This window comes from Varanus komodoensis, unplaced genomic scaffold (genome assembly GCF_004798865.1).
Source record: "Varanus komodoensis strain SLA01 unplaced genomic scaffold, ASM479886v1 scaffold42, whole genome shotgun sequence".
In the NCBI taxonomy this organism is placed as follows: domain Eukaryota; kingdom Metazoa; phylum Chordata; class Lepidosauria; order Squamata; family Varanidae; genus Varanus; species Varanus komodoensis.
Window position 1 is genome coordinate 3,110,098 of NW_025335972.1, and position 284,520 is coordinate 3,394,617.

The 284,520-nt window shown below is 46.1% G+C and overlaps 11 protein-coding genes and 2 long non-coding RNA genes across 20 annotated transcripts in view; 8 read left to right on the forward strand and 5 right to left on the reverse strand.

Moving 5' to 3' along the window:
- The window catches only part of LOC123029992 (three prime repair exonuclease 2-like), a 38,733-nt gene extending 24,437 nt beyond the window's left edge, over positions 1–14,296 (forward strand). For 3 of the 5 annotated variants that reach the window (XR_006416010.1, XR_006416011.1, XR_006416013.1), the window contains 2 exons: positions 3,720–3,861; positions 11,117–11,516. The gene's annotated coding sequence lies outside the window, so the exon portion shown is untranslated. Of the gene's footprint in view, positions 1–3,719; positions 3,862–11,116; positions 11,517–14,240 lie in introns of those variants that run through there. The other 2 variants (XR_006416012.1, XR_006416014.1) reach the window with 2 other exon arrangements.
- LOC123029959 (synaptophysin) overlaps positions 1–14,381 on the reverse strand; it is a 19,264-nt gene extending 4,883 nt beyond the window's left edge. The window contains exons 1-5 of the mRNA XM_044443427.1: positions 14,352–14,381; positions 13,130–13,254; positions 11,071–11,269; positions 8,594–8,785; positions 3,449–3,749 (exon numbers count right to left, since the gene is read on the reverse strand). Of these exons, the coding sequence (XP_044299362.1) occupies positions 3,453–3,749; positions 8,594–8,785; positions 11,071–11,269; positions 13,130–13,254; positions 14,352–14,381 (843 nt within the window). The 3' untranslated portion in view covers positions 3,449–3,452. The remainder of the gene's footprint in view (positions 1–3,448; positions 3,750–8,593; positions 8,786–11,070; positions 11,270–13,129; positions 13,255–14,351) is intronic.
- Positions 14,382–15,354: 973 nt separating this feature from the next.
- On the forward strand, positions 15,355–28,184 carry LOC123029993. Its single transcript, XR_006416017.1, has 3 exons — positions 15,355–15,461; positions 24,108–24,312; positions 26,249–28,184. It is a non-coding gene; the product is annotated as an uncharacterized LOC123029993 (long non-coding RNA).
- A 10,857-nt stretch (positions 28,185–39,041) lies between these two features.
- CACNA1F (calcium voltage-gated channel subunit alpha1 F) lies at positions 39,042–104,124 on the reverse strand. The gene is made up of 49 exons (XM_044443428.1): positions 104,097–104,124; positions 103,094–103,352; positions 102,861–102,966; positions 100,770–100,909; positions 98,698–98,840; positions 93,396–93,548; positions 92,632–92,828; positions 92,405–92,508; positions 91,176–91,318; positions 88,367–88,444; positions 86,246–86,336; positions 83,794–83,820; positions 83,547–83,707; positions 79,949–80,174; positions 77,970–78,177; positions 77,280–77,400; positions 75,126–75,219; positions 74,539–74,563; positions 69,561–69,615; positions 66,924–67,062; positions 64,418–64,547; positions 64,214–64,273; positions 63,480–63,586; positions 63,207–63,294; positions 62,772–62,879; positions 61,589–61,641; positions 60,573–60,719; positions 59,728–59,929; positions 58,074–58,232; positions 56,687–56,797; positions 55,632–55,715; positions 55,138–55,158; positions 53,781–53,909; positions 53,465–53,530; positions 52,849–52,940; positions 52,122–52,281; positions 50,270–50,397; positions 49,666–49,762; positions 49,388–49,490; positions 48,511–48,612; positions 47,890–48,020; positions 47,652–47,780; positions 45,371–45,600; positions 45,124–45,264; positions 43,417–43,580; positions 41,993–42,105; positions 40,216–40,461; positions 39,213–39,353; positions 39,042–39,149 (listed from the first exon to the last, which is right to left on the reverse strand). The coding sequence occupies exons 1-49, from the start codon at positions 104,122–104,124 to the stop codon at positions 39,042–39,044; spliced, it is 6,048 nt and encodes a 2,015-aa protein (XP_044299363.1).
- Positions 104,125–108,077: 3,953 nt separating this feature from the next.
- On the forward strand, positions 108,078–133,810 carry CCDC22 (coiled-coil domain containing 22). 2 transcript variants are annotated; one of them, XM_044443670.1, is made up of 18 exons: positions 108,078–108,121; positions 110,394–110,474; positions 116,765–116,942; positions 118,237–118,369; positions 118,455–118,561; positions 119,118–119,202; positions 119,767–119,936; positions 120,685–120,894; positions 121,108–121,164; positions 123,250–123,369; positions 123,735–123,854; positions 124,328–124,444; positions 124,531–124,632; positions 128,316–128,423; positions 132,190–132,285; positions 132,385–132,444; positions 132,605–132,679; positions 133,393–133,810. In XM_044443670.1, the coding sequence occupies exons 2-18, from the start codon at positions 110,425–110,427 to the stop codon at positions 133,504–133,506; spliced, it is 1,902 nt and encodes a 633-aa protein (XP_044299605.1). In that variant the 5' UTR covers positions 108,078–108,121; positions 110,394–110,424; the 3' UTR covers positions 133,507–133,810. The 2 variants fall into 2 exon arrangements, with proteins under 2 accessions (XP_044299605.1, XP_044299604.1); XM_044443669.1 differs by lacking the exon at positions 108,078–108,121 and adding an exon at positions 108,132–108,543.
- A 1-nt stretch (position 133,811) lies between these two features.
- LOC123029961 (forkhead box protein P3-like) lies at positions 133,812–143,617 on the reverse strand. The gene is made up of 9 exons (XM_044443429.1): positions 143,552–143,617; positions 142,924–143,010; positions 141,835–141,943; positions 141,626–141,752; positions 139,036–139,114; positions 138,034–138,211; positions 137,145–137,221; positions 135,645–135,746; positions 133,812–134,338 (listed from the first exon to the last, which is right to left on the reverse strand). Exons 1-9 carry the CDS (start codon positions 143,615–143,617, stop codon positions 134,075–134,077), a joined length of 1,089 nt encoding a protein of 362 aa, XP_044299364.1. The 3' UTR covers positions 133,812–134,074.
- A 33,470-nt stretch (positions 143,618–177,087) lies between these two features.
- LOC123030100 lies at positions 177,088–179,611 on the reverse strand. Its single transcript, XR_006416044.1, has 2 exons — positions 179,494–179,611; positions 177,088–178,609 (listed from the first exon to the last, which is right to left on the reverse strand). It is a non-coding gene; the product is annotated as an uncharacterized LOC123030100 (long non-coding RNA).
- Positions 178,806–202,498, forward strand: PPP1R3F (protein phosphatase 1 regulatory subunit 3F). Of its 3 annotated transcripts, none has more exons than XR_006416042.1 (5): positions 178,806–179,999; positions 192,896–192,951; positions 195,281–195,351; positions 198,842–200,031; positions 201,614–202,498. XR_006416042.1 is itself a non-coding variant. In XM_044443711.1 (4 exons), exons 1-4 carry the CDS (start codon positions 178,900–178,902, stop codon positions 199,943–199,945), a joined length of 2,331 nt encoding a protein of 776 aa, XP_044299646.1. In that variant the 5' UTR covers positions 178,806–178,899; the 3' UTR covers positions 199,946–202,498. The 3 variants fall into 3 exon arrangements, 1 of the variants encoding a protein (XP_044299646.1); XR_006416043.1 differs by having other exon boundaries at positions 201,679–202,498; XM_044443711.1 differs by having other exon boundaries at positions 198,842–202,498.
- Positions 202,499–235,353: 32,855 nt separating this feature from the next.
- On the forward strand, positions 235,354–236,545 carry GPR173 (G protein-coupled receptor 173). The gene has a single exon (XM_044443718.1). It carries the CDS (start codon positions 235,433–235,435, stop codon positions 236,543–236,545), a length of 1,113 nt encoding a protein of 370 aa, XP_044299653.1. The 5' UTR covers positions 235,354–235,432.
- A 12,042-nt stretch (positions 236,546–248,587) lies between these two features.
- LOC123030109 (putative testis-specific Y-encoded-like protein 3) lies at positions 248,588–253,114 on the forward strand. Its single transcript, XM_044443723.1, has 7 exons — positions 248,588–249,537; positions 250,432–250,509; positions 250,783–250,894; positions 250,987–251,132; positions 251,213–251,292; positions 251,543–251,658; positions 251,943–253,114. Exons 1-7 carry the CDS (start codon positions 248,773–248,775, stop codon positions 252,053–252,055), a joined length of 1,410 nt encoding a protein of 469 aa, XP_044299658.1. The 5' UTR covers positions 248,588–248,772; the 3' UTR covers positions 252,056–253,114.
- Positions 253,115–256,294: 3,180 nt separating this feature from the next.
- Positions 256,295–259,931, forward strand: HSD17B10 (hydroxysteroid 17-beta dehydrogenase 10). Its single transcript, XM_044443732.1, has 6 exons — positions 256,295–256,380; positions 257,148–257,312; positions 257,425–257,589; positions 258,166–258,294; positions 258,894–259,002; positions 259,538–259,931. Exons 1-6 carry the CDS (start codon positions 256,339–256,341, stop codon positions 259,726–259,728), a joined length of 801 nt encoding a protein of 266 aa, XP_044299667.1. The 5' UTR covers positions 256,295–256,338; the 3' UTR covers positions 259,729–259,931.
- Positions 259,932–261,144: 1,213 nt separating this feature from the next.
- Positions 261,145–276,127, reverse strand: RIBC1 (RIB43A domain with coiled-coils 1). The gene is made up of 7 exons (XM_044443731.1): positions 276,011–276,127; positions 274,350–274,431; positions 266,570–266,914; positions 264,345–264,463; positions 263,966–264,193; positions 262,098–262,264; positions 261,145–261,559 (listed from the first exon to the last, which is right to left on the reverse strand). The coding sequence occupies exons 1-7, from the start codon at positions 276,125–276,127 to the stop codon at positions 261,478–261,480; spliced, it is 1,140 nt and encodes a 379-aa protein (XP_044299666.1). The 3' UTR covers positions 261,145–261,477.
- Positions 276,128–277,670: 1,543 nt separating this feature from the next.
- SMC1A (structural maintenance of chromosomes 1A) overlaps positions 277,671–284,520 on the forward strand; it is a 27,431-nt gene continuing 20,581 nt past the window's right edge. The window contains exons 1-5 of the mRNA XM_044443583.1: positions 277,671–277,905; positions 279,136–279,324; positions 280,153–280,265; positions 280,712–280,915; positions 282,381–282,619. Of these exons, the coding sequence (XP_044299518.1) occupies positions 277,797–277,905; positions 279,136–279,324; positions 280,153–280,265; positions 280,712–280,915; positions 282,381–282,619 (854 nt within the window). The 5' untranslated portion in view covers positions 277,671–277,796. The remainder of the gene's footprint in view (positions 277,906–279,135; positions 279,325–280,152; positions 280,266–280,711; positions 280,916–282,380; positions 282,620–284,520) is intronic.

Consider the following 284,520-nt stretch of genomic DNA (forward strand, 5'->3'; position numbering starts at 1 on the left):
TGGCCAGGGCAACTTCTTCTTCCTTCTCTTTCCTCCTCCTATATTCTTTATTTACTTATTTTATACTGTTAATTTTAATTTTATATTATTGTATCTCAGTGTATTTTTTGTATTTTTGTATTTATTGGTAATTTATTATGTTCTATTGTATTTCAATGTATCTTATTGTGTTGTAAGCCGCCCCGAGGCTTCGGCAAGGGGCGGCATAGAAATGTAATAATAATAATCATCATCATAATCATAATCATAATCATAATAGGCCATGCTGGCTGGGAATGATGGACATTTCAGTCCAAAACATCTGGAGGGCACCAGACTGAGGAAGGCTGATCCACACAGCTGACAAGCATCAAGCCAACTGTGTAGTGGAGCTATGATGTATAACTGGGTGACAGCAGTAGGTCCCACATAATCAGAGGGACCAATTTCAATCAGTGCGGACAGCTCTTTATCATTGGACTAAGGACTCAAGAGTTGGGGCTGATTGGCTTGTCCATGTGTTACTGTAACCAGGAATGAAAATAACTTTATAAATAAATGGTTCTTTCTTCTGCAAATAACACCTATGGGTTAAGTACTCTTTTGCAAGTTCTTAAACAACAAATGCATTGTGCAGTACCCCTCTCTTCCTTGCAAAATGTCCCTAGCATTCATCAACATTGATTTGCCCAGTGTCAGCTTTTTACACTGAGCTTTTTGTCAGGAAAAATGCAGAGGGAATAGCTCTCCAGAGACTTCTGTGTCTTAGTAACTTCAATATGCTCAAACTAATGTTAGCTCCATAATATATTAAAATATATTATTTTCCATGCTAACCACCTGGTCCCAATCTGGCATTGTGCCAGGAAGCAAATCTGTAAGGTCAGACACAATAGGAATTGTGCTGGGCAGTGTGACAGGTTGTGCTGTTGCACCACTGTTGCACATTTTTGAACTGGGCTTGCAAATTTGAATCAATTCTGCTGTACCACAACAACCAGCACCTCTAAAAGCAGCAGCATGCAAAGTTGTTATGGAACAAAAGACTAGAGGGTGTGCGGCAGGAGGAGGGACAGAGGCAGAATTAGAAAAGGAGGCAGGTAGTTCTCCAGCAAACATTTTTAACACAACTGGTATCTGAATGTACTGGGATGAGTTGTTAATCTGGTGTGCCACTCTGCCTCTTCAGGCCAGGAGTGCATGACTTGTGCTCCACCAAGGCAACCCCTACTGCCGATGCTCTCTCCTTTCTCCCCCAGAGGTCATCTCCTGCTTTTCCTGCCACTGCTGCCAGGGAGGAAATGGCAGTCTCCCTCGGGACTGCTGCAATGTGTCTGTGTGCCTGCATGTGCACTCAGCTGGTCTCCGGCCCTACGAGTAAGCAGGAGGCCCTCGGGGATGAAAAGGCTGTACCTGCTGCTTTAGGAGGAAGTTGAAGCCATTCCTCAGAGTCAGAAAAAGCACGAGCCTGGCCCTCCCTGGGCTCACCTGTCCTCCTGACTACTGTGCACATGCACAAACTCTTCTCCACATCAAAACCTCCTTGAGTGCACAAAGGAATAGCACACGGGGGAAAGGGCTTGGGTGCAGCCCCAGACCCTCCACACGCAGAGCATGTAAGGCGGGAGTGGGCGGCATGAGGGCGGTGTGCACCCTCTGAGTTGGCCAGTGCAGCCCGGCTCAGGGCCATGGCTTCTCCGTTCCTCAGCTCCCCTGCATTCCGCCATGAAGGGCATCCCGGCATTCCCTTTTCCAAGACTGCGGGAAAACAGGCGAGGGTGAAAATCCTCAAGTGCTCTGTTTCCTTGTGGAAATGGAGTGCTAGTAAAGAAGCTCTGTGCAACGAGAGTCAGCCCATGAGCCTTCCTTTTGCCAGGTCAACCGTTGCCCCCTTCTCACCATGGAAGTCTTCAGCTAGAGGATTTGTGTGCTCGTGTGCCCTGCTCCTAGAATGGTTCATGAGGTCCAACACAAGAATTCTGGATGCTTTCAGGATTAAATATTCTAAAATTAGCCCACTAACAAACTGTAGGTGATTGTTGGGTTAACTCAGAGGTTTTTAACCCCCAATGAGTTCCTTGGATTAGATGTCTCGAGGTGTCCTGGGGTTGCTTCATGGTATGGAAACGGCATGTGCAGCTGTGGATCATTAACTGCAAAATGCAGGGGCCCTATTCACTATTCCATCCATGGCGATGGAGCAGACAGATTCAGTACTGTGGTGGCAGCTATATAAGCAAGAGCCTGGCTGCCCAACACCTTGTTGTGAGTGGCTGTAAAGGGATTTCCAACCAGCATGTGCCCAAGCTGGAACTGTGGCTACATCCGCACTCTGCTGCTCCTACATGTTTCTATAGAAGTGGAAGAAGAAATGCAGCCACAGATGGGCACACAAATGAAAACCACTTGCTGCTGCAGAGTGTACAAAAGCTTAAAAACTTAAGCACAACACCACACCTCCCAGAACAGCCACAGAGGGTCACACAGGGTTGTCATGCTGTTGTGAACCCTCTAGAGAACTTTGGCTACTGGGGGTATAAAATAAGAATTATACCATACATACTTTTATTGATAAAATACAACTATATATATAGTTGTGTGTGTGTATAACTATAATAATCTTTTAATTGTTTTTGCATAGCTTAAGTGTAATAACTTCTCAGTGAGCCCTGACAGTGAGAATTTGCTGGCCAGGATGCAGACAATTCTCCATGATTTGTTCTTCATTCCTCCCCTGCCCCATTCACAGCAAAACCACTAAGCTAGTTTAAGTTTGCAGTATTGGTGCAACAGTAGCGGCAACCCAACCCAGCCTCTTTTCCCGCTCTCCCCATATCACGAGCATCGCAATCAAACCAGCCCTGTTGGTGGGACCAAAAACTCTTCAAGTTTAGTATGATGACTCTACTTTTTCTCTTATGGATGCAGTCGGATGGTTTTTCTTATTTTTTATTTCTCTGTAGCTTTTACCAGCTACATTAAGTATTGTCAGCATATTTACTTGACCATAATATTCTGACCCTGTTCAGTTAGCATTGGCTTATCTGTTTGCGTATGTGCAAGGCTTTGTGCATGCCCTAATTCTGCAAAGGCATAGAAACAGTGAAGCAGGATGGTGTCACATGAAGACAGCTGAGCTTCCTAAGCTAGAAACCTGCCCTGCTAATTGGAGAGATTCCTGCTGAAATCTCAAAAACTAGTGAGGGAGGAACAACAATTAAGGAAGATTCCTAGTGAGAAGAGGTCACACTTCAATGCGCTGCATGATTCTTTGCCCCCTCTGAAGACCCAAACCACCATCAGCTATACAAAAAGAGATAAACTAAGCAGATATGCCCAAATTGCACGATATGCCCAAGGGTTGCATGGTTCAGCACCCCTTGCACAGAATTCCGCATTCCCCTGCCTGCATGTGTGAGAAGAGCCCCCCTCCTGCCCCCAGCCCGGCTGGCTGGATCTTGGCACTCACCCGCCTACATCTGGTTTGCGAAGGAAGTGGGCCCACCTTGGACGTAGCCCCCTTGCTGGCCGTAGTCTCCCTGCTGTCCATAGCCCTGCTGGCTGTAATCGGGCTGGTAGCCGCCCTGCTGCCCGTATGTGTCCTGCTGTCCATAGCCTGGGGCCTGGTTGTAGGTATCGCCATAGGTGTCAGGCGCTGGGGGCTTCTCTTGGGCAGGCGGGTACTTCATGAAGGGTGCACTCCAGCCTGTCTCTTTGAACACGAACCACATGTTTCCCAGCCAGAGCACCAAGTTCAGGAAGCCAAAGACCTGGGGACCAAATGAAGACATGATGGAGAAAGAGCCCATGAATGCAGAGGGTGGCACCCTTTCCCCTTCCAGAGCAGTGCGATCTCATGGGTAGAAAATGGGAGACTATAAAGTAAGCATGATATGCAGTGAGCAACATCTACAGTCCTTTCCCAGTGGAGGTTTGGATGGTGGCGACAAGGAAGAGGGCCTTTATGGTGGTGGTCCCCATTAATAGAATGCTTTCCCAAACAAAGTCGGCCTGGTGCTAATACTGTCATCTTTTCAGCACCAGGTGGAGACTTTCCTCCATTCCTGGGCATCAACTGATTTGCTTATTATTGCTGCTGATGTTGCAGTTGTTTTATGGGTGGTCTTTTGTTTATAACTGTTTGAACTGTTTGCATGTTGTGCTTGCCTTTTGAGTCTGTTGTTGAGAGAGGTACCTAAGAGCTGCAACAACATGATGTTAGTGCTGCCTTCCCTATGCCATGTTGGCATTTGCGAGGGGGTGCCTGAAACCTGTGATTGCTCTCGGGTTGTTCTTGTGCTCAGCCAAAGTGCAGTTAGCCAAAAAGTGGCAGTGCCCGCCTCTCTGACTTGTTCACACCAAACCCGAGCAGAGTTGCAAATATGCAAGCTAGAGAACAAACATTTATCTTTGAAGTGGGACTTGTGGCTCTCCTCCGTTTGTGGCCCTTTGAAAAGGGGAGGCTCCTCTTCCAGCTTGCCATCTGCAGTCCTAGATGCTGCTGACTCAAGAATTTGTCAGAAGTCCCAAGCAAACCTTGCCCTATAAAGCAGGCATTTCCCAAGAAAACATTGCTCCTGATGAAATGGGCAATGTTTGTGGGTTGAGAGCATTTGTTAGCTCTGGCTCTTGGAGTGAGTTATCAAGGACTTGACAAGTAAGCACAATAGAATCCAATTAAAATTAAAGGAGCAGCCATTTAAAATGAACATGTGTCAGAATGATCCACCTATAGGATTGTATCCAGATTGGCCATTCCAGGAACAGAAGGGCTTTGTCTGTCCACAGAAGGAACTGGGATGTTCTGCTTCTCTGGAAAGTCCCTTCAGAGCAACTTTCAGGAACCACGGAGAGGCCTAAAAATGGAAAAGGAGGCCTAAAAATGAGGCCTCCTCCTCTCCCCCCCCTCCCCCTATCACAAGAGGAACTATGCAAAGCACAACTCTGGATCCAACTCACTGACTGGGTTCAAAGAACATAACTTACACTGAAGAGTCAAGTATTGGTTGATTGAGGGCTGTTGCCGAAACATGGGTTGTTTTGACTGAACCCAGCTAACCATGGTGAATAACACACACACTTCACAACCCAACAATAAACTCCCATCATGGGTTGTTTGTGGTTCACAAGCCATGGCTACTTAGCACATCTGGGTTCTGCCAACATGCTAGCCCCTGTTTCAGCAGCAACATACATTCAACCCTTTATCCTGGGTGACTGTGTTGTCTGAACTCAGTCAGTCTCTGTTAAGACACTGCACAGAGCATTGCTGAGCATGGTGTTCCCCTTTAAGAAGAGGAATTCTCAACAACCAAACCAACCATATGACTCCACCACCAAGGATGTAATGCCAACTGCAGCGGTTGTCCCTGCTCATCCCAGGACTGGCCTGACCTTAGACTGAGTAAGGCAGGCACCTCAGGGAGCAGGTAAGGCAGCAGTTACCTGGCCATTCAGTTCCGTTAGAGGCAGCCTGCTGTCCTCAGGTGAAGTGGAAGATGCCAACCCAGCACCAGTGTGGAAACATGATTCCTGCTGGAATGGAGTGGGGAGGCACCTGGCCTTTCTCTCCAGGCAGTAAATGGCTTGGGTGCGCTCACCCTCTGCAAGGGGACTTGCAGGGACACTCATGTGCCATCTGCCATATGATTCCCCACTCTGAGCTTAGCTGCAATTCTCAAAGTATCAGGGCAACAAGTTTCCTAGCAATAATACATTGTTCTCTGTTGTAATGAAATAGCGGCTTCTTTTTTAATGGGCAATGAAGATCCTTTGACTTTTGCAAAAGTCCTGCTCCTGGTGGAGACAGAATGTTCATCAGTACCTAGATATGGTTGTTTACAGGCTCTTTAGATGATGTATCAACGCTCCAGCTTCACTTCTGTGTCTAAGAGCACTTTTGACAAGCTGTTTGTAGAGCAGGAAAAGTGCTGTGTTAGTTAAAGCTAAAGAATATGCTTTTTTAATTTACATGTTTGCGCTATTCTGCTATACCACAGCGCCACCTCGAGGTTATACAACAGACAAGCAAGAAAGTAGTGCTTTTATCTCAGTTCTGTGAGAAAATCAGAAGGCAATGCAGTAGATTAGCAGCCATGTGCAGAAAAGCTCAAAACTGGTATCAGTGGCCCCTTGATATGAATTGACACAGCTGTCCAAATTCTGAACCCTGCATTGTGGGTGTGGCTATGGAGACTGTCATGATGAGCACCCACTTGCCAACAATTGCCACTACCTTACTGTGCCCATAGAATCACAGAATAGTAAAGTTGTAAGGGGCCATGAAGGCCAAAGGGTCCAACCCCCTGCTATTGCAGGACACCGATTTACACCATCCTACTTCCAAACCCTGGATCATTTTTGTTGCCCTCCTCTGGACCCTTTCTAATTTACCTGCATCTTTCTTAAACCTTGGTGCCTAGAACTGGACACAGTATTCCAGATGAGGTCTGACTAGTACACTGAGAGCAATGAGCAAATGATCGATCAAGGACATTTGTCCTCTGTCCCGATCCTTTGATCGATAATGCCCAGGGTGCCAGACCACCAGTCTGGAGGACAACTTTGCTTTTAAGTTGGCCAGCACAGCTGCTGACATGGGGTAAGAGGTAGCCCTTGGTCAAGCAGTATGTGCTTGGCTGGCATATCCTGACAGCTGCTGCTAAGGACATGAAACCCTCCTCCCCAGCTGCCCCCAGCAGCCACCACTTCCCCTCCACCCCTGTCTTATCCATTTCCCTGGCTGCGCTGGCCAATGGAAAGGCAACCTGGCAATCCTACAGGTGCTTCCACTGGGAAATACTGTGCTTGAGGAGACATGAACTGGGAAAGCTCTTGAATGTGGTGGTGAATCCGCCCAGAATGGCTGATTCCCATGCAAAGAAGAAGCCATTGCTCCTAGTCCTTCCCCGCCATCTCCAAGCAATGCCATCTCAGAGCTCATCCTAACACAGGGCATTCTTCTGGAAATGAGGGTAGATCACGGCAGCTATCTTAGGAAACCTCAAACTACTCTGAAGGCTAAACTTGAGCACTGGGAAAGCTCTTTCATCTTGAGAGCTGAAAAGGCCTTTTCTTCATGGAGAATCATTCCTTTTAGAATATTTTCCAGGGGCAGCATCCCAGTCAGCTGTGGGAGCCCAAAGTACCCGGGCTTAGGGAAATAAGACCTTTAAGAAGTTTCTTCTTGCACCAATGGAGGATTTTTAAAATCTTAAGTACCACATGTGGGGGCATTTGGGATGCCATTTTGTGGGTCCTGCTGCAGGGGAGAGAAAGGCTAACCCTGCAAGCAAACAAACACTCACACAGGACATTGAGGCTTTTAAAAAGTCTCCACTGGTACCACTGGGGAACAGGGCAGGGGCTGAAAGGGAAGGCTGTGGGTCCAGATGAGGAGGCCCTGGTGACTCACTCTGCTATAATTCCTTAAGCAATATCGCCATCAAATATCCCCATCAAATCGGCTGGACTTACATACAAGTAAATATTCAATAGGGTTAGAGTGTGTGACAATGTGGTGCCTTAATATGGTTGCTTTACATGCAGAATTGGAAAAATACTCAAGTCAATCCAAACAGTTAGACTATCTGACCAAAGTGGTTTCAGCAAAGCCAAGGAATCCAGCCAAGAAGTCAGAGGGAAAGATGCTAAACTTGGAACTTCTGGATCCTCAGATACTGGCAAGCATGTTGAGGAGGGCATCAAGTCCCACAGGACATGGCTATGGGTCAGACCCACGAACGGTGTCCCAGAATAGGTGCAATAACAAGCAGATTTAATTAAAACTGGCAGAAAGTGGGACCGAGTTTTTGTGTATCCATAAACAGTGTTTTCTGTGAAAACACCTATTGAGGAAGCAGGACATCAACAAGCACTCACTGCAGGCATAGATATGGAAGCCGGGACACATACCTTCCCTTCTAGAGTAACAGACACGCACGTGTGAAAGCAACGGGGTGAGGAAGGACACAGTGCAAACGCTCACAAAACACTGCATGCTAGCATCCGTGCATGCATGCTCCAACACATTCACAATTAATAGAAACAAAGATGGCTTTTAAAATATGTGTATACATAGGGAAATAGATATAAGGACTTCAACATGAGAATTTGAAAATGTGCCACTTGTAGATGGACAAGCTTATGTTGTGGTCGATTCCCTTGCATAGTCACACAACTACCAGGCAGCCCCCCAACCTAATAACTGAACTCTCTGTGCCACTGACACAAAGTTGCTGCAACTTATCAAAATGGGCTCTGCTGAATATTCAGTTCAAGCTCTGCAGTATGAAGCAGAATTAATGCTGCAGATCTGTGCGTATTTACTTGCGAGTAAAGCCTGTTGAATGCAGTGCACCTTAATTCTCAGTACATGAACCATTTACAGGCCCAAGAAATTCAAATGTAGAAATAAACATGCCAAAAATACAAAGAGTAGATCATGGTGGGGTAAAAGCACACGTGCACCGTGAACAACCATGCAGGGACAGTGGCAGTTGCACGATGCTCGAAAGCACACACCACAAAGTGCATGTATGAAGTGCACGTATACAGACACCCAGCTACACGCATGGTTTGGCAACGTCCTTTTCTGGCAGGTCGGAGGACTAACCACAGAGGTGTTGAGGCCAGAGGTGACTGGCTCCCGTACTTCCTCACATTTGACTCCTTTTGTCTCACACACTTCCATGTTTTTGAACACATTGTCAGGGTCAGTGGCCTCCTTGACATCAGACAGTCCCTTGGCCCAAGCACAGGAGCTCACCAACCACATGAAGGTGAAAACAGCCGTGATAACAAAATCCTGCAACAGGACAAAAGAAAAGCAATTACAGTTGTGGGTGTTCAAAGCTTGAAGGAGAAACCACTGGCTGGCTGGAGTGGATTGTTGCAATCTGCCAGTGCTTGGACTTGAGATCCAACAAGAACATCTCCAAGAGGAGAAGCAGGACCCCACAGTGTACCCCAGCACAGACCGGGAGTCTGGGGAGTCTGGGGAGTCAGCATTCCCTGAGGGAGAACCAGCCTCACCACCCCAGTGACACTCAGCCCAAGAAAGCTGCCATAGGAAGCAATCCAAGAAAGGAAGGATGGAAGGAAGCTGCTGTTGGGACCTGAACCCCAGACAGACTCAAAACCTCCAGCAAGAATAGCATGCCCATGCCAAACTCAGAACCAGAGGAGTGCCTGGTTAGCGAACCAAGGTTCCTAGAGCAAGGGGTAAGTTCTCTGGGAGCTTCAGATCAGGGTCTTGAGACCCCAACTGTAACAGCTCCCTGTTGAAGGGCCTCACACAGTTTGGACTATGTGGAGTCTGTTGGATATGTCCCTTGCTCATCCAGGCCTCCTGGTTAAGCCCCTTTCTAAAATTCCTGCTGGACAGCTCTCTGGCTGGTCCAGGCTTGTATTGAGTGTCTGCTTGTGCTGACACACAGCACAAGTTGAAGTGTGGTTTGAATGTGGGCTATTGTTGAATCATGGGTTGTTGTGTTGTGTGAATGCAGCTGAGATCACAAACCATGGTAAATAATCAACAGTTCCCATCTGAACCACAAGCCATGGGTTCTTTTCATGGATTGGATTGGTCATACTTAAAAGTTGTAGTCTGATAGCATGACTGGATTCACACAATGTGACAACCCATCATTCGACAACAACCCATCATTCAGTGATGACCTATACTGAGCCCATATTCAGCCCAATTTCCTCTTTGCACCCACAAAAAGATACCACTAGCAGAATGGACCTTCAGCATCATCACCCTCTGCAATCTCCAATCCTTGGAGCAGATTTGGAAGGTGAGAGAGGGGGGTTGCAGGGGAGAAGACAGGGCACCGATCTCCAGCTCCACCAGTGGTATCCGTTCCACTGGCACAATGGGCAAGTGGAATTCTGTCCAAAAACCTGCCATACTTCTCCAGGTTGGCAGCCCAGCCATGAAGATGCTGGAGGTCACTGGAGGTCAGTGAATGCATCCTTGCAATCTCACCTTGGCCATGAGCTCATTGGCAAGCCACCCAGGCTGGCTGCAAAAATTTATCCAAGCCCCGATAAACCCCCATTTCTCACCAGTGGCTGTATTCTGCCTGATGCCAAGGCAGTACATCAAATTTTTAAAAAAGAATGGAGCATGACTCCATCTATCTTCCTGGAATCCTACGATGACTTCACCTAGCCAGGTGTCCCCATATGTATTGAACTGCAGTTTTCAGACTCTCCCGGCCAGTGAGAGGATGCTGGGAGCTGTAGTCCAACAGAATTGGAGGGCATCAGGTTGGGGCAGGCTGCTGCAGAAAGTCTGCCTCATGCCCACCTGCCAAAAGACCCCTCATTCCCAGCATTTGTTGCCTTGAGTAACACCCAAGACCAGTCCCAAATGCCTGAATGCACGAGGAAGAAGATCCAAAGAAAATCCAATTCTTCCCTACACCACTCACTAACAATATAATATCCAGAACATGTCATTGTTCATCCATGGTGCGTGATGTTTGACATGGGCAATGGCCACCTGCCAAAGGGTAGCGCTGGCCCTAGAAAAAGATCTTCAATGTGCCTCCACTTACCCTCCATTGCTGCTACAGCCCCCCTAGCCTGGTACCCTCCAGCCCTTTTGGATTTTGGCTCCCATCAGCCCTAGCTAGCATGGCCAAGGATTAGGGTCAGGAATGGTGGGAACTGCAGTCTAAGACATCTAGAGAGCACCTGGCTGGGGAACGCCTCCGTGGAGGAAAATCAGAAAAGGATGGACACAATGCTAGCTGGTCATTTGGAAGTGTTAGGATTTCAGGGCTTAAACAGCCCTTGGCAATCCTATCATTATCACTGTTACAAATCATTACATTTATATCCCACCTTTTTTCCTTTAGCAAGGAAACACAGGGTAGCTTGCCTGATCCTCTTCCTCTCTGCTTTATCATCGCAACAGGCTTGTGAGGCGGGTTAGGCTAAGAAACAGGGACGGGCCCAAAACTACCCCGGGAGCTTCATGACCAAGGGGGGCCTGGCACCCAGATCTCCTGGGTCCAGCGCCCGCACCGCCACCCTGCTCTAGCGGCTACATCTCATGCAAATGTCACACCAGGCACTCACAATCATGGGGCCCTTGTTGTTCTCCCTGTATTTGTCCTGCATGAAGATATAAACGACGATGGCAGCAAGGGAGTAGAGGAAGGCGAAGACGGCGATGGTGACGAAGAATTCAGCAGAGGAGGAGCAGTCTCCAATCAAGAAAATCTTCCGGCGCTCAGACCCTTTACAAAGTGGGGCTTCAAAATATACCTGGTGGAGCCTGAGAAGGGGGAGAAGAGAGTGGGAGAAGGAAGAACAAGTGGTTGTTTGTATTCTTTTAATTCTACACCAACATAGTCCAAATGCTATGCTAAGAAACATGAAGTATTGCAATTTTTATATTTCTTGTTAATGAGAAGCAGGACTGAGGATTAGAAAATTTGATCAGTTGAGAGAGAATCTTTTCACTTTGCATTAGAAATTGGGGTCATGCAGTGGAACTGATGAACAATGCATTGAAGATAGACCAAAGGAAAATACAACTTCATCCACATGGGCAGCGAAGTATATATCTCATTTATGTAGTACCCACTGCCACATGACACAGCTGTTGATGTCTCTAAGAAAGGGGAACAGACATTTTCACAGAGGAATGTAGGCCATATTATCAAAAGGCTATGAACAATTATGGTATAGTGGAGCCTCCACATTCAGAAGCAGTGTACCCCTCAATGCCATGGATTAGTCACGCAGGAGGCTGCCTTTTACTGTGTCAGCCCTTAATCTATCTAGGCTAGTATCACTGACATTGACTGGCAGCCACGGCTCGCCACATTTCCAGTGGGTTTCCCCAGCCCTCCCTGGAGATGCCAAGCCTCCTGTATGCAAAGCACTGAGCCACTGGGAACAAGGCCATCGCCTTCACACCCCAGTTATGCGCTTTCTGACTTGACCACTTGTGGAAGGAGGATGCTGGCCCAGCTGGGCCTTTGATCTGCTGCAGCATATATCATACAACATATGATAGTTTGTTATAAACACTGAGCAACTGTGCAGGTGATCTGCTTCTCCGGCCTGACTTGTGCCAAGGTGCTGCAGCAGGAGCCAAAGTCCTGGCTGCTGCCTGGCTGGGGTTCTTCTCCCAAAACTTCCATGGATGGCTCAAGTGTTGCACGTGGCATGTAAGACATAACTGGAGAGGAACAGGAACTAGAATCCTGCCTTTTCTTTTAAAACAGAAAGCTAATTCTCAGGAAGTTCATCCTGCAGTGCCCTGCCGCTCTTCCGCACCACAGGCGCTTGGGACCTCAGTGCACGCACAGACAGCCCTGCTTTGCATTCTCAATGGATCCACCCATGGCAAGGCTGCGCTTTGCATCTCTGGTGATCCCAGGGAGACCGGCATAGGCAGTGCTTCTCTGATAAGGCAGTTTTAATGGATCACCAAGCAGGAGGGCGGCAAGCCAGCTAAGTGCATTTTTACTGATGAATCATTCAGATTTTAACCAGCCAAGTAATCTACTGCATCGATTTGGATAGCAGTGGGAACCATATTATCTGAAGAAGCACGTTTTATTATGTGCCAGGCCTGTGCCAGGTGTCCCCTCAGAAGCAGCATCCCCTTCTACAGGAAAGAAAAGGGAGAATGGCTGTTTCTATGCATGCTATTTGTGGCAAGCAGTGGGGATAACAACAAGAGCAACAACCCACCTCCTGTTAAGACTCTTGCATTCTTCAAGGCCACCTTTTGGAATGCAACTTGTCCCACACTTTGCCCTGAGTAATTCCCCCTGCCCATCCATGTGTGCCTCATTGTAACTGTCACAATGGAAAGCTGCATGGGTAAACCACGGGAATTGCTACCCTAAGCTGAAACGATGGCCCCCAACTTGGATGGCTTTAAAGGAAGAGTGGACAAATTTGTAGAAGGGAAGGCAGCCGGTGGCAACTAGTTGTGATGACTCTATGCTCCTTCCAGTACCAGAGGCAGTGGGCCTGCATACACCAGTTGCTGGGAAACATGGGAAACTCATGCCCTCCTTGTGGGATCCGGTGGGCAGCCAGCTGGCCATGATATGAGCAGGATGCTGTGCTAGATAGTCTGGTCCAGCATTCTTCTTACATTCTTGGCCCAACTCACCGGAAGGGATATGAGAACTGCACTTCTATATTGAGATCGCTTTCATTTTTGTTGGGGCAGTCGACACTTAGGCTGAATTCTCCAGAGTAGCTGCCACATGTTGCAAATGCAAAGATGGAAAAGAACTAGAGGATAAAATGAAAGCAAGAGGGAGGGGAGACAGAGAGAGAGAGAATGAATCTGAGTGTTCAGGGCAACACAGACCACAAATCTTTTAAAATGCATTTTATTCTGTTTATCTCTTGCTTTTCTATCAAACAACTGAAAATACCAATTGTTTAAAATCTCAATTGAACAGTACTTTTCAGTTTTGTACTTATAGGACTCTGCTCTGAATATGCAAGAAATTACATGGCTATGAAGTTTCAGTTGATACTATGGTTTACCACTGTTTAAGATCATCACACACCTGACACACATGGAAATATCATCTGCAGGAGAGAGATTAGCAGCATGTGAGATAGGAGGGAAGTGGCAGGTGGGAAGCCTAGAAACGCCCTCGCTGTCAGTCACACAGAAACCCACCAGTTTCAGAAGTGATTATATCAATGGCACAGAAGCAAGGATTTTTTAAAAATGCACAGCAAGCAAACACAAGTGAAACACTAGAGGCATGGCATGAAATCACACAGATTTCAAACATATTGGGTGGTCACATGTAAAAAAATGTATGCTTTTGAAATGAAGTGTCAAAAGGAATTAAAGATGTAGCCAAAGGTAAGCTCCCTTTAATTTTATGTAATTCTATGGCAGGGAGCTGTTGATGCTATACAATGGAAGCAAGATTCTAAATTTGTACCTAATATGCTACTTGCAGCACATCAGTTGTAGTTTCCAGTTGCTGGAAGCAACAAGGATTTCAAACAAGTAAGGAATGGCTTGGAAAAATGTGGCATAGAGAGTTCACACATAAATGTACATATTAGAAACACACATAGAATGGCTTAAGATTTGAGGTTCAGTGCAGTGACACGAACAGTGTTCAGCCCATACTATGGCAAAAATTGTTGCTGGAAATTATCTATTACATTATTGGAACTAAGCTTGAGGAAAGTGTTGGACAAAAGTTTCTGAAAAAAGTTTACTTTTCTTGAACATTCTCCTTTTATAGGTATACAGTATTAATTCTGTAAGGGGTATCCTTTGTTTAAAAAGAACATAGATTTATTTCATGCATGATCCTTTTATTACTCATCTAATGCCAATTGAATAAGGTGCTTACAATAGTCAGGCCAGCATGGTCAATGGGCATGATGGTTCGGATGATGGCAGGTGATGACCCAGCATCAGTACTTGGGTGGTATTGCTATTCTCATTACATGTCATTTATAAAGTCTGCCTCTTTTTCTCTTGTGAGGAGCCCATGGCAGCTTGCCAAGCTCCATTTTATCCACCCAACAACAACCCTGTGAGGTAGACTGGTCTGAGAGTAAGTGACTGGCCCAAGGTCACCCAGTGGGCATCATAGCCAAGTGGGGATGAGGGCCCCGAACTCCTTGGTCCCCAGTCCGGCACTTCCACCACCCCACCACACCGGCCCTCACAGGTGTGCTAGGCAAACAGTGGCTGCCGCCGAACTTTCAGTTCTCTTTCACACATGTATAGATCAGGGACAGGCAGCCTGGCATGCCTATAGTTGCAGATGTCCATTCTATGAATGGTCCTGTACATATGGTGAATCTGAAGCTGTTGAATTTTGGGCACATCATGAGAAGGCAAAAATTCTTAGAGAAGACAATTATTCTAGGGAAAGTTGAAGGCAGAAGAAGGAGAGGAAGACCAAATAGGAGAGGGATTGACTCCATAAAGGAAGCCACCACCTTGAATTACAAGAGCTGGGCAGAGCTGTCAAGGACAGGCCAGTGTGGGGGGCTTTTGTCCACGGGGTTGTCGTAAGTCAGGTAACATGGCAGCACACAACAACAAAAACACAGGGTTTTTTGGCATCCCAGAGATCCCAAGTTCCCAGAGTTGGGAATACAAAGGCTGGGAACCATGCCAGCAGCTCCCCCTGGTCACAAGTGGGCCTTGGAAAGGTGAAAGGGGACTTACTGAGGAGGGGAAGAGGCAAGAAGCTGAGGACCTGTGCCAAGTCCTGTAAGCGCCCCAGCCTCCTTGCCTCCCCTCCCTGGCACTTGATTTATTTCTTTGCTTATGGCCCAAACCATGCCTTGTTGCAAGCATAGGATGTGCCCAAGCCTCTGAGTTTGGAGGCTTGCATGTCCTGACGGCACAGGGCATCTTGTTGTGCCCCAAACACATCTAGCATCAGAGTAACAGAAACAATGGTCCTTCTATCACTGTTGTCGTTCCCGGTGGTGTCATGGTATAGGTGAGTTTAAAATGCAAAATTGCACGTATGCAGAGTATTTTGTTTTGTTTTAAGGCTGACAAGCAGGTTCGTTTGGGTTTTCCTTAGCCCCCTGACCCCATAATGTATCGAGAATTTAAAGGCATGGGAAGGGGGAGGCAGGGTGTTTAAAAGACTAATGTTAGTTCTGAGCTTCACAGCAGAACTTCTTGGTAGGACCATCTAAAGGTCCCCCATTAGACCATCAAGCCTGCACTTCCATCAGGCCTGACCCACAAGAAGGGTTGCTGAGGGCGATACGAAGACTCCCTACGTGGCTGGCTTTTCTTGAGCCAGCAGGGGGCACTGTCGGGAGCAAAAGAAGGTGTTTTTTTCCCGCTGCAGCCGCTGCCCTGACTTCTGGTGCTGTGAGCAGTAATCCCAGGTCTGGGGGTAGCAGCAGGGGCTGCGGGGAGGGGGGATTTTGGTTCACGGTCATCACGGATCAGCTGAGAACTCACAGTGCGATCATTGGTATTTTTAGAGCACAGCCTGCGCTCAGCGTAGAAAGAAACGGGCGGGGGGTGGGGGCGGGAAAGCCTTTTTCTCCCGTCTTTTAATCCTCTCCCTCCAGTGGCTGAGCAGGGACCAGATATTAACCCAGCCTGACCCACTTTGCCGTCTGTCATCTGATGGGCCTGCATCGGCGCCCTTTGCGTGGCTTGTGCTCATTCCAAAGTGCAGGAGAGGACCGAGGGGAACCAAAAAGAGATCCACAGTTTTAAGTGCAGCCCGACTTCAGTGGCTGACAAGATATTTTTCAGATCTGTGCCATCATTTAATCTTGTGAGGGGCTTGATCCTTTGTAATTAAGTGGCTTAGAAAGAGTAGAATGGTATAACTCTGTGGCCTGCAACAGCAGGCCTTCTTGGCTCCTTCCAACCCTATTATTCTATGATACTCTTTAATTAAAGAGAAAAGGCCCTCAGCCAGCTTTGAGAGCAGATGTCTGCAGACGGTGCAGCCAGAGGTCATCTGCTTCCTGGTAAAAAGCTCTGAGAACAGCACAGAAGCAGCTGTGCTCCACACAGGTGCTCCAGATTTTGCATACAAGTTAAAGGCACGTCTGGGCACTTTTTAAATCTCCGTGCAGATGTGCCTTTAGAGCAATTTTTGTAAAGCACACAAGATGGATTAAGAAGTGCTGATAAACCTGAGAGATAAAAGGATTCAGGGTTTATCTAAAGCCTGGCGGTGGCAGTGGGTGGATGTACTTCTCAGAAAGAGTGACCCAGGGAAGGGGGCCTTGGGATCGCGGTGTGCCCTCAGCTGCATGAAGCAGGGGGCTTCGGGTCGATTTGGTTCTGCTTGGGGAAGTGTTCATGCACTGGTGTGGGTAGGCTGCGGGAATCTGGAGCAACTGAGTCTCACCCTGGTCAGACACTAAGGTGCACTTCCTACTGTTACAGATGCTAAAAAGATTATGTTAGCGAAGTTTTCCCCCACTGTCTTCTTCAAGCTGCTTTCTTCTTGACTTGGCAGTGATCTGCCTATCTAGAAACAGGCACCAGCAGAAATGGTGATGGTGACACCAGGAAGAAAGGATGCTATGCTAGGGCTTGGGGGGGGGGGGGGGGGGGGGGGTCTTCTTTCCTATGAGGAGATAAAAGCCCTCAAACCTGAAATGGAATGATTGGAGATCATGGCCAGGTTTAGGGTTCAGTTCAAGTCAGGGATCTCTTTGTAGTTTCTCTGCTCTGCAAACATGTTCTTGGGGATGTTGGAGCAGGTTGTTCAGAAGGGGCAAGAGTGTTTAGGGTTCATAACACAAGGGCTGAAGTACCTGGATCAAACTTACCCATTAGGCCATTGTTTTGAAGCCGGCTTTCCCAGCTCAGTGCCCTCTGTAGGTGTTGGACTAAATTCCTACCATCCCAGCTAGCAGTAACCATGCTGGCAGGCTGATGGAAGCTGTAGTTTAAGACCTAAAGAGGGTGCTAAGTTGAGGATAGCTGGGAATGCTCCCAGCTCCTCATCCTGTGCTTTCACCAGAGAGGCCTTTTCTATCCTTCTATCAAGCTGGGTATGGGAAAGCTACCCTTTCTTTGTTCTTTTTAAAGGAGACATGGCAAGATCTTTTCCTCACTGTGGTTTGCTCTTCCTTTGTTTGCTTTCTCTAACTGAGCAGCCTCATGTATTATGGCTTGTCTGTGGCAGGACTTGACAACTCTTGATGGTTATTTTAGGACTTCGTGTATTGTTCTAATACAGACTTTCAGGCTGCAATCCCACAAACCAGGGCAGGAGCCAAGGGTAGGCAAGACTGGGCACTCACCAAGGACCACTTCCCAACAGCGCCCCCCCCCCCCGGTAAGAGCCCCCGGACGTCCCCTTCTTTGGGACTGCTGCAGCCTGCATCACTCTGCAGATGTCAATCCTAGTGCAATCCACCACCACCATAATCATAATCTCGCTCTTCAGTTTTCACTAGCATCCCAACATGACAACCTGAGACCCTCCCTAGCCAGAGGTTCTCCAGATGATTTAGGCTGGCAGGGGCACATGGGAGTTATAGTCTACAGCACCTGAGGAACACCAGCTGGGGAAAGCCACACTAAGTTTATCTGTAAGCAAATCAGTGTAAGTTGAGGCTATGGATTGTGGCTCCTTAATCACTGTTGGCCTTATTGAGTAAAAAATTATCCCAAGTTATTCCAGCCCCTGTTTGGGATCTAAAAAGGCTGGTTCTCACACTACTCTTGTTCCATATCATGCGCTTGTGGTTATGGTTAAGAACATGCTCCAAGTCACTGTGGTGCTTGCATTATCAAATATCCATCATGTGGCCATTCTAACGGGGCCGCTGGAGCAGCATCACCCACAAGAGTTGCTTCTAGGGCCCAGTTTAAAGCAGACCGGCAGTGTGGCAGCACGCTTGTGTCTCTGGTGCCCTGCATGTAGCAAAAGGGCTGGTCGGTCTGGGCACAGAATCCGGCACAAAGTGCTGGGCCACAGCAGGGCAACATATCCAGGATGCTGCCTGCCTTAGGCCCCCGACAGTGGAACTGATCGGTTATGGGCACAATCCTCCAGGAAATTCCCCCATGCAGACCCCATCCCCATGGACTTCAGCAACTTGCCTTCATTTCTGAGAGACAGGGCCCACAATCCCATGAGCTGTGCCTTCTGTTAATTAGGGGGCATTATTGAAATACTTTGGCCACCTAATGAGAAGGAAGGACTCACTGGAGAAGAGCCTAATGCTGGGAGCAATTGACAGCAAAAGAAGAAGGGGAAGGCAGAAATTGAGGTGGCTAGAAGGAGTCACAGAAGCAGTCGGCGTGAGCTTAAGTGGACTCCGGGGGATGGTGGAGGACAGGAGAGCATGGAGGAAGGTTGTCCATGGGGTCATGATGGGTCGGACGCGACTGTGCCAAACAACAACAAATTTTAATTCTCCATCCCAATCAGCAAAATATTTCTGCTCCTCACAAACTTTCCCTCCTCTCTGAGACTTTCCTTCCAGATTATGGATAATTTCTTGTTTTCGTGATTTCTGATGAGCATTCAGCTTACTGGGCCATCCCTGCCATGTGATGAGTGTGTGGTATAGTGGTTAGAGGGGCAGAAGAAAGCTAGGACATGCTCAGGAGGTGACCTTGAACCAATCACTCTGAGCTGCCTACCTCACAGAGTGGTTGCAGGAATAACATTTGGGATGGGACTAGAGAATCATGTATGCCACCTTGTGCACTTTGGAAGAAAGGTACATATGCATATATGTCAAATGGAAGGCAAAATCTGTCAGGGCATCTCTTGCATAAGCCTCATTGAAATGAGTGAGACCTGTGTGGCAGCAGACATTGGACTCTATGGGACTTGTGCAAGGGATATTCCTTACAGATCATGCTCAAGTTTTTCTTATTCCATAATACTTAGCTAGTTGTTTGTGGGGGGGGGGAGTATGACAGAGGGGTGCCAATACCCTCCAAAACATTGTTTTCAGTGACTCTGACAGCATATCCTAATGTTGACCCACTTTCCACAGATAAGGAGCATATTTATCAATGCTTTTGCCCACCTTGGGAGGAAAATAGTTCTTGCCCTTTCTAGAGAAAAAAAAATCCTGGAACTGCTACAGGACATGCATGTGAAAAACACACACGGGCGCATTCGCCACACATTCTGGGAAGGAAGGCTTTGAATTTCTTCAGGAAGGTTCTGGATTTGTTCAAAGGGAATTGAGATGCGCAGTGGAGGAACATGCTGCATCTCTAAGGTATAGGAGGGTGCTTTCTATAGGGCAATCCCCATCTAGCCATTCCAGATGTTGCTGGACTACCACTGCCCATGCAAGGGGGATGATGGGAATTGCCTTTCTGCTGATGCCACAGCAGTGCCTCCTTGCTCGCCTCTTGCCGAGTTGCTATAGTCACACTGGTGGGGACATGCAAATGTGTTCAGCTAATGGGAAAAACAACAGCCTGGCCTGTTTCTCTGCGGTTAGAGCCAGCTTGGCCCAGAAAGATCAGCCACTAGGGGCTGCTGTGCCTGTGGATGAGCTTTTGTGACGAGCCTGGGGGCTGGGTTGAAAAGCCGGTCAATAAAAGCTCTGAGCCCCCACCACTCCCTTTGCCTGCTCCCCCACCTCTCCCTCGCTGCTGCTGCTGCTGCTGGCAAGGGGCAGGCTGGGCTAGGCTGACTCTCTGTTATGACCAGCCAGATCCAGTTGGGGATATTCCCAGGGACGGGGAGTAGAATGAGTGCAGCAGAAAGGACCAGACCCTGGAAGATTGGAAGCTGCCTTGCCCTGAGTCAAAAGCGTGGCCACCTGGCCCAGTCCTGGGGATGCTGACTGCAGCTGGACTTTCTTCAGCCCTACCACAGGTGCTGGGATGGGGGCCCTGCCCTGCCCATCAAGCCACATCTTCTGAAGTGGTATTAAAGGTGAAGGAGCCCCTAACGAGGCCACCCTAACCAGGGCCCTCAAAACAGAGGCCACCTTCCCTGCTCATTTCCAACCTGGGCAGAGGGTGGCTGTGCTGGGGCCTTGGACTCACCCATTCTAGCAACTTCACAAAGCCCAGGGGCTCCTTGAAGACCCGGAACTGTCCAACGGCTACAAGCTGTGAAGAGAGAGAGGGAGAGGGAGAGACAGGGGGTGGGTTAGAAGTTCCTGGATCTTGTTGAATGTGCAGAGCTGGCACAGACCCTCTGGCGTAGTCCACAGGCCTCAGGCCTCAGTCTTTTAACTGGGGGTGCGAGAGACTGAGCTTGCGTCAGTGCATATTCACTCAGCTCCAGGCTCATTTCCTTCCCCTTCATGAAGCCCCAGACTGCTCTTGGGGCTGTGAAGAGATCACCACTCTTTCCAGCTTGGCTTCCCTTGGCTCTCTGCTCTAGTCAATCAGCACCCACTCCAGTGGACTCAGTCCAAAAGTTTTCCACAGCTAGTGGATAAAGAGCAGAGAAGGGCCTATTCCAGCCTTCCTCAGCCTGGCACTCCTGTCCCCTGGATGAAACACAGAACACAGAAACAGAGCGAGTCAGAAGGAGCCTCCCAGGCCATCTAGTCTGACTCTCAGCTCTGGCTCATGACATACCAATCATGTGCACATGGATGAGTTGGATTTCAAATCCCATCACCCCCAGCCAGTAACTGTGATGGCTTGGGAGTGATCAAGCTGCAGTGTAATACCTCTGGAAGGCATTATTTTGAAGAAGGGTGACTTACACCAGGACAATAATTAGCTACATTTGATTCTTCAGAAAAATTGAATCTGCTCCAGGAATCACACAGGGAACCTGGCAGAGAACAACAGGAGTCCAGCTGAACACGGAGCCTGACCCACCCTGCACCTAGAGTCGCCCTGCCTTCATCTGGAAGGCCTGGCCTGCTCAGAACAGCTCAAACAAACGAGTACACAAATTGTTCTGCTTATTGTGCTCCTTTCTGCTCTAACTGCTACCTCCTGCAGAATCTTATGTTAGTACTCAGAACGTAATCTAAAAAGCAATCTCAGAAAACAAACAAAAAACACAAAATTAAAGTCAATAAAGGAACAGCAGCTGAGGGGATGAGAGTAAAAACAACCACTCAGCAAAGATCCATAGCTTAGAAATTTCCAAATGCAGTGTCAGGTCATCCTATCATGTGCTACGAAATAAGCCCATAAAATAACACAAGCCAGCCCCGAGACCCAAATGTTAACGGAGAGAGGAGACAGGGCTTCTGCCCTATCACACTGGTCTTTTATCTTCCCGTCCCTTCATCAGGAGGAAGAGATGATTCCTTCCCATTCCCTGCATCAGATCTTCCCAGTTGCAGAGATGCAGCAGATTTAGCGGCTTTCATATGAGGTTCCCTCTGGCATGTCCACGTGAGTTTCTGGTCTGGGCCTTCATCTTTCCAATGACTCATGCAGAAATCCAGGAATCGGGGAGTCTGGGCTCCTCTTACAACACATACTAAAATCAATCCTGTTTCAGAAATTTGCCTCCAGGTTTCAGTTCAGCCATCAAAGGTTTCCAGAAACAAGCCCTCCCGATGGCTTCCATATGGCAAAACACCCTACTGTCCTAGATAGTCTCCCAAAGACCAAGGAGAAGCTAGATTTGCCCAAGACTTGAGGAGGAGGAGTGTGTGTGAAAGAGAGGAAGCCTGTACCAGGATGGGCAGAAGGTCCACCTGGATCTTCTTGCAGATATCCTGGAAATGCACAGAAGATCAGCAAGGATTCCTGATTCACAAATGTTTAACTATGGGTGCCCCAGGGTTACTCTTTCCCCCCATTCCTCTGGCCCTGCAACAAAGAAAACACAGGGATTTTAACAGTAATTTGTAATATTTCTGTATTTAAACCACTTAGAGATTTAGTTTTGTTAAGTGATATGAAAGTACCAACTCCTGGTACTCAAAGCCAATTACATGGTATACATGGCAGATGGTTTTCTTTTCTATGGCCAGCAGCAGAGAGCAGCAAGCCAGAAACTGGATTGAGACAACCTGCGCTTAAGGAGTGAGTGTGAGTTGAATATAGGTTGTCATTTTATTTTTTATTTGGTTATTTAAAACATTTTTATGCCGCCCCCATCGCAACAAAGCCTCGGGGCGGCTCACAACAAGTCATGTGTTGTTGCTGAATCATGGGTTGTTGTGTTATCTGAATCTAGCTCACATAATAAACCACAGTAAACAGCCCAACAACAAATCATGGGTTCTCTTCATGGATTGTTTGTGGTTAACAAGCCATGACTTGTTAGTGCACCTGGGTTAAGACAACACAATAACTCACATTTCAGCAACAACACATGGTTCAACAACCACCCAGGGTCAACTCAGTCTCAGTCCCTGAATGTAGGTTATCATGATGTCTGAACCCATTCAGAATATTTTCCAGGCTTCCAATGGTGGCAAAGGGGCCACTCCTGCTACAGAGCAATTTTAAAGTCTGTGTATATGTCACTGAACAATGGTAGAGCCAGCATGAGTGAAGCCACTTCTTGCAGGTTAAAGGTGGCCCCCTCAGAACACCTTACCCAAGAGTCTCCAAAACCTCCTGCAAGGCAATGACGTGCCTTGCAAATATCCATTAGCTGATGTCCTGTCATCTTGTATGCTCCAGCAATACAGTGTGGAATTTCCCTAATGCATCACATTTTAATTACAGTTCATGGTAGCTCATCGGCCCCAGATTCAAAGCACAGTCAGATCCCCTTAGCAAGACAATAACTGGAGGTTACTGGACTGGGAGCCAGCCTTTCAGTGCTCTGTCTAGTAAAGCTGGGTTCTGTCAGGTAGCCGCTATTGGTGCCCCAAAAGGTCAGATTCTATCTGACAGCTTGCATCCAGTGTTAGTCCTACATACAGCAAAGCCATTGAAGTGACTCAACTTAAGCTGCTATTGGGCTCGGTTTTATAGCTCCCAGGTTCCCTCGGAGCAAACCTGCTGAGCCTCTTTCAGCTTGGATGGGGCTGGGGGGAGGGGGTCCTTTCTGGAGATGTTCTCAAGGCTGCATTCCAAGGGGGGCAGGGCCAAAGGCAAAAGGGGTGGGGACAAGGATACCCCAGGTGGTCTAAGGTTTTTCCTTCTACGACCTATGTACCATGAGGAGTCATTTCAGTCTTTTAGGAGGAAGAAGAAGCTGCACAAAAGCCAGGAAACCACCAAATAATTTGTAGTTTGGGAAAGGGGGTGGGGCCAAGGGAAGGGGTGTGGCCTCCTAGAGAATCCCAGTGGGCTGGGTTAGAAATCCCTGGGGCCTTTGGCTCTTCACCCCTGCTCCAGGGTTAGTCCCTGACTGGTCCAGATTTTGCCCCAATTTTACCTGATCAGTGTCTGACCTCCCTTCCTGCAGTTGCTTCCATCAAAATTAAGGCAACCATACGAGCATCATCATGTGGCAAGCCCACCCTCATGGACCACAGAGCCTTCGCCTGTCAGCACATTCTGACTTCCAGGATGCCAAGATGTATTGCCAGCCTTGCACCTGTCGCAAAGCGGACCTTTTGCTCTTTTAATCCTGAGTGGTGCTTATCACCCTGAGAGCATGGAGAGTGCAGATAGGAGTAGACACACAGACAGCCAGTACTGGATTTGCAAATTAAGAGCTCTTTTATTTACTACAATATAGGGGTGAATCAGTCTCACTCACTCACACTAACATTCATCCTCTCATACTCACCAGGAAAACCCCACCTTGAGTAGATCAGTCTCAGATGGAGTGATGGGCGACCAAACGTCGCAGCGCTGATGAGTCTGGCCCACGCAGAAGCTCAGGAAGCCCTTCCTTTTTATTCCTTTATCTGAGCTTTTGGCTCTCTAGGGCAGAACTCACTGTCCAGTTTCATCCGGTTAATTGCTTCACTTCCCCTGGAATGCTCTTATCACAGGTTTTCTTTACATAAGGTATCCTACCCCTGTCAGCATTTCTCATCTGGGAACTCAGAGTCCATTCTATTCCCATCATGCTCCTTACCATTCTTTAGGTTTTCCCAGTTTCTTCACCTAAAATAGGCTCATTCATTCACTCAACACACACCTGGGACCTGCAGTGCCAGCCAGGAACATTTTAGGCTATAACCACTGATCTTGATGAAGTGAAGAAATGTTTCCTCTCAAAGCCTACAAAAGTAAGGCATGATAACCCTTTCAGATGAAGCTTCTCTTGGTGCTATTGTTTCCATAGAAGAAGCCATAAGTTCTCCAAAAGAAAGAACCCATCTGGCAATTTGCAAGACACAAAAATCCCTTCTACATCACAAAGCAAAAGCTGAGCCCCCTTCTATAAAATAAATTGACAATGCATAGCATTTTCACATGTTTAAAGCACTTCATGTCTATTATCTCAATTACCTATACAAGAACCTATACCTATACAAGATAGGCCAGTATCATTAACCACCACCACTCCCATTTCGGGTGGCTGGCTCAGCCACCTTCAGAGTCTATGGCTAAGCTGCTATTTGTACTTGGCCTCACAGGTTACATAGGAAGGAAATCCCTCTGTATTTTATTGGTTTACTCATGGGTAAGTCTGTGCTGGATTGCAGTCTTATCCACCACATCCTTCTTGTACCCTGAGATAGTTTGGTACAAGATTCCTCAACAAAGCACACATACACAGCTCCTTCTTCAAGCATACACATGCCCTACACACCCCAACAGAGGGGGATAGCCAAAAACTTCAAAGCAGCAATAGTGATGTTCATACAACAGCCCATTTCTCAGTCTCTACCCACAATCACTGCCACCCTCTACAAAGTCAGTACATTCAGTAACCCTATTACACAACCCTTCTCTTCCTTGCACTGAGGCACACAATTGAAAGCCCCATTCTAGGTATGACATACACATCCTTCCTTTGCACACCCACACAGAAGCAATGCGACACCGCTGCCTACGCACATCATCCAAGGCCTAAACTGTCCTCCAGCAGCCAGGCATTTTCCCCCTGCACCACAAAGCAAAACCTGTCTCCTTTTGCAAGCTAAGCCACTTCCTAGCACAATTGCAACCTGCACAGAAGCATGCCTGAACAAGAAAAGGGGCCCTCCTTCCTGGACATCATGGATAACATAGATTAAAATTCCCACCTTACTTCTAAGCATGCACTGAAAAATGGAGGCTTTCAGAGGTGGAGCAAGCTGCTCCCTCTCTCCCACAGCACATGAAGAGCTGAGCCAGGAGCACCAAGAACTTTGACAGCCGTGTGGTTGGCCCAGCTTTGCACTCAAGCAGCCAGCCCAGAAACTCTCCTCTGGGGGCAACAGACAACAATTCTGCACCTCGTCTCCTCATCAGAATCAGCACAGACAATCTATCCCTACCGCTGCAAAAAGTCCCACTGTTGAATCCAATGGGACTTACTCCCAGGAAAGTGTGTTTAGGATTGTATAGGATTGCAGGCTAAGATGCAGCTGAAGAACAGACTCATCAAAACCAGCAGTAAGAGGATCAGAGAGGTCCTGAGGCAAGAACTCACAACAGCAAAACAAACGATCATTATTAGTGGATCTCACCTCTTCATTTACTGAGAGAGATTGAGTGAGGCTGCAATTGTAAATGCATTTAGGGTGCAATCATCACCCTGTTCAAACCAATAAAATTCCTACAATGACAAATCAGGGAATTGCATGATTTTTTTTCTCTCTAAACATGCGAAGGATTGCACTCTTAGGTTGCAGTCCTAAACACACATATGTGGTAGAAAGTCCAGCTGAACTCAGTGGGGCTTACTCCTGAGAAGGTATGCATAGAAATGAGCTATAAGAAACAATGCAAAGGGACTGTTGGCATACCCAACTCTTCCTCCTTCTTTTTCCACAGTCACTGGAAAGGGTCTTCACACCTCTCTTGACACAAGAAACACCTGCAGCCTGTACACAAGCAACTTGACATCTCTGAACTCTCCTTTCTAGACCCTGCCTTGATTCAGCAGCTTCACACTTGCACCCAAGAACCTCCAGGCCTCCTCTGTCTCCAGTAGCTCCACTTTCATCCAACACTCATCATAAGGCAAGTAATTTCAGAGTGCTTCATCCAGAAATTGTTCCACCTTCCTGGAACATTAATTCCATCATTTGTGCTAAAATTATATGATATTGCACCTCCACCCCCAGACCAGCTGCTGGAATGGATTAGACGCACCCCCCCTCCGAAAGCAACACCCCTTCTCCTCTAAAGCCCTCCCTTCATCATGTATTCTGCTGCAATTGCTTTAGGGAGCTGGGGTTGCAAGATGCCCCAAGCAGCATCACCTCCTTGCCTGTCTTCCTGTTCCTATAAAGTGTTACTGCTGGACGGCATTGCTCCAAACCTATTTATTTAGGGAGAGCCATTCTGCTCCCTTCCTGCAGGAAATGCTGGAAAGAAAAGGACATAATTTCTGCAAATGATTCACTCCCCGATATCCCTTGCTCTGCTCCCCCTTTGCCTGAACACCTTGAAGTTATTCTGCAGCCATATTGACGCTTTCTGCTACCATCTGCTGCAACCAGTACGGATAAGCTTTTCTGTGCCAGCCCTCTCCATCCTCACATATCTCCGGGACCCCACTTCCTGCCTATCACCCCCAATCTGAACAGGAAGCAACCGCTTTTCCTCTGTTGGTTCAGTGTCGCCTCCCTCCCAGGAACACCTTCTAATGCAAAAAGGGGAGAACAAAATCTGTACAAATGGCTCCTTCTTCCAAAATCACCCTCTTTTTAATACGCCAGATCCTTTGCATTTCTCGCAGGGAGGGGGGCTGCCCCACTCCAGACAGTGTCTAGGACAGGCATAACTCTCTGTAATTAATCCCACCCCTTCAACATTGGGCCCCCCCTCCCTAAACACAGACTCCCCGCCTGTATTATTATGCACTGTTATTGACAAACATCAGGCAGGGATAGCAATCGCTATCATTCTCCGTCCCCGCACCGAGCTGCTAACTGGCTTTGAGCTAATAGTTGCCCAGTCTCCCCCGCTAATAGTGTGCCCCCCTCGCTCTTTTCCAACGTCCTTTGGCTCCCCCCAAAATAATGCTAGCTGCCGTTGCGTCGATTTGCTGCATTGCCCAGCCATTTTGGCCGGTGCATCAACGGACTCTCCCCCGCCCCCCAGTCTGCTGCAATGACTGAAGGAGGAATATTCTAGCTCGACGCCACCTCCGCCCCCCACTCAGCCGCTGGGATAGATGTTCATGTCCTCCGATAAAGTCTCCGGCGAGTAAAGACGGATGGGTGGTCTAGGAGGTCGCCCTCCAGCCATCCTTCCCTGTTAGCAATAATGATAATAAAAATGCTATACCTGGCTCTGCCCCCAGCCGCTCCCTTCCAATCTCCCCCGCTGCAACAATTTCACAGACACCCCACTTCTTGCACGCACACCCCGCGCGAGCAGCAGCGCGAGGAGCATTTGCAGCATCGCTGCAGGAGGAAATGCTGTGGGGTTCTCAGCCAGCTCCCCGCCGCCGCATTCAGCAGCTGTCAAACTGGCGCTCGCTCTCGCCTCCCTGAGCCCCATCGATTTCGGTGCACCCACTTCGTGACATCTCGCCGCCGTGCCCGGAATGGCACCTCTGTGCGGGGACAGGGCTAAGGTGGGGAACGGGCGCTGAGAGCTGCGGCGGGCAGCCTCCCTGGAAGGGCAGCAGAACGTGTGGCGAGCCTCGCTCTGCCGGGAGACGGGGTGCTGTCCCTGGTGTTGAAATCCTCGGCGCTTACCTGATTGACGACTTCCATCTTTGCTTGGGGAAAGCGAGGGCGACGCAGCAGAGCGCAGGGGAGGTTGGGGCCGGTGGGGGGGAGAGCTTTATCTGGAACAGCCAGGGGGCGGGGCCAAGGGCTGTGGGGGAGGGCAGGGCAGGGAGGCAAACAGCGGTGGGGGGCGAGCGGAAGAGCTGGGAGCGTGGACGTAAAAGGTGCTGGCGCCCGAAGCTGGGAGAGGAGCCATGTCCTTCCCTGGCAAAGGGAGCGCCGCACTTGAGTGGGAAATGGAGGCTGAGGCTGGGAGTGCTGAAAGCTGCCCCGTGCCCTCGCAGTGCCTCGGGGTTGCGTGTATTAGGCGACTGCAGCCCGTGCTAAGCAAAACACGCGCTGCAGGGTGCATTTATTTGTGTGCGCGCGATATTTTAGACATGGTAACAAATGTGAAATGGGCCTCTGTCCCCAAAGCTTATAACCTAAAATTTTGCACATGGGAGCAATGAGGCAGGTGCGGGGAGAAGGAGAAGTCCAGGAGAAGAATATTCAGGGGCCCACATGCCCACAGTTCTCAGGGTAAGATTTGCCCATAGGTTCTGCCACAGGCTATAAGAGACAATAACAATCATTCTAGGGGAAGTTGAAGACAGAAGACGAAAGCGAGGACCAAAGATGAGATGGGTGAATCTATAAAGGACCCCACAGCCTTGAAGTTGGGGGAGCTGGATGGAGCTGTCATGGACAGGAGACTTTTTGCAGGGCTTTCATTCATAGGAGCACCATAATTTGGAGACGACGTGATGACACATAACAACAAATATAATAACTGTTAGAAAGACAAATTTGAGTGTTTTTTGTTTGTTTTGTTTTGTGTTTATTAGGGTATAATCCTATGCATGCTTAGACAGAAAAAGGCTCCCAGCATTGCCCAGCCTAGGATTCATGAAGGATTGTGCCCTTCATGAATTACATACTGCTTGCTGTCTTAAGAATACTGCTAAGGAATTTAGAAAATCAAAAATTAAAACATTTCATAATAAATACAAATATGTGTCAGTTTAAATGTGTAAAAGCAAAGCAAAAAGCAAAATCATGGTGAAGCACACAAGTATGATGTACACAAAAGCACTGTCACTCAGGGAAAGCTTGGCTAAAGAGGTGGCACCCAAGATATGCCAGAGTGGCTACCTCCCAAATTTCAGTGGGGCATTTCAAAGAGTGGGTGCTACCTCAGAGAAGGCCTGATTTGGGGGAAATCTGCAGATGGCCAGTTGTACAAATCTGGGGAAAGTGATCTGTCAGATAACTGGTCCCAAATAATTCAAGGTAATAACTGCAGGGGCCAGGCATGCTCTTTCCAGGAAACAATGTAACTGATGAATCAAACCATCAGTTCCCATCAGCCCCAGCCAGCATGACCAATGCAAGGAGGTGTGATCTAAAACAAAAGGAGGCCATCAGGTTGGAGAAGACTAAACTAAGGGACAACAATTTTATTGGTCACAAAATAATCTCATAAATGATGTAGAGAAGTTTGCTTAAAGAATGAAAGATGGTGCTTGACCCCAGTTAAGATAAATGTACTTTACAACAACTTTACTAGGCCTTGTTTGTGGGATTTGTGGAGAGAAACACATTTTAGTGGAAATACTGTGTGCCTGCCTCTACTTAACCAGCTGTCACAGAGTGGGACTCTTTCTTCCAGCATGGGCCGGGGCTGGGGCCAGGGGAAAAGCCCGCAGTGGCAGGGAAAAACCAGTCCTTCCATCCACAGGTTCATCTGTACTATCAGGTGGAACAAGGTGGACACTCAGGCAGCAGGTTTGGAGTATCATGAAAATGAAGCCAATTTCTTTATTTTGCTGCCACTGTATTTTTTATCTCCAGGAATGAGAAGAGGAGCTTGCGAAATGTTGCCTCATGAACCAGGATAACTTGACTGGCCATTCCCTGCACTTCCCTTTTCCCAGAAGGCTGCAAGGTGAAGACAGTTCAGCCATGCCAGATGTCTGAATGGGTTCCTTGTAGAGGGCCTTTACAGCTAGATAGGGGACCACCTGTCCATCACTGGCCTACTGGGATGCGTCCTGAAGATATCCAGAGAAGTTCCTCTCAGAGCTTTGCTGTGTATAATGGAAACACAAGCATCTTACGCTTTACCAAACACTGTGGACACTTCTGATATTAGAAGCCAAGCAGGTGGTTGCCAGATTTAGGAAAACTGACATGATCCCTGGAGTACAGAAGGGTCTCTCTATCACTTGGGATAATTTGATAATAAAGAAACCTTCTCACTCACTTTACAAAAGACCAGGGCAACTTTCCCCCAAGATGTTTTCATTTCATAGTTTTGGAATAGCAACACAGCAAAAAAAAGATGAACTAAATATAGCTGCATTATATAGGTGTTAGGTCTAGGTTGGCCACTTTTTAGGGACTTGCAGATGAATTAGCCAAGGCAGAGATATTTGCATGAAAGTCGCACATGTTCATTTATATGCATAAATGCTAATTTAGGAATAATTATTCTAATTTAGTGCAAAGTCCTGTGGCCACATGATACCTGGGCCTGCATGCTGGGTTGGCCGTTCATTTTATTTTGTCTAACCTTATTTGGACAGGACAGCCCTTGAAATAAAGATGCCTTCAAGCAGAGAATGGTCCTCAGGCAGCCCTTGGAACAGAGAACCATCTTCTGCAAAACAGGACACCCAACCACCCTAAAAGAAAAGAAAAACCAGATGTTTCACTGTTGAAGAGTTTTTATATTCGTGATGAGTTTTGTTTCCTGTTTGCTTGCTTGCAACTTACTAGCATCTTTTTGGAGAAGACAATCTTTCTTTGCTGCTCATTTTGAACATCTCCACTGTAAACTAGGCTAATTCCTTGCTAGACTGATTCCTCACTACTATATGCAGTGTTGCTTAGTACTGTAATGTTCTTCCTGGGAGTGCTATAAAACAATAATGAAATGTTAACATTGAAATACAGAACATCCAAGTAATCAAGTCAATCTCCTTAAAGGCATAATCCACCTGGGTTGGAGGCTTACGTGCATCCAAAGCGCTGCGCAGGGGGCATGTCGGACTTTTCCATCTTGAGGAAGCACCCAGAGGAGAAGGGAGGGACACTGGGATGCTGTTTGGAGGATGCTAACTAGCTGTTCATCCACTGCATCTACTTTCCTGCTTCTTTGTGTGTTTGGTGCTTTCTTTCACTTTCACAGTCAAAAGCTGCATTTTCCCAGCTTCAAAACAAAAACGCCCTCTCACGGGAAGTGCTGGTTAGACACAAAACATTGGAAGGCCAGAATGTGAGGACCCATAAACAACTGTGAGTAGGGAACACAGAGCTTGTGATGAGTGGAGAAAAGCTTGCAGAAAATCCCAGAACCTAAGAGCCCACTTTATATTGCCCCCAGACTGGTCCATGTAACTGTATTATAGACCGATGGGCAGAAATGGGCTGCCTAGAATTGCAGGCAGGGAATTTTACCTATCCTGATCTGCAGGTGCCACGGGCTTGATCATGGACCCTGCTGCGTGTGAAGCAAGCACTCCGCCACTTTACTTCCACAACTCTGGATCACATACCCCAAAAATACTGGGAAAAAAGTTACCACAGTCCAAATTAGATGTAGTCTCTTGTACTAGAGAGTTTGTGTTCAGTATCTGACTACTGCTTGTGGTTCCTAAGGATTGGACACCAAACACACAAATAACAATGTGTATGAATGGTTTTAAAAAGGTGAACAGCAGCCATAGGAGAGGGCACGATCCAGAACATCTGGGACTTGGGAAGTAGGGGGACTTTAAACCTTTCCCCCTTGTTGTGGTCCCAATCCACATAAACCATTGATGGCCATTAATTTCAAGAGGTCAGTTAGACCTGAAATCTGTGGAGCTTTCAATTGCTTAATATTGATAGATCATGATTATACACTATTGGAGATACTAAAAAATTGCATGAACTCAAATACATTAAAATTTCTAAGAATCTAACCCACAGATTCCACAGCAGACTAGTTAATCTCATGTCATCCAGATTCCACAGACTTGTGGACCATTTATTTTCTGTAATTTTACATAAACTTAGTTGTAGAAAAATATAAAAAATTAAAAACTCCCACAAAAATGTGAATTTAAAAAATATGCTAAAACATGAAAATATGCATTTTGGGGGCCTTGCATATTTTAGAGGGATTTGCACACTTTTAGAACTGCAAATTTGCAGTAGTAAAATACTAAGTTTAAATATTGAAATATGCCCTGAGATCATGTTACTTTCACTATTTGATAAGAAACATTGGAGTTGAAATAATCAGGAATTTATAATAAATTTAATAACAGCTTCAAGATTAATCATAGCTAAGAATTGGAAAGTAAAATATGATTATCAATTATGTGATTGGTATAGATAAGTTTGGAATGTACCATTAACAATAAAAGCAGGTTGCTTACCTGTAACTGATGTTCTTCGAGTGGCCATCTGTGCAGTCACACATATGGGTTCTGCGCCTGCTCAGTGCCTATGGCCGGAAAATCGATAGCTAACGGTTTTGGCGGGAAACTCCCCTCCCCTCCCCCCCCATAGTATATATGGAGTGGAGTGTCTGCCATTTTTCAGTCTTTGATAGACCAGACGTTCGCTCTCTAGAGAAAAAAAAATTTAAACTAAGGAAAAAACGTTGTAAGTGCTGATGATAAGTTAAGAAATACGATGTAGGTACCGAAAAATAAAAAGCAGTATGGTACCGATAATAAGTTCCACCCATCGACACCGAGTGGGGCCAACGGGTGGGTTGTGTGACTGCACAGATGGCCACTCGAAGAACATCAGTTACAGGTAAGCAACCTGCTTTTCTTCGTTGTGGCTTCTGTGCATCACACATATGGGTAGATTAGCAAGCTTACCCTGACTGGAAGAGGGGAGGTGTCATCAATGAAGAGCAGCTGAAAGGATGGCTCTGCCAAAGGAACAGTCATGTCTCACACGGACATCCAGACGATAATGTTTAGCGAATGTGCATGGAGTGGCCCAAGTGGCCGCCCTACAGACATCGTCATTCGGGACCCCCGCTGCAAAGGCTGAAGAAGCAGCTACTGCTTGCATAGAATGACCCCTCGGGGTTGTAGGTAAGTCTATCTTAGCTAACTGGTAGGACAAAGTTATAGAGTGAACTATCCATTTGGAGTCTTTGAGGGGTAACCGGAGAACCTTGGTCGTGCTCAGAGTATTTAACAAAGAGCCGATTGGAGCAACGAATGGATTCAGTCCTTGATCTATAAAAGGCTAAACAGCACCGTACGTTGAGCGTGTGTAAGGATCTCTCAATCGGATTCGATGGAGATGGAAAAAAGGCAGGTAAAACGACTTCCTGACTCGTGAAAAGTAGTAGCCACTTTTGGTAGAAAAGATGGATCCATTCGTAGAACAACATTCTACCTATGGAAATTCAAATAAGGAGTGTCTACCCTGAAGGCACAGAGCTCACTAGCTCTTCGAGCTGATGCAACCACTACAAGAAATGCTGTCTTCCAGGAAACAAGGTGCAAATCAACAGTCGCCAAAGGTTCAAAAGGAGCTCTTGTTAGTGCCTGCAATACCACTGAAAGACTCCAAGTAGGCATAACTGGTCTGATCGTCAGATTAAAGTTATGTAGTCCTTTGAGGAATCTTTTAATCGATGGTTGGGAAAAAATGGAGGATCCCTGAATTGTACCACGGTAGTAAGAAATTGCCGCCGTGTACACCTTTATAGAAGATGGTTTAAGTCCAAAATGGTGGAGCTCTAAGAGAAACTGAAGAATATTCTCTATGGATGCTGAATCTGGAAGAAAGGAACGAGACTCTGCAAAGGTAGAGAATTGTCTCCACTTAGCCGCATATGACTTTTAGGTTGACGGTCTTAACGCAGATTCGAGAATGCCTTGAATTTCCGGGTGTAAAGACATCAATCCCGATGGAAAACTCGTCGAATCCGATGAAGGAGGGAAAGGCAACGGGTTCGAAGCCTCAATCTGAGTGACCAATTCGGCGACACGATCCGTAAAAGAGTTAAACATCATCGGTACCAAGTCAGCAGCAAGAGTTATCGAATCCACCATGCTGTCAGTTTCAGCGATGGCAGATCTGGATGGCGAACTGTGCCCTCTTGTTGAGTTATTAGATATGGAAGAGTTGGAAGTTGAAGGTATTCACCATGAGACATTCGAAGAAGTGTTGAAAACCATGCTTGTTGTGGTCACCATGGAGTTATCAATAGTCCTGTGGCCCCGTCATGGGCTATCTTCGATATTACTCTCATAATGAGGGAAATCGGAGGGAAAGCGTAAAAGCTCATATTGTCCCAGGGGATCATAAAGGCATCCCCTAATGATCCTTGTCTGATTCCTGCTCTCGAACAAAAGTTCTCGCATACCTGTTCTGCCAGGTAGCAAACAAGTTCATATCTGGATGTCCCCAGCGATGGAAGAGTTGGTCGCATATCTCTCAATCTAGCTCCCATTCATGGGATGTGGACATTTGTCTGCTTAGAAGATCAGCATCAACATTGTCCATACCGGCTAGATGTACTGCTACTAGAGCAATGTCTCTTGGGATGCACCAATTCCATATCTGCATCGATAGTCGAGCCAGAGTGGGAGACTTCGTCCCACCTTGTTTGTTCAGATAAAAGACTGTAGCAATGTTGTCCAAGGCTATCTGAACTACCGATGCCGAAGAACGTCCTCGAACGATCGTAGAGCCTTGAATACTGCCAGAAGTTCCAGGAAGTTGATATGATTCCTGGACTCCTGTCGATTCCAAACACCTTGAGTGTGTAGACCGGAGCACAGTGCCCCCCGTCCGAGCAGAGATGCTTTGGTACCGAGAGTCACTGTAGGGCACCGAGTCCGGAATGGGACTCCAATGTTCAAGTTGGCTGGGACTGTCCACCGTATCAAAGATTGTAGAACGGAGGATGGGAGCCGAATCAACTTCATAGGCAAGTCCCTTTGTGGTCGAAACATCTTGTTGAAGAAGAGCTGAAGGGGGCGAAGCCAAAGTCCGGCATGTGGAACGACGGCAACTGACGTGGCCATGTGTCCCAAAAGTCTTTGGATAGATCGGGCAGGAACCGTCCCCTCTCATTGCATTTGAAGGATGTGTTGAGCAAGAGTGCATTGTCAGTCTTGAGGAAGGAATGCCTTCGCCACTGTGGAATCCAGATGGGCTCCGATGAAATTGATAATCTGCGCAGGAACAAGAGAGGATTTCTCGTGGTTAATGCAAAGTCCAAGATCCTGCAGCAGGGTGCAGGTCATGTTTATAGAGGGAAAAAGTACTTCTCTGGTCTGAGAAGCCAATAACCAGTCATCGAGGTAGGGGTATATTTGAACACCACGTAGTCTGAGGTATGCGCAGACCAGAGCCATGCACTTTGTAAAGACCCTTGGGTCGGTAGCCAGCCCAAATGGGAGCACCATGAATTCGAAGATTTCCAAAACAACAGCGAAATGGAGGAAACGCCTGTGACACGGATGGATCGAAATGTGGAAATAGGCGTCCTTCAAGTCCAATGAGGCGAACCAGTTCTCTCTCCTCAGCAACGGTAAAATATTTAAAGGATGGTCATCCGAAATTTCTTCGGTGTTATAAACTTGTTAACAGCTCTTAGGTCCAGTATTGGCTGGAGACCCCCATCCCATTTCAGGACCGTAAAGTATCTAAAATAGAAACCGTGGAGTCCTTCAGATAGAGACAAGTGACGAACTGCTCCTTTAGAAAGGAGCTGATGAACTTCGCGTAACAACACCGGCGAGCATGGAGCAAACCGGATCGGACTCGATGGAGGAACGATGTCGAATTCTATTCAATATCCATGCTGAATGATGGATAACACCCACCGATCAGATGTGATGGACTCCCAGATGGGGAGTCGGCCTTTCAACCAGTCCCCACATGAGAGGGGGAAGGGTGGGGTTGGGAGTAGAGGAAAGGTTCACCCGCCCTGTCAGCACTGGCACTTATCCCCGTCAAAACGGCGGCGGCCTTGTTGGAATCACTGGGGCGGTTGCTGTCTGCGGCGCTGTTGGCGGTGCTGTGGCTGTTGTCGGGGCTGGTATTGTTGCCGGTATTGCGGATGGGCCCACAACCACTTACATCAAGGCTGAGGCTGTAGTTCCATATGACGAGCCGTCATCCTATACTCGTGGATTTTCCTCAACTTGTGGTCGGTCTTTGTGTTGAAGAGGCCGGACCCGTCAAGGGGCATCTCCTCAATTCTCCTCATCTCCTCCGGGAAGTTGCAATTATGCAACCAAGCATGCCTCCAGAGGGATATGGCATGGACTAAGGCCCTCGAATCGGTATCCACATGGTGTCTGGCTGTGGAGAGCTGTTGTATTGTGACCTGCATGGCCTCCTTTACGAAAACCCATGCAAGGTCGCCTTGGTTGTCTGGGAGAGTGGCAATGATGTTGTCCAGGTGCTGCATTATAAAATACTGATAGCGTGCCAATGTCTCCTCGTAATTGGAGATTCGCAGGCTGAGTCCAGAGGCCGCATAGACTCAGCGTGCGAGGGAGTCGATCTTCCTCCCTTCCTTGTCACGGGGCATGGTGTGACCCCGTAACTCCCAGCCCTGAGAAGACTCCACCACGACCGAGTTCGGTCTAGGGTGACATAGGAGGAACGGAATGTCCTCCTCTTGTACATGGCTTCATATCTACTTGATGTTGACTGAAGGTGAGCCGGGAGGTCCCATGGCTGGGTCATCGCTTGGCGCAGAGTTGTGATGAGTGGCAAAACGATGGAGCCAAGAATGGGCAAATACCAGCATGTTGTAGCTTTAAGCCCTGCCTGTCAATAATGAAGTCTTAGAAGAGGCACTTCTACCTTGTAGTATGGGGAAAAATTATATTGTTATTTATTTTATATTGTTATTTTTGTATTCTATTGTATTTTATTGTGTTGTAAGCCGCCCTGAGGCTTTGGCAAGGGGCGGCATAGAAATGTTTTAATAAATTAAATAAATAAATAAATAAAACAGTGCTCAGTCTAATCTACATTACAGGGTTGTAATGACAATTATCCAGACAACAGCCATGGACTCTGCCTTGCACTTCTTCAAAGACAGGTGAGGCACTTATATAAAAAATGAAAAAGCATCTAGTTTACCATTCGGTAGGCAGAGTGTGCTATACCTGAGCACAGATGTTGGTGTGGCCTCTTCTCATGTTGAGAACATGGGTGTTACTATAACACTGGGTTTTGGGAGGCTTTATCCAACCATGGCTGAAGAGAAACCTAGCACATCTCTTCCCTGCATTTTAGAAAGACCTTCAAAGGACAAAGGGCTGCAGCCACACTTAGCCATCTGTCCTCCTAAGATTCCTCTGTGGCCCTGTTTTCATCCACTGCAGGCTGCTGCTTGCAAAGCAAAAAGTGAAACCTCACAGGCACCAGTGGCTCTTCTTCAGGGCACAGGGAAGACAAGTGCAGCCTCACCAGTACTGAAGAACACACTTGCATGCTATTTTGCATTTAAGCAATCCCAGGTGCTCTGCACAAAGCCAGTGGCTGAGGGGAAAGCATCCAGTACCTGCTATAGTTCAGACAGACACGTAAAGGTGCACATCAGTTACATGTGTATAAAGTTGGATGCAGCCCCTTTCAGTTGTCACTACAGCAGCCATGCCATCGAACTGTAGCAGTGGGAGGGTTGGGGAGTCAGGCCACCTGGCTCCTCCTGCTCCCAAACTGCTTCTTGTTGCCGCTGGTCATTACAAGACCTCCTTTTCTTTTGAAGAATCCATACCCCATTCTGGGAGCCTTTTTGACTGAAGGACAGGGTAAGGCTTCGAAGCAATAAAATGCCTGTTTGGGTAAAGTGGTCCTTTGACTATGAACTGTAAGGCTGCGATCACTGACTTCACAGGTAGTTGTACAGTACAAAAATGGCCATGCTTTGCATGTCCTGCCTTGTAGGCAAACAGTGCAAACTTCTGAGCACTTTTTGCACTATGGAAACTCACTATGATTACTGGAAGTCCAGCACAAAACTGGAAGTGAAAAGTGAAACCTGGAGCAGCTGCACGCGTGGTTTCCACTTAGCATTGCATGGAACTGATATTAGGGTTGCTCCCTTGGAACAGCAGTGTTGCAAGATAACCAGCTGTCTAGGGACGTAGCCTATATTTAGGGGCAGGGGGAGATGGGTTTGTTCCCTTGGATTCCCTGTATATGTAGAACATCTTGCTTCAGCACAACAGACTGGATCAGGTGCCCCTTGGAAGGGGTTGCATCCAGCTCTATAGGCATGTTACTATGGATGTCAGACAAGTTACAATGGACTTGAATTAGCTTGGATTTCTATGAATCTATGGCTGCAGAACCAGGATCTCAACCATTATTCTGGAATAATTATCTATACAAAGTACAGGACTGTAATCTCATTTATGGGGGACATGATTCTATAAAGGGCTGGTAGAGGGTCAAGGAAATCAAGGAAAGATGGGAAAGCCAGTGGCAACATTTTCTTCTCACTTTTTCATTCAGTCCAGTAAAACAAGCCTTCTTATCATTCAAATAATGTTTATTGTTTCTGATAGAAAAAAGACATCTTCCTGTCTCTTTAGGAAGCCTCAGCCTTTCAAGACCCACAACCCTTTCCTAGAGGAAGAAGTCCAACACTGCCTTTGCCTTTCTGGACCGCTGAGGAGAAGTCAAGTCTGGAGAAGGGGCAGCAAGCAGTAGACTCCCTAAGCTAGACAAGGACGCATATTGTGTTCCTAATCTGAGGGCAATATTTTGTGTGCCACGCTTTGGCCTCCTTTCTTAGCAGGCACTCCCATCATGGCACACGTTGGGGCAAGCGCCTGCCAAAGTCCTTAGAGATTTAAATCTATCTGCAGCTGCAGTCTCTCTGCGCCCCACCAGGGGGCACTTTTTGGTCAATAAGAGGGGACACAGGCCATCTCATCAGCTAAATCCTCTTCTTCACGGGAGCGGAAGGGTTCCTCGTCACTGTAAACAGGACCCAAGCTCCCGACGCCACTGTGCTCCCCATCACTGCTGTACAAGATGTGGCCACTGGCCCCTTGGTGGCTGCTTTCACCTCCCACAAATTTGCGGCTCAGCAAGTCTGTTGCAGCACTTTCCATTTCGTCAATGGTCATGTGGCAGGCATCTGCTATCTCTCTCTTGGTGAAGGCCACAAACTTGGGGTCCCGTGCGTAAAGGCCAAGGCCCTCTGAGATGAGCACCTAAAAGGCAAAGAAAAAAGGGGCTTGCTAGGCAAAGCTGTGGAGCTCATCTTCCCTTACCTAGTCAGGGGCTTAGTTGAGACGTAGCACCCAAACCATGGGTAGGAAGCTAAGCTATGGTTTAACATGAGGTCTGAATTGACAAGCCATGATTTTCAATCAATGAACAAACTAGAATGAGAAACCAGGGCTTCAAAAGGACTTGCCCACGATAGTGCATGCATACTGTGGTGTGGCCTGGCGACTGATTGGCACCATTAGCCATCTGCTGTCTGCCTCCAGAAGCTCTTGCATCATGGAAGCGGAAGGGAAAGCCTTGGTCTAAGAGGCTGGAAAAGATACTCAGACAAGCGGACAGCCTATTGCATGTCTGGAAACTCAAATCATGGCTTTGCTTGTAAAAACACTGCTGCAGTCTTTGAAGGTAGCCAGGGAGTTGTGCAAACCAGGTTCCCAGTAGTCAGGGAAGGTGGGATTTCAGTACCCTACACTGGCTCCTTCCTAATTTATCATGGCCAGCAGAGCCAGAATGAACCATGCAAATTAAATACACACACAGACGGATGTGCCCAGTTAGTTTCAGACTGCAACATTGCATTTGCAGTCTTTCCAGTGATGAAAACTCTCATGCCATCACCATCAAATGCGGGATTCTCCACCAGTGCCCTACAAGGGAATGGTTTCCATACCAGGAGGGCTAATTCTAACTCCAGCTCTGCAAACATGCACACAACACAAGCCAGGTAGTGGAGCATATCCTGGTGCTTCCGGGTCCGAGTCTCAGCATGGGGATGGGGCAGAGGTGGGCCCTTGTCCCCAGAGAGATGCAACCTTGAGAGAAAGCAGCCCGCCCTGCACTCACCGCCTCCACTAGGCTGTCTGCACTGCCACGCTTGTCATTGTAGCTGTGCTTGAGCTGGCTGGGCACGTGGAGATGGCCGTAGGTGCGGTAGGGCAGCTCGGGCTCGTTCGTGTACCAGCGTGCCCGTGACATGGGAGGAAGGCTGCTGCTGTTCTTCTCCCAGCTGCACCCTGGCAGGCCATCCTCTTCCACCAGGATCAGTGGGGCGTAGAGCAACCGGCCCCGTTTTGGTGGGGTGGCCCAGGACTGCAAGGAAGCTGTTGAGGAGCGGCTGCCACTGTGCCAGGAGTCATAGCTGCCATAGCCCTGAAAGAGAAGGCGAGATGCATCACAATGGACTAGTCTCAACAGCACAGTCATGCCATACCACAGATCCCCCGTGGGAAGGTGTCAATTGGTGTCCTGCACCAGTACACGGTTGGACTCAATGGCCTTCATGGCCCCTTCCAACTCTGCTGTTCTATGACTTTATGATTCTATGCTGTGACCCTAGGACAGGGTCTGGGCTAACAAAACACTGTGTTATCACACAATCCCTTGCTGGAGAACACAGCTGAAGTCAGGTCACAGCTGCAAACCCCACTGGAAGTGTGGCTGATCCTTTGCAGAATCGTGCTCGAATTCCACAGATGCACCAGTCTGCAGATCACAAGGTGGCCCTGGGGACTTGATGGCTAACATGCAGACCCATGTTCACACCGTCGTGGGACATGCCTGGGCAAATCCCCTCCCCTAGCCCACCCTCCCTCCTGGGTTGTTGTGGAGATAAAACAATTCTCCAAAGGGAGGACAGGACACCAAGACGGTGGACCAGGCTGAGGAACCCTTAGGAAGCCTCCACATGCTGCTGGACCACTGACTAGGCTTGTGGCAGGTGACGGGACAACATCAGAAGGGTGGCAACTGACCCGCCTCTGGGATGGATGGATGGAGCAGCTATGTTTTATGACTGACTCATTTGGGGAAAGGTCACAGCTTAGCAGCAGCTGCTCTGCATGCCGAGGGTCTGTCCTTAGTTCGGTCCCCAGCAACTCCAGCTGTGGATCTTGGGGAGGTCCGGGAAAGGTCTCCCCCAAACAAGACCTAGGAGAGCGTTCCCCAGTGAGAGCGGACAGCTCAGAAAGAGATGAGCAAATGGTCCAAAGCAGGACAAGGCAGCTTTGTGCATTCATGGACAGTACAGCTGGGTGACACAGAACAGCCATGCAAGAGGCTTCTGGGAGCCAGCTGGAGAACAGTCGCACCGCTCTGCTTGCTGCCAGGGCTGCTTAGATAAGGCAACATGTGGTATGAAGTGGCAGGCCACAGGCACAGCTAAGAGCCGGCCCAGGCAGCAAAAGCACATGGCAGTGATGCAGCACTCAAGTGACTCCCGCTCTAGAGAGAGGCAGGTACTGTGCACTCTGCAAGGAGGTGGCTAATAAGGCAGGGAGAGCAGCTGGAAAAGTGCCAGAGGGTGTAGGTTTGTGCTTCGACTTTGTCCTGCCTGGTAAAATGCCAATCTTCCATTCTGCCTGAGTCAGGCCACATCAAGGCATGGTGGGCCTGATCCATCCAGCATATGAAGCACTCCCATCAAAGAGTGCTATTAAGTACAGGCAGACAGAGTGCCTTTCCCACAATCAGTCTTCATGTGTTGGGATCAGGAGGGAAAGGATTCCCAAAGCAATAAGCTTTGTACTGTAGTCAATAAGGGAATTCCGCCCATGCCTTTTCTGCTTTAGAAATGGAGCCCTGTGGATACACGCACTGCTCTTGCACTGGGTGCCAAAATTACCTGTGCACGTGCACGGCAGGGTGGTGCATTTTGGTGGTAGGTGCCTGGGATGGGGATGTCGTCACAGCTGCCCTGGCGCTGCAGGCACTGGATGCTGAAGGCTGGCTTACGGCCTAGAGGGGTGGGTAGAAGGAAATGACAGAGGAAAGGTGAGAGGCCCTGGTGGGGAATGGCCATCGTCTTCCGCAAAGCACATTCCATCAAGTTCCTCATTTATCTGAACCCAGCCACTGCCAAACTATTCATTTTGTAATCATTTCTGGGTCACCCTTCAATACATTAAAAACAGATTACAAGAAACATTAACATCAGCACAAAAATGGCAGACAACAATAAAGCAGGATACCCTACGCAACCCTAATGTCAGTGCCCCCCCACCCTGCTCCCGCCCCAAACACCAACTCATGTAAAACTATTCTACAGAAGTTTACAGAGTTGGAGAGATAAAAAGATTTTCATCAGACACCAATGTTTGTCACCCAGCCATCCACCTCTCCGATTCCTTCTAGTCCTTCTCCATAATCCAGCATTGCCCAAGTGCTTTAAACTTGGATCCTGCTTCAAAATTTAATTCTATCTTTTGCTTTTACTCCAGCTTACCACTATCCACCTCTCTTACATGCAGTTTATATGTGCAGCCTGCTGCAGCAGGTGAGGTACAAGGGTGTCTTCACCAAGGACAGGGCCTGCACAGCTTTGGCCCCACCAAAACAGACACGGGCTGCCCATCTGCTGTGTGCTGAAGCTTGCCAAATGAACTGGAGCCCCTCAGTTCTACTGACTTTCTGCACTGGCCCTTAACATAAAGACACTCTTGACTGGCTGGCTGGGGCATCAGGTTCTCAAAACACAGGCCCAAGTTTGGTACTGCTTCAAGGAAAGAGTGAGGCAGCAGCGGCATGTGGCACTGGAGTCAGGCAAGGGGGCTGGTGGGAGGATAGAAGGACCAGCAAAGGAGAAAGTCCTTCCTACTGCCATCCTCACAACCAAGCTCAGGCTAAGTGTTCTTTCTCTTCCCACCCACTGCTTCAGAGTAATTCCTCAGCCCAGTTCAGCCCTTCAGCAGGAAGGATCCAGCAAGCCAGAGCAGCCCACCAACAGCCAGGCTCCTGTGAAAACCTCACATTTTTGCTGCCCCTTCAGACTGTGCATGAGCAGCAGGGGGTCAAATATTTAAATGCTCTTCCCCACACATATCCACAGGAAGGTTGTGCCGAACCCCCTGAGGCACTAGTTTGCTATTTGCAAGGACCTTTGTTCTCTCCACAGGGCAACTTTCAAGCACGGGACCCTGTCAGCCCATAGCCTGAAGCGGTGTACACCTTTTGCCAGTTGATCCTGCTGGGTGTATGAAGTGAAGTGGCTTTTGGGCAGGGAGATCCTGGCAGCACAGGCCGAGCTACCCAGAGTCTGGCCATCCTGACCTGTGGGTGTGGGAGGCAAGAGGCGCCTACGCTTGGTTTGCCGGCTGTCCAATCCTCCGTTGACGAGCCCACTGTTGATGCACCGGGAGGGGAGCGGCAAGGAGCCGCCATAGCCATTGTCCCAGTGACGACGGCGGGGTTGTGGGTTGTGCAGAGCAGGCGGCCTGCAAGGGAGAGACACAGAACCCTGAATGCCGTTCCTCGGAGCCAGTTTCAGCCAGCCATCGTGTGTCATGCACCCCCCTCCCCCAGCAGTGGTGGGTATTCAGATGACCATCAGGATACATACTCCTGGGGCATCCACTCAGTGCCTAGCTTGGATGCCAGCCACAAGGAACTTGTCCTAATCACTAATCCACACTGTGAGCCAGTTCGCATGATCACCACAGGTGGGCTGCGATGGCTCACTGTGAATATCCAGTGGGGGTTGCCATGGTTTGTTTTGCCCTTCAAAACCTAGAGGCAGGGTATAGTTTGAATGTTAAACAATCCTTAAATAACCCTACCACAGATCATGGGTTATTTGAGGGTTGCTTAACCCTTGAACTACCCGGACATCTGGGTTTGGGTGACAAGACAAGCCATGGCCAGGCTTGAAGACAGAACCAGTTACCCAGGTGCCACGCCTCATTGTGACTTTAAACTATGGGGGGCTGCAGTGATTGTGCAAAGCAGGTCACTGTCACACGGTGCTTCTGTGATCCTGTTAGCAAAGTGGATCTAGGGACTGCTTTTCTGTACACTAAGTGCCACATGGGTCCAGTGTGGATGGAGGAATCCATGCAATTCCTTCCTTCACTAACTTTGTCTGATTCCCAAGGACAGTGACAATGGCACAGGAAGAGAATACAGTGCAAGAACCTGGCCCTGCGGAAACAGTTCCCGCTCTCTTCCAATGATTGAAGATTGTGCTTGTGTCTTGTCCAAATTTGCTCTCCTTTGTCTCAACACCTAATGCAGGGGTCCTCAAACTTTTTAAACAGGGGTCCAGTTCACTGTCCCTCAGACTGTTGGGGGGCCGGACTATACTTTAAAAAATATGAATGAATTCCTATGCACACTGCACATTAGAAATAATTAAAATAAATTGAAAAATTAATTAAAAATGAAAATTAATTAATTTTTTAAAAAATAATTGAAAAATAAAAAATGTTTGCTCCACTCACTTGGGCTGTAGCAGAAGCCCAAGATGAGGTGGGAAGAGTATGTCCATATTCAAGGGACATAGCTAAAATGTCCACGATCATGCAGGAGGTGGGGGAAGATGGGTGAGATAGTGGTGGAGGGGGAAGATGGACATGATCACGCTTGTGCTGGGAAGACAGGTGTGATCGCGATCGTGCTGGGGTTGGGGAGATGGCCACGATCACGCCTGTCTTCCCTGCATGAGTGCGACTGCGATCAAGGCCATCCCCCCCCCCCCCCCCCCCCCACAGCATGATTGTGCAGGGAAGATGGGCACAATTGTGCCCATCTTTCCCCCCCAGCATGACCGCAATCGCACCCGTCTTCCCTGCATGAGCACACCTGCAACTGCGGCCATCTCCCCACTGAGTATTCCTGCGCTGGCTCAGAGCTTTTGGACTCACGCGGAGATCATTTTCTCCAAGAGAGTCCAAAAGCTCTGAGGTGGGCTGGATAAAGGGGCATGGCGGGCCGTATTCAGCCCGCTGCCTGTAGTTTGATGACCCATGATCTAAGGCTTACCTGTCACGGGAGGCCAGGCTCTCAGAGTCCTCCTCTCGGCTGTAGTATCCCTGCTCAATGGAGGTGTCCTCCCCATAATCTTGGCCATGCGTGGCTTCTTTGTGCACCGTTGGTGGGATGCAGCTGCCCTCAGAGCTCCGTCTGGCAGGTGCACAGGACTGTCAAGAACCCTGAAATCCAAGCCCCTGCTCTTCCACCCAGCCGCACCCCGCTCAGCCCCACAACCACCTTTTCCCCTGCCCAGCACCTGCTCATCTTGCGCCGGGAGGGCATGTTGGGCAGTTCAGAAGGTTCGTGGTTATCAGCAGCATCCTCCTCATAACAGGCTGGCCCATTGGTCATGTGGGAAAGGCCAACACTGGAGGGGTGCCGGGAGCCCACGAGGCCATTCATCAAAGTCTTGTTCTCCCTGTCTGGTGAAGTTGCAGTGGTGGAGGTTTGGTGGTCAGGGGCGGAGCCATACAATGCCTCAGAGCTCTGTGGGGAGGGAGAAGCACACCTGCCTTGGAAACCGGTACTCCTGTGATCCACTGCTGCCTTACATCCCTTCCCCTGAAGATTAAAGGCCTGCAGCGAAGGTGCCGGCTGAGTATTTCAGAGTGCGTGAACCTCAGTCCTACTCATCTCTGGAGCTCCTGTCCACACCAAGTTCTCCTTTCTTCCTCAAATTCGTTTCCTTCTGACACCCTCCCTCTGACCTTCTGTTTTCCCTCACATTACTTTGGAACATTCTCAGAGGGTCATCCTTATTAGCACATCTGATATACAACCAAAGCAGTTTTCCACTCTGACTTCCAGCACAGGACTGTGACCACGGAGATACCAAGGCTCAAAAGAGGGCTGGGCAACTTGTGGTCCTCCACCTGTTTTGGCCTACAGCAACCACCAGTTCTCACTATTGACTATGCAGGCTAGGGCTGATGGAGGTTGTAGCCCAGCACACCTGGAGGGTACCAGGTTGGGGACAGGGGGTCTAGAATAACGCTGCTTCACTGAAAATTGCATCCTATTTCAATGTACAGTGGAAGAATTGGCCGTGTGGGATTCTAGGCTTTTCCTGTTTCTATGCCCATTCCTTCTTCTAACCCTCCTTCCATGGTTTGCTCAACTCCCTGCCTCTGATGCATCCCCTTCCTCAGTCTCTTCTGCTTGCCCTGCTCTGCTGTGCCCCTCTGCCTCATCCAATGCCAGCCAGAGATACTTCTGCCCACCTGCCTGCCCACCCTCGCTCTGATATTAGGCCAGCCAGCAATTTCCCCAGGGCTACCTTCCTATTTCACAGATGGCAAGGCGGGGAACCTGCAGCCCACCAGGTGGTGCTGAACTAGAACTCCTATAATCTCTGACAAATGGTCATGCTGGTTGGGACCGATGGGCATTGGAATCCAACAACTGGAGGACTACAGCTTTCCGACTCATAAGAGCACAATACACTATACAGATTTCTCTTGCACAAAGATAATCCTTTGGGTAAGGATTAATAATCGTAGGTCTGTAGCACAGTGCATGGATCTGACTATTACACTGCAGGTTTTATAGTGCTTTCTCTATAGAAATCATCTTTGTGTAAGAGAAAAGTCATTAGGCCCAATCCACACTTGTGCTAAAGCTGGGTTGGCCTTCTCTATTAGATCTTAACTTAAGATTAACAGGAGATCTGGGCTGCAATGTGGGAAAATGTGAAGTAACTGGAAGGACGAGAGCAACTCTGGGCATATGCAAAGTGCCATTTAACTCACTGAAAGTTGAGCTAAAACAACTCTCCTTTTAGAAATTGGTTATTAATAGTTTACAAGCTATGTACAGTGCTATCTTTGCAATCTGGGGACAAAGAACTTTCAGTGGGCACTCTTTACCCAGAAAGAGAATGGCATACAAAATAAGACAAATTCTCATATTCTGTGGCTTCTTTGGGTATTGCCTACAAGGGGAGAAAGGTGGGCTGCTGCTAGCCATGGGGTCTCAGCAAATGCCTGATCAGGCCACCTTTTGGAGCCAGCCCTGGCAAACTAAAAGCACATTAGGGGGTTGCTCAGCAAACAGAATTCATACTCTGTTCCCCAAGATATTTCACAACCTCACAGTCTCACCTCTTCTACACTACAAAGCAACATATTGCACTCAAATCTGCTCTCCCAGAAATTCAGCAGCAGCCCAATTTGAGCAGGGAACAGCAGGTATGCAAAAGCCAAGAGCACAAGCTAGCAGAAACAGTTCTGATTTGCATTTAGGGATAAGTCTTCTGGGAGGAAAGCTGAGGGAACAGAAACCTTGATCTGCCTTTCAAAGTAAAAACCTCCCCACCAATTTTAATGCAAAATCACCCTGCGATTCCTTCTACAACAGCTCATTAGATCCACTCTGAGGTGCCATCACACTCTGAGGAGGATGGCAAGCTGAACTGGAACCCAAAGGACAACAGGAGGGAGCATGGGGTATCCTAAGCTCAAGGTTTTGCCTGGCTTGCTCTGAGGGTTCCTCGGTGGGTTTCCTGCCTTGCCCCAAAGAACACTAGGCTGTCAGCTCACCTGGTAGGTCACTGCCTCCTCCTCACATGTGGTTCCCTCTGCTTCCCCCCCTTCTTCTTCTTCTGCCAGGTCACAGGACATGGCGCGGCGGATCTCCGGTCCCAGGTCCTGCAAGCTCTTCAGTCCAGCCTAGAGGGGAGAAAGGCAGCTCAGCAACGGGCTCAGCCACGCTAGTACCCTCATCACCTTTCCTGCCTCAGGCCAGTCAAGGGGCCCATCCCCAAGCTGGGAGACTCACCTGCAAGGCAGTTGAGTTGCTGGGGGACCCATCTGGCCCCAGCAGCCCCTTCTCCTTCCGCTTACGGAACTTCCTGAAATAGTCCTGGATCAGGAACGTGGCATAGAACTTGCCAACTGTGACTTCCTCCTCTGTCAAGGGAAGAAGATTGACGTGGCTGCTTGTTAGGAGATGCAGCTGCTTGGAGAAAATTAGCCCTTCCATAAAGCTCCATGAAAAGAGGCAGGCTAGTTTTACAAAATAGGGAGTCCTGCGGTCCCATTGAGAACATGTGGCTTAGGGTGCCATGGCTGCAGGAATCTATTTTTAGCTTGCAGCAGAATGGCATGGCTGCACTCACTAGCCTGAGGAAGTTCACATTTTCCAGAGCTGATCTCCTTCTTGCACTCAGAGTGCCATTCCAGATGAAGGATCACTTCATTTCAGTTTCATGTCACAAAATTTGAAATAGCCATCATGAGTGGAGCTGGCACCAGGCAAAGCTAGCAGCCACCCTGTGGCCCATGAATGTTGAAAGGGCCCACTGAGTCAGCATGGCCCCTAATTCCCCTACCCTCATCTCCTTTGACACTCCAGAGACACCTGGAGAGAGCGGAACCATTGCTAGGATAAAGCACCAACCTTCTGGAGGGGGTATCACTTCATCCAGCAGTTTGGGCTTGGTCCGCTTCCAGATCTTCTTGATAACAGCACGGAGCTCCTTGTTGGCAACATCCAAGTCTCCTACAAGAATGGGACAGAGGGAGACCTTCAAAACAATCTACCGGATTCTTGCATGAAGCAGCCCCAGTGCTACTGAGTGACACCACTTTGGGCTGCTCTTAGAACTGCAGGCTGTGAATATGGTGGGCGAGGGTCCAATTCTGATGAGTGTAGGACAAAGTGAAGAGCAAGCAAGAGCTTCTGGACTGGGCAGCCAACTTCATGGTCAACAGTGCCCTCCAGACACTTTGGACTGCAAATCTCATCACCGCCACTCAGCACAGGTTATGGGAAATATAGTCCAAAGCCTGTGGAAAGCACCAGGATAGGGAAGGCTGGCTTACACCCTGGGAGTAGCACTGCTAGGCCATTTTCAAGGAAACAGGGAGGGTGGAGCCTGGGAACAGAACCTATGATTAATGCTCGTGCTCTGTTCTGCTGGAAACCCTGCCTGGGGCCTGGAAACACTGACTTAGCTGATCAGCCAGCTAGCATTTGTCCTCACCACTGATCCCTCTTCCTTCCTCACCTTCACTCTGTCTAGAACTGCCCAAGTCCAACAGAAAACGAAGCCGGGCTCCACCTGCTTTCCCACCAGGAAGGGATTTTGTGTGGAGCAGGTGGGATGGGGTGCTCTCAAGAGATGAGAGTGCCATTTGCTGCTGGCAAACTGGGCCTGTGAAAATCCTGTGATGGTGCCTGAGGAAAGGAGCGCTCTCAGCATATGCAGAATGTGCTTCCCCATCACCAAGTAACCATTCTGCACATGCCAAGAAGAACAAGTCTGGGACCTCACCTTCCGTCTTGATCTTAAGGGATGTCCGCACCAGGGCGAAGAGGGTGGCATTGAAGGTGACCGTCCCATCCGAGTTGAGGGGCATGTTCATCGCCACCAGCCTCTGCAGAGACAAAAGCCCACCAAGGGTCCATGTCTCCTCCCCTCTCCAGCCACCCCCCACACTGCTGAGCCACAGAAGCAATCACAGGTGAGCCCTGGATGGTGGTGCCAGGACTTCACCATGGGGCCCTATTGCTGAGGCATGAGAGAACCTGGGTGTCACGTTCTGGAATTACCTTGCAGGCTACTCGGTGGGGGCAGAGTTTCCCAAAGCCCAGGGGTGGTTGTATCCGGCGCAGGAGGGTCACCACATCGAGGTGCTTGATGCGACCCCTGGAGGAAGAAAAGCATTGTGAATGTTTGCATTTACCAGACTGTTCCAACCAGTTGCTCTCCCGAAGTTTTGACTACAATCCCCATCATCCCCAGCAGTGGGTTCCCAGTGGACATTGCTTCCCTTGCTGGGACTGCAAGTGGCAGCAGCCTAGATCAGTAAAGTCTTGGATTAGAAAAGGGACCCGCATCTTTAAAAGTTCCCTGTCAGGGAGAACCAATACCATCCTCTCCTCACAGTCCACCCCTAGGGATAAGAAAGTGACAATTCCAAATGGCCATCTTTACTGTCCCCTGCAGTACCCTGCAAAACTACAAAATATTACAGGAATATCCTGTTATTACTTTTAGTGGCGGGAACTGGGATTGTGGGACCCTGTATTATTGGAACCTGTGGTTTAGACAAGGGGAGGTGAGGATCAAGGGCTTCAAGAAGATCCAGACATACCAGCACTTGCTGGCAGGGGTAGTTACTGGAATTACAGGTGAAAAAGTCATGTCACTTACTTGGCAGCAGGATCGTACTCCGACCAGATCCTCTTGAACTCATCGAGATGGTGGGGACCCAGAATGGACCAGTCTCGGGTCAGATAGTCAAAATTGTCCATGATGACAGCAACAAAGAGGTTAATGATCTAGGAAGGGTGAGCTAGAAATTGGAGGGTGTTCCCAAGGAGCCCACAGCAGGCAGAGAGAAAGACTACACAGGCAAACAGTCTGAGACTACAAACTGTTTTGCTTGAGGCTGTTCATTGGCTATATCTCTTTTTGGTTTTGCCACAGAACCGAAGCACACAAGTACAGTGGTACCTCGGCTCACAAACGCCTCAGTTCACAACCAAATCGGGTCGCAAACAGAAATTTGAAAAAAATTTGCCTCAGGTCGCGAACTCCGCATTGGATGATGATCGCAATCGCGGCCATCTTCCCTGCACAAACACTCCAAACAATAACCTTCTCCCCACCCACCACGAGGGGGAGCCATGAGGGCACGCTCACCTCCGTCAAGGCCCTCCCGGTTCCTCACCGCTGCCCCACTTCCAAGCCAGAAGAAGGTCCCCTTGCAGGCGTTTGCCCGGCTCCAGGAGGGGGAGCGGGAGGCCAAAGAGGCAGGCACGGGGTGGCTCCCCCAGCTGGAAGGGGGCCACAAGGAGGGAGGTAAGGGATGCTTTCCGTGGGCCGAGGCGAGTGGAAGCGAGGGACGGGGCCGCGACCGACCGAGCGGGGTGCCTCCCACCTCTCCCCGCAGTGACCACCCCTGGGCTCGTCAAGGCGGCTATGGCCTGGGGACAGGGCTCATACTGTATTTTTGTGGTTTTAAAAAAACCCATATTTATTTATTTAAAAATTATATGCCATCCTTTATGTATAACATAAAGTTATGGTAAAGAACAGATTAACCTTATTTACATTGAACCTTATGGGGAAATTTGACTTGGCTCGCAATCAATTCCGGTCACAACCAGAATAGTAGAACGGGTTAAGTTTGTGAGCCGAGGTACCACTGTACATTTCCTTTCCTGCTTTTCCACCACCCACCCTCTAGGTGGCAATGTGTTGTAGCAGTACAGCACTTGCAGACAACTGAAAAAGCATTTTCTTTTGCTTTCTTAATTAAATGGCCCATTTATTTCCTTAGCTTCATAGGATAATAGAGTTGGAAGGGGCCCAAAAAAATGTTAATAGAAAATGTTGGTTATCTAGAAAACCAAAACTGGAGGCTTATGAGGTCATCTGAAGGACGTGTAGACAACCATGAGTAGGGAATGACAAGTGCCTCATATGGAAAAGCACTATGAATATTTACTCAGAACTAAATGATGCTGAGTTGCTCAGGGTTTATTTCCAGGTAGGTCCACATAAGTTTGTAGTGTCAGGGCCTATCAGCTCTTTCTTATGGAAACAGTTCTCAGTGACTTAATGTGGCCTCAGAAAGAGCACAGCAGTACCAGTGTGGAAAAAGAGCGCCTTTGAACAGGTCCTGTGTCCATCTCCTTCCCATGCTAATCATTTCCCACAAGTCTCAGGTCAAGGAGGAAGGCTGCCACATTGGAAAAGAAGCCTCAGTGTTGCTCACTGAAGCAATTAAGCCTTGATAAATTATGCCCTGCCGCCCCCCCTGCCCCGCCTGCGAAGGAAGCACTTGGGGAGACTACATGTGCATTGCCCAAGTAACATCTCCTTTGGCATTCAGGGCACCCAGTTGGCAAATGGCAGGAAGCCCCTCCAGATCCCAAAGGCTTGGAGGACTGCAAAGTGGGATTTGTGGTCGGGCAGGGATGACCCCTGTGTCAGGGGGCTGGCTACAACCGATGAGTGCAGAGGGCAGGGCAGGGCTCTCCCTGCTGCAGGATCTCACCAGGAAGGCACAAAGCATGAAGAAACTGATGAAATAGACGATGGCAAAGTTGCTGCCGCAAGTGAACTCCTCCCCAGGCTCATAATCAGATTCAGGGTCGCAGCGCTTGCCCGGCAAGCTGGCCAGCATGATCTCTTGCCAGGCTTCTCCTGTGGCACACCTGGAGGGGTGGTGGGTGAAGGAAGAGAGTGAAAGACCAAGATGCCTGGGGGCAGAAGAAGAGCTGGCACAAAAGCCCTCCTGAGGTTTGGCTGAAAGGTCTTGCAGGAATCTGGGAAAGAGGGACAGGTACTTACCCACCTGTCTAGAGCTACACGTGCTCAGGAACACCATACATGACAATCAACTCACTGAGTGATCCTGATCAAGAACTCAGTGGGCCTATGTTTGTCAAAGGGACAACTACTTTTGCTTTTGAAAGGGGTGTGTGAGAGAGAGGTGATGGGATGACTATTGTGCTGGCAAAATTGCTGCCCTTACTTTGAGGTGTAGAAAAAGAAATAATGCAAATATTCTTAACATTTGAGAACATAAAGAGAGTCCTACTGGATCAGACCATCTAGTCCAATATTCTGTACTTCAGTATCCCTGGATAACTAGGGGCCTCACCTGAGTTTGCATAGTCATATACTATAATCTTACCTATAGGCAGGAATGGGAAGGAGAACAAGGAAATGTACAGCTGAAGCGAAAATACAAGCCCAAGAACGGGGAGGAAAAGAGGTACCTGAAGAGCAGCAGCACAGCTTGCGGGAAAGTCTGGAAGTTGTTGTTGCGATTGATTGGTGTCCCATCCTGCATGGCCACTTTGCCAAAGGTCTGAAAAGCAAGAAAGCCACTCTCAGGGTCATGCCAAGATGCAATGAGCAGAGTCCAAACCGTTCTGCTGTAAACAACCCAGCCCTCGGCTCACCTCCCTGTAAGGGGCAGAAGAGGAAATGTGACCCCATTGTGCTGCTAGAGTAGCAGCAGGAAGCACATTGTTCCCTCCTGGACCAGCCAGATCTGTCTTTCTGGCTCCCGTGTGTTGGCTCCAAGCCCTGCCCAAATATGGTACATTTCTCACAGACAATGCTTGACCTGCTCCCTCAAACATGTATGTGGTGCTCTGGTACATGTAGGTACATACACACTCAGCCACACACTTGATGTGCACAGGCATCTGTTGACTGCCCTGGTTTTAGAAGCATGTACCTGTTATGCACCTATTATGTGCAACAAGGGCACACCATTTCAAGCAGGCCCATTCATAGCTGTGACCAAGCACGAGTCATTCAGAGCCATATGTGGATTGATTTGCGTCTTGCAAGCCCTCCAGAATGCTGGCGAGGGTCTGTGCTCACCTGCATGCCGATGACAGCATAGATGAAGAAGATCATGGCAATGAGAAGAGCAACATATGGTAGAGCCTGGAGGCAGAATAAGCAATGAATTTGGAGGATTCATCAACCCCCGCGCCCCTGCCAGACCCAAAGGCTGCCTGGTGGAGCCCAGTGCCCAGCACGTCGCCCCACAATCACCTCCTACTGGGCCTAACATTTCATGTTCCCCCACGTGTTCTGCTCTTTCATGCCAAAAGGGGAAGAAACACAGCTGGGGTCTACAGTCCCAGATTCACAGGGGAGGCAAGTGTCATGCTTCTGTCAGGAAGATGCTGACCTGGAAGGATTTTATGAAAGTCCAGAGCAAGGTACGGATGCCCTCCCCTTTGCTGAGCAGCTTGACCAAGCGCATGACGCGAAAGAGGCGGAAGAAGGTGATGGAGATGCGGGAACTGTCCTCTGAACTCTGCAGTGGCAGAAACCAAATTTTCATGACAAGAACTCTACAAAGCACGCATGCACAAACATGCATGCATGCAGCCATTGCATATACCCAGCTGACCAGGGTACAACTAGCCCAACATTCAAGTTTCCAGTAGAAACCAGCAGTATCTGGAAGTTCAGAAGTGTAGCATGGAGGTGATGGCCATCAATTTGTCTGCCAAAAGCACCTGGTGCTTGGAGGTGCTCTGCACCTGTTCAAGGTTGTTCCATTTGGCTGTTATAGCTAATACCTAAGTTATTCCACCCACCCATATTCACATATCCAAAAATGCAGGGACATGCATGCATCGGGCACATGAGGCCCATGGCTCCCTGCAGGACAGAGCACCAAGTCCACCACCGAATGCAGCCACTGCATCTTTTCTCACGTACATGGCTGCCTGCTTTGCCCCTGGCTCAGGCATCTCATTGGTCCAGGATTAAGGGGAACAGGCTTGTGTGGTTGCTAAGCAACCATGCTACTCTCCTGTTCCTGCATCCATGAGCAGCAAAAGATAAGCTGGGTGGGGTAGGAGGACATGCATGTTTAGGAAGGTGGCAACAAGAGCAGTGGGGCTGGATCCAGTAACAAGGATGAGGAGGGGAAAGCCTGGCATTTCAGGCAGAGCCACTGAGGATCCCCGCCAGCCCATCCTGGGATGCAGCACCGTCAGACTTGCAACATCAGCATCTGCCCTGCTGGTATTTCCACAGCAACTTTTGCATGCAAACACTGTGTAACCTTGCAGTGTTCTTGGACCTTCTCTTGGGGTGGTCCCGCAGATGGTGTTGACCTGCAGCCCCCATCAGATCTACCCAACACAGCCAATGGTGAGGGATTGTGGGGACCACAACCCAGCAGCACGTGAGGGCCACAGTTTGCTCACCCCTGCCCTACACAAACAGAATTTCGTTCACCAGTGTCAGGACCCAGTCCACAGCAGCTGAGGGATCTCAGCTGGGCCCCTAGACTTTGGTCACCAGTGGCCAAAGAGGGGATTACAGGGAGACCAATCACACCAGGCAGTGGAGCTTCCTCAGGGCAACAGTCCAAAGCAAATTATGTGATAAAGACTTCTCGGTCAGATCTGCTGCCCGAGGAAGGCTGCCCTAACCACTACAACATGCGCTGACTCTCCTATAGATGTGCCTATCGCATGCACCCATAGCCTGCCCTCAGGCTTGCTTGAGGTCAAACACAGGTGCAATACCTCTCCAACATGCCCTCCATTCTATGCAGGAAATGATATCCATAATTGACAACGACGATGACGATGGTGGTGGTGGTGGTGATGCCAACAACAACAGTGAAGATGGGATTATATTTTGTAACATCCAAAGGGAGGCAGCATCAAACAGGTAAGAAAGAAAAGAAATAGAAGAATGATTGTGTAGATGGGTAAAGGAAAGATAAACAGAAAAGAGATGGACAGTACATGAATAAATGATGTTTCACACCAAAAATCTGTCTTCTCTTCTACATTATGCATATGCAAAATCTGGAACAGAAGCTGGCATCTGGCAAGGAATTTTGCTTGCTTTGAAAGCAAGTTTCTAGCTCTCAGAGTGGCAGTGGAGCTATGTTGCAGTGATACATTAAACAGAAAGATCCAAACATTCAGGATATTCATCACGTACAAGTATACACAAGGAAGGAGAATACAAAGTCACTTTACAGGGCATATGTGGTGACAGCATCACTCACATTGACTTCGGTGACAGCGATGTCCACTACACTCCCAACCACGATCAGAGCATCGAAGGTGTTCCAAGCATCACAGAAATAGTGCTGAAAAAGAGCAGCAGAAAAGGCCTCTCTGCAACTCATCCTGCATGGAGGAGCCGCAGACATCCTCCTCCACTACCCATCTTCCAGCAGCTTCCAGCATCATGGAAATTTCTGCAAAGTGGCCTGGGATTTCTCACATGATCGTTATTCTTTTACTTCTGTTTAAGTACAATGAAGGCCACCATGCATGTGAAAAGGAGGTTCAGCCTGTCCCACCCAGCTGCTTTTTCCCCTTAAATTCAGTCACACACATACAACTCCTGTGAGGATTAAGAGGTGGGGAACTCCACCACCATCAGGGTGCCCACAATCTACAAGGCTCCCTGTTTTTAAGGTGTTTCCTTGAAACACAGAGAACATGTGACTCACCAGCAGACTCTCTTGTAGAAATGTGACAGGTTTCAGGATCTCGCACATATATCTGCCCATGCAAACACCACAAATCCCCAAATACCACTACGAGTAAAGGTTGCATGGGTAGGTTTGCATTTGCCCTTCTTCAGCCTTCCTCACTAACACTTGGCTTCAAAGGTTCAGCCTTAGGAACTGATGGCTGGCAAAAGGCCAGTGGCTTCTGCCCTTGCCTTTGCATGGAGCAACCAAGAATTTCAGGAGCCATGTGAAAAAATTCTTGGATTGAATACCCTGCCTCTTCTGGGATGAGGAGCCCCAAAAGTCCTGGACTGGTACAACCCCAAAAGCCCTGGTTTGGAGTTTTGCCTCTCATATTCTCTTTTAGAGCAAGTGATGCAGAAGACTGAACAAAAATTGTTTTAAAGCAGCATGTGTGAAAATGCTCAAACGCTGCAAAGGTGATGGCTCAGTTGAAGACTGCTCTGCAAAATAGCCCAACAACAGGGCTCATGGGAGACTCTGAAGCTAAACTTGAAACCTCATTGTTGTTTGCTGGGAGCAGAGCTAAGAATCCCCTCAGCAAAACATCTCTTGAGCAAAATCCCCAGCCCCCAAACCTTGGGCTTGAAGGCAATGATCTTCAGCACCATCTCGACAGTGAAGAGGCCAGTGAAGACCATGTTGAGCAGGTCCATGACGTAGTTAAAGGGCTGGGACTGTTCATAGTGCTGGAAAAGGAGACATAGCACAAAACATGTAGAAGCATCTTTGGGTGTTGGCATCTCAGGCTGGGAGCTGTTGTGAATTGCTTTGCAAGAGAAGCCGGCTTCAAGAAATCCAGTTGAAGGAAAGCCTGCAAGCCAGCTTTAATAGCTTTACAAGAAAAGCACTGCCTCTCCCAAGTTCCTTTGCCCTCCCTCCTCCTTCCCTGAGCATGCATGGATTAGGCAGAAACAGGAGGCCCTCCCACTGGCAGGAATATGACTGGTCTGCCAAGACACAGCTTTGTTTGCACACAAAGATTTCAGCATGTTTCTCCCCTGGACTCACCCGCACCTAAGTAGCACCTAACCATGGTTCCAGCATGCAAACTTCTCCTATTCCCCCCTGGGATGGCCACCTCCACCCCAAGAGTAACTGCCTCTCCTGATCTCTTCTCCCACCCCAGTTTCTTCACCCTCAAGGACCAGGCATCACACAGCCAGTGCGCACCACATTCTCAGCACATGCCAACCAAGACCTGGGTTCCTCTTATCGCTGCAGGCTTTGCTACTCTAACCCCTCAGACTCAGCCTTTCCTTCTCTTTCCCACCACACAGAACTCTTCCACGCCAAAGTGAAGAATAATCCTTGCGTCTGACCTCTGAACATTTATTTTTAAGTAGGGAGACCACCTTTCTTCCCTTTTCCATCCAATGGGGTTCTCAGGAAGTCCGCCATCCAGACCACAAGCAAACCCAGGGCAGCTTAGCTTCCTCAAGATGGCTACACCATGCACCCTCGGAATATGACCTCACCCTCTTCTTAATGTATTGACTTGTGGACCCATCAGCTTAGTCCTCCTTGGCTGGACTTATGGCTTTCTCACTGGGAGCCAAACTAGACAGGACAGGGGCACTCCTGTGTTTGTTCATATGCCTGCTCCACTGATGTATGAAATGGAGGGTTGTGGGTTGGGGGAGCCTAATTTTTATAACAAAAGGAGCCCTCCCCACTCTCCCGGCTCACTGTGTGATGCTCCCAGCCTGGCTCACTTGCATGACTGGAGCCAGGTGGAGGCAGCCTGACAGGGCAGCATCACTCAGCTGTTCCATTTGTGGACAACATCGGACCCTGTTCATGTTTTAGACATGAATGGAACGGGCAAGTGAAGGCTCTGGCTCCCCTGCCCAGTTTGGTATATATTGCCCCCATCCCATCCCATCCCATCCCATCCCATCCCATCCCATCCCATCCCACCTCGCCCCCACCCCCACTTCTTGCTGTTCATCTGACCATTCTCACCTGTACAGCCAGAGCAATGGTGTTGAGTAAGATGAGCACAAACATGATGTACTCAAAACCAGTGGAGTTGACCATGTACCAGAATTTGTACTGATACTTGTTCTTGGGGATGTAGCGCCGTAATGGCTGGGCCTTCAAGGCGTATTCCACACACTGGCGCTTTGGAGAGGGAGAGAGAAAACATTCAGCCGGCAGGGAGTGAAAAAAACCTTCTGACTCTCATTCTCATAGACAAGAGCTTTCTTGATCTCTTTGCTGTCACTCCTTGAACCCATTTCCCTTTGCAGGGCAACTGGCAAAGCACCTCTTTCAGCCCTGAAGCCCACATCAAGCTCCCGATATCAAAGGCCCTCCTACTTCTATTTCAACCTTGCTTCCTTGTACTCGGCTGCTTCCCCAGCCCTATGACCACCCCCATTATCTCTGCATGGTGCCCCCTCCTTTCGTCATCACCACTGCTTCAAGATGTCTCCTGAGAATGTTGCCCAAAGCCCAGGCTGGAGAAACAGGAACAACTGGCTCCAGGCCACTGGTGCAGCAGCCTCAAGCAGGCACTTGTGGCTCTGCTTGGCCTAGCACTGGGGAGGACCTGGTGCAGCACAGTCCTGCAGCCTTGCAACCCTGTGGGCCACAGGCATCACCGAGATCTGGCCCTCCCTGTGGTGCCTCTGCACGCAGGGTTTTGGCACAAGTGTGCTTTTACCACCACAGGGCTGACACTTGATTGGTGCTTCTTCAGCCATGGAAGGATGACCCAATAGTCATTGAAAGCATTCCGGGGGTGAGACAGCAGTAAAAGGCACAGTGCAGAAAGTTCTGGACCATAAACCACCTGATTTTGCCCTCTGGACAAAAGCAGTTGTCTACCCTTTCAAGAGACAACAACTCTGGCACTTAAATACTGTGGTCTTATTTTTCTTGGAATTTTGGTTTTTCACTTTCAGATGATGATGATGATGATGATGATAATAAAGTTGCAATTCTATCCATGTCCTTTTTCCACTTGCAAGGAAGCCAGTCCTCCTCCACTCCATTTTGTTCTCACAACAGCAACCCTGTGAGGTGGGCTATGCTGAGAGGGAGGGACTGGCCCAAAGACACCCAGCAAACTTCATGATCAAGTGGCAACCAGAAGTGAGCTCTGCCAGGTCCTCGGTCCACCACATCACACTGGCTCTCCCACCATACCACACTAATTCCCTGCTACTGTAAATAAATTTCTTCATATTTTTTTAAAAACTGTACACTGATAGGGGCTTTTACTTTGAAAGTTTGAAACTACAGTATAAAACCAAAGTCGTATTTTATATTTCAGCTGTGCTGCATGTTTTAATTCCTTGAAATTGTCTAGAGTGCTTTGGCTGTTGGTGGTGTAGAAATGTAATAAATAAGCCTCTATATTCCTTTGCTCAACGCAGGGGCTGCTACCACATTCTTCTTCATATGTAGGGCAAGACAAAGAGGAAGAGTGGTAATTTCATCCCCACTGACGGTTGCCAAGCAGTGAAGTGCTTGACTGCTAAAGTTAATCAGTTAATGTGGATCTAATCTAATGTTGTTTGTGGTGTACTGGGGGAGTGGAAACAGTTCTTTCTACAAGCAGAGCACCAAGTGTGGGTGTGCACGCATGCCCGGCTGCAAGGACGACAGGCACCTGGTTCTTGTCCAGCTCACAGTTCTTGTATTCTTGCTCTCCTTGTGCCCGGAAGGTGATGATGACAAAGCCTACGAAGATGTTCATCATGAAGAAAGCAATGATGATGATGTAGACAATGAAGAAGATGGAGATCTCCACCCGGTAATTATAGATGGGCCCTTCATTTTCTGCATTGGCATCAATGGCTTTGTACAGAAGCCTAGCATGGGAGAGGCAGCAAAAGGAGGGGAGCATGAACAAAGAGCAGAACGGTAAGAAAAGGGATGGACTTTGCATGTCCCAACCTCCTTTCATTTCAGGATCTATGTTTCAGTGTAAGCCACTCATTCCTGGATAAGAAAAGATCCCGCTAGACTGAGCTCCCCCTTCCTGTCCATCACTGCGGCATCAAGCATGTGACCTTCACCACTTTGGACCATGTGCCACTTGCCTCTGGCCCCCCACCTGGCTGATGGTATGTTCCCTCCTAACCATAAGGATTTCCAGTCTGCCCAAGGAGTCCCAAAAACTGAAGTCCTGGTGCCAGCCATCAGATTAATCCAGCATGGCAATATTTGTAGCTATTGCAAGTGTGGGTGAGAAGAGATGAGTAGGTCTTTAATAATCACACTCCTTCTATTTATGCCTGAAGAAGGCAGGAACAAAGTCAACAGCACAATACCTTGGGGATGGCAAAACAAAGTCCTTTCACACTTTCAAAGTTACCAACAAGAGTGTGAGAAGTCTCAGATTAGTGAGCATCAGGAAAGCATGTGTGTTTCAAGTCTCTCTCTCTCTCTCTCTCTCACACACACACACACACACACACACACACACATACAATTCCCACTACCATAACTCACGCTGGCCAGCCCTCAAAAGTGGAGACGGTGAAGAGGGCCATCATGCCTGAGAGCACATTGTCGAAGTTGAAGTCGCTGTTGAGCCACATGCGCTCGCGCACCATGGGGTGAGCCACATCTCCATCCTTGTACACAATGAATGTGCCCCTGCAATTGGGAGAGAGGGCAGGGGAGGGAATAGAAGAAGATTTGGCACATCTACAGGAACACAGATAGAAGATGATGTAGGTACATGTGGAAGATAGACACAACCCTGGACCCAATTACCACTTGCAGAAAACCATGCCTTTAACAAAAAAGAGAAAGGAAAAAAACAAGACACTGTTATGTTTGTTGCAACAGACTAACACTGCTTTCCTCTGGAAATTTCTACCACAAATCTACCCCCCTCCCCCAGCCCCTGATTGCCAGCTAAAGGCCATATGCAATGTTACATGACAGAAGTGTGTCAACCGCCTCTCATCCCTCCATCCATCCTTCCTTTCTTTCACTGAAAATCAGACTTGGGACGGTACCAGTGAAAGTAGGAGTGAATGGCAGATTCTCCTTGTCTATTCCAAACAGGGCTGCTGAAGTGGCTCCCCTCCCCTGCCCCCCATGCACATACACAGGGGAAAGGAAAGTGGGGGGATCAGTTTGGGGAGGGGCAACGTCCCTGAGAAAAAAGACAGTATGAAGGGAAAGAGTCAAGCAGACTTTTTCTCTCCTTCTGCCAGCCTGTTTGTACCTGCAGACTTCAAGGTTGCATTTCAGTTTTTGTCTTTGTTTTAATTTTTAAGTTTAAAAGCAAGTGTTTCCCATCTAGGGAAACCTAAACATCTAGGTTTTGAACCAACCCAAATTTCAGCATCTAGCTTTGACCTCAGTTTATTTATTACTTATTTAGAATTTTAATGTGTTGTAACATTTTGCCATTCTTATTTACTTGGGATCCATATAGGAGGAAAGTGTACCAGGATCAGAAAGTTGGGGGAAACAGCAGGTTAGAGTGCCGCCAAAGCAGGGCGGGTACCTACTTGCACTCAGCAGGGGTATGCTTGGCCTCATCGGTGCAGCTGTAGAATTTGCCCTGGGGTCAAAAGAAACAGGAAATCGGGGATCAGGTGGTGAGAGGGCAGGGAGGTATTCTCTCCAATATACCAACTCTATATCTCTGCTTATATAACACAGCTGAAGGAGGGCACAGAAGAGCAGTGTTTCCAGACCCAGGACCCTGACTTCCACTGCATCCTGTGATGTGACTTCCACTTTAATTGCAGGATCTTGGGGTAGAATTACATGTGGCTGCCCCTGAAAGTAGCAGCCCTGAATCAGGTCTCCTCCCTTCTCCTTGGAAGGCTTAGGCATGCTTATCCTTCTATGACCTCATCATGTTGGGTGTTTCCCACCTCATCTTCTCGAGCTGTTACTAGTAGAAGGTGAGGAAAGAACAGGCATAGGTACGCTGAGACAGGGGCAGCTGCCCCATGTCAAGCAATATTCTAGCAGTTCCCTTTATATTACCTGACCTTCACTAGATTGGTCTCCCTATGCTTTCCTCCTCTTTCTCTGGTTCTGGCTGGGGGGCAGGGGCAGTGTCTGTGTGGCTTTCTGTGAGTCTCCCCATAACAGGCAGTGCATCAGCAGTGTGACCTTGCTTTGGTAAAGTTGTAGCCTACCGGCCCAGAAAAGCAAACATACTCTAGTTGAGCCTACTAGAGATGAACTGTTTTAAGATGCTTGTAACAGTGATGGCTGGATTGCCCATGCAATGCACAGATATGGCAGTGCCTTGCATAGGCCTTTAGGTGGAAGTGAGGAAGCTGCCTCATCCCGAGTCAGACCAATGGTCCACTGCACCTGGCATGGTTGACACAGAGTGGCAGCAGCTCTCCTTTTTTCTACCTGGAGATCCCAGGGATTGCATGGAAGCTCCTGCACGCAAACTGTATGCGATGCTGCGGAGCTACAGTCCCTCTCCTATACTCCCCTTTGAACCTGGGCCTTTCTTTTTGATGGCCAGTGGATGAAACAGAAATCCACTGCCTGGTTTCTCCAATGGGATTTAAGATTGGTTGCTAGGGTGCTGGCATTTGAAAAAGCTGGAGTGCCTGCCCAAAAGGAACACAGCCACACTCCAGAATGTATTCACTGTCAATGTTTCCTTGATCCAGACAAATGTGAGCATGCATCTTGCAAGCTGAAATGCCCATTCTTTACCTTGAACAGCTGGACACCGATGCAGGCAAACATGAACTGCAGCAGGGTGGTGACTATCATGATGTTCCCGATCGTGCGGATGGCCACGAACACACACTGGACCACATGCTGTTGCGGAAAGAGGCACGTGGAGCATGAGATAGGGACTGCCCACCTCTCCAGAGGGCCTCGTGGAGATGGAGGCCAAGAAGAGGGGTTGGCTGGGCCAAGAGCCAAGTGCTCTGAGCGGCAAGAGTAGCCTTGCTTTCCAGCTGCGCACTTTAGGGCAGCCTCCCCACAAGCAGGCATCCTTCAGATTGCTTGGCTTATAGCTCCCAACATTCCTAGCAGACCAGGGCTGATGGGGGGTTGAAGTCCAAAGTATCTGGAGAGCCCCAGATTAGGGAAAGCTGTTCCAAAGTCACCATCTGCCTTTCAAACACGTCAGTCCCTCACCTTGAGCCCCTTGGCCCGGTTGATGGCTCGGAGCGGACGGAGCACCCTCAGCACTCGCAAGATCTTCACCACGGAGATGGCGCTGGAGCTGATGTGGAAACATAAAGGAAAGAATGAGAGCTACTAGGCTACAGTCAATCTCCTGATGCCTTCTCTTCCATGTGGGTATCTCAGATAAGCTAGTGCTGCCTTTTCATCCTGGACTGGGCTAGCGTGATTCAATTCTTGTTGTCCTCTTGGGAGTCTCCACTTCCCTTCCCCTTTCAGACTTACTGGATGCCAAAGGAGATGAGTGAGACGCTGACAACCAGCAGATCCAGAAGGTTGAACCAGTTCCGGCAGAACGAGCCCTTGTGCAGGAAGGCACCATAGGAAGTCATCTGAGGAGAGAGGTGTGCTCAGCACCCTGCCCACCCACCAGGCTCCACTCCATTCCTCTCTTCAGCTATGGCTCGCACCCAGGAGCTCAGAGGCTAGTTCCCCAGGTGCCTGCTTTCCTGACGATAAGGGCTGAGGATAAGCCTGCTTTCGCATTTCCATTAGTTCCATTAGTTCTCCAGACCCAGCCATATATACTTTGCTGGACTCTGACCCAGAGCTTTGGGTATGCCATCATTTAATAAGGTCAGAGAAAACTCACAGAATGTGCTCTGAGGTGCAGAATGCACCTAATGGTTGGAATCTCACCATCATTCTAGAGCACACATGAGCACACATCCCACCAAACTTTAGCCTTCTTGTATTCAAAGATAAACTTGAATGTGTGTGGGGGCAAAGCCTGTGAACTCTCAGGTCTAAGCTAGATGCTACATTAAATAGATACTGCCTGACTCAGGGGTAGACAGTACGATGCTCACTCTTCAACTGCTGACCCCATTCCTTCCAGCCCCACCTCACTGGCTGGGCTGGCTGCAGACATGGCCTGTGGGGCAGATGTCTTATCTTTGCAACAGATGTACTATCCCCACCCTCCTCTCCTTCTTTCTCACTCTGCTTAGAGTTGGTACCTTGAGCAGGATCTCCACAGTGAAGATAGAAGTGAAGGCATAGTCAAAGTAGCCCAGAATCTGAGAAATTAAAAAGGGAAGAGGGAAGGGGTGGAATTGAGGAGAGGGAAAGAGCAGATTGAAAAATAGAGAGAGGAGACTGAGGTTGACACCATTGCTTTTCTCCCATTTTACCCCATCGCGTTTCCACGGCACATGGCTTACATTATTGCGGAAAGAGTGGGCCCGGATAGGATCCTCGGCTGCCAGAGAGATGCTGCTGAGGATGATGAAGACGAGGATGAGATTGGTGAAGATGTGGTGATGGATCAGCTTGTGGCAACCAACACGAAGCCTGGTGGGAGAAGGGAAGGCTTAGGTAGCAGCTGACTTAGAGGACCAGGCAAATGGGACAAGCCTGCCAGGTCTTCCTGAGCAGGAGAGGGAGCAGCTAGGGAGCAGCCAGGGAGCAGGCCAAGGGCTGGGGCTCGATCTGGTTGGCCAGAGTACCAAAGGTTCTGGGAAAAGCCTGGGAGCACCTGGTGCCCCAGAACTGCACCTGAAGGACACTGATGGAGAAGCTGATACAACACCTCTGGAAGGAGATTGGAAATAGCCTCCAGTCTCCAGGAAATAGCTTTTGATCCTGGGCCCTTAGCACAAGGCTTTAGTTCTTTTCTCAGAGATCCTGAAAAAAAGCTCCAGCAGAAACCTTGGCCACCCAGTTCTGAAGGAGATAAGCAGAGAGAGAGCACCAGGAGATCCGGGTTCTAGTCCCCACTCAGCCATGGAGCTCACTGGGTGATACTGGGCCAGACAAAGATTCTCAGCCCAACCTACCCCACAGGGTTGTTGTTGCAAGGATAAGATTGAGAGGAGGAGGAGAAATATATAAGCCACCCTGAATTCATTGAAAGGAAAAAAGGTGGGATCTAAATGCAATAAATAAGCTGCCTGAGTCTGCCCAGGTAAAGCCAGCTTCACGCACCCCTCCGAATCAATGGGTGGAACCATAAGCAGGACCTCTGACAAATTGGAATGATCATCTTACAGTGGTTAGTCCTTCCCTCTCCTTGGAGATCTGTGGTAGCACTAGAGATCTCAGCATCTCCCCAAAGCTACAGTTCCCAGGAGAACACACAATAGTTAAGCGGATGCAAAACCTGAGATACAGTGGATGTTGCACACCTTTCTATAAGGCAGGTACTCAAAAGAGTGACCCTGTCAGCAGGACACCAGCTGCCCCTTGTGCTCTGCATGACCAGGACAGCACATTGGCAGAGGCAGCTTTTCAGCAGACCCTGATCTGGCTACTACTGGCTGGTCAGACCCTGACTGGCCAGTAGTAGCCAGATCGGGGTACTGCAGCCCATGAGCCCAGCCAGTCAGGGTCTGACCAGCATCACACTACAGCCATTTCCGGCTTGATTTCTCAGTGTAACTCCTTGCTGGAATAAGCAACCTCACCTTGCCCATGTGCCTGCCTCCAGTTCTCCTGCCTGATGATCATCATTCTGCACGATGAATTCCTCCTGCCAGAGCCAGCCCTCCCATCAGGCAGCATGAGCTGGCCGCCTCAGGCAACAGGTGCCAGGGACAGGGAGGAAGCCATGGCAAAGGGTTGGAGCGCACACCTGTCTGCGTCCGGCAGAGTCCCCTGCAGCAAGCAAGCCCTGTGTCCCTCAGGTGCAGCAGGGGATTCTGCCCCATTGCCAGTAATGAACAAATATATGTTTGCCAGTCTAGAAGAAGCTCCGCTGGACCAGAGGTGGATCTTGCCTGTCTATCATTTGGTTCACACAGTGGCCAACCTGCACCTGTGGGAAGCACACAAGCAGGATGCTAGTGCCTCAGCACTCTCCTGCCCATGCTCCCCAGCAGCATGAGTGGCAGAGTACAAAAGCTAGGCTGAGTGGAGCTGAGCATCATGGACGAGGTACTGGTGTGATCTTGTCCTTTGCTTCAGACAGCAGAATGTCTCAGGCAGGCCCTGCTGCAGGACTTTACTTTGCTTCTGTCTCCAAACTGGACTGCAAGCCCACCAGTGGCTGTGTCAGCATCCAGGGCATGGGCAGCTGACCAACTGGCAGGGGCACTAGTACCCAGGCAACCAGGTTAGGGCTCAGGATTCAGCCCAAATCATAGTCAAACAGTCCAAGGTCAGAGCCACATGTAGGAGGGCAAAGTAGTCTCTCCAAGAGGCAAGTGAGGTCAGACAAGCCAGAAGTCAAGAAACCAAGGAGACAATGCTGAGGGGAACAGATACCTGAGGGCTGGGGCCAGCAAAGGAGCAAGCAAGGGTCAGGAAGCACAGGCAGGGGCCAGGAACAAGATCCAAGCGTCCAATGAACAAAGAACACTCCAATAAGTCAGAAAGCCTTCATTGCCAAAGCAGCTTCTGCAGGAAAGTGCCAGTTCTTATACAGCTCTTCCCCCAGGGCTTCCAGGTGGTGCTCATGAGAGCCCTGGCAGCTGCAGTAGATTTGGGCAGTAATCCTGCAACTACCAGGGGTGCTAAGTTGGTCCTTGGCCAGCAGAGGGAGCGCTGAAGCTGCCTCAGGTCTTGACGCTATGCCAGTTTACCACTACCACTCTGACCCTGCAGGGCCCTTGCAGTAAAAAAGAGAAATTCAAGACCTCACTGTCATGTAACCAGACTAAGGTCACATCTCATGGGAATAGAAAGGCCCCCCCACCCTCCTCCACTTTATTTGAGCCTTGCTGTACTCACGGGTTTGTTTTGCTAAGGCAGAAGAAGGCACTTCCATCTGGAATTGGCAGCACCTTCTCCTTGGGAGTCTCCTCCAATTTGTCAAGGTGGGACTCTGCCAAGCTCTGCTGGTCTCCTTCTTCCTCTTCCTCCTCCTCACCTTTAAATAGAGTAGGGAAGTAGGATTAATCAAATTATATAGTACCATAAATATGGATAGTGCATTACAGAATGTCAGCAAAAGAAAACACATGTCCCTGCCCCAATGAGCTTACAATTTAAAGCTCAAAACATGAGGAAGCAATGAATGGAGGGGAGGAAGGAACCAGAGGAAGAAGGCAAGTCCTTGCCCAAATGACCTCATCTTCTACAGCTCAGGGAATAATGAAGCAATAAATGGACAGGGGGAAGGGACCCACAGAAAGAATATATGTTTGGACCAGAAACACATCCGTGGGCTTCATTCCTCTAGGGAGAAAGCTGTGGGGTTGTGGAAAGTTTCATGGAAAAGGTCGTATTTGAATGTGGATAGAGAGACAGGCTTATTTAGAAATTATGAGAGGGTCACCAGGCAAAGAGAAGGGAAGAGTCATTTGTGGGAACAAGAGACCTGAATGTGGAATGACTCCAAATCCAAGGAGCAACTCAGCACTGGTGCAGAAGGGGAGGGGTGAGCTGAATCAGGAATCACTGAAGCACAGAAACCAATGCCAAGCCCAGGCCTCCAGTGCAGGAATTCCTTGTCCCTGAGACCAGCATCTCCAGAAACTGCAGTGACAGAACTTAAGGCCAACAACCTCACCTTTGTGAGTGTCATCTTTCAGTTATCTGCTTGTCAAAATCTTGCACTCCCTGCCAAGGGAGTAACTAAAGCTAGGGAGTACATAAGACACCTTTCCCCATCCTGGTGCCTTTCAGATACCTTGCACTTCAGCTCCCATCAGTCCCAGCCTGCATGGCCAGCGGTCATGAAAGCTGAAGAGGAAGTCTAGAACATCCGGAGATTGGGGATGACTGATGTATGAACTCCATCAGTCTCTGAAGAGCATTGGAGCAAGTTGTCTGTTTGGAACTGTCCAAGGTCCTGAACTTACTCTCTCCACTTGCACTTCGCAGTTTCCTGCTTTCTGTCCTAAAAGTTTGGCAGAAACAGGTGCAGCCTGAAAAAAGAAGGTCCCGGGGCAATAATGCCTCAGGGTGGGTGGGCAGCCAGGCTGGCAGCTGTAGCAAGGCCACTGAGGTATGATGGCAGGCATGTGGAGCATGTTCAGGAGACAGAAATGGAGAGGAAGTGGGTGCAGCACATGCTTTCTCTGCTTCTAGGCTGGCCTTGTGGCACACATGACCAAGTATGTGGAAAAGGCTCGGCAGCCAGGGCGGTCAGTGCAAGCTCTGGCCCATAACAGCAGGGCTCCAACTCTCCCTGTCTACCAGGTCCCATTCTTATTTCCTGGCATTTTTCCTCTGCGAAGGGTCCTCCTTGCTGGTGCTGTTGAGGGGATTTGAGGGTGACCTTTTAAAAATCTCATTTCAGTGCACTCACATGCACTTGGGGTGCCATTCTTCATGTTTCGACTTCCTCTGCCAGGTTTCCAACAGTTAAATCTCCATGTGTATTTTGAAAAGGGGGAGGCATCGCTTCATTCTAGAACAGGGTACATCATGGGTTCAGGAGATCTTTCAGCCTGAGTGTCAAATTCAATTTGAGATGAACTCTTGGAAGGGCCACGTTCCACTGATATGTGGGGCTGAAAGCAAAAGGGGCAAGGCCAAAATGCCCAAATGCCTGCCTGTTTTAGCTTAAAGCTCTTACTGTCATTAACTAAGCCTGAAAAGATACAGGTCAACCTTTTAGAATGGAGGAAACGTGGCACAAAATCTGGAAAAGCACAAAATGATAATCTGGGGAAAGTGGCATGGCCACCTGGGAAATGCAGCAAGGCCATACTGGGATCCCAGGAGGGTCACACTGGGATTCTTGGATTGAGGTTCTGCACCCTGAGGGTACATCCATGCAGGTGCATTGCTATGGATACTAAACACCACACAGGGCACTGCCTACCTACTGGATCGAGCAAAAATCCCCTTTCACCCATGATGTTTTGGAAGATATGAAAATGTGACACTGTAAATGTGACAACAGCATCTGAGAAGATTCACAGCTGGGGGTTGGAGCTGCTGTGGCCAAGATGGTTACATGCACCTTCCTTGTGGCCACCACACATCCTTCTCCAAATCATTGCTTTTTATATAGAATGCTGGCCAAATTACACAACAGCTTTACAGAGCAACAACATCTAACGACAAGTCTCTGCCCCAAGGAGTGTACAATCCAAAATCAGTGGAATCAGTCCTCTTCTCTTTTACCCACAATGTAGTGACTGTTTTCATATCTGAGGCTCAGGTAGCCCAAAGAAATTCAAATTGCATTTTATGTTCAGGTTTGTCTAACAGTTATACAGATACAGAACAGAGAATCCGGAGCAAAAGAGGCAGAAGGAACAATCTGGCCAAGGGTAGGATTTATATTCAGTCACAAACCTGACAGAAATCAAGAGCTGCTTTAAGCCTCAGGTGTGAAAACATAAATAGCCTCAGTAGGGCAACAGTCGACATGACTCTTCCAGTGCCAAACAAAGCTGGCGTTTCCTTCCTCACCTGCTTCTTCGCTGCCTTCCTCTACTTCTTCCTCCTCCTCCTCACCACATTCCACCTGAGAAGAAAGGTGACGAAGTAACACAACATAAGCAGATGTTCATAAGAGTGAGAGAGGAGATCCCTTTGCAAAGTCCACAGGCTGTTGCCCATTGCGCTCACATTCAGGCCAGGGCAGGAAAGGGCTCACATGTGCCTGCGTGTACAGATGGACACCACAAGTGCACTCAACCCAGCACACATGTGCTGTTTCCCACAAGGCTTCTTCTGTCTACAGTCTGCTTTGCCATAAGCAAGTTGAGGAAGCAGCCATACAGTTTGTTACAGGGCAACTAGATTTCTGGCATTGACAAGTCAAAGAATCTGATCCGTCTTTCTGTCCTACAGTATACACAGGGCACAATCCCTGACATGCATGTTCTGTTCTGTTCACAAAATGCATTATTTTGCCCTTTACCCAGTAAGATTCCAGAAAAACAGTAAAAGAAAAAAGATTCAAAATATAGAATGACAGTTTTAAAACTCTGACAAGGGCTGGTGTGTTTAAATAATGTTTCCAGCAGGTAGGCACTGATAACAAAACAGCTGTGGTGCCTGCACAATATCAACAGGCAGGGAATTCAAAGCGAAGGACCCAATCCACTAGAGCATGGGTCCTCAAAATATGGACTGCGGGCCAGATCCAGCCCGCCTCAGAGGTTTTGGACTTGCCGCACCCGCCTGCATGGCGAGGCAGTGACTTGCTTGCCCGGAGATCATTTTGGACTTGCTTGGAGAAAACAATCTCTGCATGCACCCGCCCCTGCCTCACTGCGCACACATCCTGTGCCCCTGCCCGCACCCAGCCCGCACCCACTGCCAGCACCTTTCAACTGGCCCCCTGTTGAAAAAGTTTGAGGACCCCTGCACTAAAGGCTCTAGTCTGAGTGATTCCAAACTTATGGCAGGTCCGTGTGGAACCACCAGGGCTGCCTCCTCAGATGAAGGTGCTCTCTCCAGCTTTCTGGTCTCAAGCTGTTTAGGACCAGTAAACACGTATCTGCTCACTTTGTATGTGTGTGCATGTGGGTGAGTGTTGAGGTTGAGTATTTTGTCTTGTAGGCCTTCCTCTTCCATTCCTTTTCTTAGCATTTATCCCTCCAATGGCATTTTTCTAGCTGGTCCCACAATAGGCTTTGCTACTCATAAAAGAAAAATGGCTTCAGGAAAGAGCTGGGTGGGGAAGAGCTCTCTGTTTCTGGTCCCCCCCACCCCACACACACACATCTTTTCCTTAAGCCATTCTTCCTTTTAGTTAGGCTTATCCTGCTAGTCAGAAGAAAGCTGAACAAGAATTATGTTATCCTTGTAATATACCCACGTTCAGGGTTCCTTTCCTATTCACCAGTATCTGTCACTGCCAATGCAGCTTAGGTAGGGGGAGGCCTCCTGGACTTAATGCCGCAGCCAGGCAGACCTTGTCCACGAAGCAAAACCCAACCCACCAAGGGTCACCAAGAACAACTTTTATCAGCCAGCTTGGATAAATCCTTCCTACCTAGACAAAGTAAACTTGTATGTGCAAGATGTGCATTTGGGATCACACACTGCTTTTAGGATGGGGCAGTAAACATATTATAAACCCAGATTAGAATGTTGACTTGTAAAGTCACAGGAAAATGTGTTGCACTGTTTAAGATCTGAATCCTACTCAATCTAGCTACTCTGTAGCTCTGCAGATCTTGGTTCAGCAGGATGCTTGTATCCACTGGCTCAGTTACTATGTTTGCAGTTACCAGTGGATGACCTTGGCCTGAAAGAGAAGTCGTAAAGTGCCAAAGAGAACTTGTAAAGAAGGAATGAAATTGGGAAATAGAAATGTATATCGTTTATTTGAGTTTATTTTGCAGTTGGGCAAAATAAAAGGCTTGCTGCTTGCTATTGTATAGCATATTGTATAGTGTTTGCTATTATCTGTGGTTTCAGGCATTTCTTGGGATGTTTGGAACCAATTTGTGTGGATACAGGGTCCTGATGTACTTCTTTTGTGTGAATGAGGCATGCCTGCTTTTGGTGCACAGCTTGCAGGACATTCATCTAGCCCTCTCTCATGCAGCTGCAGATAAGCACAGCAACGCATATTCACACACCACTGAGGTCTGGGCTCTCTGCAAATGGCAGAGGACGGCACTCTGGCAGAATCCACAGGGCCTTGTTCTCTTGGGATCAAAACAGACATGTTGGGGAGATCCTCCTGACCTTAGTTAGGAGAAAAGCAGCCACAGTGAAGGCTCTCAGGTTGATTCATGGAGCAATGCTGGGCATGTCTCTTCAGTGCCCCCCCACCCCCAGTGCCATAAAATCCCTCCCCACTGAAGTTATTATGAGCCCCTTAGCAAAAAAGAAAGCAGGTACCCAAATCATGCCTGCTTCCTTTTCCACTGGATTTGCTCAAAATAGCTAGGGGATAACAGCATGTTTAGATCCCCCTCTGCAGACGAGGGGGGTAAATACACAAACTCAGTGCCAAGGCAGTGCTTTCCCACTGTTCCTTAAAGATAGAAATGCCACTCTTCCCGCATTTGCGTCAAAATTGCCTACATCCCTCACAGACATCACACAGCTCTTGTCCTCAGGGCAAGATCATTGAAGTGGATGGCACAAAGCAATTTCCGTTGCTATTCTCAGACATCCCAGACTTGTTTTTTGCCTGTTAAAGCATGAGCCTCTCCCACCTGCACCATACATTTTGGACTGTTGCAAGCAGTGATGGCAATGACCCTTTAGGATACTTTGGGGTTGTTTTTCCCTTAAAGATAATTTGCCTTTGAGAAGTCAGAAATTGCATGCCAAAATAAATGTCTGCGAATCTAGCTGGAAGTGCCAGCGTGTGTGCAGATATATATATGGGGAGGAAAGATTTCTCTACTTAGTAAATGTAGCATCCCGAGCATCCTCCACCACAAGCACTTTGTCAAATGCAGTGCCTGTGCTGCTATTTATGCTGCATAATTAAACTTACAGGTAGAAGGCGAAAAAAGAAGCTCTAGAGTAGGGGTGCACAGATTTAAATCCACCCCATCTGCTTTTCATGAATTGTTAGGCATCGTTCATTCTATCATTCTCTTACTGATAGAAGTGGATATTTTTTAGGGACAGACAAGAATGCCATTCCACTTGTGCCTATGAATATTAATGGTAGTGTGGATTAGCACAAATCTCCTCCAAAACATTAAACAATGGTCTGCAAGTCCACACGACTCACCCCCCACCCCCCAAAAACCCCTGGTGCACTGCAGAGCCCACAGGCTGGAGTCATAGAAATTTGAGTTCTTGGGATTCATTGTGGACTTCTGCAAAATCCCTTCTCTAGTGCTAATCAGCCCTATCAGGCGCTTTCACGTGGAAAGCTACTAGCACTAGCACGTAGAAGAAACTACACAGCTAGCCCATCTTCTCCTTAACACGTGTGTGTGTGTGTGTGTGTGTGTGTGTGAAGAAAAAAGTTACAAAAAGCAGTAAAAGAACATAGGAGAGAGACAGATGGAAAATGACAAGTGCAAAAGTGTCTCCCCCACCCTGGCCCACAATAAAAATTTGTGAATGAGACCAGGGTGACGGAGCTGTAAAAGCCTCACCAGGATGTGCCCACAATGGAAAGGAAAAACAGGATGCCAGCCTCCCTTGATCTGGTGTCCTCCAGATGTGTTACTTTAGCAGCCCCATTTTTTGTCAGTCAGGGGATGATAGGGATTATAGTCCAACAACTGGAGAGTACCCACTTGGGGAAGGCTTTCTTGTCCATACACATAAACCAACCACTTTGTAGAATTGCCGTCTCCAGGTCCTGGAAGACACACACTCAGATCTGAGGGCAGGGACTGAGTTCTCACCTTTACACTCTTCTCCTCCTGCTCACTGCTCTGCTCTCCATCAGCTGGTGTCTCCCTGTATCATGACAAGGACAAGCAGGGAGAGGAGGTATCAGAAGACAGAAAGGAAACACAAGGCTCTGCCTTACATCTGTGGTCTGAAAGGGTGGCAACAGGAAGCCCTCTCCCTACAGTTTCTCAGATTCCTCGTCCTTCAACGGGGGCTTAAAGCAGCATTCTTTGGCATGCAAGCCTTCCTATTCCCCCTTACCCTAGTCATTCTCCCAACAGCCTAGTAAGATAGATGATCAGTGTGTAGCTTAGACACTCAAGGCCACTCATCCTGTCCGGAGCTGAGCTAGAACTTGAGCTCCACTGGTACAGACATCATAATGACCACAGTACCACTCTGACAACGATCCATCTACTCCCTCTTCTCCATCGTGGCATCCTCTCAATGTGTTGGGCTGTCGTTCCCTTCATCAAGCACCTCTGGAAGGCACCAGGATAGCAAAGGATGATCTGGTCTGTTTCCCAAGAAACAGAGAAATGCTAGCTGGAGGTATCTGGAATGCCCACAGACAGGGGCATGAAGTCTGTCAACGGGAACTAGTCCATGGGCCACAAGCCCATGGTTTTTCCCATAGTTTTGTACACAATTACAAACATTGTAATTGTGTACAAAAAAACATAGAAACAGAGCAAGTCAGAAGGGGTCTTCTGGGCCATCTAGTCTGACCTCTGGCACCAGCCAGCTCCACTCATGACATGCCCACCATGTGCATGTCCAGCCTATCTTAGAACACCCTCACCGATGGGGCCTCAACCACCTCCCGTGGAAGCCCATTCCACACCCTCGGGGTCCTAACCGTCAGGAAGTGCTTCCTGGCATCTAAATGGAACCTGGGTTCCCTGAGCTTTGCTCCGTTGGAGCGCATCTTGCCTTCCTCTGCAGGGGAGAACAGGCCTCTACCCGTCTCCATGTGACATCCCCTCACATACCTGTATGTCGCCAACATAACCCCTCTGAGTCTCCTCTTCTCCAGGCTGAGGAGACCCAGTTCCCTCAGTCTCACCTCATACGGCATCCCCTGCAAACCAGCCACCAACCCTGTGGCCCTACGCTGCACTGACTCTAACCTGGCTATAGTCTTCCTGTAATGAGGGCCCCAAAACTGAACACAATACTCCAGTTGCAGGTGCACCAGAGACATATAGAGTGGTAGCATACTCTCACAAGATAGTGATGGCCAAGCTTCCTAGCCCATGGACTACCTTCAGCCTTCCTTTGCCATTTGTGCCCAGAATCTGGTACTCAAAGTTATGCTGCCTTTGCAAGTGGAAGTCCACATAGCTGACCACTGTCAGTCAACATCTCATCCCTCCATGACCATACGTTTATTTTTTAATGGTGACTCTTCCAAAAGCTGCAGAAACAACTAGAAGCCCAATTCCCATCTTCAACAAAGTTGCCTTCCTAGACAGGAATGCAATGACAGAATGCTCTTGTTGCTTATTTAAGAGCTCCTCTTCCTTTCAAGTCCTCACAAGGCGGCTGACAACCAATCACATAAAAACAACAGCACAAAACAAGTGACTGTCAGCACTCTTCAAACTGAAGAGCAGTTGTTCCACAGGACTAATGCTGCCAATACATAAACCATGACATTTCCCTCTGTCATTCCCCAACATTAGTAGGATTAGGGGCAGTTCTCACTTCTCCTTGTGCTCCTCCTCCTTGGAGGAATTGATATTGTCCCCATCTGCAAGGTTGTCCACAGCAATGGCCAGGAAGACATTGAGTAGGATATCTGGGGATGGATGTTTAGGAGCAGGTAACCTGATTCGCTATACATTCAGAGAAGGGATGGAACCCAGTTAAAGACATTTTAGTGGATTAATCAAAGGAGACTTAGTTCATTACTATGTCCAGTTCTGGATAGTCTGCTCTAAGCAATAATCAGATAAATTTTAAATAGTTTAGAGAAGGGCAACAAAATTAAATTGAAATGGTCTTACAAGAAAAAGTGGAAGACTCTGGATATGTTTAGCTGTGAGAAGACTGGTGAAGAGGATATGCTAGCACTTGTCAGGTACCAAAAGGGCTGTCACACTATTCTCAATTGTTTAAGATAACAGGACAGGAAATACAAGGCTTAAATTACAGGAAAGAAAATTGTGGTAAGACTTCCTCAGGGTCAGAGCTGTCAGTTATGACTTCAGGCCACCCTAAATGGATTCAAGCAAAGACTGGACAGCTGTCAGTCAGGGATGCTTTAAACTGGACTCTGGTCCTGAATAGGGAGTGGGACTTAGCAACCTAAATGGTCCCTTCCAGCTCAATGATTCTATAATTCCTCCATAAATCTAATCTGCATTAATGTTGCATATGCATTGAAACAATAGTTTTGGAGCAAGAAGCCTGCTTAATTTTTAGATGATGCAGTCTGCAGACCTATCCTGGCAGGCAACATCTTCAAAGAGACTTCTCTCTTGTACATGAGAACATAGGAGTGCCTTTTATAAGAAGGTCTCTGCTATTTGCAGTTTTTGATCTTGTTTTAAACCTGCTGGCCTATGAATTAGGACACTTTTTTAGCCAGTTAAGGCATTTTACTGTGCAATCCCATATGTATCTATTCAGAAGTAAGTCTCATTGTATAGCATTGCAGTCTTAACTGCTTTATAATTCAGTGATTAAACATTATAGCCACATAGCTCAGAGCCAAGCCTGAATGCACTTACACTTATAAGTGATCCTTATAAGGCACCTGCCCTACATTAGCTCTGTTGTTAACTGCTGCCATGGTAGCTACTATGGCATGTATATGCAGCCATGGGTTGGCTCAGTTGCTAACTTTAGGGATCAGAAGGGTGAGAAACCGTGGTCCATACTGCCAGTAGGTTGCTGCTACCAGGAGGAGAGGATGAGAATAACTAAGAGCTAAAATCCATACTGCCCAGAATGCAGATGGTAGAAATGTAGCAGATCTTATTTTACTGAAGGCAGTTAGGGACCTGATTCAGATCAGAATCACTATATGCAAATAGGAGAAATTGTACCTTCCCACCCAGCCACTTTGTCTCCTTATGAAAGAAAAATCCCCTCCACTGGCAAATTGAAGGTGCCCCCGCCATGTCTTTGGCACCTGGAATGGGGGAATTGGGAGGATGGTTAGTTGAAATTATTTAATTATCCAACATTGTGTGCAGCGGTCCAGATCCAGATTAGTATCTCTGTGCCTATATTAAAGCAAAAAAGGTGGGGGAGGAGGTAGAATGTGCTACACACTGTCCATTTAATGTAAAGTGTAGACTGGCCCTAAGAAAGCACAACAGGTTTGGGTTCACCCCTGCACCAAAGGCGTATCTACTTGGCTCTAATCAGTGGGTTCAAATGTTTATTTAATGCCCATTCATGGAATCTTTTTGTTCCAAGGAAAACTGAGTTAAAGGGTTGGCAACCCACTCATGTGATTCTGAATGCAATGGATACTCTTGTGCTCATTGCTCTCTCTGGTGCACGGGGGTACATAACACAGCATGGGCTGCAAGTTAAGGTTGGGCACAGTTATTCTTCCAATGTGCAATGAACCCAAGCATCATGTTAGTGCAGAGAAAGCTAAGCAAAGCTGGCAGCTAGAGTGCACTAATGTAAAAATCCATACTCATAAAGATGTTAGGGTGATTCTTTCTATAGAAATCAAAAGAGCCTTATAAAGGTACCATCCATTGCATCGAAGTCACAAATGAAATTAAATCTGTCAGGCAAACACAGCATAATATTGTTGTACTAATTAGCACTCCTAGCATGAGCCTTCTGACTTTAGATCTGCTCATCTTCACTGTCAGCCCAGCAGTCAAAGGATACAGTTGCCACAAATGAAGAGGATGATGAAATAGACACACACCAGCATGCCTGGGAAATAGGGGCCTCCATAGGCCATGATCCCATCATACATCACTGCATTCCAGTCTTCTCCTGTCAGGATCTACAGCATGGACAGGGAGAACAGCCAAGGTGTGTTATGATTCTACCAAAAACACTCCTAGAGTAGGGCTCCTTGCTGTGTTTCAGCAGCCAGATTTGCTGGTACACAGGAGAGTGGTACACAAAAGGCAAACAACTTCATGAAAAGACTCCACAAACAACTTTCATGAGTTCACAATACATCCCCTATGTAGACAACCCCCTAGTTTTGCCACAGATCAGTATGAGTCCTGGAGCTCTGGCCCTTACAGATTTTTGTTTTAAGATTTTAGATAAATACGCTGTTGTTACATTACAAGTTGCCTTCTAAGTTAAATACAGTTAAAGAAGGGGTTGCCTCATGGAAGTTGGCAAACAGTTGCTTGGTGAGATGTCAGGCGCCTAATTCTGCAACGAAACAGGGTGAGTGAACAACCTCCTTTAGGGTGCACTCTTGTTCTGCTTGGGAACCGACTGGGCAGGCGGGATCGTGCAGAGAGACAGCAAAGGTGGCAGTGCTGGCTCTTAATGGGCATCTCAGAGGACCCAGGCAGGCACCCTCCCTCCTTCCTGCTGCAGGTGTGCTTTTACCTGGAAGACGGTGAGCAGGGCCTGGGGAAAAGTGTCAAAAGTGCTACGCTTGGTCTGGGTCTCATCGAAATTGAACTTGCCCCCAAAGAGCTGCATGCCCAGCAAGGAGAAGATGATGATGAAGAGGAAGAGCAAGAGCAGCAAGGACGCAATGGACTTCATGGAGTTCAGTAAGGAGGCGACGAGGTTGCTCAGTGAAGCCCAGTGCCTGGAAGGTAAATCAGGTATGGCTAAATGGGTTAAGTGGCCTGGGTAGTTGACTCTCTGGGAGCCAGTTCTCCCGAAAGCGCATCCAACTACTAGAGAGTGCTGTGAGAGGGTAAGATGCACTGAGGGGCAGCAGATGATCTGGCTACTAAGTGGAGGGCCTATCTCTAACCCACAAGAGATGGCAAGAGACTTGAGAAAGCTCAGGTCACCTTCTGGTATCCTGGTGATGGGACAGAGCTCTGGTGGTACCCATAAAGCTTGCTTGCAAGCTGGCCAGGGAGGAGGAGAAAGGAGAGCTTCAGGTCATACCTTTGGGGGTGGTTCTGAAATTTTTGAGGCAGGCGTGAGCAACCTGAGGGCCAGATTTCATTTGGAAAGGGACATTCCAGTTATGGGCAAGTTCACAGGCAGAGCTAAGCCAAAATATCAAAATTACCAGCATCTCTTAGCATGTACTGACAGGAACTAAGCCTTAGGAAAGCTGTTTCAGACTTCTAGAACTGAGGAAACCCATGCAAAAACTGAGAAAATACCAAATGATTGGGGGCACTGGGGTGGGGACAAAGGACAGTTTTGCAATGTGGGGAATGGGGGCAGCCACCTGAGGAACCTCAGGGGCCAAATTTGAGTCTTGGTCCTGGGATTCATCACTCCTGCTTTCAGTTGTCAGCTCAAGCACTAAGCTTGCATGTTGGGTGGTTATGTGCTCAAAACTCTCACAGCAGTTCTGTCACTGAAGCTACACAGGTCTCTGTCTTAGGCTGCTTGAATAGAAGAGCACCTATAGAAGTAAGTTTGTTAGATCTTAAACATTTTAAGACTTGTGTCTCTTTCTTAGATTTTCCTGGGGAGTACCTAAAACTTAGCGCCATCTCTAGCCTTCCCTCTCCATTCTAAACCATCCACTTCTCCTGCATGTTTCCTTATTTCCTGTGAGGAAAAATATGACTGAGGCTGCAATCTGATTTGCATGTATATGGGAGTAAGTTTCACTGAACTCTATGATCCTTAATTCTGCTCATGTAGACTCATATTGCTAGGGAGACAAAAACCAATACAGACATGGTGATTCCATTCTGAAAAACAGTGGGAAAGAGGGTGATTATCCAACACTGTTGAACTTCAGACCCATGGATCTTATTTGCCTTTCTATATATTCCACTAATCAAGCATAAGGTGGTGCAGCTTCATACCATAGCTGCAGTATACTTAGTGTGCAATTTTTCAAGAAGCCTTTATTCCAATCTGAGATTTAATATCAATCTTTTCTCCCTCTAAAACACTAGATGGCTGGAGAATCCCTAGATTCAATACACAATAATGCTATATCTCCTGTAGATTAGCCCTGTATATTGCATTTAGGCCCTCCCCACCACAGGAATGTGGTACCCAAAGCCTTCTCTGAAATGGAATTCAACCCTTGAACCCAAAAAAACTGCTTCTAAACAGGTTTAAAAGAACAATATCCCACAGGTTTCCCCCTGGTCTGGGAAAAATTACTCTACCAGCCTTAGGAGACCAGGGATCTTTCATAGGAAGTTAAATCTAAGTTGCTCTGAGCACTTGGGGAAGAGCAGGATATGAAGTGCAACAAATAGAGAAATTAAGTAGTAATTCTGATCACTTCCCTCAGGATATTTCAATATGAAATCTTCTAGCAACTGGCAAATCCATATGAATATATATTTTTTTTTAGGCCACAGTCCTGACTTCTCACAACCCAGAGTGAAAGTCGCATCCCTAACCAAGGATTCCCCACCCAACCTAACCTGGTGACTTTGAAGATCCGTAGCAGGCGGACACAGCGGAGCACAGAGATTCCAAGAGGCTGCATGATCTCAAATTCTACCAAGACGGTCTCCAGGATCCCACCACATACCACAAAACAGTCAAAGCGGTTGAAGAAACTGACAAAATAGGCCTGCAGGCCCAGGCTGTACATCTTCAGTAGCATCTCCATGGTGAACAACGACAGCAGTACTTTGTTGGCATAAGCTGTGGGGATGAAAGATGCAGGGTCATAGAGATCCCCAAATTGTGGTCTACGGATCATGGGTGATCTGCAAACTTTATTCAGGTGGTCTGTAGAAAGGCTGTAGAACAGTTAGTTACGGCCCTGTACTTGATTTTTCTTCTTCTGACTGAAAATCAAGACTGTTTTAATGAGGGATGGATGACTGAGCAAGACAAAAAGGCTCTGACATAGTCCCTGTGATTTTCTTTATTTGGCACCAATGTAGTCTACTATTTTTGCAAGTTACAGTTTTGAAAGTCTTCTTGTTGGCATGGCCTAGAGCACATATTTTCCATAAAGAAGGCTGGTTTTGGCAATGATGCAAGTGCTTTGCATTGTAGGATAAAAAGAAGCCTCTTATGGGTCTGCGAAGACCTCTAGCGATTTTCAAGTGGTCTGCAGAGTAAAAACCTTGAGAACTACTGGGATGGGGGGAACAATAGGCTCACTCACCCTTCAGCATAGCCTTGGGCAAGCTATTATTCCTCCTGCTGAACACAACAGACAAGTTACTGTACAGGCCATTAGAGTGATACTATTTCTCAGTTCACAGCAGCAAAATGGGAATATTATAATGGAAATACAAAATGAGTGGAGGGACTCCACCCCTCATGCATGCCTCTGTTGCAGGACTGGGGATATTATGGCCCTCTAGATGTTTTAGCCTATGCCTCCAACAGTGCCTCACCAGTGGCCATGTTGGCTAGGGCTGATGGGAGTTGTAAGCCAGAACATCTTGTCTACTACTGTCCTACTGCCAGGTCTTGGCAACTGAGGGCAGCACACAGTGGCCAAGGTTTGCACAATCAAAGGGGGGGGGTATAAGTCACAGTAGTTTATTTCCCCCACCACATGTGCCAGGGACAGCTTGTCATGTCATGTGAACCTTGCCAGGGTGGCTTGTTGGTGTTGCTAACAAGCCATCCAGAACAAGCCATCCAGAACAGGCTGTCGTAGGGTCATGTGTGGCTTGTTACCTGTGGTACAAACACAGCACAAAAAGTCATGCTGCTGAGGGTAATTATGCTAATGCCATTGGCATGCACAGGACACTTAAGCCACTGTGGCTTGTAAATCACCTGGAGACTGGGCTAATTGGGTCATATACAGGATATTTTGGAATGAGGTCGATTGCCCCTCAATGCATTTTGGGACAAGCCTGCTGGTTCTTACACAGGGATGGGCAACTAGTAACCTCAAAGCAGATTAGCCAGGTGGCTACAAGGGAAGGGGGCAGCCAGGGCAGCCTTGGGGTGGTGCAGAGAAGAGCATTGATTAGCATTTACATCATGCATTGCAAGGCTTTCAAAATGATTTTGCTCCTGCTCAAGGCTGACCAATGTCTTCTTTCTCTGCAGCCATTTAATTCTCCAGGCAGCAGTCCAGTGAGGGGAATGCCAAACAAGTGGATGAGAGATCAGGCTCTACAATGAAACCAGTGCCAATTTAGTTTCTCAGTTATAGATCCCAAGTGCTCAGGCACTGGATGTCACAACATATAGCTGCCTTGAGCACTTATTTCATTGGAAAGGCAAGCTATAAACAAAACGTAACATATTTTGTTACACACAAAAATCACAGAGAAGAATCTATGTGTTGAGTATCTCTACTCATGCAGCTAGGGTACATTCTTCTTTTCCTTACAAACAAAACTGTGGACAACTTTTTTTTAAGCTATGTCTTGATTAACATTTGGCAGGGCAATCAAAGACTAAATAAAATTGTCTTTGAGAATGTAAGAAGAGTGGAAAGATCCCAAGAAAGAGCTTGTGCCTTCATTGGAAACTCTGTGTATATAGATCACTAGGGTGGCTGATTTGCCACTCTAGATGTTACTGTACTGGGCCACATAAGATTAGAATAGTATATATCAGATTTAAATTATATTCAGAGAAACTACAGCTGGAAAGGAAGCTGGGCAGCTAGTTATACGAAGGACAATTACGACCGTATGAGTAGTTTTTCCCAACTCATCAGCAGCACAATTAAGCAGTTAAACTCAACCTCATTTATGGAGATAATGCTGTCAGAATTTGAAATAACCCACTGGACATTTAGTGAACCATGGTACTCAAGCTGATTATTCATTCTAAGCCCTACTTTATTTTAAAAATAAAGAAAAGAACATGGGAAGTTTCCTAGAGATTATTTTCCCCCATAATATGCCTGGAGCAATACCTCCTATGCCTTGAGTTCTTAAAGAGCAGGAGGAAGTATCCAGAAAAATGCTTGAGGTGGCAGTTATTTATTTATTTATAAAATTTGTATGCCATCCAGTTACTAACGTCTCTGGATGGCTAACAGCATAAACAAATTGACGACCCACTCCGAGTTAGAGGCAGAAGGATGAAATTCTTTCAGGAATACAAATGTGACTGAAAGAGAGAAGGGATGCAGGGTATCTGCTGGCTCTTCCTCAACTGGTACCCTGAACTGTGTTATAAGAACTGCATCTCTCGTAAGTTGTAGTGCTGGAGTTTGTCTCTCTCCTACTCCCTTTCCATCTCTTTTTCCCTTAATGTTGGATCTTTTAGATTGTAAGCCTGGAGGCAGGAACTGTTTTGCTTGTACACTGATCTCTAAGTTACTCTGGGAGCATTTTCAGATAAATAACAGGGTAAAAATGTTTAAAATATATATGCAAATGGTCATCATGTAGCTGGAGTAAGAAAGGGCAGCCTAGCGGCCTCTCTCAGTAGGAATCTGTGTTGCTGTTAGGGAGAGGCAGAATATGTAGCAGGATGTCAGGCCATTACAAGTTTTCCGACTCTAGTTTATTGACTGCTACTGGGCTGTGGTGGAGATTAGGAAATTCACATCATCATCACTATCATTACATTTCTATCCCACCCATAGTTGAAGCTTTCTGGGCAGTTCACAACATTTTAAGTTACCCATCCAGATTTCAACCAGGCCCAACCCTGCTTAGCTTCCAGGATTAGGCAGGATCAGGCTATCTGGAAGCTAAATGACAACGTCCTGTCAAATGCCATTACCAGGTGGAGTAGAGACGCAGCACCTACTTTCAGGAGCTGACACAAGGCAAGCTGGATGTAGGACACGAAGAATAACCTGCAGTCAAGTATCTCTAAACCAATCTAGGCATTTCATCAAAGTGAGAGGTTTTTTAAAATCTGCGTAGGTGACCTACCCCCACAACCACACAAACACACTTCTCAACCAATTGCATCCCAAAGCTAACTTTAACACAATGAGCTCCTACTTCTCAGCCTTGCCCTGGCCACAACTTGCTAAGCCAGCCCCATCCAGTGCTTTCCTGACACTGCCCTGAGTGCCTGGCCAAAGGCCCCTTGTGGGAGCTTGTCTTTCCTTCCCACTTTTCAAAGCCCCACCTTGGATTTGCGTGAGCCAGTCGGGCTGGTTGTAGTGCTCAGAGGCAATGGTGAGGGTGTTGAGAAAGACAAGGAGCAGCACCATCCAGTAGAAAGAGACTGACTTGACAGCCAGCCGACATTTCTTCCGGAACTGACGGTTGACACGTCGCACTCGGCGGCTGTCTCAGAAAAGGAAGGAACAAAAGTTGCTGAAGAGTTCAGGAGAGCCCAAAACAGATGGGAAGGCAGCTATCGTTATACTCACCCGAATTTGGTCTTGGAAAGCTTGCCTCTGTGAAAAATAGGAGAAAGTGAAGAAGAGATCAAAGAAAGCCTCCTGTTATGATTGGAAGCCTGTCCCCTATGTAAGGCTGCAAATATGTCCAGGCTGCAGGGACAACCACTCCCAAAGGAGCTCTGTTGTCCAAGCATTCTATGTCACAGATATTCCAAACCTGAACCAGGGGTCCCATCATTCTTTTAGAAGACTGCTCCTTTAAATGTAGCCCGAGGTGCTGAAATTAAGCTGGTGAAACACACTTTCTATCACCAGATCTCCATACCAGGAAAAGGTTAACTTGCTACATTTCTAGAAGTTGGCTGCTGTAAAAAGCACAGAAGTAGTAGAGGTAGGATTTGGGGGGCAGTAATGGCACCTCTGGATGATAGTCCTGGAGCTGGACAGGGCACAGAGGAGTCCATCCATTCCACGTGCTTGACATACAGAGTTTTCCCCAGGCATACTTTGGGGACTTGCCTGTCTGCTGCCCTACTCAGTAAAGGTGCAGAACTCTTCAATAATGCAGAGAGTGGGAGGGCCTTGTCTACAGTAGGAATGCCAGAGGTGGGAAGAAATGATCTATTGAGGCAGGAAGCAATCAGAGACACAGAGATTTGAGGTGAATTTACAAAATGGACGACTTGGAAAGTCTTGTTCTAACTTTCTACAAGGGCTTGAAAATACTGAAATTAAAAATGACTGATTATCGGCTATATTCAGATAGGTTTATCACTAGAAGGACTGCCTTCTATATCTGGTTGGTGATGCTCAGTTTTATGGGCAAGGCTGGAATCTGAAAGCTAGGTCTTTCCCTTGACCCATAAGGTTTATCCATGATGGCTAGACTGTCCCCATGGATTGTAGGTGGCTTTGGCCTGATCCTCGAAGGCTAACAGCTAATCGCATTGCAGAACAGTCCTATGATGTGGAAATAGGCTGGCTAGATTTGTACCTCACCCCTGTTGGGCCAAGGGTCTCCCTGAGAACAGGGAGGTTTGGTGAAGCTGGGCCTTCCTCCTGCATGTGTTATGTTCTTCCCTATTCTGTCAATCCTCTTCTCATGCTCAGCAATCCCAGAGGCACTCCTGGCATGAGGCAAGCTGCAGCAGCCACATGAACGGGCAGGCTTTGGCTACCACAAAGGATGGCAGAGTAGGAAACAGGCCGATCTAATGCATAGGCCATTTTCCTCTGCAAGTCTACAAAACTGAATGGAAGAGTACCGATGAATTGTGCCATATTAAGTGACAACAGTCAAGGTGCTCCAGGTATAAAAATAGCTTAGGATGGCCCTAGAAAAAGCTATATCCTTGGCAAGGCAGAATGCCTTGCTGCCCTTCCAGACAACACATTAACCTGAACATCATTACAAACCTCTGTGTATGCATACACACATGCAGAGAGAGAGCAAAGAAAAGAAGGGGAGGTGGGATGCGAGAGAGAGAGAAAAAGATAAGATTTCCTGAGCAGCCTTTAGTATTGTGGAATAGTATTGCATGGAATGGGGGAGAGATCACTTTCAGACAGTGATGTTTGAATTTCAGGAACTACAAGAATGTCTCTTGTCATCTGGGAAATGTCGGAGGATATGATTCAGTGGTCGAGACAAATGCAGCAGAAGTTCAGTCATCACTGATGCTGCCACTTTTGAATATCACTGCAAGGACTTTCACAGCATTCTGGGCTTTCCACACCTCTGGGTGCCACCCCAGTACCAGATGCTTTTTGTCTTTCAAAAGTGAGCAGACATGTGGCATCACTAGGTCTCACCTCATGAGTCTCTGAACTGGCAAGCAATTCTGTTGGGTGAATTATAGCAAATGCACAGAACAGATGATTGGCTGAAGAGTTTACCCTACTTAATCCTAGACTAGCCATCTCCAAACTCAGTGCCACCCAGACCCCCATGATCCCCACCAGCATGGCCTTCATCCATGTGGTCTGGTAGCGAATTGGGTAGTGGACAGTATACAAAAGTTTTAAATAGATAAATAATTTTTAAAATAGAGAATTGGGGTTGCTGTCCAGCTCATCTAGAGGGCATGAAGCTGGGAAGGCTGCCCCACACAGAGCCTGTGCCACCTGCAACCAAAGCACCCTCATAATGTTCCCTGCTGCACAAGAGAAATCTCCACAGGGCAGGGGCTGAGGAAGAGGTGAAATGGCTTTATGGCTCCATGTCCATCAATTTGACAACTGTCTCTCCAAACTGGCAGCCACTCATCCCTGCTGCCCAAGGTCCTTTCAAAGAGAGATGTCAGGACTGATTCTGAGACCTTCTGCCTGAAAAGCAAGTGCTCTGCCACTGGGAGTGGGAAGGACAGGAGCCGAGCCCCCACCTTCCTGTAGAAGTCAGCCTAGAGCACAGGATAACTGAACGTTTTGCGTTATATTGCAGTCCCCAAAAGCGCTCCTTCCTGTAGCCAAGCAAACTTACAGGCACTGGTCACAGATGTTGTTCTGATGGTGCTCTTCGTCCCCAACGTTCTCTGTATTCACTGAGGTGGTTTCACTGGCAGGAAGGCTGGCTGGGGAGAGAAAGGCAAGTGGAATTCTTCAGAATATTAACAAGGATTCATATAAGCAGGTAGGGAAAATCTGTGACTCTCTAGAAGTTGTGAGACTTCAATTCCCAGCACCCCTGAACAGTGGCCATGGGAGTTGGAGTATGGCAACATCTAGTGACTCCCCATCTTTATCTTACAATAATTCAAGCCTCTGACCGGCATTAAAACCACAATGGCAACTCCCCACTTAATGTTATGACCCATTCACTTGTCACTTTTGTGATAAAGGTGGGCTTAAAGTATGCAGAACTAAAAAAGATGCAGGAAAGGGCAACCAAAATTCTCATGGGGCTAGAACAATTCCTCTATGAGGAAAGGTTACCATGTTTGAGACACCTTAGGCTAAGAAAAGAGTTGCATAATAAGTTGCATGAAAGAGGTGCCCAAAATTATGCAAGATGAGGAGAAAGTGGAGAGGGAAACACTTCTTTCATATTATAATAGCCCGATATTCATCCAATGCAGCTAAGTGTTGGGGGATTCTGGATGGATTAAAGGAAGTATTTCTTCATACTGCACACAGCCGAACAGAGAAATTTCCCATCGCTAGATGACATGATGAAGCCATCCACAATCTTGGATGGATTTAAAGAGGGATTAAACAAATCAGCAGAGGATAAGGCTACTAGTTATGGCCTTTAGTATCAGGCAATATGTTCTTAGTACCAATTGCTGGGGAACACAAGCAAGAGGGTGCTCTTGTGCTCATGCCCCACTTGTGAGCTTCCCATTGGGGCATCTGGTTGCCCACTGTTGGGAACAACACCCTGGACTAGGCTTTTGGTCTGATCTGGCATGCCTCTTCCAATGTTCTTAACATAGTACTGAAAGGCACTACGGGCAAATCAGACTGGCCACTGGCAAGACTGCAACACATCCTGGAATTTCATTCCTCGCCATGATTGAAAAATCATCCTCAGAACCTCCCCCATTTCTGGAATGTTCCCTTATGTCACCACCAATAATAGGATAGGGAAATGGGGTGGGTGTTGTAGGTGGTCCTTAGGGCACAGTTATCCTAGGTGGATTTCCTGGTGGTCTCTGAGACCGTCAAGAAAATAACTGAGGAAAACACTGAAATACCTAATGTTTCTAAGATGTTTGCTGAAGAAACAAACAGTTTTTCTGTATAATTATTAAAATATATGCTGAAAAGCAGCTTGCATCTTGCACAGCACATGCGGCTGCCATGGAAACTTTAAGGAATGAAAGGATGATAAATAGAAACAAAACAGAGATCTTCAGGCTCCAGAGAGGGAACACGAAGTTGCCAAACACTGAGTCATTCCCTAAATCCATCTAGACTAATATTGTTCAGTCTGATTGGCCTCAGACCCTGCCTAGTCCTGTCTAAGATTCTTTCACTTGACATGGTGAGGACTGAACCTAGGACTTTTCACATGGGAAACAGACAGCCTCCCACTGAGCTATGGACCTGCTTGGCCAACTGACCAGGAAGTCTGACAGGGGGAAACTGCAACGGATTCCTGCCTCTCCTGTTGCAGAGGAGGAGGAGAAACGATGTGTCATGCTGACTGGAACCAAGGAGAAAGAATCAGATTCTTGAGTAGAAATCAGTTTGTCAAAGGACTACCCATACCATGGCCATAATATCTGATAATCTGCAATGAACAAACAAATCAGAATAGCAGTTGCAGTATAAGCACACAGATTTGGATCAGAACAAAGGCCTGTCTAGCTACAGAGCAGTCAACCAGCCATCTGTGGAAAGCCCACAAGAGATGATGCATCTCACCCATGTTTCTGGTGCACAGAGAGGCATATTACATCTGATACTGGAGGCACTATTTAACCATCAGGACTAGTAGCCATTGATGAAAGTAGAACACATTAAAAATGGAAGCTTAGAGAAATCAGTCTAGACAGTCCATGAACATGGGTGGAAAAGGGGATGGAAATGCAGTGTTCCTGCAGCTTAGCCCTCAAATGAAACAAAGCATCAACATTATGTAAGAAAATGAGGAAATTACTGTGGGTGTCGGTGGAGTGGCTGCTATGCCTGAACCATTTCTTCTTCTTCCTCTCTGTGAGGTCTGCCACAGTCACACCTTCCATAAGGGAGGCAAGGATAGAGGACAGGATGGAAAGAGATGAATGAAAGGATGGAGGGATAAATAGGAGAAGGAATTATTTAGAACCAGGATGTAAGGAAGTAGATGAAGAATAACACATATTGATGAGTGACATGACAAAAATGCAAGGAAAAGTGGGGAAATTAACCTCAACATTCTACTTCCTTTCCCCCACTTTGTTTCTAGAACTAAATGGTGAGCTAGAGGTGCTCCCAGCTTGGCAGCTCCTTCTGCAGGATTGTTGAACTTCAGGGACTGGGATCCCAATCCAGCCTTCTGGGGGTCCCAGAAAGGCCCCACATTCCCCTTAGCCCCTTTCTTCCAACTTCCATTCTTTGATGGTTTGAAGGCTTTTGAGCATTTTTCTCAACCACTCTAAAAAGCTGAAATTCCTCTTCTAATTCTGAGCTACAGGCAGAGTCAGAGCCCAGTTAAAGCTAAAATAACTGGATATTTTGGCCCACCCACTTTGCTTCAGCCCCCCCCCCCCTCATTTTCTCTGGAATGGCATTTGGCCCACGGGCTTAAAGAGGCTGAACACACCTGCCCTTGAAATGATCACACTTTTTTTGAAACCTATATGCAAAATGCAGGAGACTCTTCACACTTCAAGAGCTATTGTGCTTTTTGTATCTGTACATCACACTAAGTCTCATCTCCCTGAGTGAGTGTGACTTAGCTATGTGGGATGGGAAGACACAATTCACTTGAGGACATCACTTGTCATTCAAACATCTTTCTAAAACAATTTTGAGCATCAAGCCAACAGCACCATCCCATCCAAACTCAAATGACTATATCTATCTTACTGAAGGTGGAAGAAGTATGGAGAAAGGCTTATGCAACAGATTTCAGCTGGCTAAACCCTTTATACTAGCATGCAAGGGGAACAGGGTGAGGTGCCACCGAGATGCATTGTAGCATCCTCTCCCCACCCACAAACCTCCAGACCTGAGGTCTGCCCTCTAACCTTGGAGTCACAGCCAGTGCAGAAAGAACCATGCCAGCTGCAAGGATGTGGGGACCGCACTTCACGGTCAGCATCATCACTCTGACTTTAGAGTGCATTTCTGAGGGTGGAGCTGGGACTCCAACTGCTCTTATGGCCATCAAAATGCTGTCCAGGACTATGCCCTAAGCGCTTCTTATTTGGTCACAGTTGCACTATTGAATACATTTCATCTGCAGCTGTTTGAAAGAAGATATAAAATTATCCATCTTTAGACAGCAAAAAGGCCTACAACTCCCAACATGCCCCGCTGGCTGGGGCATGCTGGGAATTGCAGGGCTTTCGACTGTTTAAACCTATACAGGATTGTGTCCTAAATGTCTTTACAGACTACAAAGCGTTTTAGCACTGATTATCAGAAGTGGAAAAAAATTAACAGAATATAAATTAGCACTGACTTAAAAGGCAGTATGTTGTTTTTAACCAGTGTAAACATTTGTGCTAGAACACTTCAATTTAAGTTCTACTCTGCACCAAGAAAAAAATAGTCAAGAAGAAATTTTAACTCACATTAAAGGAATGATTATAAGAAGCAAACACACTTATAAATTGGTGCTTATTAAAAAGGCAATATTGGAGGTGTGCCAATGTGTAGATGTAGGGAAACAGGTTTATCTGCCTGATATATCGCTGTACATATCAAAACTACAGCTAACAAGGCAGAGGAGTAGTGCTAAGGTGGAAGAAACTTGCAGAGACTGTATCACTCCATCACATTTTTAGCAAAGATAAATTTTTGAATAAAAGTGAAGGTAACATGGAGAAGACACAGGAGGGGAGCAATTTGGAGATGATATCCTGTAGATGCCATGTAAAAATGAACCAGCACATAGCAATTCCACAGTAGTGTGGGAGCCCTCTGAAACTCCTGAATTTGCCTGGATTTCTGAGAGCAGTATTGAAGATGGAAAAGGGTGAAAGATCCCTGGAACTTTTCCTCACTGAATGGGGAATGATGGGCAGAATTGGGAAAACAGCCTTCACTCATGAAAATATATTTGCCATTCAGGATTTAGCTGCTCCAAAAGTGTGCTCAGTGACCCCAATGCAGCTAATGAGGTCCCAATCAGCTAATTAACTCAATGCCAGGGGTTGTACCCTTGGAACTCCCCACTGCTGTTCCTTGCTACAGATCACAGCCATGGGGAAGGGTATGTGCAGGTTAAAGCTGCTACTAATTGGCTGATTCTGGGAACTGCTCCAGGGAAGAGCACAGTCTCTGTATCCCTTTCCTCACCAAAAGGCAGTGGGGACAGGGATGGGATGATAGGAAGAGCATGGGGGGAGAAAAGAACGGCAGGAACTATGTTGAGAAGATGAAACAACAGAGTGACCCACTCATCTGACCTGTTTATTCTATTCTTGCCACTCAGTCTGTATGCCCCATATATTTTCAGCGGCTGGTGTTCTGCTGGTTGCTTTGGCATGTGCACAACACTGGACTTCTGCACTCTCCTCCATCCTAGCAGAGTCCCTTCCCAGGCTGGCAATTTACTCAGGTTCCCACTAATCTTGCCTTGCCACAGCTTGGACTGATTCCTCTCTAATCCCTTCACCCGAAGCTGCTACAAGGCCCAGATGGTAGCATCCAGGCTGCTAACTAAATCACCCCCTGGAACAGCAGGGCAGCATTCTCTGGCAAAACAGGGCCAGGAGTCTGGGAAGAGGCCTTACGAGTGTGCTTCTCATCTGCCTCGCCCTCTTCGTCATCAGGTTCTATGTCTTCAGCCTGTGTGATCCAATCCAGGTAGCCCTTCAGATCCTCCTCCATCTGCTGCTTCTCTCGGAGCTTTTGGAAGTCGCCCCGGGCTTTGGCCTTCTCTCGCTCTTTGGAGAACTCTCTGTAGGGAAGAACTGGTCAAATTAGCCGAGCACACACTCGCTCAGTTGCCTGCAGGCAGCTCTCCTGCAAATGCATTGCCCACCTGCCGGCAGTGCAGCCTTTGATTCAGCCAGCTGACATGTGCTTGGCTCAGCTAGACCGCTCTTGGGGTGCTTAAGTTAGACACGGAGCTGAATCAAAGCATCAAGAAGTTGCAGCAGGTCAGCAAGATAACAGTATAACCCCTCACCCCATACACATTCCCAAGGCAGCATCAGGCACAAGCCAGCAGCTCACATAAACTAGCCACAGAGAGAGTTGCAGGCAAGCTCAAATGCCAGTGACTGGCTCATGGGTAGATACTCTGTGATATGGAGGGCCATGACTGGAGGGGGCTGTAGTATGAAGTCAGCCTCAGCTCCTGCCCATCCCTCCAGCAATGTACTCTTGCCTACCACAGAGTGGTAGATGCAAAACTAGAATGAGGGGCTGAGGCTTTGGGCCATTTGCTGAAAAGATGAACTACCCCGACACACACCATGCCGATGTGCCCTGAAGAGCAACCGGCTCCAGTGAATGGCTCATCCTTGGACTGGCATCTGCCATCAGCCATGCAAGCCCTAAATCCCCCACCCAGTACCTTTTTCTGCCTGTTCTGCAGGGCTGGTGAACTGAATTGCCTGAACTGAATGTCTTATGGGGAAACCCTTTACTTGGTGATGTGCATTGTGCACCTAACATTTCCTCTGCAACACTTTCCACACTCTTCCCTTTCTGGATAGACAAGCCACAGCTTAGAGATGCTGCTCTGCTTCCATTTTCCAGCCATGTCTTTCCCTCCATCTTTTTTCATACATGTGAAGTATCAAATGCATAAATTATACATTTGTACAGGTCACAGTACCATGGTACAAAATCTGGGCTACCTTGGTACATGCTTACTTCACATGTTATTATTTTTTCCTGGTGAGGAACTGAAACTTGATGTTATAAAATGCAAACAAATTGATATTAACTGGAGATTGGCTTGTAAGACATTTTCCCCTTTGATATTTGTTCTGGAGAAGTGACCCTTGTGCCACAGCATGCTCCAAATGTGACTTACCCACTCAGCACACCCAAAACAAGATTGAGCACAAAGAAGGAGCCAAAGATGACCAGGCTAACAAAGTAAAGCCAGGGCAGTTCATGTCCCATTGCATCCTGCATCTGGGGCAGAGAGAGAGAAACAGCCAAGGAGTCATCCACTTGGATGGCAGCATTCTGCAAATTACCTTCAGGAGGAGCCTAGCACAGCCCCCTATTCCCATACCAGCTGGGTTGCCGCCTCACCCAATAGAGCACGTCAGTCCAGCCTTCCATGGTGATGCACTGGAAGACAGTCAGCATGGCAAAGAAGAAGTTGTCAAAGTTGGTGATGCCTCCATTGGGTCCATCCCACTTGCCACGGCACTCGCTATTGTTCACCGTGCATTCTCGACCATGCCCAGAGAATGCACAAGGCGATGGGTCCTCTTCCGCCTCTAAGTCTGCAAGGATGGTAAGAAATGGGGAGATGGAGAATGCAGGTGAATAGAGGCAGGGTGGGCTGGGATAGTTTATTCCAGTGCTGAGCCAACCATCTTTTACAAACTTTTCCAAACCTCTCAAAATACTGCAGGCTTTCTTGCCAGGGGCCACTCAGAAATTCTACATGGAAAAATAGTTCTAGAATGTTTTAAAAACTAGGCACTGAAGAATATAAACACTCAGTTCTTTAAATCCAACCATGTGTGTGCATCAGTATAAACCTGATTGGCTATTTGGGTCAGTGACATCAATCACATTCATTGTGCGACCCCTGATTGGTTGGGATCATATCATGAAAAGCCCATTTAAGGGTCTTGTTTACTTTTTGTTTTAAGGCGCCAAAACGTTTTATATTGTTGAAAATAGCAACTTTCTCATAGAAAAAAATCTAGCCACACAATTTTCCCAATTCTGCAAGGGAGAAAAAGGACTTTTCCCTACAATTCATTAATACACACTTGGTTCCCAATTATTCTTTGGAAGGGCAAAAGTCACTACTTTCTCCCACAGCAGCAGTTTAACTATACCTGAGCCTATGATGAAGCAGGTCTTGTGCATGCGGCCTATGAAGAGCTCCAAGCCAATGATGGCATAGATGATGATGACGAAAAGGACAAGGAGTGCAATGTGCAGGAGGGGCACCATCGCCTTCATGATAGAGTTCAAAACTATGTGCAGGCCTGATGGGAGAGAAGGATTCAGGACACCAAGTCAGGTCTGGAGAGTTGTGTTTTACAGTGGTGTTTTGGCAAATAGTGCAACTCCATTGGCCCCGGACAGGCACAAGGCCACACAGTGATCTGTCTGCTTGTCTCAGCAGCACAGCAGAATCAGAAGAGGGACACTGCTCCTCCATTCTGCAGTACATGTTTGTAGAAAACCTGAAACTAGATCCTTCCAACATGACCTGCTTCTGGGTCAGGTTTTATATGCAGAAGAAAGTGCCCTTGCACTGCAATCTATTAGAACATGGGTCCTCAAACTACATCCAGGGGGCTGGATCCGGTCCTCCATGCCCATTTATCTGGCCCACCATGCCCATTTGGACCCGCCACATGCACGCCTGCATCCACATGCGCTTCCGCCACCGCCCACCTCGTCCCACGCGTGGGGAGGCAGCAGTTTGCCCGCCCAGAGAAAATCTCCAAGCGAGCAAGCTGCTGCCTCATGCGCCCACCTCGCAGCACGTGCCCACCCCTGCCCGCACCTTGCCTTCCCTAGCCGTGCACGCCCGCGCCTCCCCCACCCCTGCCCCCGTGCACCGCCAGCACCACCTTTTCGGCCCGTGCCCAGCACCGGCAGCTTTCAATTGGCCCTCTGGCAGAAAAGTCTGAGGACCCTTGTATTAAAAGGTAGGACTAAGAGCATTCACAGTGGTGCAGAGTGTGGCAATTTGGGTCGTGTGCTGCATAGTACACATGGTAAGAGGCAATACAGAGACATGGATTGCAATGTAGCATTGTGGCATGGCCCTGGACAGGAAGCATGCAGCTTCCTGTCATCAGGGAGGCCAAGTCATGTACAAGAAGGCAACCCCAGGTACAGTGCAGCAAGGTAACGTGCAAAGCTGTGCATGTGTCATGACATTAGAGCAGATCACGCAGTAATGCAAACCAACTTGCAGGCCCAAGCAAGCCTGGTTGTATGCAAGGCAGTGTCTGCAATGCAGTGCAGGAGATTAAACATGAGCCTTGATGTATTAGTATGCTGCAATCTAATGCAGCACAGAATGAAAACATATGGGCAGGAAAACAGATGTGACAGTTGCTAGTGCTGTGGCATTTAGGCAATCATTATGTGGAGTTTGAACAAAAATGCCACAGAAGGCTATCATTGCATTGCAGTACGGTTGTATATTATATTCTGTTTATGTGGCCTCACAAAAAACATAGAAACAGAGCGAGTCAGAAGGGGTCTCCCGGGCCATCTACTCTGACCCCTGGCTCCAGCCGGCTCCACTCATGACATGCCCACCATGTGCATGCCCAGCCTATCTTTGAACACCCTCACCGATGGGGCCTCAACCACCTCCCATGGAAGCCCATTCCACACCCTCGGGGTCCTGACTGTCAGGAAGTGCTTCCTGGCATCCAAAAGAAACCTTGGCTCCCTGAACTTTGCTCCATTGGAGCGCAATCTGCTTTCCTCTGCAGGGGAGAACAGGTCTCTACCCATCTCCATATGACATCCCCTCACATACCTGTATGTCACCAACATATCCCCTCTGAGTCACCTCTTCTCCAGGCTGAAGAGACCCAGTTCCCTCAGTCTCGCCTCATACCCCATCCCCTGCAAACCGGCCACCAACCTTGTGGCCCTACACTGCACTGACTCCAACCTGGCTATCCTTTCTGTAATGAGGGGCCCAAAACTGAGCACAATACTCCAGTTGTGGGCACACCAGAGTTGTATAGAGTGGTAGTAATACCTCTCTCGATCTAGAAGCCACACTTCTGGCTATGCAACCAAGGGTGGCGTTTGCCCTCTTGACTACCGCATCACACTGCTGACTCATGTCTAGCCTGCAGTCAACCAGCACCCCGAGGTCCCTTTCACAAGTGCTGCTCTCCAGCCACTTGTCCCCTAACCTGTACTTATGACACCTATTCCTATGCCCCAAGTGCAAGACCTTGCACTTATCCACATTGAACGCCATCCTGTTGTCTCCTGCCCACTTCCATAGTCTGTCCAGATCCTTTTGGAACTGGAGTACCTGCTCCTCACTTGTGGCCACTGCTCCAGTTTTAGTATCGTCTGCGAATTTGATCAGCAGACAGTTCACCCCCTCTTCCATGTCATTTATGAAAAGATTAAACAGGACTGGCCCCAGGACAGAGCCCTGGGGGACCCCGCTTGTTACTGGCCGCCATCCCAGTGATTCCCCATTAATGGTTACCTTCTGCTTTCGGTCAGTCAACCATGCCCTAATCCACCGGACAATGCTTTGGTGTATTCCAAAACTCCTCAGTTTCTCCACCAGGATATCATAGGGCACTTTGTCAAAGGCCTTGCTGAAATCCAGGTAAACCACATCCACTGCATCCCCTCCATCTAGTCATCTCGAAACCTTGCCATAGAATTCCACAAGGTTTGTCTGGCAGGACCTGTTTTTGCGGAAGCCGTGTTGTGTGGCTGCCAGCCTCCCTTCCATATCTAGCATTGTTAGATCTCTCTCTATTATGAGCTTTTCCTTTGTTTTTCCTACAATGGATGTAAGGCTAACAGGTCTGTAATTCCCCATGTCCCTTCTTCTACCCTTTTTGAAAATTGGGACCACTGATACCACCCTCCAGTCCTCTGGAACTTCACCCGTTCTCCACAAGGCCTCAAAAATGGAGGCCAGCGGGCGTGAGAGAACCCCTGCCAACTCTCTAAGTATTCTCGGGTGTAACCTGTCAGGGCCTTGACATTCTTGGCAAGTCTCAGCTCGTAATCAGCCTTAGCCTTGCGAAGAATCCTTCAGCAATGAGCCTCCTCCTCCTGGTATACCCTTTTGTCTATTTCCCCACTACCCATTTCCTGGGAGGTTCCTCTTTTGCCTAATCCCTCTAATCATCTCCTTTTGCATCCATGGCAGCGCTCTTCTTTACCTCCCCACCTTAGTAACTAGAGGTATCATTAAGGCTTGCGCCTCTAAAACCTCCCCTCTGAGTGCCATCCACCCCTCCTCAACTCGCTTGCCTTCCAGTAACCTATCCCAGGAGACTTTCCCCAGTCTGGCCTTCAGTTGGCCAAAGTTGGCCCTCTTGAAGTCCCAGTTTCTAGTGCTCGACCTGCTGCACGTCCCCATTCCCCTGATCTCAAAGCAAAGGATGGAGTGATCACTCGCATCCAGAGCTCCCCTGATCTGTAGTTCATCTATCAGCTCCTCCCTGTTGGTCAAGACCAAGTCAAGGATGTTCCCTCCCTCTCCTCATCCTTCGGACCCTCTGTGTGAAAAACTCTCCCTCTATAGCCTCTAGGAAGCAATGTGACCTGGCTGTCACCGCCGAGTGAGTCTCCCAACTAATATCTGAGAGATTGAAATCTCCCATAATTACTGTGTCTCTCCCCCGAGATATCCTTAGGATCTGGCCGGTCAGGACATCATCCAGGGTCTCAAGTTGACCTGGAGGGCGATAACATACCCCCACTGTCAGGTCTCTTTCCCTGTCAAAACCCCTAAGTTTCACCCAGACTGCCTCTACTGAATCCCCATCTGTGCTGCATTCTATCTCACTGCATCCTATCCCTTCCCTGACATATAAAGCTATACCCCCACCCCTCTTTCCCTTCCTGTCCTTTCTAAAAAGGTGATACCCCTCTATGTTTACATTCCAGTCTTGCCTTTCATCTCACCAAGTTTTTGTGATCCCCACCAGGTCATACCCTCCTATTCCCAGGAGAGCTTCAAGCTCTTCCTGATTATTACCCATGCTCCTAGCATTAGTATACATGCACCTCAACTCCTTCCCACCACTTCCTTTCTTTGGAGTTCCCAGCCACCTCCTTCCTCCCATCCTCCCTGATACCTGGCCTTTCTTTGCAGGAGTCTTGTCAGTCCCTGCAGTACCTCTAAAACCCTGGTCACAGAGCCCTGATCCTCTCCCCACACTTGTCCACTGCAGACACGTTTCTGGGAGGCCTGAACAGCACCCCCCCCCCCCCCCCCGCTCCGTTTAAAGTCTTCCGGACGAAGCTCACTAGAGCATCTCCAAAGGACCTTTTCCCCATTCTCGTGAGGTGTAACCCGTCCCTTGCCAGAAGTCCATTGGCAAGAAACCAGGTACTGTGCTCAAGAAACCTGAAGTGTTCCTTCTGGCACCACACCCTAAGCCAGTCATTCACCTCAGAGACCCTCCTGTCCCTTTCTGGCCCAAATCCCCAGACTGGTAGGATCGATGAGAAGGCCACTTGGGCCTTTAGCTCCCTGAGTTTCTTCCCCAAGGCCTCAAAGTCCCTGGTGATCGAGTCCACACCCTGCCTGGCTATGTCATTTGTCCCCACATGGATCACCAGAAGCAGCTGGTGACCCCCAGAGTGAACAAGATGCTCTACTCTATCCTTCATCTGCCAGAAGCGTGTGCCCGGCAGGCAACAGACCACCCTCACCTCAAGGTCGGGGCAGCACACCCCCACCTTAGTGCCCCTCAGCAGGGAGTCCCTGACGACAATCAACCACCGCCGTCTCTTCTCTGTGGTGGTAGGCGGCTGTGCCCTGGCCTTCGCCTCTCCTGCAGTGGCCCTCTTGCCGCTTGTGGTCCCAGGCTGGGGGTCCTGCTGGTCCCCTGAGGCCTCATCAGCCCCAGCCTCCGCAAGTGGAGAGAACCTGTTTCCCAGCTCCAGATTGGTGCCAGGAGGAGGAGGAGGCTGTGCTGGCCTCCTCCTCCTGTGGTGACATGCCTCCATGTCTCCCTGGCTGCTCCTCCTTTGTCTGGAGGGGGACTGCTCCCAGGGGGCCTGGAGAGCTCTCCCGGCCCTCAGGCACCTCACCTCCACCTCTAGGAGGGTCATCAGCTTGCACCGAGGGCAAGTGTATCCCTGCCTCTCCTTGGGAAGAAGGCCGAACATGTCGCAGCTGTCGCAGCAGACACAAACACCCATGACTCCCACCAAGGCCATCTCCTGGTCTGCCATTGGGAACCCTTCAGAGAACCTACCTTGGTCCTCTGCCTTGCCTGTCCTGCACTACCCCTCACTCACCCAGTTCTCCCAGACAAAAACCCACACACACACACAAGGATAAAATAAAAATTTAAATTGGAGGAAAACAAAACAAAACAAACCAAGAACACTGGGGCAATGTGTGGTACAGAAGTATATGCAGGGGCGGGGGGGGGTGATGCTTACTGGGGACACCAGAGACGAGGCGCAGAGGTCTCAGTACCCGGAAGGCTCTCAGGGCTTTGACATCAAACCCACCCGGCTTCCCACTCATATGATGGGCTTCCCCAGGCTTGTGGGAAACTTGCTCCAGGATGACACTGAAGAGGCTGTGGAGAAAATGTTGGATGAGACAGGGGAGAAGAAATGTTTGCCCACATCGCGACAGGTTGGCTATCCAGCTCAGCCTTCCCCAACTTGGTGCCCTCCAGAAATGTTGTGCTACGTCTGCCCACATTCCCAGCCAGCAACCCAGCGGTACTTCCACCACGGTGCCCCCAGCAGTCCAGGCGCAGTGCACCCAAGGCCAGATAAGTTATTTTGCCATCTCGGGCAGAACCTGCCCTCCCCCCCTCCTAGCACCTCTCACCTTCCATACACAATTGTACAATTAATAATATTTAGTGCTGCCTTTCCAAGACACCCAAAATCAGCTTCCTGAGGCAGCTATTTCACTCTGCCCAATAGCAGATTTGTGGCAGGACTTGTTAGAGCAGTTGGATCCAGCCAACGTGTTAACCCACATTTCAGTCATAGTCCATGATTCAAGGACAACCCACACGCAACCCTTGAGTGTGGATGATCCTGATGTCTATGCTACTTGTCCATCTGGTTAAGCACTGTTAACTTTGACTGGCAGAAACTCTTCAGAGCCTCATGTACCCATCCTCCCCATCACCTGATCCTTCCAACTGGGGGTGTCAGCAATTGAAGCTGGGACCTTTTGCATGCAAAGCTGCTGCTCTGTCATCAAACTGCCCCCTTGCATCAAGGGGGCAATCTTTTTCCTGCATTTGTTTATACTGAAATTATGTGTCACCTATATGATTTAACTTTGGGGCATAGCAACATAAAACACAATACCAGTAATACAAGTAAGCAGGGTAAGACAGAGTGGAGTTGGAATTAACCAATATATTTAAATGTCAGGGTATGGGTGTAGGGATTAAAAGTGCTGAACTGGGGCTCAGGAGATCCAGGTTCTAGTTCCCATTCAGCCATGGAGCTCACTGGGTGACTTTGGGCCAGTCACAGACTCTCAGCCCAACCTACCTCACAGGGTAGTTGTTATGAGCATAAAATTGAGAGGAGGAGAAGGAAGTGGAGGAGAAATGTGTAAATTGTCTTGTGTTCCTTGAAAGGAAAAGGGCAGGACAGATCTATAACAAACAAACAAACAAACAAACAAACAAAGATTTAACCCTGTGCCTAAAGGGCAGCAAAGAACAGGCTGATTGGACCTCACTGAAGAGAATGTTCCATGGGGCCCCACAACAAAAATATCCTTGCTCCAGTCACCCCCTGGACAGCAGGGGCACCTGGAAAAGGACATCAGCAAACGACCTGAATCAATGGGCAAGTTGGTCCAAGAGCAAGTGTTCTTTTATCTTGGCTTGACATGCTTTTACAATCCACTCCACGTCCATCATATTGTATCTTGAGAGACCAGGTATGTCAAGCCCTTTCCCCTGACTGGGCAAGTGCCATCCCTTGTCCTGTCCTAGTGCTAGTGAGCTCTATCTATCTCACAGCAGTACCCCTTAAGTCCAAGGCACCACCCCAAGGCTAGCATCTCAGATCTGAGCCTCGGTAGACCTGGCTTCCATGCTATCTGGTTACTTCCAGCACTTTGATTCTACAGCCCTGTACAAAGATAGACTTGTCACTACAAGACTGGGCCCAGTCAACAGACAGTGGGATAGCAGGAGTACACCAGCATCGACGGCAGGCATATTCATGTATGTCTGGCAGACATGACCCTTAATCCATCCCAGTTTTGAGGAGTAAGGGTCACAGGTTAAAATGCATAGGAACCCATATATATGTACATACAGTAACGGTCAGAGGTTACAGGGAGCATAAGGAGATGGCAGGGCTGTGACCATTTGCAGTATGGTCCTGCTTTCTGGCAACTCTGCTTCAGGACTTCTCTCAACCAAAATTTGGGCAGGCTCCTCTTTCCCATTCTGGTATTTCAGAATCAGGCAACCAAGTGGAATGATTGTCACACACACTTTAATGCCACCACAAAAACTCACCCCACCACAACGATAACAAAATCAAGAAGGTTCCAGCCATTGCGGATATAAGCACTAGGATGCATCACCAAGCCATACGCAAGAATCTTGAGGAAAGTCTCCACTGTGAAAATGATGAGAAAAACGTACTCCACTTGCTCCTGCAGAGTTGGGAGGAAGGAGGCCAGGAATCCCAAGTTATACTTCCAAAGTTTTGCCTTTCATGTCCTGAAAGCAAACTAACACTTCCTTCCAATCTGAATCTGGAACCTTTGCCAAATGCTGTCAAAATCAAATTGCAAATTGCAAAGAGGTCCATTTAAACAGATTGTTATTCCAATTCTGACACTAGAAACTATGGCTGAAAATTCCACTCAAGGAAAAATGGGAAGGATTTCCCTGCATTAGTACAGACTCAGTTCAGGAACAGCATCAGCAGCTTACAGAGACAGCAGAGGAGCAGGATGTTTGTGACACAGAAACACAAATGCTAGCAGAGTAAAGAGCAAGGGAGACGAGAATCACATATATAAATGCATACACAGCAGTAGCAACACATCTGGCAGCATGCCATGTTTTCCCAAGAAAGGAAAATATGCACACATGTGCCTCATATGATGCAAAATTGGCAGTGGCGGGTGTGGGGGAGAGAGAGAGAAGAAATCTGCAGTGCAGATTATGGGAGTCATCATTTATAGGCCATCCCTACCAGTTGCTTACTAGGCCCCAGTAATGTGCAAGTATGAAATATAGTTAGTGTTTCTTTCTACCTCCCTCCCTTCTGCAGCAATAACTGCTCTCACTCCTGTACTGAAAATAGAACCCAGAAACCCTGAACTACAGACTGACATTGCAAATGATGAAACCCTTCTTTCTCATAGGCGTAGGTGCTGTGTGATTGGCATACCTATCCATGCTTAAGTTGCAGAGTGGGGAAAATAATTGGCTGAGAAATTAGATCATGCTCTGTCCCTGACCTCACTAAAGTCAGGTGTGCATCTGGATTTACCCCAGAGAAGAGAATAGGAATCAGGATCTGGCCCCATCCAGTTTTAGTCAACAGATTATTCTGGATTTACAGAAGCAGAGATCTGGGAAGCAGAGATCAAATTCTGACCCTGACCCCAGCTGCAATCTGTGGATGACTTCAGTTTTATAGAGGAGCTTTTCTGGCATCATTGCATGACCCTCACTTATTCACCAGAGCAAGGATGGTGAGGTAATGGGCAGGAGACAACTGTTGCCTCAGCTGGCCCCAGTCAGGTGGTGGATTAATGGTTATTAAGAGATAATAGTTTTAATTAGTATTACCGTGTTGCCTTGAGCCAAAATCAAGAGGCAAAGATGGAATTATTAAGAAAGAAGGAGGCCAAGGCAAAGAGTTTACTGGGCTACCAGAAGAAAAAATGCAGAAGGGAAGGGTATGATCTAGGATTCTGGGGTTCTCAAGAAGGAAGGTGGTACCCAATGGCTAGAGCAATGAAGAACTGGGAGCAATGATTCCTGGGTTCATGTGAAGGGGCCTTGTTTTGTGAGTCTTGGACCATTTAGTTCAGTATTATTGGCTTTGACTGGCAATTCCTCCAGGGTCTCTCAAATCTTCTAGAGGTCCACAATACTTTTAGCAAGCAATGCAAGGAACCAGTGGCAGTTCCAGCTTTGTGAGTGCCATTGAACAAGACCCCTTCAATGGGCCCCTGCCCCCAGTGAGTCTGCCTTATCAATGCCATTGTCACTAACTGCTCTTGCTACTCATCCATTTTCTCATGACTTGCTTGCTGGACAGGCAGAAAGCTTTGAGGAAGAACACAGTGGCATCTACCACTCCTTCTCTTTCTCATTACCACCATTGTCTGGGCAGGAGTGAAACACAGGGGAACAAGCAGCTTGCCATAGTGAAGAGAAGGAACAAGTGCAGGGGGCTCTTTTCAGTGGGTCCTTACTGGGATCTAGGCCTTTGGCAGGAGCCTGACCATGCCTAGCCTTGATACCAGCCCTGGCGAGAGTTCATGTGCAAAGCATGAGTTCTAACATGGAGGTCTTCTCTTTTTCCTCCCTTTGCTTTTACCCCACTTCTTTCTACCAATCCAAGGTTTCATGAAAGACTCTCACCAAGTTGTGGTTGGAGATGTTGGAGTCGTCCTCTGGGAAAGGGATGTAGACCCCCAAGGCCACACAGTTGGCGAAGATGGTCATAAGGATGAGGATGTCAAAGGGCCTGACAAGCATTCAGTTAAGGACCCAAACAAGACTCTTTCTTCCTTCCCTCAGAAAACACACACCCCTGCCTGCCTTCGCCCCACCCCAGCCAGCTGAGCTTCTCCCAAAGTATAAAAGCAGGATGCTTCCATTCGACAATGTTGATCGCAGCCTGGCGGATGGGGTTGTTCAGCCTGAGGCAGAAGAGGGCGCGTGGTGATCGGTGCACCACATTGGTGCCCTGGTTCTTATGCTTGTTGTGCTGGAGACGCTTTTTCTGCGCACCGCTGCCCGTAGAGCCCAGGGTGTCAGAGCCCCCACCAGTAAGCGTCCATGCCAGGGCCTGGCCTGTGGCCTCCACAAAGGCCTCTGCAGCGGAGCGCGGCACCTCCAGAGCGCCAGCTGCTGCGGGGTGGAAGTAGGGGTGGCGAGAGAAGCGGGGTGTTAGTAGGGAGCAGGCGGCCGCTTCGTTGACCAGTAACTACCCTGTTTCTCAAGGAAGGCCCAAAGTAGAGATTCATCCTCCCTTTAAAAAAAAACACCCCCCCCCACCTGTAAGGTGTTAAAAACCAAAAGGCAGTTGATTAGCATAAAACACAACATAAAACACAACTCTCCGGCATAGCAAACTTTTCCAAGATGGAGGCCTCTGTAAGACCAGGCCAATATAAAACCTCCCATGTGGCCTCAGCACTTTGCCCTTATCCAGTTTCAGTGCTTGTTCTATATCAAACTCGCCCCCATACACAAATCCATGTACTTTTCTGTTGTTTCCCCAGACCAGGCTCCCTACCCTTTACTTTGCCCTCTTTCCTATTCTTGATTCAACAGCATTGAATTTCTGAGAGCTGCTATCCTGCCAGGTTTTGTCCGATGTGCTTGATAACTGGACCCACATCCTATCAGCCCCACAAAACTACTTATTTCAGTGCTCCCACAGCTTACCTCAGTCTCATTCCTTAGTATTTCTGAATGCACCTGTATGATTGCAATCCTAAACATGCACATACAAAGGAGTAAACCCCTCTGAACCCATTAAGATTTGCCTCAGAGTAAACATGCCTAGAGTTATGCTGTAACACTCCCGCTTGCCTCCAGACTGCACACCCCTACATCTGTCACCAAATACATCAGCACGGGGTCACTCACGTCCTCCATTGCACTCCGACTCAGACATCTTGCTGGCTGGTTGTGAGTAGGAGAGGCCAGATGTGTCAAGCTCCAGAAGATGCTAGCATTTCAGCCCAACTGTCTCTCTACCTTGCAAAGGGGGACTTCCCATTCTGTTCACCTCCCTCCCTGGATGGGGAGAAAGGGCCAAGAGAGCCCTGGTGGCTCTCATGAGAGGGCCAAGGCAGGAGCCTTTCCAGCCCGCCCCGCCGCCTCAGTTGCACAACTTGCTTTCACCACGGGGTCTCCTTGGAGTTTCAGCTCCCCCTCCACCCCACGGCTTGTGCCTGTTTCACGCTCACTTGTTCCCTCTCTCTCTCTCTCTCTCTCTCGCTCTTTCTGTCACTCTCTCTGCTTCATTCCCTCGCTTGGTTGAGGATTAAGGCAGATTGCCTACTTTAAAGGGCAGCGCGGGAGGCAGGGAGGAGGGAGCTTACACAGCTGGTTAGGTCACCGACTGTCAAGAGCTGGGGCCATCCCAGCCAAGAGCCAGGCTAGGCCCAGGAAACAGGCGTATAGTCGGTGATGTGAGAAAAATGGGGACAGCCTTGTCCAGATGCCACATGCTGCAGCCCGGGTGTGCGTGCTGAAAATGGAGTCAGTATACCCTGGTGCATGGTGGATTCCTCTGCTGGACCAAGAACAGACAGGTGCCCAGTCTTTGATGACAGCAGCAGGTTCCCTTCTTCCTCTAGGCTAGGCAGTCTTGCTTGGCACCCACTTCCAGTCACCCTGGAACAAATCACTACCTGCCTTTGTGGAGTGCATGATGGGACAGGTTGGTTATTCCCCACTCAGGCCCACTTGCCTGAAAGAGTTATTTCTTCAATATGTACTTACCTGATCATTAAATCTTAAGTGGCTCTGCGTGGAGAGCCCCAGACAAATAAAGTGAGGCAAGTGACCAGTAAGGAGAGGGCCTTTGCAGTAGTGGCACCCGTGTTATCAAAAAGATTTCTCAGAAATGTTTCCCTAGTATGAGTGTTATGGTTTTCCCATATCAGGCAAAGACCATTTTTATTCACCCAGGCTTTTAAAATAACTTATAGACAGGTCCTCTCAGTCTAAAAATAACAATCTATAGTCTATTTTTTTTAGTTTGTAATAGTTTTCTAAACTGTGGTTTTAATGTTATCTGTTTCTGTAAGTTGCAGAAGGAATTTGTGGTATGGGTCAGCCAGATAAATATATTTAATTAATAAATGCATAAATAATGGAATTGTTCTAGTTTTTTACTCTAGTACATTTGATCCAGAAAGGATGGAAATAGGTATTAATTTGCAAGTTGATAATATTTCTTACTGTTACTGCATAACTATTGTGATCAGGCTTATATATATATTTTAAATAACCTGAGAATAATCCTAGCCCGCTGTCAGAACACAGGGTGAGAAAAGGTAGCTCAACATTGAGCCTGACTTTGCACATATAAAATATGTTGGCTCTGTTTTCCTGCATCTTTGCACCACACCATCTTTTCTTCTGTTTTCAGGAAATGTAAAGCGATTAATCTTTAGCTGGTATGTGAATATTCCCAAGAAGGTTGCCCCTCAAGCTAAGGTGGGCTGTATCACTAACATTACCATTTTCTTTTTAATTAAAGTTTTGGAGTTTTTTTAGAGAGAGCCAGAAAAACAGAAAGAAAAATTGATGGATTAAACAGAGAGGGAGAGACAGGACAATGAAATCCAAGAGAAGAAAGAGTTCTTTCAGTTTAATGGGTAGTCAAAAGAGTGAATTTGAGCAGGTACTGCTTCCCTCAGCCTTACAAAGGTAGGTTAACAACAAAAACAAGGTTGTCCTACTTTGGGCACATCAGAAGGCAAAAATCCCTAGAAAAGACAATTGTGCTAGGGAAAGCTAAAAGCAAAAGAAGAAAAGGTAGACCAAATATAACATGGATTGGCTGCATAAAGGAAGACAAAGCCTTGAACTGAGAAGAGCTGAGCAGAGCTGCCACAGATACGGCATTTTGGAGGGCTTTAATTTATATGATCAGCTTAGGTTGGAGACGACTTGATGGCACATAATAACCACAAGAACAAGGTAGGTTGCACTTGACAAAAGTTCCTCTTCTGCCAGTGATTAAAAATGCAGATGTACTGTCTATTACACCTGACCATCATAGAAAGAGAAGCAGAAAGACCGATGTAAAATGAAGGAGCCTTCCAATATGGTGGGCTGAAGAGAAAAGTGGGGTCTTAGGTCTAAAAAAGTTTTAAATTATCAGTTGAGCTAGAATCCTATGCATATTTAGACAGAGAAAGATCTTAGCCAATTCCTCAGCCAACCATGCTGACTAGGGAATGCCTGGAGTTATAAGATTTGTAAATTTTAAGCTTAGTTGAATTATTTTAAAACAGCCTTCCCCAACCTGATGCCCTGCAGATGTGTTGGACTGGATCTCTCAGCAACCCCCAGGATTTTAGTTCAGCATATTTAAAGGGCAGCAGGATAGAGATACCCGTTTTAAAGGACATCTGAACAGACGTTCCAGGTGGATTGAAAACCATGCTGCACTCTGTCAGCTATTTGGTGCTTCCTCTTCAGGTATCCAAACACCTTGGGAGATTTTATGTTTGTTTTTTAAATTGGCCTGATGGAATACTCCCTCCTGTCATTTCTTTTTCACAACTTACGTGTGTTTTGTTCTGACTGCTGCACACAATTAGTATTTTGAATTAAATTGGATTGCCAATTCATTTCATGCAATAAACTACAGTATCTTCGTGACCCACCCAGAGAACGTTGACAGAAATACATTAGCAAATGCACAAATTAATACGTAAATAAATAGCAGTCTTTTGGATGGCACTTGGGGGTTTGTTCAATTTTCCGCTTGTAAACTGGAAAGCCACAATGCTTAAAAAAAACAAACAAACGAACAGGTGCGGGCGAGCACTGACGATGGCTGTGTTTTAGTTGCTAGGAGATCGTAGCTTCCGATCTCACTGCTTGAGCTCCCTCCCAGCAGCAAGCTTTCGTTAAGCCGGTCCAGACTACAACTCCCAATGCACCTTTTGTCCTCATGGCGGAGGACGCACGCGGCGTGCCTGCACGACAAACGTTATACAAACAGCAAACTTGCAGACACATCCTGCTTCAGGACACTATTAGGAAGCGATGGGATGCAGTGAGAGTTGCCCTTAGAAATCAGTGTCGAACAAGGTAGCTGCAGTAAGGCGTTCGTGCGTTTTTTAAATGAAAGTCTTATTTTATGTGGAAAATGCGAGTATATGTGAATGTGTGTGGTATTTGAATTCTACATGTGTCTTCTACATATTAGGCTAAAAATTACGATCATTGACCGTCGGCGCAATCGGGTGGTTGGGGTGCTTAGCAAGGGCCTTGATTTTGCTGCAGAAAGCCGAACCAACCTTAGTTCCAGCTTCAAAAATGCAACATTGCAGGACTGTCAAAGCCTTGCTCTCCTAGCTCCAGATCATCTCGAATCATGTATAACAAATTAATAAATGACATTGGCATTTGCAGGGCAATTTTGAAAACAACTCCCGTTTTTCACACAGAGAGACGAGAAAAAAAATAGGAATTCGCTGCTAAATCTTGCTTAAAGAGAAACCTACAGGGTTTTATCCGGTAGGCTGAATACAACGTTAGTCAAATTGAAGCCCCAGATATTTCAGTGCGTCTGCTATCCTAAGTAGGATTAACATCGGAAACAACCCGTCGCTGCCCAATCACAGCAGTGCTGAATTCTTGGATTCTTCAATTGGTTTTTTAATGGATCTCACTGGAAGAAAAAAAAGTTTTCATAGTGAACCCAGAAGTTTTTTTCTCCAGAGGGGATGCGCTACTCTTTCATATTTTTGTACTGTGGTCCGCATTACGAATCCTTTGAAGAGGAAGAGAGGTTCTGGATCACAAGTCCCAAAATGCTGCGCGCTATGGAAGGGCCGCGGGGGCCCTTCGCACTACATTTCCCGTCATACCCTGCGGTAGGTCCTGTGACTAAGTGCACGGCCCAGCTCAGAGCAGAGGGAGCGGTGAGTACGGTCGCCTCCCTCTTCTTACCCCGCCGCCTCTAGCAGCCTCTTCCCTTTTCTTATAACAGACTTCCAAAGTTTGGGATTGCCATTCTTCGATCACCACCTCCAAAGCTGTAGTAGCCTCTGTCTCTTTCCAACACTCCCGCAGCTCGGTTGTCCCCACTTCCTCTTTCATACATAGGACTTAAGCACCTCATGGGATTTGGCTTGGTGCATGCAAAAACTGTTTTCCTACACTGGATTGAAAATGCCTAGTATTTTTAAAAAGAGAAATAAAATAGCTGTGTTGGTTGTTAGAATAATCTCAGAATCCTATATTAGTGAAATACCTAGTTACTAGTGTTTGAAACATCTGCAAAAAATGTGCAAGCTTCGAGATTACCAGCTCTTCCCTTCAGGCAAGAAGATACAAAAAGCAGGTAGGGGAGAAGATGTATAGTGTGTATTTATATCTGTCTATTTTTATTACAGAAAGTTAGTGCAGCTTACTGTGGCTTGGAGCTTGCAAGGGCGAGAAAAGCTTCCAACATTTATTCTTTCCAGCTCTAAAAAAGCTGGTCACTTTCTAAAGGCATTTGTAGGGAGAGTGTGATGTTACCGGATTGCAACCTGGATGATTTATCCTAACAGTGAGAAACACTGGATTCCTGACCTTGTGTCCTTTCTTATTCCTGCCCTCTGTTCATCCATCTTTGCCAACCTGGCACTCTCCGGACGGTTGGGTCTGCAGCTTCCATAAGAACCATAGCATGATCACTGGTCAGGAATGCTGGAGGTTGATGCTCCAAACACCAGGTTTGGAGAAGCTGCTGTACTTTTGGGCAAGCAGGACTTCAGGAGTTGGCCTACGGGTACAGGAGGAAGGGTGCAGCGAAAGCTGCAGTGGTGACATCTTCCAGGATATCAGTGCTAGGAGAGTTACTGTGCTGCAAATGGGCAAATGTATACTTCTGTCTATCTTCCATCTATACTGTATATTTTGGTTTGAACCAGGGCAGTCCTGTCTCAGTCTAAGCCTTAGCTATTGCGTAATGGGGAATGAAGTATGTGTTACCACCTGGCATTCAGCAGTTCCTGGTGTGGAGAGGTGAATAGAGAGCAGACTGCTCTCTTGGTACTCTCATTTAGCAACCTCTTACATAGCTGCTAAGAATTTGGTCAATACCATGCATCCATACATTCAGCTGATATAAGCCCCTCTTTCTTCTTCCTCTTGGACCCTACCACTGAACCTATCCATCCTGGCCTGATAGTTTTCTCTTTCATAACTCACACTCAAATGCACTCATCTGGCCTGGATAAATTAAGTGGTATCTACATTAGCTAAAAGAAAAGTTGTGTAAGAAAGAAAGGATGTGAGAGGGGTCTGTAACCTAAAGCCCATGAGCTAAATTGAATCCTCCAGGGTTCTCAGATGGGCACATCACCTTTCTCCACCTCCCAATCATTTGATAGTTACTCAGTTCTTTTTGTCACTCAGGAGCACTAGAAGCCACTCTTCTGATTTGTAATTAGATCCAGCCATAGGGGCCTATATTTTAGGGCAATTGTGCAGGACCTCAGACCTATAGGATAAATCCAGCCCTCTTGGGTTCTCCAGCCCCTTTCCCCACTTGTCAGTCTTTTAATGGTCTCTTGGCTTGTGTGCAGTTGCACCCCCATTCTAAAAGGTTGCAATGTCTCTCCTACAGTTTAGTTAGTGGCAGTAAGAGTCTTAAATTACAATATTCTGGATTTTTGGCCCACCCCTTTTGCCACTACTGGGATGCTGCCCCCCCACCAGCCTCTTATGAAAAGGAATTTGGCCCTCAAGCTGAAAAATGGTCTGCATTCGTGTTCAGGCATGATGGTCTGTGCTGGAAAAAGGACATCCCCCATGTTAGCTTAGAGAAAAGATGACTAGGTAGTGGTGTGAGATAGGTCTATAAGGCAGTGAATGGGATAGCAACAGAAAATTACCCTCTTTTCCTTTTGTGCTAGAACTTGGGGACCACCCCATGAAATTGGTAGGCAGCAGATTCAGAACAGGCAAGATCAAGTCCCTTGCAAGTCATCCTGGGAGCTGTACTCCAAAACATAGGGTTGGGAAAGCTACTCCAAACTACTGCAGTAGAAAAAGAAAATGGGATTTCTCCCAAAGACTATGCCAAGTCTGCTGTTTGTGGGATCCTTGACTTGAGCTTCACTAGTGTCACCATTCCCATGATTGGCTTTTTTCTAATGATGTGGCTTTTTTCTAATGATGTGATTTTTTTTTTCTTTTTAACAGGGGTTCCCTTATCCCCAGATGTCCTGATGACATGGAGGAGGTGGACAAGATCCTCATACATTCCCTCCGCCTCTCTGGGACGTAAGACTGCCTTTATGCTGCATGTCTTATGTAATGGTAGGGGGTCAGTGGGAGGATGGGAGATGAGCAGGGAGGTGCTGTGTTGTTCATAGCAAATTTGCTAGCTGGAGGCTAGAAGGGGTCTGAAACCGTGCTGTAGGAAAGGACTTGATGGGGGGCTTGATTGTGCTCTGTTGTACTACATCACAGGCCAGGAACCTAATTGCAATTCTGGTGCAAATACAAAAATGCCTTTCCTGCCATGAGTTACGCATACAGCAAATGTCATGATACAGGGCATGAGCCGGTATCATGCCCCAGGAGAGCTCATTTGCTCACAGCCTTTACGTCAGGCTTTACTCTGAGCCCTGGCAAAAACTCAGCTGGGGTTACAGATCCAAGGCTTGCTTTTGCTGTGTCACGTGTGAGCTCTTTGCTTTTGCTCGGGAACTCGTGCATACTTGTAGATCTCTCAGTTTGGCTCCAGTGAGGCTTTTTGCTTCTTCCAAGGGCTGTGTAGGAGGAAGCAACCTCCTACACAGTTGCTTAGTGACAGGGCTTGGATTAATCAGGGGGCTGCAGAGCCTTGCTGGTGGATCTGTGACTCCTTTTGCACAGCAGTCTTAATAATGAGCACTCTTACAACCCCTTCAAGCAGACCTGCCAACTTGTGACCTAACCGTTGCATGCTGTGGTCCACCAAGTGCTTGGCAGCCTTCTTTTTCTTGCTATTCCGGGCAGGCAGCAAAAGTAGGAGGTGTGCGGAGCACCTGCTGGGCTGCTGTACGTGACTGGCAAGGCTGAGTTTGGCTTGGTGAATCACACACTGGGCAGGGCTGTGTTAGAGCGTGCTTGTTTTATTCCTCGTTGTCTGTTTCCAGGCTAAATGCCTGAAAGCAATATCCAGAACATTGCAATCACATGCAAGAATTTAGGATATTTTAAAAGGCATAAGGCCAAAGAAATGCTGACAACAATCCCACCATTCCTATCCTCAGGGCTGGCATGAAGGGTAGGTCTGGTTGGGTACTGCAGGAGCCCCCAGGATTGCTCCTTCTCTTCACCACTGTAGTCTGCTGGTTCGCTTGTCTCCTGCTGCCCAGACAATGGCGGTGGCTGAGGAGAAGGAGATGCTCTGGCCTGTTTGCTCCCTGGTTCTTTGCCTGTCAAGCAAGCAAGCGGTAGCTGAGGTGAGAGAGAAGAAGAAAAGGAGTAAGAGCAGCCAGCAACCATGGGGGTGAGATGGTGAACCCTGGAACCTGGAGCTGGCACTGTCCAAGGACCCTCAGAAACCCAGACCTGGCATTGTGTCTGGGTCCCTGAGATTAGCCTTCCCTTACTTGGTGCTGGCACATCTCAGGGTTGGGGCACTGGATTGGGGAAGGCCGTTCTTAAAGCCTCTTCTGAATAGCAGTTCATGTGCATGATCCTGTTGGTAATGTTCAAGGGGAGACATGGAGGCATGTCACCCACAGGAGGAGGAGGCCAGCACGGCCTCCTCCTCCTCCTGGCACCAATCTGGAGCTGGGAAACAGGTTCTCTCCGCTTGGGGAGGCTGGGGCTGATGAGGCCTCGGTGAACCAGCAGGACTCCCAGCCTGTGACCACAGGTGGCAAGGGTGCGCTGCAGGAGAGGCGAGGGCCAGGGCATGGCCACCCACCAGCACCGGGAAGACATGGCGGCAGGTGATTGTTGTTGGGGACTCCCTGCTGAGGGGCACAGAGGCGGTGGTGTGCTGCCCCAACCTGAACACAGGAGAGGTTTGCTGCCTGCCGAGTGCACGCATCCAGCATGTGAAGGACAGAGTGGAGTGTCTGTTCGCTCTGGGGGGTCACCAGCCACTCCTGGTGTTCCATGTGGGCACAAATGATGTGGCCAGGCAGGGTGTGATCGGGATCACCAGGGACTTTGAGACCTTGGGAAAGAAACTCCTGGAGCTAAAGGCCCAAGTGGCCTTCTTGTTGATCTTACTGGACCGGGGATTTCAGCCAAGAAGGGACAGGAGGGTCTCCGAGGTGAATGACTGGGTTAGTGTGTGGTGCCAGAAGGAACACTTCGGGTTCCTCGACCACAGCACCCAGTTTGTTGCCAGTGGACTTCTGGCAAGGGACGGGTTGCACCTCACGAGGATGGGAAAAACTTCCTTTGGAGATGCTCTAGCGAGCTTCGTCTGGAAGACTTTAAACTGAGCCGGAGGGGGGTGGTCAGGCCCCCCAGAAACGTGTCTGCAGTGGACAAGTGTGGGGAGAGGCTCAGGGCTCTGGGAACAGGGATTTAGAGGTACTGCAGGGACTGACAGGACTCCTACAGAGAGGGGCCAGGTATCACGGAGGATGGGAGGAAGGAGGAGGCTGGGAACTCCAAAGAAAGGAAGTGGTGGGAAGGAGTTGAGGTGCATGTACACTAATGCTAGGAGCATGGATAATAAGCAGGAAGAGCTTGAAGCTCTCCTGGGAATAGGAGGGTATGATCTGGTGGGAATCACAGAAACTTGGTGGGATGAAAGGCAAGATTGGAATGTGAACATAGAGGGGTATCATCTTTTTAGAAAGGACAGGAAGGAAAAGAGGGGTGGGGGCGTGGCTTTATATGTCAGGGAAGGGATAGGATGCAGTGAGATAGAATGCGGCACAGTTGGGGATTTGGTAGAGGCAGTCTGGGTGAAACTTAGGGGTTATGACAGGGAAAGAGACCTGACGGTGAGGGTATGTTATCGCCCTCCAGGTCAACTTGAGACCCTGGATGATGTCCTGACAGGCCAGATTCTGAGGATATCTTGCGGGAGAGACACAGTAATTATGGGAGATTTCATTCTCCTGGATAGTAGTTGGGGGACTCACTCGGCGGTGACACCCAGGTCACATTGCTTCCTAGAGGCTATTGAGGGAGGGTTTTTCACACAGAGGGTCCGAGAGGCAACGAGGGGGGGAAACATCCTTGACTTGGTCTTGACCAATAGGGAGGAGCTGATAGATGAACTACAGATCAGGGGAGCTCTGGATGCGAGTGATCACTCCATCCTTTGCTTTGAGATCAGGGGAATGGGGACGTGCAGCAGGTCGAGCACTAGAAGCTGGGACTTCAAGAGGGCCAACTTTGGCCAACTGAAGGCCAGACTGGGGAAAGTCTCCTGGGATAGGTTACTGGAAGGTAAGCGAGTTGAGGAGAGGTGGATGGCACTCAAAAGGGAGGTTTTGGAGGCACAAGTCTTGGCAATACCTCTAGTCAGTAAGGTGGGGAGGTGGAGGAGAGTGCCACCACGGATGCAAAAGGAGGTGGTTCGAGGGATTAGACGAAAGGGGAACCTCCGTAGGAAATGGGTACTGGGGCAAATAGACAAAAGGGTATACCAGGAGGAGGAGGCCCGTTGCAGAAGGATTCTTCGCAAGGCTAAGGCTGATTATGCGCTGAGACTTGCCAAGAATGTCAAGGCCCTGACAGGTTACACCCGAGAATACTTAGAGAGTTGGCAGGGGTTCTCTCACACCCGCTGGCCTCCATTTTTGAGGCATCGTGGAGCACGGGTGAAGTTCCAGAGGACTGGAGGGTGGTATCAGTGGTCCCAATTTTCAAAAAGGGTAGAAGAAGGGACATGGGGAATTACAGACCTGTTAGCCTTACATCCATTGTAGGAAAAACAATGGAAAAGCTCATAATAGAGAGAGATCTAACAATGCTAGATATGGAAGGGAGGCTGGCAGCCACACAACACGGCTTCCACAAAAACAGGTCCTGCCAGACAAACCTTGTGGAATTCTATGGCAAGATTTCAAGATGACTAGATGAAGGGGATGCAGTGGATGTGGTTTACCTGGATTTCAGCAAGGCCTTTGACAAAGTGCCCCATGATATCCTGGTGGAGAAACTGAGGAGTTTTGGGATACACCAAAGCACTGTCCGGTGGATTAGGGCATGGTTGACTGACCGAAAGCAGAGGGTAACCATTAATGGGGAATCATTGGGATGGCGGCCAGTAACAAGCGGGGTCCCCCAGGGCTCTGTCCTGGGGCCGATCCTGTTTAATCTTTTCATAAATGACATGGAAGAGGGGGTGAACTGTCTGCTGATCAAATTTGCAGATGACACTAAAACTGGAGCAATGGCCACAACTGATGAGCAGGTACTCCAGACCCAAAAGAATCTGGACAGACTATGGAAGTGGGCAGGAGACAACAGGATGGCGTTCAATGTGGATAAGTGCAAGGTCTTGCACTTGGGGCATAGGAATAGGTGTCATAAGTACAAATTATTTATTTATTTATTTATTAAAACATTTTTATGCCGCCCCATTCGCCGAAGCCTCGGGGCGGCTTACAACAAAAAATTAAAATAACATTTTAAAATATATACAATAAAATACAAATATATAATATAAAACATACACTATAAAACAAGCCGCCCTGGCCAAATAAAATTCAATAATATTAACATTTAAAATACTGCTTAAATAAAAAGGTCTTCGCCTGGCGCCGAAAAACAAATAACGACGGCGCCAGGCGGACCTCTCTGGGGAGCGCATTCCATAACTTAGGCGCCACCGCTGAGAAAGCCCTCCTCCGAGTAACCACCCTCCTAACTTCTTCCATGGAGGGCTCCCGGAGAAGGGCCTCTCCCGCCGATCTCAGGTGGCGGCTGGGCATATAAGGATGTAAGCGCTCCTTCAGGACAAGGTGACAAGAGGCTGGAGAGCAGCACTTGTGAAAGGGACCTCGGGGTGCTGGTTGACTGCAGGCTAGACATGAGTCAGCAGTATGATGCGGTGGTCAAGAAGGCGAATGCCACCCTTGGTTGCATAGCAGAAGCATGTCTCCTAGATCGAGAGAGGTATTACTACCACTCTATATGACTCTGGTGTGCCCACAACTGGAGTATTGTGCTCAGTTTTGGGCCCCTCATTTCAGAAAGGATATAGCCAGGTTAGAGTCAGTGCAGTGTAGGGCCACAAGGTTGGTGGCCGGTTTGCAGGGGATGGGGTATGAGGCGAGACTGAGGGAACTGGGTTCTTCAGCCTGGAGAAAAGGAGACTCAGAGGGGATCTGTTGGCGACATACAGGTATGTGAGAGGATGTCACACGGAGGTGGGTAGAGACCTGTTCTCCCCTGCAGAGGAAGGCAGGATGCGCTCCAATGGAGCGAAGTTCAGGGAGCCAAGGTTTCGTTTGGATGCCAGGAAGCACTTCCTGACAGTCAGGACCCCGAGGGTGTGGAATGGGCTTCCACGAGAGGTCGTTGAGGCCCCATCGGTGCGGGTGTTCAAGGATAGGCTGGATGTCCACATGGGGGGCATGTCGTGAGTGGAGCCGGCCGGTGCCAGAGGTCAGACTAGATGGCCTGGGAGACCCCTTCTGACACGCTCTGTTTCTATTTTTCAAGGTATTACAATAGTTTCTGTACCGTAGATGGTGGGGCGGAGGCATGGCAGTTTGCCTCATGGCATGAGTAAAATTTGAGCACTGATAGGGTTCAGTCATGCAAGTAAGGCATGTTCAGGGAGGCTTATTTCCATGAAAAAGCATGTAGGATTGCTGCTCTGACCATTCTGCTGACAGTCCAGAGAAGACATTGATACTGTAGGTGTTCAGTTGCAGCAAAGGCCCCTGGGAAAGAGGCTGCCTGATCCAGTACCTAAGCCTAGACACGCACACGTCACGTCAGCTTGGACAAGTAGTATAACAGCAGCGCCGAAACCTGTTAGGACAAACTCTGCAAAATGTGTGGTAATTGGCATTCAGCTCCTTCCCTGGGATAAATTCTGTTTTTCCACACGTTGAGTAGAGCTAAGAACATAAGGAGAGCCATACAGGAGCTGTATACTGGGTTGACATTTTCATCAAGAGGTCCACCACAACCCCAGTCTCTTTCTTGGTCAGTCACTACTGACTACTCAGATCCCATCGCTTATGCTTGAAGTTGGGATCTTTTGCCCCAGCGTGCATTGCTTTATACTTACTTATGCTGTGTGGTGGTGGTAGTGGTAGTGAACCTACAGAAAATGGGTGATAAAAACAGGATTTATTCTTTTTTAACCATTCTCCAATTTGTGGAAAGCTTGGTGCCACAGGGAGTTCTCCCCACCCACCCACCCACCCACGCATTTTTTTAAGCTTTCTCATCTTGATTTTAAAGGCAGCGTTGGGACACAACCATGTTATGACCTTGGCTGTCCCAGATTCCATTAAATATCTGAAAGCAACTGAAGGTGCAGGCTTTTCCATTTCCATTTGCATTTCAGAAAAGGAAGCGGTGGGTAAGCAGTGTTGACACCTCTGAGGGTACCCTTTAATACCTGCATTCTTTCCCCACTGCTGTAGGGACATTCCGGATGATGTGCAGAGCATCCGTGAATTCACCACTGAACTGATTATAGAATCTGTGGTGCGATGCCTCCGTGTCATCAATCCTTCAGTGGGAGCAGGCCTCAGCCCCATCCTGCCTCCAGGCATGTCTGCTCGCTTCCGGATTGGCATGAGCCTGGCACAAGCCTGCCAGGTGAGTACAACTAAGTTCAGTTCTTCATGAGCTCAGTCACGCATTCACTCTTGGCTCTAAGCATGTATGTTGAAATCAGGCAGGTCATTTCTGGCATGCCAGGGACTGTTGCCTCGAAACTCAGGATTGGTCTGCTGTGAGGAAGTTGTATACGATAACACCAAGTCCTGTTTTACATCTGTCAGTTGTATTCAGAAACACCAGAAGCTACCTTCCTGATCTCTAAATTAGAGATAGTTGACAAGGTCTTTATTTTAAGATTGTGCTGCAAAACCTCATGCCTGGAGACAAATCCAGCTCTCTCAGGTTCTTCAGATGACTTCACTCCCTTTCCCCAGTCACCACTGCTTTAGAGGTCTCCTGGCTTTTGTGTAACTTTTCTCCCATTCTAGTACCTCTCCTATGGCTTAGTTACTGACAGTAAGAGCCTTAAAGCTGCAGTATGGTGGATTTTTGATGCACCCCTTTTGCCTTTGGCTCCACCCATCACTGGAAAACCTCCACCACCACCTCTCTGAGATCTGTAAGGCAGTGAATAGAGTAGCAGAAAAAAGTTACATTATTTTCCCCTAGTGCAAGAACTTGGGGACCATCCAATGAAAATGGTAGGCAGTAGGTTCAGTATGGATAAGAGCAAGTGCCTTGGACGTACCTTTGTGCTCTGCTTTCTGAAAAGTTCAGATATCCATCCTAGGGTGTAAGTATGGACAGTGAGAGCTTTAAGCAAAAATGTACCAAAAGCATGGTCCCACCCCACCTGAATGTAGCCCCAAAGAGCTTCTCTGAAAAAGAAGTCAGCAGCCCTTGGGCTGTCATATGTTCGGTGATAAGCCAATGTAAGGAGAAAGTGGCACTGAGTGATTTAGAACAAGATCCTCTTCACATTTGAATAAATGTGTCCCCAGCAACAGATAATCCACCTAATGGCTGGAGGAAAGTTCCCTGCAGAAATGGATGCAAGGCTCAGTAAGAGCACGGATAGCAAAGGATTCTGGGATAAATTGTGCTAACTCTAAGCATACATTGGGTCTATTATAGCTACAATACAGTTGACGATACTACAAATACAAAAGTATGCAAAGGAGCCACAGGGATATATAGCAGAAATGATTAAGGTAATGGGAGATACATAACAAATGTAAAGTAAAGCAAATTCTGTTCTGTGACAGTCCAACACAACCATTTCAGGAATTCCACCCCTAAAAGGTGAAGACCAGAGAGCTCTTTTCCTAACCCTTGGCTTCCCAGTCAGTCCAACCCATTCTCTGACTTATGTTTATTGTCTGGCACCCAGGACCTGGGATATCAAGGGGAAGTTGGCTATCAGACCTTCCTGTACAGCAGCGAGCCTGAAATCCGCCGCCTCCTTCTCTTCCTAGTTGAGAAGCTCCCAAGAGATGCTTCGGAGGATGCCGACCAGCCTGTGGGTATGGAGGATGCTGTGCAAATCCAGATGTGGGAGGCTGAGTCCTTAAGCTAGAGTCATCTCTCTAACCTGTACTGTTTTTGCAGGCAAATCCGCAGTGCTTTGCAGAGCCATTGCGACTGCAATCAAAGAGCAACTGGCTATTCCATGGGTGCCCCCTGCCTGCCGTAGCCCCCGCCTGCAGCTATTACAGGTGTGTTTACTTGTGTGAATGGCTTTGCCAGCAGAGTCTGGTGTTGCATTTTGATTTCTCAGCATCTTAACTATAAAAAGTTTCTAGACCTTTCATATTGGGGCAGGGAATGGGGATTCGTCTGAAGAAATGCAGGAAGAATCTGCAAAAGATAGATGCTGTGTCTGGTTACTTGGCTGTTCCTGGTTTTCTGAGTTTCCCAGGGCTTTTTTGTTGTTTGGTCTTCATGTGTTATCCCTTCCTGCTGATAACACTGTCTCAGGAAATGCAGAAATGGAAACACTAGGCCTGAAAATAGCATGCAGAGGTCTATAGATCAAGCAAATTTATACCTATGGATTGCTTATCCTAAGCCAAGCGATCAGGATATTTTGTTGCAGCGTATATAAACTTTCTCCTGTTGCATCCCATTTTCTTGCTGATTTATTTATTTTTTGTGTTTGTTTCTAGTCCTGAGTCTTTAGCTTGCCTCAACAAACCCCATCTCCCTGTGGTGTTCTTTTCTTTTTAATGGGATGAGTATTTTTCCAGACTCTTTTCTCTTCATCCTTGCCAGGGCTCATGCCTCCTGAAGCGCTTCCGAGCTCAACCCTTGGTCCTACCTCAGGAGTCTGGCCCATTCATTGGGCAAGTACCCCAAGGTGAGTTCAGGTAGAACTCTCATAGAACCCAATGGTGTCATCCTATGAAGTTGATTGGTGGGAGATTCAGGACAGAACAGGCAAAAAAAGCACTTTTCATAGCACAGACCCTGACACTGTTTTGTTCTTGACTGATCTTGGGGCATTGCATTTTGTGAATTTTGCAAGTAGGTGCAGATGCCCACTTGCAGTTCTTATGCGACTGCTTTTGCTTTGGCTTTCGGGCCAATTGAGAAATCAAAGCAAAAAGGTCTTGTTATCCCTGGAATCAAGCATTGCAGCCTTGTGTCCTGATTAGATGCCAGTGAGTGCATTCAGATGAAGCATCTTTTTTACATTTGTATCAATTACTCCAGTTCACCATTTTGCCTTGCAACATCAGCAGGCTTCTTAGATAGAATGTTTAAGCCTCTGGGGTTTGAAATGGGGTAGCAGGTGGGAAATGCTGCCCTCTCAAAACTTGGCTGGTGTGATCATCCCAAAGAATACTGGAAACTGGCTGTAGTGGGGGTCTGGGGTAACCAGCTTGTGTCGGTGTGACTGGTCTCAGCCTCTTCTCCCTAGAGAGGAAAGAGTTCTTTGTCAAGTTCCTGCCTCCTGTGCCAGCTCAGCTGCCCCAGCCTTCATCTTTGGTGCCGTCTCTGTTGGAGCTTAATATGGCTGAGCTGAGCAGAGCCCAGGACTGGGAAAGTGAGTGGAAAAGCCAAGGCCTTGGATCACGCATGACTCCAGAGGTGGGCATGATGGACAAAGGAATCCGGTTCTCTGTACTTAGTCACTGGTGGTACCATCTCTCTCATTTTTCCCATAATTTTAAAAGACCTAGCTGCTAGAGTACTGTCTTTTTTGCCCCTGTGAGATTCTTCAGGACATGCAGGATGCCTTGCTAGAAGTCGAATTTCTACTGGAGCCCTTCTTTCCTGCCACTTTTCCCAAAAATCTGGATCTAGTCTGTGCTCCTAACTTCCAGCTTCATCATATGGGGTAGAGTCCACTCACATCAATATCCAGTTTGATAGGTTGCTATGCTCATTACTTGCCTGTATTACAGTCTATTATTGCTTATCTATTCATTTCTATTTATAACTCATTTTTTCATTAACAAAAAAATCCCAAGGCATAGAACAACAATGTTAAGACAATAAATGTTTTACTTACATCTGTGTTTATTAGCATTTATAGATGGCATAATATAGTAAGAATGGTAAGGTGGTGTTTACATAAAGGATTATACGACAGTTGGTATCAAGACTGATTGCTGTGGCAACTTCCCGCTTCTAAATGTCTGGAATATCTGTAAAGTCAGTGCTGAGTGTGCCTTTTGAGGGAGGCAGCCTAAAACCAGGGCAGTGGCACAAGGAAGGCCCTGCCTCGTGTTATCACTTGGCATAATTCCGTTCAGGCAGGACAGTACGATGGGCCTTCACTCCCCTGAAAGACCTGAGGGTGCTGCAATGCCATTTCCCTTTGCCTTTTCCTCAGGAGTACCGTCAATGGAAGCATCAGCGGCTGCAGCGTCGCCTTCTGGACCAACTGCGGCAAGCTTCTGCTCATGCTGGGCCCTCCCACCAGGGAGCAGCAGGCCGTGACCTCATGCAGCTCCTGGGCACTTTTGCAGCTGGCCACGAGCATGCTGGGGCCCTGGCCAAAGGGTCTCGCTTCACTCATACTCAGCGCCTGGCTTATAAGCAGGTAAGTAGCCAGGACTAGCCAGGGGGTTCATTGTGGTCTAAGTGGGCTTTCAAAAAGGAAAAGCAGGAGAGAGAAGGGAAGTTGTTCTGCCTCACAGTGTTGCTCAGGAGGCACTAGCTGGAGAATCCTGTCTGTGGAGGTTTGTTGGGGAACGAAAGGGGAGGGTGGAGGAGGCAAGAATCTCAGCTGACTCTTTGTTTGGTCTCCCAACAGGAGGCAGAGGTCCCAGTGCCCATGGAAACGCTGCCAATCTCACGGACAACCGAACAGGTAAAACCACCTCGGGGGCTCTGCTTAGGGTTAGGGCAGTGTTGGGCCAGGTATGTAAGGCACCAGTCTACCTTGTAAGAAGGGAGAACAGGGAAGACATGTGACCTTCTGGAGGGAGGATTTTGGTGAAGCGCTCTGTCTCCACAAATAAACCGTTCACATGCATTTGTGCAATGACTGCGTATAGCATATCCACTTTGCATCCATATCTGAATTCCACTCATCCAGCCCAGATTTCTGATTTTTGCCAAGAAAACCTGGGGATTTATCCTCTGTGGCCTTATATTGTGCCTCCTATGCAGAATAGAGGAACTGCTACTAAATTATTTTTGGTAGCTGCCTTGAGAACTATGTCCTTGGTAGAAAGAGAGGATTTAAAGCAAGCAAACTACCACCTTCTGAAATGTGAGGGGGGTTGTCCGCTGAAGGCAAGTTTTTATTGCCCTTGTGATTGAAGAAGAGACACCCTAATAATATAAAGACAGTTTCTGCTACATGCTTATATAAACTTGCTTCCAGCAAACAATAGGTATTTATTGGGATACACAGCTAACCTCATCACAAAACCCCGGAGCAGGTAATAAACAAAAGCATGAAACTTTTAGCACAAGGAAATAAAAATCTGTCCTGGTAAGATGTTGGTATGGACTCCACATCCTCTTTAGACTTATTGCTGAAAGCCAGCCTGGATGGTTCTGAAATGATTCTAAGGAGTGTTCAGGCATGACCTTTGCGTTGCCAGGAGAGCTGCTTGCATATTTGGTGGTGGGGGTGGCAGAGAGGTGGATGCCACTGAGAAGCCCTTTGTGCGCGCGCTCTCTGAACCTCACATTTGCAGAGTGCTGTTTAAATGGATGGATCTTGAAAATTGTAATTGGACACAGGAGGTCAGATTTCTAAGGCAGGAGCATCAAAATTTTTCAGCCAAAGGGCCAAATTTAATTTTGGAGACTAGAGGAAAATGGAGCATGGTCAAAATATTAAAAATGCTGTTATATTTTTGCTTAAAGTTTTACTGGCAATAGCCATTATTATATTGTTAATGCATTGCATTTCTTTCCTGCCTTTTCCCATCTTGTTAGGAACCCAAGGTAGCTTCCATAATCCTCCTCTGTTCCATTTTATTCTCATAGCAACAGCCCTGTGAGGTGGGTTAGGCTGAGAGTGAGTGACTGGCTAGTGACCCAGTGAGCTCCATGGCCAACCGGAGACTGGCACCCGAGTCTCTAGTCCAAAACCATATCAGCTTTCAGCCTAGCCTTTCGCTATTCAACAGGTCTTTCTGGAGTGTGCATGATTTGTCAAACACACGGGAAATCTTTCCGCAATCAGTTAAGTACAGAATTGTTACTCCAGTCTAAGTAACAATGGTGCTGAACCTATTTCCACCCAAGGACTGAATTCAGTTGCAGAGAAGCCTTCAGGCATTGCATATGGGTGGTGAACACGAAAAGAGGCATATGGTAGTTAAAGTTCCTACCCCCATAACTACATATGCCTCATCATTTTAGAATGCCGGAAAACTGCTAAAGCTAGGCTACCACTAAGTATTAGGTGGTTAGAGGGGGAAAAACTGGGGCTAGGGGAAGGGGCCATGGCCATCTTGGAGTTATGGAGGATTGGATTTAGCCCACCACCCTGGTATTCCACACTCCTGATTTGCAAGCTCTATTTGGGTTTCTGAACTTTATTGGATGACTGTCTTATTAAGACTGTGGGGATAACTGTGGAGGAGCTGCTGACAAAAGAATAATCATGCATTTGCAACAATATAGCATAAACATCAAACAATATACTCAACAGCTTGTTCCACATTAAAGGAGTAATAATTGACTCACCATTCACACTGTTCTCTGATCTTCTGAGCCTGGTGGTATCCAGTGCAATTCAGACATCATTTTTCAAAATGTATGACTAAAGTATCCAAGTAAATCATGGATCACAAGACTAACTTCTTCTGTGTTTACACCATGCAGGATATCCTCAGACAACATTCCAAATCCCCCAAACACTGGCTCCTAAGATCTGGTTTTGATTCTCCCCTACCCATTTTTCCCCAATCCCTCCTCTCCCCACTGTTTTCAGGAGTCACGAGAACACCAGGCAGCAGAACTAGAAACCTTGGAAGGTGAACTGGACCACCTGGTGCGGCAGATCGAGGAGCTTGAGGGCCAAATGTCCACGCTGGGGCTAACCCTCACACAGGTGAGAACTGAGTGAGAAATGGGCATGCCCTTGGCTTGACTATTCCAGCTGAAAAGAAACGTTCGCTCTAGCACTCTCCATGAACTTGTGCAGCATCCTTGGTAGAGGAATGACTGATGGAGGGATGGCAGGTTCTGGGGCTAATGCTGACCCACAGGCACAATCCTCTTGACAGTTCCCCTGTGAAAGCCCCTTTCAACAGGGAATCACACAAGAACACAGGGGTGCTCTTTGACCCTTTGCATTCATTTCAATGCACTTTGCGCAGGAGAATTTCCCAGCTGACTGCAGCCATGTTGCCTAGCAGAGGTGCTGCTGTGGCTGCTTCTTGGATCAGCACTGAGGCAGGATCGTTTTCTTCTCAGGTGGAAAGGGAGATGCGACAGCGGCAGTTGGGAGTGACAGAGCAGGAGCAGGCCCTGCGTGTGAAGGGGCGTACAGTGGAGCTGCTGCCCGATGCAGAGAACAATATGGCTAAGCTGCAGGTGAGTGGCAGGGTGGGAGGGGCTGGCCAGCCAGGTCGATGGAAAGGGAAAACATGCTTCCTGTTGCCTGGAAGTGGAACAACCAGGAATGAAGAAATTATGGGGGAGTGTGCAATGGAACTGAAGTGGCATGCTGCAGTGAGCGTCAGTGCCTAAGGCTGTGACCATGAGTGGAAGAGCAACAGTGTGAAATCACAGCTTTTGTTTACCTTAAGCAGATCTCACCACTACCTTCCCATCATGGCTGGTTTGTAAATTTCAGTATGACTCACAGGAGTAGAGCTGTCCTGGAAGTAGAATAGGGTAATGGGGAGTTTAGTGCCTGTGACCTTCCTGAGTGCTCCCTCTTTCCGTGACTTGTTACTTCCATAAATAGTAGATACTATAAACAGTACAGTACCTTGTGTAACAAATACGTGAAAGGGGAATGCCATGAGTGAAGTGTGGATCTCAGCATCTTCTCGTTTCTTCAGGGAGTGGTGGAGAGCAGTGCCCAGCGAGTCATCCAGCTGGCCACCCAGTGGGAGAAGCACCGCGTGCCACTGATCCAGGAGTTCCGGGACCTCAAGGCCCTCCATGATTCCAAGGAGGTAATGCGAGCAAAAGTATGAGCTGAACGTTCCTTGGGGTGGGAGGCTTGGCAGCGGTGACATCTGTTCTCTGCCTCTCCTTGCAGCTGGAATCATCACGGCGCCTGTCTCAGATCAGAGAGCTGCATGAGCGGATCCGATCTGCTGCTGATGAGGCTAAGCGCAAGGATGATCTCTACAAGCAGCTGGTTAGTGGTTGTGCTGGGGAATAGGTCAGGATCTGGGGCTCACATATTTGCAAGACCTGCACAGGACAGTTATCATGGGGCAGTTACCAGTGTCAAGTTTGCACATGCCCACAGGGCAGCTTCCTGTACCAGTAGGAGTCTACAGAAGAGTCTCAGAATCTTTCCCCTACGTTTTGACTATTCCCCTGTACTCTATAATGTCATGCCGTGTCAGTTGGAAAGGAGTACCATCTCTTGTAATGCTGAAGGGACTTGGGTAAGACTAAATTGGTAGCTTTGTTGTTGTTAGTCACGAAGTTGTGTCCGACCCATCGCGACCCCATGGACAACATTCCTCCAGGCTTTCCTGTCCTCCACCATCCCCCGGAGTCCACCCAAGCTCACATCAACTGCCTCAGTGACTCCATCCAGCCACCTCATCCTCTGCCGTCCCCTTCTTCTTTTGCCATCTATTGTTCCCAGCATTAGGCTCTTCTCCAGGGAGTCCTTCCTTCTCATTAGGTGGCCAAAGTATTTGAGTTTCATCTTCAGTATCTGGCCTTCTAAAGAGCAGTCAGGGTTGATCTCCTCTAGGACTGACCGGTTTGATCGCCTTGCAGTCCAAGGGACTCGCAGGAGTCTCCTCCAGCACCACAATTCAAAGGCCTCAATTCTTCGGCGCTCAGTCTGCCTTATGGTCCAGCTTTCACAGCCATACATTGCAACTGGGAAAACCATAGTCTTGACTATATGCACTTTTGTTGGCAGGGTGAGGTCTCTGCTTTTTAGTATGCTGTCTAGATTTGCCATAGCTTTCCTCCCCAGGAGCAAGCTTCTTTTAATTTCTTGGCTGCAGTCCCTGTCTGTGGTGATCTTGGAGCCCAGGAAAATAAAATCTGTCACTACCTCCATTTCTTCCCCATCTATTTGCCAGGAAGTGAGAGGACCGGATGCCATGATCTTAGTTTTCTTAATGTTGAGTTTCAAGCCAACTTTTGTGCTCTCCTCCTTCACCCGCATCAAGAGGCTCTTTCGTTACTCTTAACTTTCTGCCATTAGAGTAGTGGTATCATCTGCATATCTGAGGTTGTTGATATTTCTCCCAGCAATCTTAATTCCAACTGGTGATTAATCTAGCCCCGCCTTTCTCATGATGTGCTCTGCATATAAGTTAAATAGGCAGGGCGACAGTATACAGCCTTGCCGAATTCCTTTCTCAATTTTGAACCAATCAGTGGTTCCGTGTCCAGTTCTCACTGTTGCTTCTTGACCCGCATATAGGTTTCTCAAGAAACAAATAAGATGGTCTGGTACTCCCATCTCTTTAAGAACTTGCCACAATTTGTTATGATCCACACAATCAAAGGCTTTAGCATAGTCAAGGAAACAGAAGTGTATGTTTTTCTGGAACTCCCTAGCTTTCTCCATGCTCCAGCGTATGTTGGCAATTTGATCTCTAGTTCCTCTCCCTCTTCGAAATTCTGCCTGTACTTCTGGTAGTTCTCGGTCCACATACTGCTGGAGCCTAGCTTGTAGAATTTTGAGCATAACTTTGCTAGCATGTGAAATGAGTGCAATGGTGTGGTAGTTTGAACATTCTTTGGCATTGCCCTTCTTTGGATCGGAATGTAAACTGACCTTTTCCAATCCTGTGGCCACTGTTGAGTTTTTCAAATTTGCTGGCATATTGCGTGTAGCACTTTTACTGCATCGTCTTTTAGGATTATGAATAGCTCAGCTGGAATACTGTCACCTCCACTAACTTTGTTGTTGCTCAGACTTCCTAAGGCCCATTTGACTTCACATTCCAGGATGTCTGGCTCGAGGTCAGTGACCACCCCATCGTGGTTATCAGGGACGTTAAGCTCTTTGTTGTATAGTTCTTCTGTGTAATCTTGCCACCCCTTCTTAATCTCTTCTGCCTCGGTTAGGTCCCTGCCATTTTGGTCCTTTATCATGCCCATCTTTGCATGAAATGTTCCCTTCATATCTCCAGTTTTCTTGAAGAGATCTCTGGTCCTCCCTATTCTATTGTTTTCTTCTATTTCTTTGCACTGTTCATTTAAGAAGGCATTCTCATCTCTTCTAGCTGTTCTCTGGAATTCTGCATTCAATTGGGTGTATCTTTCTCCCTTGCCTTTCGCTTCCCTTCTTTCCTCAGCTATTTGTAAAGCTTCCTCAGACAGCCATTTTGCTTTCTTGCATTTCTTTTTCTTTGGGATGGCTTTAATTGCTACGTCTTGTACAATGTTGCGAACCTCCGTCCATAGTTCTTCAGGCACTCTGTCTATCAGATCTAATTCCTTAAATCTATTTGTCACCTCTATTGTATATTCATCAGGGATATGATTTAGGTCATACCTGAGTGGCCTAGTGCTTTTCCCTACTTTCTGCAATGTAAGCCTAAATTTTGCAACCAGAAGCTCATGATCTGAGGCACAGTCAGCTCCTGGTCTAGTTTTTACTGACTGTATAGAGCTTCTCCATCTTTGGCTACAGAGCACATAGTCAATCTGATTTCTGTGTTGACCGTCTGGGGATGTCCATGTGTAGAGTCGTCTCTTGGGTTGTTGGAAAAGAGTGTTTGCTATGACCATCGTATTCTCTTGACAGAATTCTACCAGCCTGTGCCCTGCTTCATTTTGTACTCCAAGGCCAAACTTGCCTGTTATTCCAGTTATCTTTTGGCTTCCTACTTTAGCATTCCAATCCCCCATGATGATAAGGACATCATTTTTTGGAGTTAATTCTAGAAGGTGCTGTAGGTCTTCATAGAACTGGTCAACTTCAGCCTCCAGCAGCAGTGGTTGGGGCATAGACTTGGACTGTTGAATGGTTTGCCTTGGATTCGAACTGAGATCATTCTGTCATTTTGGAGATTGTATCCCAGATTGTATTCCTTTTCCTACTCTTTTATTGACTATGAAGGCTACTCCATTTCTTCTGAGGGATTCTCGCCCACAGTAGTATACCTGATGGTCATCTGAATTAAATTCACCCATTCCTGTTCAATTGGTAGCTTACTTAATACAATTCAGTCCTTTCTGAACAATTCTACTTGCCACACATTTGCAAATTTTAAATATTCTGGATTTTGGAATGATGGCTGCTGTTTTCAACTTCTTTTAAATTTTGGGTTTCCTTCACTTGTACTGCCAAGCCATGTATTAGTACAACATGTCCTAATCAGTTTCAAAGAAGCCAGCAACAACCCCTGGATTGTTTTACAGGTTTAACTACCCAGAGTTTGTTTTAAACCACAAGTCAACTTTCTTGGAAAGTGGCTACACTGGACGGGGGAATATGCAAGCCTAAGACTTTACTCAGGGTCGTTTCTTCTCATGTACCTAGTGCTTAATCTTACTTTGGCACGGTATTCAAACTTACCCACTGTTCCTAGTTTTGCTCTGGTGGCCAACCTGTGCCTGTCCTATAGCACTTTATAAATCTACACAGAAAATTAGCATAGCATTCCTTTGACATATTAACTTTCAGTGTGCAGGGAGTATCTATAAATGGAGTTTTGTGAGCTTATACCTCTAGTTTGTAGTGGTACAACCAGGACACAGGTTTGCCTACTTTCTCAGGACTAAGTTTTTTCGTACCATAGGATGGGGCTCAAGTGTGAAGAAGCTTTGCCCTCACCTTTGCACATGCTTCGTTATTGTAACCTATTCCCATTTCTGTTTTCATTTTCTCTGCAGCTTGTGGAGTTAGAATCGCTTCCCAAAGATGTCTCTCGTTCTGCCTACACCCAGCGCATCCTGGAGATAGTCAGCAACATACGTAAGCAGAAGGAGGAGATCACAAAGGTGAAACAAAAACACCTGGGAAGTGCTTTCGCATAAGTTGTCTGTATGCTATGCATAGTAACATCAAATGAGGTGTCTGGACTGTACCATTTCAGAACGCAGGTGGGAGAAATTGCATGCTTTCAGTCCTTTCTCTAAAAGGTGCACACCCATTAGCGGCAGTTGCCCAGAATGTTATGCTATCCTTCAAGTGGGCCAAGGTGAGTTGGCTGTCCTCTACTCCTTCCTCCAGCCTGCATCCCAGTGTCTTTGCAGCAGAACCATTCTACTGTCCTTGTGCCAAATGCCGCCCCTTCTCATTGTTTGCCATTTTATTTTTCAGAGTTTCAGAAATGCACAGGTGGAGTCTCTTATTTTTTCAGAATATTATACAGTTGTCTTCATAATTTTTGCCAGTCTTTTACAAGTACAAAAATACATACAGACAGCTGTACATTATATGTCGCCTTGCCTGATCATCTTCATTTATTTCAATTCATTTCTGTATTGCCCTGTAGTCGAAGCCCTCTGGGCAGTTTACAGCAACATATAAAACACAGCAACAAAATGCAATGCAAATAACATAAAGCAACAGTGTTAAAAGAATTTAAATTTAATTTAAAATAGTTTAAAAATACATTAAAGACCCAACAAAAAGAAAAAGCACCAGGATAATCCCTGTAGGCCCCTGGATAACCAAGGAAATGTTTAAAGGCCTCTAGCACAGAGGGCTAATGCTGAAAAGATGGTAAATTTGGTGCCAGATGCCCACAGCAGTGAGGTTGTTTTATTGAGGGGCCACCACAGAAAAGGCCTTCCCACTAGTTTCTACCCTCTGAGCCTCTTCTGGGGTTAACATTCAGTGCATGTTCCCAGAGGTTGAACAAAGTGGCCAGTTAGATCAGGGTTGGGAGAGGTGCTTTGACAGGTAGTGCGGTCCTGGACCAGGTAGGGCTTTATAAGTTAAAACCAGCACCTTGAATTCAGTCTATTTTAGTAAAATAGCCAGTGTGGTGTAGTGGTTAAGAGCATGGGACTGGGACTCAGACGATCCAGGTTCGAGTCCCCGCTCAGCCATGGATCCAACAGGGTGACTTTGGGCCAGTCACAGACTCTCAGCCCAACCTACCTCACAGGGTTGTTGTTGTTGTGGGGATAAGATGGAGGAGGAGAATGATGTAAGCTGCCTTGAGCCCTTTGTAGGAAAAAGGCAGGATAAGGCAGGATATAAATCGGGGGGGGGGGGGGGGGGGGAAATAGAGGGAAAATATAATGCAAGTTTCTCCTCCATTTGGTTCCATGAAATATATGCAGATTTCTTTATATATGTAAATAGAAGGGATATATTTCTTCTCCATTTCCATGGCAGCCATATCTTTTTTAAAAAATCTCAATTTTTGCAAGTAGTTTACAAGAGACCTTTAAAGGTGGGATGGAGTAGATTGGATGTCAGCAATATGAGACTTACGTGGCCCCATTCACGCCATTACATTCCGCCACCTACTCAGGGCTTCAGCCAACTATCAAGGAGCTGCAGTAACCACAGCAATAACTTTTCCCAAAAGGAGCTGCAAAAGAATGGCAGGAGCCAACACCTCCCCTTTCTGGAGTAGCTGGATACCTGGGCAATGTTGAAAATGTGGGGAGCACAGAGAACTGTCAATTTAACACTTGAAATTCAGGGGATTACTCTGCCAGAGGGTTCAACATCCCCTTTCTTGGTGCATCTTTTCCCCCACATTTTCCTCTTCACTTGTGATTTTCAATTTGACAGCTCAACAACTGTGTGCAAATGAGCTTATATGCAGGTCCACCACACCAGTTTCCATGTATGTTACCAAATGTGCCTCATGCCCTTCAGCAGCTTAAATTTCTAAGAATATCAGCCAAACAAAACTGTGTGTTGTTGTGCGAGTATGTGTGAACTGCATGGGTGCATTTGTATGCTTGCAAAAGATCCACATTTTTTTTAAACATGAAGACATTTATGCACAGTTCTGGGGAATTTTTTTTTAAGGTGGCAAAGTAAGTTACAGTCAGTGGCATGGCAAGGAGGTTTGCCCCTCTTATTGAATGGCTTGCTGACTGCTCCCTATAACCTACAATGAAATTACTGTCCCTTGTTTAGACAATGTGACAACCTTCTGCAAAGGGAACAGCCACTAAAGCATGCAATGGGTTGTCACCATGGCTTCTTGCCTCCAAATAAGCCACCATGCAGAAAGGACCTGGATTCACATAAGATGACCAACCATGGCTAGTTGCCCTTAATGAGCTGTCATGCTGGGCAGACACAGTCACCTGTTCTGTATGTAAAGTGCCGGTATGTTGAGCTGATGTTTCTGAAGCTTTGAAGGTGCAAGGAGCTCCTTACAAGAAGGAATATATAAAATGTCTTTCTTCCACCTGCAGTCTTAAGTAGTACAGTTTGTAAAGGGATACATTACATGGGGCTTCCTGTTCATGTGCTTTGTATCTTAGGGAGTCTTCCCCTAAGGATGTCTTCACACATGTGCATTAAGTCATTTGAGGAGGAGGAGGAGGAGGAGGACTCATTACTTTTCTGTATTGCTCATACCCAAAGCTCTTGGGGCGGATCGCAACATTAAGTCACCTATCCAGATTTCTACCAGGCCCGACCCTGCTTGTCATCCAAGATTAGGTGGGATCAGACACTTCAGACAACCTTGCAGATGACTTGCAAATGTGAAATGGCTATTCTGGATCAGCCAGCAAGTGAATGCTCACCAGTACTCTGCAGTGACTGGTTCCTAAACAAAATCATTGCCATGTACATACATTTGCAAATCTGCCCCTTTGCTGTTGTTTTTAAATTGTTTGGATTCCTAAATGAAACGATACTATTTATTTGCCACTAGGAGGCAAAATGTTTCCTAGCTAGAACCTTGAACTACAGGAAATGGCATAACATTTCCTTTGCCCAGTTTCCTGCACAAAGCTAGCTAAAGTCCGTGGAGTCACACACGAGCCAGTCCTTATTACTTCTGGTCTATAACTGAACTAATCTCCCATTCTGACATCTAGTACAATGTGTAGAGCATGTTCCTCATGCAAACGCTAATGGGCAGCTACTTTGCAATCATAAAGAGTCTTAGCTAACAGTGACCTTCAGTTTTCCTTCCAGATTTTGATTGTGTGCCACTCTTGACTGTTTCCTTTCATTTTGATTCTCCTTGGGGTTATGAAGTCTGGGCTGGCAGTGTAATTCACAGTGGAACTGGCCCATATGGGAAAAAAATATTTAAGCTGTAGAACCTGTACTGAGGGCAGTGTGGCAAAGGAAGATTGCCTTCTTTTCTAGGAGGGGGCCTGTGCATATTAGGTTACTGATTCAGCGAACATCTGGGCATACACTCAAAGTCTAGCAAAGATGTATTTCTTAGTGTATCCCGTAGCAGTGGTCATCTGCGGCCTGGTAGGCCCCAGCCGCTCCCTGGCCATGCCTGTCCCCAGTGTGAGTGCTTGTCTTGAGCTCTGAAGACAGAGCAGGATGTTCCTATGCCTCTTTATAGCAGCAGTGAGCTACTTGTAGGCTACAACTCTCATTATGCCTTGCCATTGGCTATGCTGGCTAGGGCCGATGGGAGTTGTAGTCCAGAAATCTGGAGGGCCACAAATAGCCCATTCCTTCTTTACAACATTGGTGTGGTTGTTCCTCTATTTTGAATTTAGGAACTTTTTCATTTACACTTGTAAATCTGTTTAAGAGCTTTCACTTGTCTGGCTTTGATTGCTAAGCTCCTGCTGTTTTTCTTCGCTTCTCAAGATCTTGTCTGACACCAAGGAGCTCCAAAAGGAGATCAATGGTCTCACTGGGAAGCTAGACCGGACTTTTGCTGTCACTGATGAGTTGATTTTTAAGGTGAGGGCTGGGGATCAGAAGCTGAGGGGGGAAGAAAGGGACCTGTGGCTGGTTTTGCCAATGTTTTTCCATCTGTCCCATCCACATTTATTTCCATAGGATGCTAAACGCGATGAGGCTGTGAGAAAAGCATACAAGTATTTGGCAGCATTGCATGAGGTGAGATATTTTCTCTCTTTCCCCACACCCTGGCATCATATGTGTGTGTGTGTGTGTGTGTGTGTGTGTGTGTGTGTGTATTAATTAATATATTCGCACAGTATATAAATTCTTCTGGCAACCCCCTTCCAGCTGACAGTGCCTCTTTCTCCTCCTGCAGAACTGTAGTCAATTGATCCAGACTATTGAGGATACAGGCACCATTCTGCGGGAAATTCGGGACCTGGAGGAACAGGTGAGGCTGACTTGAGACTGGGTGGTAGCAGGAAGAATTTGTGGTTTTGTGGCTGAGCAGATTTCCTGTTACCTGAATAGTTCTGTCCTTACTCATGGTATTCAGGAAAAGGATTGTGATGTCAGGAGTTTCACTTGGGATCTCCCATACCATGAAGGGCTTCTTTGCTATCCCCTAAATTATGATCTCTCCTTTGTTACTGATGCAGTGCTAAACATGATGCACGTTAGTTTTATTGGTGTGGAGCTGGGGGGTGTTTATATTTTAATACTAGCTAATTTAGCAGGCAATTTCTGCTTGGCTGTACAAACAAAAATTATTTTTTATCCATTTAACACTCACTCATAATGGTGCATTTGCAGAAATCAGAAGTGGAATTGGACTTCTATTCCACCCTGGTATTTGTAGGACACCAGGGGGCTGGGATTTTTATTTCTTGGGAAAAATAGCCAAGAAACATTGGGGCAGACCACTAGCCTGAGTGCTTATACAGGCCTCTGCTAAGTCAAGAAACTGGAGGGCTGGCTTTCCCCTCCCTTTCACGTGAAAGCTGCAATGTCAGGAATCTGAATTGTTCAACTTTTTTCAGGAAGCCTGATGAGCTGATTCAGCTCAGTGGGACACAAAGCGAGTAGGAATTTTTCCAATGTAAACTATATCAAGCTTTCTTTACAAACTGCAAAACTGCCCATGTGTGTGTCCCTCCTTCCCAGATTGAGAGCGAAACCAGCAAGAAAACCCTGAGCAATCTGGAGAGGATCCTTGCTGACTACCGGGCCATGAAGCAGGAAAACACAGTGCTGCTCAGCCGTTCCAGAGAGACATGAAAGCCCATCCCCCACACAGCCACAGGGTGCTCTTGGGGCCTGCCCCTTTTTCCATTCAGACTCTGCTGTGCCTCAGACAAGGAAGGGCATGAGGAATGCCTGTCCTTCCAGGCTCTGTTTGTATTGTGGGTTGCCTAAAACTAAGCTACAGGGCAGCCTGTTTTCTGGAAAGTGGACCCTGGGAGTCTTCTTTCTGACCTAGATTGTATATCAGAGAAGCAGATGCAGGGGTGAGGTATTGTTTTCTCCATTTATTATTTCAACAAAGCAAAACAAAGCAACAATAAAATCCTTTTTCCTTTTCTTTTTTGTTAAAAAATACATGTGCTGATTGGTATGGGGTACAATGAGGTTGGGATATGTGGCTGCTTTAGACTGCACTTGTTTCCACATTCCCTGTTGCCAAATTTGAGGCCTTTGCAATATTGCTTTCTTGACTGCAAGCAGGGTCAGCTGTAGGCCGTATGTGGGTAATGCCCTCAGCACAGAAAGCCAACTTCACTATCATACACATTCTATATTCCTGCCAGGACCTCTGAAGGGGCAAGTCAACATCAGCTGCTTCAGCTCATGGTCCCTGAGGAAAGCCAAAATGGGGAGAGGACCCTGGCCTGTAGTGGACACTTCTTTCTGTTCTTGGCTGGCCTGCGCTCTCCCATTCTCCTGAAAAGCCTCCTGCTCCTTGGCTGTCCAGAACTGGATGTGGATAAGTGGAGCAATGCTTGTTCCTCTTGTTATAAAACTCAAACTCGTCCACAGTCCACACGGCTCCCTTCACATTCTCCACACGCACAAAGCATTTGTGTAAACTAAGGTTGTGTCGGATGGCATTCTGTGGATTGAGAAGAGTCTCTGAGAGGGCGGCCACTTGCTGCTAGACTTGCATTTTTCTTTACACTAACCTTCAGCCCTAACTATGATTGCCCTGCTTTAGACCTACTCCACACATAACACTAACCCATGGTTTATTTAACCCATACTCTTATTTCCTTACTGATAGATAATCAAAGAAGACCTGGTTTGTTTTGTCAATGACTAGATTGTTTTGAATCCCTTCTCATGTGCTTGCTCCCTCCCTAGATCTCAAATGACTTTCTAGTATTGTATACTGTCCTGCAGAGAAGTTGCTTTTTGAACCACTCTTGCAAGCTGCCTCTAGCCTGATGAAACCACCTACACCTTGAGTTTGCATGTAACAGCAACCAATGATTTAAACAATCCAGAGTTTATAACCCAACAATGAACTGCAGTTTACTTTTATGGTAGCATTCACATATAACCACCTAGAATTCAGAAACATGTGGGTTAAATAAACCATAGGGTTAAGCATTACAGATAAAACAGGTTATAATCTTCCTCTTTTTCACACTCTCAAATAAATTCACCTTTGAGTCCTCTTTCCCAGCTTTGTTTTATGCTTCCCATAATTGCTTGTTATTTAGCTCTGGTTAGTCAGACAAATAGTTCATTTTATTCTTGGTACAGAAATTAATATGAACATGTTTGGTTACCATTACACTGCATTCTACTGAATATAAAAGGCTTATTTTACTCTGAGGGAAGCCATTTGTGTACTTGACCAACTGCAGCCTGTCAGACCAAAAGAGGACTTTCCCAGGTACCAGTTCCCCAAGCCTTCTCTCTAGCTGGGACATCCAGATGCAAAATGGGTAGACTGCCACTGAGCCACGGCCCTTCTGCATGGCAGCTTGTGCAACACAGAATCAGATCCCTTCATCTGTGTGTTTTCTTAAGCACGGTTCTTCCGTGCGTCTGTCCCAATTTTTTCATGCTGCTTTTTCTTCTCCCTGCTACCCACTGCCCCAAGTCAGTTTTCAGTCCTGCTTCCCCAGACTGTGGTCAAAAAGCATTTCCATTCCTCAAAATATAGAAATAAAAGTACTTCATAGTTTTTTGAACTGAAGTTTGAGATTATTTCCAAAGGTTGAGATTGTAATGCAGAAATAGATACTCTACTCCTCTATCCATTTCCTTTCCTCTCCTGTTATCTCTTTCTTTCCCTGATCTCCAATGACACTTCCTTCCCCCAACCCCTAATTTCTCAGCCACCCCATATTTCCATCCTGATACCACTTCTTCACATCCCCCTTCTCAGCTCAAACCTGGGGTCCCCTCACCTTCCAGGTAGGTATGTGGTGCCTGAAGAAGCCAAAATTGTTGTTGAACCAGCAATAGATCTCATTCAAGCTGAGTTGTTTCTTGGGAGATTCTAGGATGGCCTGAAAACCATAGGCATGGATAGTTAACAGCAGCACCCTGGAGTCAAAGCAGCCTAGCTCTGCTGGTGGGTGGAACTCTTTTTGGTGAACTAACAAAGGAAATGTCTGGTTTTGCGCTTACAGTGCTAAATTGCATGCATGGGGAAGGTGCTAGGAGATGCACACAAGGCATGCATTGGAAGAACTTGGCACCCACATTGTATGGTCAATTATGCAGGCTGAATGCAGAAGAAGCCTGAAACATGGTTTTGCTTAGCAGCTGCCCTGTGCAGCCTTAGGAGAGGGCCCCGAGATCTCTTGCAGACCACAGAGAATGCTGGGCACAACTAAGTGCTTGCATGTAGTTGGAGAGCCATGTCCTAACATCCCATGTAGTCCTCCTGCAAGGGTTCCACGGGGATGTTCTTCAGCAGCATGCCTCAAGGTGCCGCTACACAAATGACCTCTTGGGTAGCTGATACGGTCATGCCTTAAGCAGTATCTGAGTTGTGGCACTTATTCTGCTCTGCTGTGCCATTCATACATGGAGATCATATGCACATGGGGAAACATGTTCTTCAGCTGCCTCTTTGCACTAAACTTGCTTTCTGCACAAGCTGATAACTGTTTAAGATAGGCATACAGAGCTTGTCCTGGTAAGGAGTGCCTTACAGTGCATTTATGCTAACTTGGCTGCAACAAATGGACACAGGTTGACAGTGACTTCACTAAGTGCAGAGAAGGAAAAGGTTTCTGGACATGGGATAGTGGTGCAGTGAGAAAGAGTAGGTGGCCATGGCATGGGGAGGGGCTTATTTCTACAGCATTCAGTCCTACCTGGAAAACAGATTTTTTTTCCAGTGAGCTGATCACAGAATAACAGAGCTGGAAGTGGCCACAAGGCCCAACCCCCCGCTGTTGCAGGAACCAAGTTACAGCATCCCACTCAGATGGCTGCCCAGTTTCTGTTTGGATGTCTCTAGTGAGGGACAGCCTACCAGCTCTCTAGGCAGCTGGTCCCACTGTCGTGTTGCTCTGATGGTGAGGAAGTTTTTCCTGATGTCCAGCCTGAATCTAGTTTGTTGCAGCTTGAGCTGATTATTCTGTGTCTTACATTCTAGCATTAGCAAGAAGAGATCTTGTCCTTCATCTTTGTGACAGCCTTTGAGGTACTTCTAGAGGGATAGCAAGTCCCCCCTCAGTCTTCTCTTCTCAAGGCCAAACATACCCAGTTAGTCTCATTCTCTCCTCCTAGGGCAGTGTTTCCAAACCCTGGATCATTTTTGTTGCCCTCCTCTGAACCCAGTGTATTTTTTCTGCATCTTTCTGAAATCTTGCTACCCAGATCATCTGTCCTATTTAAATATAGTCTTGTGCTATTTGCATGGTGCTTCATATCTGCCTTTTGCAATAACTTACCCAACCAATGAGGAAGGCATATGTGAATGGTGGACGGGTGGTGCTGTGCCTGTAATATTCGATGCTACGATTTCTCTCTGTGGTGAAAAAGAAGGTGGAAATGTTAATAGGAACAGTTCTTCATCTTCCCTGGGATCTTCTGATCCCAAGTCCTCTCTTGCTTGCAAGCCCAGTAAATAAGAGCTTGTTTGTGTTGTAAATGACCTTTTGTGAGGTCCCTCATTCTTGGAGCTGTAAAGGATGACATTGGTAACTTTTGTGACACTCTGCACATGCTTAGGAGCACTCCCTTCTAGTGGGCCTAGAAGGTGTTGCAAAGAATTTCCCTAGGTGTATAGCATGATTCAGATTTGAAGGTGCTTACTGGCTTATAACCACCATGCTAATTCAGCATGGCATCAAGCCGGACTCACATAATGAAGCTGTTTTCTGCTCATGGGCTGAGCTGCAAATGGAACTGACTCCATACATGTAGCTAGAGTGTGTTGTTCTTGTCCTCTTCATGAAAAAGGAATTTAGAACATAGGTGATCTAGAAAACAATTGATCAGGATATCTCTATAAATAGATAGGTATACCCATTCATGAAAAACAGGTACCACCAGCACACAGCACCTGCTTTCATATGAACAAGTAAGAGTAAAATGGTGGACTGCGTGCTTCCATCCTATAGGGCTGGGATCCCTCCATTGCTCTACTCATCTCTCAAAAGCAGGCACTGCCTTCAGCCTTCTCAATGCTTTGTTGGCTTCTGCAACTTTTCCCCCTACACTGGACAGATAACAGAACTACATCTTTGACCCCAAGTCCTGCAAGCTAATACCTAGGGTGCACCAATCAGTTTCTGGAGTGCCAGGATTTGGAATCCCATCCTTGAGATCACTTCTCACCTGAACTGCTCTGGCCTTCATGGTGGGTTGTGAGGTGTCTCTCACTCACAAGCTCACTCCTTGGCCCTTTGGACTGCCCTGGAAGGATTAGCCCTGTGCTTACATATGGGAACTGTGAGTGGGAGTTGGATGCCAGCTCTGCCCGCATAATGTACAGCCGCTCCTTCTCTTGTGCCAGCTGGATCATAGAGCAGAAATGAAGAGAACACGGTCAGTTTCCGGGATATAAACATTCTGTCAATCTTGCCCTTTGCTTGGGAAGTGACTGAGAGTGTCTCACATTCCATTTGGTTGTATCCTGTAAGCCCAGACTATCGATCAAGTACCAGTTCCTTTGGAGAGTGCCCAGAGAAAGCAAAATCAGCCTTTGAAGCAGTTAGTTTTTCCATTCCCCTTCCCACTTGGTCTTCAGTTCTTCTCTGTCTCGACTGTCAGCATCCAGTGGGTGCTGAGCATGCTTTGCCCTCATTTGGCTGTTTTGCTTCTCTTCTCCCTCCTCCTTTCTCCAGGCCTGCAATCTGGTGGGATTTTTTTAACTTCTGCAAATTTTAGGATTACACCAAGTCTGCTGATAACTCCCACTTGCTGCCATTTTGGCTATATAGATATCTGTACTTGGAGGAGAAAAGCAAACATGACCTTACATCTGTGTCCAAAAAACTTTTTTTTTCTTTTTCACCCTAGAGTAAGTGCATAAGGAGGCTTTTAAGATCTGGAGTGGGGGACCCTTCACCTACCCTAGAGTAATTATCTTTAAAAAATATCTGCTAGACACTGATTTAAAAGTAAAGTCCATTTTGGCCCAGAGAACAGGAATATGGGGTGCAACTTGCTGTACAGTAGTTTTGCCCAACCTGGTGCCCTCCAGTAGTTTTGGTCTTCAGCATCAGCCCCAGTCAGAAAATGGCTGACAGACAGAAATAGCCCAAAGCAAGGGCACCAGACTGGGCAGGGTGGCTCTCTAGTGCTATGTCCCCTCAACCCAGCAGAGCTGGCCCTTACCTCATCTTCCAGTTGGCGCACCAGTTCTTCTTGCATGTGCCACTTGGTATTACCCAGTCTGCGCTCCCTGCACATGCTTCTGCAAGAGACAACAGGCCGCAAGCCACCTTCAGACACACATCCTCCAGTTGTCCAGTTTTCACTTGAGACAATCCAACACGCCTGGCAAGTCTATCGCTCGCTGAAGGCAACCCTTGACATCTTAGCAGCCTCCCTGCTGATTCACACTCATGCAATACCTGGCACCAAGTCCCTGGGCAGCATTGGCTGCTTTGCAAGGCAAATGAAGCAAACTAACCGCTTTGTGGGCTCCTGAGCTGTTTTGAGCTGCAGGATAGTAAGACTCAATCCCAAGGTTCCTTTTGTCTTCTGACTTGCAAGCTGAACGTTTAAACTACTTATTTCAATTCAGCCTGCAACCCTTCCCTCTATCAACTAGATGCACAGCCAGGTTCCAAGCATTGTCAGACCTACCTTTTCCCCTGCCAAGCTGGTATTTTTCAGCTCCTTTTCTCATCCCTGAGCTGGAAAAAGCTTTCATTTCTCATAAGCAAGAACTTTCTCCTGCTGAGTGCTGAGAAAAAGAGCCTTCCTCACCATGCAGCAAGGAAAACCTCTCTGATCAGCTGCTGATCAGAAAAACGAGCTTTCCCCTATCAAGGGAGAGGAAGTGGGAGCCTAAAGAAGAGGCTGGTTGGCTGGATGGACAACTCTGTAGACTCTGAGCCTGATCAACCAATTATCTGATTTGGTATGAGGTTCCTATGTTCCATCTGTCCTAGATGCTGCCATTCCTGTTCTACAGGATAAGAGTAGTGCAGCTAGAGAGGTATGAAAACTTGTTTCTGTTTACAAAAATGCCTTGTTTGTACCCCTGCATATTTTCCAAAAATATTTATAAATTTTTGAATTTGCTTTTTAAAGATGCACAACTCTTCCCATTCAAATAAACTAAAAACAAATTCTGGTGAGCTCAAGCATCTGTTTTCCCTTCTGTAAGGCTTCTCTCTTTCTTGAACTGAGCTCATGGATTTATCCCCCTCTCCTGATTATTGAACATTACTACCTAGGGCTTCAATTCTCCTCCTTTTTCATGCAGGCTAGAAAGGAAAGTACCATTCCCTTCTACAACCAACTCGTTGAGTCACCACAACTGGTTCATGGGGCCAAAGTTATGATTTCGGGGCACAATCAAGTGGAATTAACCAACTGTGGTTTGGGCAGAGGCTGTGGCCTTCTCTGCCATGACTTTTTTCCCAACCAAATGTATGAGTGGCAAACCAAAAAAACAAAACAACCAGGGCACGATGTGGAGCTGTCTGGTGGTTACCTTTTTATTTTATCATATACATTGCTGGTATATTGTTACTACATTGCTTTTATATCTCGCCTCTTTCCCTCTTGTGAGGACCCCAAGGCAGCTCCCATAGTTCCATTTTATCCCCACAACAACAACCCTCTGAGGTAGGGTTGGGTTGAGAGAACTGTCCCAAAGTTACCCAGTGGGCTTCCCGGCCAGTGGGGACCAGAACCCAGATCTGCCAGGTGCTCAGTCCAACACTCTCACCATCACACCACACTGGTTGCACTGTTCTTGTGCAGAAAGGTAGTATAGAAATACCTTAAATAAATTATATGGAATTAACATTGCCAGCCCCTGACACTCGGAGGGCAGAGTGTGGGTCCATGAAGGTTTGGGTAGGACAAACTAGAGTCGTGTCTGCTGGGCCAGGGCAAGAACTCAGCCATGCATGGTAGCTCATGAAAATTTATGAAGATGATGGAGCAGGAAAAATGAGTTCAAGCTCTCAAGCCAGGCTTAAACCCCTTTCCACCCAGAGATTTTAATAATTCCTTTGGAGGATGCGCTTCAAATCTGAACGCAGCAGCGGGGTGGTTAACATCCAACAATTTATTTACTGAGCTATCAAAAAGATAACTCATCCTAACAACAGACCTCACTCAGGCTGCAGTTGCCCTGTGCTCCCTCTTGCTCCTACTCCTGCAACTGGGTAGCCCCGCAGCCCTACTGCCACCTTTTTTCACTTAAAAGGAACTACTTTCCCCTCTGAGCTGAGGGCAAAGCCTGAGGGTGAAGGGTGACAGAGTTTATCAGTAAAGGAGAAGGCCTAATACAACCTGGGCAGGTTTAAGTGGGATTGCTAGGCCTCTGGACCAGTTACCTGCACAGAATGGCCATGTGCCATCTTTTCTGGAGTACCTTGATCAAGTGTCCTGCACAGCAAACAGAACAGGTAGGCACATAGGTCATCTTCCACACTATAGTGAGATGTACTGTATTTCTATTTAAATTACAGTAATTATTTCTAAGTTTGCATCTATACATATAGATTAACCTATGCCAGTGTTATACAAATCACTGTATTCTCTGTCTGGGCAATACACAAGTGGCCACCCTGCTAATGTAACATCATTCTACAAACATTTCCAGACTTGGAGAAAAGCCTCAGGAATCAAACAAACTGCAGTGGGAGGTGAAAAGTCTTCTTTCTGTGTGTTGCTTTTCAAGACACCTGGTAGGGATGCTTTTGGCACACGAGACCAGTGACCAGATAACAGGTTAGCTCACCTTTCCTCGAAGCTGTGGAAGCAAGGGCTGTTGCCCACGGGTAGCCGCTTCCCTGGGGACCTGTCTCTGAAGTGGGGTGCAGTAACAGCAGCTTGCTGAGTCCAGTCTAACTTCACAGTGTTGATTCCTGAAACAAAGCCAAACCAGGAGGAGGGTGGGCAGCTGGGCAGCCATGCAAACACCCATGTCTTCCCTTTGCCTCTACTTACGAGGGGATGGAGCATGACCTGAGCCTGCAGACTGGCCTTCCTGTGGCAGTGATGACCCCGGAAAGGGCAGTAAGAGGCGTGGCTGTTGGCTGCTGTCTGTGAAGGAGGCCTGAGAGGAACCAGGAGAATGTTGAGAGAAATAACAATCAAGAGTTAGTACTCCCCCTTCTCAATGACAAGGCTCCTACAATCTTAAGCAGGACTGGCATCAAGTGTAGGCATGCCGGGGCAGCTGCCTACAACCTGCACCACAGCAGGGCCCTGTGACAAGAGCCCCTGGACCACCTCCTCCTCATCAATGAAACCTGCATGCTCCTCTGCCTCACACTCTGGTCCACTCAGTGGCAATGGAGAGGAGGAGGAGGATGGGTCAGTGTCACTGCCTCCTTGCTCTCTGGCTCTCTCTGCCTGTCAAACAAGGAAGAGGACACCAACTGGGGGGTGTCAAGGCCCCTCCATAACCACAGGTTGTTGACAGAAGCTGTTGGATTCCCCACCTCACACCCCACCTAGTAAAAATTGCCTGGCTCCTTTGTGGATTCGCTACTGGACTAGTTCTGGGATTTTACATCTGTACCCAGAGGACCCTATAGTCAAACCCCAGACAGACAGTTTCCTTCTGCTTTTCCTCTGCTAACTACTGAATCAAGGATAAGAGGGAACAGTGCAGGCTGCCCTCAGTTTGGAAGGAATGATCTTGACTAGAGGAGACCTACAACAGCAAAGTTTTGAGACTTGTTGATGACAGAAAAAGTGGAAAATCATAGCCATTTCTCCTTTTAAAATGAGCTGAACATTTTCATGTTCAGAGTGTTTTAAAGTGCTGCTTCTATGTGTTATGAATACTTTAATTAATGGAAGCCTAATTTTATCAAGGAAGATGTGTGTGTGGCGGGGGTGGGGGTGGATAAACTATGCACACATGCTAGATCTTGCTACCATCCCATAAAACCTACAATTCTGAAAGTTCTGGAATTCCAGAACTGATATATGCATCCATTTCTGGAAGGATACTCATCACCTTGAGAGAATTCCATCCTTAAAGGTGACCTAGAAATAATTTTAGAAGAATGGAGGTTCTGGCAATACCTGTTGAATCGGCACAGCTTGGCTCTGTTTGTCCTGGGAAGAAGAAGTGACGGCCTTGGGTTGGCTCAGCGCTGGTGGCGAATGTACCTGGGAAGGAGCAGGTATCATTGCAGTGTTTAGGGATGGCAGGGCCCCATTCACTGTGGGCCCTTGGCCAATCTGGTCTCGAAGGGCCTCTGAACCATCAGGGATATCAAGGGTAGGAGTGTGCCAAGGCAGAAGTCTGTTCCAAGTGGTGGGTGGGGAATGTATACAATAGGGATACAATTGGGAATTTAAATTAAATTAAATTAAAGCTCTTAATGCATTAAAGCTCTTACTGACATGAACTCAGCCTTCAGCAATGAGGCAGGGGATCCCCAAGGACTTGAGGTTGGGGGAAAGGAGTGGGGCCAGAGGAAGGGGAAGGGGCACAGCCACCTGGGAAACCACTGCAGCAGGGCTGGATCGAGCTGCCTGGCCAGAGGTTCCCCACGCTGCTACTGGGCTTGCACTGTTTTGCACTGGCAAAGACAGGTCCTACCTGCCTGGATTCAGTGCCAAGAAAGGAGGGGGAAAGACAGCAACAAGAGTTTTCTGTCTGTAGGCTTCAGCAACTGCCTGAGCAGGCCTGCCTTTGGACACTTGCCATGAGTGGGTTGGCCTCCCTGCCTTGACTGGATCCCGAGTGACTTCCTTGTTGCTTGTACGGCATGGCACGTGTCAGCACCGTCGGCCGATTCTGAGCGCCCCGTCTTGGGCTGGGCTGGAATGTGCTCTTTGGAGCCATAGAGGGGGATGGCTTGGAACCAGGCATCAAGAACTGGGAGTGTCTGGAATAAAATAATCTAATCAACTGACATTTCCACACTTTCCCCCCACAACCTTGATCTCCCAGACCTACCCAAACAGCCTCCCGGAAGGTGATTCAATTTGAATTTTGTAAATCTGCAGTGCCTTCCAGAAAAGTCTGGAAATCTAATTTGCCAGTGATGATAGTGCAGCGGGAGCAGCAACAAAAACGGGTGCAGTGGTATGCAACCAGAGACAAGTGTGTTTCCTGTTCTCTAAAAATGAATAATTTGAAGGAAGTGGTGAGTGGCTAGGAAATGGGGGAAGCAAGTGAGATGTGTCAAACCACAGGTGGCGCTAAGCTAAGCAAAGAGTTAAAAAGATAAAGTAATTAATTATTATCTGCCACACCTTGCATAGCTAATACCCTCATTTACATGGTCATGCGATATATGAAGTGGGAGGGGATGGGAAACATGTAAGAGGAGGATGGAGAGAATGTAACTCCTGAGTATCCCGGCCAATGAGGAGAAAATGGAAAGGGTTATGCAGCCGTGGAAAGCAATAAAAGACATGAATTGAGAGGAAACTATCTGGGAAGGACATTGAGTGTTACTTTGATCTTTCCCCCTTTATTGCAATAAAAAGATATTGACCTCACTCTGTGAATATTCCTATTTTGTAAAGAAAACAGGTTCTAAGATGAAAATTTTATAACAATAATCATAAGACTAACATTCAAAAGCTAATTGCATTTCCAGCATGCAAAGTGCTTAATAATTTGTAGGCCCACTTCTTTGTCTCAAGAACATGAGTAGTTCAATATTCCCAAGGCACTTGGGTCTCACTGCCTAACTTGGCCAGGTACTTCAACAACTGACAGAAATCTAGGACACACAGAGTCCAAAATCCCCGAAATATTAGGAAAAAAATGTATGTTTAGATTTTTTACAGTAAAAAAATAAATGAGCACAACTTTATTTTAACAGCAAATAGTTAACAGAATAAGGCATGCCACTCATGAAAAAAGTAAGTGCAAAGTTTTCCCCTCACAAACTCGAACCAGCTTTGAATCAAGGGCGTGGGATTATCTTTATACCGTGGGATACAAAATATGGAATATTTTAAAGACAGTTTACAAAGTTATAAAGAAAATCTCCAAACTGTGTAGCCGGTTTCTGCTCAAAGCTGATGAAAAGAAAGTGATGTCCAGATGTCATGTGCTAAAATGCTTCCACAGGGCATAGACCTCGATTCTTTCCTTTGACACCCAACTTGCATTCCTATTAGAATTTATTCCAAATTTCTTCCTTAGTTAATAAAATACTGATATTACTGATTTAAGCTCAGTGTAGCACATTCTAAAAAATGGATGAAAGTGAGCCACTGAAATGAAGTAATAACCCTGGCTGATGGGAGTTAAAATCTAAAACATGTGAAGCTTTACGTTGGAGAATGGTATGTTAGGGAAGCAGCACATTATATGTAGGAAAACATACCAAGCTTCTCCCTGTGAGGTTACTTAAAGATTAGTAACCGTTGTGCCTACCACATTAAGGCAAATGGAAAGAACAAAACCCAGGCAGCAATTTTTGCAGGAGGAAAAGTTGCTTTGGGAGAGAATGATCTAGAACAAAAGAGGTGTGTTTTTAACATGCTTGCCAGTTTTGCGCTGCAAAACACTTCCTTCTGCAGGCATTACTGACCCAATGCTCCTCTCAGAAAGGCTCATTCTCCTCAGTTAATTGGGGATTAACACTTTTCCTGAAGGCAATGCACAGCTCTGCCCTCACACATACATGCACATATGGAAAAGTCGCATCAGAGACTGACAAAATTGAAATACAGTGTTCAAATTCATGTTCAACATACATCAAAAAGCTAAGAACATTTTCTGTCAGAGAAATTCTATAAATAGAGTTTGCACTGCACTTGCAGCCTTGCTAGTCCTCATGTCTGCAGTTTGGAAGAAAGCTACCACCCACTCGAGGATGGCTACTGATCTATAAAGGAAGAGGATGGGGGAAGGGGTGGTGCTTTCTTCTGCAGGCTGTTGATCAGACTGTTGCTTTGTACCAGCCAAACTGATAGTTTTGTTTATTACTTCATATATTAAAAGGTGGCATGCATTCAGTGCTTTCTTGATTTCTATGCATTCATTATGAATGGTCTTCTGGATTTTTGTGGTCCTGGGCCACCATCTCTATTTCACTGGATGAATACCAGTGGGCTTATGGGAGGATTTTGCAAAGAAACCACAAATGAATTGGAAGTGCCACAGCTTTACTGGGAAGTGGACAGTTACCCAGTGTTGTGCTGGTATTATTTTTCACATGCAGTTGCTGTTCTTGGAGCCCATGTTAATGAATACAGTGCAATGTCTGCTGTGTTTATACTGTGATCAAGTGCTGCACACCAGTGCATAGTGTTCTAGGTGTAGGAGAAGCAGGAAGAGTTTGGCACATTGCACGTGCTTTATAGCACAAACCACAGTGCTGCAATTGCAGACTGTGTGAGATCACACTGCCATTTCAGGTTCCTCCGCCCCCCCCCCCAAGTCCACAAGATGTACGTGCACCTGCTCAGCTATGCAGAAATGCAGGTTATGTGCTAATTCACAGCCATACACCCATGCATTGAAATACATCTCCAAGGAAATGGCCCATCAGCCACCCTTTCCAGCAAAGGCTAACAGCTGTGGATTTCTTGCCTGTAAATCCCTGCCTGCCAGCTGAGTTTCAAGGTGAAGGCGGTGGGAGGAGAAGGGAGTGAGGTGCAGAGTATGTATTACAGCTTTGAACTGTAAAATACTGTTAGACAGGAGTACACATAACGCAGTAGCATATGGAAACTGCAGTCATCCTCACAAAAAACAAAATCCCAACAACCCCAAAATCATAAAGATGATCTTTGGGGAATAGGAATGATTTTGGAGGAGGAATGGCATCCGCACAACAAGTTGGGGTATGTGACATGTGCCAAATAGCCAGGCATTGCAGTATCGATAAAATTGCTAGTGTAGATTGAGGCCAACTCCCAAGGCTTCTGCAAGGGGAGGCATAGAAATGGCATAGAAATGTAATAATAATAATAATAATAATAATAATAATAATAATAATTTCTTGAGAGAGAAAAGAGATCCTTTAAGATGCTTTCAGCTATGTTGGCCTTTGTCATTTACTCCCTTGCATATGCATTTCTACGGAAACTGTATCACAGTCCAAAGCAGCCTTCCCCAACCCCCAGCATGCTATCTGGGGATGATGGGAGTTGCCCATTGGAAGAGCAGAAATATGGTCCAAATGGTTGCTAATTTTTGATTGTTAAATTACTGGCTTCCAGCTGCATTCAGGCCCCAGTGCAAGAACAGCATAGATGGTCATGGGAGAGACTTCAGATCCCAGTAATAATCATCAGAGAAGTGCACAATGCAGTTCTATTGGCTATGTTCAAGCCTAGAATCTCTTTGGCCAGCCCTGCTAGCTCTGGCATGCTTGGAGCCATAGGACTTCAACTCCTCCACCCCTCTCTGGTTAACCATGATTGATTAATTAATTGTAAGCTGTCCGTCTTGTTTTACTAGCAGTGCACTTGAGCTTCTAAAAGTACTGCATTGCACATAGAAATTGCCATTAGCTGGAAGGTAGCCTTCCTTAGCGTTGCCTTTTTTCAATGTGTCAGTCTACTCTGCAAAGGAATTAGAAAGAGAGCCTCTAGAAGAGTCGTCAATCTTTAAAGATATTAGATAAATTGCAATTTCGCCAACGGCACATCAGAACTGTACTTTAAAAAAAAAATCGTTTAGGGGATTTGTCAAGCGTATTCTGCAAAGCCTTCTGGGAGTTGTAGGCTTGCTTGCTGACTCTCCTTCTAAGGGAAATGACCGCTTGGCGGACACAGGAAACTACGCACGGCAAGCCAGGAATTGTAGTTTGCAACTGCTTCGCGTTTTGGTGATTGTCCAAATCAGAACCTCTCCTCGGTTAAAAAATAATAAATAACCTGCAACGCCCTTGCGCTGTAGAAATACGAGTTGCCGCCATATCAGCCTCTCTTGTTTATGGCTTGAGAGGAGTCGAGTTTGCAGAGATTAGTAGAGGGAAAAGCGCTCGTGTTGTAGGAGGAGATGCCGCCACCTCTTGGCTGTGCCATGAGAGATCATAACCTATCTCGACATTTGGTCGTTTTTCTTTACATTTGTATGCTGTTTGTAAAGTAGTGCATCCTAGTCTTAACTATGTTTATGTGATGTCCAACGCAAAGGAGCGTTGTTGTTAGTCGCAAAGTCGTGCCCGACTCATCATGACAACACGGACAACATTCCTCCAGGCGCAAAGGCGCATACAGTGATGATAGCACATAAAATAATGCGTTATACTTGGCGCTTGACAGAGTATCGAAACAAAATTGAAAAAGACAGATCCCTTCTCTGAGCAGCCCAGCAATCCAAATTTCAGTACTAGGAATAGAGAATCAAGGGTAGAAAAGCACTGGAAAGGTGGGGAGAATTCATTGGGGGACAAATTGGTTAAAATGGGTAGGAAAGGTAGCCTTCCCCAGCTGTTCTGGATGACAACTTTAAGCATTCCTGGCCACTGGCTATGCTGGCTGGAACTCCCAACACAACTGGAGGGCAACAGATTGCAAAACCTAATGTAAGCAAATACAGTAAATTATACTTAGGCTTAGTTTCTCAATTGGGAATGAGAATAAAAACTGCAGTCTATAGCCACTTACCTGAAAGTAAGTTTCATGAAACCAGTGCAGCTGGCTTCTGAGTAGATGTGTGTAGATCACATTGTAACAGATTATACCAAGGTTCTTGTAGAAAAAAAATAGTTTGAGGAACCATCTCAAAAGATGGGAAAACTTGTTTGATCTTCCCCAAGGGTACAAATGAGTGTGCTCTCAAAATTAAGGATTAAGAATACATTTTAACCTGGAATGTAATGCAGGTGTGAACTTACTAAAGGACTTTGTCAGCAGAGGTATGCTAGGGCAGCTATGATTATAGCTGCTTTTAGCCCAGGCGCAGGACTAACAGCAGCAACAACAACAACAGGATGTCAACGTTTAGATCTCCAGCTGAAATAGGAGAGAATGCAGGAACAGTTCACTGCCTGCACACCCAGCCCCACCCTGGTCCTGCCATCTACCTCCACTGAAGCTGCAGGATGGCACACTCGGATTCCTATATTTTGTTTATTTAGTTGTTACATTCTTATGCCCCCAAAGAATCTAACAACTAAAGCCCGCAAAGCTTTCTGGGTGGTTTGTCACAATTAAAAGCATAAAATTTTCCACCAGATACAGTATAATAGTTTTAATTACAGTATAAATTAGAAATAAAAACCAAGCAAAACCTAGTAGCAATGCAAAGGTTTAAAATACAGCAACAGATTTCAAACAGAACTGAAAGACTAAAATGTCTGGAAAAAAATAAGAACATTTTTACTTACCAATGGAAAAAGCACAATGTAGGCATCAGGGAAGACTTCTAACAGTATTGGACAAAATGCATTGTTCCTGCCTTAGGGGCTTTTAAATTTTAAACATTGTATTTATTTGTGGAAAAAACAGAAGAAGTGATAGGAAAACATGGGAGAGATGACAAATGGAAGATGACGTTATCTGGCCCCCTCACAAAATTCTGTCTGAGGCATTTCGATTATGCTTGGTGTAGGCAAAGTGGATAGAAAAACATTTTTCCCTTTCTCATAATATTCAAACACAGAGTCATCCCATAAAAATTTAGAACAGATAAAAGGAAGTGGTTTTAAACTATGGAACTCACTTCTAAAGATGTAGTGATGACCTCCAAGTTGGACAGCTTTAAAAGGGGATTCGACAAAATCATAGATGATAAGCCTATCAATGCCCACTAGTCCAGATGGCCATATATTGTGTCCAGTATCAGAAGAAGTATGCCTATGCATCCCAGTTGCTGGGGAGCATGGGTGGAAGGATGCTGTTGCATTCATGTCCAGCTTGTAGGATCCTATGGGTAGCTGGTTGGCTACTGTGTGAACAGAATGCTGGGCTAGAAAGAGCCTTGCGGGGCCATTCAAATGCTATTATGCTCTTATAATTGCAAAATGAAAGCCTCATCAGGAAGCACCCATGCACATGAGAAGCTGCACCCTGGCTTGCTTGCTTTCTACCACAAGATTTAAAAGTTTCATCCAAAATATCTGAACTGAAAGATGGCAGCCACCTTTATGCCTTATGAACCTGATTCTTCACAGAACAGCTGGGAGTGCATATCTAAAATCTGCTGTGCCACAGTAGGAAAAAAGCAGACCACTTAGAACACAATTCTGTGTTGTTTAAGCAGCAGTAAGTCCGACAACAACCAGCATTCCCCAGCCAGCCTAAGCATTCATAGGATTGTGCCCTTGGAGAAATTAGAATTTAGTGTCTTTCATTCTAATATCAAATGTAGTTGTTGAATTCTTGTTCGAGACAGGGTTTGTTGTTCATTAACTTCAGTCATTGTATATTAGGACTTTATTCCATATAAGATATTCATGCACTCAAACACATGTACAAATATATATACTAATAAAATGTACATAAAACTTTTGTGTGCATACCAGCACTTAGCAGTTTAATTAAAGTATTTGTGAGGTTTTCAGGACTTTATTTATTTACATGTATTTATAGGCTACCTTTAATTGCCGAGGCTTTCCTAGGTGGCTTACAATGGGTTGTTTGTGTTGGCATCTGTTGCTCTCATTTTCTTTTGCCTGTGGAATGATATAAAAACTTCCTCCTGAGCCATAGGTTGCTGGCAAAAGGACTGCCACACCACAGCCTTTGTTTCCTAGAATGTAGCAGAAGCTTTTAAAATGAGGGACATCGGATATTGAAATGAACTGAATATAGATGTACAAGGTGAAGGTATTTGGAAGAAAGGCATACCTGCTGCATGGAGCCACTAAATGCATCAGCATTTTCTAAAAAGAAAGGACCTGCTGCCTACACTTAAATGTAGGTCTCTGGTTACTGAAGATGTATGAAACCTGGTGAAGGAGAAGAGGGATGTGTGTATGGGGAGGAGTGGGTATGAGATGGAAACTCTGGAAGAAGAGATGCCCATCAGAAAGTCACTTCTCTCTCAGGCCACAATGCTGTGCATGGTTAGACAGAAGCAAGGTGTGCAACTCTCAGTATGCCTGCTAGATCTGTAAGCCTTTTTCTCTCTGAGCTTCCATAGTATTCTACTTGAATCTAATGTACCTCGCAGGGCTGCTATAAGGATAAACAGGAAAGAAGCATGAAGAACTCTATATGCCAAAAAGTGTTAAAGACATGAGGGGTTTGTCCGGGTAGCCACAAAGCAAGTGATAGCAATGATGGGAAACAGCCACTTGTGAGAAGATAGACTGACTGAGGAAGGCTTCCCAAAGACCTTCAGAAGCCTGGACCTCCTCGTGAAGCACTTAGCTTTTAAGCCATGCACAGATAAGGACATATTTAAGTTGTGTATTAGGTCTGAGACCAGGTTATGATTAGCCCCTCCAAGGATCCTAGAAGTTAGAGTCCTGTTGTCCCCTCATGGAACTACAGTTTCTAGCCTTGCTTGGGCAGCCAGTATGACACTTGAATCAGATGTAAAAGTGGTTTACATTTCTGTAGCGTTGTCTTTGATGGAACATTTGCTTGTCCAATTCCATTTTAAAAGTGCTGTTGTCAGGGCTCTCCCACAACATGATGTCTAAGGACTACACAAGAATACCAACTGCACCTGAGTTATCAGTGGAATGTATTGCACTCATCACAGAGGAAATCAAGGGGCATTTCTGTGAAAATACATGCTGTACATTACTAATGTTCCCCCCACCACAGTTCCACCCTTGCTGTAATACCTAGAGACCACTCCCTTCCCTCCCACTGTTTTGATGTCATCTTGTTTCTTATCAGTGAGTTTTGCAAATCTGCGGCCTTTCATAGAAATTAAGGGAAAATGCCTCCCCGCAATGGGTTTCGAATTGCTGACGCTGTTCCCAGAGAGTGTGCATTGGTACCATTTTCTGCATACTTTCCTATACGTCAAACTAAGCATCAAACCGCATCCGTGGGGTTAAAAATTCCCCTCTCAAAACGTCTTTGTTGGGCTGAAGGTTTGGAATCCTCCATCTTGTTCAATGTGCATTCACCTAATGCAGATCTGTAACTTTTAATCATCCCTTTAAAAAACACAGTCAAGCAGCAGCAAAAGGGTGAATTTTTCCCCCTTTTGGAAACATCTTTATGGGTGCAGTAGAGATTCTACTCAATTTTAATAGATGAATCTCCATAACTCTGCATTATATTCCATAAATCTGATGAATTCGACTATAGTACACAAACCTTATGCCAGAATAAATTTGTTAATCTTTAAGGTGCCACAAAATTATTTTCTTTGTAGTTTTTGCTGCAGTAGAATAACTCGGGTATCCTCTACAATACATGATTTGAACCAGAGAGCTCCAAGTATTTCCAGCTAATAGCAGCATGATCGTGTTTGTGTGTCTGAGGATGGTCTACCTTGTCCATTGTCATAGTATTGAATGATCTGTTTCTCAGTCAAAGTGACCACCTTGCCTTGTGTCATCTGGTAGATACAATTTTAGACTACTTGGCTTCCAACATAGCATAACTTATTTTGTGGTCTAAGCAGCACAATTAACTTGGCTACATTGCCAGCCATTATATTCTGCTATACTAGAGGTAGGAAATTACATTTAAAGAATGTTTGATCTCCCTGGATGTTTTGGTGGGAAGAGGTTGGTCTTCCTTGTTGTAGTTGAATATTTTGAATACTTCTGCCAAACATGCACTCCTTCCAAGCCTGCTGAGACCTTTCTTGAATCTTGTCAGCAGTACTTAACAATCTGAGGTTATAGTATTGACAGATGGGGTGGTTGGATTTAGAAGGTTCGTAGATGTTTACCTCAAGGTGCTTTTCTGCCACTCCCAATTTTGAGACAAAGGAAATAATATGATAGATGCAGGATCCAGATAGACAAATAGACATGCACATATGCAATGGGAACATGCACATATGCATATTTTTTCTCATAATCCCCCTTGCACTTGCACATTAAACCAATAGTATAGCTTTTGGTCCAGCATGTGGATTCTTCAAGTCAATTTGTGACATAGGATAAACGGAATGACTGAAATACTGAATGTATGTAATTACTATATAGGTTCAGGAGAAATGACTTCCTGTCCAATACAGAATACCATGTTTTCCAATCAGTTTTTTTTTTGGGGGGGGGGGGGCATTTCCAACTGTGAGCTATTTTCATGATCCATAAAATCACTCAGAGCTGCAGTGTAAAAGGTAAGGAGTCTTCTCTTTCCATTCCTCTTGTCAGAGCCCAATAAGATACTAATTTTTTCTGCAGCATGGTAGTTTTGTTTTGCTTTTCAAGTTGCAGTGAGACAAGGGAATTAAATATTGTCTCTTCATCATCTTTTTCAAAAATTCTACATTCAGACTTTTTAAAATTACAAATTAATGCCATCATTTTAACAACCAAAATTATTCTTCTACTTTAGACATGATGTTAAATTTCATGTCATTTTGCCAAATATATTTATTCAAGAATATTGGCCGAGGCAAAGAGATAAAGCTTAAACACAGGTATGTTCAGAAATATCTCAGTTTATCTTTAGATATCTTTGGATTCCTTTTCCATTAAAAAAATTAACTGCTTTCAGAATTCAGGGAACCATCAAGCAACAGTGAATCAGCCCAATCAAACTGCACCTCGCACATACAGAGTGCTTTTCATTCCATGAAGTCATTTCTAATGACTTAAGTGGCAGGCCAAGTTCTATGCGCACTTCCATTTGTTTAAGAAGAAATGCTGCCATCACAGGCATCATTGGAGAAGAAAACAAGAGGGGCCCTCCTGGTCCATTTCATCAGATGCTATTGTTTTCAGCACTGGCCAGCCAGCCAAGTAGCTCATAAGCAGGACATGGAAATGACAGTACATCTCTCCTATTGTTTGCCCTCAGCATGTTGCTTCCAAGGACAGCGCTACCATTTCATGCCCATCATTACATCCTGAGTCAATGAACTCCAGAATCGTACATGTGCAGTATGTGAAGAAGTTTGTCAGACCTAAATCTACAGCTAAGCAATTTAATGGAATGGCCCCAAGTTCTATTGTTATGATGGTGAAATAAGGCAATATTTCAGTACTATACCACTTTAACTGTTCATACTAGAACAACTATGTGAAATGCTTGCGCAACCAGATCAGTGGATATGGGATCAATTTTTCTTACAACACTTTTCAGATGAAAACAACTACACTTACAATAACATAGCTCATCATTACAGGGTGGAGCAGCTTTCAATTGATCCTGTAGCTGGTACCTATTTTATGTACCTTAACTTCAAAACATACACTCCATTCCACCCACAAAACTCATAGATTAACAGATACCGCAATTGTGTGTGTCTTGCAGTGCATTCCTTGCTCCAGAATACCATAACGGTTAGCATTTAAAAACTAGCAAATGTGGTAAAGAGAGTATTAGAGCAGGGCAATTAATATACCCAACAGGTGCATTCTGAGTTGTGGTCTAGCATTAGTAGGTATAAACTTGTACACCTTAAGGAGGAAAGAAATAGGCTTATTTGGAAGGGGCAACACTGGAAAAATAATAATTTAAACTCCATCCCCCAGTGAAAAGAAATTACTTATCTCAAGTAAAGTTGTGTATATTAAAAGTAATATAAATGAAGTAAGTTGAATGAAGTTATAGAAACCCTGAAATCAAGTACTGAGACAGGGGAACTTCAGGTGTAACAGAATAAGGCTAGTTGGTCAGTCAGTGACTATGGATTAACCTAGGGAGTTGGGGCAGAACAGAATTTGGCTTTGTTCCCTTTCAGGCCAGAGGGTGACTGAAATAAAGCAGTGATCAGATCTCACTGGCTTATAGCCTAATAATTCTCGATTGACCCAAATTTTAAACAATAATAAACATTTTTATTCATTCTATTTTCTGTGGATTTTCTCTCTTCCTAGCTCAAATAATAGTTTTATCAAATCCTTCAAGCCCAGAAATTTTGAAAATAAAATCAACTTACCGCCTGGGGCTTTTCAGATCAGATGAGGTCAGCAGATGGATAAATAATGAAGAATCCTCAAACACAAGCCAGTATTTATGTTGTGAGGAAGCCACCTGCTGAAAAGCCACAGGCCTTGTCACAAGGGTATTTTTTGTCACAAGGGTTTTTTTCTTCTTTTTCTGACTATATGGAAATTTTCAATCCCCTCTTTTTTTGCCAATCTGCCCTTTTGCACTAAAGTGACTTACTTTTTTCTTTCCTCTTTTAAGAAATAAGGCTATGCCACAGAATATCAGACTGGCTTTTATCTTAAACCACAAAGTAGTAGGTATATGGGTTTGTATATGTGTACGTGTCATTCATGCACATGGAGGGAGAGAGAGAGAGAGAGAGAGAAAGAGGGAGATCCCATCAGATTAATTAAATTGAATTCAGGGGTAATTTAATCATAGAAAGGACAACTGCATGCTTGTGATTTTGAATAATGCTGCCTCAAAGAACTTTTACAAATGAGTGCTATTATAGCACTCACATCCCCACATTTCTCTCGTGTATGTGTACCATGGTCATGGCATGAAGGCTCTTCATCAACATTGGTAAAGATTTTCCTTTGTGTTCTTTTACTCAACCTTAGGCTGTTCCCTGTGAATGCAAAGGGAACACTTCTTATTTAAGCACATAGTAACAGAGAAACATAAGAGGCCTACAAGCAACAATTCAAAATGAACTTCTCAGCTGCTGTGGCTGTTAGACTATGAACTACCATGGTGCCTTAGTGTTCATTTGGGTGCATTTACATGCATGCATACTAGAAAAAAGATGTACGCCATGCAAACACTCACAGAGACTTAGTGCCTAGAGAAAGGCCGAAAATCAGTTCTGCCAGAACTAAACTATTTTTACGAAAATGAAAGGCCAACCATGAAAGGCAAAATAGGTGTCATGGCCTATCCTATTTTCCATAAAAATTGCAACTGTCGCTGATAACCCCAAGGTGCAGTAATGGGCAACTGCTTGGATGGCTTTAAAGGGGGATTAGACAAATGTATGCAGGAACAGGCCAGTGGGCTTTAGTCATGATGGTTATATATCCCCGCCCATGTCAGAGGCAGTATGTCCATAGGAGGTGCCCATAGGAGAATGTTCATGCCCTGCTTGTGAGTTTCCTAGAGGTAACTGAGAGGCCCACATGCCAACAAAGTGCTGGACCAGATTGGACATGATCCAGCACAGCTTTTCTTACTTTCCTATGTAAAAAGGGCAAAGAATAAGAATAGCAGTACCAAACCAGCAATGCCATCATGAAATAAAATCCAGTTATGAATTTATCTTCAAAGCTCAGACATCCTAACTCAAGTACTGAACTGCCCCTGGAGGCAACCGTGACCCTGCTGTACTTCGGGCACATCATGAGAAGGCAAGACTTGCTAGAGAAGACAATAATGCAAGGGGAAGTCAAAGGCAGAAGAAGAAGAGGAAGACCAGCTATGTGATGGATCAGTTCCATAAAGGAAGCCAAAGCCTTGCATTTAGAGCTGAGCAGGGCTGTCAAGGGCAGGACATATTGGAGTGTATTCATTCATAGGGTGGCTGTAATTCAGAGATAACTTGATGGCATGTGACAACAACAACATAATTACATTTTCTTCAGTGCATTGGGCTTTGGCCTCACTTTCCCCATTAAATGGGAGACAATATAAGTATGTGCATAATTTTGTGTATATTTGGACACCTGCCACTTTTTTGATTACCTTGGATATTTATATTGCTCTTTTCAGATGAACATCACAGTGTTTTATGTAACTTTTTAAAACTATAAGCATGAATAAAATTTATACAATGAAGCAAAAAAGACAGATGGCAGGGAGAATGAGAGAAACTTTTAAAAACCTGATCATTTCATTTTGCATTATTTCATCAGGCTTTCTCTTGTTGTCCAGTAGTGGCACTTAGAGGAGAAAAGAATCACCAGAAACTGGAGTTGGTCAAAGGCAAGCTGTTTCTGCTTCCTGTCTCCTCCTCTCCAGGTGAGGTGCATCTTCAGCAGCACCGTGGCAACAGTTCGGAAGAGAGGCCCTATAGTAACCAGAAAACTGAAACATCCTGACCCAGAAATTACATACACCTAGGTAGTCTTGAATAAGCAGTCCCCAAACACCTCAGAAACATAGCTGACAACCATAGTTCTAGAATTTTCCTTTGTCAGTTGCAATCCCCCTTCCAATTCTTTTAGTGGTTATACATCCTTGCTGTAGGGTAGCCTGCCACATGATCAGATTTTTTGCCATATTTTAGTAGCAAGGCTATGTTTATTGGGTATTGGCTTTCCCTTAGGGTTTTATTTAAAGACAAAAACAATATAAAACAAAATACAGCTATAACTCACCTTTTTGATAGATCTCAAGATCCAAGTGATATCATTGATATCCATTGATATCATTATTGCATTTACTATATGCCTCTCTCAGGATACAAATCCTTGTGAGGCAGCTTACAACTAACATAAAATAACTTAACAGTAAACCACATTCGCAAATGATACATAGATAAATTATCAGGATCCATTGCACAGGACAGTTGGTGGAAGATAGTCCTGGAGAAGGGAAAGTCATCTGCCTTCCATTCTCTCCTGGAATTCTTTCTACTGGGCACTTGATGGTGGATGGCCCAGCATGACTCCTTCTGAGGTTGCCTCTGCTTTATCAATATGGTACATGGATCAGTTGCAGTGTGGGCAACTGGGACAAGACAGCAGAGAAGGGGTCTGACCTAAATAATGCTTCCAAAAATCTACATCCTAATCTAACATTTCCAGTTCCTTGGTTTGCTGGCAATTTTTAGAGTTTCTTTTTTTAGCTGAGGTGGATGAATAGACATCTTTTTTGCTGGGCTCTGGCTCAAGTCTTGGATCAACAAAACCAGCTGGATTCTACTTCACTCTCAGCTCTGCCCCAGATGCTTCTTTTGCCCTCAAGCTCTTCTCGAGTATTATGAATTTTTTTATTTCAATAACTGAAGGTTCTGATTCTCAAGGTGTGGTAAAGAACATACAAACACTTCTTGGAGTGGTGGGTAGAACAAATTCATTAGGACCATAGTAATAGAAGAAAGGGCTATATCATCTCTCTCACACAAATCCCCTGCAGTGGTGGGAGGGATGGCTATGGTACTGATGAAAATCAGGCTATGCCTGCCTGCTATTTTTTATGACGAGGATTTTCATGTTCCATATCGTTTGGCACTCACTTTTAAAAATGAAGCGGTGACTATCCCAAGGATTAGCATTTGCTGGCTAGCTATGGTGCACAAATGTGGTTGCCCAGCTTTAGCAGCGGCCTCTGCTCCCGGGCATTTAAGGCAAGCTTGCCCATCTGCAGATTTTCGTACAGCCTCATCAGGCTGTGAAAAGCTTCACTTGCTGATTAAGGTGCAGCCATTTAGAGGCACAATATTAAATCAGGCTGGAGGTTTGTTGTTTTCCTGCACAGTTGGCATTCCTACCACAAATTAAAGTTGTCCATAACGTAACAAGAAGAATTAAGATATGTGCCATTTCTTAGCTTTTACTGGGGTGGATGATCTTTGTCAGAATAGTTTTCAGAAGGAAGGATGTGGTTTATGTGTTGGGTGCTGATTTATCCAGTAACCAGGTTTTGATGCGCCAATCACATAGGAACATAACAGTAGTGCTGAATAAGACCAAGGCCTATTTAGTCCAGCATGCTGTTCACACAGTGGCTAGCCAGGTGCCCTTGGGGAGACCACTAGCAGGATCTGAATGCAACCACACCCTCCTGCTTATGTCCCCCAGCAACTGGCCCATGGAGACTTCTTGTCTCCAGTACTGGATGTAGCACATACCCAACGTGGCAGTGATAGTATTATCCTCCATCAATTTCCTTAATCCTCTTAAAAGACATCCAAACCAATTTTCGTCACTGTATGTCTCAGTTCTGAATTCCATAGTTTAACAACTGCTGGCCATTTTTCTGGCCCAGCCGACCCTTCAGCTACTCCCATGTCCTTGCAGTTCCAGATATGTATCTACACAGATATTTTCTGAATCCACACAGGATAGGGAAGTAGTGTGGGTATGATTTTGGGCAGGGCAAAAAAAGAGCAGATAGGGAAAGGGCTAGTGACACTCCTTTGTCACTCCTTTGGTCAAGTAAAATTAAATTAAATTAAATTAAACAGTAAAATAAAATATTCTAAGTGGGCTCCTTTTCATTTACATTTTTCAAAAACTGTTGGAGCTCCTTTATAAACATTTGCGCATAACCTGTAGTCTGCCCCTGGAAGACATGAGCTCCTAGCTTAGCTGTTAAACAGGAAGTCCAGTTTAATACTACATTTCCCTGCTGCCTTAGCAGTAAAATAATTCCTCCATTTTCTAAAGTGATCCCTGTATTCACAATGTGTTCTCTCCACTAACATTCACAGAAAGTGAATGTTGACAACTGTTCCCCATTGATGGTGTTTTTTCCTGGCCAGAACAAATTTCAAATAGAGACTACTTTAAAAGGATTGCATTTGCTTAATTATTTTTATATTTCCAATTCACTTTTAGTCACCCATCTTGAGTGGATGGGGAGAGTGGGATGTAAATCTAAGGAGGGAAACAAAGAATCCAAGCAGACATTTGTCTATGAGGATTAAATATGTGCCTGGCAAATAATCATACAAATTGACTGCAACAAACCTCAAAACTGCCTGAAAGGTACCATTTCTCAAGGAAAGATTAGCACAATGCACATGTGGGTGGATGTATGTAATGCATGAGTATAGTATGTGCACTCAGCACTGTGTGTGGTGAGAGAGGGAGAGGGAAAGTGGGGAGGGGGAGAGAGAGAAATGTTCCTCTTAGAGGCAAATCCTAGAAGGAAGAGTCATCAGAACATCTTCACACCCGGAGCAGCTCTAAGAACTGAGCAGTTAACAGCTTCACTACCACTGCCACCAACACCACAGCTCCTTATTACCCATTTAATGGTTGAGTGTGAGACACCCGGGTCTTTTCAACCCCCCTCACCTTCAGATGTTTTGGTGGCCTCATCCTCTTGGCAAGTCTAGATGGTCTGGACTCTTGGCAGGAAGCGTTTCCAGGCAGAGAGCAGCACTCTGACCTACCACACCTGAGCCCACCTCATTTTATTGGTGTGCTCTCTTACGTCATCTTCCAAGCCCCTCCCCAGCTGCATGGCACAGTCCCCTTAAAAAAGGTGGGGAAGTTTTTGGAGGGGCGAAGAGGGGAAATCTTAGACTCTTTGGGTTTTCTTTCTTTATGGGGCATTTCTCATATGCTCTTTTGACACTGAAAACACACAAATATAAACACCTGAGGTAAGCAGCCCTCGCTCTGACATACTTTCACTAGCTCTAGTTTCCTTCTGTCTCTTACCAGCAGTTCTGCCCAAGAAAGTGAAATCGTCCTATCTCTTACACCGCAAGGGCAAGGACTGGTGGGGCAAGCAGGCTGGCAGGCCCAGTTCATTTGCATTCTGGTCTCTTTCCAAAAGTTCAGTATCTGTGTGGGCTCTGGACAGTTCCCTAAAGAAAGACAAGGAAGGTTTTAGAAAGAGTTTGAGCAATAGATGGAGTATGAGCAGATGAATGGCCATCATATTAAATAAGAAGCTCTTTAGCACTTGACAGGCAAGCAACTCCATTGTGGCATAAGATTTTGTAGGCCAGGAGCAACACAATTAGACGCCCATGATCGCATATGCCATACAATCGTCTTTAAGGTGCTGGAGATCTGATGTTTTGCTGCCACCGATGGACACAGTCAGCTACTCTGGAATTTGCAATTATGTCAAGAAAAGTTTTGATCTCACTTTTTTAAAAACAGAAGGGGGTTGTAAATTAATCAGTGTTTGGATCCTAAGGGTTATTAAATTAATATGTGAATAAATACAGCAACAGGTATGGTAACATGTATTCTTACCTGGTAATGCATATTAGTAACACGTGTGAAGAAACTTTATCTTGGGCTCAGAGAGCGAGAGAGCTAAAGATCTTGAGAACACAGAAGAAGACACACAGACCAAAACTTTAGAATAATCAGGCATGCAGTTCTGTTGCAAAAGTAAAAGTGAAAATGGATATGTACATAAACAATATTCAAATAAGGGTCCAACTACATGAACCAGACTGGATTTAATTTGTTTGCTATTGTAAAGACAGGACATCAGAAAGGGAGGCTATGCACAAGCAAAACTCTCAGGGTATGATGGAAGTAAAACTTTACTCCAAAGAGGATGGGAGGCCCTAGGGAAGTGGCTGGACACACAGAAGGGCTTATCACAATGAGGCAAACTTGAGATAAGTGACATGGGGCTTGGGCAGGCAGAGGACTAAGGTTTGGAGAAAGAGAGAAAAAGTTGGAAACAGGAAAAATCAGAATGCATAGATTACCTGATCCTGAATAGCTGGACAAAGGAGCTTTATCCCTAGTTAGGGCTTCATCCCTCATGGGTGTTTTAACAATAAAACATAATTCTCTTTCTACATTGTTTGTGGTTCACAAAATGTGGTTTGTTAGCATGGCTGGACTCACACGTTATGACAAACCATAGCATAAATAAACCATGGAGAAGCATTATATGCAAGTCAGGTTGTGCAGCTGAATGTGTTAAGTCAGGATTTTTGTGTTTCAGGCTTCAGGGGTTCTCCTTCTGGAATCTACAGTGGGGGAACTGAGACACAACTAAGTATTATCAGTTCTCTTTAACCTTTGTACATGATGAGCCTTCTTTGTGAATAACTAGGATGAGGAAGAACATGAGGTTGTGCATTTTTGCAAAATCCTGACTGAGAGCAAAATAACAAAAATGCAGAATGAAAACTGAATAAAAGGGATACATGCGGGGGTAAGCAGATACAGGCTGTTTAAAAACAAAAGGTAGACATTTTAACCACTAAGAATTCCTTTTTAAGTCTATGTTTTAAGGGAAGAGTTTCTGCTAATCATAAAATGGAGATCTAGGAACATCTTAATTTTACCTGTACCATGAGTGTTGTATGCAAAGTTAAAACAGAGATCTTAGTAGAGCTGGTTCTCTGCCCTGGGTACAGCTGATGTGCAGACATTAGGTGTAGATCTCTAAACTGAAAGAAAGTTAATCAGTGCTAACATGTTTACAATAGTGGAAATGAATTTGGTGTGATGCTTTATCTTCACCAGGGCTATGATTGGCCAAATACAAGGATGCACACAAAACAGACGGTGTACAGTAGAAGCTAATCAAATTTCCTCTATCAAAAACTCCTCGTAGAAGACAACTATGGGCTCTAGGCTCAATCATTTATCAGATATGAGAGGAGGAAGAATGCTAGCCCCACAAAATATTGATGGTGCTCCAGCCTTCCAGCCACTGTCCCCCTTTTACTGAAAGGTATAGGACAAAGAACAAATGGAAAACTTATTAGGTCATCAGCCATGGTGAGATGTCATGTCATGTGAACCCAGCACAGTTTCTACAGGGTAGCTTATTTTTCGTCAACAAGGCACTCTGAGAATCCTTGGCTTTTTCTAGGGTTGTTAGCACACTTGATGGCTTGTCATGACATCAAAAAAATGGCAGGGCAATTTTATTGTGGATTGCCAAGTATGGCTAAAGAGTTGCCCATCCAAAGCAGTAAAAAACCTCAGTTGCTTTGCTGCTCCTGATCTTTCTTGTGCCTAAATCATCTTCACTTATCCCTTTTTAATGTCTTCCACCCTATGCCCCTAAAAATAATAAATATTACAATATGACACCTAGCAATAGAGGGAGGCAATGGGCAGGAAGGTGAGTGAGAGTTGAAAGCAGCTGGTGGAAGGTGCTTTAAGAGCAGACGCTCTTACTTCTGTGAAAATAAAGTGACACAGCCCTTAAAATGTAAACTCCAAAGTGGAAGATGAAATTGACTGAAACATTGACAAGTGAGAGATATGGTTATGTTAGGCTAAGTACTAAAAAGCAAAATTCCCTGGGGAAAAAGATTGGGGAATATAATGTAAAAATTATTACCATTTGTAATGTGATGCAGAGGGTGGCTGTTTTCCTCAGTGGGCCCACTTTGGAAAGGGTGCTGACACAGTGATTGAGGCAACAAGGAGTCCTGCTACAAAGAACTTGGGGGTCTGTGGCAGAGCCAGTGGGAGCATCAAGGAGGAATGCTGGGGGAACAAGCCATGACCAGCACAATTGCCTGTTGGGAATATTATGAGTTTCCATTGAATAATGAACCCCTGCTGGCTTATTAGCAGATCTCCTAGCACTAAGAATTAAAAGACCCTGTGTGGTTATTCTGCCTTTTCTTGAGCCAGTTTTTGTGTGGTTAAAAAGACAGGAGATGTGTTGAACCAATCCGGAAGTAATATAAGTGGAAGATGTTGTAGTCTGGAATCTACATGAAATTCCACATGCCAGGGTGACTGCACAAGAGCATCCCAAACACCTGTCTGGAAGCACCTTTGTTCTCTCTCTAGTCTTTTGCTTACTGCCAAATTGCTCCATCTCTCCCATTCGCTTCAGATTCTCCTCAGGCCGCTTTCTCTCTGACCACCCCAAGGGCCCAAACAGGGTATGCCTCATGCGTTCCATGGGGGTTGCACATCTTCCCTCACAACAGAAACTGGGGTGCTGCAACAGCCATCTTATATTCCATGGAAATAGTAAAAGCATGTAGTTGTTGAAATTCTTGTCTTGACATCCCCCAGACCCGCAGACTGCTCAGGCTACATTCAGTCATCTTTATTAAGAGCCTGTGTGAGATCAAAGCTCTTCTATCAACCAGCCCAATGTGAGCTTAAACATAATTCAATATGTACCTTGCCTTTCTACCAAAAAATGGCACTTGAGGCAGTCACCATACAGTAAATTTGGTAAATTCCAAAGAAGTGTAATAAGTATAATAATAAAGATGATTTAAAAATGGAATACATGGTTTCCAAAATGTACACCTCACCCTCACATATGAAATGATCCCAGTAGTGCATCCAAATGTAGCTGCATTTTCCTTATCAGCAACTCGGAAATGCGAGGGCCTAGGCTCAATTTGTGGTGGAATCCTTGAAGGAGAAAACTGCCAGGACTCCACAAATTGTGTGGCACCTTCACCCCACCAGTGCTCACATTTCCTGAAAGTGAATGGATGAAACAACCAACGGGTAATTTTCAGAACAGGGGGGAAAAACATGAATTAGGATTTTTTTTTAATGGAATGGGAGAAAGACGGTGGAGGAGGAAACAACAGAAACAAACGGTATATAGTTTTTAAAGCTGGACTCTATAAACAAAATAAAAGCAGATGGGATCCACAAGCAAGGCACAGGTGAGTGTTCAGGGTGTCTCAGATTTATATCTAGTTTGGGCCCAGGTTCTGATTTTGCGGGCATAAGACAGAGGATGTGGCTCAGTCTTTCACAGTCTACTCAGAAGCTCTTCAACTGAAGGTTAACAAGGGCTGTGAGCCAGAAATCCCACAAGGAGCTACAGGGCACATATGTCTGGAGTCCCCCCTGCATTTTGGATGAGGAAAGTAAAACACTCCATCTGTGAAAAAGGGATAGCTAGGATATGTCGCCGTCGACTTCCTCTGTGCTGATTTTTGCTTTTCAGTGTTGCAGGCCAAGGGAAACTTCATGGATGGCAAAGCACCACAGAGCAAACTTGATAGGGCAGAGAAGTCAAGCTCCTCTGTAACAGATCTGGTGGTAAGTAGACCAACAAAAACTATGATTTAAAGATATGCACATCACAATATGTATTTAAACTGCAACAGCATATATAATTAACCATTGTGAAAAGAATCTGTTATCCTACTTATCAGCATGGCAGAGTAATTAAAGATGTTAAAGACTTCAGAAGGCTCCCAGCAACAAGCATCCACACATAACTGGGGTAAGTCACATTGCAGTCGGTGAAATATATTTCCAATGTGTAAACATGATTTGGATTTGGATCAAGCTGTAATCCACAAACAGTGTTCTTGAGGGTGTTTCATCAGCTAGGGAGGAAGGAGAAGGAAATCCTGAATTTCTGAGCCTAACATATTCAAAAGACTATGTGAGAGAGGACTCTCAGGGAGGCATTAACCCACTGTTATCTTTAGTGCCCTCTAAAACCTTTTGATTTCCACTTAAATGAAGAAAATAAAGTTTGAAAGATGTGCTCAACTGAAATGTTAGTGTTGATTGAATGTTAGCAATCAAGGTAATTAGTTTTAATAACTACCTGATCCTGAACAACATTCCCAGGGTTGATTCAAGAAACTATCCAGGTTGTAAGGTTGCCAGTCTAGCCTTTACACATGCCATCTTCAAAAATACAATGTTTGTAGAATAGTATTTTGAGCAATGAATGTCACCACCTGATTTTGTGAATACGTTTTCACTCATATTGCCTGTAACACAACTAAGCAAGCTTTCAGTGCCTGCTATAGCGAGCAACAGCAAGCCAGTGCACATATTTTAAAAAATTCCTTATGTATTGTTTCAGTCTGTTTTTCTGTTATATATTTATTTTATTATAATTTTAGTCTGGCCAATAACAATTGTCCTCTGGGCAGATTACAGTCAGTTGCAAGATTAGAATGTCATACCCAGTTTTAAAAAGTCTAAAATGCAGTACAAATATTTAAAGTAATAAAATTTTTAACAAAACAAGCAACAGCAGAGGAAAAAGGAAGGTGTGTAAAAACAGCCATAAGAATCTAGGACTAGCTCTCTCAAATGCCTAGGGGTAAAGAAGGGTCTTTGCCAGGTGCCAAAAAGATAACTGTGTAGATATGAGGTGGACCTCCTTTGGAATGGCATTGCTCCTTATGTAGGGCACCACCATGGAGAAGGACCTCTTTTGTAGCCTCTTGACTAGCTTCCTCAAGAGCGGCCAGAGAAGGGTACATACAGAATGTGAAATATCTTTCAGTAAAGCAATTCTGATTGTGTTTGGAAATTCACATCTTCTGGCCATGTTCTTGGAAGCCCTTTATTGACGGCATAACACACAGACATGGTCCAGAGTATTAGAGGCGTAAAAAAATTGCAAGAAAAGAACTCTAGACCAAAAAGTGCTTTGTTTTTGTCAAAGTGGCCATACTCCTGCTTGGTTTAGCCAGGCTGTTTATTAAGAAATTAGCAAGTAATGGTTGTTCTTTGCCCCTTGAGAATCCTGCATCCAGGCCAGTCCCACTGTTATGAATATACTTCTTCTTGCCTAGGCAGCAGGAGTCAAGGCTCTTGTCCCAGCAAGTCAAAGTTTCATTTAAGCTCCTCTTGGACTTTTAACAGCCTAAACTTTACACTCTGGGGAACCACAACAGTGCTCGCCCAAATCCAGTCCTTCCAAGGTTGTGTGAGAAAAATCAGAACAGAAAAACCACCTTTATTGAGAGTGGAAGCCTTTAATAGATTGACTCGCCCCACTATCTCATCCCTTAATCAACAGCATTTCATGCATGATTAGTATATTTTTTTCAGATTAACGTAAGTGCAATAAGAATATATGGCCCCAAAGCACTACTAAAAGGAATGGTGGGAATTGTAGGACTTTGTCTAAACAAGGATAGGATTGTGTCCTAAATATACCTAGGGTAGTGCTTAGTTCAAAACGTCTTCCATTCATGTTCAATTCTAGGTTAGCTGTTCTCAGTACCTGTCTGCTCTTGAAACTTCAGATAAATGACACTGGAGTTTCTCTCTATATATGTGTGTTTATCAACCTCCATATTGCTAATAGGGTGGGATAAAAGTCAAATAAATAAATAAATACTTTGTTTACCTCCAGCGAGCACCCTGTGTGGCCTTCTCTTGCTCTCTTGTGGTCCAGTAACATCTCACTGGCAGGCTGGTTGCATTATGGCCACCTAGTCTTTTTTTTCTTTTTTCTTTTGGTCTTAGCTTCAAAATACATAAGAGCCTTTGGCAAATTGAACCCAGATGGATCATCAGTCTAGCCTCAGAATATGTAGGTCTGACAAGGGTTTCTCATGAAAGAAGAGAAGTAATTTAAAGTAGACAACCAAGAGAGATGCTGGGTACTAAAAAAGATCCAGGGCTCAGACTTACAGGCCAGAACAAATGTACAGATTTGCATATGTGAGTTTATATCTGTTCTAAATGTGTGAGTGTGTGTGTCTTTCAACAACCCTGTCTCCTAAGGATATTCCTGTTTCTAAAAAGAGATTTATACAGAGAGGAAAGGAGGGGTTTTGATTTCAGGAATAATGAAGAACAATTCAAGACAGGGGTAGCAGGAGATGAAGGGTTCATGAAAAAAAGCTGAAAGCTAATCCAGGAGGATCGGATTAAACCATCAGGGCCCCTATACCTTTATCGTACCAAGTGCCCTGGTGGTGGGGCAGATGACCTTGCAGAGATTCAAGGCTTCAAATGAAAGATTCATGTTACTAGGTCATCCCCTAACACAGTCTCTGCAAATAATTGGGAATTGGAATAAACTCCTTGGTAACTCTGTTTTTGGCTTGCAGGTATCCTTCCAGGACCACCCCAGTGTTATAGAAATGAATATAGGCAATATTAGGATCACCCACAGGCAAAAATTTCTGGGAGCCGAGCTTCCCAAAGTGCTTCAATGGGCCTCATTTCGTATGAAGGAAAGGCAGCCGAGATTCCAATTTTGAATGTGTTTCCAGACCACTTTGGGATCCTGTTATCATTTTCTTCTGAAGATTGGCTGCCCCAACTGCTATTCACCCTCAAAGGTGCTGTGTACAGCACAGAGTGCCAAAGGCACAAATGGCAGGGAGGCATTTTTGGCAGGAACTCAGAGTTCTCTTCGCATTCCGAAAGTTGGTCAAATGTTTAACTTGACTATTAATGTTGTTTTTAACGATTTACTATATTTTTATCTGATTATTTTTGTGTTTTGGACCTTTGGTAAATAGCACTGATTGGTCAAGAAAGGCATATAGAAATGCTAAATAAATGTATGAATGTAGGGACAGATTCAGATAGGGAGTGCTTTTTAGCTTGGTTCCCCATGCATGCAAACGTGGCCAACATAAGCATGCTTCTTTTTTTAAAGTATGAATAATGTGTAGTTTATCCTTGAGTCTTTTCTCTTCTATATATGATACAAGCAAATCAGAATCCAGGTGATAAAAGCATGGACAATATTTACCCAGATCAGGCAAGACTTTATGACAGTTCTTCATGCTTTTGGGGAAAGCCTCCCAAATCAGGTGGGACTGAAGTTTAGTGGTTCTGTTGCCACAGGGTTAAGTCAGTGGCCAGGGGACTGGCGAAGGCAAGGTAGGAGCTGGGCAGCGGAGCAGAGGGCCAGGAGCAGCAGAGAGGAAGGGCGTCGTCCCTTGGCTGCTGCCCTTGGCTGCAGCCCAGGCTGTCCGGAGACTCCCTTCCCTGAGACACAGAGGTTTGATTGCTTGTTTTGTTTTGTTTTGTTTGTGCTGTGCTGTGCTTTGTTTTTCTTCTAATTTAAATTTAAGTTTATTTTATCCTTGTGTGTGTGTGCGAGTGGGTTTTTGTCTGGGAGGAATGGGCGAGTGAGAGGAACTGCAGGACAGACAAGGCAGGGGACCAAGGTAAGGTCTCGGAAGGGATACCGATGGCAGGCCAGGAGATGGCCTTGGCGGGAGTCACGGGTGTTGCTGTCCGCTGTGAGAGCTGCGACATGTTTGCCCTTCTCCCCCAGGAGAGGCAGGGATACATTTGTCCTCGGTGCAAGATGGTGACCCTGCTAGAAGAGGAGGTGAGGTGCCTGAGGGCCGAGAGAGCTCTCCAGGCCCCCCTGGAGCAGCCCCCCTCTGGACAGAGGGTTGAGGGAGAGGCCAGGGGAGGAGCAGCTGCGGAGACATGGAGGTATGTCACCCACAGGAGGAGGAGGTCAGCACAGCCTCCTCCTTCCCCTGGCACCAATCTGGAGCTGGGAAACAGGTTCTCTCCACTTGGGGAGGCTGGGGCTGATGAGGCCTCAGGGGATCAGCAGGACCCCCAGCCTGGGACGTCAGGCGGCAAGGGGGCCACTGTGGGAGAGGCGAGGGCCAGGGCATGGCTGCCCACCAGCACCAGGAAGACACGGCGGGCAGTGATTGTTGTTGGGGACTCCCTGCAGAGGGGCACTGAGGCGGTGGTGTGCCGCCCCAACCTGGAGACAAGGGAGGTTTGCTGCCTGCCGGGTGCATGCATCTGGCATGTGAAGGACAGAGTGGAGCATCTTGTTCGCTCCGGGGATCACCAGCTGCTCCTGGTGATCCATGTGGGCACAAACGACGTGGCCAGACAGGGTGTGGTTGGGACCACCAGGGACTTTGAGGCCTTGGGGAAGAAACTCAGGGAGCTGAAGGCCCAAGTGGCCTTCTCATCAATCTTACCTGTCTGGGGATTTGGGCCAGGAAGGGACAGGAGGGCCTCCAAGGTGAACGACTGGCTTAGGGTGTGGTGCCAGAAGGAACGCTTCGGGTTCCTCAACCACGGCACTCGTTTTCTTGCCAATGGACTTCTGGCAAGGAACGGGTTATACCTCACGAGGATGGGGAAAAGATCCTTTGGAAATACTCTAGTGAGCTTCGTCTGGAAGACTTTAAACTGAGCCGGGGGGGGGGAGTTCAGGCCCCCCAGTAACGTGTCTGCACTGGACAAGTGTGGGGGGAGGATCAGGGCTCTGGGAACAGGCTTTTAGAGATACTGCAGGGACTGACAGGACTCCTACAGAGAGGGGTCAGGTATCAGGGAGGATGGGAGGAAGGAGGAGGCTGGGAACTCCAAGGAAAGGAAGCAGTGGGAAGGAGTTGAGGTGCATGTACACCAATGCTAGGAGCATGGGTAATAAGCAGGAAGAGCTTGAAGCTCTCCTGGGAATAGAAGGGTATGATCTGGTGGGAATCACAGAAACTTGGTGGGATGAAAGGCAAGTCTGGAATGTGAACATAGAAGGGTATCACCTTTTTAGAAAGGACAGGAAGGGAAGAGAGGTGGGGATGTGGCTTTATATGTCAGGGAAGGGATAGGATGCAGTGAGACAGAATGCAGCACAGATGGGGATTTGGTAGAGGGAGTCTGGGTGAAACTTAGGGGTTTTGACAGGGAAAGAGACCTGACAGTGGGGGTATGTTATCACCCTCCAGGTCAACTTGAGACCCTGGATGATGTCCTGACAGGCCAGATTCTAAGGCTATCTCGGGAGAGAGACACGGTAATTATGGGAGATTTCAATCTCCCGGATATTACTTGGGAGACTCACTCGGCAGTGACAGCCAGGTCACGTCACTTCCTAGAAGCTATTGAGGGAGCGTTTTTCACACAGAGGGTCTGAGGGGTGACGAGGGGGGGAAACATCCTTGACTTGGTCTTGACCAATAGGGAGAAGCTGATAGATGAAGTACAGATTAGGGGAGCTCTGGATGCGAGTGATCACTCCATCCTTTGCTTTGAGATCAGGGGAATGGGAATGTGCAGCAGGTCGAGCACTAGAAGCTGGGACTTCAAGAGGGCCAACTTTGGGATAGGTTACTGGAAGGTAAGCGAGTTGAGGAGGGGTGGATAGCACTCAAAAGGGAGGTTTTGGAGGCGCAAGCCTTGACAATACCTCTAGTCAGTAAGGTGGGGAGGTGGAGGAGAGTGCCGCCATGGATGCAAAAGGAGGTGGTTAGAGGGATTAGACGAAAGAGGAACCTCCGTAGGAAATGGGTACTGGGGGAAATAGACAAAAGGGTATACTGGGAGGAGGAGGCCCGTTACAGAAGGATTCTTCGCAAGGCTAAGGCTGATTACAAGCTTATTGCCAAGAATATCAAGAGCAACAAAAAGAGCTTTTTTCAGCATGTAATTGGAAGAGGAAGGGGAGACAAGTGGTGGGACCACTAAATAAGGAGGAAGGCGATTCAGTGACTGATATGAGGGAACAGGCACAGATGCTAAATGACTATTTTGCCTCTGTGTTCTCCCCAAAGCAGGACAGGGGATATCCACATAGGAGATTAGATGAGACTGGGGACTTAGGGGCACAGATTAGAGTCACTCCCCTTGAAGTCAAGGGGCTCCTCAGGGCATTGGACATTACAAAGGCGCCAGGCCCTGACGGGTTACACCTGAGAGTACTTAGAGAGTTGGTAGGGGTTCTCTCATGCCTGCTGGCCTCCATTTTTGAGACCTTGTGGAGAACGGATGAAGTTCCAAAGGACTGGAGGGTGGCATCAGTGGTCCCAATTTTCAAAAAGGGTAGTAGAAAGGACATGGGGAATTACAGACTGGTTAGCCTTACGTCCATTGTAGGAAAAACAATGGAAAGGCTCATAATAGAGAGAGATCTAGTGATGCTAGATAGGGAAGGGAGGCTGACAGCCACACAACATGGCTTCCGCAAAAACAGGTCCTGCCAGACAAACCTTGTGGAATTCTATGACAAGGTTTCGAGATGGCTAGATGGAGGGGATGCAGTGGATGTGGTCTACCTGGATTTCAGCAAGGCCTTTGACAATGTGCCCCATGATATCCTGGTGGAGAAACTGAGGAGTTTTGGGATACACCAAAGCACTGTCCGGTGGATTAGGGCATGGTTGACTGAGTGAAAGCAGAAGGTAACCATTAGCGGGGAATCATCGGGATGGCGGCCAGTGATGAGCAGGATCCCCCAGGGCTCTGTCCTGGAGCTGATCCTGTTTAATCTTTTCATTAACGACATGGAAGAAGGGGTGAACAGTCTGCTGATCAAATTCGCAGATGACACTAAAACTGGAGCAGTGGCCACAACTGAGGAGCAGGTACTCCAGATCCAAAAGGATCTGGACAGACTATGGAAGTGGGCAGGAGACAACAGGACGGCGTTCAATGTGGATAAGTGCAAGGTCTTGCACTTGGGGCATAGGAATAGCTGTCATAAGTACAGGTTAGGTGATAAGTGGCTGGAGAGAAGCACTTGTGAAAGGAACCTCAGGGTACTGGTTGACTGCAGGCTAGACATGAGTCAGCAGTGTGATACAGTGGTCAAGAGGGCGAATGCCACCCTTGGTTGCATAGCAGAAGTGTGGCTTCTAGATCAAGAGAGGTATTACTACCACGCTACACAACTCGAGTGCGCCCGCAACTGGAGTACTGTGTTCAGTTTTGGGCCCCTCATTACAGAAAGGATATAGCCAGGTTGGAGTCAGTGCAGCGTAGGGCCACAAGGCTGGTGGCTGGTTTGCAGGGGATGGGGTATGAGGCGAGACTGAGGGAACTGGGTCTCTTCAGCCTGGAGAAGAGGAGACTCAGAGGGGATATGTTGGCGACATACAGGTATGTGAGGGGATGTCACATGGAGATAGGTAGAAACCTGTTCTCCCCTGCAGAGGAAGGCAGGATGTGCTCCAACGGAGCAAAGCTCAGGGAGCCAAGGTTCCATTTGGATGCCAGGAAGCACTTTCTGGTAGTCAGGACCCCAAGGGTGTGGAATGGGCTTTCACGAGAGGTCGTTGAGGCCCCATCGGTGCGGGTGTTCAAGGATAGGCTGGACGTCCACATGGTGGGCATGTCGTGAGCGGAACCGGCTGGTGCCGGAGGTCAGACTAGATGGCTCGGGAGACCCCTTCTGACTCGCTCTGTTTTCTATGTTTCTGTGTTTTATTTGCATAGCTTTCTCCCTGTTTTGTCAGACTTTCAGAGGGGCTGCTGGAAACCAACAAGTCATGCTCCTTGTTTTCTGCTGTTGGCTTAACAGTGTCCTTTCTGTAATCCAGCATGAGTGAATTCCCAAGTTAGTTTCTTGGGTTTCTGTGAATACATCTGATCCATTTTCATTCTGTATTAAATGTACCTGGAGCTGTTGCATGATATATAGGCTCACACCAGCTTTCCAGGCCCTACTGAGATTTTGCATTATAACTTTGGAATTTCTTCTTAGTGTTTCTGTGATTTTTGTTTTTCCTTTCTATTCATCACTGTAGTTCTACTTTATCTTCACATGATTTACATCAGGAATTAGATGTGATGATAAAGGTGATGATTCCATGCATTTCTATACCACCCTCTAGCTCTCTGGGTGGTTTACAAAGCAGTGGTGCTTATGGTGACTTATTAGGTTTCATCTTTCACTTCACATGAGGGCCCTGCTGTGTTTTAGACCTAGTTTTACAGCTCAGAATATGAACCATGTTCCTCCACAACTGTTGTTATATATTTGTGAGTATTTATCTGTTGAATTTATATCCTGCTTGGAAGTAGTTTGAATTTGTTTCACTATCATTCCACTTGTTCTTTAGATTGTGGATAGTATAGACTGGTGATCATTTAACTGTCTTTGGCAAACTTTCAGAATTCAACCAGTGTGTTCTCAGATTCATCACCTTGTAGTAACTCACTGAAGTACTGTGCCCATCAAAAACTGAGTGCTTCCAGACAAGGCTTCTGCAGTTACATTGCCTTTCTTTACTGATAGACTTTTACTATGGTTTGCACTGAGACATTGCCAAATACTCGAGGATTTCATGCCACCATTTAGGATATCCCAGAGTGTCCTTGTTTCAAATCCCTCTGCTAAAGTGGCGGCAAAGAACAGGGGTGACCCTTCAGCATGAGAATGTTGTACAGCACACTGCAAGCCAGTGTGAGAGAGGAATCAATCATTAGCTTGCACCAAAAGGACATTAGTGCAAGGAGAACTCTGCCTGGAAGCACCCACTGTCTTAAAGTGCTTTAATTAAAGAGTTCAAATATGTTTTGGAGTCGTGTGTATTTAAATTGTAGTGATGAATATACAGTCATTAACTCATTTTCCTCCAACTCCAATTCCTTGTGATAGAGGGAAACAGTGAAGCCTCGATTTAGTCAATCATGGGTGATAGGGAAGAGTGCCAGAGCCCTCAAAATCGTAATGCACTGCACCAGCACTCAAGTTTCCTGAAAGATACTAGGAGAAACAACTAGTGAGCAATTTATTAGAATAAGCAAGAACTCAGAAGAGTCTGATGCAAGAGACAATTTGCAAGGTGGGTTCCAAATGATAATTTGCTCTCTGAAGTCATAGATACTTGCCAAAAATGCCACAATTTTAGACCATATAATTTACCTTTTACTGAAACTGGCCCCCAAAATTGTATCTTTGTTTATACAATTTCAAAGTGTCCTTTATTCTTTTTAGTGCTCTGAATATATCTCCTGCAGAATTACTATCTTCCCTCCTTGGAATATGAAGCCATTTTCTATAGATAGAACGACACCAGCATTCCAAAAATCTTGGCGACAGCAGCTTGCTCTCTTCGCATGGGATATCCTGCCTTTATTATTTCACATGTAAGAGTAACCAAAGCATCATGTCTTGTTTTTCTTACTATTTCTCTTTGTAGATGCAGGTGAGAAGCAATCGACTGTGATAAATTCCATTGTGCAGGTATGGCTGGCACTGCCTCTGGACATCCTACATACTCATAAAAAGAACATATCCCTGTGATTCCTAGTTTATTTATAGGTTAATCAGTGAGATCTGTTAAGATCATCAGGTTTGGAAGCTGGAAGATCTTTCAACCTCAATACTGACATAGCTTGTGTATTTGCTATATAGAATCTCAATAGTGGCACTTTTTATTGTACCAGTATCTGGTACTGAATTTTTGTTACAGTCCAAAGATGGTGACCTCCACTTTCTTCTCCTCTTGTTGATAAAAATGTCATTCACACATGTTCTTCCACTTTAACCATGGCTATGTCTCACCCTATCCCTCTGCCCTGTTTCCCGTGGCCTTTGTCTCTACAGCTTTAGTGGCAGCTACCTGAATGTGTCCCGTTTCCTGTGACATTTTCACCCATTCTCTGTTGCTGCTCCCTTGTGCCTGAGGCTCTTTTCTAGAACACAAGTCATTCAGCTGTCCAGTCATGACCAACTATAAGGGATCCTATAGACGAAATCTCACCACACTTTCCAATTCAATCTAGAACATATACATGGTGCCAGTTGTCACTCACTAACACTTCCTAAGTACCCATCTTTTGTGAAGCTTTTGCTTAACCTCTTAGTCCTCACCTCCCTTGAATTAAACTATGTCTAAAAGCACAGTTGTTACCCCAAAGCTGCTGGTAAGAAGTGGCATCTAATAGAGACCCCATTTATTTATTTCATTGTTATTTACATAATACACAGTGCATCATAACACCAATTACTGCTTACATTACTGCTAGATCAGAACAAGGGTTCATCTGGCCCAGCATTCTGTTCACACAGCAGCCAACCAGTCACCTGTGTGGGAAACCTACTAACAGGATGTTCCTGGTTGTATACACTGGTATAGTGTCTCTGATATTGGAGGTATTAAACATGGCTGAGCACAACCAGTTCCATAGTTTAACAATGCACAGCAAGAAGTACTTATTTTTATTTGTCCTGAATCCTCCATGATTCAGCTTAATGGGATGACTCCAGGTTCTTGTATTATGAGAGAGGGAGAAGAGAGAGGGAGGAAAAAAAACCTTAATTGAGTGCACCTCTTTTATGGCTTCCCTTACGCTCCATTTTTCAAGGTTAAACAATTATAGACACTGTAGCCTTTCCTCATAGGTGAGCCTTTCAATTTTCTATGAGGTGCCATCAAAAGCCCTTCTGCTTCTCACAGGACACCTGGACTGGTTCCATACCTATACCATTTCCACCCACCCCTAACTGATTTCAGTGGAAGGGGACAAAATTAAAAACTATCAGGAGCAAACTGATAAGTGGGCACTTGCTCCACAGCAGACCTCCCCTATGAGGCCAATCAGGATTACTCTGCCTGAGTGGATAACTCCATTTGCTCACCTCGGTCCTTCATTCTTCTACTCTCCCCTCCTCCTTTCCTTTTATTATTGTCTCTTCCTGTCAAGCTCCTTAAGGTGCAGATCTGACTCCTTCATTTAGAGCACTTCATACATCACCATTGCTATGGATGATGCTGAATGAATGAGCTAACTGACCAACCAACCATTCTGGTCTAAGGTCTCTTCACCTTATCTAAATGGCTGGAAGACAGACATACAGTATTTTTAAAAATTGTAATAATATTTCATTTGCTCAGCAGACCAACTTAATGACCATCTAATTAAGCCACCATAATTTATTTGGGGATTGCAGTATGCTTCCACTAACTCCAAAATATCTCTATGAATGTTTGTCTACTTATCTTTTAGAGCAAGGGTAAGTAGACTTCAATGTTCTTGGATCTACTTCATTTTTTAATGAGAACCCCAAGTGCAAGAGAAAACCAGGTGCAAGATAATGGTAGAGGGCTGTCTGGAACCAGATGTCTTCTGAACAGGATGTCTCTGATCACATGCTCAAACTAGGAAATTGTTCTTAGTATGAAAACTGAGCTCACAGTACTTTCATATGAAAATCCCACCCTTTCTCTCTGCTTTTTTTAGTTCCAGCACCTAATTTAGTAATGGTGCTAATATGCAGCTATCATAATTTGTAGGCATTGAAAATCTTATCCTCCATGAAGTTGCCTGATGTGCTTTTAAAGCCATACAATTTGGCAGCCATCACTACATTCTGTAGTAGCAAATTCCAAATTAAGTGGAAGTTGTTTAAAGTACTTCCTTTTATCATTTTTGACTCTCTTATCACTCAACTTCATTGGGAGACCTCAAGTACTCATACTATGAGAGAGAAAAACTTATCCTTGTCCACTTTTTTCTTACCATGCATAATTTTATACAGCTCTTGTATGTGCTTCTTTTTTCTTAAATTAGAAAGCTCCCCTTTTATTCATAGGAGAGTAGCTTCAACCATGTAATTATTTTGGTTGTCTTCTATACTTTTTCCAGCTCTAGACATGGTGACCAGAAATGTACACTGTATTCTAAGTGTGCTCACACCATAAATGTGTATGAAAACATTGCAATTTTTCTTTTAACCATCTTAAATAATTTCTTGCCATCAGAAATTCTGGCCACTTCACTGGTGACTCCTAATGTCTATTCATTTATTAGCATGTTGAAACACAATGCAGCTTCTTAGGGAATTCCACTGCTTAGCTTCCTCCATTGTGAGAACTGACCATTTATACCCGCTCCCTGTTCTGCTTTCTGTTCTTTAACCAGGAAGATTCCTAAGAGGACTTTAACCCATAGCTGCTATGTTTGCTCAGGAGTCACTGGAGATTTTGTTTAAAGCATTATGAAAACTATCAAGTAAACAGTGTTTATAAAATCTCAATGAACATTCATAATTAACTCTTAATGAAACAGTGAAACAGAACTATTTTGAAGAAGCCATGTTAATTCTTCATCAAGACTTGTGCTTCCATGTATTTGATTCACATTTCAATGTGCTTTAATTTTATGTTTACTAGCACTTTCTACCAATTTACCTGGGATGGATATTAAGGTAACCAGCTTGTAATTTGCAGGTTCCCTCCTGGATTTAATTTTTTAAAATTGCATTACATTGACCATTTCTCAGTTGTCTGATACAGAGGTTGATAATGATCTTACAGACATATTACATATTTTTGTTACAAAATGGACAGTTCCACATGTAAGAATGCTTGGATTAATACCATCTGAGCCTGATAGCTACATTGGCATTTCAATTATTAATTTTGGATGTACATGGAAATGTTCAGTTATGCAGTATTTAATTCCTACAAGTTCCAAGTTGCTGACATTTTGGAAATTCTGAACATTTAAATTTTGGCCATGTGATGTTGTGTGACAACAGAAATATATGTATTTAAAACAGCTTACATTTTAAGTACCAGATACTGAAAAGATCCAGAGTTCAGGTACACAGGACAACAAAACAAAACACAAATTTGCTAATTTTCATTTCCTTTAAAGTCTTTTTGTGTGTCTTTAAATGATCTTGTCTCCTAAAGGCACATGTATTTGTATAAAGGATTGTATGGGCCGGAGAGAGGAGGATATTTGATTTCCAGAGGAGAAAAAACCTCAGGCAGAAAGATTCAAGTGGGAGCAGCAAGAAGTGAAATACATGTGGGCAAAAGGCCAGCTAAGCCAGAAGAGTCAGGCTGTAAAACAGATCATCATGGGCCTTGTACTTCATTTCAGCAAGTGACTGTGGACAGCAGGATGGTGGGGCAGATGGCTTCCCAGAAGAGATTCAGGGCCCCAAATGAAACTTTCAGTGCCCACTGGGCCACTGCTGACACCATCCCTCATCTGGGCAATACATATTTTTTATTTTAATGTTTCAATACATTTTGCAGTTGGGATTGCTGGCAGAGACTAAGACGTTTCCCCTTCAAGCTGTTTATTGTACAGCAAACCCCTACTCCTTAAGCTGTTATTGCATAGCAGTTTATTATAGTTCTTTATATGGCACTATCAGTGCACATGGCACACAACTGGCCAAGGAAAACGAAAAAAGTCTCTGCCATAAGGGGCTTACAATCTGCAATCACATAATGCAGAAGTCAATGGGGAGAGCAGAGACAGGCAAGGAAAAAGGGACTGATTGGACATCATTGCAATAACACATGTGCCATTCCACTTTAGTCCTGGAAGTAAATTGCTGTGGAAAGGGTGAGGTACTTCATACATACTCAAGAGTGTTTTTTTGACTCTACATGTTCTGGAGCGGAGCATAAAAACAGCTGCATAACACAAATTCACCCCCTTTCCTTCCTTCCTTCTGTCAGATGCTGAGAGAGCACAAAGCAGGTACCCCGACTCCACCACGACCAGCACCCTCAAATTGTGTCATTGCGTTTGGATTCGGATGAGGGGAATATGTGTACTGTTCTTCGGAGGACAAATCCCACTGCGTGCCTAAGCGATGCCACGGTGCGGCCAGCCTTCCCTCCGTTGGCCCGTATGCATGCGTAGCTCGCCTTGGATGATTTGGCTGATGCGTTGCTGTCTCTGCTGGTGTCGCCCCAGTTTTGTTTTGTTGTGCATTTTTCCTGGGGAGAAAAGGATCAGAGAAGGATCTTTCTTGCCTTTCTATTGGTGCCGCCGCTCTGCCTGCCCGCCTGACAGCAGCCTCGCAATCCTCTTCTCCTGCCCGCCCGCTCGCCCGGCGCGCTCCGCCCCCCTCTCCCGGCTCGCTCCACCCCCACATCCACCCCAGCTCGTTGTCGTCGTCGTCGTCGTCGTCGTCTCCCCCTCTCCACCCCCCACCCCAAGCAGCTTCGGCAATAGCGGCAGCTGCTGTCTGCGCGGCGGGTCCGTCGTCCTCCCTCAGCCGCCCGCCATGGCTCGCGCGGGGGCCTCCTCCTCCTCCCCACCACCCCCACTGCCTCCCTTGCCTCTGACTAGGGAAGCGGCAGAAGGGGCCGAGGAGGGGGGAGAGGAGGAGGAGGAGGAAGAAGACGAAGAGGAGGAAGACCCCCCGCCCCGGGCTCTCGTGCCACGCTCCTCCCCGGTGCCGAGGCCCCAGCACCCCACCACCCGTGGAGGCAGCAGCTCTTCCTCAGACGACGACGACGCGGGGGAGGAAAAAGAGCGGCAGCACCAGCACCCTTGCTTGACAAGGCCACTCTCCCAGCATCCTCCAGGCCTGGCTGGGCCACTTTCCCAGCATGCACTGCAGGATAGTCAAGGGCTGCCCTCCCAGCATGTTCAAGGGCAGCCGGGGCTGTTCGCTCAGCATGCATCTGCTGTTGACACCACAGTGGAGGAACCCTCTCAGCATGCCGCAGGCCGGCATGTGCTGTTCGCCGATGCCTTGGGCCTGCCCTTGGCACGCTGGCGGCGCTACCAGCCTTGGCCACCACCTTCGCCTGAGTCTCCCCCTGAGGTGATGCCCCCTTTGGCCTCTCCCCCACCCTCCACAGCAGCCTGCTACCTTCTGCCATCCTTTGTGTTGCAGCCAATGGGTCAAGGTGAGGATGAGAAGCTTGAACGCCTGCGCCAGGCCAAGGTGGAACTGGAAGAGGTGCTGCCACCAGAGCCAGGAGAGCCACGAGTGTTGCGAGGCACTGTGCGCGTGCTTAACATTTCTTATCACAAGGCAGTACATGTGCGGGCCAGCCGAGACCGGTGGCAGAGTCACCGGGACTACCCTGCCCTCTACATTCCAGGGGGTTCACCAGATGGGGGTTTGACTGACCGCTTTGCCTTTCGACTGGACTTTGGTGATGAGGATGAGGAAGATGAGGAGGGAGGAGGAGCCCGACTTGATTTTGTGGTGAGGTATCAGACTGATGAAGGTGTCTATTGGGCCAACAACCAGGGCAGGAATTACAGCGTGGTACTAAAGGGGGCGGCACCTTCCCAGGGTCTGCCTAAGAAGTCTGGAAAAGAAGGTGAATCACGCCGGCTCAAGAGCTGCATGAGGCCAATCAAAATCAGGTAATGCTTCTCAGTACCCTACATGCCCTTGCTTGAATATGACTCATCTCTGGGAGTTATCTTGCCATGGTCCCTTGCTCTGGTCCAAGACCTGGGTGTTTCTGCTCCTCAGATCCCCAACAAATCCACTAGATTACACTCTTTTCCCAAAGGAAAGAGTTTATAGTCAAGATTTTTGCTTTCTAATCCTTGTACCATTATCAATTAAATATTTTGCTAGTTTGACTATGACTTATTTTCCAGTTAGCGCGCACCTTCTATGCAGGAACATCACATCATAAAAGAGTTTCTTTCAGGGGAAAAAACGGTTCCTTGTGAAATGAGAGAACAGCCAGAGTTTTCCCTTAAGAGGTGGCAGAAAAGGTATGATAGACCTTAATTTAAGCACCCAAGTGGGGTTGGTTCCAATTTCTTCTTCCTTCCCCAATTTGAATTGCTTTTGAGGGATGTTTTTCCTCTGTTTCTCAGTTACACAAATGATTTTCATAGTGTGATATTGGCATCCCTAAAGGTGATGCACACACACTTGCTAGAGAAGGTGTGAGCTTCTTCATGTCCCCTCCCAGTCAATGTCATAAAGCATTTTCTCATGTATCCCTGAAAGTACTATTAACAAAGTGGAAGAGTGCCATTTTAAGACAGATATGTTCTCTAGCTACTAGTGGTTTGTATCCAGATCACAGAAAAGCAAAATGCCTTCAGAACAGTTTCACCATTTATGAGGTGAACCCAGTTGATGTTTTCAGTAGTAAACATGTTATATATAGATCATATACAAGCTTCTTTAAATATCTGTACATGTGTATCTAGTTGATCCAGGTTTTTCAGGCTTGATTCTTATTTAGGTGGTGAACGTGTGTCTGGGCCATTTCAGTGGCTCATATGAACCACTACTGCAACTTTGCCAAGTGGTACCCTCCAGTTGTTTTGAACTTCACCTCCCATCAGCCCCAGCTACCATGGCAGTGGGTTAAGAATGTTCACAGTTACAGTTCAAATCATCTGGAGAACACCAGGTTGAGAAAGGCTGCACTCACACATCATGATCTCCTATTCACATTTCATTTGTCTGCTGATATTCTCAAATCTGCTGTCTGAGATACTCTGCTTCACTTCACCTAATGGTTGCTTGCCTTAGAAGCAGAGTTTGGGCTATCATAAAGGGGCTATAAATTGCAAGTTATTTGTTAGGTTAGCATATTTTTACCAACATCCAATCCTAATGTTTGGATTTTGCTGCAAGGAATAAGGGTTTGTACATGACAGGTGAATTGGTAAGGTGAACTGTAGCTTCCATTGTATTGTGTGAAAACAGATGTACCAGGGCCTGAATACAGACCTTCTGAACCACTGTGGTAAAGCAGACTGTGACAGGTATTGTGATGATCGCCAGTGCTGGGGATTAATTTAAAAACAGAATACTCAATGCTTTGCTCTCCATGGTTGATTCTACACTGGCCTTTTCCCCTGGAATTGCCATTCTTCCTTGACTCACTTTTTATGGATAATGCAAAAAAAAAAAAAAAAAAAAAACCACCATCATCAAATGATTGCACTCTAGTACGTTCTGTGTTGTTCTCTCTTGTTTTTTCAGACTTGTGGAGGCTCTGAGGTGTGGGTATGGGGGAGAGAACACGTTTGGGTATGGTAGCCTACTGAAGCTTTTCTGTCCTTCTGTGTTGTTAATTAAAGACTTCTGGTTTGCAGGTCCTGGCAATTTTATTGCTTCCTGTTGATTGTAGCTGGGGAATTAAACCTCCCTCATGGGAACAGAAATGAATGTTGGAGTAATCTAGAGAGACTATTGAAAGAAGAATTAAGGGGCTGTCCATCATTGATCTCCAGCTGGGATCAACAGGAAACCGTAAAATGGTCAGGACCTGCAAACAAGAAACTTAGGCAGGACAGAATGGGACTTACTTGTGAGTAAATACTATAGCAGGAAGTTGGTCATGGGAAAGGGCATGGCTAGTTACTATAACATTATACTAATGCTATGTGGAACCACTGTTTTAATTCTACTTGCAGCAAATTATGAAAAAACAATACCTTAGCAGCAATATAGGGCCCTAATCTGAAAGCAGCCTGTCAACAAGCTCTGATTCTCAGGTATCCCCTCTGACTATTATATAATTCATATTTGGTATGCAGGGGTTCTGAGGGCCCTCCAGCCTACCTTGCTAAGGCCCCCAGTTGTAGAAGCTGTGACCATACAGAGCAAGAGGAAGAATTTGGTGTAGGACCAAACAGAGTCATCAAAGGTTAGAGAACTAGCAAGCATAGAGTAAATGTGGAAGACAGTTCTCTCAGTGTTGAGCCCAGGAAGGAGCAAACCATTCCCTTAGCATGGCCAGGAAAAAGGTTTCCTTGTGAATAATTACCCGCTTATGACTAAACACCTACTTCCAAGCAAGTACATGGGAGCAGGGGAATTGACTTGACTGTAGTTGGACACAAATGAAACACAGAGGACTGACTGGGAAAGAAATGATAGGATTCCATGATCAGAGAAATTTAGAGAAGAAACTCAGTGGTAATAACACTTTTCCCTCTGTTTGAGGCCAAAGAGACTTCAGCCATATCCCAGCTCCCTATGCTATTGTATCACCATTACAGGTGCAATATAAACTTGTGGAGATTATTTCCAAAGGCAATCTTAAGGTATAAAGAATGGGCGTAGTCCAACAAATTTTGATCCGTTGCATTTGACCTGGATGTTGACAAGAGTGACTCACCTATTTTTTTTGCCTTAGTTACATCTGGGCAAGCTTAAACAGTTGTTTTCTTGCCTAGGGATATTGTGGCTGTTTGAGGTCCCTTGAGTTTTGTCCTCGGTAAAGTGATGATGGTGATGATATCCCATCTCATGGGAAATCTGGAAAGTAACAAGAAATAGGGGAAGACATTATCCATCATGAGCCTTAGGGTAGGCTATACTTTGCTAAGTTTTGTTCACTGCCTAAAGAGGGGGATGTGCCAGAGGAGGGTTGCTAGCACTTTGTTATGCTGAAATTAAATGCAGTATTTAATATTTGTTCCATTGGGCAATGGGACAGTTCTCTGATCTTTTTTCTCTGATCCAGAGATTCTTTATTCTGGACAGTTTCATATATCTTTCTTCTTTAATGTTTGTTTGTTTGTTTGTTTATTGAAAAGCAATTTTATTCTACTCTGTTGACCGCCTCCACCCCAGTTTTCCTGGAGCAGTTTACATTCAGTCAGTAAAAAACATGAAAAAACCCAATACAGAAGCTTCCAATTGAAAAAGATATGACACAAAAGGAACAAGGGAAGGTGAGAACCAAGGAAAAAAGCAAGCACTCTTTTAGCTGGGCTGATGGAATGACCCAGCTTTTCTCCTTATTTTCTTCTTCTATAGGCTGCTGAAATTTGTATTTGGGCTATTTCCCAGTTCTTTTGCTGGGCTGCTTGCAAGATTGGTCCATGAGAGGTCCATCTAGATTGCTAAGCATTCGCCCTGTTTGGAATTTCAAAGATGTCTTTCTTCAGGGACAACTCATAGAACAGGAAAAGGCAAAACATATATTTCCTTTAAGGAATGTTTTACCATCAGCTCCCCTTTCCTTGCCACTCCAAGCATTTTATCTATTCTTTCATATTTGCCCATTTTTGTGTCTTGCCCTCTCTCAGATTCTGCTTAAGATGGGAAAGTATGACTGCTTTGTTGGTGTCTCCTTCCTTCTCTCAGGCATAGAAATGTTATAATAATAATAATAATAATAATAATAATAATAATAATCTGTATTCTGTGATTTCTGTTGAGGAGTTGTACCACAACATAACCAGGGCTATGTGTACTCCTTGCTACAAAAATGTTATTCAACTTTTGCATCCAAGGAATCCTAATTCCGTGTGAAAAAACACAGACCTGAATTCAGCTCTGCAAGCTGAACAAATTTGCACCATTTTTCTTAATTGTATATTCTATTCTGTAGGGATTTTAAAAATACACAATGTTATTAAGGTTTTCAGTCATGGGAATTATGCAAGGGAGTGAGACTTCACCTATGCCTACAGAAATCTTTTCACAGAACAATCTTATGCATGTCTACTCAGAAACCAATCCCACTGGGTTCAAAGGGCCATGTTCCAAGGTAGCCAAGTATGGGATTGGAGACATACCTATATTTTTTGGCTTCTGAGAATTCGGTAAGCATTGCCAACACACTTTAAAGCCTATATTGCAGCCATAAGGTCTAGGCATTCCATTTTAAAATAATAAATGTTTATTTCTGTGCCCAGTTTTCTATGCCTTTTGTGTGTTCCTAAAGAAGTATGTTGTTACAACAGCCTTCTCTTTCAGTCATGATGTTTATGAAACAGATTTTGCTGCCACCAGTGAAATGGTTGGTATGATGCTTTTCCATGCCATTTCCTTTTATTAAAGTCTTGTTTCTTGCCTTGGCAGCCATGCTGTTAAAGGTCTGGTTACTACACTGCAATCACCCTCTTGGCCTGACTGAAGGATTGCATTTAGCAGAATTACCATTCTTACCCAGTGCAGTTTTCTTAGAACAAGCACCCCCTTTTATATTCCTACTATACAGGCCTGACCACACCCAAAGCCTAACCACAGGGTACTTCTGCAGATCAGTTGAGCATCTGGCATAGTCACATGGTGCTTCTGTAGGTCAGCTGATCCCATGGCTGCATCATAACTGATAGCATGAAGCAACTGTTTTTACTACAATGATACTGCTGCAACATACTGTGTGAAAGAGCAGAGTACCATGGAACAACTTCAGTTCCCTTAGGGACCAAGAGTTGGGGTCTGAGGGAAAGATTTAGGCAGGTGTATTCTGCAGTGTCCTCTGCTTTGGCTTAAGGGAAAAAGCGAGAGGAATTAAAGCATTGATGTGGCAGAGTTGCACAGCTTTCAGGCTTGTGGGATCTGCTGTTTTACTTGAAACTAGGGTCCCCTAATCGGATGCAGGTGCAAAATAATGGCTTGGGGGAGTAGATGTATGGTTAGGATTAAGCAACAGTGTGCCTCCAAACACTATTTCCTGGTCACAAGTTCATTTTTATCACTAGGATCATGCTCATAACCCGTTCATATACAAAAATCAACTAGTTTCCCCCCAAGCTTCTTTAATTTCATCAAACTAATTTTAGAGTCACGGCCAGGAGGTGGTCTTCTTGCTCTGGTTGGACTTAGAAACCCTTGCTAATCTACTTTAAATTGCCCAGGGAAATGCCAGTAGATCCTAATCTACCTTTTGCCCACTTTTGGTGTATACCTTAGTAACTTTCTTAGTTCATCTTGCTGGCTCATTAATAGGGTGCCATCAGGCAGAGGCCTCAAAGCATTAACAATCAAAAACCACTGTACAGTTTTATCCTCTTCTCTTTTTTACCTGGTAAGAACAAAGCTAGACTAATCAGTGACAAAAGTGGGAGAGCTACAATGTGAGAACATTGTCCCCTGGACCCCCTACAAAATTCCATGAATGAGGTAGTGCAATTGCACAATAAAAGCCTTATCTGGAACCACCAATTGGGATATTAGGATGAACTCTCTAGGTGTCCTTAAATAAACCACTCTCCCTCTTCTTCCTTCCTTCTTCAGTATAAGGATAACAGTATGGTCTAACTTCAAGGGTCATTGCTGTTATGTATTTAAAGTGCAATCCTAGCCATGCTATGCAGAAGGAAATCCTGTTGGGTTCTGTGGAGGCTGCTCCTAGGAACATGGGGCTAGAGTTACAGCTTCAGCTTGTTCTATAGCACCATCAGTTTTGCCTGGTGCTTTATAGAGTCTATAAGGACAGGTTCCTGCCCTGAGGAGTTTACAATCTAAAATTCACCCCAGCAGAAATAACAGCGCAAGGAAGAGGAAATGGAGACAAGATTAAACAAGGAAGAAAAATGCCACTGTTTTAGTAGCATGTTCTTAGGCTAAGTTACAGAAGTGAATGGTAACTAGTTGGTTGTGCCAAAGGCTTTGTGAAAAGGGTGGGTTCTGAGAAGTGATTTGAAGGAAATCAGAGTAGTGGAATCCTGCAAGTATTCCAGAAAGCAGTTCAGCACTGGGGGCAGCAAGTGGGAAAAAACAGAATATAAAATTAGTGATATAATGTGTCCAATGCACTTGGAATGCTCTAAAGGGTTATACAAGGCCCAATTGCCACTATTAATAATTAAAACAGAGCAGCTATTGCAAGTTGATCAGTGTTTTCAAGTATCTTTTAATTCTACCTAACCCCATTGATATATAGCTGGGTTCAAGGGAAAGCATGTTAAGGACTGTTGAGAACGGGGGAGATAGAGGAAGGGACTATGGAGATGTGCTTGCCATTATTTGGAAAAAATATATACTTTTTAAAAAGTAAAAACAACAAACACTGAGTCCTAAATACTTCTAGCAAGTTAAGATAGATATTAAAAGATGCTTGTATAGAAGGAAGAGTGAAACAAAAGGTGGAAACGTATGTGGCAGCCTCAGGTGGGAGCAACTGTTCTTTGTGGTCTCTTAGCTGCACATATGATAGTATTTCAAACAAGTAGATGGTATCTTGATAGTTCATTCTCAGCAGAAATCCCCACCCACCTTTCACGTGCCGTATCAGTGACGACCTTTGAAAGTTGCTTTGTCAGGTCATATTTTACAGCTAGGGTAGAGATGGAGAAAGAAACATGGAACCATGATCTATTCTGAGTTTCACATTGTAGTCTGAGTTAGGGTAAATAGAGATACAACATTCCTAATTTTAACAGTGTTCATGACAATTTCATCATTCATGGGTAAAGCCAGTTTTGCAACTTGCCCAGTACACACAAATGGCAGCAAAATGAATACTGAGGCAAGCATTAGCTTCCTTTCCCTTCATATTTGGGGCATCTGTTCACTTCTTGAAAAATGAAAGCAGCGATTATGCATATTTGCTTAAATATGTTAATCCTTCTCCTCACCATATCTCCCCACACCCAAAGTTGTAAAATTACTTTGTGGAGGGCGTATTGATACTTTGGTATATTGCTGTATTGATACTATGGGTACTATCCAATTGGGGTTTCACATAGTGGACTTCTGAATTGAAATTAAATTAATTTAACTTAACTGAAAACTTGCAGAACTATTTTTTCAGAGCACACCCTGAACAGAAATAAATAACCAGGTGTTCTGAAGCTTTCAAGCTTCATCTTGCATTTTATCAGATAGAATCTAATGTTGTACAAGTGGACTCTCCTCCATTCCCTCTCCATCTGCTTTGAAGGATATCCCAAACTTCTCAAACAGATTTTGAAGATGTGTAGGAGGTTGCATGTGGGCAGAGGAAATTGTCTGCCTTCTGTTTCTGTTCATGCCTTGTTGAAATGAATAGGGAGTGCTCTTGGTGAGTTCTCACTCATTTCAATGGAGTTTGAATAGGAAGAGCTTCCATTGAATTATGCCTAAAATTATGAGGAATGGAGACCCAGACAGTAACAAACAGACCTAAACACACATCCCTTGCCAATTTCCATAAGTGGTTCGAATCTCTTCTATATCTCCCCATTTTGTTGATGGAATAAACAAAATGCCAATCCTTGCTTGCTTTGAGGGATGTTCTGAGCAGAAAAAGGTATCTGCCTTTTTCTGGAATTGTACACAAGAATTGTTCTAAAGCACCCAGTCCTGGAGTTTAGGAATTTACCATCTTGGATTGTGTGAAAGCTTCATCAGAATGAAAACTTTTGAACCAGCACGACCTAAATTCTGTATAAAACAAAACTGAATTCTAAAGTACATATGTGCTATGCAGATTTGCACATATGTACTTATTTGGCAAGTATACTTTTTCCTGCTAGTTGGATGGAATTTGGCAAGTATTGTACCATTTCCCTTAACAAATGTGAATTTTCTTTATTTCTCTACCATTTTGAGAGTTCTCCAGGCCTGGGCTGCACACTTTCAAGAGAATATTTGCAATCGTAGTTTGCTTTTGAAAATTAAAGCAGAAATTCTAAACTTCCTGAATTCGGCAACCAGTGCACTGGACCTGTTTTTTCTGTTATTCTGCAGTGCATTGTACAGCCATGGATACAGTTCTGACATGACTATAGGAGATAGAGAAGCTGTTGATGATGATACACTCTAGCCAGTTGCATCTGTTGAGGACGCTGTAGGTGTTTTCCAGAGCTGAACTCTGATGGGACCAAACACAAATTAAAAATCCCACCTACATGCTTTTTGATCACAAACCAGGACCCTATAATTTGGTTGGAGTTCATGAACACAACTTGGCTGTGGCTTGCTGTGGGACTGAGGAAATGACAGATTTTTCTTTAAATACTGTGGTCTAAATCCAATGTTGAGTTAGGCATGCTTAACCCCATTGAAACCAACTTCTAACTTGGCACTGGATTTAGGCCCATGTTCAAAAATCTGCACAAGGTCTAACTGTTTGTGATTCAATTAAGATGCAAGGTAAATATGGCTTTTCATTCAATTCAAGACATGGAGAAAATCACTCTTCTTTTCTCTATCCCAAATCTTAATTTACCTGTCAGCAATGAAAACAGCCAGAGTAATCTTTCTTCTCTCTCTTACTTCAGAACGAATGAAATGCTTGTCAATTTGGCAGGTGAAGGCAGGAGAGCACATGGAGTTCAGACACCCCAACCCACTCCCCTAGTTACTGATGTTTCAAGTGCTGAACAAGGGCTCTTCCCCTTCCCTCGTTCAGGTTGAGGGAAGAGAGACAATACTTTGCCAGGCTAGTGAAAGCAGCTTGGTTGGGCCCAGGTTGCTCTGTGTACAGCTGCCATTTCCTGTCCAGTGAGACTGAGAAAGAAAGCCTAACTGCCATGAGGTACCAGCTGGTTTCTTGAGCTTTGCCCCACTGGAACACACCCTGCCCTCCACTGCAGGGAAGAACAGGGCACAGCCCTCCTCCACATGACATCCCCTCACATACCTGTAAATCACTAAAAGATCCTCTTGCGAGTCTCCTCCAGGCTGAAAAGACCCAGTTCCCTCAATCTCTCCTCATATGTCATCCTTCCCAAGCCATCTACCATTCTTGTGACCTTGCATTGAACTGATTCTAACCAAGCTATGTCTCTCCCATAATGTGGAACCCAGAACTGGATGCAGTACTCCAGTTGTGTGCACACCAGATGCAGTACTCTGGTTGTTATCTGTGTTTGTGATTAATAAACCCTTCACCTGCAACTTCAAAAACTGCATTATTTAAAGTAAGGTAAATCAAAAGTTCTCTGACATATATGGTATCTGTAGAACTGACGTGATATAAACTCCCAGCATAAATGATACCACGGGCTACTTGTGAAAAACATCTTGTGTGAGAAATGTAATGTGTGGCTTATACATTTGTGGAGCTCAACTGTGACAGCTTCCATGCCTTCTAAGCTACATGTACCTTCATATTGCTGAAGTTGCCTCAGCAGAGATCTGTACATGTATGCTCCAGGCATACATGTTACATGTACTGTTTGTACAGAAGAGATTGCTTTTTTGAATGAATAAAGCAGCCTAAGAAAACAGTTCAACAGGTCAGCATTCAAAATTACCCTGGGCCTTATAACAGACTCTGGAGAAAAATAAGATTATCTTACGCATGTGGTCCTGGGTACTTGGTGTCAGGATTCTTGGGTACTGTTACAATATTTGAGAGTTGTGGTACAATTGGAGCAAAGATCTAGAGTACTTGTGACCCACACCATTTACCAACCATGCATAGTAGCTTAGACCCCCCCCCTTTTTTTTTTTTTAATAATTCCAGGCAATCAGCAAAAGCAGGAAGCTTATTCAACACTGACAGTCTGCCGGTACTTTAGAGGTGCTGTGCTTGGCCTGATGGGTCACAATGTCTACAGGCCTTCTGTGGTAATGTTTGGCAAAAGCTGACAGTCTTGTCCCCCATGTTGAAGGAAGTTTCAGAAGAGAGGAGATGTAAACACCACACATTTAATCTTTCTCAAGCTTGCTTTTTTCCACTGAGTGATAAGAATTTGTCACTGCCACTCACATATGTCTGCTCTCGCTGTCTACAAATCCTCACAGACAGGCAGGTGACACATTTGTTCTTTGGCTTGTCTGCTTCCCAACCTCAACCTTTCTCCTCTCTCATCTCCTGAAAGGTTTTGATTCCCCAAGTTGCCACAGCTGTTGAACTATATTGGTACAAGAGGAGCTTTGGTTTGGTTTACTTACATGAATGTCCTTGGGCTCTGAGATCCTCTTAAAAGCCACTGGTCAGATAATTCTACCACAGTTTGGATTATTATCTTAAAGAAGTACCATTGTGGAATTCTTAAAAATGAAAGGCAATACTGAAATTCTCTGAAATAAAATACATAATAAAGTAAAGGATTAGGGCCTTTTCCATGAGGTGCCTGTCCCTTCAGTTCTCACTTTCTAGAAAAGGTTGCTAGGCTCAAACCTTCCAGTTCTTAGGAAGATAGCTCTATCTCAACCATTTTCTGATGAATGTTTTCATTGACCTTTTGCATTTGTATTGTTCCTTCACATTATTGTGAACTGAACTGTGGGAACTTGAGGGACAGAAGGTTGAAGTAGAAATGCAAGAAATTGTAATAAGGATGACTGCAAAGTTTAATCAATATTCAAAACCAATCTCAATCAGTTAAATAGGTGACTGATTAACTGGGCAGCTGACTTAGCTGGGAGATTTGTTAGCTTCCTGTAAGTTTTGGTACAGGAACTTACAGGCATGAGCCATCTTAGAAGAGGCTGCCTCTCTGTTTCTGATAGAGGATGGAAGCTGCCTGTTCTGAGATGGTGCTTACTTTGATCAGTGCATATGTTGTATAAAAAAGGGACTGTTTTTTCTAAGTATTTATTGATATATAGATTTGGCCAGTTTTAATTGAATAACATTCCTACAAGTAGTTGCCTAAGATTTCTTTAACTTGGTGATATCAATAAAATAATAATAATGATAATAATAATTTCAAAAAAAGAATCTGGCCTGGGCACCAGGGTTCTCCTAGACTAGTTCAAGCTGACCAATAGGTAGGTGGGTCTTGTATCATACAATTGGCTTAGAAGAGGGTTATTTCTTATCTGTTGCTGAGCATCAGGAAGTGGTGGCAGAAGCTGAAGGGAGTTTTGTTAGAGCTTGAGGAAAACAACCTTACTAGCTTAATGGATGAACTGCATGCTTTTGATGCCATTTGAATTGGGTAAACAACACCTGATTGCACTGTAGGAAAACAAAGCAAATACTTTATCATGTTAGACTTGCAGGGAAAGCAGAAATAATCTGTGTGTAGCAGGTCTAACAAATGCCACAGAAGTACCCAGACACATTGATCTTGGGCCCCTCAGTCTCAACCAAACATAGTACAAGAAAAGAAATAAAAACTTTTCTTGCAGTAGGTTTCTTGCATGCAGTTGAGCCACATGTTTTTAATTCCACCCATTCTCTACCCTAAGATGAAGGATGATTTCCATGTGAGTACCATGCCTTCCAAGTATATTTAAGAGATCTTGTAAAGAGGAGTGGTTGCAACAGCTGCTTGTTGCCCACAACATTCACTATAACTAACAGGATGTAATATGCTCAAATGAGAAGACAATGCCTTTACACATCATCAGAAAAAAACAAGACTATGTTGGTTCTGCACACATGATAGAACTACAAGTAGAAAGCCAGAGACCTTTCTTCTTGGGTCAGCAGGATGACCCTGTATCAAAGTGGGAATGGGATCCCCTTTGGAGAAGGAGGTTGATCAAATGGCTTTGGGATGGACAGGCCTTTGCTTTACAAGGATGGCATTTATTGTGCAAATACACATATTTAATACATTATTCTGCATGTAGGTCTGCCACCTAGCTTCCCTGAGCTTCCTCAGAAAAGCAATAGACGGCACGTAGCTATGTCTAACTATATCCCATAACATAGCATAATGTATCCCATAACATATACATGTCTAAGTATATCCCATATTGTCATAACCCACTCAGAGAGTCATGTAGCTAAGAGGGCAGGTTAGAAATCAAACAATAAATAAATTACATCTTCCAATCACCTTCCTTCATTTCTGGAGGCACTATTGGAACTGCATTATTGGTTTCCTGCTTTCTAAGCCACATAAATCCATACAGTGGTTACACATTCTGACTCCTGCTCTTTTCATTTTGTTCAGAACCAGCTGGTACAGTTAACAGCAGTAAGATGCAATAAGACCTTGAATCCCATATTTCTCAGGTTGACAAAATCTGACAGTCTGGATTTATTTCTAACGACGCATCTTTTCATTACAATGTCTTCCCTGGATCATATGAAACCTTTCTCTGCCCCTGTGTTTTAATGTATACCCCAGTGTGAAACTATAGAAGGCTGTGTGCCCTAACTGCATCTGAGAGAAGGCATGCAAATTTGTCAGTTAGTTTTAAGGCTTTGCTTCCACTTTTCTAAGAACCTCTCAGTTTCAGGAGTCAGACTTTTCAGAGTTTCAGCTGTAGTTGGAATGTCAATTAAAACATTGCTTAAACTGTAGAGGAAAGAAAAGGCAGAGAGTATTGGGAGAAGGTGCCTTTTCTCCCTTCATCTAGGCCAATGCTTTTGGTCTGGTGTTGTAGTTAGGTCTTTAAGTGTTGCAGAGAGACATTAATTACCATCTCTGAAAACAGTGGGCTAATGATGTTTACATTATGAATCTAGGTATATGTGTCCATAGGCTGGGTTGTCTAGCATTGGTATATGACTGCCAGCCCTACGGTATCTTCCCAAAATTCTCGTTGGCTTTGGTGAATGCAATCCAAGATACATTTTATTTAAATGTGTTGATAAAGTACACTCAAAAGAAAGTTTTAATACTGTACAGGACTCACTTCACATCAGCAGTTTGGTCCAATAATTTGGGGTAACTTCTAACTGTTAGCATTCATTTTTCTGTTGCAGGTCAGGTGAGAATGAGATGCATGTAGAGGACATAGTTCAGCCGGTCTGTACTGAAGGTAGGTGCTCCTTTCATCCTTCTGGCCTAGCATTCTAAGTCTAGACAAAAATGTCACTTGGGTCAGTGAGGACAGGTTGAGCAACTCCACTGGTCATAGGAAGACATAGGATTGCCAGCACAGGAATCTAGTTTGCCACTGTAAGAAACAAGATGCTCGTCTGTTCCAGTCATGTTCTTCTTAGGTTCCTGTGTCTCCTGTGAATGGGAGCAGATCATCCTCTGTAAAATATTCTTATCTGCAGGTGCCAGGCCCTGAACCTGGATTTTTCCATATTGAAGCATGTGCCTCAACAGATTTAGGTCATGTCCCCACCCTCATAGAGCAGTAAATGGAATGTGATTTGGCATGTGGAGATACAGAAGAAGAAAGAATAAAAAGCACCATATTTCCTCCCTTGCTGGTTTTTAGCTTAGCACTGCAGAATCAAGAAGCCCCTGGAGAGGGGACAGCCATTTGTTTCCAGTATTTGCATCTGATGTCTTACTTGGATCTCAGAACCGAAGGAGGCTAGGCCAGATCAGTGGCTCTCTCTAGCTCAGTATCCTTTCTGTAGGCAGCGGCTAACCAGATGCCACAAGGACTTTCCCAGTCAGAACAGGGCAGAAGTTATGCTTTTGGCCATCAATACTTTTATTCATCAGCAATCCTCTCCTCCAGGTAACTATAATTATTTTTTATGCTGGTGGGCATTATAATATCCTAGAGTGGAAAATTTAACTGGCACATTATTTGTTGTATAAAAATACTTATTTTCATTTTACATGATTTCAGTGCTTTTCAGTTTCTTAGTAATAGTGTGCCTGGATACACGCACACACACAGAGGTACATACATGCATGTATACATACAAACACCAAACTGAGCTGCTGTTTCTTCTGTTATTCAATTTTTAGATCATTTTCCAGATTTAAGACAAATATATTAGTTATACTTACAAATGTTCCATAAGGTATGCCAATATTATGGTTCCATAAGACTGGACTACACTTTACATAAAAACTATTACTCTTGCAAAAAATGACACTTGATATTGTCTATACTTATCCCAAATTGTGCTGTTGTTTCAACATTCAAATGCTCCTAAAGCCACTGGAAGCAACCTGTGTGCAGAATAGCAGACATTGACCAGAACCCAAGGGATTCTGTGCACCCAAGGAGATGTGAACCTCTCTTATTTTTGAGTCCTCCTTTCATTTTCCAGCATCCCCATGCTGCATGGTGAACTTTTAGAAATGGAGGAACATTTCAAAAGCAGTTTGTAACATGGCATAAAGAGTGGAGCTTAAGATTTCAGAGGATCTCTTTCTGTCTGTCTGTCTGTCTGTCTTTCTGTCTTTCTTTCTTTCTGTCTGTCTGTCCTTCCTTCCTTCCTTCCTTCCCTCCTTCCTATATCACCCAATTGCTGAAGCTGTTTGGGTGGTATAAAAACCAAGGGCTCTTCTTCCAGCTTTGTTCTCTGTGGGCCAACACAATTTCCTATATATGGAAAAACATGCGCACAGCTTTGATATATTTTCTCTGACATTTCTTGTATTGCTGAAGAAGAAGAAGCAAGCTGTTTTTTAGTTAACATTTTAAAAAAACTGAGAAATTGTTGTCTTTTCAGCATCTCTATAGAAACTTTAAAGAAACCTTGGGCTCTGCAGCATTTGAAAAGCACATGAGGGACCACAGCTGGTCCTTGAACTAGTGGCTTGACTTTGGGGAATAATGTGTTTTCTAAAGGTAGAAAAGTTTTGTTTCATTTCTTGTGCTCTCCTGTACCATATATGCTTTTGTTCAGAAGCCTTCTAGTGTAGTGCACATGCAAGAAATAATCAGAATAACTGGAAGCTAGGGGTTTCTTGGCAGCCGTGTTATCAGTTTGGCTAAAGAGATTGTTACTCATTGAATTTATTACATTGTGCAAGCTCAGGTAAACTGAATGGAGGTGGTAAGGTAGCAGATTATGGAGAAAAGCCAAGTCTTGCAATCTGACTAAGTTGTACCATAATACATTTATATTTGCTTGTGTGTTAATTTTTTTCTTGCAATGGGGAAGGTCAGAGAGCTGTATGGAACACTTGTCCCACCCCCTCACCACAGGAGTTTTGCTTAGCCTCATTCTAAGGGCCAGAAACCTGTGTTTAAACTGAAACAGTTAGGAAACAGAAATCAGTGCCTAAGAGCAAACACTATTTCCAAACAAGTGCAGAATACAGTTCCCATTGCACCCAGCAGTTCTGAAATTGTGAGTCGCATACATATAGCCATCCACGCTGAACTATTACCAAATATTGCCTTGCATGAAGTAGGTCAAATCTGAATCTCTGTTTTCTCCCCACAGAATGGAACCCTGAAAGAGATCTGGCCCGTGAATCTTCAAACCTTCCTAGAGTACAGCCCCCACCTTATATGGTAAGGAGTAATAAATTGTTCTGGCATGCTAGTCCCCTAGCACTAAAGTGAGGCTTCAAGGTTAGCAGTCATTTCTCAGGGAAAATGCCCTCTTTGCTGCAGACTGTATTTACCCAGATGTGTTTACAGTTTACCCTATCGCAGTGTATTTGCCAAGGAAGCAGATAATTTTATATCTTGCTCATCATTGCAACAAAACCTTCCCTCACCAGTAATCTAGTGTGGTAGAAGACCATGGAGAAAAATCTGGAAGGCATGTGATGCTTCATGTTGGTCTCGCGAAGCAAATTTAGGTCAGTTTAATGCATGGATGGAGACCACCTGGCAACTTCCTGTGCACTCCCTTTCATTCCATTATGGAAGAAAGATGGGATACAAATGTCATCAACACAAAATATAATACAAGTTTCTCTGTAATTGGTTGGTGAAAGGCAACTGAAGGTAAAAGCAGAGGTTTTTTTAGAGCAGAAAGCACAGTTTGGAAGAATAGTCTAGTCTACTGGATTGTGTTCTTGAGTGAAAAACCTGGCTGGATCCCAGAAGATTTAAGTGAGCTTGTGGGCGCCACCACTACTACTTCCATGATTGGAAGTTAAGTGCCAGCCTGCTCATATTATGTTGGTGTTGACATATTTGCCAGTGCCAGCATAGCCAGCTAAACCTTTTTGACGTTTTCATTGCAGTTCACATCTCTGTACAAATCATGAACAAACCCTTTTCAGCTTTATTTGGTTATTTACTTACCTGCCTCATGTTTTGTTCATTTCAGTGTTTCAGCTGAATGATCTTCCAGGCGCTTTCCAACATATTAAAGTGGTATAACAAACTGCAAACTGCCCAGTGTCCCTTGCTCCTGAGGCAGCTGGGAGAGACCAGAACTCCACAGTCCTAGGCCAGATGGCAGTTGGAGCAGAATTCTTCCTGGAAGGAAGAAGGAAATAAGTTTCCTGCAGCTGCTTGTCTTCTTAGGCTTGTCCTGTTAGGTTGTTTGTCTTAGAGGACAAGAAAGCAATCTCCATTTGTCAGGCAGACCATTTTCCTCAGGAGTGCCACATACCAAGGACCAAGCCAGACCAAGCTGTTTTGCTGCCTGAAACAAAGTACAAAATGATTATACACTCCCATTTCACACAAAGTTGCCAGCTTGTCTGGTGAGTGAATCTTACACAGTGTCCTTGGCCACGCCAGAGAATGGCAGAACAGTTTGGGGAGTACATGTGATGCTGTGTGGCAAGGCATTGTAAAACTTTCTCTCTGTGACCAGGTTTGTTCATCATGGTTAATTAAATCATATTTGCAGTGGTTGTTCCATGACATCTGAACCCAAACACTATAGGCTAATTGGGAATTAAACAACCTGCAGTTCCACTAATTATACATTAACCATGGGTAGTTTAATCCATAATTAACCTACAGTGTTGGGTTTAGTTGTTATATTGCAACAGCCAGTCAGAGTTTGAACATTGCAAATGGCTGCATAATGTGCCCGGCATGGACTGTCATTAAATTAAAACAGCCCCCTCTCCCTCTCTGTCTCTTGAACTCTAACACATTGAAGATCCAACTTCATGAAGCTTAGCATCAATTTTTCCTCACAGAGAGCAAAATTCCACCTTTAAATCAGGAATGTCCTTGCTACATACCAAAATAACTAATTTGGTATGACAGATAAGCCCAAATTTTGTCATCAGATTCTAAACTGACTTACCTAAATCAGTGGTATTTAATGTTGTATTAATTGATCACTGTGCATATTTTATTTTTAAGCTAAGCATTTTAAAAACCAATTAGGAATTGGTTGATAAGGAGTGATATATTAGTAGCATGACAATTGGTAGGTGAAAACATCAGGGATACATGGAATGGTAGCTTCTATATAGGCTGGATATATCTGTGTCAGGATCTGGGCTGCTCTAGGGCTTCATCTGATGGTCAGAACCAGAAAGCTAGCCTCAGTATTTGCAGGAGGGGTCCCAGGCCCTGCTGGAGCTCTCGGCCTCCTGATGAGTGCCAGCTGGGAGCCCTGGAGGAAGAGCAACATAAGAACACGCTCTTCGCTCCAGAAGATGCCTCAGCAAAACAGTTGTGCCTGCATCCTGTTTGCTGTTGTGCCTGCATCCTGCCTCTCTGCCTCACCTCAGCAGTGTAGGTCTTCCTGCTAGCTGTGGTGTGGTTCAGCTCCTGCATCTTGCCCAACCTTTGCCATGTATCTTGCCTTGCTGTGTATCCTGCCCAGTTATCTTGTCCTAAGGTACCTGCTCCTCTCTTTGTCTTCCTGGTTCTTGACCCTTGGCTTGTTTGTGACCAGTTCCCTGATACATACTTCTGGTTTCTGTCCCTAGACTGTTCTGTGACTTATTTTGTCAAATGATAGTTAAGTTTAACCATATTTTGTAAGGGTTTGGACATCACAACAAGCATGGTTACTATAAAAAGCAAGCAAGCAAATGTTTCTGAACTTCTTGTAGCTATGATAGAGTGGAGGGAAGGCAGAACAGGTGTGTAAGGCTTGCTATATCACATTCTTACATCTCTAATCTTTCCTGATAGTATAATAACATGGTTTTAAACCATCTAGTTTTATATAGCTGCTTTATGGGTAATTGTTTAAACTCAGGTTTCCAGATTCAGATGTCATAACAACAACCCATTTGAACACTGTTGATTTGAACACTGAAGTGACAAGTACATGGGAGGAAGGATGTGCACTTGCTTCTGCTTAGCCCCAACTCAGGAATTAAGCAACTCAGGAATTGTCATTTTGTGTGAATGAGCAATTGCCTGCAGCAAAGGGAGAAATGAATAAGCCCAGCAAGTTACAAAGGAATAAACCAGGGTATTCCCTCACTAATGAGTTTTCCACAGGGAGCTGCATAACAGACTGTATCTTGATATTCTCCACTGGTATGTGGTATGAGTGTTCTTTCTCAAGTCCGTGGTCCTTGTAGCACAGGGATTTCAAAACTGCAGCCTGACCCACATGGGTCCTGGTTTGAGTTCCATGGCTTCTGGCAACCCAATTTGCTACCTTTCGGGTCTGTAAAATTTACTTGTATCATTAGAATCAATAAAACAAAGATTTTTTTCCATCCTTTTAAGTACAGCATATTTTGACAAATGAGCATGCATGTGGAGTCCATGCTACTGGGCTGTTTTGAAAAAGAGATTAGATTAATACTTGCTGGAGCAACTGGTCTGAAGATGAGGTGGAGGATAAACTTACTGGCTGTTTTTCCTTCTGCAGTTTTTCCGAATACAGTTGTATTAGTGTGTGCTGTTGCAATTAATTTAAGTAATGCCAAAATTACTTAGAAATAATGTCAGGTCCATTACAGTATTCATGATGAAACGTGATGCCAGCAAGGCATACCCCTTAGCTGCGCTCCTGTATCGCTCCACAGCTAGTCATAAGCATTCATCACTTCAAAGATAAAAATCACATACTGTCATGTTCTTTGTATTTTTTCTTCTTTTCCCCCATTCTGCCTAGATTCCAGAGCTCATGGTCACAGCCAACTCCCCAGAAAAGAAGGAACCTTCTAAAGACCATCCTATAGATTTCACTGACTCCCCACAGGCTTTTACTTTCAAGGTCCACCCTACTTGCCATGAAGAGCTGAAAGTCCCATGGGGCTTGGTGCTGGGATCAGAAACCCATCCTTTGGGTCAGTGGGATTTTCCTGACTTCGGCAGGTGTGACCTCACCACAGAGGGCTCTTTCATGGAAGAGTGCAGGGAGGAACAACTGAGAAGATACCAAGAGCTGCCCTACCGCTTGGAGGAAGATGGCATAGACCGGGAGCTGGAGCAACTTTATTTGTCCCATTTGAGCCGGCTTCGAGCAGAAGAGCTTGGAGGAAGAGGAGAGTGGGCTGAGGAGGGCTCAGGCAACCCCAGCAGTCCTGCACCCTCTCTCATTGCCTTGCGACAGAGTGTCTTGACTGACCGTGACCTGATAGTCAACTGGACAGGCCCTGAGAGAGCACTGAACAGCTCCTTGGCAGAGGAGATCACACTGCACTATGCCAAGCAGCGGGGTGATGATGCCAGAGACAGTGAGGAGGAAGGATTCACACCTGGGTATGCAACCCTGACACCACCTGAGCTGGTGGGACCAGGCCGTGAGAGCCCACCAGTCTTACTAGAAGGCTGCTTTCGAAATCACCTGGAAGAGGGGAGTATCCAGCAGAGCCCAGCTAAGGACTCTGAGTCTCTTGTCAGCTTGAGAGTGGTGTCACCCAACACCTTATGGCCTCCCGCTCAGGATGCCATGGTGATGCCCTTGGTAGTCCCAGCCCGGACTCTAGTGCCCCTACCAAAGTGGCCCACAGATCTCCCATCCAGCCCTCTTGCTGCCCATGGACAGAACAAGAGCCAGGGCTTCTTGATAGGCCAAGGCAGCCTCTGGCTTGGTGAGGGGCTTCATGTCCACAAACCTGCTGAAACCAATCCCAGCTCTCATGGCGAACTTGAAAAGATCTTGACCCGTTCCCTGCGGTTCCTCAGCCTCTTTGTCTTCCTGCCTGTGGTCTTCAGTAGTTGCATGCCTCTGGTGGCTGTTACGCTTTACCTCCTCCTGGATTGGTTCTCATAGTTTGACATTCCCTCTCAAACATGTTGAAAGGCCCAAAGGAAGACCTTCTGTAGCTTGGCTCCATCTGTTTCTCCCAAACAACCATGGTTTGTATATGAGAAACAGGGAGGGTGGTGGAGAGAGATAGAAGTCAAACTCTCTTGAGAGATCATGGCATGTCTATGTTACAGCTGCTCAAGATTTTCAAAAGTTCAGTGCACTTTTCTTTTTTTGAAATCATCTGTTAAAAGAGATGAATGATTGAGAGAACATTGCGTTATTTATGGCCACCCATAAGAAAATGGCTAGGTTTGGCTATAAGGACAGCAAGAGTCAGCCTTTGCCAGCTGCTCCCAGAAGTTGTAAAGGTCCTGATTGTGCTCCCATTCTCACATTACATGGAGCACCCAAGGCAGTGCTAGAAAATCCTTGGGTGGCCTGTCCCACTTGAAAATTAGGAGAGCCAACTGATGCCTCACCCAAGGGAGCCAACACTATGTGACTTGCTTCTCCGTTTTGGTAGGAAGCATTTCCAGTGGCAAAACTTCTTGGGTCAGTCACTGACTCTCAACCCAGCTGACCCTACAAAGTTATTGTGAGGATAAAAATGGAGACGAGGAGAATTAGGCTGCCTTGGGTTCCTTGCAGGAAAAAGGAAAGAGATAAATATAATAAGTAACTAAATAAAGAAGCATTCTTAGGTGCAAATATGTCACATTAACAAGTTTCTGGTTTAAGATTGAGTCAAAATGTTCCTAAAGTCATCACATTTTATTATTATTAATTAAAGGGAGAAATTATACAGGTAGACCTGTATACTTGATATGCACTATTAACAGGGTTTGACCTGTTACATGCTAAGTAAAAAAGCAAGAATGTTTTAAAAGGGATAATGTGAATTATTAGTATTAGTATTCAAACACAATTATTGGAAAATGTTAACTAATGAATCAAACATTCATTTTTTTAAATGTAATTTAACCCGTGTGAGAATGGTGAAAAAGACTTCTTAAAGTCAAAAGATTTTTGTGAGTTCTGTGTATGCTCTGCTGAAGAAAAAATAGTGCAGATTTAGTAACTAGATTCCTGGGAAGGCTGAATCTTTGGAGAGCCATTGGTTAATGCTCTCATGAAGCCCTATCCTGCTAAATGTGTGTGACAAAGCAGACAGTTGAATGGAGCAGGAGCACCCTAGTCAGTCAGCTCAGTTTCTTTCTGATCCTGTTATTTTCAATGGCTATTAGAAGGAAAATGAAACACACATAATAAAAACCAAAAAATCTAGCGAAACTAAAATTATTCCACTCCTGCTTAATCTTGTAGCATAGAGGAAGTTTGCACAGCTCTTCCAGAAATTGTCAGGCTCAGATTTTGACACTCACTGGCTCATGGGGTAGCCAGTATTTGCACTACCAGTTATTTGTGTTTTCATCTTGAAAATAACAGAAAAATGTCTGAGCCAACCTCTACCATTTTATTACTGAGAGACAGGAAAGTTGTAATTTGTTTTCATAGGGCACAATCCATCAGGATTTTCTCCTGTGCAAGCCCCAATAAAATTAAGTAGAGCTGTGCAAGTACATACTCCTTCTTTTGTACAGCTTGTATTCATTTTACTGGGGTTTTACAGATGAACAGCCCACTGGATGGCACCCTCATTTCCCTTCATTTCATTTTATTTCATTGAAGCAGGCAGAGAGAAAGATGCTTTCCATTCCAAAGATGTTGACATTATCAATCTTCTGTCCATCAAGCTTCTGAAAAATTGAGCTGCTACCATTCCAGATGATCTCAAAGGTGGTGCAACTAAGTTCCATTTGTGCTACAGTCCTGAGCCAAGCCACACCGCAGCTTCTTAGCAAGAGCCTTCAAACTGCTGATGCCAGCTCTGCTGTAAGGACCCCTTTTCTGCTTATGGATCCACGTACGCTTCTTTGCCACCAGCAGGGTCCAACATAGAGGACTACAGGAAAGCTCCCCCAAACAGATGGTCCTGTATTTATTTTTGTACTTGGTGGGAAGGCCTGACCTTTTCTACCATAGAACTCACCCCAAGATAGAGAGATTTTATTTATTAACCACTAGCAGTACAAACCTAGACTGATGGGTTTGCAGAAGGTGAAAATAATTTATTATTATATTTCCATGTATGTTGCCTGCAGCAAAACGGTAAATTGGAAACATCTTGCCTTCATGTGCAATAGGATGAACTGGTATTTGAACAAGCTGTGAAAGGACAAGCCACCTCTGTGCTGCAAAACATGCTACATTACTTCCTCTTGAATGTTGTGCTGTTAACAGCTGCTGTGATATAGTTTGTGAGGCCTTGTGGAGGAAGCGGGGGATATTTGTTGGTTCTGAGGCCATTTCCCTCCACTGATCCAGACTTGGCCCTGCTTTCCCCATCAATGGCAAATGCTTTTACCTAGGGAATGTAGGTATTTTTGGAAGATGGAATGTTGCTTGTGCTTAATGAATGGAGATCGGAGTCCAGTCTTGCTTTCACAGTACCCAGTGGAAAAATCTGTAAACACCAAGAATTTGAGATCAGAATGTAACTAGCAGTCACAGCCATGTGCGCGTGTGTGTATGTGAGTGTGTGCTCATATTTTTGTTGGTTTGTCCCATTGCGGTCTTTGTCCTTCTGCCTTAGCCAGTCTGTCTGATCCCTCATCAGAGGCCTATTGCTTGTCCAAATATATCTGAAGACACCTGCTCCACCTCACAACAGTCTTGGAAATCTTTTGGTACATCCACCTGGCCATAAAGCATATATTGGTTACACTACACATCTGCAGAAGTACCAGGAAAAGTCGGAGGCAGCCTTGCCATGAGGCAAGGTGAGGTAGGTGGCAGATTGTGGGACAACATTCTAGGCTGTATAGTGGGGGAAGATGCTGAGCAATGGGGTACCATCAGCCAGGGAATTCTCCTGCATAAACTGCACTGAAATGAGTAGGAGCTGCACAGAAGCAGCCCTTTGTTTTTGCACAGATTTTTGCTGCTTCTGCTGTTGCACAGGAGAATGTCCCTCCTAAATGTGCCACCTGTGAATTAGCAGGAAGCTCCTTGAGGTGTTTCAGGCACTAAAATATTTTATATTACCCTGGGTGAAATCCAAGTTTAATTTAAAACTTGTAGTGTAGTACAGGGGTACGGAACCTCAGACCAAGAAGCCAAATCCAGCCTGCTGGGGATCCCTACATGGCCACAGCCTTGTCCTTTCCTCAGCCATTTCCTCTGACCTCCACTCATTGGGTGGTTTTCTGTCTTTCGTACAATCTTGTTTCCTAAAAGTTCAGACGCCTCTCTTAAAGTAAAAGCTTTAAGCTAAACTAGGATGGTATTTTGGACCTGCCCCTTTGCCTCTGACCCCACCCATTCCTGGAATGCAGTCCCCAAGAGCTGCTTTGAAATGGAATTTGGCTCTGGGCCTGATAGGGGTTCAGCTGCCACACCAGTATACAGTGTCACACCAGTCTACCTAACACACCAGTATACAGAATGCAGTTTCCTGGTTGCTTGATTTGTATCATTTTTCAGACCCATTTCTAACCCATAACTATGTCTGCACTGTAACATTTCTGTATGGGGTTCAGAGCTCACATGACTGAATGCTCTTCTATACCATTTTCTAAAAATCCCATGCACAGAGGAAACTAACATGTTGTGGGGAAGGTTAGACTAGAACCCTTCTTCCTGACATGCCAGTTTCTATGTGCTACAGTGATGATTATGTTTTTATGGAGAAATAGAAGAGTTGGAAGAGGCCATGAAGGCCATTGAGTCCAAGCTCCTGCTGTTGCAGGACACCACATTATACTATCCCACTCAGATGGCTATGCAGGTTCTTTTTGAATGTCTCCAGTGTGGGAGCAACCACCACCTCTCTAGGCAGTTGGTTCCACTGTTGTATTGCTCTGACTGTGAGGAAGCTTTTCCTGATGTCCAGCCTGAATCTGGGTTGCTGCAACTTGAATTGATTATTCCGTGTCTTACATTCTGGCATTAGCAAGAAAAGATCTTGACCTTCCTCTTTGTGACAGCCTTTGAGGATATCATGTCCCCCTCAGTCTTCTCTTCTCAAGGCTGAACATGCCCAGTTCCCTCAGTCTCTCCTCACAGGACAGTGTTTACAAACCCTGGATCATTTTTGTCACCCTCCACTAGACCCTTTCTAATTTACCTGCATCTTTCTTAAATCTTGGTGCCCAAAACTAGACACAATATTCCAGGTGAGGTCTGACTAGTGTGTAGTATAGAGGAACTATTACTTCTTGTGATTTGGAAGTAGTACTTCTGTTAATGCATCCCAAATTAGCATTTGTCCTTTTGGCAGCTGCTTTGCATTGTTGGTTCATGTTTAGCCTATTGTCCACAAATACTCAAAGATCTTTTTCTTGTTCAGTTCTGTTAAACCACGTATTCCCCATCTTGTATCGATGCCTTTGATTTCTTTTTCCTAGGTGGAGGACTTGGCACTTGTCCTTATTGAATTTCTGTTGGTTTCAGCCCAGTGTTCAAGTTTATCGAGATCACCCTGGATCTTCATTCTGTCTTCCAGGGTCTTTGCTATTCCTCCCAGTTTTGTATCAATTGCGAATTTGATTATTTTTCCTTGTACTTCCTCATCTGAATCATTAATAAAGATGTTGAAGAGCACTGGACCAAGGATTGAACCCTGTGGCACCTCACTAGTTACCTCTATCCAATTTGAGAAGGTGCCATTGATGAGCACTCTTTGTGACCGATTTAGCAGCCAGTTTTGGATCCACCTAATAGTTTTTCCATCTAGTCCAGTTTTTGCTAATTTGTTTATCAGAATGTCATGTGGCACTATGTCGCAAGCTTTGCTAAAGTCTAGGTAGATTATGTCCACAGTATTCCCTTTGTCCATTTGGGAAGTTACCCAGTCAAAAACTGAGATTAAATTAGTCTGACAGGATTTATTTTTGATAAATCCAGCTGGATTCTATTAATCACTGCATTTTCTTCAAGGTGATTGCAGATGAATTTTTTAATAATTTGCTCCAGAATTTTTCCAGGGATTGATGTCAGACTAACTGGTCTATAGTTCCCAGGTTCATCTTTTTTCCCCTTTTTGAAGATAGGGACATTAGCCCTTCTCCAGTTGTCTGGCACTTTTCCTGTTTTCCAAGATTTATTCAAGATGATAGCCAGTGGTTCTGAGAGTTTCTCCGCTAGCTCTTTTATGACTCTGGGAGTTCATTGGGCCCTGGATATTTGAAAGTGTTTATTCCACCTAGGTATTCCTTGACCAATTGTCTGTCAGTCTTGGGCTTCCATCTCTCACTTCCAGCTTGAACTTCCTCTTGATTGCAGATTTCCTTGTGGGAGACTGAGGCAAAGTAGGAATTGAGCACCTCTGCCTTTTCTTTGTCATCTGTTATCACTCTGCCATCCCCTTTAAGTAGCTGGACACCCTTCTCTTTCTCATGTCTTTTGTTCTGGATGTATCTGAAGAAAACTTTCTTGTTGTGCTTAGCATCCCTTGCTATTCTTACTTCATTTTCTGCTTTAGCCCTCCTGATGCAATTCCTGCAATTCCTTGCTATTTGTTTATATTCTTCTTTCGTGGCATGTGGTGCAGTGCAGCCCATATACAGTTTATCACCTCAGTAAGAGCTACAGCTCAATGTTTTAACAAAAACCTGTTTGTAGAATTGCTGCACTGTACTTGCATTCATCTATAAAAGTTGGTCCTTCTTTGGTTCTGATAGATCCCGTGTGCTATCTAACCTCTTATCTACAGTGCTCTCATTTTACACAAATGGTTTCTCTGGCCTGAACAGTAATAATCTAAAACAATTCTGCAAGGCTGACTGTGTGGAATTTTAGATAATAAATGTTACCATGGATGTCAAATCTGGGTGCATCCAGGAAAACATCTATGTAATTCATATGCAAAGTTAGGCAATTTTTTTAATAGGCATCCTTGTCTATAATGTGTGGACAAGCTACAAATGGCATTGACCTTTTGCAGAAGTTGAAATGTACAGACTAGAAATAACAGGAATCAAGTTTCAAATTACTGATTACCTTCTATGTGTGCTCAGGGCAGCACACATATCCCATTTCATCCTTGTGAAAGGATGTCACCTGAAAGCCAGTGAGTTCCCCCAAGGCTGCCTAGTAAGTGGAGATAAACTTGGACTTCCCTGTTGCCAATATTACAAGGTTATCCATGATAACTTGCTGGATTTTGCTTCCTTGTTAGAAGAAACCGCATTGTCTTATCCACTTACAATCCTGTGCGGCTTCAGACAATTCCAAGCTGGAACAATATCTCGATAGCCTTGACCTTCTCATTTTCAGAAGGCTAATAGCTTGCTGTGCTTTTTGAACCATTTTAGGGAAGTTTGTCCAAGCAATATGCTTGCACCTAATGAATGCCACCTCTTGAGTGAGAGCAGGTATGGTATGGTGGGTGAAAGTGAGAATTGGGAAGTCCCTGGTTCAAATTTCACCTTGGCTACCAATTCACCAGCTGGAACTTAGGCAGCCATTCTCTCAGCCCACTCACTCTACTGTCTGCAATATAGGAACAGTAACATTTGCCTGTCTACAGGATTTTTGGAAGGATTATTGAAATTCATTATGAGAAGAACTCTGACCTAGCATCAAAGCAGTATATGAATATTACAGCCCCAGTCTACATAAAATTTGTAGTACCAGAGCTCCATCCAAATCAATTGGCCTTAAGGTGCTCACAGCTTAACTTGACCCATTGGTTTCAATGGGACTTCAGTGTAACTTCAGCTAGCTGAGGGCCTAAGTACTGAGAACTAGACGTAACATAGCAGAGAAAAGTACATAGTAGGTGGTCTCCAATGCAAATCTCACTTTAGCCATGAACTCCCTAAGTGGCCTTAGGAAAGCCTCTCAGCCGCTCTCCTCTGGGACGTAGAGATGATAATACTGTCCTACATTTGGAGAGTTGTTAGGATTGCTGAGATAATGTAAAGGAAATGCTTTGAACGTTCCTCTGAAACAGTACACAAATGCTGAGTACTTACTAGGTCTCTTCCTAGCTCTGGAGTTTTCAGAACTCTTCTTTGCAAGTAGGTCTGTCTCTAAAACAGGCAAGTTAGATTTAATCAACGAAGTGTTTTGGGGCAGCTTAAAGACTAAATTTATTCTCGCCACAGCTTTCATACACTTGAGCCCAATTCAATCAGAATAAATGTGTTAGTCTTTAATACAAAACCCTTTGTTTCTGCATCAACAAATGAACACGGCCACTGTCTGGAAATGCTACAAGTTAGATTGTATTCTTTTCACTTCCAGGTGGTTCAGCAACAATACAATCTATTAGGCATACGCAGGGAGTGGGTTAATTTACATAGTTACTTTTGTGACTGATTGGTCCATTTGGGCTGACTGGCTGGCAACTGTTCATACATGTCAGTCTATTATTGCAAATTGCCTGAGGCATATGGAAAATGCATTATGGAGAGTTTAACTCACTGCATGCAAGCTGGCTTTTGGTGTGTCATCCATAGGACTGGATTGCAGATTCAATCCCTGCAGCATGTTGGGGAGAAAGTGGTACTGTGGATTGAATTATAGATTGGTGGTAGATTTATGAACAAGCCCTTATGCTTGATTGGGTCTTTGAGCCTTAGCTTGCAGAAGATTTATGAGAATTGTCAGTGGTATATCTTCTTGATACGGTTTAGCTTAGCCCCATAGAATGGATTAACATTAACAAGCAATCCTGGGTGGTTAATGCAGTTCATGGTTTTTTACTGTGATCTACCTTGACAGAGAACCAAGTGGTTTCTCCTTAAGCATTACTGCTCAAACTCCTGCTGGCAGCATGCTCAGTGGCCACTGCACCTGCAGTTCAATTTCAATGTGCACCGCTCCCTGCCAACATCACCTGCCTGTTCATGACTGGGCATGTTTTTCCTCAGTCTCTTCCCCTTTTCCTTTCCTCATGTCCCTCAGCCAAAGCTGCCCATAAAAAGCACATTTTTCTTCTGTGATCCTTCTCCACACCAAAGCATCTTAAGCCATACCCTCCTGTTCTTGCTTCCTTTGCATAATTGCTACCAAGGCTTGACTTCATGCAGGAACTGCAAACGCATCCATTAGGTGTTTCCTCGTCATGTGCGTTGGCAGGCTTTGCCCTCTGTCTCCTGTACCACTCCTGTAGTGAGCATCTTGTCCCCTGCCCCACAAAGTGCCTTCCATCCTCACTTCACAATCGAACACAGAGGCTTGCCATTGCCCCGTTCTTCATGCCCTGCTCCAGCACCCTTTGCCTGCCATTACCTTACATGCCCCTCATCTCTCTCCTTCATATCAGAGGCTCTGCTCCAAGATGCTTCAGGAAGTACCCTGGCCATGCATGCTCCTCTCTGGAATCCATCTGGCCTGCTTGAAAACCACCTCCCCTCCTTCCTTTCTCTTGCCTCCATTTCTGTTGCCAGGCCTGCCCTGGCTGTCCATCCTCCCTCCCTTGTGTCTTCCTAGTGCTGTTGATACGGGAATCTTTCCCCCTCCTCTGCCAGGCCCAGCTTTGAACTTCACCAGTGGCTGCAGCATGCCCCTCCTCCACTGCCCACCAGTCCATGTTCCTCCCATCCCTTTTGGTCAGCATCAAGGACACTCCTCCACCCCCTTCCCTGGCCAGAAACTACATCCCTATGGATATCACCACAATCTGTGTGGTCAACATGTCTATCCTTCCAACTCCAAACAAAATGCTCCCCACAAGGAAGATGAATGTGTAGCAAAACATCTGTATTTCAGCAGCATCAGGGGAACTCAGGTTATGGAGAGATTCAGGAAGACACTAGAGGGTATCATATCTTAGATAGATTAAACTCTTTTGTTGGTGTGCAAGCTCTTCTTTCTCATGCTAGCATGCATCCAGATGCTGGATTCGGGTCTGCTGCTTCAGCAACTAGGCCTGATATTTTGTGTTCCCTAACATCACAGAACTCTGTACATCTGCATGGCAATGCACTAAGCGCACCGAGAGCTGCCTGAGGGATTGCTTTGGGAAAACACATCCATGCAATGGCCACATCCATGCAATGGCCATGCAAGAGGACAGAAAACCCTCATAGGCCACTGTACCATGGCCACTGCTGGGGAGCATCCTTGCATCCACAAAAGAATAGAGACTTGGGCCTAGCAACAGTACTTCTGAGCATAATTATCCCAGATCCTCTAAGAAATAGCTGTACAGAACTACCATGTCTTACACCTGGCTACAGTGGGCATAGCTGGGTTCAGATGGCTAGAGGTCTGGATGGAATTACCATAAATGGCACAGAATAATTCTTGATACCTGGGCCAGGCAGGTCTGGGTTCTCCAGCAAGATTTTCTCCTTATGTCTCACAATTGTACAGGTTGCAACTTTCACATCTGGCATTGTGCAGCATGAAACACCACCATGCCTTCATCCTACAGAAGGCATGCTCCACAAAGTGCCTCATAGCACTGTGGTGGTATGTAAAGTTACGCTTGGCTGTTGCAGGGAAACAGTAGGGTGCCATCAGTCATCACTGCAAAAGCCTAGCAACCAAGGACAGGACCACATGGGTTTCCTGTTGACAAGTTTGGGGTGGGGCAAGCCTCTGAGGAAGGCACTTTTCTGCAGTTTATCCACCAAAGTGGAACTATTTCTTCACCCAGTCACCCCAGCATACACATCTAGAAACATCCCCTATGAGTCCACCACTGCCTCCAGCACCAAACTGTAGAAACATTTCTGGCTGTACTACTGGCCCAGGATGGAAGATTCCAAGATTCATGGAATCCAGGCTCCCCTCCACCTGAGGAAACCTCAGCTTCCAGAAGGCTTTTACTTAGCCCTACCTCAATTACATCTGCCAGGTGGAGCTTATTAAGCACATGGACCATCTCTTGGAAGATCTTGCAAGTGATAGACTTGCCAACACCTGTGGTGATGCTCAGGGGAAGGCAGGCAATGTTGAAAGCCAGTTTATACACAGTGGTCACAAGGCACTTCTTAGGCTCAATCAAACATCTCATTACCATATCCGGACCATGCATCTGTCCATGGTTAGTTCCTCAGTTTCCAAAGAAGTGGTCACAGCATTTCTTTGCTTGTTCAACCTGGCAGATGTCGTCATGTTAGGCAGAGTGTCTTTGGCAAGCTCCCCTCCCCCCACAGAGGAAGCTTGCATGGACAGGGAATTCAAGGCATGGGGGCAGAAAAATCCTTTTTTCTGCATGAGTGGCTCCTCCTCATGGGAATGCATCTCCTACTGGCATGCAGTGAAATGGCAGGCACCTCTGGATGTGGGCTGGCAGTCACCATTTACAACTCTCCTTCCTCCTCAAGTCTCCTGCTGCTGCTGTACTAGGAGAGAAATGCAAAGTGGAAGGAGGGATAAGACAGGGGAAAGAGTGGTATGGGTGAGGGGTGGAATGCAGAACATTCCTGGGTTCCTTGCGCCCCGAAATCAGGAGGTACAGCAGGTTGCCACGGAAGCAGGAGCAGGTAGATGCACAGTAGGAGGTGAGATGCAGCAGACCCCACTGCACAGGAAAAGCATTGCACACTGTGCTCACATACGCTACATAGTGAGTGTGCCGCACCTCAAAGTGGCAGGAGACATGCATGCACAGTAGCCATAGCGACGGGCCAATGCTGCCTCTGGAACAAGGAGGACTCCGCCCTGCTCACAAGACTGACAGCCGAGTGTAGATCATGGCCAACTTGCCAAGCCTGTCACCCTCCCTCAGGTACCTGCATCCTGGCAGGAACCTCTGCCAGAGAAGGCACTCGAGCATTCAAGAGGAAAGGGAGGAGAAGCAGGGAAGGAAAAAGAGAAAAGGATGCTAAAGTTACTCAAGACCAGCTTGGCACAAGGCAGCCTTCTTAGATAGGCCCTTCCAATCTCCTAAGGGTTCATCAACCCTTATGCCACATACATGCCAATTTAGGTTTAAGCTTTCGGACACTTCCCCTGTGGTGCAAGGCAAGAGCGCAAACTCCTCGCCCTCCATTGTTAGGAAAAGTAAGAGACTGAGTGCTTACCTGCCTCTTATCCTGCATTTCCATACCCCAGAGAAGCATAGATTGTTGCAACTTCTCTGGAAGGAATGGCCTTGCTACTTAGCACAGACACTGGGACCCATGTGCTAGAGGAGAAGGAACACAGGTGAGCACAGAGGTAGAAGGAGAATTGCCTAGCCATCATGGGTGCTGCTGCCTTCTACAGGTACCCCATGCCTTTTTCAAGAGACTGGAAGTCTTCCTGGGCCACCTGATGGATAGCCCTATCAATGCCCCCCCTCCTAGTGCACCCCTCCAGTGCCATCTCACCTTCCTTCCAAGGTGCTGCAGGGTGACCAGCTGTCCAGGGACAGGCTGCAGTGAACCAACAGGTGGTAAGCCAGGGCCACAGAGGATGGGTACCAGACCGAGTCCAGGGAAGGCAGGAGGCTGTGTCTGCTGTCCCTGAGTGGGTGGTGTGGGTGGCATTCCTGGTGATCATAGGAGGGCATTTGAGGAGTGGGGAGCGATGCCAGGAAGGGCTGCTATGGTGGCCCACAGTGAAATGGCTGAAGCAGGGCTTATGATGGGTGCCCAAATGGGGCCGGCTGCAGCATCGCCAGTGCCACAACCAAGTGGATGGTCTCAGTCTGCTGGTCTGTAACTTCCCTGCAAGGCTTCATGATGTGTTCACAGACAGTGTTGGAAGCCAGGCTGCTGTGCCCCACCTGGCCCAGCCAAGCCCAATGATCTTTGAAGAAGTAGGTATGCTCCTGCTGAAGTTGCTCACAGGATCATGACTATGCAGTCATTTTGGGTTTTCCTGCTCGTTCACATGCTGGAACAGTCCATAGATCCATTCTGCAGCCAGCACTGTGTCTGTGATGAGATTTCTAGCCAGCTGCCCTCTATCTGCTTGGTGCTTGTTCCACAGATGTATGGCATGCAGAGTGTGTGTGAATGGAGACTCTTCAGGGCAGGGCACATCCACTCCAGCTGTGCCCCCACCTGCTGCAACACCTCCTCCTCTTTATGGGCTTCCAGGCTGGCTTCCCCCTCTGGAAAGAGGCCAAAGGGAGGCTTGTTTGCAGACCAGGTATCCCCTCTATGTCCAGTCTCAGTTCTGGTGAGGTGTCCCCACTGCTAGGATGGGAGAAAAGTGGGATGAGGGCTTCTTTGATTTCCTTTTCCCAGTCCTCAGGGTTTGTCCTGGGGTGGTGAAGCTGTGGATCCCCATCTTTGTCAACACTGGTGTGCAGTGCCCCACTACTGCTTTTTTATAGAGGCAGCTTCTTGGGTGACAGATGCTGGAACAGGGATGGCTGTTGAGTTGCAATGTCCATGCCTTCTTGATCCAGTTCCACTTCTGACTGCATTTCCCTGGGCAACGTAATGCACACTGCTTCCTGGGAGTGCCCCCCCCCCCCGCCCCAGGTCCTGGATGTTTTCATCTGGCCCCTGCAAGACATTTCCCAGGTATATCCCTCCTTGTCTCACTGGAAGGAGCAGGCAAGGTAGGGTGCTGGTGCTAGAGGAATTGTCCTAGGGGAGCTGATATTTGAAGTGAGGCAGGAAGCTCTCTGGGAAGCAAAGGATGGATCTGAAACAGGAATGATTGGTCCTGCAGTCCTGCGATGAAGATTCCTTTGCTGAAGGAGGCATCTGGTGGTCTGGGGGGCGGGGATGGGGGCATGGCACACAGAGGAGCACTGACAGAGGTGTTTGCTCAGGCTAGATGCAGGGTGGCTGCAACGGCTCCAGCCATTGCCACGCTTTCTGTGGTAGTTGTATTCTGAGACCATGGAAACCACAATACTGGGCTCAAATGACACAAGAAAACATCTTGGTATCCAAAAGCCAAATAATAAACTAATTTCTTGTTATGGTTCCTGAAGACTAAACATACCATGCTGAAATAACATGACTGGATTTGGATGACACAACATACTAGCCATGATGAAAAAACAAAACAAAACACTGTGGCTTGTCATGCCCTGTGTACCCAGTCATACAATAAAGTTGCAGCATTCTCTCTTCATCCTGTAGTGTGGAATTAGCTTTCCATCCCAGAAATCTTACTTCCTTAGAGAATGTTCCTCAACTTGTAACTTTTGCTGTGGAAGCAGATCTGTGTATGATAAATCCCGCAGGGGTGTATGTTTTCCAAGACTTACTTTCTGTTGGGTACCTTCTGTCCTTTGTCACTAGCTGTGGAACAAGGGATAGAATGGAACATGCAGTTTCAGAAAGACGTGTGTGTGTGTGTACACATCTTCTGAGTGGTGCCTGCTTTGAAAGCAGTAATAAAACATCCTGACCACAACACTTGTGCCTTGGAAATTTTGGGGAATGCGCAAATGGTTTGGTAAGAGTAAATTTGTTTATGATTTGTTGGGCTGCCAGCCATATAGTGACTTTCTGCACACAACAGCTGCCAACATAAAGGACTAGACAAAGCTCCTCACCAGTCAGGTAGAGAAGAACAGTAGAATTGTAGTTGCTTCACTTGCTACCTTCTTCTTTGCTCCCTTGAATCAGTCAATTATTCAAGAAAGTGAGTAGGAGGGGGCACCCCATCACAACTGTGGGTAGACCTGCACTAATGTACTTTACAAAGACTCATTGGCTATTCAAGCCAACCTTGGTCCCATTCAAGCAATTTTTGGAGAGTTTTGTAGGTCTGTTCTGTGCAAAGATGGGCTCTCCAGATGTTGAACTACAACTGCCATAAGCCCCTAAAAAGCCTAGAGTCAATGGTGAGGGATGATGGAAGCTGTATTCCCTCAACATCTGGATTGGCAGCCCTATATCTGTCCAATCTGCTGTGCCTGAACCTATTTGGTCACTGTAATAAATTGTGCTTCTTGACACAAAGTTGGGAGGAAAAGATCCTGCTATCGACAGTAGAGCAGAGAGAAACTCCCCTGAAATCCAGAACCATGATGATCTCTTGCCTGACAGAATCATGCACACCCTTAGAGTGTCTTTCACAAGGTATAATAATTTTTTAAAGGATTCAACTCTATAACTCTTTTCGAGTGTCAGGAATCAACCCTGGAACAAGTAAAATGATGATCAAAGGGCCTTTGAGTGCACTTAGGATGCTTTTCTAAGACTGTTGGAGAGTTTGGGCTTCCAAGGCAAAGGTTACAATAAGATTCCTTTGAACAAGCAGTAAAGAGATATTGGAGAATTTCCTGTCATATCAGCTTTCAGGTGAAGACATTTGGATAGCACTATTCTAGAGAGCATCTCTTCTTTATATACTTACCATGATGAGCTCTTGAATTTTATTGTACAGACAAGTGCTGTCCTGGTTTGCTGACTCTTTGCAGCACAACAAGCAACCTTGGACTTATAGCCCTCTGGGCCAAATAGTACACTCTGGCCGATGCCACCTGCCTCTGCCCTCAGTTGCCAACGCTTGAGTCAGGTGAGGCAATATTCCTGTCTGGAATTGGGAATAGAGTAGATGAGGACCAATAAGCTGAAACTTAAGCCAGATAAGACACTAGCACTATGGAAAGAGCCCTGCTGGATCAGACCAAACACCTGTCCGGTATCTGGTCAACTAGATGCCTCTGGAAAATCTCCAAATGATATGGAAGCAATAGTCACATCCTGTGGTTACTCTGAACCTGGAGGAAGCATATATCCAACATGACTAGTAGACCTTGATATGTGTCCTCCATGAATGGGCCTCATCTCCATGTAAAATTGTCTGTCTAGCAGCTATCTTAAAAGACATCTGGATATTGCATTCTGGAAATTTTTTATTTTATTTATTTTCCAATTTATATCCTGCCTTTTTCCTACAAAGGGCTCAAGGTAGGTTACATCATTCTTCTCCATCTTATCCCCACTACAACAACCCTGTGAGGTATGTTGGGCTGAGAGTCTGTGACTGGCCCAAAGTCACCCAGTTGGCTCCATGGCGGAGTGGGGACTCAAACCCAGATTGTCTGAGTCCCAGTCCCACGCTCTTAACCACTACACCACACTGGCTCTCATTTTTTGAAACCATGGCTGCCTGGTGCAAAGGGGGGTTTAGCTCCCAGATGTGCAGCTCCCATCAGAAAAGTCCTACTGCTTCTAGACTGGAGGAGAGGTGGGCTTGGGTAGGGGGAGCACAACATCTGTTGGTGCCATGGAACTGCAAACCTGAGTGGTGTTGTGGCGCAGTAGATGTGGTTCGGGTATGTGGGTTGCTGCACCAGCTGACGGGTGCTGATCAGTCTGTTCAGGGAGGTGGCATTCAACCTGTGCTGTATGGTGTTCTGCAACCCTAAAGCAGAGCTCTCCAGTCTCTTAGGGTTAACGGGCACATTGGGATTTTGAGACAATGACCTGAGTGTCCTTGCAAATTGATTTTCATGGAAAACTTGCCAATTCATAAAGTGGCTGTCATTGTGGGGATGGTCAGTCACAAACACTGTAGGGAAATAGGGCACACTGATGAGACTGAAAGAAAAGTAACGTGTCCAGGAACTTAAATGCAAGGCAGAAGTAAAGCCTGAGCTTCAAAACACAATATCACTCTCTGGATTTTGAACTCCAAATAAAGCCAGTGTTGGGAAGGAGATAGCTCTTTGCTTTGCAGTATGCCAACCTCCCAGTTTAAAAATGATTTTAAAATAGCCTTAAGAAATAAAATGAACATTATGCAGAGGGGTGTCCACAGGCACCATACTGCAAAACATGGCTCAGACGGCCAGGCTCACTATTTGAGGGTGCTCCTAGATCCACTTTTGCCAGCCAAAGTCCACATGGCTCAGAGCACCTTTTGCCAGCTGAGGTTGGTGTACCAGCTGCAGATGTCCTCAGGTCATAGGTATCCATGGACTCATAATGGCCATTCCATTTCAGTGTAGATAGGACTGCTTTTGAAAAAATATTTGGAAGTTTAAGCTAGACTTTTCCCCAGGAGGAGTTAGTGGGAAAATATCTCACAAATGCCTAAATTTATCTAGATTTGGGGGCCTGAAGGAACACTCATCAACCTACTTGTGTATTGCAATTCTTGTTGAAGGTCTTCTTCCAGGTGCCACTCTGGCATGCTAGACTATGGAATTCCCTTCCCAGAGAAGCTCATCTGGCCTTAGTTTTGTTGTCACTTTGGCATCATTTGAAGACCTTTTTATTTTCAAACACTTTAAATTTCTGAGTTACTTTTATCGCTGCCAATTTATCTGTAACATTATTACAATGGTGTATTTTACTTCTTTAATTCACTCCTTATGGTTAGCTGCTGTAATCATACTGAAGGTTGACATATACATTTAATAAATAGATAACATTTTACAGGAAAAAGGGTGTGGATGTACAGCATCTATGACAGAGGTCTTTTGGAAGAGTGGGGCTAAGTACAGGCTGTTGGCCCACTCCACTCACATGGGCGTATCTCATCAATCTGGCCCTGCAGTTGCCTACCATGACTTCATTGACACCATATAGGAAAGTACTTGGAAGTTTTCTGAGATAGAATTCAACTGCTATGCCTCACAGCGTTTGGCCTTTCTGGCTCAAATCCAACAGATCATTCTGAATGCCTGGGGAACTGCACACAGCCAGTGTGTTTATGAGTTTTTTTGGTGGGGGTGGGAGTCTAAGATTTTAATTGCAGAAGTTTTCCTTCTGCGTTTGCCGCTATGGTTGACTTGGCAACCAAGTATTTGAACGTGCATCAGAATGAAGGGAGTACAGTATTAAAGAGCCATTGAGTGGGCTAGAGAATAGGGCTAAATGAGATGTATGTGCCTTTTTGGTGCGTGTGCCTAAAGAAACCAAGCGAAATTGACCCTGTCACTACTCCCACAGTCTTGGATGAGGGAGGCTGGAAATTAAGCCTGGAACCTTGACTTGAGCTCATCTTTGGTGGGAATGACCCATCAAACCGACTTTGCAGAGCTGCGGCTCCCCACTGATCCATCAACATCCTCCTGAGACTCCTCCCACCCCACCCACTGATTAGTGCGCTTGGTCCTTCCCACGCGCTGGTCCTGATGTTGCGAGTGAGACAGGATGCTCGGTCCTGGCCAAACCCTTCGCCGCCGGGGCGGAAGCTCTCCGGAAATTCCCGAGGCTTTCCTCCCGCCTCTTTTAACTCCTAGTCTCTCTCTCACACACACACGCGCGCGCGCGCGCGCAGAGGAGGGAGGGAGGGAGAGTTGCGCGCCCTCTTCCTCCCGCGCGCGCGCGCACACAGAGGCTCGCGCGCGCGCTTAGCGCTGCCCATTGTCCTCCCTGCCAGCTCCAAGAGCCATTTCATCCAGCGCCTCTTCCTTCGGCGTACCGTGCCCCGCTCGCTCCTCCGGCAGCAACTCCGTGAATCCGATCCTGCGCCACGAACATCGCCTGCTCCGGGCGCGTGGAGCCCCCGGGACCCGCGCGGTGCTCCCGCCCCTCCTCCCGCCCCCCCGCCCGAGAGAATCTTCCGGCGGATGGGACCAAGATGGCTTGATTTGCACTGCTACAGGAGCAGTTGGGTTTGGGGTCCATGTTGGAGGCATCCCACGGAAGAAATGGACTGAGCCAGAGCAGATCTTTGGGATCCGGTGGGATTTGGGGGCAGACCCAGCTGGGATGTTGTGTGAGCAGTGCCTCGGGTTGCCCGATGAAAAGGTCTGGGGGAAGATCTGGTGAGACCCTGGTTTTGCTGTAGGAATGGATCAGTCCGGATAATCTTTTTTTTCCCCCGTAAGAGGAGTAGAGGGGTTCCTGATGCTTGAATTTCAGAGTGGAAATGGACTGATCCAAGGTGGATCTGGTAAGAGGAAAAACCTAGCAGCCTGGATTTTGCTGCTGACTGCTTAGAAATTCAGACTAGACAAGCTTGAATTTCATGGGGGAAAAGATGAAGTAACCTTGCTCCAGACATGGCAAATGGGGATCAACTGAGCTGGAGCCATCCTTTAACCCAGTGGTAGACTCTGCACTCCATCTCCACCAACCCTCTTCAGCAAGGGCTGGTTCTGTCGTTCTCCTAAGCATTAATCACCATGACGAAAAGCGGTAAAGACTCGGATCTATCTTCCAGACGCCACCTTATCCAGGCTGACTACAGAGGACAATAGGGGGGAGGGCAGGATCAGGGCCTGCCGGAAGAGACTGAGGGGGAGGGGGCGAACCCGTCGAGATGACAGCTTCCCCATCCCCATTCCTTCCTGGGAGAAGGAAACAGGACTGGCCCTGTCTCCAAGGCAACAGCTCTGGGGCATCCCTAGCCAGCCTCCCTTGATAGGGTGTGAGCCTGGAGCAGCAGGACAGGATAGGGCGGATTGGGAGGAGGCTCATAGCTCTCTCCCCGGCAGCCTGCTGGTTGGGGACCATCTCTACCACTGATTTTCCAGACCAGAGGAGCAGAGGTGAGCAGGCCCAGTCACCAGGCAAAACCGCATGCTCAAAACTGGTGATGCAGGGCTGTTGTCTGTGGCCATCCCCCATATCCTTTCATCTCTCCTGTCTGCACATCTCTTAATCTCTCCCTTCATCCACTTATAGCTCTGTCCACCTACCTACACGTACACTCTGCTGCCCATCAGTCACAATAGGATCCCCCTCTTTCCTTCTATTCCTCTACCCGCACCCCCCCCCATGCTGCTGCCACTGCTTCTCCATTTCACTCCTGCTCTTCAGATGTCTCCATGGAGCCACCACCTGTTCCTTTTCTTCCCCTGTGTGTGGGGTGGGTGGAGGTGCTTTTACTACCCTCTGTTCATGACCAAGCTGGGTGTGGGAGTCTTATTTCCATTTTGCAAGAGCTACAGCCACCCCACCTTCTTGCTGCCTGCCAGCTCCTTTTGTCTGCTCCGCCCTGTTGCTCCTGAACCCCCCACTCCTTCTCCATTCTAGGGTGGATTTCCCCCCCTACACACACTTAGATGTAATTATCTGAAGACATGGGAAGGGCTGCAGAAAGATCTTTGGCGGGCATGGTGCTCAAACATCATCATCCCCACAACCTCCCCAAATTTGTCAGCCAGAAACTATAATCCTACAGAAGAAAATGTGGCCCTTTCAGTCAGACTGAGACCACTTTTGCACCAACCCAGCCTCCAATGTAGTATCTGATTTTTAATACTCCTCTTCACCACTGAACTCTGCAACCAAACACAACAAAGGGCCTAAGATTTGGTGTGATGCAGATAGGAGGAACAGGCGCTTAGAAGGAGATATGGGGATCCCTTTGTTCCAGTATACCAGGCCTTGCCTAGATTTGGTAAGCAGTTAGGGGACAACACTTAGTTCAGCTGGGTGGACTGGTTTGTAAAGGTCTGCATGTGTTGTAAATGTGAGTAAACCATGATGTTAGGCTAATTCAAGAAATAGGATCTGTTTATTTCTCATCCCACTGTAAACTAGATATAAAATCAGGGTCAGTGCCATTTGATCTGAATTGTTTGCATTCAACTAAGTGCTGGTGCCATTCTGGAACATCTGTGTTCCTAATGGCTTTAATTCCTGTTGCAGAAATGTACTGATGTCCACAATTATGCTTGCTTAAATAATGAGGAAATTCATGCTTGTAAATAGCCACTCATTTGGTCATCTGTAATGAGTAAAAACTATCCTCAGGTAATCAGGCAGACAAGCTTTGCAAAACTTACTATAGCCCAATACTAAATACGAATGGCATATATGGGGAAGGATGGTGGTTAAAAATAAATAGACTATGGACTAGTAACTTCAGTAGATTTGTTTACAGGACTGAGTAAATCACTAGTAAAAAAAAGGAGTGATATCACTTCAGAAAATTGGGCTGACTGTGATGTAAAGAAATATTACTGTATTGAAGTTTGGGGAAGGGGTTACTTCCTATCCTCACGACTCTCCTGTTGAATATTAGCAGTAACCTGGAACAATAGCAAGATCATGTGTAAAATACTTTTGTGTAAAATCTTAGTAAATTAACCAACTGTAAATCCATAGTAATTTCATCAGTATGATTTCCTACAGTACATCAGTGAATCTAAAAAGACCAGGAGATACCAAATTCCATGAGAAGGTCTCTAGAAGCTGCTGCCTTCATTTTACTAATAATGAGCCACAGTGCTTATTTGTGCAAAAACTGATGAGAACATTAGTGTCTGTTTTTGTGGAATAGAACATGAATGGGTATTAATCAGTTTATATGTGTGTGGCAAATAATTCACTGTGTAAATGTGTGAGCATTTGTGTAGTGGTATAACGAATAGAGGATAATGGTACATTTCAATGGGTTGAATGAGGGTTGGGCAGTGCAATACTAAGACAGTTTCTGCATAAGTACCGCTGACTTCAATAGGACATATTCTCCAGGAAGTGTGCTTTGGATGGCAGTCTTCATATGTGTGCTTGCAAGAATGCCAACATTTAGAGTCTCTTTGTACATCACCTGGACCTGTGTCAGATGTGCATGATCACCCTAAGATGTTGGTATTCTTGTGAATGAATTAATGAATGTTGTTGAGTGGCCAGTGTGGGCTTTGGTGTGAGAATATTTATGAGTCCCATTAGTTTCTCTTGGTACACTCAAGAGAACCAAGAGAAGGGTGGTATAGGCAGCTACATCACTGTGTCATCACATAACTCTGTAAGACTTTAATACATCACAAGACTCTTTGTTCCCCACCTCAACTCCGTGACTGCCTTTCTGTATGCCTCAACAGAATGATCTATTTGCCAATAAAAATGGACGTTGGTGTTCATGTGTCAATCAGATTATGAACATCAGGGAAATAATAATTAGTGTGCCTGTGTGTTGTTCCAAGAAAGGGGGGAATGAGACCCTTCCTTTATATATTACGTACTAATTTTTATAAATTTGTAGTGTGTGTGTGTGTGCGCGCGCGCGTGTGCATGGGGGAGGGGGAGAAAGAGAGATGCAGTGAGGCTATAATTGTGTTGTCAAGGTCTCTTTGAGTATAATCGTGGCTACGGGTCTGTCCGCATGAATGTGCAGTAACTGCACTACTGTGTGTGATTTACCAATCACATTGTGGGCATATCATTTGTATCTCTTATTGATAGGCAAAGATCGACTTCCTTCCCACTTCCCTTCATAGGAAGCTGAGTTCATTGCTGACACTGTTTCTTATCAAATGTGATGAGGGCTTCTGTGTAGAGGGAGTGCTCGGATGCTTAGCTGGAGTTTTGACAGAATTTGGGTGAGCAGGAAACTGATGGGGCTGTTACTGCAGCTATTCCCCTCCTCCGTTGCAAAGCTACAGGTATGAGAGGTTAGTAAAGGAAGTGGTAGTTGTGGCGATAGGCCTCGCAGTCAGGCCCCTTGGAAAAGAAAGAGCTCACTGGCCCATTTCTCTCCACCCTGCTTAATGTAGCTCTCCTGTAAAGCTAGTTGCTGTCCAGGGTCCCGCACACCCCCTCCACCCACCACTGGCTAGGACTAACTGCCTATCAGATTGCCCTCTCAAGATCAACTGATGTAATCTGGAACAAAGTGTGTCACAGGCAAGTGTTTGGAAAGCTGATAGCTTTGGATGACTCAAGCAAGTGAGTCAAGTCACAACACACAAGAGAGGAAGAAAACCAAATAAAACCAAATCCCCCCTCCACCAGTCTGTTGGACAATTTTTAGCAACTCAGATATAACCATACATAAAGAACTCTGTCCTACAGCCCTCAAAAGCAGTTGCCAGTGAGAGTACACAATACTTTGCCATATGGAGCAGTGATCTGACTCAACATAAGGCATTTTCATCTTTAAAGTGTGTATATGACATTTAATTGTTTCCTGCCACCCAAAGTCTAGTCTTTAATTGGAATGAGCAAGGTAAAGGATTGGGAAGGGCTCAGCATTTTAGGTATGTTGGAGGAAATGTCTTCCTGATCTCTGGAGCATAAGACACGTTTGGTGCATAAGGGAAAATCTGGCTCCTTACAGGAACATGTACTCCTTGTCTCTCTGCGTGTGCGTGGATTGTGTGTGTGTGCATGTGTATGTGTGAGTTCCTAGCTGTAACAAGCAGTAGTGTGTAAGGCCACAAGGAACGTATATGAAATAAAAGACCACATGCTTTCATTCCAAATATAATGTTTCTGTGTGGTCATATTAAATAAAGCCCCCACAACAATTTTCCTATCCCTGTTCATAACAATCAGCTTGGAGGCAGAACATGCATGTGTGTGAATTGTAAGGAAAAGGGAAAGAGTGACAACATCCATTAAAATATATATATGGAAAATTGCATAAGTATCTAGTGACTTCATCACTGAAAAAATCCAGCATTAGTATTCATTGCAATGTATAGTGTTGGGAAGTGGCAACTGGGCTTTGTCCCTTCATTGTGTATGTATTATTTATGACGTGGCTAAAAAAAGAGTAGGCCTGTGCAGACATGGGGTGAGGGACTAACTGGTCGCCTGGGCCTGCTGCTGGGTCTGGAAGGCCTTACCAACGTCCTTTCCTGAACAACAGAGTTACAGCAGGGTAGCTCTGCCTGAGGCCGAGGGAGGGAAATAAGAAAAGTTGTTGCAGGCTGAGCTTGAGTTTTCCTTCTTCCCTGTACTCTTCAAAAGCATCAGAGTTCCTGAGCATTGCCCATAGCTTAGACAAGGAGATGCACAACAGCTGAGAGGGTGGGAGAAGGTTTTCCTTCTCACAGCAGTGGTCCAGGCTGAGCTCATCATGAAGCAGTCTGGCTTTACCAACCTAATCTTAATGGCTTTTTGTGGTAGGTAGAAAACTGCTGCTCTTAGGGACAACACAGGTGGGGGAACAACATTTGCTCCCTAATGCTAGAGTGACAATTAGATGTCATAGCAACACTCTCTTGATTGCCATCCTGGAAAGCATGGGTTTTCTGAAGTCAATAGCAAAAATAAACACTCAAGGATGCTGTTGTGATCATCCCTCTCTCTTTCACAATCACAAACACACATGCACACACACACACGTACACATGCCATCCTGGCTTTCTGATGGAAATGATGCCTACTCCCTCTCCTGGGTGCCCTGCAATATATTTGGCATCTGACTGTTCCTGTCACAATGGCAGGCCACTGTACAAGCCAGATATGTGTTTTAATTAGAAGATTTCAGCAATGTGTCTATATGTGTGTTATGTGCAACAATATTTGCGTCACTGTCGAGTTATGCAGGCCTGTATTTCAGTGCTCTGAGGTTGACCAGGGTTTCCAAGCCAACAGAGTGCCTATGAAACTAGGACTGTGGCAGGGAGATCCAGCAATCAGCACCTGTCTCCCCTGCACTGCCAGCCTTCTTTCTCTTCTGCTTCCCTTTCCCGTAACTCTCCTCAGCCCTCCCCTCCCCTCCCCACGAGATGCAGCCAGAGTCCCAGGACAGCAGTCACTGGGGATGGCTGCTACAGCTTGATTACTGCCCCACAGCATCCCCAGCTCAGAAGGAGGTGAGGTTATGGGGAGAAACACTCTTCTTCAGGCCTCGTTTATTTTAAAGTGCTCTCTCTGCCCCCTTTCTTAATATGCTTTGCTCCTTTGCCCTGTCTTCCAAGGAGCGGGGCCCTTCCTCCCTTCCTGCCCTACTAGTTGGGAAACCCCACAATGTTCTTGGGGCGGAGGTGTCCTTCCAACCTTTGCCCCTGAAACCATAAGGACTGGGAATGTTGTTCTGCTCCCAGGGAAAATTTGCCTCAGTACAGCTGATCTAGAAAAACGTGTTTCAAACCTTTTTTTTTTTTTTTAAAGTTGGGAATCGGTTGACAAAAGTACATTTTTTGCGGGGGGAAGGCATGGTAGAAATCTTAACCCATAGCCAGGGCTGTATATTTTATTAGTAAATGGGCTAAAATAATGTATTAATGTTTAATATCTCATAATGGATTTCTTACTCGTAAATTAACTGCAACTCAGATTGATCCCAATATCAGGATAGGCAGTGGTGAAAAGACAAGCGATGCACTGGTATTTTGTTTCTTCTTGTGTACATTTGCAATAGAATCAATATGCAACTCCAGCTCACCTCAAGATTAACAACCCCCATTAACAAAGTTTTGATTCTCTTGCAGTGCTCTCTAAAACCTCTCCAATTGGAAAAAAAATGGGGTGGATTATTTACTAGGTACCTCAAAACAGGGACTAATCCTGCTGCCCAAACTATGCATCTACTTGCAGGTGTTCCATTTTTAAAAATGTATGTTGCATTAGTTGGTGAGGGGCTGACAGCAGTGGGCATGGAGCAGGAATTTAATCCTTTTCTCCTACATTTTGATCCTCAGGAAAATCCCTCTTCTAAAGCAGGTATTTCCTGGTGCCTAGTCCCACCTTTTCTAACCTGGAAGCCCTTTGACTGGCCTCCAGATTGGGAAGAGGAGTTGGGCTTCTACACACACCTGTGATGCAGCTCAATTTCATGCATGTTTACCAGAAGTAAAGACTATTCTGTGCAATGGGGCTTAGCTCCAGATAGGTACACGCACAATTTGAAGATACAAATTTGCTTCAGCATGCATGCCTTTGCATGGCAGAGTTGTTGCTTTTTCATGCCAACTCATAAGTGAATAACAATTATGCAATGATATTTAAAAAACTGATACTTTTTACCACAATGTTTGATTAGGGACAAAATCTCAAGGTGTCACTAGCTGGGGCACGTTGGGAATTGTGGGTCTTTTTTCTGTCCAAACATGCATAGGATTGAGCCCTAAGTGCATGTCACACAGTAGATTGTTGGAACTGGCATGGAGGCATTTCACACTTAAAGTTTTGCCAGGTCTGTACCCTGACAAGGCTTCTATGTCCTCAAAGTTGGGCAGAAAGGAAAATTCCACCAGATGCCATGTTTCCCATCACCTTTCTTCAGTGACGGGAGAAACTGCACTGGTAAAATTTCCTTTCCTTGCCACTCATAATGTTACAAGGTCCCTCGGGATCTGCTTTTTGTAACTCCACAAACCAGACTGGACTAAAATTCAAGGGCTGTGACTTCCCTGAAAGAATATATGGAGAACTGCAGCCTGATGAGGTTGCAGGAATGTTCTGTAACAGACATCACCTTAGAAGAGGCTTCACTTTCAGTATGAGAGATAGAAGAGGGCATGCCTCTTTTCAGATGGTGCCTGCTATCTGTAGTTTATATAAATGCTAGCTTTAGAATTTAGATATCTGAACAAAACCTACTATCTAATTAACTGGGGACACACTTTTAGTCAATTAAAGGTTTTAAAAACAGATTGATCTATTTGATTAGAGCATTTTCCATCATGTATTCCTAGTAAAAAGCAAGTCTGTGCCAGGAGACATGCCAACAAATGCCTCGGCATCAAGCACTCTCATTGCTTTGTCCAACTGGCAATTTATGTGGGGCAGAATTGCACAAAGAGCATGATCAGCTCAAGTCTGTGCATCTCCACCCTGTCCATGCAGGAGCTCTTCTGCGAGCATTACAAGATGCACAGAAAGCAGGAGTGCGAGGCATTCATCCACCAGCTTTTCAGGTGGACCTGAAACTACTTTCTGGGTATGCGTGTGTGTGCATGGATATAGCCAGGGTGCCACAGTGCATAAGAGAATGAGCTGAGAACTGGCAAATATCTCACCTGAAGCCATAAATGCACTGGGAGGCCTGAAGTAAGGCCCTGGGTCTGCCATCTGGTGAACTATTCTGGTGCCATTTATATCAGCCTGACATGAAGAAAACAAGTAAACATTTCCCCTACATATTACCTCTGTGTTCGAAAAAACATCACCTGCTTAACTTCTTCATGTTGAGCTACTGTTAGAAGCATGGAGCAAGCATAGAAAGCAAGCAAAGGGGGATGTCCTATTCAACAGCAGCCCCACAACAACAAAGACTACTGAGGTAATGTGTTCAAAGTCCCTTGTGCATGCACATCTGATCAGAAATCCAGAGAAGGAAGGGAGTGCTCATGTGCTCCTTGCCACTTGACAGAAAAGTGCCAGGTGACTGTGGTGAGTTAACAGTAGCAGTGGGTAAAGAGCTGCCTGTGTTTGTCAGATGTTCCTGTGGAAGGCAGAGGTGGGCAAGAAGTGAGGAGGAGGTAAACTAAGTCAGCAGCTGCACAAATGTGTCGGGCTGAGGGAATTGCTAGGCTTAGGGTAGCTTGCAGGGTGGTCTCTGGGCATGTTGTTGGATGACTTGCTTAGTTAGGCAAACACATCGGTCCATGGTTCTGAAAACCACACATAATAGTATTTTGAGGATGCACTTTCTGTTCAGTTAAAGGAGGCCTGTGGCTGGAAACTTGGGTTAGATGACCGCTCCCCAATAGCACTGAAAAAAAGGGTGATGGGTCACATGAGCTCTTTGTGCCCTCAGTACGGGTGTACCCAGTGATCATACACACATCTGGAGTGCATCAAATGTAGCTATATGTACATGTCAGCACGGATATGCAGAGGTCTCCTACACAAGGTGGGAACCCGATGGGGTCATGATTCGATTTGCCTCGAATCCTCCTCATGTGTGGAGCAGCACTACAGGTGCGCACGGCAGAGAGTGCATGGAAAGAGGGGACATGGCTTCCCCCTTGGGACAGTTGCCCTGAGCTGGTCCCTTCCCTCTTTCCTTGTGGTTACCAAACGATCTTTTGAAGTGTAATTCCTCTACGGAAACTTAACAGATCACAGAACAGCATGATCCCTAAATAGCTTTCTACCAAAGTTGAGGGAGAAGCTTCTGCACATGTAAAGAGTTGAATCCAAACTGGAAATTTCCCCTCGGTCTCAGGGCCGTCTTAACAGCATTATGGACCCCGGGCAAAGCAGTGCGCTGGGGCCCCTACGACAACTACAACTACTCTTAATTTTGGAAGTTTTCCAATTTTCCAAGGGTTAACATACACAGATTAGTATGGGGCCCACGGGCAAGTGCCCCTCAGGCCCATGCATGAAGACGGCCCTGCTCGGTCTTTCCTTTCAGTCAAGCTTCTTTCTCCACGCTCAGGGTGGTTCTTGCTACTTGAGGGCTAAACGGTAGGAACAGTAGAGATCCTCCAACTGGGCAGCTCCTTTCTCCTTAGGGGGTTACGGACTGGGTCTCACCTCTGCTCCCCTTCCCATCTTGAAAACTGTTAGAGCCTTTCTAAAGCGGGCCGGTTCTCATGCTCTGCCTGAGAAATTTCACTAGGTAACCTCGAAACATCAAACCCTTGGTTCCCCCTTGCACCTCCACCTCCTCAGCATTGGACAAATCTATCCGATCAGTCTGTAATAAGCAAGAGTAGGGCCCTCTCTGTACAGTAGTGATGTACTATTGGATGTAGACCAGGGAGCCCTGGATTCTCCATGATGCATGCTTTAAAATCTGCATTTGATAAGTCCATGCTGTAATGCTGAGGTTTCCTATGCAGTGGCTGCAGGTATTATTGTGCCTACAAGACTTCTCTTAGCACCTACTGGGCTACCTGCTGCTCTTAATTTTTATTTTATTTAAGATTTTTAAAAAGTCAGACCTGGGAAGCTGGTGTGCTGCAGAGAAAGTGCTGCCCTCTAGCACAATTTTTATTAATGTTCAGAAGAGTGCTTTTGTGTTTTGGTGCTCAGACCCCACCTCTCCCTTGTGCTTATGTTCTTGGGCAAGTTACTTCTCTTTTAGTCTCAGTTTGCTTTCTAGGAAATGAATGTCCTGTAATCATCCATGTTCACCGTGGTAGCCATTTTATGAATGCATAAGCCTCCTGCTCCCAGGACAGACATCTTGTGAAAAAAGCCTCAACAACATCAAGATCTCAGTGTACCCACCTGCCCCCAAATTGGGGATCATTTCTGAGGCTCCTTTTAGGATAGATTGTCACCTCTTCATCATTTTTATTGACTGCTCATATTTTGAGTCTCTTTCATTACATAATAGAAAATGCATTACAGAAGTTTTTCTCCAATATTCTTTGAGAAAGCAGTTTTGTCTGAATAAACTTTAGCCAGTGATGCATTCAGTGGCAAAAATATAAGGATACTATCAGGATAGTTTTCTCATATCTGCATGACAACCTGCACCCGTCAAGATTTCCTCTTTTATACAATTATTAAGCACTTAAGAACCCTGATAACTTTTCCAGTTGAACACTTTAGTAGCAGGTTAATTAATCCAGATTAAAAGGTATAACATAATATCTGGGCCCAAAGTTTGGTTCTTTGTAGGATTCTGTGTATAAGAGTAGATTATGTGGAAAGCTGAATGTGAGAATGTGGTGTTAACAATGACTTAATAGTGCAGAAGTGAACAAGGTACAGTTGTTCTCCATGAGGCTGAAACCATAGCCAACCAAAAAAAAAATATTTGCAATATAAACTTTCCCTATATAGCCTTGATTGCATATTTACACTGGGTTTGTCAGTTTGAACTTTTCAGAAGATCATTTTCAGAATATCAACGTTCAATACATCCAAGGAAAATTGTCAAGTCCAAAGTAAAATATATTTTTAAAAACAAAACAACACTGAAGATAGGCAAACTTATATGTTCCACTTTGAGAGCCAAGCTAGACAGTGGAGCAAGTTCATACGAAGCCATCCTGGCTTTACGAGCTGGCAGTGAGTGAGCCGGCCCTTGCAAGATCACTCCACCCAAGAGCTGATCAGGTTCACCATGGCTTGTCACCCCTCCCTTCCCTCTTGCTTCACTGGCTGGCAGCCCAGGGATCTTTGCAAACTGCTCTTCCCACTGTGATCTGGAGCCATTTTGGTTCCCACGATGTTTTCCCTCTCCTTTCACCCTTCTTTCGGAGAGTCACTCTTGCCCCAGGCAGCACATTGGCAGCACTACCTATAGTTCATCATGTCTTAAAAAAAACGCTTTTGTCCCCCAGATGTGTGCAAATAGTTTCGCTAATTTAAAAAAACATTTAAAGATGAAATTGGGTGATTCTGGGCATGCAGTTATGCGTATTTCTGGGGAAGGGGTGACAGGACTGTCCATTATTTTTTGAAAGGGGCATATGCATTCATAGAAACATAGAGCGAGTCAGAAGGGGTCTTCTGGCCATCTAGTCTGACCTCCGGCACCAGCTGGCTCCACTCACGACATGCCCACCATGTGGACGTCCAGCCTATCCTTGAACACCCGCACCGATGGGGCCTCAGCGACCTCTCGTGGAAGCCCATTCCACACCCTTGGGGTCCTGACTGTCAGGAAGTGCTTCCTGGCATCCAAACGAAACCTTGGCTCCCTGAACTTTGCTCCGTTGGAGCACGTCCTGCCTTCCTCTGCAGGGGAGAACAGGTCTCTACCCAATCTCCGTGTGACATCCCCTCACATACCTGTATGTCGCCAACATATCCCCGCTGAGTCTCCTCTTCTCCAGGCTGAAGAGACCCAGTTCCCTCAGTCTCGCCTCATACGGCATCCCCTGCAAACCGGCCACCAACCTTGTGGCCCTACGCTGCACTGACTCCAACCTGGCTATATCCTTTCTGTAATGAGGGGCCCAAAACTGAGCACAATACTCCAGTTGCGGGTGCACTAGAGTCGTGTAGAGTGGTAGTAATACCTCTCTTGATCTAGAAGCCACACTTCTGGCTATGCAACCAAGGGTGGCATTTGCCCTCTTAACTACCGCATCACACTGCTGACTCATGTCTAGCCTGCAGTCAACCAGCACCCCGAGGTCCCTTTCACAAGTGCTGCTCTCCAGCCACTTGTCACCTAGCCTGTATTTATGACACCTATTCCTATGCCCCAAGTGCAAGACCTTGCACTTACCCACATTGAAAGCCATCCTGTTGTCTCCTGCCCACTTCCATAGTCTGTCCAGATCCTTTTGGGTCTGGAGTACCTGCTCCTCAGTTGTGGCCACTGCTCCAGTTTTAGTGTCATCTGCGAATTTGATCAGCAGACTGTTCACCCCTTCTTCCATGTCGTTAATGAAAAGATTAAACAGGATCGGCCCCAGTACAAAGCCCTGGGGGACTCCGCTTGTTACTGACTGCCATCCCGATGATTCCCTGCTAATGGTTACCCTCTGCTTTCGGTAAGTCAGCCATGCCCTAATCCACCGGACAGTGCTTTGGTGTATCCCAAAACTCCTCAGTTTCTCCACCAGGATATCATGGGGCACTTTGTCAAAGGCCTTGCTGAAATCCAGGTATACCACATCCACTGCATCCCCTCCATCTAGCCATCTTGAAACCTTGTCATAGAATTCCACAAGGTTTGTCTGGCAAGACCTGTTTTTGCGGAAGCCATGTTGTGTGGCTGTCAGCCTCCCTTCCCTATCTAGCATCACTAGATCTCTCTCTGTTATGAGCCTTTCCATTGTTTTTCCTACAATGGACGTAAGGCTAACCAGTCTATAATTCCCCATGTCCTTTCTACTACCCTTTTTGAAAATTGGGACCACTGAAAATTGGGATGCCTGCTCATGCCCCTGTCATTCATGCCTGCTCATGCCCCTGTCAGGAAACCATAGGGAGCCCTGTCAAAAAGAGCCTTTAAAAAGAAGAAAAGAAAGCTGGCTGTCAACCTCCATGCTGCAGTATAAGGAGATGGGCTGCATTTTTCTACCTTTCCAAATACCTAGTATTTTGGGAATGACTACAGGCACTGGGATCTATCCAGAACACAAAAACCCCTAAAGATCCCAGTGTCATGAGGAATAAAATCATCCATTCCCTTTTTGTGAGCAAATATCACTTATGTCTTACCTTTGAGTTGATAGCTTGCCTTTTGACAGCTGTCAGAACAGTAGAAAGTGTCGTCCTCCCCACATTGGGACTCTGGCTGGAACAGGGTCTAGGAATGTTAGCTGCACATAACTGCACCTCTGGAATGGCATGATTCTGGCTAAACACATTTTAAAAAACAATTGACAAAACTGTTTGCACACATTTGGGGTGCAAAAAGGGTGGTAGGCCATTGACAGCCCCTCCAATGTGTTCCTTGGGCATTTTGCAGGGTGTTCAATATCTGTCAGATTGGAGATTGCAAAAAACAAAAACCTCAAGGGAAAGCAACAGGGGAGAAGATGAAAAAAGCTTCAACAAGCTGAAATAGCTTTCAATCATGCGGAGGAGAAAGGGGGCAGTTAGTGATTATTGCCCCACTGGGTGGCTTGGGCATGTGTAGCTGGCCAGGGTGAGCTTGGGAGTTGGGCGAGTTGGCTGCTGGCCCAACTGGGACTGGTCACCTGGTTTTGGGCAGCACCACAACTCAGAATGGGTTTTTTAAATCCCTAGAAAAGTCAAGGGATTCTCAGGGTAGCTTGTTTGAAAACAAACAAAAGCAAAGTGAGCCAGGTTTAGATGACAGAACCAACTGTGGTTTGCGGCCATTGGAAAATACTGTCCATACCATGTCAGTATGTGAGAGATTTGTGACAGTAGGCAGGACAACAAAGGGACGTCAAGAATGAAGGAGGAAAGGGTAAGCATGACAAGAAATTTGAAAGAGGACACATGCACACCTTCTTAGTTAGGAACTCTTAAGATGTGACTAGCTCTGAAAGTGCAGAGTAATACAAACTTTGGCTATGTATCTCTATGTTGCCACTTCAGAATGCATAGGACCTATGGCATGACTTATATGGCTTGTGTGTAAATCCTAGCAGATACTGGAACACTTAAAGTGAGCACATACAAAGGAAGGTGGGTTCTTGTGTGCTGAATATTTATAATAATTAGAAGATGGGATGAACAGAAGTGCAGTATGTCCCACTGCTAGAATGCACTTTTCTATATCATCATAAAATGTACAGGAGCCCTGCTTTCCTTCTTTGCATCTGGTTACTCTGGGAAGCATTGTGCCAGAAGTTGTATATTGTCTGGTTAAACTAGAACTGATTCATATAACATAAAATAATATGGTTTTGAGTCATGGGGAAAGAACCATGAAAGTTATAAATAGGAACATGTTGGAAGAGCGGGTTTACCTTTGTCTCCTGCCACAGTCCTGATGAAAATTGCTCTGGAAAAATACTGTTAAGTCTGGCACGGAAGTTTCTGTTGATGCTGTGCGCAGTTTAGCTTGAAAAGGGGTTGTTCTTAGAGAAAGAATATAACTCACAGGTCACTTATGTGGACATTGTCTCTTTATTGCATGGAGGGAGGTGCAGAACACTGATTTGCATATGGTTGGAACATGTGAGCTCCTCTAAAGGGCAGGGCATCCTGCTATATCTATGTGTTAGGAGTAACTAATTGGTCCAATCACTTCTGAAGCCGGGCCAACGTACAATTACGGACACTGCCCCCACCCAACAATGGTCCCCAATATGGCATCCATGGGTGCCATGACACCTACAAAAAGTATTCAACATCACGCCTCTGGGTATGCAAAAATTTGTTTTATTTGCATTCTTTTTAATCTATGCACATGATTTTGTATAAAATGCATACAACTTTCTTGCAGTCAAACATAGGCTTCAACAAGCGTGAACCAATTATCCAAATGTGTATCCATTTGATCCGTATGCTGCCTATTCAAATGTTGAAAGTGTTGTAAGGGCATCAATCTATTGCATTATAGAAGGTGAGTGCTTAATCTTCCAGTGTTGTAGTATCAGTCATTTAGCTATCAAAATGGTTTAGAGAATCCATTTCCCCTTCCATTTTTTAATTTCCATGAAGCCGGTAAATAATTTAAACTGTGTACCCATCAGTAAATATTAAAAGGCAGTTCCAGTACAAAATTGATCCATGTACGTAATAACCCCCCCCACCCTGCCAAAAAAGCAACTATTGGGCATTGCCAAAACATTTGTTTAAAGGAAACAGTAGCTATACTGCACCAACAGGTATTAGCTGAATGAGACAATTGCTTATTACAGAGACAGTGTTGTGTCTGATAGAATAAGACACAGCGTAAGTTACATAGACATGCCAGACAGATGCCAGAGAAGCAATCCCCTGTTCAGGTATTGCTTTGATGGTGCCCACAGCAGTTTCTCAAATTCCCAAGTGTGCTCAGGGGTCCGAAAAATGTGGAACCCCTAGATTAGAATCATGCAGAGAATCTGCAGCAAGCATCATTTACAGGTGGGTACTTTAGGAACACAGGAACCTTGCATGATTTCATTTGTCATGCCATACTCGCAAGTCTTCCAGGGTACATATTTTGCTGTTTCCTCTGTGCGGCAACCAGGTTCAAAGGGGGACTGGACTCCTGAACCTTTTCAGGTTGCCCAGAATGAGGCATTTCGATCGGTGCAAGTGCTCACAGGATAGTGAAAAAAGTTGCCCCTGCTGAACTCCCCACTCACCATAACCACTTTATCGGGGGGGGGGGGGAGGCTATTTGTTGGCACAGTGCACATGCTTTGCATGCAAAAACCTCAGGCCCTGACATCTCGTGGAAGGGCTGGGGAAGCCTCCTGGCCAAGGTGCTACCAGGCAGGGTAGGTGCTTCTGGGCTGGATGCTCCAGTGGAGTGATCCAGTATAAGGCAGCTCCCTGTGTTCCTATTCGGGTCTTAAACACTCTGTCCACTGTTCCGGGACAAAAAAATGCCTCTGAGTTTGCTGGTTGTTGATGCTCAGTTTGTGTTTTCCCCTTTGTCCCAAGATAAGTGACAGTGAAACTAAGGCCTTTAGACCACACTTAATTAGGGACAATGCCCTGAAACCACAATTCATTGAATGACAAATATCTAATAAGCTAAAGCGGGTTGCTTTTTCCTACAAAGAGCAAGAGGCTGAACTTGATGGCCTTCTAGGCCCCTTCCAACTCTGCTATTCTATGATTCTATGACCTTAAACTGGTTTAAGCAACACCCACATGCAAAATAAGGTAATACCCATGAAATCTATCCATTTGTGTTTTCTCATTTTGGTGGAGCTTATTCCCAAATAAGCACGTGCAGGATTGTTGCCTTAACAAAAACGAGCGTCCTTCGATGAAAAAAGTGCATGTTTTATGGTTGGTCAGGATTCTTCATTGGGCAGAATGAAAGGTAGCAAAATTCTCGGCTACACAAAAAAATTACTTATTATTGACCAAAGAAATTCAAAACAAAATAATCTGTATTTCCAAGCTGTAACCTCATCAAGCATTTATAATAAAGTATGTTAACTAACAGTGTGTTAAATTTAGAAAGATTACTGTTTCTCAGACAAGTGCAAGATAAGATCATTCTTAGAGCATTTTCCTTCTATAACTCTGACTGTTATATGCAATTCAAAATGTGCCAAATGGCTTTGCAGAAATGACATCTTTCTTGCCTGAGCCAAAATTAAACCATGATCTCCAAAGCTTTTGCCACAAAGGCAAACATTTGAAGGGCACATAAAAATTACCAACTTGTATCTGTTCCATACCAGTTTAACTATCATGGGCTTCTCCCAAAGAATCCTGGACATTCTGGTACAGATCCTTATCTCACCATTCCCAAATTCTGAGGGTATCCGCTTGATCTTTTACCCATTACCTTTTTATACTGCTCAATAGTTGAAGCTCACTGGGCCGTATGCCCCAAGTGAGTATGTCTACTAGAACTGGTAGTAAATGCCTGTTCAAAGCTCTTTCCTTTCTATCTCCATCAGCCTATTGGAAAGACAATTACTTTTGACAGACACAATAAAATGTTTCACTAACTCAGAACATGTTCTGTGAAATTTCTCAGTCTGTTTTGAAGACTTCAAGGGGTTTTGGAGTAGTTGGCTATTCCCCTCTAGAGGGCGCTAATGCTAGTCAAACCATCCCACTTGATACCGCAACAATACTATGCCAAATGTTTTTACGGTCCTTTTTTTTAATTCTCAGAGCAGCCCTTCGAGGTAGGGCACAATCCTTCCCATTTTACAGACTGAGGCTGAGAAGAAAGTGATCTGCCCAAGGCAACCAAGTGAGTACTGCTCCGTATGATCCTTGGTCTCCCAGATTCATGTCCAATGAAGCAATGGAGGGAAAGTGGTGAGATGGCCCTCCTTGCAAATGAAAGCTCACTCTGGGCTGGAGGGGGGCACTGTTGATTTGGCCTCTGCAGGCAGGAATCGGTGACTGGGGAAAGGAGTCCTGGGTCAAGCCAGCTCCAGGAGTCACTCCCTCTCAGCCTAGCCAAGCCCACAGGGGTCCTGAAGGGATAAAGGATCATGTGTGATGAGCCCCCAGAAAAAGGAGAGAGCAGAAATGTAAATGGAATCAACACACCTGTAGATCAGAGAGCCACTCAGGAGGAGCCAGTGCGAGAGAGACTCAGCATGCCCAAAATAGCAGGCAAGGACGGGCTCTTACGCTGCTCCTGCTGCAGCATGACTTGCTCCTCCTGGAAACCAAGCGCCTTCACCTCCTTTGCAACAGTGAAGAATTGGGTGGGGGTGTGCCCACTTGGGTGCAGACATGTTGCCACTCCACCTAGCATGACAAAGACCTTCAGGCAACTATGGACGCTTGGCTTTCCTTTGATGAGTCTGGGAGCATTTCATTTGAATTTAAAGGGGTTGTGTTTGTTCCAGGTCATTGCACCTTTGTGCTTGATTTGGGCCTTCATGTTCGGATGCCATGAAAAGTGTTTATGTTACTACAGTGGACTAACACTTCCTTTCCCCCACAGACAATGTCTCCCTTTAGCACTGGGGTCATGGGCCATCACCGGGCACGTCGCCGCTGACCCAGATTTCCCCTTTCCTTCCCCCACCTAAAGATGGCCAGTGCCAATGAGACTGAAGAGGCCCATGGCTCAGCACCCCATGCAGCCTCCACCTATGCCAAGTTGCTGCTCCTGGGCCTCATTATCTGTGTAAGTCTGGCAGGGAACCTCTCCCTTTCGCTGCTGGTATTGAAAGAGCGCAGCCTCCACAAGGCCCCCTACTACTTCCTGCTGGACCTGTGCCTGGCTGACGTGATCCGCTCAGCTGTCTGCTTTCCCTTTGTCCTTGTCTCCATCCGACATGGCTCTGCCTGGACCTACAGTGTGCTGAGCTGCAAGATTGTGGCCTTCATGGCTGTCCTCTTCTGTTTCCATGCTGCCTTCCTCCTCTTCTGCATCAGCGTCACCCGCTACATGGCTGTGGCCCACCACCGCTTCTACGCCAAGCGCATGACCTTCTGGACGTGCATAGCTGTCATCTGCATGGTGTGGACTTTGTCGGTGGCCATGGCCTTCCCACCCGTCTTTGACGTAGGGACCTACAAGTTCATCCGCGAGGAGGACCAGTGCATCTTTGAGCACCGCTACTTCAAAGCCAACGACACCTTGGGTTTCATGCTCATGCTAGCTGTGCTGATCTTTGCCACCCACGTGGTTTACATCAAGCTCCTTCTCTTTGAGTACCGCCATCGCAAGATGAAGCCTGTCCAGATGGTCCCGGCTATCAGCCAAAACTGGACGTTCCATGGGCCTGGAGCCACTGGGCAAGCTGCGGCCAACTGGATTGCTGGCTTTGGCCGTGGCCCTATGCCTCCTACCTTGTTGGGCATCCGGCAGAATGCCCATGCTGCCAACCGGCGCTTGCTGGGCATGGAAGAATTCAAGGCTGAGAAGAGGCTAGGCAGGATGTTCTACATCATCACCTTGCTCTTCTTGGTCCTCTGGTCACCCTACATCGTGGCCTGCTACTGGAGGGTGTTTGTCAAAGCCTGTAGCATCCCCCACCGCTACCTCTCCACAGCTGTTTGGATGAGCTTCGCCCAAGCTGCTGTCAACCCCATAGTTTGCTTTCTACTCAACAAAGACCTCAAGAAAGGCTTGGTTGCCCACATTCCCTGCTGGAGGACAGAGCCTGAACTACCTAGAGAGCCTTACTGTGTGATGTGAGGAGTGCCAAGGGTGGGCTGGAAGGCTTCCACCTGTGCCAAACTGACCTTGGGTTTCACTTTCTTTCTTCTATACATCACACAAGATGCCAACGATGGGTCGTTCTTCCCCTGCAACTTTGGTCATGGTTCCTCAGAGTATTTGGTGTTACAAAGGACTCTGATCTATCAGTTATCCTAGGGCAAAGATCCAAAACCATCCATCAGCTGCAATCAGATCAGAGCTGGATTCTGGTCTCAGCTCCCCTGGGGTAAATCCAGAGCCATACAATGACAGTCATCGGCCCCCGGTAGTATCCATCCAGTTCCTAGAAGGGGTGCAAACACTCTTGTGCTTGAGGGAGCTTTCCTGTTTTCTTAGCCCCAAACACTACCCAAATGCTGGTCAGTCACCACAAAAACCCCATAGAACCAACACCCCAAGTTTCTTAGCATCGATTATTTCTTTGGTCTGGCATTACTGAGAGGAGGTCAGGGCCAAATTTTTGGGATTAGCTCTCTTGGAGTGAAGGCAGAGCAGTCTCGCTCACTGGGACCCAAGTAGTTTATGCCCAGCAGGGTTGGTTTGATTGTACACCTGGAGGATGGTGATAGAAGCAGGGCTCTTCCAATGGAAAATCCTTTTATGCAAGATTAGTTCGCTGACCCAGTCAGTCTGTCCATCCATCATTCCACACGGTCTTAGAGTTTAATGGGGGCTGGGGGTATGGAGCAGGAAAAATGGAGTAAGGGAGGATGGCATAAAGACAGCAGCAGACACAGCTGTTCAAGGGAATGCCATGGAGGCAGCCGTGACTTAGCTCTTTGTCAGTTAGAAGCTGTAACCAGGGAGCCTTGGAAACCCCACCTCAGTTGCCATGGTAGCAACCAATCCAAGGCCCCGCAGACCATGTCACCCTGGAACAATGCAAGCAGGAAGAGGCAGGGTGGGGTGTGGGGGAGGAGGAACCCACCAAGAAATCCTAGTGCATGCCCTGAAGAACGGGAGAAGCCGGAGACTTTATTGTGCAAGGCAGGCAGTGGAGAGCATCCAAGGTGGCAGAAGGAGTAGGGCGGCGACAAGGGGATCACGAGCAGTGATATCAGTGCGGCGCATCCCCTGCTAACATGGAAAGAAAAACCATTCCTGTAGCAATGCTGATCATGCTGCTGGAGGCCCACCCTTCTTTTGCTCACACATTTAAATTGTACAGCACTTTGCTCTCGGCATTGCCATGTTACATCACCACAGAACTCCTTTCACCCTCGTTCCTCATTGCGAGATGCTAACAAACCCAGATTGGGAAGCCTGTTGCTCCGGGCATTGCTGTCTTGTATCTCTGGATTTATTCAAGTGGACAAGTTCTCAGTGCTTTTGGTCATGGATAAAAGAGGGCAGTGGCCTTATGGGTGCCCAACCCTAAGGAAGGAGTCAAGCCTAGATTTAAAAAGTGGGGAAGGCCTGGGAGGAGAAGCTTTGCCTGCCTCTGAGAAGACAGGTGCAGTGCCTAGAGTGAGTGGGAGAGAGAACCCCAAACCTGGGCAGCCGCGATTTCTTCTTTCAGGGGAGGGGAAACACGAGAGGTCAGAACTTCAAGGCCCTGTTTTCATCTGAAAGGTGAAAGTGTCTGCTGTTTAGAGCAGGAGAAGCTGGAAGTCCGAGTGGCCAGCTTCACTCCTAGCTGCAATGCTCACCCTTCTCACTGTTGCATTGCCCCTCAGGCCAAAGCTCCTGAAATTCAGCTTGATCACTTCCCCACTGCTTTGTCTGATCCCCGCTGAGAATGGGAGGGGCCTGTAGGGCAGCTGGGTCCATAGGACTGTTGAAAACAGTGACATGCTCCTTATGGGGTGAGGCAGGAGAAAGGACTAGTAAGAAAAGACAGCTGGTATGGAAGCCTGGAAGAGGCCTTATTGGGCAGTCGTGTGGGAGAAAAGCAAATAGGACATGATGAGGAGGTCTATGTCAGGGGGAGAACTGAAGGAAGAGAGCACGGGTTGGGAGGAAGAGCAATCAGAGCCAAGAGTTGCACGGGGAACCAGCAGAGAGAATGATGGAGAGGTTGGGGTTCCCCCCACTCTTCCCCTTTGAAGGACCCTGATACTGACTTTGCCTCTGAAGACAAGACTGTTCGTCTTCCCCTCCAGTCCTGCCACCACAGAATGGCCTTAATCACTGGCCAGCATTACGGCCACCCCACGGATATCCGTATTTGAAAAATATGGGAGATGTACACCGAATATTTCTAGAATTCTTTTTCTGGAAAGAGACATGGCAGAAATTGAGATTTTTGGGGGGGGTTTTTTAAGGGAAGTGAATAAAGAAATTGTGACTATGATGAGGGAGGGAGGGTTGGGTGGGGGACACCAGACAGACAGATGGATGTGCGTCCCCTGCAACGTGCACTTCTGAACATCTATCAGAAGGGGGCAGCTGGGGGTGGGTGGGTCAGGGGAATTGGTTCAGGGGTGGACATGGAGATATGGGGTAGGGATTTAATTTGATCCTGCCCTACCACCCCCTTTTTGTGTCAAAAATTGTTTCCATCCCCCCTTTTTCTGGGGATTTTCTTGTTTCTTTTTCTTTGCTTTTTTTTATAAATATATAAAAAATCTGGAATGAAATGCAAAATTCCTGGGTGATTCTTTTGAGTCAGAAGCAACGATCTTTTTTTTAACTTAAGTGGCGAGTGGTTACCCTTTCCATCTTGTGCTGTTTCCTCCGGGAAATAATATATTCACCAACCACACTGTGCTTTCTTTCATTTTACACGTCTTCTGGAATTTAACTAGGACTATCAAAGTCTGGCTGGACCAGTACAATTTTGACAAGTTGGCAAGCCTTGTGGGGTTTCTAAGCTGAAGTATCTTCTGCCAGATAGGGTTGGATGCATTAAAAGGCATGCCACTGCCCAGCCTTTGCCTCTCCTTCCCATACTAGTGCCCCAGTATAGGTGACAAATGATATTAATGTGTTTGATGGATATATATGTGCTAGCTGGCAAGGAAGAAAAGGACAACAGCGACCATCTGGGTTGGATGCAAACCAGGATGCTAGAGCCCTGGTTCTTCTCGTAGAATAATCAAATAATAAACCCACCACCTCCACTAAACAACAGAAAGGGAAGAATTTTTAAACCCTATGCACATAACAACGTTTGATCCAGCAGAAGATCCTTAGCAGGTTACTATAGAGCACTGATACACACCATCACCCAGGCCAAAGGAATCTTTATTCCCCTTTCAGCCAACATGACCAGGAACAGAAACAGAGCTTTTGGCAGGGTCTTCCCTGTAGGTTTCCAGCCTGCATCCATGCCACTCGTTGCTCAGGTGTAGCTCCCCTTGTAGGGAGAGGGTTTTGCCCAAGCACCTTCTCTTGCTCTTTGGAAGAGCCTTTCCCCTGAGCCCTTGCTTAGAAGGGACAAGCTCAGGATGCTGGCAGTGAAATAGCATGTGAAGGAAGAATTGTCTTGGAAGCAGGGCTATAAAGAAAGTGCCTGGGAAGGATTTTGGCCCTGGAGCTCCACTTGCCTATTTATAATCTGTAACAACAGATGCCCCTAGCTTAGTTAGTCTGTAAGATGGAAACCAGGACAGCAAAGGACTTGCTCTGCACCCCAGCAGGTTTTATCTCACCGATGAAAGCTGCAGGTAGGAGAGGCAACCCTAGATGTGAGGGAACGGGGCTCTCGGGCTCTCCTCTGTCTCCTCATTCATACAGGGGCAGACATGTTTCTTCTGTCACACTAGGCCCAACTCTGAATGTTTTAAGTATTTCCCAATGCCCCATTATTTTACTGACCCACCCTATAAAAACATTTCCTGGTAAGTGCCAATCAATTCAGGTCTGAAAAGACAGCAGCCGTCCAGGAAAGATGTCCTTACCTCTTGACCTATTAGGCCTCGCCCACGATCCACCAGATTCTGCCCCAACTCCTGTCCTTAATCTGTCAGGTTCCACCCCAGCTCTGACCCTAACCCACAAAATCCCATCTGAGTCGCCCTCATGACTTGGCACTCTGCCAGATTTCACCCAGCTCCAGGTTCTGTACAACTCCACCACATTCTGCCTATGGTGCCATTTCACTGCACCTTTTTAGAATGCACAAATCTGCCAGAAGTTCAAAAACCCTGTTGTCTTTACTTTCTCTTTATGCTGCTGTAGTATTATCAATATAATAAATTTCCCTATGGCTCTGGGAACAAGGCTGAGCACTGCTCCCCTTTGAGTGGATCAAGGACAACTTACTGGCTGGGTTCAGGCAATCAGTAGGAAACAAAAGCACACCGTTTCGTCCCACTCCTTGTGTGTGGTGGGTGCATGCTGTGCAATTTGCATGTAACTCCACATGTCATCTGCATCCAGCATGGTGGGGGTTGCTTCAAAACCACTGCAGAACCCATGGCTTGTAAGGATCTGGGATGTTTCAAAGCCACCCCTCCCACAGGGCACCTTGCCAGCTTCAGATGACATGTGAAGCTATGCATTGCAGAAGTGATCTGATGTGCACCCAACACCCTCTTGCTCAACAGTATGGAATTTCAGAGTTGCTTGACACAAAACCAGTGTGTTTTACAGAGTGGAGAGAGGCCTTGGGAAATTAAATTCCAAACTGCCTCTCCACCATTGACTTCTCTGGTGACCTAGTGACAGCCATGTTTTCTCGGGCTAATCTAGCTCACACAGGTGTTGAGAGGATAAAACAGTGGGACAACAATCATATACAACAACTTAGAACTCTCTGGAAGGATAGGTCATAACTATATTAATTCAGTAATATAATGCAGGAAATCTGGCCAGGTGGTGGCAGGGTGGCAATTGGTGAGGAATTCTGTTTGTCACAGGGAAAAGTATGCAGTATCTTCAGCCACTCTGTAACGGTGTCCTTGGTGGATGCCAGCCTGTCACCTGTCTGGTTTTAACCTGCTCTGACCTGCTTGTGTTCCCCAGGCACTTCCATTCTGTTTTTTGAAACTTGAAGCTTAGTGTCAGACTATGAAATCCCAGCAGCAGCTCTTTAAATCTATTTCTATCTGTACACAAGGACAACCATCAGGAACCCTGGCAACTCTGATTTACGGTTGGCCTGTCCGGAATGGCCTTTTTTTCAGGGATTGTTTGGCGTTCAGCTTGAAATGGTTCCAGTTCACAGGGGCCATATTTTGGCTGTGCAGTCATTGCCTGTAAGCCATTTACTTCCATTATTCTCCAAAGAAGAATCTTGACGGAATCTATCTTTGCCTTTCCCTAAATTACTGGAGCAAATGCAGAACAAGGTTGAAAGCCCCTCTTAAACAGCACCAGACTTGTCTAGGATGCAGTTTCCCTTGCCACAAGAAAATGCTGTTCCTTTCTACTTTTCCTTTAACTGATAAAGCATCCTTTTCTTCTTCTGATCCTTTTTAGTATTTTTAAAGCATATAAAGCCTTAGACTTTGGTCAGGTATTCAAGAAAAAATACACAAAAGGGAGGGATTAGATCTATTTGCCAAATTTGAGTGCATGATCTTCCTATTCTGGAAGCCAAAAGAATGCAAAATGTGAAAAAAATATTCAGCTTGAAACCAAGCTATAGTGGTTTTCCCCTCCTCACCAAACCTTACCCTTAGCATATGGAAATCCTTGAAAATTCCATTCAGCCAGCATCAGATGGGTTTCTCTTTCTCCAGTGGTGCTAGTATGGTGATTAATCTGATTTAATTGGCACAGGAAGTCCCAAATATACTTCTGAGCATCTCAGGGGATCCAGCATTAAAAAGATAGATGGTCCCAAGATTCGTGTCCTTTAGGACCTTATGTATTCCAGAACATAAATAAATGGCAACTTAAAATTGATGGATGGCCCTACCATGTGACAAAATAAAGCTTGATCTGGTATGCTGCTTACCAAAAAGGGTGGGCCATCCTGATTTTCTGCTTCTGTTTGGATGAAGCTCTACATTTGTCTTACCCATTCATCTTTCCTTTTTTGTTGCAGAGTGTGAGTAAGTTTTTTGCATGAAGAACAGCAAAAGGCTGGTGCATACAGGGGAATATATACTAGGAATAACAATAGCATTAAACTGAGGCTAACTGACAATTGCTTTTGGGAGGAGGAAAAACCAGGTAAGATAGTGCCTACAACCTCATCAACATGTATCTTCCTCCCTGCAAACCCCCTTGGCAGTTTGCTACTGGTTTTGTAAATGTTTAGTAAAGACAAAGAATGAGCATGTAAAGATTTAAACATATGTACGCCACAATAAAAAAATTAAGTTAAATGGCAAATTTTCTGCCCATTGGAGCAGGGGGCAAAAACCAGTGTTTGGCTTGCTGGTATTTAACACAAGCTGTGTTCACACAATTGACAAAATTGTGAGCACTATGAAAAACTTAAGAGGATCAATATTCATGGACAGTAACATTTTTCCTCAAAAATGTGCAGTACTGTTAACAAATCTCTCCAGTACTGTGGTTAAAATTTGAAAAAAAAAGAATGTACCAAAAATATATTTGCAGAATGTTACTTGGGTTTGGAGTATCAAAATGTTGTGGCCAATGTTGAGGGAATAAAATGCAAACCTTTTGTCAAGAGGGCTGCAAGTCCAAAATATGAGAAAATGCCACTCCCAGATCCAATACAATGTGTAAGCCACAGCCTCACAGACTTTAGACCTGGGAGCAGCTCCATGCTTGGAGTCAGCCAGAATTAAAAAACTGATTTCATGCTGTAAGCCAGGCCCACATGCCTTCTTGCTCTTATCTAGGCGTTCCACGGAAGTCCATCACCTGTCCACTCACCCAGGAGCAGAGCACCCAGTTTTTGAAAGAAACACTGACAACACTGAATTCCTTCAGTAACTCTTGGTTTAGTAGCAAAAGCTCATTGCATACTGCCATGTAACTCCTTTCCTGCCCTTTAGTCAAAAAGCCAAAGCTGTCCTATGATATTTTCTCCTTTTTTTGAGGGAATAAAATGCACACCAGATGGAGGATCTGTCCTTGTAGGCATACTTAACTGTCATGTTAGGGAAAATTCTTCATTCATAGTGCTCTTAGCCTGATAAGCAGTATCTACAGTCACTCCATACAGACTGGAGTAATCCTAAAATATATGTGTTCAAAATTTTCAGTTGAAATGACTAGAATATTGCCAATTGAAAATGTCACCTATGTAAAAACAGATTATCTAACCTCATTTGTAGACTGGAAAGCTGTAAAGTTTTTTGATTGTGGGTATTTAGCATTTATAGAGAGCTTTTTGAGTGTTCCAAACACTTAATATGGAAGCAACTAATATACTCACAATAATATACAATAATTATATTGTAATTCCTTGGCCAGAATAGCATGGTAACATTTGAGGGCTCTGAGACATGCAGAAGGGCACGCTAATTTTGGCCTCTTAACCCTGCTCTTCTCCTCCCTGTTCTCTGCAGCAGAATACCCCACTCCCTAAAATCAAACCCAAAGAGGAAATTGTCTTCATCATCTTCCCTGGACTAACAGGTTATTCACTTCAAAGTTTCACTATAAAAGCAAGATTTGCTTCCAGAGTCTGGCTCATATTGCCACCTTGTGGAGCCTGCTGCCACAATCTCTTCCTTTCTTGATTGCTTCCCTCCCCATGCAAAGCTGTAGTACCAAACCTCTTGATTCATGTTATACAAACAACTATCCAACCTATGCCACACCCGTGCTCTCATGAAAAAAATTCTTTGCCATACTCACTTATCTTGTGATTTGTTAAGGACATTTTCAGTTCCTCAAAAGTTGCTTTATTGCATTGCCTGTCTCTTTATCCCCAGAGAGGTCCGCCTGACGCTCTATTCTTTCCAGCACCAGGTTTTATTTAACCACCATTTTAATAATATCAATAATTTTAATAACAGTAATAATAATAATAAAGTCACATTTCTTCTTTTCTTTCCCTTTTTTAGTTATGAATTGTTTCTGCTATGTTATTACTGAATGTTTTAATTTGTATATCACTATTTTTATTTTTTGTAAGCCATCCCAAGGCTTGTTGCAAAGGTCATCATAGAAATGTTTTAATTAAATTAAATTAATTTACTTATAGGCCCAAGTAATAGCAAGAAAGAAAGAGGAAGGCTTATTCTAAAAATACTCAGAGTCAAAGACAATGCACCTTGCAAAGCCAATCGGCAGGATGCCTTATCTGCATATACTGAACTACTTCATACTAAGTCAAGCCACTGGTCCATCTAGTTTTTAGCAGGTACTGGCTCATCAGCCAAAATATTTCCAGTGTTTCTACTATGCAAGATCCTTTTTGATTGCGAGATTGCGCCTATGTATTGCCACTCTATGAATTACCCCTTTTTATGTTGTAATTTGCCTCCTAATAAGGCTTCCCCCTTTTTAGAATGCTTTTCTGTTGAGGACACAAAACTGGCACCAGCAACCCTTTTGGCAAGTTCCACACAAGTCAACAATGTAACATCGTGCCATTCAAGTGTGCAGCCTCTTCAAGCCACATGGTGGTTTGACTCATTCACCAACCATGAGAGCAAACAGCAGGGAAGCGCTGGAGAAGCTGCAGAGGCTCAGCTTTACAGCCAGGTCTGTAAGCTCTCTTACACCAGTTCTGGTGTGATACAAATTCTTGTTGCCTTATGCCACTGGTGAAACGCTTGCTGTAGGTAGCCCACCTGTGCTTTATGTTGAGACACACTGAGGTCCAGTTAGTTTATCTTGACAACAGCTCCCTCTGATTTTACACCGAGGGGTTTCCCAGCTGTGCTACCACTGAACCTCTTGAAAGAGACAAGGAATAAAACCAGAGTACTGTGCGGATGTTTTACCATTAAGCTATGGCTCCTCCCTGTTTCAGCTTAGGCCAGTTTCTCTCGCAGATACATACCAGTTTTTGTTTGTTTTTGTTAGCCTCTTGTCTCACCTCCCTTTTATTTTCAGCACTGGGAACAACAATAGAATCATACATTCAGCTGGGTTTCCTGTATTTCCTTTCTTATCTCTGGTCAAATTTGCATGTGTAAGACATAATGGAGAAGGAAAAACAAGCCAGGTATAACTACATAGTGAAAATTACACCTGCACCAGTTCCTTTTAATCTTCTCTTATTAAAAATACACCATGAGAGTATTGGAAAGTGAATTATTATTTATATACTGCCAAAATACACAGCATTTTACAAAACATGATAGAACAGCTCCTTCTCCCAACAGGTTTACAATTTATAAATTAACAAAAGGGAGACAATTGAAGAAGACAGGAAAGGAAATGAAAGTGGGATAAACCAGGGAAGTGTATACAATTATTTTCTATAAACATTCACATACTGTGTGAAATGCTGCAATGCAGCAGGTTTCATTTACATTCACTTCTTTTGTATCAAATGTTATTTTCCTATTTTGCATCCATATGGTTATAGTTATACTTCAGAAAGAAATCTAAGCAAATGTAAACCCCATCATAGTGGGTTCAGGAAAAGAGGAAAGCACAATAAATCAGTAATAATAAACAACCAGTATCAGATAATGCTCTGAAAAATCTTGCTTATTTGCAGTGTTGTAAAGGGACACATGGAAATCTGCCTGTTAACTTGGTATGGTTTACCAAATGGAAATGCCATGCTAAGCCACTGGTCTTGCTCTGCTTTGGCAAGGCATATGTAGAGGAATTTACATCTGCTCCACTCCCCACTAACTGTTAAAGATCTCTACCTCACGGAGTTCCTTCCTGAAACAGAGCTGAACAAACTTCTGAAATTTGTCTGATTACAACACATCTGCTCAAAACAAAGGAAATGTATTTAAATATTTACACATGAAGTGTGAACAGTAAGGCTTTCCCTGTTGAGTAACTGATGTGACCACCTCAGGAGTTAGATTTTAGGTAGTAGAATGGGAAACAAGATGGACAAATGCTGCCCAAAAAACATAATGCTAATTGGTGGCTTTTATGCAAATTAAATAAATGCAACAGAGAGAGTACAATCCACCTGAAGTTCACTTGTGCAAAACTCACCTGAAATAAACCAGCACCATGGAAACACTGCCTCATATTAGTTACCGGAGGAAGGAGGCAGAATGGCATTTGGATGTTCTGCATTAGGCCCCAAAATGTCCAGAACAACGACCATTCCCACATCCTACACCTGTGAATGCCACTGCAATTATCCCTGCCATTCCATGCAGGTACATGCAAACAGTGTGCTGGCAGTTAAGAGTGTGAAACTGAGACTCAGGAAGTCCCAGTTCTAGTTCCCACTCAGCCACGGAGCTCACTGCATACTTTGAGATAGTCACAAGCTCTCAGCCCAACCTGCCTTGCAGGGTTCTTATGAGGATAAGACTGAGATGAGGAGGAGAATTACATAAGCAGCCTTGAGTTCCTTGAAAGGAAAAAAGGTGGATATAAATAAACAAACAGTGGTAATTCCACCCTTTATCACTTTACAGCCCTGGCAGTTCTATGGGCAAAACAACAAATGTGTATGGGAACTAATAAGGAATAAATGAGTAGTGTTCAATGAGGCTTCTTCTCTAGAAACTGAACCTAATATTGCAGTTGCAGCATTCATGCCAGTGATCTTCATTCTTTTTTCAAGGAGTTACTTGAAACCGTCACTGAAGGTACTTGGGGGCCTTTCCTGAGCTATGGGAGGGTGTTTCTCATCTTATCCCCATAGGAGAAGACAGATGGAGGAGCTTTCCCTCACCACAGCTAAATGGCTGACTGCTCCTGCATTCTCTTCTTTTCAGTCCACCACCTTACAGATGCAAGCAACAAACCTCCCAACCGCCCACTTCTAAAGCTTCTGCCCATAATTCAAGGTCGTAGAAGGCAGCTGAAGCAACCAACAAGGTGAGGCTAGAGAGTCTCTGCTGAGCCTGAGAAGGTACTGCAAAAAAGGGGAGAGGCGAGTGCCCACAGGTCTTGCAGTGAAGAGCAATGCTGTACACAGCAAGGCGAATGGAGCTACCAGGACAAGGCAGGCTGGAAACAGTTGTTAGGGCTGTTGGGTTCTGGAAGAACTCAGCAACGAAGGGCAGAAAACATCTCCTGGAGGGTTAAGGACAGTGCTTGGTGCCTCAAGCAGCCAAAGTGCCCGTGACTAAAGAAATAGCTGACAGCCTTGTATCTTGCCACTCACTCTCCTTAAGATCAAACTCCTTTTCCTGGAGGCCTTGAAAAGGTGGTAAAAGCTCATCCATCCCAGCACCCAGTGTCAATCACCTCACTGAAGTTATAGGCCCACAAGCCAATTCCCTATTTGCCATTGGGAAGCTATACTGCTATTGACCCTGGAGGCTCCATTTGGCTACTGTAGCTAACTGCGATCTACTCAGAAAAACAGACCCAGAGTTCAAGGTAATTTATTTCAAGTTAAGTGTAGGGCTGCACCCTCGTAACCAAATTTGCCCCCCCCTTTAAAGCAACCTAATCTGGGATCCTATTCCTCGAGTTAATGATGCGCAGCTAAGAATTATCATTATTAGGTAATGGTCTGTGCAGATATCCCTCGCGCACCACCCCCTTCGGAAATCGTCTTTGCACACACCACACTCTGGCGCACGCCTGTTTCCTTCCTTGCCGCGTCCTTCACTGCCGAATTTGCATCCCACCTGCCCGCGGCACCGTCTTGCGCGAGGACTTCTTCCCACAGACCTCCGCACCCCACTCCCGTCCGACCCACAACCTCGTCGGCCACTCGGCATACGGGGGATTGAGCGCCTCTCGCTCCCCAACGCATGCGCCCTGGGCGGAAAGGGAGCCGCACCCGAATGCTCCCAGTGCGCATGCGCCTCCTGCTCGGTCTCCGCGGAGACGCCCGAGAGTTGTTGATTCTTCTTCGATGGATACAATCGAAGCACGGTCTGTAGAAAAGAAGCACCCCAATAGAGATCAAGCGAATGAAAGAGGTACAAGGGTGAAACCTTCAGCCTATCAACGTTTGCATCTCCCACGTGGGGTACAGTGAAGGCGGGATCTTCTTTGCGATTGCCTGCCAGAGTTAACCAATCCGCCTCGGGATCGTCAGCGTGAAGAAGAAAGCGTCTCCACCAGTGGCCCGACGTCAGTCACCAGTGACCAATCAGGAAAAGCTGCGCAGGATTCTCGCGCTTTGGCAGTTAGAGGAGCCCGTTTCTCTTGCTCCCTTCCCCCTTCCTCAGTCTCCCCCCCCCTTTAAAATCGTCGGCTGGGCTCGCAGATTTTCACCATCCCCCAATCCTACGGCTAATTTTGATCTGTCGGTGCGACCCGAGTTGGATCTTACCATGAGCGGGGACGGTGGGAATGGGGACCCACCACCTCCGCCCTCTAAGCAACGGCGGTTAGACCCGGCCTGTCAGTTGCAGAAGGAGACCGAGGCTGCCCAGACTCTGGCTGACATGACGGCTTGGGGCGGCGGGAGCCTTGAAACCGTAAACCAGAAGGAAGCGCGAGCAACCTCCTCGGCTAAGAAGGGGAGCCTAGAAACGTCCGGCCTGCAGGGGGCGCGCGAAATCGACGCCGCTGCTCAGCCCAGCGCTCCCGCGAAGGGCTCGGGCACCCTGGACGCAGGGAGCGATAGACAGGAGGCACAAGGAAGCGCCGCGGGTGGCCTAGGAAGTGGCAGCGGTACGCAACGGGCCCCGGAAACCGCCACCAGCGAGGCGAAGAGCGGCCTTGACACCCCTTCTGTGACAGATGAGGCTGGGGATGGCCGGGAGAGCAGGAGGAAGAGGAAGGAGGCCAGGGAGAAGCAGAGGGTTGTCGAGCCAGTCGAGGATGAGTGCTCCATCATCTCGGTGGGGGAGGACGACGAGGAGGACGACGAGGAGGACGACGAGGAGGATGATGAAGGAAAGCCACAGCCACCCCGCAAAACCGAGCAGTACCTGGAAGCGCTGGAGGCTGTGCAGCTGGAACTGGAGGCAGTGAACCAGCAGGCAAGCCGCACCTTTGCCCAGCTCAAGGCCAAGTTTGGCCACATGCGACGCCCACATCTGGATCGGCGCAACCTCATTATCCAGAACATTCCTGGCTTCTGGGTCACTGCTGTATCCTGCTCTTGCCATCAGCTTCCCTTGACAGCTCTCTGGGAAAAGGCTTTCAGAAAACTCCCCCAAAAGGGAGAGGCCAGGGCTGTGTTGCAGTAAGCATAGGAACATTTGAAGCAGACCTATGGGCTGAGTAGGGCCCTTAGTCTCTCTAGTCCCGTGCTAGAGTCTTCTTTGGCTTTAAGCCACTCTGGGAGCCAGTTAGGTGGAGGAGCATCGTAAGAATACTTAAAATGAATAAATGAATGAACAAAATCATGGGAAGTCAGCCCCATCAATGGGTGTTTTAATTTGGAGGTGCCAGAGATTGAAGCTGGGAGCTTCCATGTGCAAAACATGTGCTGCATCAGTGTGCTCTCCCAGAGGATGCCATATGGAAATGGGCACTGAAGAGTCACACTGTGCTTTAGATATTTTAATTGGTGGTTTAGATTGAAAATAGCTGCCACAGAGCCCTAGTAAAGTGTTTCCTTTGTTTACTGTTGGGTTATGATGGGGGTGTGTGGGTCTTGCCTTGGCCAGCAAGATACAGATTTCTTCCAGCATCCCAAAAGACAGCTTTCCCGGCTGAAATTTTAGTTGTTATTTCCAACCAAGGCAGAGGGACATGCTTTAACAGGCTGTGAGAAGTGTCCTTCTATACTAAATAATCCATTAGAAGGGATACATTTGAGGAAATAAGGGGGGGGGAGTTGTTCAGTGGAGTTCTTAATACGGTAAAACCCTTGGGGATAAAAGCCCAGAGACTCAGTAGAGAGAGCTGTTCTTTAGGCTGGACAGCACTGCGCTTGAGGAGCATAGGATGACTCTGTTTTTTCTTTATTACATTTATATCCCATCCTTCCTCCAAGGGTAGCACACATGGTGTTTCTTTCCTTGACTCTAACTTTGCAGTTTCTCAATCATCCCCAGCTTTCAGCCATGATCAATGACCGGGATGAGGACACCTTGAGCTACATGACCAATCTGCAGGTAACTGCACCAGGAGTTGTGCATTGGGGCCAAGATATAGAACAATCCCAAGCTATGAAGGGAATTAAGCCTACTAAACTTTTATTTATGCTGTTACATTGTAAGCTGTCCTGAGGCTTTTTTGCAATTAGGACGGTATATAAATATTTTTAAATAAATAAATAAACTCTGGAATCCTGATTTCTTTTTTTTGGAAGAACCCGGCCCCAGGTCAGGGTGGTGATTGTCAATCCCCTGCTAGCTTTATGATTTGGATGTTCTTTGATATGCCAGGTTGAGGATTTCACCCATGCAAAGTCGGGCTGCAAGATCAAATTCTACTTCAACAGCAACCCCTACTTTCAGAATGAAGTCATTGTGAAGGAGTTCCAGTGTGGTTCTTCTGGTATGCAATAGGAGGCAATGTTTTAGAGAAGTTAAGTCCAGGAATGATGTGCACTTGCTTACACCTCCTGGGTATGTGTCTATCCTTTCCAGGAAGGCTGGTATCCCACTCTACACCCATCCGCTGGTGGCGAGGCCTGGATCCACTAGCTCATGGCCGGAAGAACATTGAGATGGAGCGTAGTTTCTTCAGCTGGTTCTGCGATCACAGCTTCCCAGCAGGAGACCGCATTGCTGAGGTGGGAGCTTTATCCTGTCCTAAATAGATAATTGTATCTCTATTTCTCTATTCCTCATACTCTTTTCTGCCCTCTCATAGATAATTAAAGAGGACCTCTGGCCCAATCCGCTGCAATACTACCTGATGGGAGAAGGTGGTGAAAATGGTGAAGAGGACAGGTGAGAATGCCAATTCTTTGTTCATTGCTCCACTGGATCTGCTGGAATATGGGGAGACATTGGTATGAATGAGTTCTGGGCAAGAATGTAAACCTGCCATTGTGTGTGGATTTGCATTTTGTCAAAGCTTGTGGTGACAGGATTAAATCTATTATTAACTCTTAAGAGACATAACTTGAGGGTTTTGTGAAGCCCAGCAAAAGATGATGGACAATTGGTGACACATTCCCTCTTCTCTGTGTGTGTTTAGTGAGACAGAAAATGGTGATGACTTTGTCGTGATTGTGGATGATGATGGTGAAGAGGAGGAGGAGGAAGAGATGACAGACGTGCATGAGATCATGGATGAGGAGGAGGGTGGGAGAGGTAAGTGATGGTGGAATGAAGCTGTCTCCATTAAAGTGTTGCAATTCCTGGACACCAGAGTAGGAATGTTAATTTAAAAAACTTGGGATCTAGGAAGTTGGGACTGAAGGGAGTTGTTGATCGTTCAGAAGCACATGACCAGGTTAGTGGAGGCTTTAGCTCAGTGGGAGGGAACAGGATTGAGGGACAATGAAGTATCAGAACTGTGGGTAAGGAAGGTTTGGTTCTGGCTTGCAAGCCAGGCACTGAGAGACATCCTGACATATCCTACTTTGCTGATGTAGGTGAAGCCGTGGAAGAGGTCCTGAGCGGCCAAGAAGATGATGTTCCTGGTTTGAGGTCCTCTCTCCATGAGGAGTCAGATGGGAGAGGTTCTGATGCAGAAGATGATGGCTAGATCATTATGGAAGGACAGTGTGTCTGGTTGGACTTTCCCATGGTGACCTCAGTGGCACTTTGACTCTGACCAATTGCACTTGCACATAGCAGGAGTTGGTGGTAGTGGGGAGGCTTCAGGAGCAGTCACATAGGTTATTTTGTACCTTTATTTATTGCAGCGACTGCATTTCCCTCCCTGTCCTTGGGGGTGCACGAGTGTCTTCATACACCAGCACCCCCTTCATTGTCTGATGCTTAGCATCTCTTCCTACCTGCCTGCGTGGGGGCTACATGCGTACTTGCCCTGTCTTCTGGTGGCTACTCAGGGTACTGCCTACCCAGTGGCCTTTTCAAAATAGCTCAGGGTCCCCTTTTTCCATTCAGCATTATTAAGCTGCTGACTTTCGCACCTTCCCTGCACTTCTGCCTATGAGGAGTCTACTCACCTTGTAGATACATCTGCTTTAGAATGCCTGCTATAGGTCAGTTAGTGCCTCCTGTTGTTCCAGCTCTGCGTTCTCCCTTTCAAAAACAAAAAAACCAAGGCCCAACAGTTTTGGGACTCTTCCATTGCCAGCACTCTGCCAATTCAAAATGGGTTTTAAATGGTCCTTGCTGATCCAGTTGGTGGCCTCACACCTGTTGGTTTAGTTGAAGCAATAAGAGCTCTCAGTATTCTGCTTGCAATTGTTGTGTGAGGGAATGAGTTATTGGCTAAGAAAAGGGCCGAGACACTCTATTCTTGTTCTTCATGCTTTCTCCGATATTCCAGAACATGATGGTGGTGGTAAAATGTTTCTCGCAACAGCATGGGACTGGGGATGTGTGTGATTTCACACACCCCTTCTAATTTATGTATAAATGCATACAATTTCCTAGCAATGTTTCTAAAGCATTACACCCAGTTGGACGACTTTCCTATTCCCTGCACCCCATAGAAGCTGTTCTATGCAACGCTACTGATATTTGTAGAAAGGCAACTGTTTTCCTTGGCTGCGTTTTTTGTATATTTCGTATCAGGACTTTGTACTTTTTTTTTACTACAAAAAAGCACTTAATATACAGAGAGCTTTCCAAATTGGTGTGTGGTTTCTTTTCTTTTGGAGTTCTATAGCCAGAACTTTTCATATACTGTATGAAGAAAATATTTTGTAAATCATCAGGGTATGCAAATATGCATGCTCCACCTATGTGCCTTGTTTTACACTGTACACTAGAGTTTTTTTGTATGTTTCTATTCTGGAAAAAGAATGGTATGGAATAGGAGGAGAATGAGGGATACTAGAGTGGAATGTGACTGTAAAGATATTAGAGGGACAGAGAAGCTGCTCAGTATGTTTTTAAAAGCTGCACCTAAAGAACCCCTAATTTCCCTGAATTGAAACAGATATGGGGATTTTGTGTTAAAAATGTATGGGAAAATCTGCCAGTTCAGACTCTAATTCTCCAGCTGCTTTTTGAACTTGAAGTTTACAAAGAAATTAGGGGGTTCAAGGTAATAACTTCTGAATTACCAAAAATAAATAACTAGGAATGCATGACACATGCAAGTGAATCCTTTTGCATTACTGCTGGAAGTTCCCCAAACAAATTTTGGTGCCACATGCAGACACACTTCCATGACCTGAAGCCAAGATTCTTAGAAATTTGAACATTAGATGCCAAACTAGTGTGTGTAGAATTGGATAATGCCTGTGGCCCCAGTTGTTAAAGCCAATAGAATTTGGAATAGTGGTTTAAAAGAGAGAGAGAGAGGAGCAAAACTAAGTGGTCAACACTTAGTCAATACTTTTATTACACATTTAAACAACTTGTCTTCAGATATATTTCTAAGGACTATGCAGTTCAACACCTGTTTTACAGGGGGAAATATTTACATTCATGTTATAAAAGCATGTGATATAATTTCTTCAGAATGGAAGCAGTAGAATCTCCCTCACATCACAAACACTGAAAAGTTAGCACATCAGGGTAAATTGTATTAGTTTAGATCATCCTGACATTCTAGTTTTTCAGATACAAGAAGTACCTGATGGAGGAAAATTTGCAAATGTGCAGTAACTCTCTTGACATTCTGGAGTGATACAGACCTGGAAGTATTGTTCCATGCCCCCACTTTTTTTTTTAAAGAAAGCTTGAATGAGTTCTTGAAAACCACTAGTTCAACTATGGCATAGCAACTCAGGAGATGGAATACTTTCTGAAAAAATCCTGGCTAGCTGGTTGTAGGAACCTGGAAATTTGAATTGGGGTGAAGGAATTTCCCTTTCACAAGATCCTGTTACATAGGAATCTTTCTCTTCCTTTAGAAGCTCAACATTTTTTCAGTTCACAATTTCCACTGGTCATTCAATTGTCTAATGATGCAGTGGAATAATGCTGGATAATATGCCTGAATAGCTAGACTTTGGATCCAAATAACAAATAGCCTGAATACAGCATGTTAATGATCACTGGCAGATCCTGTCTTTCACTGTTTACTTGGGAATTTTAACATTATGTGCTCATCAGTCCACCAGTGTGTCTGGAAAGCTGAGTTGCTGTTGTGGTTACAAAAATGTTCTACCAGCCACTCTGGTTCAATGATTGCCACTTAACTAAGTCAGACACAGTAACTCCCATGTATTACTTTCTAACCTCAAACTTTTATTTATGGAATAAGCTGTGTATGGTGTTGTCAGTGAAGACCGAAGCTAGTGCTGAATAGTATACTTTATGAATAGACTGGGTCAGGTTTGAAGTTTTGGCTTAATTTAGAAGCCAGCTGTTAGCAGTCAGAGAGTTTTGGCTTCTTATTGCCACAGAAAGTAAAATAAGTTTGTCTCTTTGTAGAGAGGATGAGAAGTAGGTGCATATCTTTCTTACCTGGCCCACCGAATTAACGGTGCATTCTAGTAGAGCGTGCAACCTTTCGTATTCCCTAAGTTGGTGGGGGCTTTTAAAAAATGTTATCCTGCAACAAAGACTTGGAGTCTTCCCCTGATGCTCTTCAGAATTAAACTTATAACCTTCACTTATTTGTGGCCCCCTGCATGGGCTGCACACCAGTTAACACTTAAGAGCAGATATGTATTCCCTTGTCCTTTTACACTAACTTTTTTCCATATTTTGTGTCTTTTTCTATGCTTTTTTGTAGTCATTAAGGTCAACCAAGTGATTTTCCATAATAGAACTTCATATATTCTGTAGACAGTGTAAGCCTTTAGCCCTGGCTGTTTGTGGTTTCATCAAGGGGAATGAACTTAACTGTTTTCTTCAGAAACAGTTAAGTCTGCACCAAGCACCTAGCCACCTTGTTAATCATTCAACTACAAATCAAGTTAAATCTGAATATTTCATATTCCAGTCTTAGTCACTCCTTGCACACAGGAACACACAAAGTGGAGTAAGTAGATACTCAGTAAACAAATGGCAAAAAATACGAACAGAAAAAGCAAAAATGAGTACTACAGAGGGCTGGTTTAGGTGCATTCCAACAGATCTCACAGTGAGGATTGTCTCAATATCCACATTATACAGAAGCAAGTCTCACTTGGTCACCAATTGGGTGGCTTGACAGCAAACTGATGAGTGTATGCATTACATATATTTACATACACTAGGTATATAGCTAATGCAAGAAGTTATTTCTCCTTAGAGCTACTTTCCTAGCCAAGAATGGGGCTAATAGAAGACCCGCAGTCCCAATCTTTTTATAAGCCATAAACTTGCTAGTTTTTTTTTTTAATTTCAGAGAAAAATTGGGGAGTTTCTTCTTACCTGCAAGCTTTCACTTACCCCAAATAAAGCTGTAGTCTTTATTCGACCCTATTTCTTCCCATAGTGGCCGCCAAAGACGCCCACTGGTCGTTGGCTTTCAGCCTCTACAAGCAAACTGCTGCGGTCTGCCTCTTTTTCATAGTCCTACCTCAAATTCTTTTAGGGCTGCGATTCTACCCATATCCAAATAACACATAAATCTAATTGATCACCGTCATGCCAACTTCCTTGCAAGGTTACCTTGTCGAGGATGGGGCTGCGTTTTTTGTATTCTGGTTATGCACTCGGGACAACTGAAAGGTGAGGCGGCAAAACGTCTTGCGACACAGTGCAAGATATATCGTGTGTAACTGTCGGCCGGTTAACTCAAATAGAAGATAGATTTACTAAAGTTTCGCTTAATTCACATCGGTGGAACACTCCTCGGACTAAACATGTGCAAGATGAGACGGCAAATCGCATCGCTTCACCCGACAACTACCCGCCTCTTGCCGTACTTCCGCCCACTCTGCCTAGGAAGAGGTTGGTCTTTGGGGGAACAACATGGCGGCGGCGGCGGCGGCGGCGGCATTGAGAAGCGTGAAGGTAACAACCCCGCAAAAGCAGCACCAGCAGCCCTACGGGGCCCGGGAGGGGACACATACGTGAGCTTCAAGAACTAGCTGGGTTTGCCAGCTGTAGGGAAACAGGAGATGGATCAAGCCACCAATATGGTCCGAGTGGAGCAGAGACAGCATGTCCCTGGAAGAAACCAATGATCTTACAGTAGGGGGAGAAGGCTAGAAGAATGCCATCTTTGCGCCTCTCGCTAGGTAGTTTTGAAAAAGGGTAGGGCTCCTATGCCTTTAACAGCTGAAAGGCAGGCAGAAATGCAACAAGTGCATCGTTTGCCTAACAGAAAAACAATTGTGGGGAAGCGGCAGCTGTTGCACTTGTACCTGCCTGCAGCCATTTAAAGCACAGCATCCTGTACTTTAAAAGATAATAGGGTTGTGATCCCCACCATCTCCAAAAACAATCTGGTAAAACTCCTGAACTTCAGTCAGCTTCATGACAAACGTTTCCCCGCAATTGTATCTGTGTTGGGGAGAAGCTGCTTGTATTTCTGCTTGTCATGCAGTTGTTTTCTGGTACAGAAGTTCTGTCAGAAAAAAAGGTGGCAATTGCATTTTCCTTGGGAAGTACTGAGGTATTTTGCAAACCAAGGAAAGCCTGGGAGGCACCTCCCCAGTATGTATCTGTGAGTGTTGTCTGAAAGGGTTTTTAGCTTCGGAACCTCTCTGCATCTGTGGAGCTTGCATAATAATTTCTTCATTATTTTCCTTACCTTTTCCCTCTTCATACACACACAGGGAATGGTCTGCTTGGTGACTGGTGGAGCTTCAGGACTGGGCCGGGCCACAGCAGAGCGGATGGTGCAACAGGGAGGCAGTGCTGTGCTGGTGGACCTGCCTAAGTCTGATGGGGAAAACGTGGCCAAGTCACTGGGAGAGAGATGCATCTTTGCGCCTGCTGATGTAAGGATCTTTCAGACAGGGAATTGGAGAGCCTAGGCTGGCTCTTCCCAGCTCTGCATGGGGAGCAAGATGTAGGAGCTGAGCTGAGTCAACCTCTTTCCTCCTTGCCCAGGTAACATCAGAGTCAGATGTGAAGGCTGCCCTGGCCCAGGCTCAGGAGAAGTTTGGACGTGTGGATGTAGCAGTGAATTGTGCTGGGATTGCAGTGGCTGTCAAAACGTATAATATGAAGAAGGGAATTGCTCACAAGTTGGAGGACTTCCAGAGAGTTCTTAATGTGAGTAGGATAGGAGAAGAGCTGCCTAGACCGTCCTGGTTCCCAGTTTATCACTTGTTCTTGTTCCCACATTTTCCTAACCCTTCTGGTCTCGCAGCAGATAACTGAAAATACCTTGGGCCATTCGAACCTGAAACAGAATGTTGCAGAGTGAAATGCTCCAGACCAGGGCTCTAGACAGCCATGTTGCTTTCCTGGAGGCTCCATTCCATTCCTACTCCTCACCCACTTTTCAAGGGGGTTCCCCACTTGTCAGCCTTCAATACCCACCGAGTATGTTCAGCCCTCATTGGGCTTCTGTATTTTGTTTTTTAACTCCTGCAAATGATCACATTCCCTTGGGCCTGCTGAGAACTTCTTTTTGTGAGTACTTGGTACAGCTTTGGCTATACAGGGGCCAGCGTGTTCAGAATCCATTTCATAATCTGGGGATGATTGTGGAGTGGGTGGCATTGTTTCTGAGGCTGCAGTTGATTCTAAAGAGTGCTGGTGACTTTGTGTTGCATTTTGTGGGGGGAGGGGAGGGGAGGGGCATGGCTTTTGGACCTGTATGTTTCCTATGTCTGTGTTCCTCAGGTGAATGTTGCGGGAACCTTTAATGTAATTCGTCTGACTGCAGGCGTGATGGGGCAGAACGAGCCCAGCTCAGACGGACACAGAGGGGTGATCATCAACACTGCCAGCGTGGCTGCCTTTGAGGGACAGGTGAGGCTTGAGCTTTCTCTGCCAGCTGGTCTGGTTGGGTGCACTAGCTGGCATTAAAGGGAAGACCCATCTGTTTCAGTGTGCAGCAATTTCCTTACCAAACAGTGGTATTGCTAAGGCCAGCAAACAAGGACAATGGTGTTGCAGAGAAGAGCACATGCTAAACAAATCTGAGGCAGCCAGAGATTATGGAACACTTGCTGAGAAGCAGAGAGATCGCTGTGGCACAGAAGTAGACTTGTATTCCTGCTGGCTTCTCCCAGAGGATGTGGGGGGAAGCATGGCACTGTGCATGTGTGAACCACAATGTCACCATCTTGTGCTGTGAGCTTATTTGTACTCTTGTCCAAAGATCTGGCCAACACTAAAGTACCCTTTATGGGCATTCAGTAGCTAGTTAGTCTGACACACCAGTGTTCTGTACACTTGATGCTCTCCCCACCACCCCATCAGCAGCTTTCTCAGTGTGGTACTTGGCATTTGCACTGTAACTTTCTGTGTATATTTCAGATAATGCTTCTAACTTAGGACTGTAGTGAGTGCAGGTGTTTTGCTCTGTTATCTTTTGTGAACTAAATTATTCTTTGTTTGTTGTGCAGGTTGGCCAGGCTGCCTATTCTGCTTCCAAAGGAGGCATTGTGGCAATGACGCTGCCCATTGCCCGAGATCTTGCCCCCATGGGGATCAGAGTCGTTACCATTGCACCAGGTACCAATTCTGCCCTGGAACTGGGAGAAGAGAGTAGAACTTGCAAAAGGTGCTCAGGGCTGGAATGGCAGGGTAGTGTATACTCTGCACCAAAATTTCCCTCTAAAATCCTGTACCAAAGCAGTGCAAATTCTGTAGTCTGCATTCATTCTGCAAAGTAGAGGAATACATGCAAAACTACATTTTCTATAACAAATTTTGCTACCTTGAATTTTCAGTTTTGTTTGACTAGTTCTGGGTTTGGAAGCCCTGTAATGTACTGATGATGCAGGGCCCACAACCTCCAGAAACCTTATTCAGTCACCTTTCTCACAACTCAGGTTTCAGCAGGAATTGACTGTGTACTTTGAAGCCTATATTTGCAGCACGAACCTGATAAATGCTTTTCAAAGAACGGAAACTAAGATTCTTAGGCGGTTGAACTTTGCATCTAATCGTACCTTCTGTTTTCCAGGAATTGTGACATATACCCAGCCTTGCTTAAGTCTTACCAAGAAAGAACTGGGGCAGCTCTGAGTGTCCTTTGTTTTTCCAGGCCTCTTTGCAACACCTTTGCTGGCATCGCTTCCCGAGAAAGTGCAGACATTCCTGGCACGGCAGGTGCCCTTCCCCAGTCGCCTCGGTGCTCCAGGGGAATACGCCCATTTGGTGCAGTGCATAGTGGAGAATCCCATGCTTAACGGCGAGGTGATCCGGCTTGATGGAGCTATCCGAATGCAGCCCTGAGCTGTAGTGCAGACCTAGGAGAGCAAGAGGGCTTGCCCTCCCTGTTGTTATCCGGAGTGTTTGCTCCCACTGGGCCATCATCATAGTCCTTTGAACCTGCTGGTGGTTCCAGCTGCCTAGGGCAAGGTCCCCTACTGGGATCCGGGCCAGCAAAGCAAATGACTGCTATCTGGATTTTAATAAATGAATACTTGCAGATATGACCTCCTGTCTACCATACGAGTCCTCCATTCCAGTGCTAGTGGGACGCTCCAGAAAGACCTGCATGCTAGCCCAGCATTCCATGGTCTTTCAAACTTTCATTGCAATCAAAGACTCCTCCCTCTCTTTTACTTCCAAATAGGAAGACAGCCATCTAGGTGTCTGGTGTCTTTCTTATGACTTTAATTCAGGAGTGGTGGGCATGACGGCATCCTGCTCCATGAACTGAATGACATGAGAGCCAGACCCTCACTCCAGCATCATTTAAATTTCAGCTGACATGCCAGATAGACGACCCACCTGGTGAACTGGCCAAGCCTCCTTGGATGAGCAGATGCAGCATGTGAAGTCAAAGGACCCACACCCTCCCTTGTCCATACTGCTGGCCATTCTGATTGGGGTGGTGAGACATGCACAAGGCAAGGGACTCAGCTGGTGGTCGCAGGAGTTGGTTGCCAGCAACGGACAAGTGTGCAGCTGCCAGTCTCCCAAGGGAATCCCTAGGCAATTTCTAATAAACCTTGGAGATGATAAGGGGGCTCTATTTCCTGCTTCCTCCCCAAGTCCCCAGGAGCCTCCACACTAGGGGGCAAGGCTGGGCAAGCACTGTAAAAAGGGCCCGGGCCTCTACAGGCCAGGGCTTTCCCACTGCTTTTCTAACAACCTAAGTTTGTGTCTCTTTCATGTCATATGGAGGAGTCAATGAATACTGCACCAAAAGTTTCAAGGAAAGCCAAATGTTGTTAGAATAAATTGTGCAAACGACTTATTTCTAAAGGTTCCAAATGATTTGGAGTTCTTGACAAAAAGGAGGGGGAGTTGGGATGCAGAGCAGCAAGCAGTAATAGCTGGAGGGAAATATTTCCAGTTGGGAATTGTCACTGTAATGCAAACCACTGCAAACTCCTCCTAATTTTTTTCTTGCTTTTGATGAGTAAAACTTAGGTGTAGCCAGGAGAGTTGTATATCATGGTGTCTTGTGAAAACCAAGAATCCTAGTGTGTGGGTGCAGGGCAAGTGCACAGCTGTGTGCATAGGTGAGTACTCAGTCCAGAATGCAAACATGGCGAGAGCAGGAAGCGAGCTGCCAGGCTTGGTGCTCCCTGTCTGTCATGTGAATGGTGTGTAAACTATTGTGAGCTGGACTCTGAGGAAAGGTCACAAAGCTGTTCCCTTGACCCCTGATGTTCTTGGCTAACAAATCACTCCATTACCTTAAAGTAATCTCTGATTATATTTGGCAGAAACCTCTTGCACAAGATACATATAATCATGTGGCAAGTAAGTAGTGCAAAGCAGTCCATTGTGTGATTGGGCAGCCTTCCCTGGTGGTATGGACATCTAAACAGAAAACTATTACAGCAGGGCCACATGGAGTGTTCTGCAAGGGAAGCCACATGCTAACAGGTGAAGTAACTCAAACTCTGTTCTTGGTGCACATGTTCTTTGTCCTTGCATCTTCCTGAGAATCACCAGAGGGCGCCATTGTTCTGTACAAAAAGGCTTCCTGCGCTGGCTGCCAAGGGCCTCACCTCTCCCATCCTTCCTTCAGCGGCTGCTGGTGTTAAACTGCAGGTAGTACTGGGCTGTGGGTGCATTGGTGTAGACCTCTTTCTCCAGGTACCGTAAGCTGCCAAACAAAGAATGGAGAGGTGTTCTGTGGTGCAGAGAGCCGCGTGTCGCTTTGTTTGTGCCGTGGCTCAGCCCCAGCATCGGTTTTCCACAGCTGGACTGAACCCAGGAACATGGAAGGAAAGATCTCCCAAGAATGTGCAACAGGTGCTCCCCTGTGCTGCTGCATGGCTGCAGAGAGCACTCCCACCACCCGGTGCAGAAGGAAGGGCTCCTGCAGCAGGCAGTGCTTCCAGACTAACCCGAGCTGCCTCTTTCCAAGTGTTGTCTCAGCAGTGATGCTGCGGAGACAGCCAGAAAGTGACTGGGGTGTGTGGCGCAGCCTGTTCTTCTGACAGTCAGCATTTCACCTGGGAGGCCTTGGTGATGAACACCAGTGCACCGGCATGCCCCTTTTGCTGACCACCTGGGGCTGCTCTTGCCTGAGCCCCATTCTTTGAAATGAGACTCTGCTGACCCCCAGGCTAGCACAGACCCTCCACCTGCAGAAGGTGATCCGCTTGTCCTGTGGGCAGGGTCCCCCCCAGGTTGCTCACTTAGACTTCTGTGCATCAGCCAGCTCTTTGTTGTAGGCATCCTGGCTCTTCCTCAGCTGCAAGCGGAAATTCTGCTCCTGCACTTCCATCTCCAAGGCAGCTCGGGCAGCCAAGTGTTGCTGCTGCTCCCACTCAGCATCCCGCTGCCGCTCTGCTTCCCGCAGCCTCTGTGAGGAGGAGGGAGGGACATGCACAACAGATGCAGGAGCCCGTGCAGTGCAGAGGGCAAGTGTGGCATTAGCACGGTTGCTGGTTCTGTTCTCTGCCAGGAACTCACAGGGAAGCCATAAATGTGCCACTGTGCTCTTAGTCTCCGCCTCACTCAAATTCTACTCTGGAGACCACACTGGTACCTTACAGGGCTGTTGTAAGGGATTGCTCATACTGCACATAGCTATACATCAAGCAAGCATGTTAAGGCACCTTTGCTAAGCTGGAAAGGCATGGGCCTGTAGCCAACTGGGGGACCAAATGCAGTAGTGGAATAGGGTTGGACTCGATGGCCTTATGGGCCCTTCCAACTCCACCGCTATTCTGTTACAAACTCCTGACCACAACTGTATTGCCATAGAGAGCACTGTAACAATGTTCCGGCTCGCTGTAGCTTTGTCCAGTGGCTTCTACTGTATCACTGCACTGGTGTGGGTGGTGAGAAGGTTCCAGTGGGAAGCTCAGAGGGAACAAAAGGGACCATGGTGCTTAATGAATGGGAAGCCTGTGACCTCTCACTTCAGCAAGAGAATCCCTCTTGAATGCATGATCCAGTAAGGAGAAGGTCCCTCTTGATGCAGAAGGGATGTTCTGAGAATTGTCTGTCAAAACAACAGGCAATTCTCCCCCGCTGCTGGGTTCAAAAGGCCAAGCTGCCAATTTCAGAGGCTGGCTCATTGGCACAGCTCTGTCCTGGAGCAGGGGTGGGCAACCTGCTGCCCTGGGGCCACATACAACCCTCAAGTGAACTGGCAAAACTTCAAAAGCCCCCACAAGTGATCAGTGCATACTCCTGGTGGGACTAGTCTACCCAACCCCGTAGCCCACTGGGCAAGGAGGGAGCTGGAATGGGGTGGCTCGGCCCCACTTTGGCTCTGGTCCCACTATGGGCATGCAGCCCCTGATGCACGCTCCGATCCCTGTGGGAATGCAGCCCTCCAGGGAAAAGGGCTGGACAGGCAGCTTGGTTGTCAGCCATGCACACTCAGATCCTGGCCAGTGAGCAGCTGCAGACAGGTGCATGTTCTGCAAAAATCCACCCTCTCACCTGTGCACCTGCGTCACAGATTCCCCACAACTGCTAGCCATCCTAGTGCTCCCTAGCAGTAGTACAGTATATCACAGAAGTGAGTACACCCTCACATTTGGTAAATATTTTATTATAACTTTTCATGTGACAACCCTGAAGAAATGACACTTTGCTACAGTGTAAAGTAGTGAGTATACAGCTTGTATGACAGTGTAAATTTGCTGTCCCCTCAAAATAACTCAACACACGGCCATCACTGTCTAAACCGCTGGCAACAAAAGTGAGTACACCCCTAAGTGAGACTGTCCAAATTGGGCCCAAAGTGTCACTATTTTGTGTGGCCACCATTATTCTCCAGCACTGCCTTAACCCTCTTGGACATGGAGTTCACCAGAGCTTATTTCGAGGGGACAGCAAATTTACACTGTTATACAAGCTGTATACTCACTACTTTACACTGAGGCAAAGTGTCATTTCTTCAGGGTTGTCACATGAAAAGATAAAATATTTACAAAACGTGAGGGGTGTACTCACTTCTGTGATATACTGTAGTTATGAACAAGTGTGTGTCCTCCCTCCCAAGTGCTTCTTCCTGCATGGCGTGCACTAGTCTTTTCAGGCCACTCGCCTGGTTCTCCATGCACTGCTCCGCCTGCATCTTCCATATAGCCTCCATCTGTGCAGAGGTCATCCCCTTCCAGCGATAGGGGATCACGCGGTGTGGGCCCATCAAGCTGTTGGCTACATCAGGGTTTTCTGTCAAGATGTCGCCCGTCAGGTGGTTCTGGATCTCAGCATAGTTGTCGTCCTGCTCCCGCTGCTGGGCCAGACGCTGCTGCTGAGCCTCCTCTGCGGCCTGAGCAGGGGAACAGAGATCGCTTTTGAGGGGCTGCGGTTCCCCTTCCTAGCCCCACATTTACCACTGTCATCTGCATGGTTGTGCTCCTGCCTGCCTCAAGGCAGCTCTCCAGGTGACAGTCTGGAGAGGTCACAGATAGTGATGGTACCTGGGCTCGATTGAAGTTGGCGGTGGCCATGGCTTTGGCCCTGCGGCATTCTTCCTCCAAACGGGCCAGCTCCAGGGCTCGCTGGTCCAGTTCTATCCTCTTTTTGCCCTCCAGGATATCTGCAATGGAAGAGGCCAGGTCTTCTGGCACACAGTCTTGGCATTGGGTTGTCAGGAATAATTTTCCCCCTCCTTGGACACAGAGTCAGCTCTACAAAGCGGCTGCAGACTAGGGGAGACAAGTGGGACAGGCCTGTGCTCTTCTGCAGCTCCTACCCTGGGCTTGTGAAGATGGTGAGAAGCATGCCTCTGTGTGTGTGCGCATGCACGTGTTATATGGTTGCCTTGGTTGTGTCATGTTAAGTCAGTGAACAGATTGATTCTGTTCAAAGGCAGGACACTGGGGACAGGGAACTTAGATTTTTAATGCAGACTCTGCAGCTCAAAGCTGTGGCCTGCTAGGGCCCTGGGGAAGAGCAAACCTGGCCCTCCTTCCAGGAGAGCTGACTCCAAGTGTTGTCCCAGGGCCCATTCCTCACCCACCAGGCTGGTCACCTGCTGTGTGGCTGTGGCTCTCCCTCCTCATCTTCAGCTCTCAGCCTAGAGGGATGCCATCAGCTCCCCCAGTCAGTTTTGGGGTGGTGGGGAGGCTGTCCCATGAAGAAACGTTCTCGTGCCAGAGTGCATCTCATGGCTGAAATGAGGGAAGGCAAGTCACCCTGGGGCAGTAAAGCCAGGCGTTGAGGTGGAATCACTTATGAAGTATCTTGCTCTAACCTACTGGCCCAATTGCAAAAATCTAATCTGGGGATGGGCACCGTTCAGCTCTCCAAATGTTGTTGGACTGCAACTTCTTTCAGCCCTAGCCAGCACAGCCAAGGGCTGATGGGAGTTGTATTCCATCAACATTTATAGAGCCACAAGTTGTTTATATCACTCATTTAATATGGTATTTCTTCTTGCTTTACATTCCTTACATCGTGGGAAGAAGTTGCGGGGTCCATTAAGGTGTGGGCTCCAGAGTGGGAGGCAGACCTGGAGGAGTGCAGGCACAATTCGTGGAGTAGCTCTGCTGTGCCTGCCACGCTCCGAAATGAAGGGGCATCCCCTGCACTTGTGCAGGTGACCTTGTTGGAGGTGATGGTGCAGCAGCAGCAGCGGAGGGGAAGCGCAGCTGCATCCCAGATTTGCCTTGCTGCAAACACAGAATTATTCCCCTAGCAACTTGTTCCCGGGCATGCCAAGACTCTTAAAAAGAGGGCAGTCATCCAAGATTGTTCAAGAACCCAAATAAAGCCTGTAGATCAGCAATGCCACCCCGAACGGAGGCCAAATTTGAAGCAGGCAACCAGCCATGCAGAAAGGTCTGTTTGTTTAGTTATTGAGCTTGTATGCCACACCCCTTAGCCGTAAGGCTCTCTGGGCAGCCGACAATGCATTAAACAGCAACAGATAATACAATTAACAATGCCTACATAATAAAACATATAAAAAGCAAAACAATAAAGGCAATAAGAGGATGACATAAAAGTTAAACATTCAATTAATAAAAGCAATTAAATCATCCTTATAATTAAAATGGAATAATATTGTAAGTAGAGTAAAATTGTCTGGCAACTAAAATTCATAACATGGCAGTAGTGGAATAAAACCAGTATAAGAACCGTTAAAACCAAGTCAAGTCACTTGTTAGCATAGTCACGGAAAAGGAATGTTTTCAGTTGGTGTCTAAAAGAGGAGAGAGAAGATGCCTGGAGGATCTCTAATGAAAGTGAATTCCACAAGTGGGGCACTGTTACAGAAAAGGCCCTTCTGGCCATCTCTTCCCTGACTTCACGGGGGGGGGGGGGATTCAGAGAAGGGCCTCTGATGAAGATCTCAGTGATCGGGTTGGGACATATTGTGTGCTTAAGAATGGTGGACACACTAGTGAGACATCCTGAAGTGATGGGAAGACTAAAATACGCATGGGGTGGGGAGGCTGCACAGGAGTATTTCTTGGCGGATCGTGTCCCAGAATAGGTTTTTGGAAGCATGCTGCCATTTTCTTCAGCCTCAGGCACCACCATGTGCTCAGCTGGGACAATGCCAGCACCAGCTCGATGCTGTTCTTCACAATTCCTTGGCAAGAGCATCAGTGACCCACTCCCTTCCCTACACTTCCTCGTCCTGCACCAGCATGCAGCTCGCCAGGCCCCTGCCTCATGCTCCTCAGCCTGAACATACCTGCATATTTTTGGTCCGCAAGGTCCCTTTCTCGTTCAGTTTTCTGCTCTTCCAGAACACGCTTGTTCTGCTCCTTCTGCAGTTTGTGGCGGGCAGGTGCTTGGAGGTCCTCGCCACCAAAGCGCTGCATGCTTGAAGGGCCACAGCGTGGGTCATCGTCACTCACGCGAGCCGGACTGCCCTTGCGTACCACCTCGGGGTCATGGATGTCCCATTCACGGCTCATGGATGGCTGTTGCTTCTCCTCGCGGAATTTCACCACAGCCTGTTCTAGCTGCCGTTTCCGCTGGCGCTCTTCTTCCTCCAGCATCTGCGCAATCTTGTCATACTGCACCCTGTCTGCATCTATACCAGGAAACAAAAGAAGAAGAGCACAGGATGTTCCAGGCGTTGTATTTTATGGTGTGCTCATTTCAGTTACACACACATATGCCCTCTTGTAAAGTAAGATGGCGATAGCCTGAGGGAAGCAGGTACAAATTCTGCACAAAATACATATGGTATATAAATCCAGATTTTGTAGCAGAGGAACCAAAACTATGATACCAATGAAGAAAAGAAATCTGAATTCCGCTGCCTCTAAGAATGATGCAAGTCTGCATGATCATTCTTTGTTTAGCATAATTTGGCATTTTATTCTGCTCTCTGGTTGTTTTTATACTAGCAATTTAGACTGGGATGGAATAACTTTTTACCAAGAATCCAGACGACATCAATGCCAAGTTCTTTCATTCCAGTGTTTCCTGTGCTGTCCTTTCCTTTGGCACCTGATGGGCAGATTTTTTGGCTTAGAATGTAACTGCTATGCCAGTCAGTACAGGTGATTTGGCTGAGGGCCACTGTGACTTTCCAGGGCTACTGGTCCTCTTGCCTTCTCTTCTCTGGCTGGCAGAGCTAAACATGAGAACACCTGCTTTCCATCCTCTCCACCACCCCTACCCCAAAGCGAATGGCAAGTCTAGAGTCTAGCTGGATAAGCCCAATGTGAGTAAGTGATTTGGAAAATAAATTAACCTACCCAGGAGTGAAGTGTAAAGTGATGGGCTTTCTCCCTTTTAAGCTTTTGGCATTGGCCTAGATTTAGTCAGTTTAAAAAATGGTTTTCCCCTTGTTGATTATGTTGCTGCTTCAGTCTCTCCATCCTATTATTGTATTTTTATGCAAGCAATTTGGGAGAACTGTTTAGAGACACAACAAAAGCAATCCTCCATCATACAAAAATGCTCATTAATATGAGTATTATTATTAAGGCCTCCCACAGGCAAGAGTCCTCTCCTGCCCCCTTCTCATCCCTCTGCAGTCCCAAGGGCTGGGGTTACAGAATGGGGCCACTCAGGTGTTTGAGGACTGCAGAGTAGACCAGAGCAGAACAGTAGATAGGTCAGATTCTGGCTCTGCAGATTTCTATTCTGTTCCCACAAATAGTCTCCTCAAACACCCTGTTTTGTACAGTTCAAAGTGGTTGAAATTCAAAGCAGCAAAGACTCTGGAATTTGACCCCCACCCCACAAAAGAACAAAAGGAGAATCAAATGAGAGAGGGATGGACGCCATAAAGGAAGCCACAGTCTTGAATTCAGAACAGTTAGAATATCATGAATATTGAAAGCCTCTGATTCATAGGGTTGCCTTAAGTCGGAGACAACAACAGTACTGCTTTACAATATTAAAAACTGGTGACAGGCATTCAGTAACTGAATATTCCCAGACTTGCGTAATTAAAGTTGTTCATCAATAAACTTTCTGCTGAGCTGAACCGGAAGCAAGGGAAGGAGCAGAAAGGAACTACCAGGAGAAACCTGTATACTGCAAGGCAGCTTGGCAGAACAGGCTTGCTTTGAGAAAACATGGCAGACAGTTCTTGGTCATGGGGAATGGGCCTTTTTGGAGGATACAGTGGTATACTAAATGCTGCACAGAAGCCATGTTTTTAGTCTGCTTTCCCTTGATGACAGACAAGCAATGCCTACGCAGTACAAAAGGTCTCTAATGCAGAAGCAACCTCATAAAAGTTCTTCTGCTTTTGGTATATTCAGCAACTCCTCTGGCTTCCGAAATGTCACTGCCCACACACTTCCAACTATATCTCTGCAACCATAAGAGCTAGAGAGATGACAAGGGTTATTTTTATCTTTGAAGTGGAACTGAAATTTGTATGGATTTGATCATTGTCCCAAATTCTTCAGCTTTTCTCTACCCCTGAATAATTGCAGCACAGACACTACTCAACTTTTAATGGAAACTATGACTATAGACTTGAAGAGAACATCAGCATCATTTTATTCAGCCTTCTGGACTTGTGCACTCGGCTCCCAGATAATTTCAGGTTGTCCATATTGTAGTACAGTGATGGCAAATCTTTTAAAGACCGAGTGTCCAAACTGCAACTCAGAACCCACTTATTTATTGCAAAGTGCCAACACTGCAATAAAACCTGAGTTTGCTGACCACCAGCACAAGGGGGCAACATTCCACTGACCACCAGCTTTTGGCCAGTCCTGAAAAAGGCAAATGAGTGTATTTCCTACCTTTCCTACCTTCTGCTAAAATCACAGTCCAAGCAAATCCCTGGCAGCTCACTGACCAGGCATACAAAAGCTCGGCGAGTCGCAGCCAATGAGTGACATCATTGCCTGGCACCCTTAATCTTTCCAAATATGTTCATGGCTGCTGGGGCGATTGCATGCCGACAGAGAGGGCTCATGCCATAGATTCGCCATCACTGTTGTAGTGTATCCCAAGCAGATCGGTGGGGGAACCCTCCCCAACCTGGTAATCTGCAGGTATATAGGCCTCCAGCCCTCAGTATTCCTGCCCATTGGCCATGCTGGCTGGAACTGTCAAGAAGTGAAGTCTAAAACATCCGAAAAACACCAAGTTGGGGAAGGCAGGTACACCATGTCAGTGCTTAGAGGCAAGGAAAATGTTCACTAAGAAATGTCCTCTGTGTGTGTGCTATGATCTTCATTTGAGGCCCTCCTTCAAGGGAGGTTTGGAAGATGGCAAAAATGGGGAGGGACTTCTCCTTGGCAGTACTTCAGTTATGGAATGCCTTCCCCTGTGAGGTCTGCCTGGCACTAACATGGTCATGTTTCTGGTACCAGGGTAGAGAATCACAGATTACTAGAGAAGGAAAGAGCCCGGAAGGCCATTGGGTCCAGCCCTTTGCTCAGTGCAGAAGCTCAATTCAAAGCATCTCTAACAGAAGCCTGTCCAGGTGCATCTTGCATGCCTCCAGGGTGGGAGGGTTCTCAACATTAGGTTATTGATCTAACAGCAGGAAGTTTTCCCTGTTGCTCAGTCAGAATCTGGCTTCCCATAACTTAAGCCCATTATTTCATGTCCTACACTCTGGGATGATGATGTGACAGCCTTTCAAGTACTTGAAAAGCACTGCCTTATTTCCCACCAGTCTTCTCTTCTTGCCCAATTACTCAGTCTTTCCTCACAGGGCCTTGTTTCCAGTCCCCTGATCCTCTTTGTTGCCTCTGCACCCTGAACCTTTCCCAGTTTGTCTGCATTTTTTCTGGGGCCCATATCTGGACACAACACTCAAGGTGTGGCCTAGCCAGCACTGAATAGAGAAGAATCAGCAATTCATGTGGTTTGGAAATGATACTCCTATTAATGCTATCCAAAATAGTATTTGCCTTTTTTTGCAGCCACATCAAATTGTTTCCTCAATTCAGCTTGTGATCTATGAGTTTTTAAATATCCTTCTCACCTGTAATATTGTTGAGCCAAGTATCTCCCATCTTGTAACCATATATTTCATTTCTTTTTCCTAGGAGCAGAACTTAGGGAACAGGGTGGATGTGGTTTACCTGGATTTCAGCAAGGCCTTTGACAAAGGGCTACATGATATCCTGGTTGAGAAATTGGGGAGTTTTGGGATAGACCAATGCACTGACCAGTGGATTAGGGCATGGGTCATGGACTGAAAGCAGAAGGTAACCATTAGTGGGGAATCATCAGGATGGCGGCCAGTGACAAGCGGGGTCCCCCAAGAGTCTGTCCTGGGACCAGTCCTGTTCAATCTTTTCATCAACAACATGGAAGATGGGGTGACTAGTCTCCTGATCAAATTTGCAGATGATACTAAAACGGGGGCAGTGGCCACAACTGAGGAGCAGGCACTCCAAATCCAGAAGGATCTGGACAGACTATGGAAGTGGGCAGGGGACAACAGAATGGTGCTCAATGTGGATATGTGCAAGGTCTTGCACTTGGGGCATAAGAATAGATGTCATAAGTGCAGGTCAGGGGACAAGTGGCTGGAGAGCAGCACTTGTGAAAGGGACCTTGGGGTGCTGGTTGACTGCAAGCTAAACATGAGTCAGCAGTGTGATGCGATGGTCAAGAGGGCGAATGCCATCTTTGGTTGCATAGCCAGAAGCGTGGCTTCTAGATCAAGAGGGGTATTACTACCACTCTATACGACTCTGGTGCGCCCGCAACTGGAGTATTGTGTTCAATTCTGGGCTCCACGTTACAGGAAGGATAGAGCCAGGTTAGAGTCAGTGCAGCGTAGGGGTCACAAGGATGGTGGCTGGATTGCAGGGAAAGCCATATGAGGCAAGACTGAAGGAACTGGGACTTTTCAGCCTGGAGAAGAGGAGACTCTGAGGGGATCTATTGGCGATATATAGGTACGTGAGGAGGTGTCACATGGAGGTGGGTAGAGACCTGTACTCCCCTGCAGAGGAAGGCAGGATGCACTCCAACAGAGCCAACCTCATGGAAATAAGGTTCAATTTGGATGCCAGGAAGTACTTCCTGACAGTTAGGATCCCAAGGGTATGGAATGGGCTTCCATGGGAGGTGGTTGAGGCCCCATCGGTGAGGGTGTTCAAGGGTAGGCTAGACATGCACATGGTGGGCATGTTGTGAGTGGAGCTGGGGGTCAGACTAGATGGCCTGGGAGACCCCTTCTGACTCACTCTGTTTCTATGTTCCTATGTAACTTTGTATTTGTCCAGCTCAGCACTTAAGCCAATCAAGATAGCTTTGAATTGTGCTGTTGTCTTCCAGGGGATTAGTTCCACCCAATTTTGTGTCATCTGCAATTCTGATAAGCATTACATGAACCAACTTATCCAAATCAGCAATAAAAATGTTGACGAGCACTGAACCCTGCAGTACTCCACTCATTACCTCTCCCCAGTATGAGAAAGTGGATCCAGCTGAACTAATTTTTTTTTTGGTTCTTTGTTAATCAAAACATCTTGGGACACTTTGCACTATATATTATGTTCAGTGTTCCCGCAATCCACTAGGTAGGTTACTCAATCAAAAAATGAGATCAGATTCATCTGGCAGGATTTGTTCTTGCCCATCCATGTTGGCTTCTAGCAATCACTGCCTTTATTTCAAGGTGTTTGCAAAGTCTAAGCAGCAAGCCTCCTTCATTCTTTGCTCCATTTATTTTAATCCAGATGCTCTCAAAGAGGTGACTAAGCCCATCCTCCTGTATTTCATTGCAAACATATGTATATGGTTTAACATATGGTACAGTTTTACCTCCCTTTCTGTTCCTTTTTTTCTTGAACAAATTATATCCTTCAGTTGCTAAATTCCAGTCACGGATGTCATCCTGCTAAGTTTCAGTTAAACATACCAAGTTGTATTTGCCTGCTTGTATTAAGCCTTTCCACTACTCTCTGGCATCTGATTAGCCTAAGATAAGACTTTTAATAGATCCTGAGTTTTTTTTGTTCACTGTGCAAACCTGTTTGAAACTTTTGTATACAAATAGTTTTACATGAATTACATTGCATTTTAAGGCTTGTAAACTGCCTAGAGAGCTTTAGCCATTGGCCAGTATAGAAATGTTATAAACTAATCTGTTGCTTTTATTTACCATATTTGTGGCCACCCATCAACATATGTTCTCTGAGCAGTTACTGAACTGAGAATAAAATACAATATTTGAAATACAAGGAACAAAGTAAAATGCAGTCTAAAACTTCCTTTTTGAGCAGTGGAAAAATGCCCTTAAAAGCACTACAAGTTGATTAAAAGATCCAGTCTGATAAAAAGCTCTTCTCCTGGCACCTGAAAATCAATGCAGGAAGTACAAGGCAGAGGCTATTCCTCAACTGCAGCACCCCTGCTGAGAAGGCCTGTCCTTAGCAATCAAACAAGCTTCACGTGGTGGGAAAAGTCCCATGACAGAAGGCACAATGTCTAAAGCCTCCTTCTTCATAAGAATAATTTCCATAGACATATGTGCATGCTGTAAAGGACCTGGGGGCTTCATATAGATTCCACATGAGCCTTCCCCAGTCTAGTGCTCTCTGGATACGCTGGACTACCACTGCTTGCACACCTGTTGCTGAACTAATGCATTTCATGTATAAGGGGCATTCAATGTATTCTCAGAATCGGGTTGATTTGCTATTGATGTGGGTAATTTAATTATTTCATTAGCTAATGACACTATCTGAGGGTATACATGCAAAATTTCAAATAAGTGTGATCATTAGTTCCTAGTAATCCTCAGTGAAAGACGACCATAATGACTGACATGTCAATGCTGAAGAAAATTGAGCACCGTGCTGTGATTAAGTTCCTTACAAAACAAGGAAAAAGTCAAAAAATCATTCACGAAGAGATGGTGGCCATTTACCAGGACTCTGCACCTTCATTACCTACTGTTCAAAAGTGGTCAAGTGAATTTAAAAGGGGCAGAGAAAGCATTGAAGACGACCCTCGCTCGGGTGGGACAGTTACTGCCACTACGAAAGAAAATGTGAAAAAAATTGAGAAACTTGTATTGGAAGATGCCCGAATAAAAATCAAAATGTTAGCAGAGATGACAAACCTATCCGTTGGTATCATATTTACTATTTTTCATGACCATCTTAACCTTTCAAAGGTCTGTGCGAGATGGGTGCTGCAAATGCTCATGGCTCCTCAGAAACAAGTGTGAGTCAAGTGCTGCAGGGAGTTTTTAGAGCTCTGTGGTGAAGATCCAACGAGTATGTTCGACCGGGTTGCTACTGGAGATGAAACTTGGGTTCATCACTATGACCCTGAAAGTAAGCAGGAGTCCATGCAGTGGCACAAAAAAGGTGCTGACCCTCCGAAGAAATTCAAAATCACTCCATCGGCTGGAAAAATCATGGCCACAGTGCTTTGGGACTCAAGGGGAATTTTATTGATTGAGTACATGAAAAAAGGTGAAACTATAAATGCAGCATCTTACGCAACCACTCTGAGTAATTTAAGAGAAGCAATTAAAGAAAAAAGGCGAGGAAAACTGACCGCAGGTGTGTTGCTTCTTCATGAGAACATGCCCGTTCACACAGCGCATATTTCGAAGGCTGGTTTTGAAGAAATAAACCACCCACCCTATAGCCCAGACCTGGCCCCCAGTGACTACTACCTATTCCCGAATTTTAAAAAAGATCTTCATGGAAAGCGATTTTCCAATGATGAAGAGCTCAAGGCGGCAATTAACACACATTTTTTAGACAAGGAGGAAGGGTATTTTTTTACAGGGAATTGAAAAGTTAATTTCTAGATGTAATAAGTGTATTGAAGTTATGGGAGATTACACTGAAAAATAAAAATCATTTCAATTTATTATTCCTTTTTCTTCATGCTGATACCGAGAATACATTGAACACCCTACGTTCCTGCACTGGAAAGTACTCCTGTGGCTCTTGACTTGCCCAAATGGAACATTATAGAGTGGCCGATCTCCCAACTCCCACACCAACATCAAAGGACAAATCTAAGGCATTGACCTGGTGGGGAAGTAGACCAAAAATGCTTACCAAATGCGTCATCCCGTTGTTTCTCTGCATTCTCTCTCAGTATTTGTTCTTCCACTTGGCTTTTCAGGCCTTCCACATCCACCTTGAGTAAGGTGAAGAACAACCATGACAGTGCAGGTATTAGTGACACATGGCAAGGTGTGTTCAGAACCAGAAAACTGAATGCAAGATTCTTGCATGCTACCTTCCCATCTCTTCCAAACAAAGGACATCATGATATCTTAAAGACTCCTGTACTATGGCATAAGCTATCCTATGGCAGAATATAGCTGCAAGGATGCTGATAAAAGCCAATTCAAACAAATTATTTCTCAGTTTCTTATGTAAGCTGCCTTAAGTGCCTGATTTATGCAGAATAGCAGGATACAGATACAACTGGATGACCTGTGGCCCTCCAAACTGTTTCCTTCTATGATCTGAAACCCATGCTAGATGTTTTGGCCTGAAACTTCCATAACCCCTCATCACTGGCTATACTAGCTAGAGCAGATGGGCACTGCAGGCCAGAACATCAGGAGTGCTAACAGTTGCCCAACCTTGCTTTTAATGTGAACTCCTTGCCACCAGCATTCCTAAATAACTTGAATGGATTTGAAGTGGGTTAGGCCTCAGGTTTAAGCTTTTGGCACAGATGTTTAGTTGTTGTTGTTAGTCGTGAAGTCGTGTCCGACCCATCACGACCCCATGGACAACATTCCTCCAGGCCTTCCTGTCCTCCACCATTCCCCGGAGTACACTTAAGCTCACACTGACTGCTTCAGTGACTCCATCTAGCCACCTCATTCTCTGCCGTACCCTTCTTCTTTTACCATCAATTGTTCCCAGCATTAGGCTCTTCTCCAGGGAGTCCTTCCTTCTCATTAGGTGGCCAAAGTATTTGAGTTTCATCTTCAGTATCTGGCCTTCTAAAGAGCAGTCAGGGTTGATCTCCTGCAGGACTGACCGGTTTGATTGCCTTGCGGTCCAGGGGACTCGCAGGAGTCTCCGCCAGCACCACAACTCAAAGGCCTCCATTCCTCAGCACTCAGCCTTCCTTATGGTCCAGCTTTCAGAGCCACACATTGCAACTGGGAAAACCATAGCCTTGACTATACGCACTTTTGTTGGCAGGGTGAAGTCTCTGCTTTTTAGTATGCTATCTAGATTTGCCATAGCTTTCCTCCCCAGGAGCAAGCATCTTTTAATTTCTTGGCTGCAGTCCCCGTCTGTGGTGATCTTGGAGCCCAGGAGAATAAAATCTGTCACTTAGTACATATGTACTTTAATCAAGATATCTGGGGCTTCAGGTGCTTGGACACTGAAATGCAAAAGGTCCTGAAGAACAGTCACATGTGAGCTACCCTTTGAACTGCAGAGATGAGCTCTGCTACTTCTTAAATGGTGCTTGTACAATTTGGAATCACAAACGACAGCCCTTAAATGCCCAAAGTACTGAAGTTATTTTTTCTGAGATCTCATTTGCTGGGAAGAAACACCACTGAAGGCTGTGTTCATCTCAGTAAACAAGCCAATAGCTCCTGTGCAAAGGTGCTTTCATACTAAGCAGGCATTTCTTCCCACAAGGCCTCATACCTGAGGGGTGTGCAGAGACTCCTATGCAGAGCCTCCAACCAAGGCAGCCCTTATCCCAACCCATTGCTCCACAGCTCTGCACAAGTTACCCCCATGGTGCGGTAGCGAGCATTAAAGATGCGGCTCTGTCTTTGCTTCTCCCGGTTTCTGCGGGCTTCGATGGCAGCTGCCTCTTTTAGGTCTGTCTGAATGTCCACTTTATACATCTCCACAGCTGCAACTGAGAGATGAGTTTGTGTGTGAAAGGGAGAAAGACAGATGGTTCTGCAGTAGGCCACCTACCACACCATTACCAATTAACCTGATCTCATTTCCTCCTGCCTGGCGGGCACAGATGCTTAGCTAGAATTGTGTCTCTGGCTATTCTGGATCACCTTCCAATCAGTGCTTTGGCTACTATGGGAGAGGTCTGTTTTCTGAATCAGATCCCCCAGTCATTGCTGACTCTTCCTGTGCAGCAAATATAGATTCTGCCTTTATTGTGTTCTCTTTACTAAATGGAACACTGAGGGCAGCTGAATGTCATGTTGAGAAAAGAAGAAACTGGAATGGGACTGGCCTGCTCCTTCCCCCATCTACTGATTGCCAGATGTTTTGGGCTATGGCTCTCAGCATTCCTGCCACTTGATATACAGTACTGGCTGTGGCTCATGAGTACTGAAGTCCAAAAGATCTGGTTGGGGAAGGCTGGTTTATAGCATCTTGAAAGGCTGGGATTATCACAAGGTTGTTATTGTCAGGTACAAATGGTTAGGCTGAAACTATAAGGCACTTTGCAAACCCAAACTGCAGGTAATTGAGAGCAGTCATTTATTATTATTTATTGCATTTTTATACCCCCCCCCCCCATAGCCTGTAGAACTCTCTGGGCAGTTTACAAATAAAAACATAACAGTAAAAACAATGCAGAACAATAAAACCAATTAAAATCAAACACAACAAAAAAGGGGGGGAAATAAAAATACAACAACTTGGCAACTCCTGGTGATTAACAAAGATTAATACATGGCATAAGCAGTTCAAATAAAAACTATATTAAAACCAATCTATCCATTCAAACATCTGACAATTAAAAAACATTTATTCATTTAACCAATAATCCTACGTATGTTTAGATGAAAACAAAAATTGCATGATTTTTCTGTCTAAACATGCATAGGATTGCACCTCCAGCTGCAATTTTTAAAAAATCGTACTAAAGTTTCTTAATACAAATTATACAACCTGATACAAACCACCCAAAACAGTTTTGTTGCAATGAAATGCTCAAATATTATGTTACCCAAAGGCTATTATACAAAATCTGTTAAAGAAAATTATAAAATTACAAACTCGAAGTTCGTCATAAAAGTTACAACTTGCACAGAAGGCTTTAGGTTAACCCTTCATTTACCTTCCCTGCCTCACCTTTTTCCTCTCTATACTGGGATGGCTAACTCTGTTTGCCTTCTGGTTCCCATGGCAACGGGGCAGTCTATTTTCAACCTCATTCAACCCTCAGGGACATATTGGTTCTACCCAAACGTCAATTTATGCAAATTTTTACGCGGGAAGCCTATCCACATAAAGAGAAGCAGGGGACTGGGAGGAGGCGCCATGAGAAGAAGGTCCTCACTCATCTTTGGAGAAAAGAGGGCGGTGCTTCATATATAAAAAAGTTCAGGAAGCGGAGCCCTATCAGCAGTCGAGATTAAGCATTGCAGGGATCGTGAGTTCTCGCGAGGTTTGCGGGTTCTCGCCCTTGTTGAAAGCGGGCTAGAGCGGTCGGGTGCAGGGCCCCGGAGGTTCCGACAGAGGGGCCCTGCCGGCCCGTGTCCCCTACCGAGCCCCGCAGTCCTTAACCCTTTCCTATCCCCTTCCTCTTTAACCTGCAAAATGGGGTTCCTCAAGCTGATCGAGATCGAGAATTTCAAATCGTACAAGGGGCGGCAAATCATCGGGCCCTTCCGGCGCTTCACGGCCATCATCGGGCCCAATGGATCCGGTACGCGACCCTCGGAGGAGGGAAGGGGAGGGTGAAGGTTCTGCCAGGGGTGGGGGCGGGCGGATCAAGCACTAGTTCATTGCCTTTCCTAAAGGGGGTGTAGCTCTGACTGAGTCGCAGCTCTGGTGTTGCTCCCGCCTAGCGCGGGATGCAGAAAGCCCTCTCTGTTTGCGTCTTTGTACCCGCGGAGAGTGGTGGCCCTCCTTTGGCGGCTGACAGGCGTGGAGCAGAGCATTACTCTCCCACAGAGAGGAAGCTGCGTGTTGCGCTCTTCCAATATAATTGGATTTGGGAGGCTGTGCATGCAGGTTATGCATACGCCATTTTTTTTTCCTGCAAGGAGCTCATCGCAGCTCATATAATTATTTTCCTCCTGTCCATTTTATTTTCACAACGATTCTGTGAGGTAGATTAGACTGAGCGAGTGACTGGCTCAAAGTTACTCAGTGAGCTTCATGTCCATGTGGGTTCTAAAACCCTGAGCCTGGTTCAGCATTTACCACTGCGCCAAACTGTGCTACTGACAACTGTATAGCTCTTGAAAGTGCACAGCCCCATCTGTGTTTTAAAAGTGCTGGGATTCTGCTTCTGTGGAGGGTCGCCATTGGTGAGAAACTACTTAGTGATAGGTGTGTTTGGAGAGGAGTTAATAGCTGGAGTGGGCACCCCGCTTCAGCAAGGTGTGATTTGTCAGGATGGTTTAGTCAAATGGGGTTAGAGAGAAGGCATTCCACTGTGTTTTTCTGTGATTTAAGAAGAATGGCAGAGAGGCAATTGAATGGCTCTTTCAAGGAGATCCAGCAGGGCAAACTTCCTGGACTGGGTGCCCTCTGCATGCTTTGGATTTCAGTTTCCATCAGCCACAACAAGCTCAGCTGTGGTGATAGAACAGTCAAGAATGATGGGAGTTGTTGTCAAAATTATCTTGAGGCCACCAGAGTAGGAAAAGCTGTACTGGGAAAAGAGGGCAGTGCTTTTTAAGGAAAGGGAGGCTGTGTATAATCTTCTAGTAGGAGAAACCAAGCTCAAGACTTCTGGGAGGCTCTGTGCTGCCCCAGTTTCCATCTCAAATTAGAGGAGACACGATGCGTAAGAAACATCTTTTGCAGGTACTAAGAGCAATCTTGGGTTTTCACATGTTCTGGGATCAAAGCCTAACAGAGAAGGCTCACATAGGCTAGTCCATCTTTGCCAAAATGTATCACTCTTTCTTTGCTCTTTTTCACGTAGGCAAGTCAAACCTCATGGATGCCATCAGCTTTGTCCTTGGTGAAAAGACCAGTAATTTGAGAGTAAAGACCTTGCGGGACTTGATTCATGGGGCCCCCGTAGGGAAGCCAGCTGCCAACCGAGCATTTGTCAGCATGGTTTACTCTGAAGATGGTGCTGAAGATCGCACCTTTGCAAGGGTCATTGTGGGTAAGCATTGGGGTGGTTTGGGGAAGCTTTGGAGCCATCATATTTGGGCTTCAGAAAAGAATGGTGGGGGTCTCTGGCATGTCATGGTGCAAGGAGATGGGTGGTTGGACTTCTGAGAGGTGGGCTCATTGCATTAAGCTGAGATAGAGAAGTGTGTTTGCATGTGAGGAGTTCTTCATATCAGTATGTGAAAAACCTTTTGGTAACGCGTGGTACTCTCAGGTGTAAGCTTCTTGAAGTTGTGGCCTGCAACTTTCAGCTGTCCTAGTCAGTGCAGCCAAAGGAGAGTGATCATGGAAGTTGTAGGCCAAAACCTCTAAAGACTTGTAGGATGCCCACTCCTGCCTTAAGGGGTCATTGCAGTCAGATAGCATTCATACTTATGCTGAAGAGCAGATAGTTGTGTTCTATGAGATATACTGCATGAAATTGTAGTTTTAATCACCTAGAGCCGAAAGCCTGTTTCTTGCTCTGGCTCTCAGTTTTATAGTAGTTCATGTCTTCTGTAACATCCCACTCAGAAAGATAATAGAACATTATTGCCTTGGTTTTGCATAGTAGTAATACTGTGTTCAGTTCTAATGACAGCTGAGAGTTTACGGACATAACCCAGTTCCAAATCTCTTGATCCCATCTGATATTTGCCTTTTCTTATTCCCCATAGTTTCTCTGGATGTCCTTTGTAAGACTAATAATCATCTTCAGCAGGGGGTGGCATCTGGATCTTCAGCAGGGGGTAAAATTTTGCAGGCAGGGGGTGGCATTTGGATCTTCTCACACCTTGGGTTTCAGTTCTTGTCAAGGCTAAAGGAGATCTGTGTCTTGTAGGGAGCTCATCAGAGTACAAAATAAACAACAAAGTGGTACAGCTGAGCGAGTACAGTGAAGAACTGGAGAAACTGGGCATTCTGATCAAAGCTAGGAACTTTCTCGTGTTCCAGGTATGTTTTGTTTTCCAGAGTCATAACCCAATGCAAACACACATGCCCTTGGCTGCAGCAGGATGGAATACATGACAGGCAGATTCACTGGCCTTTCCTACCCTGCATTTACCTGGCAGCCCAAGTGTGGATCTTCTGAGAACACTTCTGTAAAGTGCTTGGTCTTGGGGGTGCTTGAGACAGTTGTGCAGCCTGGCTGCAACAGGGTCTCCTCTAATTCGGCAAGGGGGAGGGTGGCTGTGAATGGGAGGTTGGCCTGAGCAAGCTTATTGGGCCCAGTAGCAGCCAACCGTTCATCCACAAGTGTGTGTGAATGAATGTAGGTTGATGGGTTTGCCTCTTGTGTGCTGAGCTGGGGAACTGGCCACACTGCAACACTGAGGAGGCAAGCTGAAGTCTAGGCGTGTGACAAATTCCTTCTGAGGCTTTGTTTGTCACTGTCCCAGGGAGCAGTAGAGTCCATTGCAATGAAGAACCCCAAGGAGCGCACAGCACTGTTCGAGGAGATCAGTCGTTCAGGGGAGCTGGCTCAGGAGTATGACAAGCGCAAGAAGGAGATGGTCAAGGCGGAGGAAGACACCCAATTCAATTATCACCGTAAAAAAAACATTGCAGCAGAACGTAAGGAAGCCAAACAGGAGAAGGAAGAGGTAAATATCAGAGGTTGGCATTAGCCACAGTTTTCTCTGGGCACAAGAAGATATTGGTCTGTCTCTTGGCATCCCTGTAGTAAAAGCCTGTCTACACTGTATCTAGAATTAACATGGTAAACCAGCTCAGTTTCAGGCCACTCTTATTTCACTGCATCCTTCCTTATTCCTGATTTCCTCTCCTTAATCACAGGCTAGAGGTGGCATTGTTAGTCCTCTGGCAGGGCTGGCCCTTCCATTAGGCAGAGTAAGGCAGCTTCCTCAGGAGCAGATTTTAGGAAGTGGCAGCAGCAGCCCCTTCCTTTGAGTCCCCTAATCTGACCTGCCTTGTGTCTAAGCTAACCAGCTGTCCTCGGTTACAGGGAAGGATGTTCTGTCATCTGTGTTGAAGGAAGAGTTGTGTATCAGAACAGGTAGATTCTGTATAAGGGGAGTGTGCATCCTCTGTCTCAGGCAGAACAATGTCTTGGGCCATCCCTGCCCTTTGAATTTGGTGGTGGCTGCTTCCCTGTTTCCTGATTGCAGAGACTGGTGCTTTGGCTGTGCTTTCAATAGCTTTATCATTGTTATTACATTGCACTTCTATCCTGCTTTTTGTCCTCTTGTGAGGAACCCACAGTGGCTTACATAGTTCTCCTGCACCCCATTGTATCCTCACAACAGCAACAACCCTGTGTGGTGGGTTGGACTGAGAGTGAGTGACTGGCCCAGAGTCACTCTGTGAGCTTCGATGCTGAGCAAGGGCTAGAGCCTGGATCTCTCAGGCCCCCAGTCCAGCTCTCAAGCCACTGTGCCACAGTGGCTCTAAGCATGTGAAGGTCTAGACATTCCCCTTCCCTGGCCACAGCTCAGAATGAGGCATGGAACAGCTTCCTGGCATGAATAGGCCTGAGAATCCTGTAAGGACTTCAGCCAAGAGACTTGCTTGTGGCTGCATCATGATAGAAAGGTGACTCAGACTGTGGGCTTCCTGATCTCTAGCACCTTCTCCTGGTTACTGTTTCTCCAGCTTTTAATGCTTTCTATTAAATTATTATGCCTATATAATTAGTTGATAGAAATCATGGATCAGTGCAGTTTCTGCTTGGAATGAAGACTGAGTACAAATGGAAAATACTCCCATGTAAGGACAATAGGATTAGTAGCATGTGGTAGCCTCAAGTCAAGGCATAGAACTTCAGGCTTGGGTTCCAGCCAGGTCCTCCTGCTGGTATCTTGGCTGGCCCCCTTGGCCTTGACCAACACTAACGTGGCCTTGAGAGTTTCTCAGAAATAGAATTCAGCCCTCAGACTGAAAGAGGACTTGACCTCCTTGTCCTAAGTGTGCAGAGCTGGTGTTACTAGTGGGAACTGAGAGTACTTGGAGGTTCTCACCCTAGTGAGCAGCTTGGGATCTGGGGTTCCCTGCATCTGGATCACGTGAGGCTGATGCTTTTGCTTTCTTCTCTCCTGTCTTGGGGACCAGGCGGATCGGTACCAGCGCCTGAAGGATGAGGTTGTGCGAGCTCAAGTCCAGTTGCAGCTCTTCAAGCTGTACCACAATGAAGCTGAGATTGAAAAGCTGAACAAGGAGTTGGGCTCTAAGAACAAAGAGATAGATAAAGACAAGAAGCGCATGGACAAAGTGGAGGATGAGCTCAAAGACAAGAAAAAGGAGCTGGGCAAAGTGATGAGGGAGCAGCAGCAGATCGAGAAAGAGATCAAGTAAGGCTGCTGGTGCTTGTGTTGGGCAGTGTGGTGGTGGCGGCGGTGATGCACCAGATTCCAGGGATCTATCTGGTTTTGTATAAGCAAACAGCAACAGACAAATTAACAAGCAAAACAGGGCAGAGCCTGTCACAAACAGCTTGGGTGACCCGCATGTGCGAGATTAGAGTTCATACAGAGATCAGGAGTTGATCAACAAATCCTACCAACCCAGTTAGCAACCAATGAATACTTATTATTATCCCATTTTACATAAGGGGATCACTGTGGCTATGAGTAGTACGAAAGGCAATTTGCCTTGGGTATTCATGTCAGAGAAATAAAAACACATGCAGATTAGATAAAAGGAGCAAGTAACTCAAAGCCAGACAAGTCACTGGCTACAGGTCAGTCTGTTCCTGTCACATATGTGTGCAGGCACAGGCAACTGTGGAAGTGAGCTCACTTAATTGTGGGGACCATTTTAGTTGATCATTTTCTTCTCTCCCACAGAAAGGAACACCTTTGTATAAGATGATACCTGTTCTACAGTATATCACAGAAGTGAGTACACCCCTCACATTTGGTAAATATTTTATTATAACTTTTCATGTGACAACCCTGAAGAAATGACACTTTGCTACAGTGTAAAGTAGTGAGTATACAGCTTGTATGACAGTGTAAATTTGCTGTCCCCTCAAAATAACTCAACACACAGCCATCACTGTCTAAACCGCTGGCAACAAAAGTGAGTACACCCCTAAGTGAAACTGTTCAAATTGGGCATTATTAGCCATTTTCCCTCCCCGGTGTCATGTGACTTGTTAGTGTTACAAGGTCTCAGGTGTGAATGGGGAGCAGGTGTGTTAAATTTGGTGTTATCACTCTCACTCTCATATTGGTCACTGGAAGTTCAACATGGCACCTCATGGCAAAGAACTCTCTGAGAATCTGAAAAAAAGAACTGTTGCTCTACATAAAGATGGCCTAGGCTATAAGACGATTGCCAAGACCCTGAAACTGAGCTGCAGCACGGTGGCCAAGACCATACAGCGGTTTAACAGAACAGGTTCCACTCAGAACAGGCCTCACCATGGTCGACCAAAGAAGTTGAGTGCAGGTGCTCAGCGTCATATCCAGAGGTTGGCTTTGGGAAATAGACGTATGAGTGCTGCCAGCATTGCTGCAGAGGTTGAAGGGGTGGTGGGTCAGCCTGTCAGTGCTCAGACCATACGCCGCACACTGCATCAAATTGCTCTGCAGGGCTGTCATCCCAGAAGGAAGCCTCCTCTAAAGATGATGCACAAGAAAGCACGCAAACAGTTTTCTGAAGACAAGCGGACTAAGGACATGGATTAGAGGAACCATGTCCTGTGGACTGATGAGACCAAGATAAACTTACTTGGTTCAGATGGTGTCAAGCGTGTGTGGCGACAACCAGGTGAGGAGTACAAAGACAAGCGTGTCTTGCCTACAGTCAAGCATGGTGGTGGGAGTGTCATGGTCTGGGGCTGAGTGCTGTCGGCACTGGGGAGCTACAGTTCATTGAGGGAACCATGAATGCCAACATGTCCTGTGACATACTGAAGCAGAGCATGATCCCCTCCCTTTGGAGACTAAGCCGCAGGGCAGTATTCCAACATGATAAAGACCCCAAACACACCTCCAAGACAACCACTGCCTTGCTAAAGAGGCTGAGGGTAAAGGTGATGGACTGGCCAAGCATGTCTCCAGACCTAAACCCTATCGAGCATCTGTGGGGCATCCTGAAATGGAAGGTGGAGGAGCACAAGGTCTCTAACATCCACCAGCTCCGTGATGTCGTCATGTAGGACTCCAGTGGCAACCTGTGAAGCTCTGGTGAACTCCATGCCCAAGAGGGTTAAGGCAGTGGTCGTCTTGGAGGTGTGTTTGGGGTC

Coding starts and splice junctions, on each gene's coding strand:
- HSD17B10 (XM_044443732.1), top strand. CDS start 256,339: ATGGCGGCGGCGGCGGCGGCGGCGGCATTGAGAAGCGTGAAG. Junction 257,590..258,165: donor ACTTCCAGAGAGTTCTTAAT/GTGAGTAGGATA, acceptor TGTGTTCCTCAG/GTGAATGTTGCGGGAACCTT. Junction 259,003..259,537: donor AGTCGTTACCATTGCACCAG/GTACCAATTCTG, acceptor TTGTTTTTCCAG/GCCTCTTTGCAACACCTTTG.
- LOC123029961 (XM_044443429.1), bottom strand. CDS start 143,617: ATGCCGTACAAGCAACAAGGAAGTCACTCGGGATCCAGTCAAGGCAGG. Junction 141,753..141,834: donor AGGTCATGCTCCATCCCCTC/GTAAGTAGAGGC, acceptor GCTTTGTTTCAG/GAATCAACACTGTGAAGTTA. Junction 135,747..137,144: donor ATGCCTTCCTCATTGGTTGG/GTAAGTTATTGC, acceptor TATGGTTTTCAG/GCCATCCTAGAATCTCCCAA.
- RIBC1 (XM_044443731.1), bottom strand. CDS start 276,127: ATGTATAAAGTGGACATTCAGACAGACCTAAAAGAGGCAGCTGCCATC. Junction 266,915..274,349: donor ACAACGGGATGACGCATTTG/GTAAGCATTTTT, acceptor TTCCTGGTATAG/ATGCAGACAGGGTGCAGTAT. Junction 264,464..266,569: donor TGCGGACCAAAAATATGCAG/GTATGTTCAGGC, acceptor CTTCCATTGCAG/ATATCCTGGAGGGCAAAAAG.
- PPP1R3F (XM_044443711.1), top strand. CDS start 178,900: ATGGCTCGCGCGGGGGCCTCCTCCTCCTCCCCACCACCCCCACTGCCT. Junction 180,000..192,895: donor ATGAGGCCAATCAAAATCAG/GTAATGCTTCTC, acceptor TTTCTGTTGCAG/GTCAGGTGAGAATGAGATGC. Junction 192,952..195,280: donor TCAGCCGGTCTGTACTGAAG/GTAGGTGCTCCT, acceptor TTCTCCCCACAG/AATGGAACCCTGAAAGAGAT.
- GPR173 (XM_044443718.1), top strand. CDS start 235,433: ATGGCCAGTGCCAATGAGACTGAAGAGGCCCATGGCTCAGCACCCCAT.
- LOC123030109 (XM_044443723.1), top strand. CDS start 248,773: ATGAGCGGGGACGGTGGGAATGGGGACCCACCACCTCCGCCCTCTAAG. Junction 249,538..250,431: donor CTGGCTTCTGGGTCACTGCT/GTATCCTGCTCT, acceptor CTAACTTTGCAG/TTTCTCAATCATCCCCAGCT. Junction 250,510..250,782: donor GCTACATGACCAATCTGCAG/GTAACTGCACCA, acceptor TTGATATGCCAG/GTTGAGGATTTCACCCATGC.
- CCDC22 (XM_044443670.1), top strand. CDS start 110,425: ATGGAGGAGGTGGACAAGATCCTCATACATTCCCTCCGCCTCTCTGGG. Junction 123,370..123,734: donor TGGGGCTAACCCTCACACAG/GTGAGAACTGAG, acceptor TTTTCTTCTCAG/GTGGAAAGGGAGATGCGACA. Junction 124,445..124,530: donor CCCTCCATGATTCCAAGGAG/GTAATGCGAGCA, acceptor CTCTCCTTGCAG/CTGGAATCATCACGGCGCCT.
- CACNA1F (XM_044443428.1), bottom strand. CDS start 104,124: ATGTCTGAGTCGGAGTGCAATGGAGGAC. Junction 102,967..103,093: donor ATCAACATTGTCGAATGGAA/GCATCCTGCTTT, acceptor AATGCTTGTCAG/GCCCTTTGACATCCTCATCC. Junction 63,295..63,479: donor CTCATCTCCTTTGGCATCCA/GTAAGTCTGAAA, acceptor TTTCCACATCAG/CTCCAGCGCCATCTCCGTGG.